Below are 288,358 nucleotides of genomic sequence, written 5' to 3'. Positions count from 1 at the left end.
GCTGCGGTAGATAATAATGATAATGATGGCATTTATTAAGTGCTTACTATGTGCAAAGCACTGTTCTAAGCACTGGGGAGGTTACAAGGTGATCAGGTTGTCCCACAGGGGGCTCACAGTCTTTATCCCCATTTTACAGATGAGGTAACTGAGGCACAGAGAAATTAAGTGACTTGCCCAAAGTCACACAGCTGACAGTTGGCAGAGCTGGCATCTGAACCCATGACCTCTGACTCCAAAGCCCGGGCTCTTTCCACTGAGCCACGTACAAACTAGTCAGGTTGGACACAGTCCACGTCTCACATGGGGCTTACAGTCTCAATCCCCATTTTACATAGGAGGTAACTGAGGCCCAGAGAAGGGAAGTGACTTGCCCAGGGTCACACAGGTATATGGTGAAACCCAGCTCCTTCTGACTCCCAGGCTTCTGCTTTTTCTATTAGGCCAAACTGCTTCTCGATAAGTTTGTCACTATTGTACATAAAGAGAAAATTGGGGGGGCCGAGCTGGGAAACTAGTTTGCTGAATGAGTACTTCATACCCTAAATACTTAAGCAGCAGAAGGTCAAATAATCCCCTCTCTCCAAATTACTGACTTTCTGTTACCTACTAGTACCTATAATCAAGGTATCCAAATGGAGTGACCTGCAAATATGTGGGTATCATTCTTCCTTCTCTAGAGCAATGTAATCATATGCCTCTCTTAAAGTATCTTATTAAAATTTTCAGGCCACTGGTGGGTGAGGGGATATTTCCTGGATTTATTCAAACCAGTGAGATTCTGTATATGTGAAAGAGGTTTGTATTCTTCACAGTAGTGGGTGCTGAATCATTATTCTTTTAAGATGCTTATGTGCTCTTAGTATCTCCCTGCTTGCCTAAGTTTTCAATGTGGTATATTGATTTTGTAAGTATCCTTAAATGAATTCTTGGCATGGATTTTAATGCCCTTGGCCTCAGAATAGCAAAATCCTTTGCCAACCATTGGCACAATTCCTTTATGGGGAAGAAACCACTTCTTGGCAGTAATGCTTATGGTATTGCAGTGCTAATGTGCTAAGCACTGTGCAAAGCTCTGGCGGTACCCACAAGATAATCAGATCAGACACAGTCTCTGCCCCTGTATATACGTATATATGTTTGTACATATTTGTTACTCTATTTATTTTACTTGTACATATCTATTCTATTTATTTTATTTTGTTAGTATGTTTGGTTTTGTTCTCTGTATCCCCCTTTTAGACTGTGAGCCCACTATTGGGTAGGGACTGTCTCTATATGTTGCCAACTTGTACTTCCCAAGCGCTTAGTACAGTGCTCTGCACACAGTAAGCACTCAATAAATATGAATGATGATGATGATGCCCCACCCTGGAATCGCAATACAAGTGGTCCCATTTGACAGATAAGGCAGTTGAGGCACAGAGAGGTTGTGACTTGCCCAAGGACACACAGAAGGCCAGTGGGAGAGCTGGGACTACCCAGATCTCTTGACTCTCAGGCCTGTGTGCTGGGAGTCAGCGCACTTCTCCCTTAGGCCACTCAGAAAATCATTGTCGTCCAACCATACACCCGCAGGTGCCTTAGCCAAACAGGTCCCTTCGGGTCGTTAACAAGGGCCCGACAATTCTGGAGTGACAGGCGTGAGGTGGGATGTCAGGTGTGGGAGGGCCATCTCTATTTCCTTTCTCTCCCTTATGTGTTTGGGCTCTCTGACTCCTGAACCTGGTCAGTTTTTACAGTAGTCAAGAGCCACTTGGGTGGTCGGGGGTGGCGGTGGGTGGGGGGACTCTCCAATTCCCAGATGCTCTCGTGGGGAAGGGACTGGTTCCTTAATGTATTTAGCAGTCTGCCATCATCATTGCTTGTCTGAGAGTTGGTGCCTCTGGGAAAGAGAGGGATTCCAAGGAACGAGGGAACACAAGGGCCAGAGATTTCAAGCAAATGTAATTTATTTATTCATTGATTTATGTTATTGTTTGTCTCCTCTCCTAGACTGTAAACTCGTGTGGACAGGGAATATGTCTGTTTATTGTTATAGTGTACTCTTCCAAGCCTTTGGTTCAGTGCTTTGCAAACAGCAAGCACTCAACAAATGCAATTGAATGAAATGAATGTATACCGCCATCAGCAATGGAGGATCAGCCCATCTCTCCTCCTCCACTCCCAGATATGGCATCCCAGCCCAGCAGCACATTGGGTAATCCTCTTCTCCTACGCTCTTCTGTGTCACCCTTGAACCCTTCATTCAACCCTCCCCCAGCCTCAGAGCACTTATGTCCATATCTCTAACTTATTTATATTAATGTCTGCCTCCCCCCTAGGCTGTAATAATAATAATAATAATAGCATTTATTAAGTGCTTACTATGTGCAGAGCACTGTTCTAAGCTCTGGGGAGGTTACAAGGTGATCAGATTGTCCCACGGGGGGCTCACAGTCTTAATCCCCATTTTACAGATGAGGTACCTGAGGCACAGAGAAGTTGTGACTTTCCCAAAGTCACACAGCTGACAATTGGCAGACCTGGGAATTGAACCCATGATCTCTGACTCCATGCTCTTTCCACTGAGCCACTGTGTCTAATTGTGTTGTACTGTACTCTCCCAAGCACTTAGTAAAGTGTTCTGCACATAGTAAGCACTCAGTAAATACCTTTGGGTAGATTGATTAATCATTTTTCTGTTTAAAGGGTAACTGAGGTTGGCTTACCCAGCTGCATCTAGCTAGACTTTTGTTTTTAAAATAATTCTCCCAGTTGAGTAAGTTCTCTTAGAATGAGGGTTATTTATGATGAATGCTGTGTTGAGGGGTTGCATCCCCTCTAGACTCTAAGTTCCTTGTGGGCAGGGACATGCCCATCAATTCTGTTGTATTTTACTCTCCCAAGCACTTAATACAGTGCTTCACACACAGGAAACGCTCAATAAAGACCACTGATGATACATGGTATTTGAGCACATGCATGCACAGCTATTTCTTCTAGCACCACATCACATTGTATCCTAACAGGTGTATGTTGTTGGAATAGATGGCTTATTTCTGCAGTCAGGCTCACTCCAAAATGTTCAGTGAAAACACAGATTTGGGGAATGATCTGTATTCGTCTTCTGTCAGGTGGAGTTTACTGATGTTAATGTCTGTCTCCTCTAGATTGTAACCTTATAGTCAAGGAACATGGCTCCTAATTCTCTTGTACTCTCCCAAGTGCTTAGAACATGCCTTTCAGGGTTGCATCTGGAGAGTTTCCCGTACTCTAACAGTCTCGACTATGGGAGGTAGAGTCAAGCAGAGGCATATCCATTCCATTCCTGGCTTGGGCAGTGGCTAGCGAGTGGAAGGAGATTGGCTACAAGTGAAAACTCATCTGTGGTGGGCAGTAGCAGCATGGGAGAGAGTTAAAGATGGAGACTCATGTTTACTGTGGAGGAGGAGGGAATGGTAAACCACTTCCATATTTTTACCAAGAAAACTCTATGGATCCACTACCAGAACGATTGCAGGTGGAGGTGGGGCGTTTGGGAGAGATGTGTCCGTGGTGTCGCTATGGGTCAGAGATGACTCGACAGCATAAGACCAAAAAAAAGTGTAGAACAGTGCTCTGCACATAGTGCACACTAAGCCCTCAATAAATACCATTGATTGATTGGAGTCGTCCTCGTTATCCAAGCTGCAGCACAGTAGGATTATGTGGCATGGCCGTGGTCTCGGAGGGAGTCAGTGATGCAGTCAGAAGTAATTTGTGGACTTCAGAGTCCGTTTGTTTTTATCTTGAATCGTGGAGTCTACATTTCCTTTCTGAACAGGAAATCTTGAATGGTACTTTTTTTTACAGACACCAGATGCAATAGAGAATTGAATTATCTGGTAACTTACACCAAAAAATCAGTTGTCCAGTAGTACTTGAGAACGCTCTGTTTGCAGTGGACCACAAGGTAAAGATGTTTTCCCTCCCCTCAAGGAGTTTACAGAAGAATCAGGTGAGAAAGGGTCATTTAATTATTTACAAATAAAGTAAGCAAGGGGGAGAATCAGATTATGAGTAGTAGCTGGCTGATAACATATAGATGTATGGTGTGTGTGTGTGTGTGTGTGTGTGTATAATCATGGTATTTGTTAAGCATATACTATGTCCAGGCATTGCACTAAGTGCTAGGATGGATACAAGCAAATCACATTAGACACAGTCCCTGTCCCATGTGGGGCTCACAGTCTCAATCCCCATTTTACAGATGAGGGAACTGAGGCACAGAGAAGTGAATAGATTTGCCCAAGTTTACACAGCATACAAGTGGCTAGGCCAGTGCTTTATCCACCATGCTATACTGCTTCTCTACACACACACACACACACACACACACACACACACACACACACACACACACACACACACACAGAGATACTATCACATACATGCATAAGTGTTGAGGATCTGGTTATATGCTAATCTGATGGGCTACTGGGAGTCGGTATTGACACCTGTCTACTTGTTTTGTTGTCTGTCTCCCCCTTCTAGACTGGAAGCCCGCTGTTGGGTAGGGACCATCTCTATATGTTGCCGATGTGTACTTCCCAAGCGTTTAGTACAGTGCTCTACACACAGTAAGCGCTTAATAAACACGATTGAATGAATGAATGAGTCGTGGGCTGGTTCATTCAGGTAGGGCTTAGTGTTGTGCTGAACTCAGTCAATCAATAGTACAGTAGAGTTGGTAGACATGACCTCCCATGTGAACTCATATCGTTTTACAGTCTGCTCTGTTTCCCAATATTTTCCCACCCATATTTCCCTCCAAAATTAAGCCCCCTAATCTCTGCCTTTATAATAAATGCTTTTGTCCTTTTGAATTCTCTTTCAAAGGTCATAGATGATTCTGATGATTCTGGGAGTTGAACAAATCACTGTCTTTGGGTGTGACATTTGCGCATCTGGATGCATTTTTATATAAATCAGTTATCTACCAATGACTTCTTTGGCTTTGGAGGAAAATCTAGGGTAGATGGTATTCCACTTCTTTAAAAAAAATGGTGATTTCTCTGAACCTTTGATATGGGATACTGATGCAAGGATCTGATAACTAATCATTATCTGTGGCCTTTTAGCTTTTGAATAATGGCCAAGGGCAGACTGTGGAATTAATAAAATGGAAATTTTATCAAATTAGCGTTCTCAAAGATTTCATTCTCTGCTGCTCTCAGAGTGGCCAGGAAGAAAAGGTTGCAGAAAGCACATGTGGAACGGTAGATTTGTGATTGACATCATTGCTAATCTTAAACGAAATCACTCATACTATATATGTATATACATGAAAGGTCATTTTGGATGAGGATTAGTTTGGGAGGAAGCCACAGCTCATGAATAATATTCTTCTATACAAGGAAATGTAAATCACAAAACTGTTATCAAGAGTGAACATCAGTGTTTGCAGCAGTGGTCTATTAACTGATGTTATGGAAATGAGAGTTTCCCTGTAAAAATAATCTGTAAAGGGATGAATTGGCCTGCCATTTGGAGGTTGTCTAGCTTTGTGATGAATTTTGATCAAACCAGAGGGAAAAAAATTGCTGCAGATAGTCGTATTTGTTTATGTGGATGCCCTTATTGCGTATGACTATTTTCCTTGTCAAAAAATCTGCTAGCAAATGTCTGCATCTGAATTCCTTTAAAGAGAAGATGAACCATTCATTGAACCTAAGGTGCTCTAGCATAAAATTCTGATAGTTCTCTTAGGAGTATAAATTATTGTCTGGAAGAGTTGGAGATTTGGGAAACTCCCCTAAGCCACTAATTAACTACATTTTGTATCTTCTTGGGACCTTAACTTTTGTTCTAATTAAGGGTATCCATCCCCATTGTTTTCAGAAGTCGATGACTATTGATAGGTGTTTAAGAACAGTTACGGAATGCTGGCTTTCGAAAACATAGGAGGCCTCATCCTGGGTCAGACACCAAAATGTGTTCGGATCAATTAATCAATAGTATTTTTTGAGTTCCTAATATGTGCAGAACACTATACTAAGCTCTTTGGAGAGCACAATATAATTAGTAGATATGGCCCTTACCCTCAGGGAGCTTAAATTCTAGAAGGGAAAAGAGGCACTAAAAGAATTTACAGAGGGTTGAAAGGAGGAGAAGAGGGTAAGAGAATATGAGTTTATGTTTAAATAGTAGGGTGAATAATCAGTGGTATTTATTGAGCACTATACAATAGAGTTAATAGACATTCTCCTCACCCATAAGGAGCTTACACTGTAGATGGGGAGGTGACATTAGAATAAATTATAGATAGGTATATAAAGCGTGATAAGGTGAATATCAAGTGCTTCAGTTATTTCTCTGTAAAATGGGGGTTAAGACTGCGAGCCCCATGTGGGACATGTATCCTTGTATCTTTGGGGTATGTCCTTGTATCTACCCCAGCGCTTAGAATAGTGCCTGGGGCATAGTAAGCGCTTAAGATATATCATAAGCAAACAAACAGTGAGTAGGCAAAGCGTGGAGGTTGGGTTACCATAGGAAATTAGCATGGGAAGGTAAGAACGGGAGAGCTGATTGAATGCCTTAAACTCCTAAACACTGTGGAATGTTGTGAACCTACACACGCTTTGGTGGTGCAGAAATGCTGAAGTGGCTGGTGGAAGACTATAAAGGGAATATAACCCTGGAGGAGTAATATTCTTCTCGTCCTCCACCCTAATGTCTAGAAGTGAACTGTCTACTACTCTGATGATAATACTAATAATGATGGTATTTGTTAAACTCTTACTATGTGCCAGGCACTGTAGTAAGCGCAGGGGTAGATACAGGCAAACTGAGTTGGACATAATCCTTGTCCCACGTGGGTCTTAATACCCATTTTACAGATGAGGGAACTGAGGCAGAGAAAAGTGAAGTGACTTACCCAAGGTCACACTGCAGACAAGTGACAGAGCTGGGTTTAGAACCCATGACCTTTATCCACTATGCCATGCTGCTTCTCTATGCTGCTACTCAATTCTTTCTCTCTAGTAACTTTTCCTGCATCTTTTCCATGCATTCCTTTAAACCTATCATATACCCATTGACCTCTGCGCAGGTGATTGCATGAAATATATTGTTCAATTTCTTTTCAGCTATTTGACACGGTAGGTCAGTGGGATCTGCCAAGAGCTAGTATGCTAAATTGTATTTTGAATGGTATACCATCAGAGTATTCGTGGCAGAACAAAAAAAGTAGCAAATCTGTCCGATCGCATGACTGCTGACTGTACTTCCTGAGTCCAAAGATTCAAGTTCTGATCCACCATCGTTAGTAGGCTGATACTTGGATTTCAGAGTTAAGCTGTTACATCATCAGTTTGAGTTGTTCATTGAACATTATAAGAGCTTTAAAACAGACCCGGTAATCAGGAGGAAAATAAGAAAGGAACAAAGAGCTGAATCAGATGTGGGAGATGACATTCAATCTGTAGAAAATGATGATGGTACTGATAAAAGGCAAAATGATATTAAAAATATTTAATGCTTTTCCAATAGTGAATAGGGTTTAGGCTGGGTCGTATTTACTAAAAGGATTAGGAGCATTACCATGTAAAATGCCGTTTTATCTTGAAGGCCATTAACATCATTAAGGAGGTGTTTCTACATATATTGAAAACAGTGCCGTAAGTGCTTAGTACAGTGCTCTGCACACAGTAAGCACTCAATAAATGCGATTGAATGAATGAATGAGAAAAGCTGGCAAAACATCTCATGTTTATTTTGCATAATGATGGTGCACGCAGGAAGTGAGTGCAGAGATTTTTGTCACGTGCACTAATAATTGCAGTATTTAAGTGCTTACTATGTGCTAAGCGCTGGGGTGGATTCAGACAAATGGTGTCGGGCACAGATCCTGTCCCACATGGGCTCAGTCTCAGTCCCCATTTTACAGGAGAAGTAACTGAGGCGCAGAGAAGTTAAGTGGCTTGCCCAAAGGCACATAGCAGCCAAGTGGCAGAGCAGGAATTAGAAACTAAGTCCTTCTGACTCTAAGGCCCATGCCCTATCCACAAGGCCGTGCTGCTTTCCTATTTGGTAAATAACAATTTTATGTTTTCCACCGCCTCGCCCTCTGTGATTTTGTAAGCTTCAACCTTGTTCCCTCTCAGCCGCCACCTTCTCAGATGAGAAAGTCCAAGACCTTTTATTTTGGCATCATTTGGATGCTCCTCAATCCCCCTTATTTCGGTGGTCCTTCTGTGTGCATTCGCTAATTCTGTTATTGTCCTTCCTAGGATGCAATAACCTGAATAGCATGATCTTACAGAGGTAGGCTCTTTGGGATTTTATATTGTGGCAGAATCATAACTCATGCTTTATTTTCAAAATGAAGTTTTGAAACTGGGAATGCTTTTAATTAATATGGAGAAACTGTATCACTCTTGCTACTTGCCAGGTGGTAACCAACAATATAGCTGGTTTTGTTCAACAGCTTATTACTTTATAACCAAACTTAAAAGTGGAGTGCTTTAAATATTGACTCTACTTGTTTCTCAGTCTCCCTATAATTATCTTTTTTTATTACATTTTTGTGCCACCTATAATTAAAACCTGGTAAGCATTTATGCTGTCAAAAAAAATGGGATAACTTTAATAGAATAGAAGCTCTGTCCAGCCCCCTCATTTTTTCGAAAAAAGAGTTATTCAGAAGTCTTCTACTTGTGATTCTTTGCTAATTAGGATAAAATTAATTGTAAAAAAATGTCATATCTTGTTCACATAATGTATTTTCATTTGTTCATTGCCAAGTATTTCAGGACATGTTAACACCACCTAATTCTCCCATAACAGAGGGGCATTTGTACAAAGCCTCACATTAAGGAAACCAGTGTTTCAGAACTCACCATGTCCAAAGTCACATGCCTGCATACAAACCATTTCTTCTAGCAAAGTGAAACATTATATCCAAACAGGGTTGTGTTGTCAGAAGAACTTTCCCTAGTTCCTTATCAAAGTTCTAGCCAAAGTATGCAATGAAACCATGTGTTATGGAAAAAAGGTAGTGAACTGTCTCCATTTTACTGCCCTTCTGGTGCTGTCTATATGCTGACAGTGCATTCATATTACTGATTATCTACATGCATTACTTTTACAAAGTACAGAGGAGAGAATAGGAGAATATTATTTGAAATCCAAGAGCTATCACTCTATTCTTAATCCTAGTTGATGGTTGTGTGTGGAATGAGTTTATCTTCCTGATAAGGATTATGCGAACCAACCCATGGTGACCCTTCATGGCAAGAGCTCAAGTGTGTTGGATCAACTTGGTCTTACCAATAGTGAATCTCAAAACACCCACATGGGAAAGTTAATATTGATAAAAACAGATTGATATCAGAAATTCAGATGTAATTTAAATGGATAACATCTTTCTGAAAGAGACCCCAGAAAGTGATGGCAGTGGTGAACATAGATAGGTCATTAGATTGGCTAGTTTAATTCAATATTTTAAAATTTCACCACAATTCAGGATTATATGTGAGCTCAGTGCAGGCAGAACTCAAGTGGATTAATGGCAGCTGTAATTAATTTGCACATGATCTGAAGATCCCAAATAAGAATGTAACAGATGATTAAGGCAGATCACTTTCTTATTATCTAGGCTAATTAAGAAGGCAGTGATAATAACAATCTTATCCCTAAGCTGGTTTTGACAGCACAGATGCAGGTCTTGGCTGCTGAGCCTGAGAGTCCTCAATTTTTCTTCTCCCCTATTTAAAGAGCTTCACAAACACACCATCAAGTCTGCAGGACAGGTGTAATTCCATTAAACTGCACTGTGCTAGTCAAAGTATTTTCCAGCCATGATTCTCACCATCCACTTTAACCGTATTTGATTGCATTTACGGAGAAGCACCGAGAGCTATACCCTCACAGAAACATAAAATGCACATCTGGTCCTCGAGTAGCTCAACAATTATACCCTCACCCTAAATTGCTCTAACAGTTTGTCTACGGGAATTACGGCACTGAGATCTGGCTGGAAGTAGGGTGTCTCTCCCAATTCAGCCAGGACCTAGGGGTGAGAATTTCCTTCCTCTCTCATCTTAACATCCTTGTCTAGGTTCCCCTTAGTTTAAATGCTTTGTGGAGGTGGGAACCTATCCCCAGTGCTGCTGATTTCAGAAATGACTTCTAACTGCAGGAATCAGAATCACCACCTGCAGATGCGGTTTCAGAGAATCTGCTTCATGTCTGGCTATCAGTGGTCCATAGGTAAATTTATAATGAACCCAACAAAAAATAATTGATGTCCTACACATCGCTCAAACTGGGCAGGCCACCCTAAAGTTTTTTTCCCCAAATCTCACCCTTCCCAGAAGGCAGCTGTTCTGACTTGTCTGAATTTTGCTGAGTACTGAACTTTGATTTGGATGTTAGTATTACGGCCCTTCGCGGTATTTAACTTGGGGGTTCAGTAGCAACCTTCCTACCCCATCCCACCTGGGGAGTCTTCTGGTACTGGGAGGTTAATCAGCAGGCCTGCAGATATTCGAGAAACTTGTGCCTTTCTAAAGTGCAACCTACCACAAAAACTGTAGTTAAAGAGAACAGTGGTTGGAGAAGCATTAAAAACAATAACAATTAATCCTTTTTTGAGGAATTCATTTTCTGGAGGTTTTTGACTGAATGGAGATTAGTGTGGCCTTTCTGTTGCATTTTAGATACCACACTAGGTTGTCCACCTGGATATTTCCATAGCGATCTGCTTAGAGTTATCTAGGAGGAAAATAGTGGTTCTAAAATCACTACCTCATTGCAGGAAGGGGGAGACTGCCCTGGAGTCAGCTGGCTGGGGACACAACAAACATCTGCGTTCTTGTCTCACAGAAAGCTGTGGATAATTTCACATAGAACAAAGAAAAGGGGAATTAGAGGATTTGCTGTGATTTAAGTTTTTAAAAATATTTTCCCTCTGCATAAATTATTGCATTCATATCACCATTAGAACGAACAATCTTTGATCAGATGGTGGAAAGTCCCAATTAAAGTCTGTGATTAAATGTCATCCTGGGAATGGCAAGAAATATGATGGTAAGATACAATACATCCCCTTGACTTCTTTTTCCTGACTGAAGCTCTGATCAATGTTTTTTCTTGAGTTGAGCCAGAATATCAATTTCCATGCCTGAGTGGAGATCCAAAGTATCTCTAGGCCATGAGAAATGAGTCCCAAATTTGAGTCTTTATCACTTAAGCACTTAGTTACAGCCCTTATGTTAATATTCTTAAAGTCTGTTGCCTCTTCCTACCCGTAAATTATTTTAGTGTCTGTCCCTGGCTATATTGTAAGCTTCTTGAACACAGGGGACATGTCCACTTACTCTGATTTTTCTCTCCCAAAGGCTTAATACAGTGCTTTGAGCAGAGTAAGTGCTCAAAAAGTCCTACTGATCGGTCAGTTGATTGAACCACAGCACCTGATATTGCCTAATTTTGTTTGAATTGTTGCAGCTTCAAGCCACCAGTTCTCACTGAGCCTTATTCATCTTTCAGTTGATAAATTTCAAGCACAAATACAATAATGTGTTTATTAAGATGACGAAGGGATTTTTAGGTACTGCCGCATTCATTGATTGTGGAAGAACTTGACTCACATTTTAACTTCTCTTTCAGAATAAAGATCTAGCTTTACCTTCCAGGTTCAGAAGCCTCCTTTGATTTTACCAATGATTAAGTCCAATGAAGGAGAAACACCTTCAAATTCATTGTCTGTCCTTATCACTTTCCAATTACTCATCTTCAAGCTCTACATGGAAACAATATCCCCACCCGTCCAAATGGATCCATGACAAATGGAGCCTTCAAAACCAGTGGTTTTGAACAGCACTTTCCTGTTAATAACAATCATGGTATTTGCTAAGCACTTTCCTTTATACCAAGCACTGTACTAAGTCCTGGGAGAACTACAGAACAATCTGGTCAGACAAAGTCCCTGTCCCACCCAGGGCTCACAGTCCAAATAGGTGGAATTGGATCCCCATTTTGCAGATGAGGCAATTGAGGCACATAGAAGTGACTTGCCCAAGGTTTCTTGATGACTGCAAAATCAGGGGGCTGAAGCCAGTGCCTCGTCACAGCCTCTTTCTAATTTTAAAGTGAATTGTCAGGTATTTTGCCCCTGAAAATGAGCAAGGAAATTATTTGGTTACAGCTTTAAATTTAGCACAAAAACATGCCAAGCCATCTTCCTTCTGCCTCTGCTTCATCTCCAAGATACCCTGTTCTCTGAAGCTAGGTGCCATTCCTCAGGGAAAGATATCCAAAACTCACAAATCCCCCAGTCAGTCCTATTTGACTTTCTCTGACTCTTTTATAAGTAATACTTTACATTTTTCATAGACTTGCAAAGGTGCTTAATGGTTTGGCAGGTCTCGCTAATTTGTAAATTATTTTTTAGAACCAAGTAAATCAGTCACTTTGAGTCTTGAAGCTGTATCCATCTACCAGCAGGAAAGCTCTGGTAATCATAACCCAAGAGACAACAGGTCAAAGCTACCCACAGTAATGGATTTTTCTTATTACAGCAACCCCATTGATCTATTCATCCATCCTCTCGCTATATATACCTATTTACCTAGCGCCCTTTTATAGAGTACCTCAATTTTCTTCGGGAATGCCAGAAGTTCTTTTCAAAATAGGATGCCAGCCAATCTAGCCAATTAGGGCTTTTGAAAAAGGATTTAATTTACTTTCTGGCTTCAAGTGGGTAAGTGAAGTAAGCTGTTGGAGATAATGTGCTTTCTTGCCTCCTTGTAATCCTGTTTATTAGCTATATTCTTCAGAGCCAGTTGGAGAAAGCAAGATTAGTGACATCCCCTGAGGTAGTTTTGGGGAAATGACTTGTTCAAAGTTTTCAGCAAGTCAGTGGCTAGACCACTGGGTCCCTTTTAAAAGCATTTGGGGAAATTGGACTTAATGGATCTCCAAGTCCAGTCAATAATTTTCTTTTAAGTTAAAAGTCAATGGAGTATTTTATAATCAAATACCTCTTGGGGCTGTTGAATTCAATTTGGGAGTTGGGCTTCTTGGGGGCGTTCTGGTTTTAAAATGGGCCAAACTGAATGGAAAATAAGAATGTGGTGAAATATTTTTGCATATTTATGACAAATCAATTTTTGAATTGTTAACATTTGGGAAACACTAATTCTGATCTAGAAGTAAAGGGGACCTATTCTTCCAAGAGTCATTTTCATACCAATGTGATCTCTAGTTTCACCTCAGTAAAGCCTTAACAAATATATTGTTTCTCTGAAATGTCTATCCAACTTGAGGTGCAGAGAAATCCTTTGGTGACCATTAGATTCCTTTAGCTAATAGTCACCTTTTGAGGAGAATTACAAGATTCCAATGTCTTTTAATATGGATATTTATGAATTTAATGGAAACCCACTTGGGAAATTGAATATTTCTCATTGGATTTCACCACAAGGCACTAGACCATCAGGAAGAGCCATTAAATCCCAGTGGCAACTGATTTTTATTAAAAGTTCCAACTTTGATGCCCTGATGTTCATTTTCTTTTGGTGGTGATGAATCCATGCAGGATGGTTTCACTTTAGATGTATGCTTTAGAGGAAAATCAATGGCTGGATTTTCAGCCTGATTTGCCCTATCCTCCTAACAGTGACTGGGTATAGGCTTCTGTCCAAGTACCCTGGTGTAACTGTTTTTGCGGCAGATGCCCGTTGGATGCTCCATTGTATACGGTAATTGATCAAATCTCCTGGTGAGTCTGATCTGCTTTTACAATTTCTTTTCCTGTAATTGATGAACAGAGGGCAGCCCTGGGTTTGAGTGAAGTGTCTGTCCCTCCCATCAGTTCTGTAAACCAGTAAGCAAGGCACAATAAGCCACAGTCCCATCTTTTCTTCTGCCTTGTAAAACAGACCACTAATGGATTGGGAATTAGTTTTGGAGTGAGTTCACTCAGGTTAGGTACAATCATATCTCTTTAAATTGGAAATCTAACTGATTTTCTCAAGGTGATGGCACCCAGTATGGAAAAGTCTCTCCTCTCCACTAGGTGACTAGGAAGGATCTCTGGAAGAATTAGTGCAGCTTCTCTTAGAAATGCTAGTAAATAGGTATGTCAGAATATAGAGTAGGTAAAAACTTCAAAGCAAACAAACAAACAAAAAACCCTGTAGAAATTGAGTGATTCTAGTTCCCTGCCACAGTGCTGTGACTCCATTGCCCATTGGGTTAAGATAGGATTTGATTAGCTTTTAAAGATTATGGATATTGAAAGTATAATTCCTTAAGGACAGCTAAGGAATAAGGAGTTGTGGACATGTGTGTATAAATGAAGATTTTGTGGACAATTAGCATTTGAAATGTTGAGGTTAATAGCCTGAGAGTGAGGCAGAAAATACCAATTCGTTCAAGACGTTGTTGGTTAAATTAATGGGTGAGAGGTCTATAATCAGTTATTAGAAGGGAGGAATAAGGGATGTTAGAAGGGAGGGTTAGAGGGGAAACAGACATTAATATAAATAAATATGACAGATCTGTACAGAAGTGCTGTGGGGCTGGGATGAGGTATGAATAAAGGGAGCAAGTCAGGGTGATGCAGAAGGGAGTGGGAAAAGAGGAGAGCAGGGCCTAGTCAGGGAAGGCCTCTTGGAGGAGATGTGCCTTCAGTAAGGCTTTGAAGTGGGGGAGAGCAATTGTGTCTCGGATTTGAGGAGGGAAGGCATTCCTGGCCAGAGGCATGATGTGGGCAAGAGGTTAGCAGTGAGGTAATAATAATAATAATTGGCATTTGTTGAGCACTTACTATGTGCAAAGCACTGTTCTAAGCGCTGGGAAGGATACAGGGTGATCAGGTTGTCCCATGTGGGGCTCACAGTCTTAATCCCCATTTTACAGATGAGGTAACCGAGGCCCAGAGAAGTTAAGTGACTTGCCCAAGATCACACAGCAGACATGTGGCGGAGTTGGTATTTGAACCCGTGACCTCTGACTCCAAAGCCCGTGCTCTTTCCACTGAGCCACGCTGCTTCTCTAGACCAGAGAGGTAGACCAGAGAGGTAGAGGTAGACCAGACCGAGGTATAGTGAGAAGGTTAGTGTTATAAGACTGAAGTGTGCTGGCTGAGTTGTAGTATGCACTCCAACTGAATGCTTTGGCTTCTTCAACAGTGATGTTTCTGATTCAGCCTCCCTGATGTACCCGCCATCCAACTGTGACAAAGGAAAGTTTTGTTCCTTAAAATCAGATTTTTTCTCATGACACTGTCATCAATGAAGAGGGAAACTTGAACCTACAAGACAAGCAGAGAGAAGCTGTATGGCATAGTAGAGAAGCAGCAAGGCATAATAGAGCATGGGCCCGGAGTCAGAAGGTCATGGGTTGTCATCCTGGCTCCGCCACATCTGCTGTGTGACTTTGGGCAAGTGACTTCACTTCTCTGGGCCTCATCTGTAAAGTGGGGTGTGAAACTGTGAGCCACACGTGGGACAGAGACTGTGTCCAATTTGCATGTATCCATGCTAGCGCTTATTACACTGCTTGGCACATAGGGCTTAACAAATACCATTCTTATTGTTATTACAAGGGAGGAGGATGTGTATTGTTCAGTTTGCTCCTTTCTTCGAAGTTTGTTTTCTTCCTTAGCGCAATAGCGACTTTCACAGCCATTATCCTCATACATTTCTTCCCCTGCCCCTATCCCAGTGGTTCTAAAGGATAAAGGCATTTAAAATTTTCTACTCTTGGAGAAAAGCAGAATTGGATTATTTCATTTCAGGTAGGAACTTCAGAAGGATCAATAAAACAAACTCACATATTCTATAATAGTTTCTATTCAGTGTTGCCTGGAGATGAAACAGTTCTGTACAGATGATTCTTGAAACAATGGTTACTAATATTTGAAGGGTTTTAAAAATGAATATTTAAGCAAACAACCCTTTAAAGGTAGAATGAAATAAAAGGCTTAACACCACTGTTGAATCTATTTGACTATAGCCAGTTCTTGTTGTTTTGAGTTGCAACCTCCATAGAACAATCTAATGCCTTGAAAGAAATGGAAATTTTCCATAACACAGTCTGACAATTTGTCATCCCATTTGATATGAATCCAGAAAGTGCACGATATGTTTCTCTCTTTTGCATTAGGCTAACAGGGCTTCAGTAAAATCAAGAAACTCTGTTGGGCATGTTTGCAGGATTTTGGAATCAATGTTTCCTAGCCATTAGTGTTGCAAGAATGGCCCCTAAAGTCGTTTCATCTTCTGCAAGCTGGACCAGATTTAATTCCTCTCAGTGTGCCTTTCAGAAACCAGAAGCAAGTGGCAACCTTACTCTCATCCACTTCAAGCACTTGCTAAGTGAAGAAATAAACATACAGGCTAATAATGGGGTTTTTAATCTTCCTAGCAGATTGGTATTCATGTTTGTTTACAGAGATCAATCAGTCATCAATTAGATCATATGTGGTAATTTCACGAGACTATAGTAAGCATTGTGTGCAGTCTGCATAAACGAGCAGGTGTGCATGCAGTATCATCAAACAGAAATGAAATTGCATCTAATGCTGATCTTCTCATTCAGTTCAGGCCTAACCTTCTAGCTCTTTAAGCCCTTGATATTCACCCCCACCCTCAGCTCCCTAACACTTACGTATATAGCCTTAATTAATTTTCTTGCCTGTGGGCAGGGAAAGTGTCTACCAACTCAGTTGTGTGGTTCTCCCCCAAGCACTTAGCACAGTGCTGTGCACACAGTACAGGCTCAGTATATACCTGCAACTTGGAAGCAAAATCATTTGGGTAGTAGCTACCTGCAGTATACAGCGATATGTATCCGAAACAAGATTGAAGTATAAAATTGAATTGTCCGGGATCCCTACTGGAACAAAAGAGCTCAATAGAAGATATAGGTTTATTCAGAAGTATCCCAATCTCCTGACTGCCACAAACTGAGCGTGTGGTTGGCTTGCCATCTTGAGGTTGGACCAGTTTGCATGAACTCAGGGAGAAGGAGTGTGGGCCTAATGGATAGAGCATGAGCCTGGAAGCCAGAAAGACCTGGGTTCTAATCCTGCCTCTGTCACTTGGCTGCCGGGTGACCTAGGGCACGTCACTTCACTTCTCTGTGCCTCAGTTACTTTACCTGTAAAATGGGATTAAGACTGTGAGCCCTAAGTGGGAAATGGACTGCACCCTACCTGATTAACCGGTATCTTCCCCCAGTGGTTAGTGCAGTGCCTGGCACGCCATAAGTGCTTAACAAATACCACTTTGTTTTTGGATTTAAGGACTAGATGTTTAGCAATTATACCATCGTCATACTGGATGGCCTACTTGCCACTCAGGATTTTGTCTCCTTCAACCCCACTTTGGTGACTAATTCATTCATTCAATCATATTTATTGCGCTTACTGTGTGTGCAGAGCACTGTACTAAGTGCTTGGAAAGTACAATTCAGCAATAAAGACAATCCCTGCCCACACCGGGTTTACAGTCTAGAATTACCATCACATCTAATGTGATGTAATTGAGAAGCAGCGTGGCTCAGTGGAAAGAGCATGGGCTTTGGAGTCAGAGGTCATGGGTTCAAATTCCGGATCCGCCAATTGTCAGCTGTGTGACTCTGGGCAAGTCACTTCACTTCTCTGTGCCTCAGTTCTCTCATCTGTAAAATGGGGATTAAGACTGTGAGCCCCTCGTGAGACTACATGATCAACTTGTAACCTCCCCAGCGCTTAGAACAGTGCTTGCGCATAGTAAGTGCTTAATAAATGCCATCGTTATTATTATTCTTATCTAATGATGGTACTTCTAATGATGGTAATCACTACGGTAATGACTAATCCATGAGTCTCAGGGTCTAGCACCATCCCAGGCTGAATTCAGGAGAAGCTGGATTTCTCAAGCCACAAGTAGCTCTACTCTTCACCCATCCATCTTCCTTTCCCCACTTGCCTCTGATTTGACGTTATAAAAGGCAGGATTGCCCAAACACCATGCTGTCAGGGTGAAGAGTTCAAGGTAGGCAGAGAGATAATAATAATAATAATGATGGCATTTATTAAGTGCTTACTCTGTGCAAAGCACTGTTCTAAGCACTGGGGAGGTTACAAGGTGATCAGGTTGTCCCACAGAGGGCTCACAGTCTTTATCCCCATTTTACAGATGAGGTAACTGAGGCCCAGAGAAGTGAAGTGACTTGCCCAAAGTCCCACAGCTGTCAAGTGGCGGAGCCGGGATTCGAACCCATGAACTCTGACTCCAAAGCTCGTGCTCTTTCCGCTGAGCCACGCTGCTTCCCCAGGCTCTCTGTCTTCTGGGAATCTGTCACTCGTGCAAGGAAGGGCAGGGGCCAGCCAGAAGGAGCCTTGCCAGTCATTCATTCAATCATATTTGTTGAGCACTTACTGTGTGCAGAGCACTGTAGTAAGCGCTTGGGAAGTACAAGTTGGCAACATATACAGTCCCTACCCAACAACGGGCTCACAGTCTAGAAGGGGGAGTACAATTCCCATCGAACTGTAGTCTCCTCCTTCATCCTTACAACCAGCTCTGCTCAAGGAGCACAGGGAATTGACCAGATCTGGGGGTTCCCAGAGGGTTTCCGGTGCTCCTCAGCAGGATCCGGAATGCTCTTGGGATCCAGGCCTGAACTGACCCACCAAGCTTCCACCCAACCTCCAGAACAACAACCACAGTCCACCCAATGGCTACAAAAGTCTGGCACTGGGCCTGGTCTAGGCCTTTTTTTAATGGTATTTGTTAAGCATTATGTGCCAGGCACTATTCTAAGCACTTGGGCCAATACAAGCTAATCAGGTTGAGCACAGTCCATGTCCCTTACGGGGCTCACAATCTTCATCCCCATTTTACAGATGAGGTAACTGAGGCACAGAGAAGTGACGCAACGCGCCCAAGGTCACAAAGCAGACAAGTGGCAGAACCTGGATTAGAAAATAGTGCTTTTGGCTCCCAGGTCTGTACTCTGTTCACTAAGCCATGCTGCTCCTCAGTAATGTGTGTCTAGGCTTTGCAAGACCACACCTGAGGGAAATTGAATCCTGGAATTTTCAGTCTAGACTCATTTAAATCTAAATAGATTAAAAGCTCCTTGAAGGCAAAGAATGAGTCCCAGTTTTATTGCACTCTCTCAAGTCCCATGTGCAGTGTTCAGCAAACTGGTGCTCAAAAAAATGTGGAGTTATCAATGAATGAGTGGATAAAATGGGATTCCCTTGGATCCAGATTGTCTCAGGAAGATAACAAGTTTAATCACCATTCATTCATGAATTCAGTTCCATTTCCAAAAGTTTTTACCAGGGCTTTCTTAGGTAAATATGGATACTTTCATTCTAATTAGTATGCCCATTGATGTGAAGTTTTAATTAATCAGTAATGAACATTATTTTCAGGGGCACAAGTTGTACATCAACTTCCATTATTTGATTGTTCCACTGTGGGGAATTTGGGTTGTGGTAATATAAAAAAGACTTTTTCCATAACCAGAGGCAAATGGCAATTGGGAAAAATGGTAAATCAAAAGCAAGAGGGCTAAAGCAGTTCGAAAGATATAGCCTAGTTTTTGAAATATCAGAAATACCCCAGAGTCTGTTTAAAACTGAAAATTCCCCCATGAGCCATATACAAAGGAAAAGCAAAATTCATGAGAAAAGATAATTAACAAGCATTTCAAAAGGGATATGACTGATCTGATTGACTGAGGCTCAAAGCACTATAGTGACCTAAGATATTAGTCCCAGAGAGGTAGAGGATATTGAAGAAATGTGGCCTACAGAAAAGAGCATGCTCTGGGAAGTAGAAGACTTGGGTTCTAATCTTCGCTCCACCACTTGTCTGCTGTGTGACCTTGGGCAAGTGACTTTACTTCTCTTTGCCTCAGTTACCTCATCTGTAAAATGGGGGTTAAGCCTGTGAGTCCCATGTGGGGCAGGGACTGTGTCCAACCTGAGCAGCATGGCTCAGTGGAAAGAGCACGGGCTTTGGAGTCAGAGATCATGGGTTCAATTCCCGGCTCTGCCAATTGTCAGCTGTGTGACTTTGGGCAAATCACTTAACTTCTCTAGGCCGCAGTTATCTGTAAAATGGGGATTAAGGCTGTGAGCCCCCTGTGGGACAACCTGATCACCTTGTAACCTCCCCAGTGCTTAGAACAGTGCTTTGCACATAGTAAGAGCTTAATAAATGCCATTATTATTATTTTTATAAAATTGTATCTACCCTGGTGCTTATTACATTGCCTGGTATATACTAAGTGTTTCACAAATACCGTAAAAAATGCACCAGGTGTTCACATACATAGTAAGCTAAGTCCTGCTTGCATCCATCATGAGAAGCAGCGTGGCTTAGTGGAAAGAGCCCAGGCTTGGGAGTCAGAGATCATGGGTTCTAATCCCGACTCTGCCACTTATCTGCTGTGTGACCTTAGGTGAGCCACTTAACTTCTCTGTGCCTCAGTGACCTCATCTGTAAAATGGGGATGAAGACTGTGAACCCCAGGAGGGACAGCCTGATCACCTTGTATCTACCCCAGTGCTTAGAACAGTGCTTGGCACATAGTAAGCGCTTAACATACCATAATTATTATTATTATTATCCGTTATCCCCAATTGTTTGGGACAGGTGAAAGGGGACAGATAACAATTCAATAGAGGATGAAAAAAGGAGACAATGAGGGAAAAAGGGATGGAGGAATTGGCCTTTCCAGTTTCCTACCCTGTGAGAGCGCTTCCAGCTGTGGAAAAACTATCAGCACATTTACATTTGGAGACACAATGTTTCAAATTGCTTTTTGCATCTTTGTTCCTTTTTTATGCAGTTTTCTTTTTAGAAACCTCGCAGTGGGAGAATCATGAAAGCAATATTGCAGGAGATGTACTGAAAGAGTGCTAAGCGGCAGAGAATGGAAAGTCTTCTATTTGTACCCAACATCCTTAGTGGTGCAATTATCAAACATCAATAACTTTGCTAATAGGAGGGCAACCTGCAATCATTAACTTTCCTTAAAGGATATTACTTCACAAGAAACCAATAGCTGATCCTTTAAAGTACACAGTACCATGCTGTTTAGTGACACAGAACCTTTTTTCATTACTTTGGAAAGAATAAAACAAGGCAAAAATATTTTCTGTGTCAGTTTGCTAGGCTAAAGGCAAATGAAGGCATATGTTTTATGCAAGTATGACCCCATAATGCCATATTTTAAAGAGTACACATTCTGAATTGCAGGCTTGGTTTTATTTTTATATGAATTATAGTGCCCAGTTTGGAGTTTTCCTCCAAAGAAGCTTTCATAATAATGACAGCACCTGTTAAGTGCTTTCTATCAGGCACTGTACTAAGCAATGGGGTGTATTCAAGCAAATTGCAGAGGACACAGTCCCTGTCTCATATGGGACTCACAATCTCAATCCCCCATTTGCAGATGAGGTAACTGAGGCACAAAGAAGTAAAATGACTTACCCAAGATCACACAGCAGACAAGTGACAGAGCTGGGATTTGAACCCATGACCTTCAGACTTCCAGGTCTGTGTTTACTTTTACACTGGTTGCTCTAAGATTTCAAGACCCACATTCTAGGACAACTGGGTTTTCTTTTCTGTGCACAATAGGGGAAGAGAGAGAGTTGCCAGGAAGGGGCAAAAATGCCTAGTTTCTCATTCCCTCTTCCCATAATGCCAAGGATAATTGGCAATCTTTTCCTTCCCCCAGACTCAGCATCGTTGTTTGGATGAATGAATACAATTGGTAGGTTTATTATGGTGGGTTGAAAAATATAAGAGTTCCAGGTTGTTTGGCTTCCTGCAAAAAAAAAAAAAAAAAAAATAAGAGGGAGAACTGGACAGGATGGGGACAACCTTAGCTTCTAAGAGTTTATTTTTTCTGCTTTTGGAACATATTTCATTATAAATGTTTGCCTTGATTTATGGCTTGTCAGGAGAATGATGCTAGGACAAATGAAAAAATCTACCTTGGTTATCTGGATTGAGCAAGATAATAAAATAGCCCTGTCATTGTCTATAAGGTGCAATGGAGGGTATGGACAGAATTTGGAGGGCTACCCTATGTTTGAAACAATATTCAGATCTAGAGACTTTCAGTGGGTTCATTTACGAATCACCCATGAGTGCCTACTGTGCATATAGTGCTAAATACCCAAAAGACATTCAGAGAAGAATAAGGCATCATCCTTGCTCTTGAGGACTTTACCATGAATTTCTGACACTTAGGCCCGTGCTCTAACCACTAGGTCAAGCTTCAAATTCAGCACAGTGCTCTGCACATAGTATGTGCTCAGTAAATTCCATTGAATGATTGATTCATTTCAAATAAGAGAGGTTGAAATCCTATTCCTCCAGTTTCTAGAAACAGCCAAGAATAAGGAAAAGACCATAAAAATACTGGTTAATCAAGATAATTCCTGAAACAAAAGAAAAAGGACTTCCTTTCCATGTCCAATACAGCCACCATTTTTAATGAGTATTCGTTAGTCAAAGAGGACCAAACAAACTTTTCAGGGCTTATAAAGGGTAAAAATGTTGAGAAATGAGAGATGAGATTTGAATTTCAAAGAATTGCTTCCAAGGTATTCACGATAATGTGCAGCTTGTTAAAGATCTTCAGCACCTTCCCTGGCCTCTCATACTTTCTGTGAATTGATTTAATGATTGCTGTATGGGGAGAGATTCTTTAATTGGGTTCCCAAGTACACTTTTCCTCTACTCGCCTCTCCAAGCAAAAACATGTCATGCCTTCACTCTTAAAGGCCTGAATCTTTGGGGAAATGTTAAGCTGTCCAGCTTCATCTAAGGAAGAAAGCTTTTAGTTTTCATTATATTTGCCTGAAATCTAATCTAAGAAGAAAGTGCTGGACGTCTCTGAAGTGCCTGATTGGGAGAGAGAGCTTCTGCCAGTATCCTCATTAATGATGTCTTACATTAGGAACAGAGAAAGTTTCTATTTCTACCCTCTTAATCATATGTTGCATATTTTTGCTCTCGTTAAAACACTTTTCTGCCAACTTGTTTGAATTCCAGTCTATTTTCATTCTGCAATATGTATTATGATGATATAGATTTTAAGGGGAGATGAAAATATAGTAATTATAAATAAGTGAATTTGTTCTCCTGAAAATGGTACAAAAATGAATCTAAATTCTCACTACATGTTCACTTCCAATAGGACCATTTAAATGAAAACCAGTCCGATGTCTCTTTCAATAACTGTTTAATGTGTGAGTTTATATGGCATATTTGCATTATATGAGAACATAATCATATTTTGTTCATTCCAATCAAAGAACATTTCTACAAATGAATGTACATTGGGTTATTACTTGGATTATTAACCAACTTGGAGCAGATAACAATGTGTCATTAAGCAACCACAGATTAGGAGAGAGAAAATCACCGTATCCAAAAAGTTATTAACAAAGAAACATTGTTCCGATAGGTTTATTTTCTGGTAGATTTTAACACGGGTATATTCCTTCCAGTGGCACGTGGTGTAGGTCAGTTTGGTGTCACCCGTCGTCCGGGGACAGGTTCGTTCAGTAATGAGAGAGGGAGAGAGGGCCGGGGACGGAAAGCCTAAGTTTTTAATATAAAATTTATTCCGCGAGTCGAATTGAATTATTTAGTTGTTTAGGCGCAATGGATTGAGCTTCCCTTTCGGGAGGGATGTAATCAATTAGCAATAATAGAGCTTCCCTAATGGGAGGAACACAATCATATGTTAATCGCGCTTGGGTGACGTAGCTCGCTCTCACCCATGTGCACTTCCCACTCGGGAAGAATCCATTTACTTTCCCACATCATCATCATCATCAATCGTATTTATTGAGCGCTTACTGTGTGCAGAGCCCTGTACTAAGCGCTTGGGAAGTACAAATTGGCAACATATAGAGACAGTCCCTACCCAACAGTGGGCTCACAGTCTAAAAGGGGGAGACAAAATCAAACATACTACAAAATAAAATAGAATAGCTATGTACAAGTAAAATAAATAAATAAATAGAGTAATAAATATGTACAAACATATATACAGGTGCTGTGGGGAAGGGAAGGAGGTAAGGCGGGGGGAATGTAGAGGGGGACGAGGGGGAGAGGAAGGAAGGGGCTCAGTCTGGGAAGGCCTCCTGGAGGAGGTGAGCTCTCAGTAGGGCCTTGAAGGGAGGAAGAGAGCTAGCTTGGCAGATGGGCAGAGGGAGGGAGGGCACATGGGAGGAATTCATTCCATTACCCACACCAGTGATGGGTGGCTAGCTCTCACCGTGTGCCCTTCCTACATGGGAGGAATCCACTCATGATTCCCATGAGCAGTGGGCACCTGGGTCCCACCCACGAGACACTCCCCCTTGCCTCACTGTGTTGGTTCTGGTTGCAGAGCGGACATCTGGCCTTCTGGGCAGAGAAAGACATGTGGGCTGCTACTGCTGCAGTGGCTGCTCCTCCTGCTGCTATGTGTCTTGGTGTTCTGACCCCAAAAAGTCAGAGGTGACAGGTATTTATCACCTGTGCCCCTAGGTCATTCCAGCTTCTGACCTCAGGCTATCCAATCACTGCCCTCCCTCCTCCTCCATACCTGATTTGATGGGCACGGGGGCAAGGGACACCTTCTGTATTCCCGTCTTGGGCTGTCATTCTAGCAGATTTGGTTGTGAGGACAGTACCCCACCCTCACTTCCGAGTTCTGCCTGCTGGTTCAGGTGGTCATGAGATAGCCTTTGACCTTGAGATGGCCAGTATCCCAAGGTCACCTTGGGACAGTAGGTTTGACTTCATCCTATCATTCTTTTTCCAACAGAACTAGAGGCACAATTCTAGGGATACCAGAAGGCTTTAAAGAATTAAATATGTATCTGTGTCTAAAATGGACAATTAGAGGGAGTAGCTGGGGATTTTATGGTGCCCTGCACACAGTAAGCACTCAATAAATGCGATTGATTGATCGATGGTTGTCAAGGAGGGCAAGCATCATGTGCCTCCTTCAATTATCCTGTTGCCTCTCTTGGACAGAATCCTGGGCTGGCTGGACTGTTGATTAAGCCCAGTAGTGGCTTTGTTTATGCTCTTATTTCACCATCCATTATTGTGGCTATATTTTGATTAAATGGATTTAGGCTGTGAGCCTCTTGAGCCCCATGTAGGACAGGGACCATGTCCAACCCAATTTGCTTGTATTCTCCCCAGTGCTTAGCACAGTGCCTTGCATGTAGTAAGCATTCAACAAATACCATGCTTATTGTTATTATTATTGATGCTTAGTGCAATGCTCTGCATGCAGTAAGCGCTCAATAAACACGATTGAATGAATGAATGATGATTATCGTTGCAAAACTACTGAATTCACAAATTCATCTATAATAGCTGTTCAGGAGGCTATAAATAATAATAATAATGATGGCATTTATTAGGTGCTTACTATGTGCAAAGCACTGTTCTAAGCACTGGAGAGGTTACAAGGTGATCAGGTTGTCCCATGTGGGGCTCACAGTCTTAATCCCCATTTTCCAGATGAGGAACTGAGGCACAGAGAAGTGAAGTGACTTGCCCAAAGTCACACAGCTGACAATTGGCAGAGCCGGGATTTGAACCCATGACCTCTGACTCCAAAGCCCATGCTCTTTCCACTGAGCCACGCTGCTTGGCCACAGGTGGGCTTGAACTTTACAGATATTTTGTTTTTGGTCTGGACTATCTGGCTAATTTTCTCATCTGAACGTGGCCTTTTAATGAGAAAGCTGATCTTATCACCTTTATAAATCTCACCGCACGCCATAGTCACCACATGGAGACAACAGGTCACTATCCTCCTTAAAAATCATTAATAATTCTCTGCCCAAGAGAGATGGTAGGATTATCATTTTTTCCCTAACCCAGAACAGGGACTGATCATTTTATATTAATAATAATAATGGCATTTGTTAAGCGCTTACTATGTGCAAAGCACTGTTCTAAGTGCTGGGGGAATGCAAGGTGATCAGGTTGTCCCACGTGGCAGTCACAGTCTTCATCCCCACTTTACAGATGAGGTAACTGAGGCTCCAAGAAGTTAAGTGACTTGCCCAAGGTCACACAGCAGACATTTTAGACAGTGAGCCGACTGTTGGGTAGGGACTCTCTCTATATGTTGCCAATTTGTACTTCCCAAGCGCTTAATACAGTGCTCTGCACATAGTAAGTGCTCAATAAATACGATTGATGATGATGATGATGATGTGGCAGAGCTGGGATTTGAACCCGCAACCTCTGACTCCAAAGCCCATGCTCTTTCCACTGAGCCATGCTGCTTCTCAGAGAGAGAGAGAGATAAGATCCCAATGAAACGAGAAACGTGAGCAGATACATCTGAAAGATTAGTGCTCAACATATACTTTTGTAATGGTATTTAATACTTCTCCCTCAGAATATATGTGTAAAAAAATACACCTGATCATATTGGAAAAGTGAAAAGCATATTTCAATAATCTTAATCACAACTGTAAAATGAGATTGGTATTTTTCATAAAATGATCTCCCTGGCTTATGTGAAATGATTTTTTGCTTCAGCTGTCCTGAAATAGGAGAAATGTAGCTTGGGAAGGGTCAGTCCCTTTGATCTCAAGGGTATGCCACTAGGACTGTTCTTTGCCTTTCAATTTTTCAGTCTTTATTTAAGTGATTTATACAATTACTGATTGGAGATTGCTTTCAAAACATTCTCTCTCTGCTTGTGAGAGGATTTATTGTGCCCTGGCATTTAAACAGAAGCAATCCAAACGAATTTATAGGAGTTTAATTATTACAAGTAGGTAGACTTTTCATCTGTCAGACCCCTTGCAGATTCCTCAGCTCTGGAACTGTTGGGCGATTGGAATTTGTAGTTTGACCCTAAGGCTTGAGTAATCTTAAAAGTTCTGGCTCCTCACATCTACCTTAAGTTCAATATGAATATGCAGTATCCACCATCAAAATGAAATGGTTAGGAGTTCCACAGGTGGCCCGGTTCTTTGATGGGGATATTTTGCCTTTCCTGGCCTGTTTTCAACTTTGTAGCCTAGTGGATAGTTCACAGAACTGGGTTCTATGATCACAGAACACAGATCATAGAACTAGGACCTGGGTTCTAATGCCGGCTCTGCCACTGGGCTGCTGTGTGACCTTAGGCAAGTTACTTAGCTTCTCTGTACCTCAGTTCCCTCATCTGTAAAATGGGGATTAAGACTGTTAGCCCCACGGGGGACAGGGACAGTGTCCAACCTGATTACCTTGTATCTACCACAGGGCTTAGTACAGTGCCTGGCACGTAGTACGCGATTAACAAATACCATTGTTATTATTGTGATTATTATTATTTAACTACCTCTCCAATGCATTCAGAAGAGAGTACCCCGAGACTATCATAGTCTGCTGCCCTGTAGTGTAGAAGGAGAGGGAAGGGCAGTGATACAGCTGGGGAAAATGACCACAATAGCACAATCCTCAAAGGCCAGTCACCCTCTCCCAAATCCCTTGCGTATTGAGTGCTCCCCAGTTCCTTTGACAGCACACCATCATGAGGTCAGCGTCTTTGCTTCCATTGAGCCTTCTAATCTCTATTTTGATCGTTGGTTTTAAGAGTTTTCAGTGAGAACACGAGTAAGGCCTTATTTTGATGAATCCTTTTTTCTGCTTAGTTCAGCTGATGGAGATGGTTGATAGAGATATTAGCTTCATTGTAATATGTAGCTAGAGAACTGTATTCAGATGAACAAAGGCAGGGCATGACACATCCACAAGGAAAGCTTTGAAGTGGAACCTAATCTAAATAACCTCATCAGATATATTTTCTTGACATTCAGCTGGTGGAAGACAGTCAGCATTGCCAATTTCTTTTGAAACTGAAAATATGCCCAGCTGATTGCTTGGAGTGGAAGGGTTGGAATATATGTATTTTTTTTTAATCTTTCACCATCCTTTATTTTTAAGCACTGTCTGAGGTATCATCCTGCAATGCAGATCAGATTACATGCTGTTTTGCCTCCCTTCTCCTGAAATGATTCCTGGCCGCTTTCACAGTCTCATTAAACTCCAGAGAATCTTTTCGGGAAGTGTGAGTGAGGAATATCTATTTGTGGTCGGGGGAGGCTCTGGATCTTCGAAATGCCTTAAATCTTTTCGGTTCTACATCATGTTGTCCCTCCTGACAGACAGTATCGCCTACCAGTGGTTTAGAGCTAATCCTTTGTATGGGGAACTAGTGCAGCTTCCTTGGAAATAAAAAAGGATGATGTTAATAAGCTTTACTTCCAGGCAGCATGGCTTCATTTAAAGTGGCTCCCGTGGGAATCTGAATTAGTTTGCTCTTGGCAGTTTGCAGATTTGAAAATCCACGTCCTTATGGAAAATGCGAAACCTTCTTTGCAGTGGGGAATATTTATTGTGATGAGCTGAAAAACCATCTAAATAAACCAACAGCTTTACGGCTACAAAATGTTTGAATTATTATCAATTAGAAAGAGATATTAGCAAAATGAATGCCCTTTTACTACATAGGATAACCCTCAATAATGAGTAATATTACCTATCTATTATGGTGGCGCTCTAAGAATGGAAATAGAAATGATTATAGTTGAATGGAAAATTTTTCATTTTCAGTAGAAAACACATTGAGGTTACTGTTTTCTTGACATACAGAGGATGGGTGATTAATTTTTCAATTTTAGTGTACTGAAAAGACTGGTATTACTGGCATCCCCACATATTGAATTTGTGTTGTGTCTATTAGGTTAGAATGTAAATTTTGTAGGCAACATGTCAGTAGTGTGTTAAACATATCTGCCAGTTACTGTGGATCTCAAATGTGATTCTATTTTAAATGAGAAAGATAGCCCCAAATGGCACCCCAGGACTTTCTCCCTTTTATTAACTAAGCTTCTTGTATCACAGCCACTAATGGAAAAAGAGCAAAGTCATATAAGACTGGATCTCCATTAGTAAACTTGTTGTCATAATTTAAAATCAGAATAATCATGGCTGGGAAGGGAGCTCTGTCTCCTCATCATGAGTGGGAGGGGAGCACTGTCTCCTCACACTCACTTATAGATTTAAAATTTATAGGGTTCTGATTCTGAGGAAGTCCTGTATGGCAGTAGAGCAAATCACTCTCCCAATCACCTATCCAAATTGGTCATCAGGGCCATTTCACCAAGGCAGATCTTTGTGCTCAGAGTGTACCCCATGCATATTTCCTGTTATCTCTCTCAGTCCCCCACTTCCCAAACAAGCCCTACTGTCTATTCCCCAATAACTCCTTGTCTTCAGCAACTAGTCAGGGAGGATGAGTGCTTGCATTAGGCAGGCCTTTTTTTTTGTTTTGAAAGGATTTCCTAAGGACAATTTTCATTTGGGTTACAGCCCTACTTGTCTTATGTTGTCAAGACAACTCCAACCCATAGTGATGCTATGGATACATCTTTTCCAGAATGCTCCACCTGTAATCATTCTGGTAGCGTATCCATAAAGTTTTCTTGGTAAAAATACGGAAATGGTTTACCTCCTTCCGCGCGGTAAACTTGAGCCTCCACCCTCAATTCGCTCCGGTGCCACTGCTGTCCAGCACAGATGGGTGTTGACTTGTAGCAGATTGCCTTCCACTCATGAGTCACCACCCAAGCTTGGAATGGAATGGGTGTGCCTTTGCTTGACTCTCCCTCCCGTAGTCGAGACTGGAAGAGTACTGGAAACTCTCCAGGTATGACCCTGAGGGGGGGCCCATGCCTACATGGATACTTTAATGTTGTATTCCAAGCTCATGTTGAACACCACAACTTGGAAAAAAGTTGTGGGATTGCCTTATATTGGTCACCATACCCCTTGGGTGGAATTCTTGCCTGATCCACCACTGCTTCTTGGAAGGTTGCTGTCAGAAATAGGCAATCCTCCTCACCCCACTGGCAGCCTGCTTGCATCTGGCATGACGTGACTCCCTCAGAAGCAGCAGTTTGGCCTAGTGGACAAAGTACAGGCTTGGGAGTCAGAAGGACCTGAGTTCTAATTTTGGCTCTGCCACTTGTCTGCTGTGTGACCTTGGCTGGTTGCTTCACTTCTCTGGGCCTCAATTGTCTCATCTGTGGGAATTAAGACAGTGAGCCCTATGTGGAACAGGGACTGTGTCCAATCTGATTACTTTGTATCTACCACAGTGCATAGTACAGTGCCTGGCACGTTAGCAAATACCATAATTATTACTAATTTCATTGTTCTTATTATTATCACCCCTCGCCCTCTCAGCATGAGAGAAAGGAGATGGAACAGGGACAGGGATGGAGGACGGAAAAGTCCAGATTGCCACCTGCCAGTCAGGTGGCCACATTGATGTCACGATTCCTGGAATGTCTACGAGGCATGACTTATAGGTTAATAAAGAGATTGATCCTTGCTCCACAGCATGGTCCCATCTCCTTCCTAAGGATATCTTGAGACATATAAGGGCAGAGATCATGTGAAATAACTCAATTAGACTCTTCCAAGTGCTGTGTACAATGCTTACACAGAGTAGGCACTCAGTAAATATGACCCATGAAAGGAAAAGTTATTACTACTTGGGTTGCCTGGACAGTCAAGATAGGGCAATAGAACAGCTGAAAGGTCCAATCTCCAAACTGACTTTTCCAGCACATCAATGTGTAGACAAGTCAAAATGTTAGCTACTGACCGCACTTAGGGGAAATATGTGGGAGAACGGAGTAAAGCCAAAATTTCATTCTCTTCCTAACCTGCTTCATCAGATACATTTGTTGTGAAAACATATTCTAATCCATTGTACACATTGCATTGTATTTGTCCAAGTGTTTAGTACAGTGCCTGCACATGGCAAACATTCGATAAATAGCACTGATTGATTGGGAAAGTGTACTTGGATGTCTAGTTTAAAGGCACAATTTAACCTCAAGAATTTGGATTACTTAGTCAACCTGTTTGATTTGGCTTGTCTGGCGAACTCTCTGTTCCACTGCTTTCACTGTAAGGATGCTCGTTAACTTCATCAGAATTCCGTTTCCTAGCAACCCAGCCTGGATAAACAGTGCTTTGGTATCACTTGGGGCCTCGAGAAAATCCACCAGTGCTAGCAGAACCAGCTTTTGTTTAAAATGTGTCTAAGGAGCTAACTTGTTGAAATTACTTTCATTTTGCAATAATGTTGACCATAGCATAAAAAACACATGTAGCACGATTACGTTGAACTGAAATGTAACTGAAATGGTTGTTGAATACCAGGTTTTTACAAGTGCTTAGGATATATTAGCTTTTCTTTCAGATTTTAGAAAAAAATGCCATCTCCTAGCTTCTCTGTCTCTCTTTTGGAAACATTACTACACATGAACACAGTAGATAGATTGCAGTGTATACTCCCAGCATTTGCTAGTCTATTTTAATATACCGACAGAATAAAAAGAAACATAGCAGTTTGGTAAACTAAAAATCTTAACAGGTCTCGGGTACATCACAGGTGAAAGGAAGCAAGGAATAGAAATAGCAAGATAAAAATCACTTACTGATCTGAGCCTATGAAATGGATTTGATTGTGTGAGCACATGCATGTGTGTGTCCACATGTTTTAAACCTAAACAAGCTAATCATCATAAGGTTGAGCCAGGAGGGAATGGCTCCTATGTGGCATGAGCATGTCAATGTTGCGAGGAGATGAGGCACACTCAACAAGGCTGGCAGCTTGCTGCCAGTTGGCAACTCTACTTGACCCAAGAGAGGAAGGGAAATCTTGACTTTAACAGTGAAAAACAAGCACCATTTTCTGCTCAGCATGGGGACACGACCTTTATCGCCCAGAGGATGACTGTTTGTCCCACCTGGGCTCTTTCCCTGACTCTAGTTACCTGCTCAGGAAGAGCCTTTGAGCTTGGTTCAGGTGGGCAGTTGTCCTGTCTCACCAAGCAGCACCTGGGAGTATGAAGAACATTGAAGGATACATTAAAAAGTCCACTGCAGCAGTCATGCTAGGCATCACTTAATATTTACCTTGTGTGTTTGATATGTTGTGTAGGATGTACAGCTAATTATTTCCCCCAAAGGGCATAAGTAGATGGTAATAAGAACCTAAACGATGCCACAGTGGGGCAAACCAATAGTCATTCCAGTAGTCTGGCTCAAGACTGTAAGCTTCGTTTAGGCTGGGAATGTATCTACCAATTCTATTGGATTGTACTCTCCCAAACACTTAGTTCAGTGTTCTGCACACAGTAAACGCTCAATAAATCAATTGCTTGATTGACCGGGGATGCGGGATTCTTGGAGAAATTGGGTGATGGTTGGTCACCTTGTAATTACTCCTAATACTTAGTACTTCCTAAACTCTCTGACTTTTTCTCCCATAATAAATCACAGACCCTCTGTGATTATATTTAAATACTAGCAGTTGCAGCAGCATTTATTGAACTCCCACCTGTTCTGGTTCACTGTACTAGGTGCTTGGGAAGTGTGTAATAAAGAAGTGATAAATTCCCTTCCCACAAGGAGCTTCCACTTTAATGGGGCAGATAAATATAAAAGTATGAACAAATAGAATGGTCAAAAGAAATGATCAAGTACAGCTACACAAAGGCTAGGGAGAGTATAAATAAGTTCATAAGTGTTAGATTAGGCTGGAGGAATGCTATGGCTTAGGGTGTTGGGAAATTTATTTGGGAAAGCTTGTAAAATTTTTTCTGAGTCCTTCAAGAGCATTGCAATCTAGTGGAATGTGCATGGAAATGGAAGTTAGGAGTCTGAGGCTCTAGTTCTAGCTCTAGAGAGGGAAGCAGGAGGAGTTGGGAGGAGTGGACCACAGACTAGAAATGAGCCTTTTTTCCAGCACCCAGGGTGGCCTAATGGAAAGAGCATGAGCCAGGAGGTCAAAGGACCTGGCTTCTAATCCCAGCTCTGTCAGTTACCTGCTTTATGACCTTGGTCAACTCACTTCACTTTTCTGTGTCTCAGTTTCCTCAACTGTAAAATGGGGATTTGAAACCTATTCTCCCTCCTACTTAGACTGAGAGCTTCATGTGGCACAAGAACTTTGTCAGGCCTTATTAATGTTTATCTACACCAGCATTTAGAAAAATGCTTGACACGTAACGCTGAACAAATGATGATGATAATGGCATTTGTTAAGCACTTACTTTGTGTGAAGCTCTGTTCTAAGCGCTGGGGGGGATACAAGGTGATCAGGTGATCAGGTTGTCCCATGTGGGGCTCACAGTCTTAATCCCCATTTTACAGATGAGGTAACTGAGGCCCAGAGAAGTTAAGTGACTTGCCCAAAGTCACACAGCTGACTAGTGGTGGAGCCAGAATTAGAACCCATGACCTCTGACTTCCAAGCCCCGGCTCTTTCCACTAAGCCATGCTGCTTTTTTGCAAATACCATATATCATATACAAATACCATAAGTAAATAAAATAATCCCCTATGAATGCACATCACTCTTCTCCCTGTTGGGGAAGCAGAATTAGACTCAAGATTTGATGAGACAAAATAATGAATTTAAGTTGAAACAGGTGAGAGGACCACTTTAACTACTTTGAGCAAGGCACCAGAATTGGTTGGGAGAGTAATTTTTTAGCAGCATTGAGCCATAGAGGAAGTCTCAAAATAATTGGATAATTGAAGTTTTTCTGGATTTTTCAGGCAAAAACTCTCTGTCAGTGAATGTTCAGAAGTTTGGTCTTTGATCATTTTTGCCTATAAATTAAATTTCTTCGAGTGTGGATTTCATTTGTTGTACTACACTGAGGAGATTTACAACTCCAAATGAATATTTAATAATATTATGAAGGCAGCTAAGCCTTCTGATTTCAGGAAATCCCCTCATTATCTCAAAGTTAACACTCTTGAAGAATGCTAATCAGTATTTTCTTGTAAGTCCCTCAAATATTCCTTAAAAACTGGTAAACACAATCTGTGATTTTTTTTTTGCTGATAATTTCTTTCAGAAATACTATTGCATGTAATCATTGTGCTCAACCTCAACTGTCAGGGGAAGCCACTGGCACCACGGATTAATGAAAAACCTTGAGCAGCCAGGGTGTCTCAGTTGAAATCAATGAAAACCAGTGAAGTAGTGAAAGTGGGAGATGAAAGCTCTCTCAGGGTGCAATGGCTATTTTTTGAGCATTTACTTTGAGCTAAGTGCTGCGGGGTATTCAAGATTCCCTTAAGTCATTAGTAGGCCACTCCATGAGGGTGAACTTTTATATTAGATTTAGGCAAACAAACCAAAATGTTAATACGCAATTGCTTACTACACCATTGACCATTGAATTGATTAAGAAAAAAACCCCAAAACTGTATTCCTTTGCCTGACTCCCAGATAACCGGACTTGAATATTTTCTAACATTCATTTCAAGAGCGATTAGAAATAAATAAGAAAGTGACCCGCTGTGGAGCAAGGAAAAGCCACAAGAAGATTTGATTTTTTTTTTTTTCATGTTGAGCCTGCATTTCCCAAGCAGCATAATCCTCACAATCAAGATGATTAGTTACCCAGCCAGGCTGCTGTAAATCAAATTAGTTCTACAGCTGAGCTATTGCAAATCATATTACTGTTTATTTATCGAGCTATTATTGATGATCCCAATCATCAGAATGCAGAATCAGCAGCTATGGAAAGAAGGCAAACACACACCACCAGAAAATAACTGGGACAAAATCTCACAGACGGAATGCATTGAACAGTCACAGACCTTTCTAAGACACAGCACTATTTCTTGTACAATCAGCTGACATTGATCAGGCCCTGATAATGTTCACTGACTTCTGTATTTCTTGTTTGTCTTTCCGTATTGCTTGGCTTGACCACACAAAGAGGAATTGAGTTGTTCTACAGTAAGCATGGCATACCCCAGAAATTCTACCAGTTTCCTTGTGACACCCATCAGTGGGGCATTAAAAGAGGGCTGCAGTAGCAACTGCCAATCAGTAACTTACTGCACGCTCACTCTGTGCAGAACACCTTAATAAACACTTGGGAAACCACAACAGAGACATTTGATCGAGGGTATTTATGGAATGCTTTGTGGAATCCAGATCACTGTGCTAAGTGCTTGGGAGAGTACAGTACAATAAGGTTAGTAGACATGACTTTTCCATCAAGGAACTTACAATCTAGAGGGGGAGAAGGATGCAAAAATGAATTGCAGGAAGGGAAAGCTACCAAGTATAAGGCTCTTTGAACATAAGTGCTTTGGAGAGAGTGGGTGAGTGTGTAAGTATTTGGGGGTGGAGTAAAGGCACAAGGGCACTGATGTTTCAAAAGTGGGGAAACTGTATTGGGGGAAAGTATGGTGGGGAGATGAAAGATTAGACAGAGAAAGCTTCTTGGAGGTGCCTTCCCTTATTAAACCCTCTTTTCCTCAATCATATTTATTCAGCATTTACTGCGTGCAGAGGGCTATACGAAGTGTTTGGGAGAGTACAGTATAACAGAATTGGTAGTCTGCTTCATCTGTGCCCTTGGATCTGTACCCCACAGGCATCTGATATTACCTTATCCTCAGCCCCACAGCATTATGTACATATCCTTAATTTATTTATTCATATTAATGTCTGTCTCCTCTCTAGACTGAAAGCTCGTTGTGGGCAGGGAACATATGTACCTACCTCACTGTATTTTACTCTCCCAATGCTTAGTACAGTACTCTGCACACATTAAGTGCTCAGTAAATATCATTGATTTGATTCATTTGATATCAAAAGGACTTTGAACATAGGGAGATTGTGGCCTACAGGGTGTGAAGTCCTCTAGGTGGTTAGATTGTTGTGGGCAGGGAATGTGTCTGTTTATCATTGTATTCTACTCTCTCAAGTGCTTAGTACAGTGCTTTGCACACAGTAAGTGCTCAGTAAATATGATTGACCGACTGGCTGAAAGAGATGGGAATTCCAGGTGGGGAAGACCATCTTTGTTGCCAGTATAAGAAACATGGCTGTCATTCTGAAGTCCTGTTTCCCTTTCCTACTAATAATCTCAGTTGCCTCAATCTGTTCCTGCAACTTCAAGAGCTTACATAATGTGGATTACTGCAGTAAACCCCAGTAAGGAGGGTAATGTCTTTCCCAGTTTTTCTTAAGAAGTTCTTTTTAATAACAACAGGATGAAGAAAAAAAAAGTATTCTGAAATATCACTTCAGTGTCTCACAGGTTTCATTGGCCAAAGTATTCATAGAACTTTTCTTTGCTCTACCCTAACAGAAGTATTCTTAAGTGCTATCCAAATTTGTTCAGAAGGAAAAAAAAAATATTTTTTTTCCTTAACTTTACAGTTGCCTAGACTAAAAACATTTGCAAGTCAATTGAAGTAAGATCCTTATCTTTGCTGCATTTCCTACATTTTAGTGAAAGGCTTATGGTAACAGATGCTCTTCTCTCCCTGAAATGTTCAAGAAGGAGCCACATAAGTGATATATTTAGAGTTAATGTGAGTAGATAGAAAGGTTTTTAACATGCATTGTGTTGTATTTAGCAAACAGAAAACTTTAGGATGGGAACAAGATGGGAGGAGCCTCTTAATGGATCTGAAGAGGGTCTAGGTGTGAGACTCCAGGCTCTCAGGGAAAACAAGTTTCCATTTAAAAGTCCTTGAAATGTTAGAGTCTGAAAGAGCAGGATTTGCCCCTGGTGAATTTTTGTACATGAAAGTTAAAAAAGTATAAAGAGCAGCCAAATTTGTGATGCAAAAATGCTACCTGATCCATTAGGGCTGCAGGAAAGAAAATATGCGATACTGTTACCTCTCACCCCACACTGTGGCTTTTTGTCTCCATAGTTCATAGTCATCAATCAATCAATTTTTTTTATTGAACACTTACTGTGTGCAGAGCACTGTACTAAGCACTTGATTCTAGACTAAATTCCCTGTGGACAGGGAACATGTCTACAAACTCTGTGTTGTATTTTCCCAAGTACTTAGTACAGTGCTCTGCACAAAGTAATCACTCAATAAAAATTATTGATTGATTGCTTAGGCTTAGGTTTAGGATTTCTGAATTAAATGTATTGAGTGTGTCTAACTGGTCTCAGAAATAAATGTGGTTGCACAACTCTGTATTGGCAGCAATATACTCATTGGAAAGGGTCAGTTGTCATCTCTGGAGAACGATGTTTGACTTAAGGAAAAATGATGGCAAAACTTTGGGAAGGAGGGAATTGTACTTCAGTTGGCCATTTAAAATTCGTTAATGATACCATGATCTGTTATTTTCAAAATCTTTATTTCTACTCTGCTTTTTTAAAAAATGCGCTTCAACTTGGATATGGTTTTAAGAATTGAAAAGTTATTCTGAGAACTTCCTCTCACCTCGAGGGGATGCCAACCAGGAGTACCCGAAGAGAAACTTGTAGCCTTGCACGCAAGCAGGGAAATTGTTTGGGTGGCTTTATAGAAGCCATGATTCTTTATCGTATATAGAGGAAGGCCTAGGAAAATAGTTATTCGTATTAATGCCCATCTGCCCCTATAGATTGGAAGGTTGTGGTGGGCTGAGAACATGGCTACCAACTGTGTTGTATTATACCCTGCCAAGTGCTTAGGACAATGCTCTGCACACAGTAAGTACTCAGTAAATACCACTGATTGATAGTAGAGAGTCTGAAAGATTTAGTTCCAGAGGAAAAAGAATCCCAGATAATGGTGGGAGAGAACAGAGATGAACTGTGAAGAGAGAAGGGACAAGGAAAGGAAAAGTGATGGGAAAATACAGAATCTTGTGATAGGCCATAATCAGTTAAGTGATTGATAAATAAAGCTGAGGAGAGAGGTCCAAAATCAAAGACTTGGAAAGCTCAAAATGAGCCTTTGAATACCTAAATAGAACAAACAACAGGGAAGGGAAGAGTCTAGAAAGTGTGCCTGATTAACTTTAAATGCATACATTGTTGAATAGACTGTTTCAACCACAGTCACACCTTGGATTGAAATATTACTGTCCACGGTACTGTCTTTGGAGGGAATTACAAAGATGTATGACTATAGTATTTTATTAATGGAAGATGAGAAAAGCCCTGTTGATACTTTATGAGAAAATCTAGCAGATCCACCAAAATTTCTTAAAATCCTGAAAAGGAGTCTAAATTCAGGATTGTAAGGAGCACGCGGCTCCAACTGTGTGTAAACTGAGTGTCAGCCATTAGCATCCTAGAAGAGATAATAGCTTTTTTCTGTGAGATTAAAGTGGAGTGCAGTTATTCAGCTATTTTACTATTTTTGAAAGGGAGACAAGTAAGATGAATCTCTTCATTAGAAAGGGGTAGAATGGAGTGTGTTAACTAATACATTCATAATTTAAATCCGAAGAATAAATTGTTCTGGAATGTATTTATTGGTTCCCAAGCACATCTTCACTGATGGATTGTGACTAAGCCTGGCTTAGTGGAAAAAGCACTGGCTTGGGAGTCAGAGGTCATGGGTTCTAATCCCGCCTCCGCCACTTGTCCGCTGTGTGACCTTGGGCAAGTCACTTCTCTGTGCCTCAGTTACCTCATCTGTAAAATGGGGATTAAAAGTGTGAGCCCCATGTGGGACAACCCGATTACTCTGTATCTACCCCAGCATTTAGAACAGTGCTTGGCACATAGCGCTTAACAAATACCATAATTATTATTAAAGGAGACATCCTAATAAATCAGAAGGGAAATAAGTTATTTCTATCAAGTTCAAAATAATAATTGTGATATTCAATCCTTATAAGAGAAACACAATATGAAGCACTGGTGTAGATTCAAGATAATCAGCTCGGGCACAGTCCCTGTCCCACATGGGGCTCACAGTCCAAGTAGGAAGGAAAACTGGTATTGAAGCCCTTTACTGATGAGGAAACTCAGGAACAGAGAAATCAAGTGACTTGTCAAAAGCCACACAGCAGGCAAGTGGCAGAGGCAAGATTAGAGCACTGGTATTCTGACTTCCAGGTGTGTGTTCTTCCCAGTAGGCCACACTGCCAAGGTAAATTGGCAGAATGGACCTTTCCTTTCTATCCAAACTGTTTCCACATTTAATCTAAGCACCTGCATAAGTCTCCTTGCTGACCTCCCTGCTTCTAGTCTTCCCCCATTCAATCGACTAATCAATTGTTTTTATTGAGTGTTTGCTGTGTTCAGAGCCCTGTCCCTCCCCACCCCACTTCCATCCAGATTTCAGTCTGCTGCCCAGATCATTTTCCTCCAAAATCATTTAGTCCATGTTTTCCCACTCAAGAACCTCCAGTGGTTGCCCATCATCTGCTGCATTTTGTCTGTCTGGCCACCGACTCCTCACCCACATCCTACCTCTCGACTGGAACTCCCTCCCCCTTTATATCTGACAGATGATCACTCTCCCCCGCTTCAAAGTCTTATGGAAAGCACATCTCCTCCAAGAAGCCTTCTCTGCCTAACCCTTATTTCCTATTCTCCCACTCTCTTCTGTGTTGCCCTTGCAGTTGGATTTACACCCTTTATTTCATCCCAAACTCCCCCCTATAGCATTTACGTATAGATCCATAATTTATTTATTTATGTTGTCTGCTTCCCCCTCTATGCTTTAAACTCCTTGTGCAGAGGGAACATATCTACCAACTATCATATTTTACTCACCCAAAAGCTTAGTATAGTGCTCTGCACCCAGTAAGCACACACAACAAGCATGCATGACAGGGGTACAAATTGCCTAAGGTGCATTTGACTGTATTAGAGATGTTCCTGGGCAGCCCTTTCTGACCCAGCCATATTTGCAGAGGCAGAAGTTCTCCTAGTCAGAGTTACCAGGAATATTCTGGAGACTTTGATTCCAAGAATAGGCTCCATAAAGCGTAACTGCTCATATCAACTCCACAGCAGTGATTTAGCAAGACTGAGGCAGAGGATAACAGGACCATATGGAGGAGGCAGCAAATAGAGTAAAAGCTGTCCCCTAGAATTCCTCTCTACTTTCTGAGGCTAGGACTGCAAATTCAACGAGCGACCAGGCAACTTGTGTTAGATGGTATTTTTGTTTCATGGGGAATTTCTTCCAACTCAATAGGATGCAAGTGTCATTGAAAATCCTTCAGATAGTCATTCAGAAGCAGCTACATGCTGTTGATGAAACCCTGGAAGCAGATATGCAGGGGACAAGAAAAGAATTATGATGCACTTTAAATGCCGAGAACGATGACAAGGTCCTAGAATGCATTCAAGGTAGCTGAGTCTGAGGGATGTCTAGAGAAGCAGCGTGGCTCAGTGGAAAGAGCCTGGGCTTTGGAGTCAGAGGTCATGGGTTCAAATTCTGGCTCTACCAATTGTCAGCTGTGTGACTTTGGGCAAGTCCCTTAACTTCTCTGGGCCTCAGTTCCCTCATCTGTAAAATGGGGATTAAGACTGTGAGCCCATCTATTCTATTTATTTTATTTTGTTAGTGTGTTTGGTTTTGTTCTCTGTCTCCCCCTTTTAGACTGTGAGCCCACTGTTGGGTAGGGACTGTCTCTATATGTTGCCAATTTGTACTTCCCAAGCGCTTAGTACAGTGCTCTGCACATAGTAAGTGCTCAATAAATATGATTGATGATGATGATGACACTCTGATCCCCTTGTAACCTCTCCAGCACTTAGAACAGTGCTTTGCACATAGTAACTGCTTAATAAATGCCATTATTATTAGTATTATTATCCCCTTCTAGACTGTGAGCCCACTGTTGGGTAGGGACCATCTCTATATTTTGCCAACTTGTACTTCCCAAGTGCTTAGTACAGTGCTCTGCACACAGTAAGTGCTCAATAAATACGATTGAATGAATGAATGTCTACTATTTTGCCTGTCATTACACTCTAAAATCAAGGTGCTGAAGGGCAGGGAATTGGCCAAAAGCTAAATGAAGGAAGTAATAATAATAATAATGATAATAATAATAATAATAATGGTATTTGTTCAACACTTAGTATGTACCAAGCACTGTCCTCTAGGCTGGAATGGATACAGTGCAATTAAAATGACTTGATAGTCAGTTGAAAAGTACACCTCCCTTTTCACCCAGAAAGCAGATTGTTTAGAAAAGATGGATTACAAGGTAAGCATCCCTCTGTAAAGTTGAAATGCCAGAAGAATAAATGGGACATTGCTCCTGTCTTTGATTCTGATGAATTTAGATAGATAATAATAATAATGATGGTATTTGTTAAGCGCTTACTATGTGCAAAGCATTGTTCTAAGTGCTGGGGGGATAAAAGGTAATCAGGTTGTCCCACGTGGGGCTCACAGTCTTAATCCCCATTTTACAGATGAGGGAACTGAGGCACAGAGAAGTTGTGACTTGCCCAAAGTCACACAGCTGACAACTGGCGGAGCCGGGATTTGAACCCATGACCTCAGACTCCAAAGCCCGTGCTCTTTCCACTGAGCCACGCTGCTTCTCTATAGATAGATATACTAAAGGGTCTTGAGCCTCTTACTCTGAATTTCAAATGAGAACAGGAAGGCCTACAGAGGCCAGGACAGGTCCAGGGGTGAGTTAGGAGAGTGGGAAATCATAAAGTGATGAATCAAGGACTTCTAAGAGGTTATTTTCTGAACGGATGAGTTGAGCTTCTTGAGAGCAGGACGTCATGTCTCCCAACTCTATTGTATTGTTCTCTGACCATGCACTTAGTACAGTGCTCTACACAGACTAAGTGCTCAAGAAAAAAACATCGATAGATAATCCCTTCTTCAGCAAACTACAAGTACTGGATTTCAAGAGAAAAGGGCATTTCTGTCCTGGAAACATGCTGTGGCCTTAAATGGCTGCCTCCAGTTTTACATTTAGTCCAAGGTGCCTGAAGAACATTCTTATTTTGTCCTCATGCTTGAGGTACATTTTGTCTGAAAGTCTCACGGTGAGGATATTAAACTATCGCTTCTGAAGATCCCAAGAGATTAGTTAAAATTTAGTGTCAGATTGTTTTCATCAAGCTCTTGTTGGCAGAAGAACATGAGTCACCTGCACCACACTTTGTTGCCCACCCAAATCAGGTAGTGGGAGTGAAGGCCCGCCTCCCTCCACTGTCTGAGCTGTTCTCAGTCATGCTCATCACAAGTCTTCAACAAGACTCACACTCTTGATCCCCATTTTGCAAATGAGATAACGGAGACGAAGAGAGGTGAAGCAACTTGTCCCAGGTCACACAGCAGACAAGTGGTAGAGCCAGGATTAGAACCCAAGCCTGCACTCTTTACACTGAGCCAAGCTACTTCTCAATTCAGCGTTCAAGAGTAGAAAGTCAGTTTGATTGTACTTTGGGTCGGTCCCTATGGTGTCTGACAAAGAGCATCCTGAAATTCTTGGTCTGGCTGTCAAATGGGGGAAATCATTGCAGTTTGGTCGGCAATGACCTCTTTCCTTTTACTCCAGATGCACTCCAGACAACCTCTGTTCCGAGGATTATGTCAGCCAGGACGTCAAGGGCAATTTTAATGCAAGAGACTAAACTTGGATTTTCAATGCTATTTCCAGTGCTTCTCTAATGGAAGTCTGTGTCCAGAGAATCCCCTAGTCATAAGAATTCATTCAATTGTATTTATTGAACGCGTACTACTATTAATAATAATTATGGTGTTTAAGTGCTTACTATGTGCCAGGGACTGTACTAAGCGCTGGGGTGGATATAAGCAAGTTGGGCTGGACACCGTCCCTGTCCCACATGGGGCTCACAGTCTCAATCCCCATTTTACAGATGAGGTAACTGAGGCACAGAGAAGTGAAGTGAGTTGCTCAAGGTCACACAGCAGACAAGTGGCGGAGCCAGAATTAGAACCCATGACGTTTTGACTCCCAGGCCGTGCTCTATCTACTCCGCACACTGCTTCTCTTGCTGTGTTCAAAGCAATGTACTAAGCGGCTGGGAGAGTACAATATAACAACATACAGGCATATTCCTGCCCACAACGAGATCACAGTTGAGAGGGGGAGACAGACATTAATGTAAATAAATTAGCGATATATACAGATATATACATATGTGCTGTGGGGATGGGAGGGAGGATGAATGAAGGAGCAAGTAAGAGTGGCACAGAAGAGGAGAAGAATATAAGCAACAACAGTATGGGGTCAAACCATTAGCCCATCCAGCTCACAAGTTCCCTTGCTGAAAATGGCAGAAAGATGCTCCAAGTAACTGCATCCAGGTCACCCTTCATGACGGCAAACCTAATGTCATAGGTGTATCCTGTAATCCTAATTTTTCCTCTATATCTGTAAATTTTCCTCTAGAAACCCATCATGAACCAATCCCCTCCTTAACTACTGCACCAGTCTCCTTGCTCACCTCCCTGCCCCCTGAATCTTCTCATTCCACTTTATACTTTGCTCTGCTGCCTGGATCAGTTTTCTAAAAAAAAAATTAGTTCAGTCCACAACTCCCCACTCCTCAAGAACCTCAAGTAGTTACTCATCCACCTCCACATCAAACTTCTAGACTGTGAACCCGTTGTCATGTAGGGACCGTCTCGATATGTTGCCGACTTGTACTTCCCAAGCACTTAGTACAGTGCTCTGCACACAGTAAGCACTCAATAAATACGATTGAATGAATGAATCAAACAGAAACTCCTTACTATTGGCTTAAAACCACTCAATCATTTTGCCTCCTCCTACCTTACTATCTTACTATCCAACCTACTCACTTTAACTCGATCTCACCTATCTCACCACTGATCCCTCACCCTTGCTCTAGCCTGAAACATTCTCCCTACCTTCCAGGACTTATTAAAATCACATCCCCTCCAAGAGTCCTTCCCGGATTAAGCCCACTTTTCTCCAACTCCCTTTCCCTTTCGTGTCACTTAAGGGTTTGTACGCTTTAGGTACTTGATCTGCACTCCACACCTAGCCCTGTAGCAATTATGTACATATCTCTAATTTATTTTGTACTTCCCAAGTGCTTAGTACAGTGGTCTGCATAAAGTGTTTAGTAAATATGACTGAATGAATGAATGAATTTGTATTAATACTTGTCTCCCCCTCTAGATCATGAGCTCTTTGAGGGCAAGGAATTGATCTACTAAATGTGTTGTAGTTTATTCTTCCAATCTCTTAATACAATGCTCTGCAACACATTAGATACTCAATATGTACCACTTCCCCTTCCAGACTGTGAGCCCGTTGTTGGGTAGGGACTGTCTCTATATGTTGCTGACTTGTACTTCCCAAGCGCTTAATACAGTGCTCTGCACACAGTAAGCGTATAATAAATATGATTGAATGAATGAATAATAGTATGAGCTCCTTGTGATAAGACCTAATTATCTTGTATCTACTCCAGGGCTTAAGTACTTAACAAATACTCGTTGTTATTGCTATTCATTAAACACATTGGTGGCACTGCACTAAGCCCTGGGAAAGAATACACCACTGGGGTAATTAGGCATGGCCCCTAGCTTTCAAGGGATTCCCAATCTAAGAAGGCACATAAGGAGAAATAAAATAATAAAGCAATAAAATAGCACAAAGTACAAAGGCAAATAAATAAAGTAAAAACAAAAATCAGTAGGGCCCTTTGGTTAGAGGGGCAGAGTTTAAGGCTCCTTACAGCTCAGAGCCCAAAAGTCACAAACGCGGCCACATGGATGACTACGGCAGGTGCTACAGGTTTTAAGTTTGTGGAGGCAGGCCATAGCTACCACTGGATTTTTTTTTTTATGATGGTGTTTGCTAAGAATTAACTATGTGCTACACACTCTACTTAGTTGTGTGGTAGATCCAAGATTATCAGGTCAGACTCAGTCCCTGACCCACATGAGACTCACCGTCTAAGTAGGAGGGAGAATAGGTATTGAATCCCCATTACAAATGAGGAAACTGATGCACAGTGAAGTGACTTGCCCAAGGGAACATAGGCAAATGGCAGAGTTCATTCATTCAATCATATTTATTGAGAGCTTACTGTGTGCGGAGCACTGTACTAAGCGCGTGGAAAGTACAAGTTGGCAACATATAGAGACAGTCCCTACCCAACAGCAGGCTCACAGTCTAGAAGGGGAGACAGACAACAAAATAAAACATATTAACAAAATAAAATAAATAGAATAGTAAATAAGCACAAGTAAAATAGAGTAATAAAGCTGTACAAACATATATACAGGTGCTGTGGGGAGGGGAAGGAGGTAGGGCAGGGGGGATGGGAGGGAGAGGAAGGAAGGGGCTCAGTCTGGGAAGGCCTCCTGGAGGAGGTGAGCTCTCAATAGGGCTTTAAAGGGAGGAAGAGAGCTGGCTTGGTGGATGTGCGGAGGGAGGGCATTCCAGGCCAGGGGGAGGATGTGGGCCAGGGGTCGACGGCGGGACAGGTGAGAACAAGGCACAGTGAGGAGGTTAGCGGCAGAGGAGCGGAGGGTGCGGGCTGGGATGTAGAAGGAAAGAAGGAAGGTGAGGTAGGAGGGGGTGAGGTGATGCCTTGAAGCCGAGAGTGAGGAGTTTTTATCTGCTGTGTAAGTTGATTGGTAGAGGTGGGATTAGAACCCAGGTCCTGTTACTCCCAAGCCCAATGCCTCTTCCGTTATGCTACAGCTGCTTTCCATATAATATTCTTAGAGGACACATGATTAAGCACAAAGCAGTTCTGAGCCCATCCTGAGCCTTTCTGAGTAATAGAGCTCTTTTACTCTTTCTCCCAATTTGCCTTAATGTTTGTCACTCCTCCTCTCCCCTGTTCTCTGGCACATGGAAAAATTCAGACCAATGATGACCGTCATTCTCCACCTCTATTCAGCTCAAGCACGATTTATTTAACCTCATCCTTGTTATTCGTCTGTAATTTGTGAATGTCATGTGAAAGAATGCTCTTTCTATGAGAAAAATGAATTATTGGAAGATAACTAGCTAGCAGTGGAAATCTACACCATTCAAGAGCACATTGAATGTTATCCTTTGTTAATCTTGTAATTTCAAATGCAGAAGTTATAATTATGCCAGAGATGTGAATTACTCTGAGTTGGGCTCCGTGATATTTATATGGCAAGGAAAAAAATAGCCAAAATTAGAATTAAATTATATCTGGCTAAAGAAAGCTGATGGAACGTCATTCTTCTTCCACACCTGCAGCTATAATTTACTTGCCAATTCAGAAAAACAATAAAGAGATCTCTGACCTCAAGATACTTAGTGGGTGTAAGAGTCTGATTAAAACCTACTCAGATTGTTTTAAGAAATGCCACATTAATGCCTGCTTTCTGCTCATATGAACGGTAGGATTTGGTAGGCATTCCTTTCAAGATTATGGAGAAATATAGTAATATCTCATAACAAAATCCTAGGGCTAGAAACCTGGACACTGACTTCCATCTTTGACTCTACAACCAACTTTCTAGTTTAATCAATGGCTAAGTGAGCATAGTATGCATCAGGACATTGATTATCCGACTGATAGCTAGCTCCATCAGGACTTGTTTGGACAATAGAAAAGCAAAATTGGACTTGCCCCTTTCCAAGAAAACCAAATGCAATTTTGTTATTACCTGAAATTTCAGTAATCTGAACAAACCTAAGTTTGGATAATGGGTTTTCTATCTTCATTCCCTCAGAAAAAAATGTTTTTGTGCAACACCCTTAAGGCCCTTCTGTACTGCAAGAACTCGGCAAAAAGCCGATCCATCTTTCCTCATTTGTAGTATGCTGGGCACTTTTGGAAGGGCCCCAACATGACAGTATCTCAGAGATTACATGGAGTTGCATGCAAACTCTGTGGACCAGTGAATTTTCTAAATGCGTGGAGATTCTCAGGCTCTGTTCCGAGAACATATTTTTGTCAAGTGAATATATGCTCAGAACAAACACCTAGGAAAAAGACTTCCTCTCTTTTCATATTTTTTCAACCTCTCTGGGATAATAATCTTGTTATCTTCCCTAGCCGTTATTCCACTCATTCAATTTGTCGTCTTTGTAAGAAAAAAATAAATCGTTGAGCTGATGCAAATCAAGCCCAACCTTGGCATCTCACACATTGATGGCTTCCTTTAATTATATTCTTTCATCTTCCCACCATCTGGACATTCCCCACAGAGAAAGCCTTCGGAAAAACTAATAAAAAACACATTTGTCTTTCCCTCCCCCCTCCCCAACAAAGCCATTCTGTGTGCGTTTTCACTTAATGATTAATTTTAGCTTCACCTCATTGAAGTCACCATTGAGATTTTTCGATTTTTTCCAGTAGGTATCAGGCTCAGAACCAAAAGTAAATTGAACTGAAGAGTTGTTTTTCTTTCTTTGTATTTTGTTCTTTCATCAACACAACACATCAGTAATACTGTCAAAAAGATTATGGGGATGAAATATGCAGGGCTCAAGACAAATTAGTCAAACCTTTAAGTACGACTTCTACAAGTATGAGAAGCAGTGTGGAAAAAACATGGGTTTGGGGGTCAGGGGACCTGGGTTCGAATCCCAGCTCTGCTAGTTGCCTGCTGTATGACCTTAAAGAAGACACTTAACGTCACTGGGCATCGGTTTCCCCAACTGTAAAATGGGGATATGATACCTGTTCTCCATCCTGGTTTGAGTGTGAACTCCATGCGGGATGGGACTATGTCCATACTGTAAACCTGTGTCTACCCCACACATAATAATTGTTTAACAAATGTCATAATTGTTAATTACTATTATTGTCATTATATAATGATAGTGATGGTATTTGTTAAGTGCTTACTATGGGCCGAGCAGGGTTCTATTGGTGATTAGTCAAGCCTTGAGATGTTTTTCTAAACACACTGCAAATTTATCCTTGATGATGCCTCCATCCCCCAATCCTGTTGCCCCACAAAGCGCCAGGATAGGTAGCCAGCTATCTCATTGCAAGTACACAATGTTTCCCCAGCAACACAAGTGAATGGTAAAAGGAGCCCCAGTGTGTGTTTATTTTATTTCTCCTGCCCATTTGTCACTAAGCCCACTATCACATTTCCGTTAGACTTTCTCTGAAATATGTCCAGACTTGTTTGTTTTCATAACTTGGCAAAAGCGAGGGCCAAGATCACCATTTTATGTAGCCTTAATCAAGATACCTCCATTTTGAAATAGGACAAGAAATAAGTAATGAATAAGAAGTGATTTGTTTTCTAATTTTAAAGCTTTTACCAATTTTTTTCTTGAAGTGTACTTCGTACATAAGAGATGATGTGAATACATAATAGCATAATGCAAATGTCTTGAACTTGCTTGGAGGTGAAGTACTAAAAAGAGAGAGTCAACAGAGGGGAGAATGAGGGAAGAGGAAAAAGAAGCAGAAAAAGTAGACATGAGAGAGGAGGAAAAAACATCTGTAAGCTTGTCGGACGCATCAGTTTGAGATGGTCCATTTAGAATTCAAGACAAGAGAAACTATGGGAGTTAATGGTCAAGGGCTAGGATAATCTTATTGCCGATACATTTTAATTTGCCACTGGAGAAGTTTGAATAATCCTAGATTGGCGTGAGCGGGAAGATCAAGTTGATTTGGGAGAGTTGCTGCTGTGATAAATGGATCCTTGAAGAAGCAGCAACATTAATATCAGTAATCAGTAATCACAATCAGTAAGATTGTGAGTCCCCCGTGGGACAACCCGATCACCTTGTATCCTCTCCGGTGCTTAGAACAGTGCTTTGCACATAGTAAGTGCTTAACAAATGCCATTATTATTATTATTATTATTCCAGGGATCTCGGAGAGACAATGAGCTATGAAGGTGTGCACAGTTCTTCGGCACCATGAGATCAAGGGAAGAGGGGGAGGCAGCCTGGCCTAGTGGAAAGAGTCCATTCATTTATTCTTTTAATCGTATTTATTGAGCGCTTACTGTGTGCAGAACACTGTACTAAGTGCTTGGGAAGTACAAATCGGCAACAGGACTGGGAATGATGGGAAAAGATTTCTTACCTTGACTCTGCCAATTTCCAGTTGTGTGATCTTGGGCAAGTCACTTTTATGCCTCAGATGATGAGTTCTGGAGACAAATTAGAGAAGTGGCATGGTGTAGTGGCTAGAGCATGGGGCTGGGAGTTAGACGGTCATGGGTTCTAATCCCAGCCCCACCACTTGTCTGCTGTGTGACCCTGGGCAAATCGCTTCACTTCTGTCTGCCTCAGTTGCCTTGTTTATAAAATGGGGATTGAGACTGTGAACCCTACGTGGGACAGGGACTGTGTCCAACCCAATTTGCTTGTATCCGCCCAGCACTTAGTAGAGTTTTTGGCACATAGTAAGTGCAAAACAAATGCCAAAATTATCATTATTATTAATGGTAAATTGAAATCCCGTTGGTTTTAGTACTTGATAATATTCTTTCAGAAGGTTAATCTGTTTATTTGAAATCTGAACAATTCTTGACCAATTATTGCACATTCAATTTTTGCATAGTTTTGTTGGGTAGGGACTGTCTCTATCTGTTCCCAAATTGTACTTTCCAAGTGCTTAGTGCAGTGCTCTACACACAGTAAGCTCTCAGTAAATATGATTGAATGAATGGTGAAGAGCAGCAAACATTTGAGGGAAAGCATGTCTTATTCATGAAAGGAGGTTTAAGGGTGCAGTGGACAGAAATTAGAGGTATAGCCCAGAAAATCTTAGCCAGAAAATTCCTGGAAAATTCCCAAATAAACCTCATCCTTTCCTCATCTGGATTTAGGTTGTTGGTCTATTTTTGTGACACGTGTGTTAAGTTCTGCTCAATTGACTCAGAAAATTAATGATGCAATATAAAACCTGGGAGGAATAGTACCAGACAGCTTTCCCAAGCTACAGAGCTCAATACTACTTAATAATTCCAAACTCAGAAAAGTTCAAAGATTATTTTTTTTCCTCTCAAATCTCCTAATGTGTCATTAAATCACCCTTAGGAGGACTAAATGATGCTTAGCTTGCTTCTCATAAGCCACTAGATGTTGCAGGTAGAAAGAAACACAGGGAAATGTGCATTCCTCTTTGGGTATCTTTTTCAGAGAGGCTAGCAGTGTCTTCAAAGCTCTGAACTGTGTGTTCTGTTTATTGACTCCACCATTGGATTGTAAACTCCTTGAGGACAGGGCTCACATCTCTACTTCTGTGTATTCCTAGGGCCTAGTTTACCGATCTCTATATACTAGGTATATACTCTATGTGTATTTAGTATAGCAGCTAAGTAGTCACATCATTCTTAAGGGCATTTTAAATGGAATCTCATTATTTGTGATTAAATAATTAGCACTGTCGATCGGAGCTATTCCATATGTCTTTTGTTCACTTGGGGAAATGAATATGTATCTCCTTTTAAGAAAATCGATTTTGACCCCCAAAACAGCAAGAACTCCTGTGGAATGAAAGTTGATCATTCACAAGTTAACTAAAAGAGCAACAGATGCTTAGACCTGAATCATTTCTTTCTGTTTTGTGCCCAGCACTTTGGAAATGAAGAAATCTATTTTATTTTGTTTTACAAATTTGGTCACTGATTCTTTAGTGTGGCAAATCCAATTTATAACTTTGGAAGAATTGATGTTTATTTAGGGGGAATGTGCAGTATTAACTAAGGGTACCAGATGGTTCTTAAATACTAATCAGAGTGAGTTGGTAATTATTTTTGTTAGTTTAACAAATTTGTCCATTTTCAAAGAAAAATATTATCAACAGTCCTTCCAAGTACAGACCTTCTTCAGCCTCTACAGCAGGGCAGCTAACCATAGACCATTAATGCGTGCAGCTGAGAGTCTTAAGAGGAGACACAGAATGATAGTTAAAGGATAAGCTCTAAGACTCCACCTCTTTTTCAGCAGCACTGCACCAGAACATGATGGGTAGGAACAGCAGGGAAGAGGAATCCAGGTGGAAGGGGAGAAAGGTGACATTCTTCCTCTAACACATCACTAGAGGTTGCCTATTTGAGAGAATTTATAATTTCAAAAAATTTCCTAAAAAGCTTTCCAACTCTTTGGGTACACCTTCTATCTTTGGCTCTCCCTTGTCTTTGATGCTACCATTTTTCAATATCCCAGTATCATTCTTGTCTTGTCTTATGCCGTAGACTCATGTCCAACCCATAGCAATGCCGTGGATATGTCTTTCCCAGAACTCCCCACCTCCAGCTGCAGTTGTTCTGGTAGTGTATCCGTAGATTTTTACCAGAAGTAAACTTCACATCCGTAATTAGTCTTTCATTGAAATTCTGCCGGACTGACCTGACTTTTTTCTCCCCTCTGCATAAAGCCTTGAAGCCAAGATTATCTCTCCATGTCTCTATTATAGTTTGCACTCTCCATATTAGTGCTTAGTGTTATCAAGAATAGTAAGAGTTTGATATTCCTCTTAGCACTTTTCAGAATAAATTAAACCCATTCCTGGTTCTCTGGATCATGTTGGATTGCTTTTTGGGTTTTTTGGTTGGGTTTTTTTTGGTAATACTTAAGCACTTACTATAGCCAGGCTAGACACAGTCCCTGTCCCACATGGGGCTCACAGTCTTCATCCACATTTTGCAGGTGAGGTAACTGAAGTGCAGAGAAGTTAGGTGACTTGCCCAAGGTCACAAAGCAGGCAAGTTGCAGAGCTTGGATCAGAACCCAGGTCCTTCTGACTCCTAGACTTGTGGTTTATCAACTAAGCAACACTGCTTCTTGTGTTTCTCTAGTATCCTCTAGACTGAAACCTTCTTGAGAGCAGGGAATATGTTTGCCAACTCTGTTATGTTTTACTCCCTTAAGTGTTTAGCACAGTGCTTTGCACACATCTCTCAATATATAATGATTTATTGATTGATCTTTCACGCCCAGTCAGGCAACTTGCACAAAATAAATTTTCTAAAGAATTCTACTTTCAGTAGGTATGTGTAATATATATATATATATATATATGGCTTGGGAGTCAGAGGATGTGGGTTTTAAGCCCAGCTCCACCACTTGCCTGCTGTGTGGCTTTGGGCAAGCTACTTAACTTCTCTGTGCCTCAGTTACCTCATCTGTAAAATGTGGATTAAGACTGTGAGCCCCAAGTGGGACAACCTGATTACCTTGTATTTACCCCAGTGCTTAGAACAGTGCTTGGCACATAGTAAGCACTTAACAAATACCATAATTATATATATATATATATATTATATATATATATATATATATCAGATCCTCAGATCATATAACCTAAAATAACCTCAGATCATATCCCTCTGACGTTATACTATATACATATATATAGTATATATATGTATATAGTATAGTATATAGTATAACCTCAGAGGGATATGATCTAGGACTTAAGGAATTTTGGCCAGATTGAAGACAAGAAAATTTCAGGTCCCAAAAGCAGTATATTAGGAGGGAAAGAATTCGAAGTGGGGAGGAATGAGGTTGGAGGGACCTGGTTAGTGACATGGTAAGGGAAGGGAAAAGAGAAGTCTAAGGAGATGGAGGAGAGGGTAACTTCTTAAGAATTAATGAACACATAAAGACCTTGGGGAAACCAAAAACTCTGTTTTGAACATGGACAATTTGTTACATTCTATGTTTTTTTGTGAGGTTAAACCAGGATAATTCTTTAGAATAGTATAAATACAATGCCAGAAAATGAGTTTAAATAGTAGGTGTCATTATCTTAAAATGCCCTGGGCTGCTACCCAAAATAAATCTGTAATTAGGTTGAAAACACTTTCTATTACTACTCTGAACATGTCAATATTTCTGATGACTAATTGCCCAAATGAAGGTGAAGCTAAGTCAATTCCTTGATTTGACTGTGAGTTTGCACGATGTACTAGCCTACAGCTTTCTTTCCTTCTTTAAAACAGTGCCACCTCCATGTTAATATTTGTGCTATTCACTGAGACAAAATGGGTGACCCTGAGGCTCTTTCTAGCTCAGGAAAATATGAACTGACTTCTGTGCCCTTGGTTTACACTGACAGGAAAGGAAATACTTTGCTTCTGAAATTTTTGTTATGGAAATATGATATTATGAGTTATGTTCCCGTGAAGTTAGTGACTACATGGGGGAAGATAAGCAGCATGAGAATCAGCAAGGCCTAGGGACCAGCATCAAAGAAAAAGGCAGGATTCTTCCCCTCAAGGAGTTTACAATCCAATCGGGTGGGGGGCGCAGGGGGAACACCCAATTATTTACATTTGAGGAAAAAGAGATAGCACTAGTTATAAAAAGAGAATAGAAGGATGGATTAATGAATGAATAATTGCTTAATTCTTTAAATTAATTTAAATTTTGCCTAATTTAAAGTGGTCAGGACTGCGAGTCAGAAGAACCTAGATGCTACTCCTAGCTCTGTCACTTGCTTCTGTGTGACCCTGGGTAGTCTGTGCCTTAGTTTCCTCATCTACAAAATGGGGATAAAATACTTGTTTTCCCTACCCTTTAAATTGTGAGTCCTGTATGGGACAGGAAATCTGTTCCATTTGAATGTCTGGCATTGAGGTTCTCTAGGTGCAGACTTATGAGCATTGAGTCAAAGGTCGGATTAGAAGGGAAAACCCTGGTAAAGAGCCTTGAAGCCAGTGGTGAAGAGCATTTGCTTGATGCAGTAGGAAATGAGTAGTTGGAGGTTTTTGAGGAGGGGAGAGATGTGAGCTCCTCTCAGGATCACACCTGGAAAGATTTCAATACTCTACCATTCTCAGCAATGGGAGGGAGAGTCAAGCAGAGAGTTTGGGCAGTGGCTAGTCAGTGGAAGGCAACCTGCCAAAAGTCAAAACTCATCTGTGCTGGGCAGCAGCGGCATGGGAGAGATTTGAGGGTGGAGACTCAGCGTAATGGCCCGGAAAAAGGCAATGGTAAACCACTTCCAGATTTTTTACCAAGAAAACACTACGGATACACTCCTAGAATGATTGCAGATGGAGATGGGGCAAAATAATAATAATAATAATAATAATAATGGCATTTATTAAGCGCTTACTATGTGCAAAGCACTAAGTGCTGGGGAGGTTACAGGGTGGTCAAGTTGTCCCATGGGGGGCTTACAGTCTTAATCTCCATTTTACAGATGAGGTGACTGAGCTCAGTGAAGTGACTTTCCGAAAGTCACACAGCTGACAATTGGAGGAGCCAGAATTTGAACCCATGACCTCTGACTCCAAAGCCCTGGCTCTTTCCACCGAGCCACGCATACAGGAAGAGATTTGCCCATGGAGTCTCTTTGGGTCGAAGGTTACTCAACAGCCTAAGATGAGATGTGAGCAGAACAGATCAGGAAAGTCAGGCTTTGGGAAACATGGTTCCCCTGCCTTTAGCTTACTTCAGTAAAGCATACAGTTTATGGCAGGTTTACCACTGAGTTCTCACCAGTAAGGGAAAGGTGGATTGAAGTAGAGGGGGCACTGATGTTTCTTCACTGAATCCTGGGACTGAAATTGAGACTTGTTTCCTAAAGAAAGGTGAATGTGGAACCTGCTTTCCTGTGTATGTGAATCGTACAGTGTCTGAAATCAAGAAAATTGCTATTTGAAATCATAGCGGAGTTGCTAAGGAAAACTGAATTGAAATGTAGCAGAGGGAGAAGGGTGCTTTCAACAACTCTATTTAGTTTGACATTCATTATTTTACATTCATGAACTAATTTGTCCAAATCATGATTAAAGGAGGATAAAAATCCACTCATCTGAGATCATCTTTCCATGGAAATCTTATAAAGTCCTGTTAGATTTTGAGTCACTGTATAGGAAAAAAAAAACAGTGCCCGACCTGATTATCTTGTTTTCAACCAAGAGTAAGCACTTAATACATGACATAATAATCATCATCTTGCCTTATCTAGCAAACTCTAGTCATTTCAGTGGTCACCCCTCTTTGTTCAATCACCTTGTCTTTCTTCACGTGTAGAGATGCTGTTTTATAAATTTTGATTTTTTGCTGGATGTGGTAGTGGGTAAGATAGACTAAATTATTATTTTTGTTGTTGAGGTGTCTACAGGTGACTATCTAGAGCCCCCAGTCTGTTTTGTTAGTAGTTTCAAATCAGTAAAACTGTTTCGGCCTTATCAAGTTTATCCCATATAGACAGGGCCATTGCTTCTGTAAAAACTGCTACTTATTTCTTTTACTCTTTCAGTGATCACCTAAGTGCCAAAATGGAAGGTAAGGCATTTTTTGTAATAAGAAGTATCCCTTAAATGCCGTAGTCCTTTATTTTTCTCTTTTCTGTGGAGCTAAGAGTTTCTTATTGAAACCCTAAATGGAAGTGTGTTCAATTTGTCTTTCCTAGTTCACTCGTTTCCATGATCATTTTGTTAAATCATATTTTTTCGGCCAATTAAATGCAATTAGTCATCAGAAGAAAAGACCAGTATTTAATAACTAGTAGAAATGAGTTTGAAAGAAGACCTATTTTTAGGAATGGGAGAGAAATGAAAGCTACGTTTGAGAGCTCACCTCCTCCAGGAGGCCTTCCCAGACTGAGCCCCCTCCTTCCTCTCCCCCTCCTCATCCCCCCCCCGCCCTATCTCCTTCACCTCCCCACAGCACCTGTATATATGTTTGTACAGATTTATTACTCTATTTTACTTGTACATGTTTACTATTCTATTTATTTTATTTTGTTAATGTTTTGTTTTGTTGTCTGTCTCCCCCTTCTAGACTGTGAGCCCATTGTTGGGTAGGGACCATCTCTATAGGTTGCCAACTTGTACTTCCCAAGGGCTTAGTACAGTGCTCTGCACACAGTAAGCGCTCAATAAATATGATTGAATGAATGAATGTTTGGGGGGGTGGGCCTGAGGCAGTAGAAGACCTAGAGAGGGGAAAGGGTTAAAGCATTGGGCCCTTCTTTGACGACACCCACAAATCTCTGCATGCACGTGTGTGCACACGCACACACACACACACACACACACACACACACACTTTCTCTGTTTCACTCTCCCCTCCTTGACACTAGTTTAGTTCCTGTAGAGGAAATGGGGAGGTGACTGTTGGACAGTGTGGGACTACCCGACAGGAATGGGCATGGGGTAGATGCCTCTTGTTTCCAGGGATTAGCTCGCCCTTCAAAAAACACATAGATTGAATATGATCTTCAAAATATCCCCATTCACTGCATGTATTCATGTTCATGTTTGCCCTTATACGTGACTGCGTATCTATGGTAACTAGAAACAGTCCCGTGGATCAGATATCCATTTTATTTCAAGAGTTGAATGATGCAGCAGAAAATGTGCAAATACAAGCTATGTATGTTTCCTTGGAAATCATTTTTTAGCAATTGTTCTTCAATTTTTGATGTAAGCTTAATGGGCCTGATCTTGTCAAATGCAAATTCCTTACTAGATAGAATCTGGGGGCTTTTCACAGACATTGGGATTTGAGTAAGGGCTTCTAGAAAGGTAGAGCAGCAATTACTACAAGTACTTATTTAAAGGGAGAGAGGATAAATACCATGAACTAGACTGAAAAGCTCCTTGGGGTCAGGGATCACTTCCACCCATTTCATTCATTCATTCATTCAATTGTATTTATTGAGTGCTTACTGTGTGCAGAGCACTGTACTAAGCACTTGGGAAGTACAAGTTTGCAACATATAGTGACGGTCCCTACCCAACAGCGGGCTCACAGTCTAGAAGGGGGAGACAGACAACAAAACAAAACATAAACCAAATAAAATAAATAGAATAAATACGTACAAGTAAAATGAATAAATAGAGTAATAAATATGTACAAACATATATACATTTATACAGGTGCTGTGGGGAGGGGAAGGAGGTAAGGTGGGGATGGGGAGGAGGAGGAAGGGGAGAGGAAGGAGGGGGCTCAGTGTGGGAAGGCCTCCTGGAGGAGGTGAGCTCTCAGTAGGGCTTTGAAGGGAGGAAGAGAGCTAGCTTGGAGGATGTGCGGAGGGAGGGCATTCCAGGCCAGGGGGAGGACGTGGGCCGGGGGTCGACAGTGGGACAGGTGAAAACGAGGCCCAGTGAGGAGATGAGCGGCAGAGGAGCGGAGGGTGTGGGCTGGGCTGGAGAAGGAGAGAAGGGAGGTGAGGTAGGAGGGGGCGAGGTGATGGAGAACCTTGAAGCCTAGGGTGAGGAGTTTTTGCCTGATGCATAGGTTGATTGGTAGCCACTGGAGATTTTTGAGGAATTCATGTCATTTCATTTTATTGTATTTTCCCAACTGCTTAATACAGTGATTTGCAGGCAGCAAGCACTCAATAAGTGCCATTGATTGGTTAATTTATAGCTGGGATATTTCTGCTATTTGGAGTTTCTCTGTATGTATGCAAGTGACTCTGGCTGTTAGGATTGTTTTGGTTGTGTGCTATTAAATGCTCAGTTCCCGATAGCTGGTACACAACCCTGAAACACAAGTTCTCTGACAAAGCAAAAGCCACAGGCCTGTCTGTCCAATTTATTGAGAAGCAGCCCATCTCTTTCTGGCCAAATGTTCTTGTTCAGTCCTGTTAATCTGAGACAGGATTACTGTCTTGGATCATTTTTATGGAAAAAGAAGCCAAGGTTAGTCTTTCTGGGTGGTTCAAATAATTGAGTAAAACAAGTGCCTGTTGAGCAAGTTACTATGGGAGGATTTTAGAAAAAGGAAAACTTTGTCAGGCAACTATAAGAATAATTACGGTATTTAAGTGCTTACTATGTGTCAAGCACTGTTCTAAGCAGTGGGGTAGATACAAGTCTATCAGGTTGGCCACAGTTCCTGCCCAACATGGGGCTCCTAGCCTATGTAGGAGGAAGAACAGGAATTGAATCCCCATTTTATAGATGAGGAAACTAAGGGCCAGAGAAATTAAGTGACTTGCCCAAGTCCACCAACAAACAAGTGATAGAACTGGGATTAGCACCCAGATTCTCTGACTCCCAATCCTGAGCTCTTTCCACTAGGCAATGCTGCTGCTTTCTCTACTTTTTTATGGTATTTGTTCAGCGCTTACTACATGCCAGACATTACACTAAGAGCTGGGGTAGGTACAAAATGTTCAGATTGGACAGACTCCATTTCCCATATGGGACCCACAGTTTTAATCCCCATTTTACAGATGAGGTAACTGAGGTCCAGAGAAGCTAAGTGACTTGTCCAAGTGGTGGAGCTGGGATTAGAAGCAGCGTGGCTTAGAGGAAAGAGCACGGGCTTTGGAGTCAGAGGTCATGGGTTTGAATCCTGGCTCTGCCAATTGTCAGCTGTGTGACTTTGGGCAAGTCACTTGACTTCTTTGTGCCTCAGTTCCCTCATCTGTACAATGGGGATGAAGACTGTGAGCCCCCTGTGGGACAACCTGATTGCCTTGTAACCTCCCCAGCACTTAGAACAGTGCTTTGCACATAGTAAGTGCTTAGTAAATGCCACTAATAATAAATAATAATAAATAATTAGAACTCTGATCCTTTTGATTCCCATGCCCACACTCTATCCACTAGGCCATGCTTCTTCACTATATTGAGAATTTCCTCAAGTAGCCACTTAGTAGATATCAGAGTTGGGGGAAAGCTTTCTTGACTGTCGTTGGTGTGCTCTGGAAGCACTCTGTGAAGTACAAGAGCACAGGCCCTTCCTATATTTTGGCCCGGTTCAATTCAGTGAGCACTAGCCAAATATAACTAGCTGGGATTAGAACTCAGGACCTCTGACACCCAGGCCCGTGCTATTTCCACCAGACTACGCTGCTTCTCAGAGTGACAGCCTGTTGCTAGTCTCTGTTTCTGTAAAACTTAACCGGAGTTTCCCAATTACCACTGTGGTCAGGCAAAATGTCTCCCAACTTCGTGATATTGCATTATCCCAAGCACTTAATACAGTGCTTTGTACATAGCAAGTGCTCAATACATTTGATTGATTATTCTTGTCCTAGGTGCCCTAGCGCTTAGATCATAGGAAACATTTAATAAATCCATTGTTGTTGTTATTGTCATTATTAAAGTAAAAGATATCTATTTGACTTTACATCCGGTAGTGGATTTTCCAACAGATGACAAGACAGGTCTGAAATAATTGGTGCGTTTGACTTAATCATGTGTTTGGGTGGCAATGCAGTTCATTCAGTGCAGTTATTTCTGAGTTTTTAAGTCAGAACACGAATGTCTAATTATGAAACCTTGCCCATGGTGGTGAAGCTATTTCCTTTCATTAGGTTTTTATAGACTCTCTCGGATGGTTTATAAGTATTCACGTACCTCAAATTAGTACATCTGAAAAGAAATATTCATGATGCTTGGCCGTTAGCCTTTCATTAGAGGTTTTCACAAATGATTTTTCAATACTATTTATATCTTGTTATCAATGAAATATAAAAAGAAATATATGAGAGAGTTCATTTTTTCCAACCAATCACTAGGTGGTTAATCATATGAATTTAATAATTCAGCAAAAAGTTATTTGTAATATGACTTTTTTTCCAACTGAACTGGTTTTCTACTGTTTCTATAGGGAAATAAAGGCAAATTATTTATTCTGGCATGACAAGGTCATTATACAACCCAGTTCTGAGGTGCAAGAAAATCTCCATTTTCAGAAGATGAATCGGTACAACCCAAGCAATTATTTGTGACGTGATTGATTAACTGTACTGCCAACCCCTATTTAGAAATGAGGTTGTTGTGGCAATTAGTCAGCAGTGTTCCATTGTTTGACAGAAAATGATCCATTTTAAATGCTGGTATATTTTTAATTTTTTTAAAAAATCCATTTATAATGAGGAAAAAAGGGCTAATTTGTTCTCTCTTTTTGTCCTCTCATGTTTATAGCTCCTCAGCTCTTAAAATCTACTGCCCACATGGCACCTGCTATTTCAATAACTATGGGTTTATAGTATTATTTAGTCATAGAATCTTTGCAAGCTACTTAATAGAAACAGTAATTTATCACTACAGATCAAGGACATGCATTGAAAATGAACAAATTAAAAGTATATTTAGCCTACCAGTTTTTGGTTATTTTTTTTTCTGATAACTCATGATCACACTGGTAATGAGTAAGTATCCTTCAGAGATTTGATTATTTCAAAAGCCCTTTAAAATGGTATAGCCCTGGACATACAGACTTGCCCTATGAAAAAACTTTGCAAAATTAGTATTGTTAATGCAAATGTCTCCCTCATCCCAACTCTGTTCTCATCAGGGTAGACTATGATTTGTGGATATGAGTAGGTAGGAGGAAATAGAGGGTGAAGTGACAGGCTGATTGCTATTTTGGCAGCAGACAAAAGAGTTTTTTTCAAGCAGTTGTATTGAAACGGTTTCATTTAACAATTTTTTGTGGACGGATTTTCTGTTCGTGAGCTTTGTGCTAACATATGAGAAAAAAGTGTCTTACGATAATGCAGTTCTAAAATGACATTTTAGCCCACAGTCTTTCCAACTTAATCCCTAAAATATAGACTACGGAAAACATTGTCACAGTTCAATTTCAGAATGCTTACAGGATAAAAATACCTAAAGAATTAAATTACCTAGATGATCTAGGGAAGTCTGGCAATATCCTATATCTGTCTGAGAAAGGAGGTTGAGAGTTGAATTGAGGAGTCACCAAGGTGCCAACGCAGTGCACAGTTACCGCCAAGAGGGGATAACTGTTTCAACAGGGGAAATACTAGGAATGCATAGGAAAAATGAACTCTGGTGGAAATGAAATGGAAAACTTGCTAAGAACCTTCCACTCTAAGATAGTGCAACAGCTCATGCCGTGTCTTCCTAGTGAGGTTATGGAGATTTGTCACCCTGGGGATTTATCCACTGCTTGGCTTGAATGGTTGAGGCAGGGTAAACCAGGACAGATGGAGCCAGCAGGCTGGACCAGGTGGTCTCTCCAGATTCCTCCCAAATTCCATGATTCTGTGATGCAAAGACCAAAGGGAGAACGGAAATCTATTCTTATCCCCTCTTTCCCTCATGCCCACCTGTTCCTGTTTCTGTCCAAAACACTACCTAAATGCATTCCCACAGGAAAAGAAAAATGATCAAAGTTATCCTAAATTAGTTATCCTAATTAATTTTGAGATTATATCATCTAGTCAAAGGTTCAGGCAGACCTTTGAAAAGATGGTGACAATAATTAACCCTAGCTGTTTACAGGCGAACCCTTGTCAAGGCAGAATAGCTGCTATGGAGGTGGTAGTGCAAGATTTCACCTGAGCATTAAACTATTTTTTACCCTTTAAATGTAACCAAGACTAAATAGGGAACAGGGATAGACAATGATTGATTGAATGATGGTGTTTTCACTTTTGCTGGGGATGGAAGGGACTATGTCTAATTCTCATCCAAGCATTTTTTCCAGGGTTTAACCCATTTTTTCATGCATATGAAAAGCTTGGGGTGACAGAAAAAAACACACCTTTGTCTGCCCTTGGGAGGTACGTGAATAAATAGAAGCAAATTAACATTGAAAAACCATTTAGAATCCCTGATCTTGGGATGGATTGGAAGAATCCTGGATTACAATTTTTGCCAAGATTGTGCTCAAAAAATATTGTAGAATGAATGATTGATTGAGTGAATGATGGAATCAATTTTCAGGCCATTCATGGTCTCTGGTTTTCTCACCCCTTGTATAGAGCATATAGTCAGTCATACTCTTCCAGATCAGATTATCAGAGGTCACTGTGTTTTCGGTCATAGAATCATGTTTCTTAAGAATTGAATGTAACATTGGTTTGTTATCCTTGTGCAACCTGATGATATCCCCCCCCCCCATTCTTTATATATTTAAGCCCAAATTAGCTACCCAGCACAAAAATAAAATTACCATCGGTCAGCAAGACCAGCCATCAGTTAAAGACAAGGAGAATAACTTCTCCAAGTGCAGAGGTGGAATCTGAGATTCATGGTGCTGTGCTACATTAACCACCATTCCATTGCTTTCTGGTAGGACTAAGATGAATTGAAATTAAATGGGAAAAGACCACAGGATGTTGAATGGAATAGTAGTTGGACATGAATAAATAGTTTCAAAGACACTAAAAAAGGAAACTGTGGTACAGATATGCTGTATCTATTACTTGGTATGTTGACGAAATAACAGATACCAGTACTGCCACATGTTAATGGAAAGTATAAATAGCACAGAGAACAACATGTGTGCATATGAAAACCTTGGGGTGACAGAAAAAAACACACCTTTGTCTGCCCATGGGAGGTATGTGAATAAATAGAAACAAAATAACGTTGAAAAACCATTTAGATTCCCTGATCTTGGGACGGATTGCAATAATCCTGGATTACAATTTTTGCCAAGATTGTATAAAATTATTTAGGGTGATGTTGATCGTTGTCCCTGGTCAGTTCTCCAGTAGAGTTCCCCTGCACTTACTTTATTTCATTCTGTTAAGCTTTCTGTATTCTCGGCAGGTAAAATGTCAAACTAGAGGGTTGCATCCATTTTCTTTTGGTGATAAAACAGAAATCACCGGAGAGAGGGATTTGGAGTAAAAATGAGAAAGGAGTTGCCTGCAGTCTTTCACCCTTCAAGAGGATAAAAAGAAAAGAACATCTCACCATTCATCCCCATCTGGTTTTTCAGGACTATCTCACCCTGAAGCACCATTGGCCTCAGGGCTTCTGTCCATTGGAGCCAGGACCAATATTCCACATTAATGGAATTTGAAGTGTATTTAATAGGAAACCAAATGCTGTATCTCCTTAAGGAATGACAGGCTACCTCCTCATTTGAAGGCTTGATAAGTCATTAATGATCTCAGTTTTTCCATTTAGACGGGTGTGTTAGCTAATTAGTTGTACTACAATGGCAATTCCTTTTCATCTACCAGCTCCCAAACTTTCTCTAACTTTCCCCCATTTGAGAAAGCCAGTCCTTATGGAACTGCACCTAAATGCTTTCCAGCCAGACTAGCAAACCATCTTTTTTAGTCACTCTTCCATCTCCTTGTTGCTCCTATCCCTATTCCCTCCCATCCTTCAATACGAATACTAATTTTGGTATGTGAGTGCTTATTATGTAATAATAATAACAATGATGATATATGTTAAGCGGTTACTATGTGTCAAGCACTAGTCTAAACTCTGGGGTAGATATGCGCTAATTAAGTTGGGCATAGTCCCTGTCCCACATGGGGCTCACAGTCTTACAGATGGGGTAACTGAGATGCAGGTAAGTTTAGTAATTTGCCCAAGGTCACACTGCAGACAATTTCTGGAGCAGGATTAGAACCCAGGTCCTTCTAACTCCCAGGCCCGTGCTCTATTCACTACACCATGCTGCTTCCCACACTGTTCTATGCAAAGCATTATACAGTGCACTGGAGTAGATACCAGCTCATCAGATCAGATACAGTCACTGACCCTCATGTGGCTCAAAGGCTAGGGTTGAAGGAGTTCAAACCAGATAGCCATCCTCTCCCAACCATGAATATCCTTTCATAATGAACCTGTTGCAACTTGGCATCGGGTGTGAATTCCCACCTTACCCAAAGACAAAGGGAAGATCAAAGGGAATAATAGGCAGTGAACAGTGGAAGCAGCTTTTTGTTCATTTGTTATGGATTATTAAGTATTTTTGATTAGGAACATGGTGTGTTTTGAAAGTTTTATTTTCGTTCATTCATTCAATCATATTTTTTGAGTGCTTACTGTGTGCAGAGTACTGTACAGAGTGCTTGGGAAGTACAAATCGGCAACATATAGAGACAGTCCCTACCCAAAAACGGGCTCACAGTCTAGAAGGGGGAGACAGACAACAAAACAAAACAAGTAAACGGTTGTCAATACCATCAGAATAAATAGAATTATAGCTATATGCACATCATTAATAAAATACAGTAAATATGGACAAATAAAATAGAGTAATAAGCATGTACAAATATATACAAGTGCTGTGGGGAGGGGAAGGGGGTAGGGCATGGGAGGGGTGATGGGGAGGGGAGGAGGAGAGGAAAAGTGGGGGTGCTCAGTGTGGGAAGGCCTCCTGGAAGAGGTGAGCTCTCAGTAGGGCTTTGAAGGGAGGTGGAGATCTAGTTTGGCGGATGTGTGGAAGGAGGGCATTCCAGGCCAGAGATAGGCCGCAGCAGCCGTCTGAAGCGAACCCCAGCCCTGAAAGGTACAATGTCCTCTTAAAGTCAGTCAGGCACGTTGTCTGTTCATTAAGCAGGGTTTTGTGGAATAAATATTTCAAATGCAATCAGATGACCACATTAGTATATGGATTGTTTATGTGGCACTTTCTTTGGGGCATGTTCACTAAACACAAATTGTCAAGTGGGAATTATCCCTCATTAGTGCCAGGGAAGGAAAAGAAAACTCCATATATTTAAAGCTCTCCAACCTTGCTGAAACACCCGCTTGTCAGGAGAACAGAATAATAATAATAATAATAATTGCATTTATTAAGCACTTACTATGTTCAAAGCACTGTTCTAAGCGCTGGGGAGGATACAAGGTGATCAGGTTGTCCCACAGGGGGCTGACAGTTTTAACCCACATTTTACAAATGGGGGAACTGAGGCCCAGAGAAGTGAAGTGACTTGCCCAAAGTCACACAGCTGACAATTGGCGGAGCCGGGAATAACAAACCAGTACAATCTGATGTCCAGCTAGTGTTGGGGGCTTCTCCTGTGTTCTTGGCTGTCCCGCCGTGGCCAGATCCCAGTCAGCAGTAGCCATATACCACCATGCACATGCACATTTGGCCAACACTTTCTCAAGGTCAGAAAGTGGCATGAGGATCACGTTCCTCTAGTTTGGTGATCTGGAACGTCTTGGCAGGTCCTTCACAGGAGGCACCATCAAATTAGGAGGTTTGGACAGAGCCTGGGAGACTAATTGCCCCCTTTCTTTGCTGTACTGGTGTGCAGAACACAGTCTGTGACTTCAGGAACAGTGTAGATGCTTCCTGAGGTTTGAATGGCCCCCAGAGGGTAACAGGGGCCTTTGCTTTGTGTACCAGCCCTCTGCCACTGGTCTACTGTGCAACCTTGGGCAAGTCACCATTGGAAGTTTCTGAGGACTGGGGAGACATGGAGCGAGTAGGTTTTTAGAGAAATGATCCAGGCAGCAGGGTGAAGTATGGACAGAAGAGGGGAAAGAAAGGAGGCAGGGAAGCCAGTGAGGAGTCTGACGCAGTAGTCAAGGCCATCACTTGAATCAATGCAATAGCTGTGTGGAGGGAGAGGAAGGGGAAGATTCTGGAAATGTTGTGATAATAGCATTTTGAAAGACTAAATAAACCTTTGGTTTGGATTTTGGTGGGGTAGAAACTGTATAAAACCAGTTAAATAATGGATCCCTGTCCTTCAAGATCTTAGCAATAGCAATTAGTTAGGACCATATTTTCCTCTTGGGACTTACATCAGATGGGTTCTTAGGGAACACCTATTGTCAGTTTAATAGGAGGCCTCTCCTTTAACAAAAGTAGACAGAGAAAAGACCTCGAGGTTGGGAGATTAAAAGCTCCTGGAAGGCTGGAGGTGGGGATCCTGTCCACCCACTCTATTGTATTGTTCTCTCCCAAGGGTTTATTACAATGCCCTTCACACAGTAAGTGCTCAGTAAACATCACCGATTGAGTCAGGAGGCCTGGATTGCTAGATGACCTTGGGCAAATCATGTAACTCTGAGGGTCCATTTTGTCATCTGTAGAATGAGAATAAAACAACCTGCTTCTCCCTACCGCACAGTGCTGTTATGAGGATATAATGATACAACTGATTGAAAGCACTTTGGGAAATGAAAAGTGCTCTCCAAAAAAAAAAAAAAAAAAAAAACCACAAAAAAAACAAGTATTCCCAGTTCTCCTAAAAGCCAAAAGCAGTACTTGTAAGCTCTGAAAAGCCTTGTTTTGTGGGAAAATGATGGTATAGAAACAATTGATTCAATGAGAATTCATGAATTAGAGGGTAGATGGCTCAGAGATTTTGAAAATATGTTTCCTATATTTCTAAGAGAGCTGTAAGCAATGAGGAACTCTGCTGGAGGCAGTAGCTCCAAACTGACTGTTTGGGGGATTTAGAGCACAGAAATCTCTCCCTTACCAGGTGCTGTTTTGTAGACAGAGCATGCTTGTTTATTTTCTCCAGGCCAGACAAAATTAGACTCATTTCCAGCTAATGGTGAAATTGTAAACAGAAGTCTTATACTGATGTCTCAAAACAGTAGTGCCAGGTGATTTGTTTGTACCTTAGAGACTTCAGGTGCCTAGCATCTTAAATGAACTTACCCAAGGTAGTGGGAATTAATGAGTCACAGGGCTTCTTTATCAACTGAGCAACTGGAGCTACTGCCCCATCCACCTCCTTCAGGATCCATGTTGCTCTTTAGATTGTGAGCTCTTCGAGAGCAGGGTCTATTTCTTCTACTCACAGTTTATGCTCCTAAATTCTTCTATCAGTGTTTGGCCTATCCCGGCTCTGCCATTTACTTGCTGGGTGACCTTGGGCAAGTCACTTCACTTCTCTGTGCCTCAGTTCCCTTGTCTAAAAAATGGGGATTCAATACTTGTTTTCCCTCCAGCTTAGTACAGTGCTTGGCAAATAATAAGCACTCAACAAATACCACAATTCTCATCATCATCATTTTTATTTATTACAGTGGGCACTTGATGATGGGGATTGGGAGGACAAGCAGTTCATCTCCCCATTCACCATCACAACCTTAACACTGGTGTAGAAATTGATGTGGAGAAAGAAATTGTTCAAGTGTGTGGAAGGAGGGCAGAAGGAAGAGCTCTGGGAAAAGTCGAAGAAAGCAGAATTTGACCTGGTGGATCCCCCATCTGTCCACAGCTACAGCCCCACCACAACTAGTATTTGACTCAGCTGAGATGAACCACAAGGATAGACCTCAGGCAGTGTGGCCTACTAGGAAGAGCCCAGGCCTGAGAGTAAGAATAACTGGGTTCTAATTCTGGTTCAGCCATTTTTTTATGATATTTGTTAAGTGCTTACCATGTACCACTTACTGTTCTAATTGCTGTGGTAGTTACAAGCTTATCAGGTTAGACAAAGTCCCTATCCTGCATGGGGTTCACAGATGAGGAAACTAGGGCACAGAGAAGTAAGTGACTTACCCAAGGTCACACAGCAGACTTGTGATGGAAGTGGGATCATTACCCAGGTCTGATGACTTGCAGGCTTGTGCTTTTTCCATGAGGCCATGCCATGATGCTGTGTGACCTCGGGCAAGTCACAAAACCTCTTTGTGTCTCAGTTTCTCAGCTGTAAAATGGGGACTCAAAACCCCTTGTCCCTAAGCACCTAGCAAATACCACAGTCATTATTATCACAATTTTTATTGTTATTATCATTATCATTACCATTATTTATTATTACTAGAGAAGCAGTGTGGCTTACTGGAAAGAGTACGGGTTTGGGAGTCAGAGGTCATGGGTTCTAATTCCGGCTCTGCCACTGATCAGCTGTGTGACTTTGAGCAAGTCATGTAACTTCTCTGTGCCTGTTACCTCATCTGTAAAATGGGGATTAAGATTGTGAGCACCACATGGGACAATCTGATTACCTTGTATCTACCCTAGCACTTAGAACAGTGCTTGGCACATCATAAGCACGTAACAAATACCATCATTATTATTATTATTAGGACTCACCCTAGTTCACTCTGTGCCCTGCATCTCCCCTGCACAGCCAAATAATTGTTAAGCCATTTTGAGCAAGTGGGACTTCGATTAAACGAGACCTTGGGAAACAGTACTATCTGTAGTAGGCTGACACTTTTATTTTGATTAGTAAATGGAAAACAGCCCTATATATTCAAATGAGGGTCCATTTACCAGTGCGATTCTGAGAGAGATCTCACCTGGGTGTTCAGCAGTCTAATAATAAAAGAAGTTCAATCTCAGTCTTGCCACTGACCCCTTGTCCACATCTTCCCTGTGGCCTGGAAGTCCCTCCCTTTCATGTCTGCTGAACTACCATACTCACTTTCTTCAGAACCATACTAAAATTACATCTCCTCCTAGAGACATTCCTTGACTAACCTTCCATTTCCCCACCCTATTCGCGCTCTTCTCTGCCTTACCTATTCTCTTGTGTGTGTATCCCCTAAGCACTTAGCTCCTTACCCTATTCCAAGTCCTGATATGTATCCTGATATGCTGCCATTCTTTAATTTATTTTAATGTCTGGCTCCCCTTCTAGACTGTAAATTCCCTGTGGACTGGGTTCTAGTCTACCAACTTTAGCATATTGTACTCTCCTAAGCACTCCTTACAGTTTTCTGCACATAATAAATGCTCAATAAATACTATTAATCGATTGATCATGGTTGATTTGATTTGGTATCCTGTTGTAGATGTAATGGCTCCAATTTTTACCAGACTTAACCTATCTCTAACCAGATCTGCAGCCATAGTAACCCTAATCCTAAATCTGCCCCTCTCTTTAGAATGCAATAGCTAGTCTTTTCAGGTCAGTTTCTGAGTCCTTCAGTATGGTCAGCACACAGATATCCAGTGCTTCATCGGCATCTGCCTTTATTTCTCTTCATTTAAAAGGCAGGGAATCGGAAGATGTTGGAAAGACCTAAGCAGACTGAATTATGTGTGGTTTTCCAAATCACAGGTATGATGATGATCACTGCTCTTTCAGGTTTAACAGCTTCACCTACTTCCAACTCTGCTGCACTAATGATAGCCAGAGGGGCAGACAGTATGAGAGATTCTTAATGTGGCTTAAGATAATGCATTTCCGTGGTGCCTTGTAAAATCTCTGCTATTTCGGTCTTAGCCCTTTACTGAGCAGAGACTGCCAATTTGGCTCTTCACAGGGTGAGGACAGAACAACCAAACACATTTTTATTTGGATTTTGGATGGGGTTTTTTTTGCATATCATGCCCATCATCTGTGCATTCTGTCCTTTGCAGGATTAAAGACTGAACCCTTGCCTGAATTTTAAATTATCTTGCAGACATACTTGTTTGAACTGTTCTGCTCTTGATTTGTTTTGATTTGCCAATCACATTGAGATGTCCACATGAGATGCATTATTATACGAATAATGGTGACTCGATTTGTCATATGCCAAGCTACACTTCCATCCTGGACTTGTATAGAAAAACATGTTGTTGGTTTTTTTTATTCCCTCCGAAACTAATTATAGCCTTTTTAAAAGAGCCCTCATTTCCAATTTTAATGTAATATTTCTTACAGCCACATCAGATAAAATATTACCAGACTAACATTTTGAGACAAGAATTCATGTCATGCACTGCAGAAAGAGAATATTCTAGGTCGACTGTTTTTTCACCCACAGTATTAACTGCTGTTGCCTTTGCTGAGCTGAAAAAAAATGCTTTTCCTTTCCTATTGCCTGGACTCTCTCAGCTAAATCATTCCTTTTACTCATATTGTTGCTGTTTGATCTACTGTGAATCCTTTAAATGTCTTTTTCCATGAATCATTTAAGCTAAGAACAGAGAATCAAATACAAATATTAGTGATAAGGTTGTGTCAACATTTCTTCTGTAAGTAACTTGTTTCCTAAGGAGATGATACTGGCAGTGTTGGGCTGGGGAAATGATTCGGTATGGATAGCTTTATATGGATGTGAAAGCCTCTCATTGTTCTGTAGAGACCTAAGAATAAGCAAGTATTTTTTGTTGTAGGAAGAACTGGAAATCAAGTACTGAATGGTCAGAAAAAGAGCTTAAATCGGCATTCAACAGTTTGTGGTAACTTGCTGCTTTTTTGGATGAACCAGAAGTTGATCATGCCATGTGGAGATAATTTGTTTCCCCACTTACAGCCTTTTGGATATTAGCCCTGTTGGTATTAGCCATCAAGGACAGGGGAAAAAGATGAAATCTCAATTGTTCTTTTTTTTCCATTCAGAATGGTGTGGTGCAATGTTAACAGACACACGTACACTTACATATCCACAGTATAATCTTTGCAGCCTTTCTGAAATGAAAGGGCATGCTCACTGAGGACCTGTCCTTCTATGGCTGTAATGTGTTTAGAAATGAGTGTCTTTCCATTGGTCTTTTCAATCGTAACATATCCATAGGTAAATTTCTTCTAGTGTAAAGAAATGCAAAATGTCTTGACCTTTTGGATTAGCTTTGAACTCAAAATTAGCATGAAAGTTTGCGGTATAGGAAAAATATGTTCTTTTTATTTTTCGAAAAATAACTGTATATTCGGATATCTATAGATAGCATATAGGAAAGTTTTCAGAGGGAAAGAGTAGAAGGATTGGAAAATAGTCCAGTCCTCTGTATCCAGTAAGCGCTCAAGAAATTCCATGAATTGATTGCCTGATTCATTAAAAATAATATCTCTGAAAGCAGTAAAATAAAATAAAGAGTATATTGCCCCATCCACTAAACAATATAACTGAGAAGGGTTGGAAGCAAGCTCATGCAGGATTATCACATGGAAGATGGCGAGCACAGGAATTGTCTACCAGATTTGTCATATTGTAGTTTCCCAGGCCCTTAGTGCTTTGACTATCTTCCATTGGATTGGTTTGTTTTCACCACAGGGAAATTTTGCTATTTCTCTTCCCCCGCCTATGACTCACTTCCCTGGCATACTCCAAAAGGGACTCAAGGACAGCTAGACAGGCTGTTTACTGCACTGTGCATTGTTTGTTGCGTCCTAGCTGTAGCTGAGCAGCAAAAGTCATTTTTCTTGAGCAAACACCAATCATTCCTTATGTTTCTAACAGAGCTTGAAGTTAGACTAGACTGAGATTTAGTTTATGCCATAACTGTGCCTGCTCCTAGGCTCCGCCGCTTATCTGCTCTGTGACCTTGGGCAAGTCACTTCGCTTCTCTGTGCCTCAGTTACCTTATCTGTAAAACAGGAATTGAGACTTTGAGCCCTGCATGGGACAGGTACTCTGTCCAACCCCATTTGCTTATTTCCACCCATGCTCTTTAGTACAGTGCCTGACACATAGTAAGTGCACTGTACAGTAAATACAAATACCACAATTATCAATATTATTATTAGTAGTAGTATGTGCATTGTTCAAACCAACCTTTCATGTTACTGACTTTTTTTCAGTTCCACAGTCTCACGACAACTTTCCTTGATTTCCTGATGCCTGTCTCCCTCTCCAGACTGTAAGCTCCTTGTGGGCAAGGAATGTAACTGTTTATTGTTATAGTGTACTCTTCCAAATACTTAGTACAGTGTTCTGCACTCAGGAAGTGCTCAATAAATATGATTAAATGAATGAATGAGCTCTGAGCAGTGCCCTCTTTGACCCTGGAGACAGCTGCAGTTCTGAAGGAGAGAGGAGTTGAAGGAGAAGGAGATCGGCTCATTTAACTGACCACTTCTTCCCCCCCAAAAAGGACAGGGAGGCCTCAGGAGTCCAGTAGGCCATACAGGGCTCATTTTTCTGTTGCATTTTAGGGCTTCATTAATCATTTTCCCTCGGCTGTTTTAGAGCTGGAAGTGGCATCTTTCCACAGGAACATTCAGGCTCCCATGTTCACATACTGAATTTTACACTTCAGGCCCTAAATACTGACTCAGTTGCTGACGTCCTGGTTGCCGGGGTAGGCTCCGTGCAGGGATTGGGAAGGGGGTTGTTCATTCTGGCTCTGAAATCGTTAGCTCGGTCTGCAGGGTATGTTTTCCACTAGTGTTCAGCTGGTGCCTAAAGTTAGATTTGCTCTTTTCTGAAGAGGCCAAAAAAATAATTCTAGTGGAAAATTACACTTCAAAAATGTGCCAGCCCTAAGCAGGAAAGCCCGTTCTCCCAGTCTCCGAGCAGAGAAATAAGTGTTAAGTGCAAGACCAGAAGTAACTTGGGATGCAGACGTGATTTGGGGAGAGCAGCAGCCTCCTGAGAAGAGAGGAAAAGGGTCTGACCAACTATAAATAAGTCCAGGGCCAGATAGGGAAGGGAGGGAGGGTAGCTTTAGCTACGCTCCTTGTGGACAGAGAATGTGTTTGTTCATTGTTACATTTTACTCACCCAAGCACTTAGTACAGTGCTCAATAAATACAATTGAACAAATGAATGACTTTCTACATCTATCTACATATAAAAATTATATCTGTGTGTGTGTAAACTGTGTGTGGAAAATGCGGGAAGACTCTCTGGCAAGCAGTCCTTCCTCACATTACACCTAAAAAATAAATGAAACAAGTAGTTTTTTCTTTGCAACTGAACCCTCTACTTTTCCTCCCTTTCCCACCCTCCCAACTCTTATAAAGAATAGAAACAGGCAGTAGAAACCAGAGACCCTTCAGACTTCCAAGCTGGTTGGTCCAACAGGCTTTCTTTCCATTTTACTCTGTAGATGAGGTGCAAGAAAGCATATTATGCTCATGGATTTTTCTCAGACCAGCAGGTCCCTCCAAATGGGCTTCAGCCAAGCCAGGGATCTGTCCAGCAATCAGAATAAAATCAGAACAAGATAAGAATCCTCCACTGAGTGCAAAAGGGTTTCTACTGCTACTTTGGCTCTATCTTTGCAGGCTCCTACCCAGATTTAGACCTGATCAAAGAGCTGCATGTTAAGTCTATGCCAAGCATTTGGAACATCATTTCAGTTGATAAAAATACGAGGTGCTGCCAAAAGAAAGGAAACATCCTCAGCTCTCAGAGGACTGTGAGGGGAAAAAAGCAGGTATAGGAAAAGAGTTTGAGGAAACTAGAATACAGAATGTTAGCTCCTTATAGGTAGGATCGTGACTGCCAACTCTATTGTATTCTACTCTGACAAGTACTTAGTACACTGCTCTGCACACAATAAGCACTCACTCGATATTATTGATCGAGTGATTCATAGAGAACGGAAAATCCCAGATAGTAAGGGAAAACTATGAGTGTGACAGGAATTGGTACACCATGATGATGATGATGGTTATTTAAGTGCTTATTAGGTAACAAGCACTTTCTAAATTGAGGTTGAGATCAGAACCATGCTCACTGAAGTAGTAGAAGCTGTATTTGTTGAGTCTTCAACTTTTGGAAAGGTATGGCTGAAATCGTATCAGTCTCTACTCCAGTGGGGCAGAGGGCATTACTCCGAACTGGGTGATTTGTTAGGATTATCTCAACCTCAGTTGTTCAGTGATTGATAAGGATTTGCTACAAAGTATGGTGCACTGGAATTGGTGCCCGATTCACTCATAAGCTTTTCACTTCTGATGATGCTGACTCCATCTGGATTTTTCTAGGCTCTAGGGCAAATGGTTTGTCAGCAAGCTAATGGTTTGTCAGCAATAGACAAAAAAAGCTGGCCTAGTCAAAGTTTGGAAAATAAATTTTACCAGAGTTAACTGAATTAATGATGGCTAGGAGAAGTGCTTCATCGAAAGATTTTTCTCACCTGATGTGATTTTTGAAGATTCCCACCAGAACATTTATGGCTTAAACCAGAAGGAGCCACCAAGGAACCTTCCAAGTCATGATTCTACTGTTGTCAAGTGACATATCATAGGTTCTGTAGAAGAATGAGTGAATGAAGACCACAAATATACCTATGAAAAATGCTCTGTAAAGGGATATACATAATTGGGGAAAAATAAAAATTAGTGTTCATTATGCAAATGAGTATAAGGGCAATCCATTTCCCAGCTTGCCCTTGGCAGCAAACACCCTTTAACAAGTTCTGTCAGCAAACAGAATCCCCAGATACAGCTGTCCTTTTGGAATTCCTGTCAGGATAACCAAATGCCTTTACGGGAAAGTTGGTTGACATTTCTAAAATGATTCATGTATTCGGAAGACATTTTGTTAGGCTAGGCTTCTCTAACCAAACTGGGCTACGTATTGGACCTCTTTAGTTGTAAATGGCCTAATAGATTGCAAAAAAAATGTCCTGTTTTTAAAAACAACAGAGCCCCCTCAATTTTCTTGATGGCACAAGTGTTGGGGACCTCTATTTCCAAGAGGGAGTTATTCATACTTGTGTTCTTCATTCACTCATATTTATGGAGCATCTATAATAATGATGGTATTGAAGTGCTTACTATGTACCATGCACTGTTCTAATGTAGCCAGAGCACTGTACTGGACACTTGGGAACAAATAGCGAGAGAAATAGATATTGTCCTTTTCCCTGAGCTGCCAATATGATTCTGACAAGAACCATGTTTAATTGCCACCTGCATATTTTCTCCCAGGCACTTAATACAGTGGTCTGCACACAGTAAGCACTTAATAAATACTTTTACTACTGTTCTCCAGGCCCAGGATAAGTTAGGCTGAGCTCAATAGATTCATTCATTCATTGAGTCATTCATTCATTCATTCAATCATATTTATTGAGTGCTTACTGTGTGCAGAGCACTGTACTAAGCGCTTGGGAAGTACAAGTTGGCAACATATAGAGATGGTCCCTACCCAACAGTCATATTTATTGAGTGCTTTCTGTGTGCAGACCACTTTATTAAGCGCTTATGGGGTGCCTTCTGCTGTGAGGTTGCTTCCCTAATGCCTTTTTGTTTATGGTATTTGTGAAGCACTGACTGTGTGCCAGGCATGGTACTAAGCACTGGGAGGGATGGGGGGCAGGCAGATACAAGCTAGTCAGGTTGGACACCGTCCATGTCTCACATGGGGCTTACAGTCTTAATCCCTATTTTACAGATAAGGTAACTGAGGCCCAGAAAAGTGAAGTCACTTGTCCAAGGTCACAAAGCAGACAAGTGATGGAGCTGGGATTAGAACACAGGTCCTCCTGACGACTCCTAGTCTCAAACTCAATTCACTAGACCAAGTTGCTTCTGATGTGCTGCGGAGTCTTCTTTATTTCCAACTTTGGGGGCTCTGTGTCCCTTGCCCATTCTGCCCCATTCTCTTCTTCGTCCCATTCCCATTACTCCTCACAGGCCAGAGTGGGGAAGAGAAGAGCTGAGAAAGTACAGCAATTTCAACTGCTCCTCTTCAGTCACACAGCACCTGTAGCCCGTTGTTTCTCGACTGTTAGCCTGTTGTTGGGTAGGGATTGTCTCTATTTGTTGCCTTATAGTACTTTCCAAGCACTTAGTACAGTACTCTGCACACAGTAAGAGCTCAATAAGTACTAGACTTCTAGACTGTGAGCCCGTTGTTGGGTAGGGACCGTCTCTATATGTTGCCGATTTGTACTTCCCAAGCACTTAGTACAGTGCTCTGCACAGAGTAAGTGCTCAATAAATACGATTGAATGAATGAATGAATCCCAAGAGTCTTTCCAGACAAGATTTAAAGCTTTGAAGATCCACATCACGAATGCCCTGAAGGGACTGGTTGTTTACTTTGTTGCTAATGAGCCAAAGACTGATTTATTGAAATCCTGCCTGTTTCTCCCCAAGTCCCAATTTAGAGATTTGTGACACCCCCAGTTAGAGTTGTCCTTCATATTTGGAAACCCAGTAACACACCTGCTCGTGGTAAGACTGTATTCAAGAGTGTGAATGGCCAAGCAAAAGAAACTGTTGCTAACTTGTTCACTGTGTGTGTGAAAATATAGCCTGGGACAATAATGGCCCCTTGTCATTCAGAGTGGGTCAACTTTGCTTGCCTCAGTTTGTCTGGTTGGACACTACTGAAGCTATCCAAAGACAGTGCTCATTGCTTCCTTGGCAGGTGGTCAGAGCAGGGTGGCCCATGTTTATTAGGACTGCAATTTAGGGTTGGGGTGGGAAGGGGAAATGATGATAATTGTGGTATTTGTTATGTGCTTACTATGTGCCAAGCACTGTTCTAAGCACTAGGGTATACAAGGTAATCAGGTTGGACACAGTCCTTGCCCAACATGAGGCTCATAGTCTTAATCCCCATTTTACTGATGAGGTAACTGAGGCCCAGAGAAGTGAAGTGACTTCTTCAAGGTCACACAGCAGGCATGTGGTGGAGCCAAGATTGGAACCCAGGTCTTCTGACTCCAAAGCCGAAGCTCTTTTCACTAGGACACGCGGCTTAATCTCTTAGTCTCAGGCATAGATTGAGGCCTTCCTTTTGTGTTCCTTCACTTGTATTTATTGAGCGCTTACTGTGTGCAGAGCACTGTACTAAGCACTAGAAAAGTACAGTTCAGCAATAAAGACAATCCCTGATGACACTGGGCTCACAGTCTAGAAGTGGGGAGACAGACATCAAAAGAAGTAAATGGGCATCAGTATAAATAAATAGAATTATAGATATATACACATCAAAGCAAGTAAACAGACATCAATATAAATAAGTTGAATTATAGATATATACATATCGTGCTTTGGTCCAGGGTAAGTACTTGATTAATGCCATAATTATTTGAAAGAAGAGATTTCTAGCCAGAATAATTAAGTAATGGCAAATCATTCTCCTCGTTCGGGCTTTGTGACTGACGTGTGCCATCACGGCCACCAAGTGTCAACGGGCCATGTGAAATGAAGAAGGAAATTACAGCCTCCAGACAGCTCAGAAGCTCATGCAAATGCCCTCGCTTGAGAACTCTAAAATAGACCGTTTCCCCCAAATCATTTTGAAGGCCCAGAGCTGAGCCAATGGGGAAGACCCCGAGGTCTCATGGGCTGAGTGATAGGCAGCTCTGGTCCTGAGGGCATGTCCACAGATAGACCGGCAGGTTTGTAGCAGGTAGGTCGCACTGAACCACGGGGCATCCAAATGGTTGTGGCTGGGTTAGCCATCTGTTTGCTCTCTTGTTGGGAGCCATGTGAACAAAGCAGAGAGAGCAAAAAAACCCGCTTTGAGCCTGCTCCCAGTGAGCTTGTTTACATTTGGCAGATAGGAATGAATGCCCAGGAAAGACGAAAAACCGGGGAAAGTGGCTATTTCTGACCTGTTTTTTTAATTTTTATTTTCCAGACCCAACCACTCCTTTTTCTCCATCCCTTCACCCCTCTTGCCTTTCTGCCTCATCTGTGATGGAGGACAGAAACTGTCCTTCGAAATAGGGCAGTCTACATTCTCTAGACTGTGAGCTCATTGTAGGCAGGGATTGTCACTCTGTATTGTACTTTCCCAAGCGCTTAGTACAGCACTCTGCACAAAGTAAGTGCCTAATAAATATGATTGAATGAAGGAGTGAATTTCGCTCCCCTGCCTCTTTCAACCGCGTCCCCAGTTCAAGGCTCATTCAGCATTCTAATGCCATTCTAGCATTTATGAGATGAAGTGTAGCTTAGACAGAGCCAGAGGTTGATATCTGTACTTCTGACAATTTGGGCTCAGAATACTGGCAAGTCCAAAGAGATTGGTGATCGAATTAGGATTTCTCCTTTCAGTGGAGTGGTGGGTTATGTCGGCTCCATCTGACATAAACATAGTCATTAAAATGTAACACTGGAAACCAATGCCTCCCCCTGCTTACTCCCATTGCTGCATTACATTTTTCATTTTAACATAACTACAAGAGCTGAACCCTTTGAACAAGGCATTTCCTGAGGATTAATAACCCGAAGAGCAGCCAATGGCCATCAACTCTTCCTAGTTAGTTATTAATCCCCCCAAAATGCCCTGTGTCTTAATCATTAATGCCTAATTACCAAATGATCATTTAATCTTACTGAGGCCTGAAACCCAAGCCTCTGATGATTAATACCATTTTTTGTCAGGAAGCCAGAGAAAACAAAGGAGGCACACAACGTTGCGATATTATTTTGACTAATAGAAACATAAAAATAACTTGTAAAAGGTTTATTTTGCATCAGTCAAGAAATTATTTTTAAGAAGTCCGTGTTGAATAGAAAAATGAAAGAAGCTGAAATAGATAAGATCTTCGTACTTAAGATCTCGGCATTAAGAATCCCTTGAGAGGCAGCATTCCATAGTGGACTAGTGAGCACTGGCCTGGGAATCAGAAGGACCTGGGTTCTAATCCCTGCTCCTCCTCTTGTCTGTTGTGGGATTTTGGGCAAGTCACTTAATTTCTCTGTTACCTCATCTGTGAAATGGGGAGTAAAACTGTGAGACCAATGTGGGACATGGATGGTGTCCAACCTGATTAGCTTGTATCTATCCCAGCACTTAATACAGTGCCTGGCACACAGCACTTAACAAATACCATTAAAAATGCATTAGTGTAATGGAAAATGGAAATTAAACTTAAAAATGTCATATTACAATCACATCTTTAAATTAAGCCTAGAGATCAATAGTTCACTCTACAGTCACTGCAGGTGTTCTGCTTTTGGAAGTTCTCCTCACATATCCGGTCCAACAGAGCTGTGATGCTATGAGTGATGCTTCATTGCTCCTGAGATGAATGGATTGTAAGATTTGTTTGTTAGTGACCTTTTCCTGACATCTGCTATTGAACCTGATCGTTCAGTCAATCAGACTGAGAACTTATTGTGTGCAGAGCACTCTCCTAAATACTTGGGGTAGTACAAGAAGCTCAGTAAAGAAGTTTGGACTCTACTAGTTCAACTACCAGTTTAACTTCCATTTGGTGTGAAAGTTGATGAGCCATTGTCAAGCTTTGCCAATCTCCCCACAAATCACACTGGTTCCTAAAATTTTGATTTATATTTCTTTGGATAGTGTACTGTCTAGGTAGAATACAGTGACTACATCAGCTTCTGTTCGTCCAGTGAAAATCTCTGAGTGAAGGGCTTCACACTGTAGGCTGATACAGAACCTCCATTTTCTTTGTGCATGTTATCAGTTGCATAATGCTGTTCTGACTTTGCAAAATGATTCTGTCATCTGCACATCTTGTGAATATGTCTCAAGAGCACTATAGACCGAGTAATCGGCAAAATAACAAACCCTAAGAAACTGCTATTTGAGATTCCGAACATGCTGATCACTCAACATCGGGGAAATTGTTATTCAATTCCCCAAATAAAAATGAAAGCTTGGATCTTCAAGGTAAAGGAACCATGTAGAATGTGTCTATTTCCTGTACAACACTCAATGTTTATTCTCTTTACAAGTTATAGGACATTTCCTCATTCTACTGCAAGAACCCCTTGCTGTCTTTCCACCCAAGATCCTCAGTGAAAATATTCAAGAACTGGGCATTTGGGGTTCTAGGAGTGACCTTTCAAGCCTCTGAACATACTGCTAAAGTCTAGATGGGAACACAAAACCAACATGCATTCCACTGTAAAGTCTTGAGTTTGTGGTGGTCTTAAACTAATTTTCTTACCTCCCGATTTGTGCTCTCATCCCCTCAAGCTTAATAAGCTGTTTTGCTGAGAAGAATCTCCCCTACAAAGAGTCTGGCTCCATATAGCAGGCTGGACAAATTCCTTCTGGTGCCTTTTGCTCCTTCAAAAAATGAGAAACTTGAAGCAATCAGAGTTATTCAAGGAATATGGTTATATGCAGGGTGAAGGTAAAATCTTAGTGACTTACCTGGGTTTCACTGTGCTCCAATGCTTTGCTTGTTGCTTGCATGATAGTAGAGAGAACTCTAGGGAAGGAAAGATGTTGAGGCAGTGAATAGGGAGTTGGCGCATTATGGACAGGGAGCGTGTCTGCCATTTCTATTGTATTCTACTCTCCCAACTGCACACAAGGGCTCCATAAATATAATTGATCGATTCTGCTAAATCTAAGCATTTGTGCCCCAAAATCTTTCTCTCCTTCCCCTATCACTTCTCCAGTAGCCTTAAATACAGATTTTTAAACTCAGTTGTTTCTCCCTATCTGTATTTTACTTGAGTGTCAGTCGTGCCTGCTAGATTGTAAATTCTCTGAAGGCAGGGATGGTGTCTACCAACTCTTGAATTGTACTCTTCCAATTGCTTAGTACAGTGCTGTGCACACTGTAAGCCCTCAACAAGTACCATTGTTTGATTGCAGGACCGAGAAGCATCTACTAGGTAATCAATAAAGAAGACAGAATGAAATCTCCTTGAGGGCAGGGATCACATGTAATAATAATGATGATGATATTAAGCGCTTATGATGTACAAAGCACTGTTCTAATAATAATAATAATAATGATGGCATTTATTAAGTGCTTACTATGTGCAAACACTGTTCTAAGCGCTGGGGAATTTACAAGGTGATCAGGTTGTCCCACGTGGGGCTCACAGTCTTAATCCCCATTTTACTGAGAAGGTAACCGAGGCCCAGAGAAATGAAGTGACTTGCCCAAAGTCACACAGCTGACCAGTGGCAGAGCCGGGATTTGAACCGATGACCTCTGACTTTAAAGCCCGGGCTCTTTCCGCTGAGCCATGCTGCTTCCCTACTTCCCAAGCACTTAGTACAGTGCTCTGCACACAGTAAGCGCTCGATAAAGACGACGGAATGAATGAACGAATGAATGAAGCACTGTTCTATGTGCTGGGGGGTTACAAGGTGATCAGGTTGCCCCCCGCGGAGCTCACAGTCTTCATCCCTGTTTTACAGAGGAGGTAACTGAGGCCCAGAGAATCAATCAATCAATCAATCGTATTTATTGAGCACCAACTGTGTGCAGTAAGCACACAGTGCACTAAGCACTTGGGAAGTACAAGTTGGCAACATAGTGAAGTGAAGTGACTTGCCCAAAGTCACACAGCTGACAATTGGTGGAGTGGGATTTGAACCCATGACCTCTGACTCCAAAGCCCATGCTCTTTCCACTGAGCCATGCTGCTTCTCCTAGCACATGGTACCAAGTACCATAATTATTATTATCACTTGCCCTACTCTCCCAAGAGCTTAGTACAGTGCTTTGTACAAATACCACTGTTTGAGACACACTGGCCCCGTCAGCCATTTCACAACCACTGTGACCCCATGACCATCCTTAAAGCCACTTAAAGACATCGTGACCCTTCTTAAAGCCAATGGAATCAAGTATTTTCAGAGGGTTGGACAGATGGAGATGAACTTTCCACATATGTGAAATGCAAATGACAGACTCCTGCTGTAGACGTTTCATGAATCCTGAATGGAAAGGGTTGTGAGCTCACACTGATCTCCATGCTCTGCTCCGCATAGATGTCGACACAACCTTTGGGAGGCCCGCCAGCAGGGCAGATTAATTACGTAGCCAACATTTGGCATTCAATACTTAATTGTGCCTGATACGAACTCTATAACTAAACAGGGAGTTTAGAGAGGTTTAAGGCGAAGGTAATCACATGGAATTTATACTTTTGATTAACTCCTCCCCCCTAAAACCTCTCCCAAGGTATTTGAAACAAGTTAAGTTTGTCTCTAAAAATACTACCTATCCTTTAGATAACCAAAAGAGGACAATGTATGTCTCTTAAAATGAGGTGTCACAGTCATAGTAACAATCATCTTCCCATTGTTCTGATCCTAGTTGCCTAATGCCGTTATTTATAATGATGGCATTTATTAAGCACTTACTACGTGCAAAGCACTGTTCTAAGCGCTGGGGAGGTTACAAGGTGATCAGGTTGTCCCACGGGGGGCTCACAGTCTTAATCCCCATTTTACAGATGAGGTAACTGAGGCACAGAGAAGTTAAGTGACTTGCCCAAAGTCACACAGCTGACAGTTGGCGGAGCCGGGATTTGAACCCCTGACCTCTGACTCCAAAGCCCGGGCTCTTGTTATTTATAATATCCAGAGGGGAAAAATAGCACTCATCAGCATTATTGATACTTGTCAGGGAATTCTTGAGCCTTGGATATAGTGACAGAAATGCCAACGACTCTTTCTCTAGTGTCAAGGGTAAGGTAAAAAGGGATGGCTGAAAACTAATTCCTAAGTGGAGATCCTCAGTTTTGTTTTTGGGTTCTTTTTTTCCCATGGTATTTAAGCACTGACTAGGTATTTAAGCACTGACTGTGTGCCAGGCACTGGGTCCATTTTACAGATGAGGTGACTGAGGCACAGAAAAGTTAAGTGACTTGCCCAAGGACACGAAGCAGACAAATGGTGGAGTCAGGATTAGAACCCAGGTCCTTCTAACTCGCAGGTCCATGCTCTATCCGCTAGACCAGGCTGATTATCAGTTCTGCCATAGTGCTAATTTTAACTTTTTCTTCTGGCTAGTATGTTGTTTAGGAATTGGGGAATGTTTTTCGGACAACACTACTTCCCCGTATTATTTTCTCTCTCTCATTATCCATATACTTGTCCCTCACTTATAGATGATAAGCTAGATAAGCTAAAATTAAGTGATGTAAAGTAATAGATGCATGGAAATTGGAACTACGTATATTTGACAGTAGAATTGTCATCAAATCTGGAAATCTGTGGTTATAGTGGCTTCTAACTGTGGCCTGAATTATTTTTACCTAGATCCATCAACGTTTAGAGGACTTTCTGATATTCTAAATGAAGAGCCCCCAAATTGTGATTTAACACAGACTAAATTTTTAATCTCATTTCCTAAAAAGAAGCAGGAGCTGCATTGATAAAGGCTTAGAGAAGCAGCATGGCTCAGTAGAAAAGAGCCCGGACTTTGGTGTCAGAGGTCATGGGTTCAAATCCAGACTCTGCCAATTGTCAGCTGTGTGACTTTGGGCAAGTCATTTAACTTCTCTGTGCCTCAGTTCTCTCATCTGTAAAATGGGGATGAAGATTGTGAGTCCCCCATGGGACAACCTGATCACCTTGTAACCTCCCAAGCGCTTAGACCAGTGCTTTGCACACAGTAAGGGCTTAATAAATGCCATTATTATTATTATTATTCTTGTTTTGAGGTGTTTAGTCAATTAATCAATGATATTTATTGAGTACTTGCTGTGTGTAGATCACTGTACACTGTGTGTAGATCACTTGGGAGAGTACAATACATAAATCAAGTGCAAAACATTGAGACTCAGTATATTAGCACTTCTAATTGTATATCATTTTTTCATTAAATGGCAATGCAAAGCTATTGCCACTCTCATAGTCTCTTAAATCTACCTGGAGAAGGTAAAAATAAATTCTCCAAAGGAAGTGTTATTAGAAAAGTATTGATTTTGTGTTTTTCCTCCCAACTCACATCTGAAGGAGTATGGGCTAATGGATACAGCTTGGGCTTGGGAGTCAGAGGACCTGGGTTCTAATCCTGGCTCTGCCACGTACCTCCTGTGTGACCTTGGGCAAGTTATGTAACTTCTCTGGGACTCAGTTACCTCATCTGTAAAATGGGGATTAAAACTGTGAGCCCTGTGTAGGATACGGACGGTATCCAACCCAATTACTTAGTACAATGCTCTGCAGACAGTAAGCGCTCAATAAATACGATTGAATGAATGGTAACCAGCACTGGTTTGAGTAGTTTTCCTCGTAGTGTTGACACTCTTCCTGAGTGAAAGAATGGATTGGCATGCTTTATTCCTTCAATTTTTATTTTTAAAATTCAGGGTAATCATGGATTTTAAAGGTGAAAGTTTTCCATATATGGGCAGGGTAAAGAGGAGGCCTGGAATATTGGGGCTCCCTAAACCCCACCCCAGTGTCAGACATGAAAACTAGATAGACCCCTTTCCCCCTGAAGCCCCAAACAATACTTTATTTTTTAATGGAAATTCAGTTATTTCCCATTTTATTTGCTCTAACACCTACTGTACATGTATGGAAAAAATAAATGGCTAAATTGTTGTTTATTCCCCATTACCGATGTATGCGTCTTCATTCATTTGTGTGTTACCCCAAAACTCTCAGGACATGAATAGCTATAAAATTACCTCCTGTGAATATTAAGTACATATGTATTCATTTAAAGTGAATTTTCAATCAGCCCTGAATGGCAGGAAATGATGACTTTTGCTTCAGTCTGTTCTGGAATTAAAATTTATTGAAGAAGCTTAGATTGCTAATTATTTTTTAATCCTAGTAGAATACGGAGTAGAGAGACTCCCAGTTCAAAAGAGAAGAAAAATAAGGTAGTCAACTGTACTGCATCTTCAGACGAGATGAGGGTGTATTTGCTCAGTTGATTAATTTTCCTCTATGTAAAATAATCCATGAAAAATTCCTCCCCCTCCTCACCAGCTATTATTTATGTCCTCTTAACAACTCTACCCTACCTACCTAAAACGCTCTGTACTTTTGTTGATCATTTTACTGATCTTGGAAAAATACCAGTCCTACTCATTTTTAAACTGTAGTTTCATAATGTCATAGTCTTCAGTGTTTACCTGGAGTCGGTAGGTACTGCTATGCTTATTGTTGAACAGATGCTGAATTCACAGCAGAAGGTGGCGGAGAAGAAGTGGCAAGCCAGAATACGATGAAAAGTAGCAAGGAGGATGTGGAGCCAAGCTAATGGAGAGAGTTTAGGGAGCGAGGTGATCATGGGAAGAAAGTTGAGCAAACAGGTCCAGAATAGATCAAAGGCTTCAGAGAGACAAGGACAGAAGAGTATGAGAGAAACCTAAATTAGAGGGGAAAGTCTAGGAAGAGCAAATTAGAGGAGAGGAGGCAGTGAGAGGTGTGAGAACAGGAGCAAAGGAGACCAAATGGAGGAGGACAAACAGCCACTCAATTTCAGTCTCCTTGAGGGCAGGCATCATGGGACCTTATTCTATTGTACTCCCCCAAGTGTTGAGCTCTGCACACTTTAGGTGCTCAGTATAGCCATCTGCTGAATGATCGTACTGGGTGTTAAAGCCTTTTGTGGTAATAATAATTATGATGGTGTTTATTAAGCTCTTACTATGTGCAAAGAACAGTTCTAAGTGCTGGGGGGATACAAGGTGATCAGGTTGTCCTACGTGGGGCTCACAGTCTTAGCCCCCATTTTACAGATGTGGTAACTGTGGCACAGAGAAGCCGCGTGGCTCAGTGGAAAGAGCCCGGGCTTTGGAGTCAGAGGTCATGAGTTCAAACCCTGGCTCCGCCAATTGTCAGCTGTGTGACTTTGGGCAAGTCACTTAACTTCTCTGGGCCTCAGTTACCTCATCTGTAAAATGGGGATTAAGACCGTGAGCCCCCAGTGGGACAACCTGATCACCTTGTAACCTCCCCAGCGCTTAGAACAGTGCTTTGCACATAGTAAGTGCTTAATAAATGCCATCATCATTATTATTATTTTATTATTATTATTATTAAGTGACCTTCCCAAAGTCACAGAGCCGATAAGTGGCAGAGCCGGGATTAGAGCCCATGACCTCTGACTCCCAAGCCCGGACTCTTTCCACTGAGCTACTGCTTCTCTGCTTCTTATGGTAAGTACTGAAGTAGGCACTAGGCAAACAAATCAGGTATGTTCCCTGTTCCACCAGGGCTCACAATCTAGGGAAATATTCAGCTAAATGAATGATGGAATTTCCAATAATTTCAAATGTGGTTTCAGTTTATTCCTGCAGGGCTGTCTCTCCTGTATTCAAGGCCAAGTGTCAACCAGAGCATCTTCAGAGAGGTCAATATGATTTGATTGTCACCATGGAGATTTAGGTCATTTGCATGCTTTTTGGGTACAGTTAAGTCAGGGGTTGCTTGGGCACAATCATTTCCTCCAAAGATCTGTCAGAAAAGGGAGACATAGAAGTCTGGAATTTGAATGAGCCTGACTTGTGTCTCCAGTGAAGTAGAGAGTAGGTGAAACCAGACTTAGCTGGCATCCCATGTACCCAAAGCTGATATCGGGCAACTCTCTGTTAGGTCTGCTACAGTCAAACCAATCATTTCTTTTATAGGTTTGATTAGATAGGAAGGGATTGTCCAATCACAAACTTTGATGTAATCACATAACAGGAAATGGAAATGATTGGTAAAATCTGTAGCTAAAGGTAACATGGACTATTAGGATCACAGATCTGTCTTTTATCAAATGTCTAAAAGATTAATGCCCAGTTGGTTCCCATTTAATGTCAAGTCGAAGTAGGCTCATAACTTGGTGTTTCTAGAAAAGTCCCAGAAGGATTATGAAAGGGAAAGTGTACTAAAAATTTTAAGCCTTCACATTTATTTTAGTACCCTGGTTCTTTTTCATCCTTTGAACTTATAATCATCTTTTTAATTTGAAACCTAGTGCTTAGTTCTGTTAAGAATTCATGGATGGAGTATTTGATGCCAGAAATGCAATTGGATTGCTTTACACCTGTGCTGTTGAGTAACGCAATGCAGTAGTCACCACTCCACCATGAGCAACTAGTGGTGTAGTTGCGCGGACACAGTCTGATCCATTTGTTTTGTAAAGACCCAGTGATGCTTCCTGACTGCTCACCTCATTGCTATGAAATATTAGCAAACTTCTGATGGGAAACTGCATACCCAGTAATCATCATCATCATAATTACGGTACTTGTTAAGCACTTACTATGTGTCAGCACTGTTCTAAAAGCTTGGGTAGATACAAGCAAATCAGGTTGGACATAGTCCTTGTCCCACAGGGCTCCCATTCTTGATCCCCATTTTACAGATGAGGTAACTGAGGCCAAGAGAAGTGAAGTGATTTGCCCAAGGTCACACAAAAGACATGTGGCATTGCCAGGATTAGTCAGTCAGTCAACTGCATTTATTGAGCACTTACTGTTTGCAGAGCACGGTACTAAGTGCTTGGAAGATACAATAGAGTGATAGAGACACATTCCCTGCCCACAGCGAGCTTAGAACCCAGGTCCTTCTGACGCCCAGGCCTGGGCTCTGTCCATAAAGCCATTCATTCATTCACTTAATCATATTTATTGAACACTCACTGTGTGCAAAGCACTGTACTAAACCTTTGGGAGAGGATAATATAGCAACAAATAGACACATTCCTGCCCAGAAGAAGCTCACAGTCTAGAGCCACACTGCTTCTCAGGACTACCCACTCTGTCCATCTGATCACTCCTTCTGTCCTCCAGACCAACCCCTCTGGCCACCAGACTGCCTCTCTGTAGTAGGAATAGTATTTATTAAGCGCTATCTGGGAGCAGAGCCTTGTTGTAAGCCCTAGCAGAGAATACATGGTGGGGATTTAGGCACATTCCCTGTCCCTCAGGGGAGTCACAACCTAACAAGTCCACCGAACCACCCTCTCTGTCCACTGGACCAGTTCCTCCCTCCATTCATTAGTCAACCCCCTCTGTCTGTCAGATCATCGCTTGTGTCCATTGAACTGCCTCTCTGTCCACCAGATACCAGGTATGACCACAGTCACTGGCTGATCCATGAGGAAAGCGGGGGCCACTCCTTTCAGACTGAAGAATATTAGGTGGGATAATAATAATAATAATAATGGCATTTATTACGTGCTCACTATGTGTAAAGCACTGTTCTAAGCTCTGGGGAGGTTACAAGGTGATCAGGTTGTTCCACAGGGGGCTCACAGTCTTAATCCCCATTTTACAGATGAGGTAACTGAGGCACAGAGAAGTTAAGTGGCTTGTCCAAAGTCACACAGCTAAGTGGTGGAGCTATTTGAACCCATGACCTCTGGCTCCAAAGCCCGTGCTCTTTCCACTGAGCCACGCTGCCTCTCTTGCATTTCCCATGGACCTTGGCCACGAAAGGAACCCATGCATCCACCAGATACCAGCCGTTCTTGTCTGGGAGTGGGTGTCCCCTGGGATTCAATCAGTCAGGCCCCACTTTGAACACAGAGCTGCCGGCCAGACTGGAGGAGGTCCCAAGGCCCATGGGGCCCAGACTATGGTGGGTACTAGACTGTAAGCTCACTGTGGGCAGGGAGTGTGTCTACCAACTTTCCCAAGTTCCTAGTACACAGTCAGTGCTCAATAAATATGATTGGTGGTACAAAACTGCGAGTGGCTCAGCATGCCTTTGCCCATACAACATGCAAACCTCCAAAATTAGCAGAAGCAAGTGTGTGTGTGTGTGTGTGTGTGTGTGTGTGTGTGTGTGTGCATGCGCAACTCTAGGTTCCTACTCATCGTGGTGACTGGGGCCACGTTGATTATGGGGTCCTGCACTGTGTAAAGGTCTTCTGGGAGCAGTGGGGAGGAGGCAGGGCTTGTCGGTCTTTGGGGTGTGGAGCCAGGAGAACTGAAGCCACAGCATCCCAGCTGCGGTTCTCAGACTGAAATAAAAAATGACATACATACATACATACTTGGCTTCATTTTGCTAGAAATCTTTCAAGGCAAAAACCTGGAAGAGTTTATTCAAAGGCGCTATGATTTTTATTGTGTATGGAAATGCTCCATTTAAAAAAAAACTATATTTAAAGTTGCATAGCAGGAAAGAGCAGTGTGTGGGGGGAAAAATTGTATTTTGGTGCAGCAGGGAAACAACAATCTTTAGTACTCTCACCTCTCCAACTGGTAAACAAATCACTGGAGAGAACACAAAGAAGATAATAAATAGCAAGCTAATCCGGTACCCCAGACAATTATTTCTACGTGTTTGATTGAAGGAAGTTGTGTGAAAGTTGTTCGAGAGGTTAGATATTTTCATGGGTGATGAGCCCATAACAGATTGCTGGAGGGAAGAGTTAAGAATATTAGGTGGTGTATTTCTACCCAGTCTTGGACATCAAATAGGACACCCATGACACTGTTCTTTGGTGACACCATCAGAGATGAAATTCTATGCTGGCTGGGGTAAGGGTCTGACCTTGCATGGCATTGCTTAAGGTTTTCTGTATTGATCTCTGCCTCTTTGAAGCATGGAAGTGTCTTTGATCTACTTTGATTCACAACTTTAATGACCTAGTAGTGTATACCTGAGCCCACTGAATCAGTCCAACTACAGATGACTTAAATCTTTTAAGTCAATAAAAAAATTTCATTTCCACTAAAAGAAATTCCATAATAATTAAAATGCAACATACTTCATGGATTTGAGGGTCCGGATCAGAGGGCTTGTTACAAGGAACAAAATCCGTGGAGTGCTACTGCTGATCACCCTGATTCAAGGAATCTTATGAAAACCTAATCGGTTAGTTTTGCATTCACCAGTTACGAGTCACCTTTGCACATGTAGTTGGAATGCTGAAATTTCAAATTTTGATTATTCAGCGATTTCATCACGATGTATTTGTATTTTTTCTGGCTATGTACTTCCTCTTGTTTCCACAAACTGTCCATCTCAACTGTTAGATTGTAAGTTTCCTGAGGGCAGGGGACATATGTCTTGCTTCTATTCAACTCTCCCAACCACCTAGTACGGTGCTTTGCACTCAGTAAGTACTGCCGATCGATTACCAAAGGATGGATAGACAGTAAGTCAGAGAAACAGGCTTCTATACTTACAGTCCTTCAGGAGATGGAAGAAAGGCCAGAAAAGCAAGCTAGAACACAATCCCTGCAGGAGTTTGGCAAATTGCTTAAAGCTGTGGAAGCCAATCTTGTAAATTCAGCTAGTGGTAGCTGGACTCTTGGAGAATATCCAAATACAGAATATGATTCTAAAGCAGTGTTTGTGGGGTAGAAAAGTTGTGTTTGCTTTAAGTTGTATCTAAGGATATTCATATAAAGGTGAATTAGAGAGGATTGTGACTTCCATCTTCATTGTGCAGGAATGTTCCGTTGCCACAAAACATGGGATGATGCCAATTCTGGATGTAAAGTTTGTTCAAGTAGAGAATGGGGTGGAGGATAGAACATGAACACAAGGTCATGGGTTCTAATCACAGCTCTGCCACTTGTCTGCTGTGTGACTTTGGGCCAGTCACTCCACTTCTCTGTGCCTCAGTTACCTCATCGGTAACACTGGGATTAAGACTGTGAGCCCTAAGTGGGACAGGGAATATCCCGATTTGCTTTTATCCACCCCAGCACTTAGTACAGTGCCTGAAACATGGTAAGTGCTTAACAAATACCATAATTATTAAATGAAAATTGTGAAAGAAAGAAAAAGGCTGGGTAAAATATTTGATGCTGTATACAAACTGAGGAACGATTCTTGACGCAGTCCAATATTTAACTTTTAAACATCCTCCACAAAACAGAAAGGTGTCCTAAAGTTCTAGATGTAACTAGCTAAAATTTTAAAGCATATTGGGGTCTCAACTTCATCAAAGTTAAACTACTCATTCCCTGCTGTGTCACAGCCTGGAGAACTTTGGATATGTGTCTGTAGCATAAAAGTGAATGACAGTCCTCAACTCATCCCTAGGTAGTGGAGAAAATACAATGGAGAACTGCTGTTTAGAAACTCGGAAACAAAGGGAGGTTTAGATATGATTGTGATACTGTATTTTATTTTAACCATTCACATTTCAAAATTATCTAAGGTGCTAGAGGCTTTCCCAAACCTGCTATGTCTTAGAGAGGAAAAAAGAACCCCAAAATATTTTGTACTTAGCAGGGGATGTTGGTTTGTTGTTTCATTGTACTCTCCCAAGTGCTTACTGCAGTGCTTTACACACAGTAAATTCTTATTAATTTGATTGAATTAATCTGACATAATATATTATTTATATTAATATCTGTCTCTCCCACTAGACTCTAAGCTTATTGTGGAAAGGAAATATGTCTACTAATTCTGTTGCACTGCACTCTCCCAAGTGTGCCCCCTCCTACCTCACCTCCCTTCTCTTCTTCTACAGCCCAGCCCACACCCTCCGCTCCTTTGCTGCTAACCTTCTCACTGTACCTTGTTCTCACCTGTCCCACCGTCGACCCCCAGCCCACATCCTTCCCCTGTCCTGGAATGCCCTCCCTCCACACATCTGCCAAGCTAGCTCTCTTCCTCACTTCAAAGCCCTACTGAGAGCTCACCTCCTCCAGGAGGCCTTCCCAGACTGAGCCCCCTTTTTCCTCTCCTCCTCCCCATCCCCCCACCCTACCTCCTTCCCCTCCCAACAGCACTTGTATATATATCTGTACAGATTTATTACTCTATTTTACTTGTACATATTTACTATTCTATTCATTTTGTTAATGATGTGCATATAGCTTTAATTCTATTTGTTCTGACGATGTTGACACCTGTCCACATGTTTTGTTCTGTTGTCTGTCTCCCCCTTCTAGACTGTGAGCCCATTGTTGGGTAGGGACCGTCTCTGTATGTTGCCGACTTGTACTTCCCAAGCACGTAGTACAGTGCTCTGCACACAGTAAGCGCTCAATAAGTACGATTGAATGAATGAATGAAGTGCTTAATACAGTGCTCTGCCTGCAGTAAATTCTCAGTAAATACCACAGATTGATGGATCCCATATGGATTGATCCATTTATGTTCATCTTCCTTTCCCAATTCTTTCTGAAAAAAAGTCAGGAGATAGGGAGGAAGGATTTCTTCAGACGGGACTGGAAAGGGGACATATCTTGAGTGAAAAGACAAAATAATTTGTAAGAATAATGTGATTCTGTCCTTGTCTGAGTGGAAGGTTCCCGATCTGCCAAGGTCTGATTTAATGGAAACAAAAGGAAATTAGTTTTTCATGTGATTTGATAAAACCAGGGGATCAAAACTAAGCAGCATCAAAACAAAGGTTGATGACTCGATCCAAATGTAATTTAACGTGAAAGGGAAAGAGCCATCAGTGGAATGAAACTGACGTCAGCTGGAGAAAAACAAATGAAGTTTAAAATCATGAACCCTAGCATCCTTCATGGGAAAGGTATAATTGATGTATGATAAGTGAAAGGAAAAGAGGAAAGGAGTGAAATGTTCCAAATGAGCCTGCCTTTAGGGTTTTTAGCCTTTAGCAGCATCCAAAAAGGAGATGTGTCCAGATACAGTGTTCTTAAATTGTATATTATAAATTATTTCTCTACATTAAGGTCTGTCGCCTCCATCTAGACCAAAGTCTTGTTAGCAGGGAAAGTGTTTGTCAGTTCTGTTGGGTTGTACTCTCCCAAGTGCTTAGTACTATGATCTGCATTTAATAAGCACTCAGTAAATAACATTGATTTAGTGGATTTTGTTTGTGAGTGGAAACAACCATTAGTGACTTCACAGAGGAAGCTGACATTTGGGAGGCAAAACAGGTGAGAGAAAGATTTGTGGAATTCCTGACATTAAGACCATTCAGGGGATAGACCAATTGATAGCTCAAGGCCCTGTCTGGCTCTGTGATGATGATAATAATAAGTCCTAATCAATCGAAGATATTTATTGATCACTTGCTATATGCAGAGCTTGGGAGAGTACCATACCTTAGAGTTGGTAGGGATTGAGCTTTTAGTCCAGTCCCGACTACGACATTTACCTGCCGGGCGACCTTGGGTAAGTCACTTACCTTTTCTGTGCCTCAGTTATCACATCTGTGAAATGGGAATAAATTACCCATTCTCCCTCTCCCCTAGGCTGTGAGCCCCATGAGGAGCCAGGGATGTGACGAACTTGATGATCTTGCATCTACCCCGGGGATAAGTGCAGTTCTGGATGCCCAGTAAGTACTCAGCAAGCACCATTATTATTATGAATTTTGAGCTAGTAAAGTTGGTGAGGCACAATCAAATTATTGTTCCAGATATTGCTCTATCAATTATTTAATGCTGTGTCACTGTGGACTTTCTAAAAGCATGTAAAAGTGAGTCCATATCAGTTTTTGGGAACCTGTAAAGGAAAAGTGGTTTATAGCTTCTTCCCAGAGCTTTGCAGAAAAGGTGATCTCTGGGAGACGTTTATTATATTTATAAAACAAATCAAGCAGGTTGGTTACATGTACAAAGGAAATAGCAGCTCTCCTAATGACCCTTGTCTTTCCCTGCTTGTCCAAGGGTTGGGAAGCTCTATCAGTGTTCTTAATGTCTGGAATAACAAAGTCACAAGAAATTAATTTTCCATGCTGATACTTTAATGAAAATTAAGTATAGAATTGGATTAGTCACATCGAATGGATGAATTAGAATATACCCTTTCACTAAGCATTCGTTGAAGTTATACATCATTTATTTAGTGCAGACAAAATGTTATTAGCATGGCTTAGTGGATAGACCATGGGCCTGGGAATAAAAAAAAAAAAAAAACCTGGGTTCTAATCCCTGATCTGCCATATGTCTTCTGTGAGACTTTGGGCAAATCATTTCATTTCTCTGTGCCTCGGTATTCTCATCTGTAAAATGGGGATTAAGAATGTGAGTCCTTTGTGGGAAAGGGACTGTGTCCAACCCCAACTTGCTTAACTTGTGCTTACCCCAGAACTTTGAGCAGTGCTTGGCACATAGTAAGCTCTTAACAAATACCATAATCATTATTATTATTATGTTATTTTTAATCCTACCTCCATTTCTTCAGGCACATGGAAATAGCTTTACTTATCCAATTCAAGGTTGTACTTTAGAAAGCCTAGTTTTCAAGATTTGCATCCCCTCAGGGTAGTTTTAGAAAAAAAGTCTCTTTTTTTTGTTCGGTTTTTATTTAATAGCATTTGTAATGTGTTTACTATGTGCCAGACACTATGGGTAGACACAAGCTAATCCCATTGGATATAGTCCCTGTCCCTTTGGCAAGTCACTTACCTTCTCTGTGCCTCAGTTACCTCATCTGCAAAATGGGGAATGACTGAGAGCTCAATGTGGGACAGAGACTGTGTCCAACCTTAATGACCTATGTCTGCCCCAGTGCTTAGTACAGTATGGGGCACATAGTAAACACTTAAATACCTTAAAAATAGAGAGGGCTAAAAAAGATGGCATAAAGAATGCTTACACAATGGGAAAAATGTGTATCCCCAGAATGGTAGGGCTTTTGGTCCCATCCTGGCCTATTCAGCCATCTATGAAAAATTTATTGTCCCTAGCATCATCTTTGTCCATGAAGTACAGCAATGTAAAGTTATCCTGAAGGCCAAAACATAAAAAGGAACTGGATAGGGAGTGCTGGGATGTTAAAATGATATCACCTTGCACAGGATGTTCATAAACAACAGTTTGGTAAGAATTATGGACATCCTATGTTGTCCTTGTGTGGATGGGGGTGGAGGTTGGCCATGGGTGTCACTTCTAACTTAAAATCACAAAGAACCCTAAGAATCATCCCTCTCATGTCAGAAAAGTTCAAAGATTTGTCAGTGTCAATGGAATTACTTGAATTAATGCATTATGTCCACTCCCCCCAGAAACCAAGCAAGCTGATATCGATGGAGATTATTAACATTAGCCCAAATGATAATGAACATTATGAAGTGCCATTTAGTTGTTGATAAACTGCATCCACAGAATACACCAAAATTTGGTAGCGCTCTGTAGCTCAACCAAAATAAAGAGAATTAAGAAGACCCTTAATGCACTTCACGTAATTAAGATATTCATCCTTGAGGGCATATTCTAATTAAATGAGACAGTGATGGTAAATATAGATAATTATGATGTGTGGCAGAGGAGGAAAAAATTTCCTTGGATTATACAGATTTATTTTAATTAGTCCAAGTAAAAGGAGGCTGTGAATAGAATCCATCCAGTTCTGTCATGAAGTAAGCTTTCACTACATATTTTGGCTATACAGCTGATAGGGCATTAGGGAATGTTCTTCTTACAGCATGAGTCTGTTGTGGTACAGCATGATGGTAGATCTGGATTAACAGTTTGTACATATGTGCATGATGTTGGCCATGGTGACTAGATCTCTGCAGTATATTACAAAAATGCATGCCCATCTTTTAGGAGAACAGTGCATGCCCTTTATACAAGATCATGAGAAACACCACTTCTGGGTGTAACGAATGGTCTATCTGGCTGAGAATCCTGTTTCCAATAGTGACAAGAGACATTTGGAGTCTCTGCATTGTCGTTGCCCTTCCCAATGTCTTGAAGAGAATAGGTTGGTCCCCAGTGGCTTTTTGGGGGGAGAGGGTGGAGCATCCATATATCTGATTTACCTTGCTGGTAAAAGTGCAGGAGAGGAGCAGGTGGGTTTTACTCAGCAGCAATGAGAGGAAGAGGTCTTTGGGAACTATGGAGGGAGAGGAGAGGCCCTGAATGGCTGGAAATGGATGGCAGTGATGGGGCTTGGGAGGATTGGAACAGCCCTAAAACAATACTCTCATGCACTCCGAGTTGGGAGGACAGTCCTAACTACCATGAGCCCAAGGTGACAGGGCTAAAGGGGCAGGTTTCATTTATCTTTGTAGTAGAGGGAATGATTTCTGATCTCACCTTCCTCTGGCCCCAACCATGTACACACCAGGAATCTGGAGACTCGGGTCTGCAACAGCTGTTAGCTGAGGACTGTCATTTTCCAGAGGAGGAATGGTGAGGTGAGGAAGGCCCTAACTGCCCAGAGTGTTTTCCTTGTGCACTTTTCTTTCAAACAAACTTCTTCTGAACATTTAATTCACACCGGGCAAGGAGGAGAACAAGATGTGGGGGAAAAGGAGCGCCCAGGGCTGAAGAAAGGGGTTCAGCTGCCTCTAACCTCCTTAAACCTGCAGCTCCATGTTTTGGCCTACTTCCTCCAATCCCTCTCCCACTCCTCAGCCCCCCAACACTACATAGCACTTCCATCAAACTCATCTTTTTAATCTACCATGCACACATAGTTATTTCTGTGGCTTTTCATCCATCCATCGATTCAATCGTATTTATTGGGCACTTACTGTGTGCAGAGCACTGTACTATATGCTTGGAAAGTACAACTAGGCAATAAAGAGAGACAATGCCTGCCCACACCGGGCTTACAATCTAGAAGGGAGGGGAGACAGACATCAAAACAAGAGACATCAATATAAATAAATAGAATCATATAGATATACAAATCAAAACAAGTAAACAGGCATCAATATAAATGAATAGAATTATAGATATGTACATATATACACAAGTGCTGTGGGGTGGGGAGAGGTGGGTAGAGGAAAGGGAGTGAGTTGAGGTGATGTGGAGGGGAGGGGGAGCTGAAGAAAAGGGGAACTTAGTCTGGGAAGGCCTATTGGAGGAGGTGAGCCTTCAGTAAGGCTTTGAAGGGGGAAATGTTTATGCTCTCCGCTACCTCCCTTATTAGATGATATGCTCCTTGGAAGCAGGGAGCATACACAGGCATTGATGGTCAGCAAACACTTGTTGATGATGGTGGTATTACATATGTAATATAGTTAGAACCTGTGGAGATTCACTGGAGAATACCTATCCCCTGCCTCCAAGATTGTCTCTTTATCAAAATAACATGACACTATGGATCATTTTCACTATAACTGCAGATGAAAATAAGCATGATTTGGGGGCAAAAGTCATGACTTCTCCCTCTTTCTAACTCTCCCAAGTGCATAGCTCATGGGAAATGTTCAGTACCACTGACTGATTGATACCATGGTTGAAACGTCCTAAACAGGTCAGATGTCTTTCAAAATGTGGTCATCTAAGGTCAATAAGATCACCTACCAATTGTAGTTACAGAGACCCGCCAATCTCTAATTCTTTCAGATTTTCAGTCCTATTCAGGTCTCCTATAATTTGGAAAGGTCTTGGTAAAGCAATGTAATGTAACTATGCAAAGCAAGTTTGGAGATGGAATCCACTGGCATGCTACAATAAGAAATATGTATCCAGCCTTTAAAAGCCAGAGAAAACCTTGACCTATGAGAGAGAGCTTCCCTGTTTATTATCAAAAGATTAGTAACACAATTGAGACTTAAAGCCCAAGCTGTAGATACTGTCTTGGTATTATCCTTGACTCCTCTCTCTTTCAACCCACAAATTCAGTCAGTCACTAAATTTTATTGGTTCTTTCCTCACAACACCAGAATATTCCCATTCTTCTCCATCCAAATGGGCACCCTGCAAGTCTAAACATTTGTCATATCCTGCCTCAGCTACTGAATCAGGCTTTTAGTTGACCTTCCTGCCTTCAGCCTCTCCCCACTCCAGTACATACTTCACTTTGCTGTCTGATTCATTTTTCTAAAACATTCTTCTCTGCAGATCTCCCCACTTCTCAAAAGACTCAAGGGTTGCCCAGTCCATTGTGTATCAAGCAGAACCTCCTTACCATTAGCTTTAAGGCACTCCTTCTGCTCTTTTTCTCCTCTCCCACCACACCTTAGCACACACACTTGACTCCTCAAAAATCCAACCTCCTCACTTTGATTCAATCTCATCTCACTGCTGACTTCTTACTCAGGCCCTGGCTTCGGCCTGGAACTCCCTCTTGCTTCAGATCGAGCAGACCACTGCTCTTCCCATCTCCAAACTCTTTTGAAATTAAATTCCCTCCAAGAGGCTTTTTTTGATCTCGTTTCCCATCCTATTTCCCCTGGCACTGACACTTCAGTACTTCCAAAACACTGAAGAACTTGGGTTCTCAACTCCTTCCCCCACATAGGGGGGTTACTTCCCCAAACCTGTAACCTATCTTACTGTTTGTCTCCCACACTCAATTGAAAACCCCTTGAGGGCAGGAATACAATCTACTAACTCTGTTGTACTCTCCCAAGTGCTTAGTACAGTAAACATTTGATTAATTCATTCATAATTTATAGGCAGCTGGCAAAATTTCTCACATAGTCTTCATGTTTGTATATACTCCCTAATTGGAGCATTCTTGAATAAGCATGCACATGAATGTGTGGAGCAAATGAGATGAGACCTACAATATAACGAATTTATTAATACTGCATTGAGACCCCTCTAGCACAGTGGTCCCTATGTGTAGCAAGAAGCACTCCAATGCTGAGTGTAAATGGCCATCTTCCTTCAGTTATGGCTCTGGGAGAGAAATAACTAGCCACCCTTTCTGTCTATTATTTTTGTACTGCTCTGCCAGCCCATGAAGCATGATGGCTGTGCTACCATTAGATTTTTATCTGAGCCTGGTTGGCAGTGGGAAATAATTGGCATCCTCGCATTAGGTGAGCTACTTAAATCCAAGGAAGAATCAGCAAATTGGAGGCAACAGCTGTTCTAGCGATTACCCGAAAGGAGATATAATAAATATGGCCCGTTGGCCACAAATTGAGTTGTAGCCAGGGAACTGCATGCTTCCAGGTTTACTCATATTCCACTGCCACCCCATCAATAGCATTATTACCAGTGATGCCTCTCCTCCTCTTTAAATGGGGTATTAAAGATTTTCTGTAACTAGACTCAGATTCCCAATGTCAATAACCCAATTACAAGCCTAGAATCATTATTACTTTCATTTAAACAATAGAAGCCAGGGCAGGAAAAAGATCCTGTTGTTTTTCTAACATTTTCTTCTAATAGAAAGTCCCCCAGTATTTCCTCATTCACCTAGAAAAATGGACCGAATCTCCTGCTTTCAAGATATCTCTACTTGGACATCCTGCTGACACCTCAAACTAAACATGCCCAAAACAGAACTCCTCATCTTCCCTCCCAAACCCTGTCTGCCATTTGCAAAGGCAAATGATGAGCCGACTTCTTCCCCTGGGAAGAAAGGGGGCTTTCCACTGGGTTTTGACTCATAGAGTCCTATTTATTGGTCACCTTCTGTGTGCAGAATGAACTAAGCGCTTGCTTGGAAGGAAGAGCACCATGGAATTAGTAGATATGAATGTACTGCCATCCAGGAGCTTACAAGATTAGTATTCCTTCTAACCTCATAATAGATTTACCTATCACCCAGATCCAACCCAACAAGACAAAGAAAGTGTGAGGTTTGGCAGTGGGCAACTCCTGTTATTTCCTTGCTCAGAGAGCAACATCTTCAACTTCTTATGGGGATAAGAAATTGGAATTCATCTTCCAGCAAGCTTGAATGCCTTCAGAATTTTTCCCTACTGTCATAGGCAGTTGGGAGAGAGTGTACACAAGGGACAGATCCCTCGCAGCAGCTAAAACTATAGATCAAAGAAGAGTGCTCATGAAAGTTTAGTATAGTGCTCTTCACACATTAAGTGCCCAGTGAATATGATTGATTGAGATATCTGTGAGAAGCAGGGATGCCTACTGGATACAGCACAGGCTTGGGATTCAGAAGGAACTGGGTTCTAATGCTGGCTCTGACACTGACCTGCTGTGTGACCTTGGACAAGTCATTTCTCTTTGCCTCAGTTTCATCATCTGTAAAATGGGGATTGAGACTGTGATGTCTATTCAGGACATGGACTGCGCCCAACCTGATTAGCTTTTATCTACCCCAGTGCTTAGTACAGTGCCTGGCACATGGTAAGCACTTAACGAAGACCATAAAAAAAGGTGGAATTCTGGTCTCTCAGCAAAGGCAGACTGATACAGGCTTGCAAACATCCATGAGAATAGAAGGGTGGTGACCAGGAAGTTTACATTATTGTGCAGAAATCTCATCTTTTGAGCATTATTTGGAACCATAGGGATCTCAGGAGGACAGGTGCAAACCAAGAACCCAGGATTCGGAAAAGATATTGATGTTCCTGGGTCTCCTTCGCAGTTATTCTCCTTTTAAGTAAAAATGATAGATTTCCATTTGAGTCATTAGTCTGCAAATAGAAAGCGGGGACTGTTCCTAATTGGGCTTGCTCTACCTAATTATTTTGAAACACAAAGCTGGTTCGGCTGAAAGTGAAGGGTTTGATTCATCAGGAAAAAGCTTTCATCGGCAGGAAAGTTATTCCTACCGCCTCCATCTCTGAATAATGTGAACACATCTCAGTGTGGCATGTTGAGAATTTGTAATATTGGGTTTCAGGTGCTATGTAGGCAGCTGCTGTCTCCCAAATTATAGTCTGAACATTACAGAAAACATTTGACTTTCCCTGGAATTAATTTCAAAGAAGGCTCAGTTCATTCCCAAGAGCAGCCTTGGAATTATAAGCATCACCTTTGGGATTTCCAGGGTGGGGTTATTCCTCTTTTCCCTCGTTTACCTTGTGACAGCTCCATTCTTCCTGAGCTCTAAGAACAGATTGTGGTCAAATGCACGGTAGACTCTTAACCCCCAAAGAGACTGTAGGTGGAAACCTTACAGTTGATATGAGGAATGATATGAGGAAATTCTTTGCCCTCTAGATAACAGGGGAGGCATTTCTGTGGGCAAAGTCTGAAAGCTCTCAGGGAGGGTTTGAATAATTCCCAAGGAGAGAAGTGAATCCCAGAGATCTGGAGACAGAACTAACCACACAAACCTGTGGTAGTCATTTTTGGCCTTACTCCTACTGAAGCCTGGCAAGATTGAAGCAGCAGGGCCTAGTGGATAGAGCATGAGCCCAAGAGTCAGAAGGACCTGGGTTCTAATCCCAGATCCACCACTTGTCTGCCGTGTCACCTTGTGCAGGCCACTTAACTTCCAAGTGCCTCAAGTTACCTTATCTGTAAAATGGGAATTAAGACTGTGAGCCCCTTGTGGGACATAGACTGTGTCCCACCTGATTAGTTTTTATCAGTCCTAGCACTTAGTACAGTGCCTGGCACATAGTAAGCAATAATAATATTAATGATGGTATTTAAGTACTTATTATGTGCCAAGCACTGTTCTAAGCAGTGGGGTAGGTGGTAATCAGCTTGTCCCACGTGGGGCTCGCAGTCTTAATCCCCATTTTACAGATAAGGGAACTAAGGGACAGAGAAGTTAAGTGGCTTGCCCAAGGTCACACAGCAGACAAGCGGCAGGTTGGGGATTAGAACCCACGACCTCTGACTCCCAAGCCCGTGCTCTTTCCACTAGGCCACGTGAGTACCATGAACAACAACAAAAAAGTGGTTCTGTTATTTCTGCTTTCTACAGGCAGCAATGGGAGGGGTTAGTATCCAAGGGTTTTTATGTAGCCTGCTTTCTCCATACCAAAAAAACAAATCCAGATTTTTGCAGTCTGATGAATACACATTTGCCATCTTTGAAAAGCTCTGTCACATGAGACTCACAGCTGAATATGAACCTGCCTGTTTGGTCCATTTTCTCCTACTCTCTCTATATTTCTCCCTTTCTTCCCTATTCCTTCTCTTCTTCTTCCCCTCCTCTCACTCATTCCCCCTTCTTCCCTTTTTTCTACCTCACCTCTCTCTCTCTCACTCTCTGTGGGTATCTTCCTTCTCATTCTTCCATCTCTCTTTATTTCTTTCTTTTCTATCTCTCATTCTATGACATACTACCTTCTACCTTGAACAAAACAGTTGGAAAACCCCATTATCCTGGGCAGGCTTTTCATTTTTCATCACACTAGTTCAGATAAATTGGCACAAATATAAGTAGTCACAGCCGGACACGACATGTTGCCATACTCATTAGCAGGCCATGACTCCACATTATCACTTGGTTAAAAATGCAATCTGATTATTTCCCTACTGGCTAGAGGTGTTATATTGCACAGTGTCCACTTCACAGAATAGGATTTTAAAAACAAGACTTTACTTGAGCGCTCAGTGCGCTGCGCTGATGTTGAGGCAAAATCAGCAGTTCATCATGGGGTGATGTGGGATGAGACCAAATGTGTAATTTACATTCCTATTTTAAGATTGGAGGCAAAGATGTGAGGTGCTGTGTGGCTCTCTTGGGCCGCACAGGCAGTTTGTGCCCAGGCCTTGATTTGACGTGACATTCTTGCAGAGCCCAGCCTCTTGAAAACAAATTGCATTCCCTTCCAGAAGAGAAAGAAAAGGAAAAGACGAGACAGAGAGAGGGGGAAATAGAGAGAAAGAGAGAGAGAATACGGGCCAAACTGGCAGATTCACATTCAGCTGCAAGTCTCATGTAACACAGATAGAATTTCAAAGATGGCAAATTATAATGATGGTATTTGTTAAGCGCTTACTATGTGCCAAGCACTGTTCTAAGTGTAGGTAATGGGTATTTGTTAAGCACTTACTATGTGCCGGGAACTGTACTAAGCACGAGGGTGGATACAACCAAATCGGGTCAAATGCAGTCCTTTGTCCCACTTGGGGCTGGCAGTCTCAATCCCCATTTTACAGATGAGGTAACTGAGGCACAGAGAAGTGAAATGACATGTGGCAGAGTTGGGATTAGAACCCATGACCTTCTGACTCCAAGGCCCGTGCCCTATCCACTATGCCATGTTGCTTCTAGACTGTGAGCCCACTGTTGAGTAGGGACCATCTCTATATGTTGCCAACTTGTACTTCCCAAGTACTTAGTACAGTGCTTTGCACACAGTAAGCGCTCAATAAATATGATTGAATGAATGAATAAATGAATGGACCACCAATGGCTTAGTTTACAATTTCAATTCTGTATTTCATTTAGAGATTTTTTTGTGGATATAAAATTTCCTTCCTTTTTTACCCATATCCATAACCCTTTTCAATTTGTTCAATCAATCAATTATATTTATTGAGTGCTTAGTGTGTGCAGGGCACTGTACTCAGCCTTTGGGAAAGTACAACATAACAATATAACAGACATATCCCCTGCCCACAATAAGCGTACCATCTAAAGCGGGAGGCAGACTTTAATATAAATAAATACATTCTTAAAATTCCAAAGGATTCACTTAAGAGATTTTGAAGCCGAGCGTGTGTGTCGGTCCATAAAGATATTTGGTGCAGTTTAGGCACCACATTACATTGGATAAACCTAAAATATCTCCCTACAAATAAATCATTCAATCATATTTATTGAGTGCTTACTGTGTGCCGAGTACTGTATTAAGCGCTTGAGAGAGTACAGTCTAACAGAATTGGTAGACATATTCCCTGCCCACATTATGTTGCCAATTTATACTTCCCAAATTCTTAGTACAGTGCTCTGCACACAGTAAGCGCTCAATAAATACGATTGATTGATTGAGCTTACTACAGTCTAGAGGAGGAGACATTACTATAAATAAATCGTGCATATCTACACAGGTGTCCTAGGGCTGAGGAAGAGTGCAAATCAAGTGCAAGGGTGACACAGAAGGGAATGGGAGAAGACAAGCAGGCTGAAAAATCATTTATAGTTCCTGCACTTTCTATTTTCAGAGTACCGTGCAGCAGCAGTCGGCAACCTTTAACTAAACTTAGCAACTTGCCGGCTGTCTGACGGCTTCAGTCACCAGGAGGGGAAGCTGGAGTGCAGGATGCATGTGGATATGATGAGAGAGCTTCAGGCAGAAAGTCAATCTCAATCTGGTTTAACACAGTCTCAATCCCCATTTAACAGATGAGGTAACTGAGGCACAGAAAAGTGAAGTGATTTACCCAAGATCATATTATCACTCTTATTATTGCTCCCAATTCATCTGTCATCCTTAAACCTAAACCTGCTATTGTAGAGTGGAATAATCTGTGAGGCAGGGCCCAGGGCTGCTCCAGGAGAAAGAGGGACAATTCAAGTCCTCATTGTTATTGTCTCCTGAGCCCCACAGAGAATATGGATCCTCTGAGTTGCCATGGATTCACTGAATGATAAGAAATTTTCCCTTTCACATGATGATTTGCAAAGGAAAAGCCCAGGAAGTCTAAAAATTGGTCTCGTGGCGAAAGTCTCCGGACCTCCTTGTGACCAAATAATAACGTCCAAGAGAGAAAAACCCCTCTTCCTCTTCAATCGTTAGCTTGCCAGAATTTAAACCTGCCCAGAATTAACATCTATGTAAGCTTCATCTTTTCAGGATCGCTCTAGTGTGGGGCCTCAGCAATGAGTGGGAAGAGCGTTGCATTCTCTGAAAAGACAGCTGCGAATCGGGCTTTGGGTAATATCAACGGGGAGCAGGTTTTCTAATAAAACTCTCGCTGGGCAGCCACCATATTAATCTTTCATCACGGGGGTTCTGAATCAGTGCTCCTGGCTACCACTGGTGACAGTTTGGTTTATCTCTTCAGCCTTCTGGTATTTCACAGGGTGGTCAACCTTTCACTAGCATGATTTTGAAGGATATTCAAGAATTCCTGTAACTTCTGAGTAGTTAGTTCTCACCCATTGCCCCACTTCAAACCCACTGGGATGGGTTGAGGGCAGCTGGATGAATTTGTTGCTAAATACGTGTTTCCGTATCAGTGGGATTTTGTAGGGGAGGAGACAGAGAAGCTCCCAAGTGACCTGGAAGCATTTTAGTCATGGATCTGAGGATCAAAAGAGCATGTGGCATTTCCCACTGTTCCTGGCCATCCATCCCACAGGTTGTGCCCAAATGAACTAGGGGGCTAAGGGGAAACAGTCTAGACCACCTGGCTCCCTAGCTGGGATATACCAGTTATCCTGGAGCAGCATTGACTTCAGTGCCTGGGGAAGTTGGAGGCTTGGCAGAAATGAAGGGACTTCATCTTCTCAAGCCCCTCCCCTTCACCCCTAGGGCTTAGTACAGTGCTCTGCACACAGTAAGCACTCAGTAAATATGATTGAATGAACACTGTACAGCAGCGTGGCTCAGTGGAAAGAGCACGGGCTTGGGAGTCAGAGGTCATAGGTTCGAATTCTGACTCCGCCAATTGTCAGCTGTGTGACTTTGGGCAAGTCACTTCACTGGGCCTCAGTTACCTCATCTGTAAAATGGGGATTAAGACTGTGAGCCCCACGTGGGGCAACCTGCTCACCTTGTATCCTCCCTAGCACTTAGAACAGCACATAGTAAGAGCTTAACAAATGACATTATTATTATTATTATTATTATTATTATTGTGTTGAATCGGACGGTTCAGTTTTCAGCTCACCCATGCCTTTTTGAGGCTTTTTTAATGGTATTTGTTAAATGCTTACTATATACCAGTCACTCTACTAAGCTCTGGAGTAGATACAAGCTAATCAGATTTGTAACAGTCCATGACCTACATGGGACTCACAGTCTTAATCCCTATGTTACAGATGAGGTAACTGAGGCAAAGAGAAGTTAAGTAACTTACCTAAAGTCACACAGCAGACAATTGGCAGTGCTGAGATTAGAACCCAAGTTCTCCAACTACCAGGCCTGTGCTCTATGCAGCTTCTGATAAGGCACCGGATGACATTGTCTTTTATTCACAAATCCAGCCTCCCTCCACTTTGGCTCCTGCCACCAATCCTGTCCTTGGGGTGTATATATCTGTAATTTATTTATACTAATGTCTGTCCTCCCCTATCTACTGTAAGCTCATTGTGGCAGGGAATGTGACAGTTTATTGTTTTATTGTACTCTCTCAAGTGCTTAGGACATTGCTCTGCACACAGTAAGTGTGCAATGAATATGTATAAATGAATGAATAAGAGGTCCTAGAAGGGGATCCTCCTGGTAACAAGCTCAGTAAAGCTTGTAGGAATTGGAAACCAGAATAAACCCAAGTAGCAAATCAGTCAATCAATGGCATTTTTGGAATGCTTACTACATGCAGAGCACTGTACTAAGCACTTGGGAGAGTACAGTAAAACAGGAGTAGCAGACAAATTCCCTGCCTATAAAGAACTTACAGTCTAGAGGGGAAGACAGATGTTAACAGAAATAAATAATTTATAATTCGTAATTTAAAGATAGGTACTAAGGGCTGTGGGGCTGGGTGTGGGGTGAATATCAAATATTCAAAGGTCCCAGATCCAAGTGCATAGAGGACACAGAACAGACAGCGAGCAGGGGAAAAGAGGCCCTACTGAGAGCTCACCTCCTCCAGGAGACCTTCCCAGACTGAGCCCTCTCCTTCCTCTCCCCCTCCTCATCCCCCCCGCCTTACCTCCTTCCCCTCCCCACAGCACCTGTATATATGTTTATAAGTATTTAATACTCTATTTTATTTGTACATGTTTTTCTATTTATTTTATTTTCTTAATATGTTTTGTTTTGTTCTCTGTCTCCCCCTTCTAGACTGTGAGCCCACTGTTCCCTTCCCCACATCACCTGTATATATGTATATATGTTTGTACATATTTATTACTCTATTTATTTATTTTACTTGTACCTATCTGTTCTATTTATTTTATTTTGTTAGTATGTTTGGTTTTGTTCTCTGTCTCCCCCTTCTAGACTGTGAGCCCACTGTTGGGTAGGGAGTGTCTCTATATGTTGCCAGCTTGTACTTCCCAAGCGCTTAGTACAGTGCTCTGCACACAGTAAGCGCTCAATAAATAGAATTGATTGATTGATTGTTGGGTAGGGACCGTCTCTATATGTTGCCAACTTGGACTTCCCAAGCGCTTAGTACAGCGCTCTGCACATAGTAAGCGCTCAATAAATACGATTGAATGAATGAAAGAGGGTTTAATTGGGGAAGCAAACCACCTTCTTCCAAGAAGAAAGTGGAGAGGCAGGGAGGCAAGCCAAGCCAGGCTGTACGAACACAAAAGCCAATGAGGGGAAGGAACTCAGCCAACTGTTGGGGGCTTCCAGTAGGAAACGAGCCAGGTTGGATCCAGGAAATACCAATTTCCTTTCTGAAGCACATGCATGATCTGACTGGATAGACATGAAAAGGAGACAAAGATCTCTCTTGAGATAAGAATTTCACTTTCCTTGCCCTCTCCTGCACTCATCCAACTTCTCTCTGGCCAAAGGATGATGAGTTGTGCCCTAGAGAAGTGCATCTGGGAGATTAACCTGTCTTTGCCTGGTTCCCAAAGATGTCTGGAAAATGTCCCAAATCTGTTCCACTACTGCACTGCTTTCCAACTTCCCTCCAGTAATTAAGTGCTTGGGGTTTGCTGGCCACATGTTTATCCCTACATTTAAGCTCTTGGACAGAACTGCTTTGAAGGTACTGCTGTCTGTTTCTCAGCGGTATATTTTGCTACCTTAAACTGCCCTGTCTGCTCTGTTTGTCCTGGTAAATTTAGCTAGGTTTGTGTGGTGATTTTTATCTGGACAGAAGTGCCAGAGTGTTTTTATTGCCATCCTGTACTCACTGTCTCCATGATATGGAAAGAGGAGGAAATGATGCTTAAGAAGATGAAAAGGGCCATTGGTGAATGTGGGAGTCAAGGAAAATTGTAGGGAGTCTGAACTGCTTCTACATCACCCCCCACCTTCCATCTGCGAGATCAAATAAGCAAGGTGATGGAACTGATTCATTCATTCATTCAATCGTATTTATTGAGCACTTACTGTGTGCAGAGCACTGTACTAAGCGCTTGGAAAGTACAATTCAGCAATAAAGAGAAGCAATCCCTGTCCACACAGGGCTTACAGTCTAGAAGGGGGAAGACAAACATCAAAACAAGTAAACAGACATCAATATAAATAAATAAAACTATACATATATACATAAATACATAAGTGCTGTGGGGTGGGGAAGGGGGGAAGAGCAAAGGGAAGCGCCATGGCTCAGTGGAAAGAGCACGGGCTTTGGAGTCAGAGGTCATGTGTTCAAATCCCGACTCCGCTAATTGTCAGCTGTATGACTGGACAAGTCACTTAGCTTCTGATGAGGTGGACTTGCATATTTTAGGACTCAGTTGCATTGTGACTGTTTGGGAACTAAGCAGGGAGGTAGTGTCAGGGGAAGTTGCCCTTCCAGATGCTGAATCCTTAGGAGCTAATCTGCTCTCGCACTCCTGTCGAACCTGGTTCCAATCTGCCTGAGGGTGAAGACCCTATGATCTGAGAGCTTCACAGAACACAGAGCAATATGTGCTGCTCACTCTGACATCTTTTCAAATGATAGGTCCCAGCTGTCCTGAGCCTGAGCCTAATTATGTCCCCAACAATTATGTCCCCAAACAATGATCAGTAATGCTTCTAAAATCCCTCAAGAGATTGTGGTAAACCTTTTCAGGGCAGGTTTAACATTTGTTACAATCACCTAATTGTCGACCTAACAATCGGCAATATTTTGGCTCTATTAAGGCTTAATTGCTTTCTTTTTCTTATTCAAAGAGTTGACTGTTTTTTCACCATGGAAACAGCCTTGAGTGCTTCATTTTTTTCCTTGACAGTGGCCTTGAAGAGTTTGATGACATTTTAGTTCTTATAAAGGTAAAAATGCAAGTCACAAAGAACCGTAGAGCTCAAAGCATGTATATCTTTACCATACATTAAAATCCTTTGAGATAAACTCAATCTCCAGCTAATTAGTGGTTGTGCCAGTAAGGAAGAATTTCTATAAAAGATGGCTGACACAGATGTGGGTTTTTTGGAACCATTTTGATCGTAATTGTACCAGCCCTATCTTCTGAGGAGATGAATTGCATTTTTTTATCAGTCACCACCAGAACTATCTCAGAAACAACATTGTATTTCCTAGAGAGAGATTTAGTGAAAGTATTTTACCTCTTGAAAAATTTTCATGTGGAAAGTGGATTCTGTGGTACAGACCTAGCCTTTCTTGGTATGTATAAATCATTCGGCTCAGTGTTTCCGGGGGAAGGACAGACATTAGAAAGGCCATCCGGAATGTGTGGGCAGTTCTGGTTGCCGGATGGCAGAAAGGAGAAGAAAGGGTACAGAAGTACCCTCTGAGGGACGTAGCTGCTTCTGTGTGGGGTTAGTCCAAAATGGATTAAGACTCTTCAGTGTGGAATGATGCATGTGGACTGGCAACTGTAGAATTGCTCCCCAAAGGCCAGAATCAAGAGAAGCAAAAGGAAACACTTCTTCAAACAGTGGGCTTTAAACCTAAGGACTCTGTAACCACAGGAACTTTTCCAAGCTGAAAATATCGGCATGTCCATGAGGGATTTGTCAAAATATAGATGAGTGATCCATTTTGGATTATGGACAGGGAAAGTTAGGGATGTATAGGGAAAGTTGGAGGGAGAGTTAAGGATGCTAGGTGCTAGTGCTAAGCACTAAAGGAACCATCATGCCGAGCCATCAGAAGGGCTGTCCTAGTATCTTGTTGACCTGAACCAGGAATGGCATCGTAACCCAGGAGATAGTTACCTTGGTAACCATTGCAATTTTCCCCCCTCATCTTAACCAGCTATTTTTCAATATTCCTGCTGGGTCTGTCCATCTCACACAATGTCCTACTGAGAGCTTGCCTCCTCCAGGAGGCCTTCCCAGACTGAGCCCCCTCCTTCCTCTTCCCCTCCTCCCCCTCCCCATCCCCCCACCTTACCTCCTTCCCCTCCCAACAACACCTGTATACATGTATATATGCTTGTATATATTTATTACTCTATTTTATTTGTACATATTTATTCTATTTATTTTATTTTGTTAATATGTTTTGTTTTGTTGTCTGTCTCCCCCTTCTAGACTGTGAGCCCGCTGTTGGGTAGGGACCATCTCTATATGTTGCCAACTTGTACTTCCCAAGCGCTTAGTACAGTGCTCGGCACAAAGTAAGCGCTCAAATACGATTGAATGAATGAATGTCCAAAGAGAAGCAGCGTGCCCTAATGGATAGAGCACAGCCTGGGAGTCAGAAGGACCTGGGTTCTAATCCCAGTTTTGTCACATGTTTGTTGTGTGACCTTTGGCAAGTCCCTTCACTTTTCTGTGCCTCAGTTGCCTCATCTGTAAAATGATTAAGGCTGTGCATCCCAGGAGGGGCATGGACTGTGTTCAACCTGATTAGCTTGCATCTATCCCTGAGCTTAGTACAGTGCCTGGCACATAGTAAGCACTTAACAAATGCCTTAAAAAAAGAATGCTCATGGTAGTTCTGTAGTTACCATTGATAATATAGCCCTGACAGGCATTCCCATGCATGTTGAGCCAGAACTGGAACCCTGGACTCCTGATTCCCAGAACCACGCTCTTTCAACTGGACTAATAGCACATCTTGTCACCCATCGGCCTAAATGTTATTGTCTTTCTTTCTGTGGTCCTGGCATATGTTGTCCCACGAGTTCTGAAAGGAGCCCCATTCCAGATCTCCACAGTGAGATTCATTTATTCATTCACTTGTATTTATAGAGCACTTACATGTGCACAGCACTATATGAAGTGCTTGGGAGAATACAATACAACAATAAACAGAAATATTCCCTGCCCACAGTGAGCTTGCAGTCTAGAGCAGGGAAGACAGACATCAATACAAATAAATGAATTACTGATATGTACATATGTGCCGTGGGGCTGGGAGGGAGAAGAGCAAAGAGCAAGTCAGGGTGACGCAGAAGGAAGTGGGAGATGAGAAAAGATGGGGCTTAGTCTGGGAAGGCCTCTTGGAGGAGTTGTGCCTTCACCTAGATAAAAGGAGATAAAAACCTTGTTGGACAGAGACGGTGTCTGATCTGATTATTTTATATCTACCCCATCTCTCAGCCCCATGCTTGGTTTATCATTGTGCTATTATCATTGCACTCTACAATCCGTGAACTTTTTTTTTCTTTTTATGGTATTTGTTAAGCACTTACTATGTGCCAGGAACTGTTCTAAGCACTGGGATACAAGCTAATCAGTTTGGACACAGTCACTGTCCCACAAAGGACTCACAGTCTTAGTCATCATTTGACAGATGAGGGAACTGAGGCCCAGAGAATTGAAGTGACCTCCCCCTAATCACACACCAGTCAAGTGGCAGAGCCAGATTAGAACCCAGGTCCTTCTAAATCCCAGGCCTGTGCTCTATCCACTAGGCAGCACTGCTTGTGGCTAGGGCGTGTACTGTAATTTAAAGAATGAGTACAACCACACATTATAAATATGTTTTTACTTGTGTGCTTTTTCCCTATTAAAATGGCTGCCTCCCCTTAGAAAATAATTTGCCTCTTTAGAGAGGAGCCAATTGAGCTTCCTGGGAAATCCATCACTGCCCATTATTGTGAGAATGGGAAAACTCAGTTTTATCCCTTGCCTTAGCTCAGTTTGGATAAGAGGGGCATGTAGTAGAAGGAGGGTTCAAGGGTTCAAGCTATCATCAGGTGAGGCTGGAGTATTTCATATTAATTTTGAATTCTGGAAAATTTTCTCTATTTGGGGGAAAAAAATCCTGTTGGCTTCATAGTCATTTTTGTATTCAGAAAATGTCTCCTGGGGGGAATGAATCAGCTGTCTAGTTTCAGGTGCTGTAAAATGAGGATGAAGACTGTGAGCCCCATGTGGGACAAAGACTGTGTCCAACCCAATTCCCATGTATCTACCCCAACACTTAGTACAGCGCCAGAAACGTAGCAAGCGCTTAACAAATACCACAATTATTATTATTATTGTTAGTCTCTGGGCCTGAGTCTACATCCTATAGTAACCAACATTTCAGTGTAGGCTTCCAAATTCACTGTCCGGAACTCTCAAAATAGCTACCTGAGTGCAGAGAGGGTATTTTAACTTCCAGTATTGTATCCTTCACTTTAGAAATGTTGTTAATTTTGACAACTTGACCATCTATCTCTACTTCTCAACCAGGTAGAGAGTGAACTTGTTATTAGCTATTTTTTACCTAGATACGGGGAGCTGATTTTGAGCATCCTTCATCCTTGGACTCTGTGGTTTACTAATGGCATGGGATTTTTTTAAAGAAAGTCACATGTCACGTGATGCTGTACATCTCTACTCCTCTACAATGGACTTAAAAATGGAGTAATAATTGTGGTATTTAAGAGCTAAGTGTCAAGCAATTTTATAAGTGCTGAGTTAGATACAGAATACTCAGATTGGACACAGCCCCTGTTTTAGATTGTGAGCCCGTTGTTGGGTAGGGACCGTCCCTATACGTTGCCAACTTGTACTTCCCAAGCGCTTAGTACAGTGCTCTGCACACAGTAAGCACTCAATAAATACGATTGAGTGAATGAATGAATGAACAAAGGGCTCTCAGTCTGTCATGGTGCTTCTCTATAAATGAAAATCATGTATTGGTTTCCAAATTCTATTTTTATTTAAACTTAAAAGTCCATTTCCTTCAGATTCTGAAGCCCACAGCAGCTCAATAAGACTTGCTCGCAGTTGACAGTCTTTTTCCCTGTCTGTGCCTTCTAATCAACTTTTGTCCCAAACAATTTCCATACATCTGGCTCTAATCTTATATCACTCTGCGGGGATAATCATATGAGATGGATATATCTGTGACTGGTCTTTAGATTTATTAAATTTCCTGTCATCTCTATTACAGTCGTGTATCTTTGCTTGCTGTAGGCATTAAGGAAATATTGTTGACTGGCTAGTAGACAAAGATGGGGTGATGCTTAAATCATTTTCCTTACCTCTCAAATCGATAAGACTCAACTCTGAACTACTGGAATGAAAATGCCATGTAAACAAAAGGGATTGTTGTTGAAAGGGAAATCTTTTCATGTGCCAAAGTTCTGTTTAAGATAATGAAGTAATACTTTTAAAAAAATGGTATTTGTTGAGTGCTTGCTATGTGCCAGGCACTGTTCTAAGCACTGAGGTAGATACAAGTTACTCAGGTTGGACATAGTCCCTGTCCCACATGGGGCTCATGGTTACAGATGAGGTAACTGAGGCCCAGAGAAGTGAAGTGATTTGCCCAAGGTTCCACAGCAGACAAGCACTTAGTACAGTGCTGTGCACACAGTAAGTACTCAATACATATGATTGAATTAATGAGTGAATGGTGGAGCTGGGATTAGAACCCGGTCCTTCTAACTTCCAGGCAGGGCTCTATCCACTAGGCCATGCTGCTCTACTGTATTGAATAGTGAAATAGATGTTGGAAGTTGTTTAGTGCAATGATTGGATCAGTGTCTCTGAGAACATAAGATAGTGGGGAAGGGGAATAAAATTGTGATTTTTTTCTTCATACCCCTCCCTCTGAGATTCTTATTTGCCTCCTCAATTACCCACCAAACTATTCTGAAATTCCAATTGTGGGATTCTCATAATGGGATGATGACGGGATGCAGAAAGAACTCAGCTTGACAGCATCTTTTGTTTTGTCAGTCAAAACCCATTTGCCTAGCACTTATTTAGAGAGCGTAAATAAGTGCTTCCATCAGACCAGTTGTCTGAATCACCTTACTCCTTATGTCAGGATCTTAACTTGGTTTGGAAAGGCACTAAGACCCTCCACAATATTAGTCCTTTGACCATGGTATTAGTACAATACAGCGGGACATCCAAGCAACTGCTGAAACTGGGAAATCAAGAGCAGCGGGGGCAAAGGAAATGTTTTCAAGGTCATCATAAAAACCAGCCCTCAGACAGTGCTGAAAATCCCTGCTGAAACCCTGGAGCTAATTGCTCAGGGTAAACCAGCATGGGACACTGTTATCAAGGAAGGAATGGCCTTTTAGAGCCAAAGGTATATGAGGAGTGAGAGACAAGGAGGCAAAAGAGAAAAGGCAGTGCCAGACACTGCAAGCAGTGAGCCTGACAACACAAAGAGACAGCATTTTTCTGTGCCCAATGTGGCCAGGAGTCTGGGTCCTCCATTGGCCTTTTCAGCCACGCAAGTACTATCAATCACTCCATCAGTGATTGAGCATTTACTTGGGGCAGAGCAGCATCCTAAGCAGTTGGGAGAGTACAATGAGTTGGTAGACACATCCCTCCCCACAGCAACCTCACAGTCTAGAGGGGGAGACAGACATTAATATAAAGAAATTGCCAATAACGTACAGAGGTGCTATGGGGCTGAGGGTGGGTGAATATCACGTACCTACAGGGTACAGATCCAAGGGGGTGGGCAATATAGAAGGGAAAGGGAGTTGAGGAAAGAGGTGAAGCTAATAGGTGAATTCACCATCAGTGGTGTCTGCAATGAATATGAAGAGCGACTATACATAGATCAACTATATAGAGTATACTACTGCATTGCCTCAAAAGAAGGAGAATTTAAGGAGCCCCCAGTGAGGTTTCTTTGTCTATAAAAGTGAAATATGGTGCTACTGCTATTTTTGTCTTAGATTTGGTGGGAAAACAGAATGAAGAAAGCCTAGGGGAGCAAATCTCAAACAATTTTATGATTTTATTTTTTAAGCTACCCTACAGAAGAGCATACATTATGCTCCCCGTGACTGAAATCACCATTGTCTAGAAATAGAATATACTCTATACGCCTAGTCAATCCCCAGACATGAATAACCTGTACCGTAGCATTAAAGGTTAAGACCCCTAATGGTCTTTGAAGAAGTATGGCATGTCATTCTCTGAGCAATTAGCTGATAAATTTACAGCAGTACACTAATTTATTCTGTAGGGAAAGTATGGCTGAGAAGGGTCTGTGCTTTTTCCTCTGAAGGCAAAAAATGACTCTGGATGCTTTGTTCAAGCTGGTAGGGCTGAGACAGGAATCAGTTGAAAAAGAGGAAATTCATTCATTCAGTTGTATTTATTGAGCACTTTGTGCATAGTACTAAGTGCTTAACTCCTATATTACAGATGAGAAACTGAGGCACAGAGCAATTAAGTGGCTGAATAATGATGGTATTTGTTAAGCACTCACTATGTGCCAAACACAGTATTAAGAACTGGGGTAGATTCAAGTTCGTCAGGATGGACATAGTTCCTGTCCCTCATGGGGCTCACAGTCTAAGTGTGAGGGAGAACAGGTATTGAAATCCATATTTTACAGAGACTTGCCCAAGGTCACACAGCAGGCAAGTGGCAAAACTGGCTTTATGGCCCAGGTCCTTCTAACTCCCAGGTCTGGGCTCTCTCTGCTAGGCCATACTGCTTCCCAAGGCTATAGAGCAGGCAGGCGCACAGCTGGGATTAGAACCCAGGCCTCCTGGCACCCAGTCTCTGTGCTCTTTCTATTAGACCTTGCCATTCCGCAGTGCTCTGTTCCCAATAGGACTCAAATGCTATTGATTGATTCAAAAGGAGGTCTCACTGTGAGCGTGTGATCTTTGCTTTGTAACTCGCTCAGGGCAGGGTGACATAGAAGACCCGATCAGCGGATCAGTGGAGGAAAAATTACCATTGTTCAACCTAAAGCAGCAAAAGTAGAACTAAAAGCTGAATCTGGTGAAATGGTGTGGAGAAAAGATTTCATTTATTACAAAGGTCCCACACACTCCTCACCCTTTCACAACTGAAAGCTGATTTCCCAACTCCACTCTGCACACCCATTATAACATTCCCCTGGTCCAATAAGCCAAAGCAAAATCCATCTGACATCCTATGCGGTCCCTGCTTTCAGGCCAAAGATGCAATTTATCATCATCCCATTATGTTGTACAGTCCAGGGTTCTTATCGCTTGGCGGGGACTGCCTAAGCCACTTCACATATTTATCTCTGGGGCTGTACTCATCTCTATCTCATGTTCAGATTAGAAGAACTCAGATTGTCTCTCTGATGTTCATCACTCTGCCCTGCAGTTCAGCAAAATGAAATAAGATTCCTAAGCTTATTGTTAAAGGGGTGAGCTGGTTCTGAAGAAACCCCCTCTTTTCCTGATCACCTGATCCAGCTGCAATACTCACATCCCATTATTAAGGCTTAAATGTTTCCAAGAATGTGCTTCCTCAACCCATTGAGATTTCTAATAAAGAATAAAAGCTCTAGGTAAATGGTGTATCATAATAGGTCTGTTCGCCAGAACTGTTTTCACAGGCAAATGCCTTAATAGAAGGCTTAATATTTAAACGTTAGGAGCTAGTGGGAGAGAAGAAAGTGCCTCCGTTGAGTTTCTACTCTACATTTTAGGAATGTGGGTGAATATATCATCTGGGATCCCCCACTAATTTATGTCACATTCACAATCCAAACATTGTCACTTTTGTCTAGAAATTTAATTTGTTGAAAAAAAATTAAACCTTTCTGATATTTCTATCAAGAAAAGTATTATTGATGATCAAGATGGAATGATGCAAATCTTTAAATCATGATGAATAGTGATACCAGGCCCACAAGTACTAGGAGTTATATGGAGATCTTTACATGTCCCGATGAAACTCCAGGCATGGATGGGGCATTTCCACACCAGTTCACTTGGGGTTGCTCTCCAATTGATGGGCAAAATTAGAACAGGGGAGCGTACCAGCTGCCTGTTGATTCTATTTAACACCTTAGTACATACGAGGTCGACTGGATCCACTCTATTAACTTGCTTATATGTCTTGTGAATTTGGGTGGAAATAGGGAAAAAGTCCAATAAGTAATCCCGCTGTTGGGTAGGGACTGTCTCTATATGCTGCCAACTTGTACTTCCCAAGTGCTTAGTACAGTGCTCTGCACACAGTAAGCTCTCAATAAATGTGATTGAATGAATGAATGAATAATAGCAGGGATATCTACTGAGCACCCACTGTGTTCAGTGTCCTTTACTAAGAGCTTGGGGAAAGTAGAATGGAAGAAAGAGAATCATTCTCTCTCCACCATGAGCTTACACTAAATTGGAGGAGTGTAAAGATAATCACTAATAGGATAATCAGAGTAAATAATTGTACAATTGATTTGCATACATATATGCACATGCTAGGGGAGGACATGGGTATGTAGGTGTTATTGACGGTTTTTGGTTTGGTGTGACTCGGAGAATAGTTTTAGTGATTGTGAGGATAACAGATTACTAAAACTCACTTTTTATCCCTCCAGGCCAATTAATTGTTTTCCTCTGAGCTACACAAAGGCCCTGGCTAAGGTGTTCTACTGTGTTCAGCTGGCTTGAACAATGGTAGTTTGGGTTCCAGATACCTTCATATCTGGTATTTCTATTTTCAGTGCCAAACTTCCGCTGCTGCAGCTAGTTCTAGTTTCATGGCCCAGAAGCTGAAGTCATATCTATGGGGACAGGGGAAGCAGGGGCTTAGTCAGTGAGTCAATAGTATTTTTTGAGAGCTTACTGTGTGCAGAGCACTGTACTAAGTACTTGGGAGAGTGTAGTATAATGATAAACAGACACATTCCCCACCCACAACAAGCTTACAGTAAGCTCAGCGAGGCTTGCTCTCTAAAAGAAAGGACTTCCGGAAAGAAAAGTTAGTGAATCTTTCGAACAGGTAAGTGAGGGAGGCTTGGCATCCCCAACCTTAGAGATCTTTCAGGCTAGGACAGAGCCACCAGCTTTCCTGGATAGGTTAGCCATTCAGCCTGTCTGAAGGCTATCCTAAAAAAAACCCATCCTAAAAAAACCCTTTCTTGACCCCACCTCCCCTTCTAGTTATTGCCCTATCTCCCTCCTACCATTCCTTTCTAAACTCCTTGAACGAGTTGTCTACACCTGCTGCCTCGAATTCCTCAATGCCAACTCTCTCCTCGACCCCCTCCAATCTGGCTTCCGTTCCCTACATTCCACCGAAACTGCCCTCTCAAAGGTCACAAATGACCTCCTGCTTGCCAAATCCAACGGCTCCTACTCTATCCTAATCCTCTTTGACCTCTCAGCTGCCTTCAACACTGTGAACCACCCCCTTCTCCTCAACATGCTAACCAACCTTGGCTTCACAGACTCTGTCCTCTCCTAGTTCTCCTCTTATCTCTCTGGCCATTCATTCTCAGTCTCCTTTGCGGGCTCCTCCTCCCCGTCCCATCCCCTTACTGTAGGGGTTATACAAGGATCAGTTCTTGGTCCCCTTCTGTTCTCTATTTACACTCATTCCCTTGTTGAACTCATTCGCTCCCACGGCTTCAACTATCATCTCTATGCTGATGACATCCAAATCTACAGCTCTGCTCCTGCCCTCTCTCCCTCCTTTCAGGCTTGTGTCTCCTCCTGCCTTCAGGATCATCATCATCAATCGTATTTATTGAGCGCTTACTGTGTGCAGAGCACTGTACTAAGCGCTTGGGAAGTACAAGTTGGCAACATATAGAGAGAGTCCCTACCCAACAGTGGGCTCACAGTCTAAAAGGGGGAGACAGAGAACAAAACCAAACATACTAACAAAATAAAATAAATAGAATAGTTATGTACAAGTAAAATAAATAAATAGAGTAAGAAATATGTACAAACATATATACATATATACAGGTGCTGTGGGGAAGGGAAGGAGGTAAGATGGGGGGATGGAGAGGGGCACGAGGGGGAGAGGAAGGAAGGGGCTCAGTCTGGGAAGGCCTCCTGGAGGAGGTGAGCTCTCAGTAGGGCCTTGAAGGGAGGAAGAGAGCTAGCTTGCCGGATGGGCAGAGGGAGGGTATTCCAGGCCCGGGGGATGACGTGGGCCGGGGGTCGAAGGCGGGACAGGCGAGAATGAGGTACGGTGAGGAGATTAGCGGCAGAGGAGCGGAGGGTGTGGGGTGTGCTGTAGAAGGAGAGAAGGGAGGTGAGGTAGGAGGGGGCGAGGTGATGGAGAGCCTTGAAGCCCAGGGTGAGGAGTTTCTGCCTGAGTTTCAGGACATTTCCATCTGGATATCTGCCCATCATCTAAAACTCAATATGTCCAAGACTGAACTCTTTATCTTCCCTCCCAAACCCTGCCCTCTCCCTGACTTTCCCATCACTGTAGACGGCTCTACCATCCTTCCCATCTCACAAGCCCGCAACCTTGGTGTCATCCTCGACTCTGCTCTCTTGTTCACCCCTTACATCCAATCCGTTACCAAAACCTGCTGGTCTCACCTCCGCAACATTGCTGAGATGTGCCCTTTCCTCTCCATCCAAACCGCTACCCTGCTGGTTCAATCTCTCATCCTATCAGGACTGGCTTACTGCATCAGCCTCCTCTCTCATCTCCCATCCTCCTGTCTCTCCCCACTTCAGTCTATACTTCATGCTGCTGCCCAGATCGTGTTTGTGCAGAAACGCTCTGGGCATGTTACTTCCCTCCTCAAAAATCTCCAGTGGCTACCAATCAACCTACGCATCAGGCAAAAACTCCTCACTCTCGGCTTCACGGCTCTCCATCACCTCGCCCCCTCCTACCTCACCTCCCTTCTCTCCTACAGCCCAGCCCACACACTCCGCTCCTCTGCAGCTAAGCTCCTCACTGTACCTCGCTCTCGCCTGTCCCACCGTCGACCCCTGGCCCACATCCTCCCCCTGGCCTGGAATGCCCTCCCTCTGCACATCCGCCAAGCTAGCTCTCTTCCTCCCTTCAAAGCCCTACTGAGAGCTCACCTCCTCCAGGAGGCCTTCCCAGACTGAGCCTCCTCCTTCCTCTCCCCCCCAGCTCCCCGCCCTACCTCTTTCCCCTCCCCACAGCACCTGTATATATGTTTATACAGATTTATTACTCTCTTTATTTTACTTGTACATATTCACTATTCTATTTATTTTATTTTGTTAATGATGTGCATCTAGCTTTACTTCTATTTATTCTGATGACTTGACACCTGTTCACATGTTTTGTTTTGTTGTCTGTCTACCCTTCTAGACTGTGAGCCCGTTGTTGGGTAGGGCCCATCTCTATATGTTGCCAACTTGTACTTCCCAAGCGCTTAGTACAGTGCTCTGCACAGTAAGCACTCAATAAATACAATTGAATGAATGAATGAATGAAGGCAGGGGACTGGACCAGGTGACCTTTGTGGTTCTGCATGACTCTGATATTCATTCTGTTAAACTGAAAGCTCCCTGAGAGCTGGGATTGTGTATTGTACTTTTCCAAGCACTTAGTTCAGTGCTCTGTAAATAACATTGATCAGAAAGAAAAAATAGAATGCCTTTTTTCTGGATAAGCAGGAGCTCAGTAACTTTGTGTTATTAATCATTATTGCTACTATTAGCAATAGTAGCAATCACCACTAGTGTTGGTAGTTAAGTTTCTTCAAAATGTCTTGCGAATATGAACAAATTAGTGTATCACTTTTTTACCCTTTGAAGAAATTCACATCAGACTGCTATCAATAGGATTTATACTTTCAGACTCTAAAGAGAGATTTTGCTCACCAGACAAATTTTCTCAGCTCTAATTATAGCATGGCTTTTGCAGCTCTATAATTAAGAGTGAGATGCAATTTTGTACTCCTACCATCAGCTGTACACAGTCACTCTGCATTTAGCCTTGTATTTATGTTCTTAGGGACACTTTCTTCCCAAACTTTGTTGAAATCCAGTTGAAGTCACCTTTTATTCAGGGCCAAATGCAATGGATGTGGCAATTCTTAATAAAGATCTAAAAGAGAATATATCAACTGCTTCTGCAAACTTTTTCATGTTGAGTAATCATTTCAGTCCTTGAGCAACAATAGCTAGGCTGTTTGCCCACCATACTTTTCTTTCATTCTACAGGGAGACATTTTCTCTTAATTTCACTACTATTTCTCCTCCCTACCCCCTTCACTTTCTTAACCTTTCACAACCACAGGGTGATGATTAGCTCCTTCCAAACTCAATTCCATTGGATTGCAAGCTCCTCTAGGTCAGGAACTCCATACTCTTTTTCTTATACTCCCACTACTACTGCTAATTAATATTATTATTATCATTATTATTTTGGGCTCACTATGTGTCCAGCATTTTGCTAAACACTAATGAGGAAACAAGATGATTGGATCAAACAGTCTCTGTCCCTCAAAGGATTCAGTCTCAAAGGGAGGGAGAACAGGTATTCTGTCCCTATTTCAGGGATGAAGAACTACTAGCACAGAAAAATTAAGTGACTTGATTAAGGTCACAGAGCCAGAAAGTGGGGAAGAGAGCAATAGAACTCCCGTCTATTGGCTGGGAGTCCCTTGCTTCTTCTGCTAGGCCACACTGCCTCCACTCTACTTTCATCGTACTTTCCCAATCAATCATATTTATTGAGCGCTTACTGTGTGCAGAGCACTGTACTAAGCGCTTGGGAAGTACAAGTTGGTAACATATAGAGACAGTCCCTACCCAACAGTGGGCTCACAGTCTAGAAGGGGGAGACAGAGAACAAAACCAAACATACTAACAAAATAAAATAAATAGAATAGATATGTACAAGTAAAATAAATAAATAAATAGAGTAATAAATATGTACAAACATATATACATATATACAGGTGCTGTGGGGAAGGGAAGGAGGTAAGACTGTTTTCCCAAGTGCCTAAAACAGTGCCTTCCACAAGGTAGATACCTAAGAGGGTGTTGCCTTTAACCTTGGAATACTATCCACCCTGTTTCGGAGGAAAATCTCGTACCCTTCCAGAACAGAGAAGCAGTGTGGCTTAGTGGGTAGACCACAGGCCTGGGAGTCAGAGAACATGGGTTCTAATCCTGGCTCTGCCACATGTCTGCTGTGTGACCTTGGGCACTTCACTTCTCTGAGCCTGAGTTACCTCATCTGTAAAATGGGATTAAGAGTGGGAGTCCCATGTGGGACAGGGACTGTGTCCAACCTGATTAACTTGTATCTACCCCAACACTTAGAAAAGTACTTGATACATAGTAAGCATTTAACAAGTACTATTATTATTATTATTATCATCATAATAGGCAGCTGGGCCATCCAAAAACACAGTCCTCAGAAGCCACGGAGGTGAGGGCAGGCAGGTGGTGGTACAGATGGTGAAGCACAGCGGTTGCTTTTTTGGGCACCTGGGCAATGCCCGGGAAAGCTGCCAAGACTGAGGCTGGATGCTGCGGGTCTCCTGTCCATCTGTCGAGAATCTGGTCTACGAGGTAGCCTGCAGGAGTCCAGGGCCAGAGTTGAAAGTCATCACAGCCAACTCCTCTCTGCTGAGGGAAGAACAGCGGCTCTGGCCAGTGGCACCACATGGATTCCAGACCCTGGAGCCATCCAAAGTAAAATCAGCTGGATTGTTGAGTTTTCTGCAGCACTCTGTGGTTCGCACAAAATAGGCAGACCGAAGTTGGGGTTCTAAGTGAGGTGGGGGCCAGATTCCTACCAGGGGCAAGAACTGACTGGATCATCTCCATAGGTCTCTGGATCCTCCTTTGAATAGGACTTAGTATTCATTCACTCAATTAGCATTTGATGGTAATAACACTGACAATAATTGCGGCATTCGTTAAGGGCTTACTGTACGTCAAGCAGCATACTAAGCTCTGGGATACATACAAGATATTCAGTCCTAAATGGGGTTCAAAGCCTAAATAGGAGGGAGAACAGGTAGTAAATCTCCATTTTACAGATGAGGGAACTGAGGCTGAGAGAAGTTCAGTGATTTGTCCAAGGTCCCACAGCAGACTAGTGGTGGACCAAGGATTAGAACCCAGGTCTTCTGACTCCCAGGTTCATGCTGTATCTTTTAAGTACTTTTTTTGCTAAACACTGGGGACAAAAAATGTCCAGAGGAATGTTAGAAATGCCCCACTGGTCCTTAAGAAGCTCAGTTAATCAAAGGTATTTATTGAGCGCATAGTGTCTTCAGAGCACTGTACTAAGTGCTTGGGAGAGTACGATACTAGGGTTGATAGACATGTTCCGTCCCCATAAGGAGCTTACTGTCTAGAAGCTCACAATCTTAGAATCAATTTTGGGGGGCTGGAGGTAGACATACAAGGTGAGTTGAGATAGAAAATGCAAAAACAGCATAAAAGAAAAGATAATCAGTCAATTACATTTATTGAGCACTTACCTTACCAGAGCACTATACTAAGCACTTGGGAGAGTACAGAATTGGTAGAAATGCTCCCTGTCCTCAAGGAGCTTACAAGGTATGATTCAGTGCCTGCAGTGGTATTGTGTGATAGCAGGAAGATGGTCTTTTTTACTAGGCCACATTTCTTCTCCTTCCCTGACAGACCCACCAGAAAACACATAGCTTCCCTTCCCCAAACTTCATTCATTCTTCCTCTCCCCACATCCTCCTCGCCTGACTTCCCCAGTGACCAGCCTCCCAGACCACCTCACCAGATCCTAGTCCCTCCTCAATCCCCACATTTCCTGACCGCCAATCTTACCCCACCCATTTGCCAGGCTCTGTTCTGACCTCTCCAAACCCTGACTCCCCAGGTCCCCCAACAAACATCAGTGGGGGGTAGAGGGAACCGTTGGGAGTTTGGAACTGCAAGAGAGGCAGCATGGTGTAGTGGAAAGAACACAGGACCAGAAGTCAGGACAATAGATCCTAGTCTCAACTCTGCAACTGGCCTACAGTGAGACCTTGGACAAGTCATTTCATCTCTTTGGCCCTCAGTTTCCACATCTGTAAAATGGGGGTTAAATTACCTATTCCCCTTCTCTCTTGGACTGTGAGCCCCGAGTGGGACAGGAGCTGAGTCTGCTCCGATTGTCTTGCATCTATCCCAGGGCTTAGCATAGTTCTTCGCATATAGCAAGGGCTTAAAATATTCCATCATTGCTATTATGGGTGGAAGGATGGACAGAGTGAGGCAGATTGGGGAGTCCACTGGGGTCAGGAATCATGGGAATGCAGGGATGACAGACTTCAATCCTTCAGCTCTGAGAGGGGGAGGAAAGAGGCTTCTCCATTAAACTTAAAATTGGCCATGAAAATAAGCCTAAAAGAAACCAAGCAGCATTTTGAGGGACATCACAATAAAGCATGTGTCTTTTCCAGTAAAAAACAAAATTCCAGCTTGAAAGTTTTGCAAACTATTCCTCCTTCCTTTCTTTCTATGTAGTGTACACCCTGGAAAGTGAGCTGGTCATTTTTTACCCAAGATGCTTTGTCGGGTAAAGTACCTGCTAAATCATGTCCAAACACAGGAAGTGCAATCAGATTTGGTTCACTGAGCAGCACGATTCATTTAATGCTGGGGATTTAAGTTCTAAAGAGTCCCTGTACTCAGAAGGCGGGAGATTAATACTGGCTTTTTCATTCTAACAATTCACTTAGTGTTACAGTGGTCCTGGCCTAGATAAATAATAATGCAGGGATTTTCCTTAACACTGATCTTCCTCAAGTTGCATTTGGAATCTCATCAGTGTCTGGGTCAGTCACCCAAGTCCAAACAAAATCTCTGCCTTAGGGACAATTTGGAGCTGTCCAAAGTGTGTTTTGTCCATAACCCAAGAAGGCCAAGGTATTTCTCATCACTGGCCATAGGAGTCTATGGCCTATGAAGCATCATGGCTTAGTGGAGAGAGCATGGGCCTTGGTGTCAAAAGGACCTGGGTTCTAATTCCAGCTCTGCCACTTCTCTGTGCCTGAGTTACCTCATCTGGAAAATGGGGATTAAGACTGTGAGCCCATGTGGGACAGGGACTGGCCCAACCCGATTTGCTTGTATCCACCCCAGTGTTTTGTATAATTTCTGCCACATAGCTCTTCACAAATTTTTTTTATTGTTATTATTATGTGGCCCTTTTAGCCCTTGCAGGGACCTGGTTTTGCCATAGAGGACAAACAGCAGCAGAGTAGTCACTGGGACACTGATTGGGTGCTCATAATGTATCAAAAACTGTATTAAGCTATTGGGACCTGGCCCATGGCCCATGGAAGCCTCACAGCCGTGAGCTGGGGAGGCCAGGACATCCTTGCTCCTGGGTGAAAATGGTTGGCACAGCTCCTAGCAGGGCTCTTCTTGGTTCAAACGAGAAGCGGCATGGCCTAGTTGAAAGAACACAGGACTGAGAGTCAGAAGACCAGGGTTCTAATCCTGGCTCTACCAATTGCTTGTTGTGTGACCTTTTGCATGTCTCAAGTTCTCTGGGACTCAGTCCTCCTGTTCTCTCTTCTGCTTAGACTGTGCACCCAATGCGGTACAGGGACTGTGTTCATCTTGACATTCAGTACAGTGCCTGGCATATAGTAAGTGCTTAAAAAATACCATTTAAAAAAAATGATGGAGTTTGAAGTAGGTCAACTGAAAAAGTTGAGACCATAGTACAGTGGTTGGTACATGGTAAATGCTTAACAAACACAATTCTTAGCATTGTCATTGCAGGCAGCACTTCAAAGTCACCCAGAAACCCTGCTCACAGGAGCACATCTGGCTGCTTGTCAGATGTAGCCTTCTTCCAGCCTCCAACCCCATCCCACGTCTCCAACTCAGAAAACGAAGCCAGCAGGTGGGGAGAGGAAGGAGGAGGAGGAGAAGACTGGGGATGTTAGCACTCCTGGAGAGCAGGAGATAATCACTAGGGCAAGAGGGCCAATCAGATTACAGGGCCCAATTAACCATGGCTCAGTGAAGAGCTGCTTCAGGCCTCAGATCTCCAGGGCCCCCTGCCAATAGGTAGTTGCTCTGTTGCTCCATTATTGCATCAGGCCAGTTGTCTTCTGGACGATTCTTCTCTTCCTCCATGTCACTTCTGCCTGGCACCGAACCAAAGCAACTTCCACGTCCCACCTTCTTTTTAGTCCTGCCCTGCTCTGGACCACTATCACCCTGAATTTGACCCTGGGAAGGCACACATGAGGACGTGAACACACATGGCCTGAAACGATTATTCTCACCCTCCAACACCTTATCAAAATCGTTATCTCCTCTAAGAGGCCTTCCCTGACTAAGTACCCATTTCCCCTACTCCCTCTCCCTTCTGAGTTACCCTTGAATTTAGATTTGTATTCTGTATTCACCCCACCCTCAGCCTCGCAGCTCTTATGTACATAGCCGTAATTTATAGACTTGTAGGCTCTTTGTGGACAGGGGACTTGTCTACCAACTCTGTTATATTGTACCCTCCCAAGTGCTTAGTACAATGCTCTAGTGTTCAATAAGTACAATTGCTTGATGGACTGGAATAATCTTTCAAAGGAAAAAAGTCTTTGGGTAGCCTCAGTGTAATGCTTTTCAGTCCTTTTTGTTTTCCAAATTACCTCAGAAACTACTGGTAACAAGCTCCCTTATCATCTGACTAATGAGGCAACTCTCATTAGGATCATTAAGTAACATTACTTTATGGGGAAATTATATTCCCAGTCCGCCTGGCAGTTTTCCCAGGACCATGCAGGTTTAGTTTGGGGGTTACAGTTAATCTTTATTCCCCTCCTCAAATCTCACCCAAGTAAATTTTGTCACTAAAGCTTGGAGAGAGGCAGCTTGAGATGGTGACCTGGTGAGGGTACCCTCAAGCAGCTGATGATGGTGAATGCCGGGATATGTGGAGTGGGACATATTGCCATTCCAGAGACTCTGAAGCTAGAGGGTAACGTATCATGCCACTCACCACCCCCACTCATGCCCAAGTATTTCTGGGGCTCTCCTCTTGTCTTACCTCAACTCCAACTGTCAGTTTGGCAGATGGTCGGGAATTATCTATGCTTGTGAAAATTCTTCGTCCGTCTCTTTTTCCTCTGTCTCTACTTCTAAGCGCTAACGAACTCCCAAAAGCAAGGAGTCAACTCAGATGTGCAGAGATCATTTCTTGGGATCTTCTGAAGAAAGTCTGGGCCTGGCATCACTGCAGAAGCAAAGAGAATAGCTTTGGGAGTACTGGGAGTCTTCTTTCTGCAGCAGAAAAGCATTCTCAGTCTTCTGGGCCTCCCAGGTTCAAACTGATGGGAAGCCATCTGGCCGGGAATTGTCACACTAAATTATCCAGTTCACACCACCCATTTAGGGATACTTTGGGGTCCTTTATAAAATTGACTCTCCTCCAGTGTAGTTATGGTTTGTGCTCATTTTAGTGCATGGCTGCTACTCTCTATGAAAGACTGAGTTTAGAAATGGATATCCAGGGAATGGTTCTGGTGGTGAATATAAAACAAAGATCCCATACTCTTTGAGAGGTTTTAAAGAGGTAGCCATGGAACAAACCCCGGTGTCAAATCTGAAGCGAATCTTAAGGATGGATAAATCAATCATTCATATTTGTTGAGCACTTACTGCGTGCAGAGCAATGTACTAAGTGCTGGGGAGAGTACAATGTAATAGTATAGGTAGGCACATTCCTTGCCCCCAAGGAGCTTGCAGTCTAGAGGGGGAAGCCAAAGATTAAAGTAAATTATGGATATATATAAGTGCCGTGGGGATGAGGGCGGGGCTTGAGTATAAATCACGTGCTTTAGATTTACACATCCTGAGTGGTGTGAATCAAAGAGAAGAAGCTTCAGGAATGTTGTTTACAGACATATTTACCAGTGCAAATCTCTTTATGGAAGGACAATAATGTACCGAGCAGGTGAACACCAGAAGCATGAAATACAAGTCAAAAAACACCACGTTGCCTTCAGCATACGGTCACTATCAATCATTCAGTGGTATTTATTGAGTGCTTTCCTTGGGCAGAGCATTATACTAAACACTTGGGAAAGTGCAATTACAACAGAATCGGTAGACTTTCCCTACCTACAAGCTTACAGTCCAGAGATGAGCTTAAAGTTTATCTCCTGTCAGTAGTTGCTAGAGGTAGTAAGCCCTATCTACTGACCTAAAAATCTCTGCCATTTCTGTAAACTGATTTCCTCTGGAATACCTCCTACTGGTCTCACAGAGAGCTGGTTGCACGCCTGCAGCTTGTGGTGATTTACCTCCCCTCCTAGAAGACAGTGAGGTCTAATGGGAAAGAGTGAGAGCTGAGAATCAGGTGATTTGGGCCCAACCTGCTGTGTGACTTAGGGCAGGTCGTTTAACCACTCTGTGCCCTCATTTCCTCATCTTTAATGGGGCTGAATAAACCTGTTTCTCTGTATTTTTGCTCATATTTCCTGATTGTTCCCTGTTGCAGTTGCTGTCAGGGAGCTGCCTTTAGGTCACATAAGGTGGCAGTGAAGTGGAAAAACGGGGATTTGGAAAGGGAAAGGGCAGAAGGCTCGGAGAGTCAGATCAATGCCCAGGTTCATTCATTCCATCGTATTTATTGAGCGCTTACTGTGTGCAGAGCACTGTACTTGTAGGAATTCTCTCTGGATGGCCCTGAGACACTCAGGAAGGCTTCATCCAACCAAGCCGACGTTACAGTTCCCAGAAGTTGGTGACTTCCTGTTGCCAGTATGGACGGCCGGCTCAAAATCAAGGACAGTGGCCTCCCAGGGCGGCTGTCCTCCCGGGCAGCTCCACGTACAGTCCAAAGAGCAACACTCGAATTTTGAAGGCTAGAGGACACCAACTCTGTCAGGCTCCATTAAATTCCAATTCCACATAATAGCTGGTTCAAAAGCTGCTGGGGCGCTCTGTGTGATGTACATCACATTCCTGTGAGGGGGCATGTGCTCTGAAAGCTATAACTCCGTCCAGTGCTGTAGGAAACTTTACATCTGAGTAGGCGTGTAGGATCAGGTCTGCAGTTCCTGTTGCTAAGGAAACCACTTTCTTTGTCTGCTTGTTTCAGAATGGTTTCTGTATTCATAATCTGGTTTTGAAGGATGATATTGTGGCATCATAAAAATAGGGCAAGTGCCTTATTGCAGAAGTGCTTCGGAGCTGAGGTTACACTGTACAAACACTAATAAATATTCAGGTGAAAATTATGTTTCATGTAATTCTGGAAGGCAACCTGTTTCAGACCTTTGTAAGCCAGCCACCAAGATGTTTGCAGGAATCTCTTTTCTATCGAGCGTTACTTTTTCTAACCAAAAGAAAAGTTAGGATTTCACTCAAAGGAAGTGATAATACGTTTCTCTTGAGCATGTTTGTCGTAGGGGATTTTAAATGAGACATTAGTAGAGTTCTGGCTGATATTTGCATGTAAGATGCATTTAAATAAGATTCAGGCATTTATTCCTATTGCTGAAGTACCTGTAATGAGTTTAGAATTTTAACAGCAGAAGTAAAAGGATAAAAACCTTCCCCAAGATATCAAAATGACATATGATTTTTACACACTGAAATAGTATTCAAACTGGTCTTCAAAGAAATTTAACTATGTATGGTCTGAGGTTTCAAATCAAATGAGAAGCAGTATGACCTAGTGAAAAGGGCACAGGCCTGGGAGTAAGAGGACCTGGGTTCTAATTCTGACTGCCACCTTCCTACTGTGTGGCCTCGGGCAAGTCACTTAACTTCTCTTTGTCTCAGGTTCTTCATCTGTAAAATGGAGATTCAATACCTTTTCTTCCTCCTGCTTAAGTTGTGAGCCCTTTGTGGGAGGGGGACTGTCAGAATGTGATCATCTTATATCTTCCCCAAAGCTTACTACAGTGCTTGACAATGATTGCATTTGGGAGAAAACACTGAATAATGGAGTTTGAAACAGGTCAATTGAAAAAAGTAAGAGTCCATGTTAAGTTTTCAGAACGCTGATATGTTTCCGAGGCCTAGTGATTTATCAGGAACAGAGCAACCCCTATCAAATAAATATATTTTTCCTGGGATCTAAACAGCTGGTGGAACATAATCTTAGACTGTTATAAGATTTAAGAACAGATCAAGACACCCGTTTCTAGAATGTAAGCACGTTGTGAACAGCGAATGTGTCATATTGTTGTGTTGTACTCTCCCAAGCGCTTAGTAGAGTGCCCTGCTCATAGTAAGTGCTCAATAGAGAAGCAGCATGGCTCAGTGGAAAGAGCCTGGGCTTTGGAGTCAGAGGTCATGGGTTCAAATTCCAGCTCCGCCAATTGTCAGCTGCGTGACTTTGGGCAAGTCACTTAACTTCTCTTTGCCTCAGTTACCTCATCTGTAAAATGGGGATTAAGACTGTGAGCCCCCCATGGGACAACCTGATCACCTTGTAATGTCCCCAGCACTTAGAACAGTGTTTTGCACATAGTAAGCGCTTAATAAATGCCATCATTAATAAACGTGACTGATTTATTGATTGGTGTCCTCTAGATAATGCAATAACCCATCTAATATGGTGGTTCTGTAATACTCTGTGAGTCAGGAACTCTCCCTTCAAATCAACATTTTGGACAAGCTGAGAGTCTTTGATTTCCAAAGAGGTGTTTGGAAGATGGTGATACTTGGAGCTGATATTCTTTTAGGAGAGTTCAAGTACAGACCGCTTAGGCTAGCCATTCACAGGCTGATTCTGGCATAATTAGGTCTTGGCTAGGGGTGTCCGCCTTGTGTGACTCCCATAGTTAAGCTTACAGTATCATCCTGAATAACAGGTAAATTCTCGTCCTCCAGGAGCTTTTGTGAAGTGGATGAGGATGATGATGGTATGTGTTAAGCACTTACTATTTGCCTAGGACTGTTCTAAGCACTGGGGTAGAGACACGTTAATCAGATTGGACACAGTCCCTGTCCCACATCAGGCTCACCGTCTTAATCCCCATTTTACAGATGAGGGACCAGAGGCACAGAGAAGTGATGTGACTTGCCCAAGGTCACACAGCAGACATGAGGCAGAGCTGGAATTAGGATCCAGGCCCTTCTGGCTCCTGGGCCAGTGCTCTATCCACTAAACCACGCTGCGTTGTGGCCTCCATCCTCTCTGTTCCTTTGTGGGTGGCCAGGCAGAGTGTATGTCAGCTGACATGAAACCCTGTTCCTGATGGAGGTCTTGAACTCATTAGTGGTGAAAATTGCTCCCTCGTCAGAGGTGAAAGAATCCATTTAAACCCTGGGTCACAAGCAACGAAATCCCTGGGGTCCGTGGACTGCTTTTCTTTTGAAGTATTGCCACAGATGTTTGTACAGAGCTCAAGATCATCTTGAACCTTTCCAAACCAGAGTGTGTGTCATGAATACAAGCTTTCCATAGGCATCTTCCTTACTGGAGCTATGTGGATCACTGCTGAGGGTCTCTAATTCATTTTCAGGGAAATGTTGAGATTTTAGCCATTATGCAGTGTAATAATAATAATAATGATGGTATTTGTTAAGCGCTTACTATGTGCAAAGAACTGTTCTAAGCGTTGGGGAGGTAACAAGGTGATCAGGTTGTCCCACGGGGGCTAACAGTTTTAATCCCCATTTTACAGGTGAGGTAACTGAGGCACAGAGAAGTTAAGTGACTTACCCAAAGTCACACAGCTGACAGTTGGCAGAGCCAGCATTTGAACCCATGACCTCTGACTCCAAAGCCTGAGCTCTTGTTATTTATAATATCCAGAGGGGAAAAATAGCACTCATCAGAATTAGTGATACCTGTCAGGGAATTCTTGACCCTTGGATATAATGACAGAAATGCCAACGACTCTTTCTCTAGTGTCAAGGGTAAGGTAAAAAGAGGTGGCTGAAGACTAATTCCTAAGTGGAGATCCTCAGTTTTGTTTTTGGGTTCTTTTTTTCCCCTGGTAGTTAAGCACTGACTGTGTGCCAGGCACTATACTAAGTACTGGGGTCCATTTTACAGATGAGGTGACTGAGGCACAGAAAAGTTAAGTGACTTGCCCAAGGACACGAAGCAGACAAATGGTGGAGTCAGGATTAGAACCCAGGTCCTTCTAACTCCCAAGTCCATGCTGTATCCGCTAGACCAGGCTGATTATCAGTTCCGCCATAGTGCTAATTTTAACTTTAGCTCTTTCCTCCGAGCCACGCTTCTTCTCTGTAGTGTAGTTTATGATTTCTCCTCAATGCTCTTTGAGGGAGAGGGAGCATTCAATCTCCTTGCCCACTCATTCATTCATTCATTTAATTGTATTTATTGAGCACTTACTGTGTGCAGATCACTGTACTAAGTGTTTGGGAAGTACAAGTCGGTAACATACAGAGATGGTCCCTACCCAACAACGGGCTCACACGCTAGAATGGGGAGACAGGCAACAAAACAAAACATGTAGACGGGTGTCCAAATCATCAGAACAAATAGAATTAAAGCTATGAGCACATCATTAAGAAAATAAATAGTAAATATGTACAAGAAATAGAGTAATAAATCTGTACAAATATACAGATTTATATTTAATACATATAAATATAAAGATATGTATAAATATACAGTATACAAATATACAATACACTCCTACCTCCCCTCGCTATTCTACTACAACCCAGCCTACACATGGCACTCCTCTAAAGCTCGATCTCATCTAAGTCACTGCCAACCTCTTGCCCACATCCCATCTCTGGCCAGAAACACCCTCCCTCCTCATATCTGAAAGACAATTACTCGCCCCACCTTCAAAGTCTTATTGAGGGCACATCTCCTCCAAGAAGACTTCCCTGATTATGCCTTCCTTTCCTCTTGTCCCACTCCCTTCTGCTTCACCCTGACTTGCTCCCTTTAGTCATCCCCACTCCCAACCCCACAACACTTACATACATAGCTGTAATTGATTTATATTAATGCCTTTCTCCTCCTCTGGGCTGTAAGATCATCGTGGGCGGGGAACGTGTCCGTTTATTGTCGTATTGTACTCTCCCAAACACTTATTACCATTCTCTGCACACAGTAAGCATTTAATAAATACAATTGACTGACGGAGAGGAAGAGGGAGAGATTAAGATTTAGTAGCTGTAATTGTATTTATTAAGCGCTTCATGGGTGCCAAACACTATATTGAGCAGTGGGAGAGAATACATGGGTGGAAATTACACATGAGCATTCTAAGGGCTCACGATCTCAGAATTTAAGGCCGGGGGCAGGAGGAACCAAGGACAGATGCATAAGGAGAAATGAATCCAAAAAAGCACTAAAAAATAACAGAAAGGACAAGAGCAAATTCACAACAAAAAGCAAAGAGGAATAGAGTACTGTGTCAAGGAGGACGGGAATTTCAAGCTTCTCATGGCTGAGAGTCCAGTTCGCACCTGCAGAATGTTCAATGTTTTGGGGTTATTTTTAATGGTATTTGTTAAGTGCTTACTCTGTTCCAAGCACTATACTAAGCACTGGGTTAGATACAAGGTTGGACACAGTTTATGTCCCACATGGGGCTCAGCGCTTTAATCCTCAATTTACAGATGAGGTAACTGAGACACAAAGAAGCTAAATGACTTGTCCAAGGTCATATAGCAACCAAGTGACAGAGCCGGGATTAGAACTCAGGTCCTCTGACTTCTAGGCCTGTGCTCTTTCTATTAGGCCATGCTACTTCCCGGCATTTTGTCTCTCTCTGCCATCTTGATCTCTGAGGCTGTCCTGTGAAACTGGGCTCAACAAGGAGACCTAAAACCTTAATTTTGATATATGTGAGTATGCAAGTTTGTATAATAATAATGGCATTTATTAAGCGCTTACTATGTGCAAAGCACTGTTCTAAGCACTGAGGAGGTTACAAGGTGATCAGGTTGTCCCACGGGGGGACTCACAGTCCTAATCCCCATTTTACAGATGAGGTAACTGAGGCACAGAGAAGTGAAGTGACTGGCCCAAAGTCACAATTGGCGGAGCCGGAATTTGAACCCATGACCTCTGACTCCAAAGTCTGGGCTCTTTCCACTGAGCCACGCTGCTTCTTAATGTATGTGTACACATGTACATATACCTGGGCGAACACACAAAAATACACACACCTTCACTAATGTACTCTTAGCCCGAACAGGATACAAGCTCTCGATCCAAAAGGACAGAAATATTTGTGCTGTTGCCAGGAAGCATACTCTTACTCAAAATGGCATCCTGCAGATACAGCATCCCAGTTTCTTTTCCATTTCCCTATGACTGTTGCCACAGTTCTTCATTGTCAGCAGAAGTATGGAGGATTAATCTTCCCTGATTCAGTCCATGTCTTGCTAATGCATTTGACCCATTGATCATTCTTCTGATCCTGGCAAAGAACACTTTCTCTGACTGTCCTCAGCCACACCTCTTTAGTGAGGAGAGGGCATCTGGACTGTCTGGATGTTGGTGAATGTCACTTTTTCGTCTCACTCAAGGGCTTCAATTCTCAGATGAAGCAATCTTGCATCAGGCTGGTGAGAAGATCACGAGATTGCACCGCCCGAGGTTGCCAGACTGTTTGTCAAACTTGCTGGAAACAGTCAATCAATAGTCGCTATTAAGTGGATACAGCACAGGGCTGGGAGTCAGGAGGACCTAATCCTGGAACTGCCACTTGTCTGCTGGGTGACACTGGGCAAGTGACTTCACTTTTCTGTGCCTCGGTTACCTCATCTGTAAAATGAGGATTAAGACTGTGAGCCCCATGTGGGACATGGACTGCGTCCAATTTCATTACTTTGTATCTACGCCAGTGCTTAGTATAGTGCCTGACAAAGTAAGCACAAGACGAGCCATAATCGCTACTTGGGGTAACTGCCCTTAAAAAATTGTTCACTCAGTGCAAAGCACTGTACTAAGTGCTTCAGAGACTATGGTAGAGATGGTAGACATGATCCCTGTCCTCAAGGAGTGTACAATTTAGTGGGGGAGAGAGAGATGAAAATAAATTACAAGCAAGGGAAGGACTTAAGAGTAAAGATACATACCCAAGTGTTATAGGGCTGGGGTTGACGTCGGGGGACACATAACTGCTGAAGAGGGAAGTCGAGGGCAAATACTTTGGGAAATGAGAGATTAAGATGAGAGAAAAAGATAAATTTTGCACTACCCAAACATTAATGAACGAATTTATTTTAGATACATATAAAACTGAAACAAGAATCTGCAAATTTAGGGGTTTTTTTAACCATCTTTAAAGTTACAGAAATGTACGGTCAAATTAGTTTCTCCATTGTCTGTTTTTCCACTTCCAAGATGAATCATTTCAAACTCCCCCCGACCACCACACACACACACACACACACACACACACACACACACACACACACACACACACACACACACATCTCCCACGTTGAATTTTTAGGAGAGGATCATTATTCCATCTATTCTCCCAAAGCGAAAAGATTCCTAACCAGTTTATGATTCCCATTTCCTGGTAAGCCCAAAAAATCAGAGCCCGAGAAGCATTGGAAAGAGAGACTTCGTCCCCACCTCATTATCATTCTAGAAGCCAGGATCTCTGCAATGTCAATATCATAGATTTTGCTGAAGGTCATTAGTGAAGTTTCCCATCACACAGTCAATAGGATATAAGCTTTCGGGTCAGAGATGAGAGTTTAACTGGAAAGTCTAAGCCCAATTTGTCCAGGATACATTGCTGGCAGATCTAGAAGGCCCCTGAGATACTTTCAAGTGAGGGGTAAGTGGGTAATCGCTCAACCGAAGCTGGTTTTGTGGCATCCTATCTTCTTGCATGGGAAGATGTCGCCTTCGGGGTGTGTTTGGCAATGAGGAAGGGAGGAGCTGAGGATCTTGTATATTCTCCCAACCACATGACTGGCACTCACTTCTTCCATTGCACCATCACATTCAATAACACGAGTCTGTTTGGAAGCACCATGTCACAGAGTTGGAAGCTTTTGCACACACGTATAGCATCACAAAGAGTTCTGTTGAGTTTTCCTGAACTTGGGGTTTAGTCAAACCTCAAAACCCAGGTTATAGGCAAACTGGATGGGCCTTCTTGGAATGCGTCCTTGGAATAGGCCCATTATCCAGCAATTATTCAGGCTGCTAGCGGTTATGAGATAAATCTCGGATGGGGTTGGCAAGCACCGTGATTTGCTGCCCCGAAAATGTGGATTCACCCCTGTCAGTATGGAGTTCCTTGGCACTGAGTTACCCGTGCTTATTTCAAGGAAAATCATTTCCATTTATGTTTCCCTGTATAACTACAGATCCCCTGTCAGTATGTTCATTACCTGACACAAAAATCGATGAAATCCCTAGCTTTTCAAAAGACTGGTCACCACATTTATCCACCAAGACTGATGACTGATGGTAGAAGTTAAAAGTCACTGTGGTGTGGAAGCCTTAGTTTATTACAGATATTTAATTGTGATTTACAAGTTGACTACAGGCACTTCGCACTTATTTAGCCAGTTCCCTTTACCAGTTTTCTTGCTTATGTACTTGTGTTTCCATGGTGCTTCCGTGCCAAGTGTTTCCATGGTTTCCATGGTCCAGGCAGGCACACAGATGCTAGGTCATGGGCCTAGCCCTGAAATCCCAGTTCAAGGCAAAAAGGAATACTGTGTTAGGCAAACCTAAAATGTTAATAAGCAGGAAATATCATCCTCGGATCTTAGAACTCTTTTGGCTTCCAGTGCTCATACTGTCGTCTTGGCTTAATGATCTGTTTCTTATTTAATCCATCCGCTTGGCTGCTTTGCCTATCTGTACTTAGATCTGTATGCCTTAAAGCACTCTGATACCAACCTCCAACCCTAGAGCACTTTTGTACATAAACTTGCACTCTGCCATTTCATTCATTCATTCATTCAATCGTATTTATTGAGCGCTTACTGTGTGCAGAGCACTGTACTAAGCACTTGGGAAGTACAAATTGGCAACATATAAAGACGGTCCCTACCCAACCACGGGCTCACAGTCTAGAAGGGGGAAACAGACAACAGAACAAAACAAGAGGACAGGTGCCAATACCATTAGAATAAATGGAGTTATAGCTATATATACACCATTAATAAAATAAATAGAGTAATAAATATGTACAAATATATACAAGTGCTGTGGGGAGGTGAAGGGGGTAGGACAGAGTATTTTACTTCCTGTCTCTCCTTCTAGACTGGAAGCTCTTTGTGGGAAAGTATCAATCAATCAATTGAAGCAGCATGGCTGACTGGAAAGAGCATGGGCTTGGGAGTCAGAGGTTGTGGGTTCTAATCTCGGCTCTGCTACTTACCTGCTGGGTAACCTTGGGCAAGCAGCTTAACTTTTCTGTGCCTCAGTTACCTCATCTGTAAAATAGGGATTAAGAGCCCCAAGTGGGACAACCTGATTACCTTGTGTCTACCCCAGTGCTTAAAACAGTGCTTGCCACATAGTAAGCACTTAACAAATACCATTATTATTATTATTATTATTGATTGTATATATTGAGCACCTACTATAATATTAAATGGCACTTGTTAAGTGCTTTCTGTGTGCCAAGCGCTGGTCTAAATGCTGAGGTAGATGATACAAGGTAGTCAGGTTGGACACGGTCCCTGTCCTACATAGGGCTCAAACTCTTAATCCCTGTTTTACATGTGAGGTAACTGAAGCCCAGAGAAGTGAAGTGACTTGTCTGTACTAAGCGCTTGAGAGAGTACAATATACCAATGTAACAGACACATTCCCTGTCTACAATGAGCACATATCCATCAGTTCTATTGTATTGTATTTTCCCAAGCACTTAGTACAGTGCTCTGCACACAGTAAGCAATCTATAAGTACCAAGGACAGATTGATTGATTAATTGTTGCACTATCTTTGCCAGATGAGCCAAACATTGACCTAGACTGTAAGCTCATTATGCCCCCCTTTTTATCTCCTCCTCCCCATCACCCCCTTCCCCTCCCCACATTACTTGTGTATACTTGTACATATTTATTACTCTATTCATTTTATTAATGATGTGTATATAGCTACAATTCTATTTATTCTGATGGTATTGACACCTGTCTTTTGCTTTGTTGTCTGTCTCCCCCTTCTAGACTGTGAGCCCGTTGTTGGGTAGGGACCGTCTCAATAGGTTTCGGATTTGTACTTCCCAAGTGCTTAGTACAGTGCTCTGCACAGAGTAAGCACTCAATAAATGTGATTGAATGAATGAATGAATGAATGGTTTATGTGCAGTTTTATCCGCCACTTCGGAAGGGCTAGGTGGCTCTTCCAAACGGTGATTCCGTGATCCTCTCCCCTCACTGAAGACAGCTTCCTAGGCCTTAATCTGGGATATAGAGAAATAGGGTGGCTTAGTGGATAGGGCATGGGCCCAGGAGTCAGAAGGACTGGATTCTAATCCCGGCTCTGCCACCTGTCTGTTGTGTGACCTTGGGTAAATGACTTAACTACTTTGTGCCTCGTTACCTCATCCGTAAAATGGGGATGAAGATAGTGAGCCCCATGTGGGACATGGGCTGTGTCCAACCTGATTACCTTGTATCTACCCCGACGCTTAGAACAGTTCCTGGCACATAGTATGTGCTTAACAATACCGTAAAAGAATAGGAAAAATCCTTCAGGTCGCAAAGAAATGGATGGTTAAGTGGTTCCATAGTTTTCAAGAACAGTTAATATAAGGATTTAAACTGCTACCTGACTCCCGCTATCATCCAGCACTATTGCTGCTTCCATCTTCTCCCCTCGTCACTCTATACTACATTCTGCTACCCAGATTTGTTTCCTAAAATTCATTCAGCAATGTCTGTCACTCCTCTAAAACCTCCACTGCTACTCATTCCTCTCCACATTTACTGAAAGTACTAAAGATGACTGTTGGGGTGTAGGAAATGTATCAGGAAAGACTTCCTGGTGGAGGTGGGGTTTTAGGAAGACTTTGTGGATGATGAAGGCGGAGGTCTTGGCAGTGGTGGTGTAAGTACTTGTACATATTTACTATTCTATTTATTTTGTTAATGATGTACATTTAGTTTTAATTCCATTCATTCTGATGACTTGACACTTGTCTACATGTTTTGTTTTGTTGTCTGTCTCCCCCTTCTAGACTGTGAGCCTGTTGTTGGGTAGGGAACATCTCTGTATGTAGCCAACTTGCACTTCCCAAGCGCTTAGTACAGTGCTCTGCACACAGTAAGCGCTCCGTAAATACAATTGACTGAATGAATGAATGAATGAATGGTCTGCCCTTGTTGAAGGGGAAAGGGCAGGGGGCATTATGAGCACAGGCTTGCCGGCAGGTCTGAGGAAAATCACCCTCTCTCCAAGTCTACCTGAAACCACCGGCAAAATAGAATTGTGACTCCATTTTGGTTTAGTATTTTAGCATCATCTTTGAAATCTGGAGAGAGCAGCCAAGAGAGAAATCTATTTAAATCAGAGAAGGAAAAAAAAAAAAGTGCCATCTGCAGTATAGGGAATCAATAACTTCAGAAGCGGCTGACTCAGAGAATGGAAACTTGTTGACACTGAATACGATGTAAATTGATGTTGTTCTACCACATATGCATATAAGTGCCCAAAGGTGAGCAGTTCCAGTTGCTTACATGATGCAGCCTCAAAGTTCCTGAGCTCATTGTGGGCAGGAAACTGGGTCTACCAACTCTTTTATACGTTCTCTCTCAAGCACTTAGTACAGTGCTGTGCACGCAGTAAGTGCTCAGTAAATGCAATAGATTGAGGCAAAACACGAAACTTTCTTTCAAATACAATACAGTGCCTGCACTTTTGGCAATCCAGCATGTGATTACAAGGGCTACTGGATGCAATATGGTGTAAATGGTGAATTTCTTGTTTTCAAGAACGCTGCCTCTTGCAACTCTCTGGACTGCATAGGAGCATACTTTAAAGAATGAGAGCTTTGAGCTTGTTGTTGCCATTGTTTTAAGTCTTCAACTTCATAGAACACTTTCTAATGTACAGTTTACCAAAAGCTGGACATCTGATCCGCGTGCATAACCTGGATTTTTTTAAATGAGCCTATGTTGTCAATATGGGCTGGGACCAATAGAACAGAGTCCTTTTCTGCCATGTTGGTGATCCAGTCATCCCTCTTTGAGCCTGGTGTTAAACGAATTATCCCCTGAAAAAGCAGGAGACTGTTACAATAGGGTACTTTTTTATGGTACTTGTCAAACACTGTTCTAAGTACTGGGGTAGGTACAAGTTAATTAGGTCAGACACAATCCCTGTCTTGCTCAGGGCTCGCAGTTTAAGTAGGAGGGAGAATGTGTATTTAATCCCAATTTTAGAGTTGAGGAAACTGAAGCTCAGGGAAGTTAAGTGACTTGCCCAAGGTCCCCAGCAAGCAGTTGGCAGAAGGATTAGAACCCAGGTCTTCTGACTGCCCAGCCCAGGGCCTTTCTGCTAGGCTGCACTCTGTCTTTACTTGCTCCTAGATTTGTGTTTCCAAAGAATACATTACTCAGTGCCCGGATAGGCATGTTTTTCTCAATTTAAATTCACGATTGTGAAGTGGTGAAAAGCCCGATATCTATTTTCTCTCGGGAAAGGAATAAGGCTGTAGAATAGAAAGGGCTCGTCAGCTCTTTGTTCTAAGGATCCGTTATCATTAGGTGTGACGTTCTGGGCTGAACAGTTCATTTCTGTTTTCAATGAACCCAGCTTTTCTTCCTGCACGGGGTGAGATTAGGACACGGGAGTTCCCAAAAGATCACATCTGCAGCCTTGATTGTGGGGGGTGGGGGTCAGTGCCCAGAGCGTGGTCTGGCAGATATGTCGGGCCCAAGGGCTGCAGGGAAAGACCCAGAGCATCTCAATGAGTTAGTGTGTGGAACAAGGGACAACCATTTGGATGCATTAAGTAGATGTCACCATGCGCAGGAAGAGAGATGGAGAGACAGAGTGGAGAGTTAGGCTGAGCCTGAATTTACATTTTAAAATCCTACAGAAAGAAGGCTTGCACATAGTAAGCACTTAACAAATACCATCAACACTATTATTATTAAATAACTGTTGAAAGGCATCCCCGATTTCTTCAATAAGAATCCATTAGAGCATAAGCTCCACAAGGGCAGGAATTTAGTTGTTTCTGGCCCTAAATTCTGCATTTGATATTTGCCCCACTCTCAGCATCACAGCACTTATGTGCATATCTTTAATTATTCAGTATAAATTAGTCATTTATATTAATGTCTGTCTCTCCCTAGACTGTAAGCTCATTGTGGGCAGGGAACATGTCTGCCAACGCTGTTATATTGTACTCTCTGGAGTGCTTAGTACAGTGCTCTGTACACAGTAACCGCTCAATTCATAAGCACTCAATTCATGCCATTGATGATGATGAACCCTGGGAGTATTCAGTGATTTGGGAGACCGCCATTTGTCTGCTGTGTGACTTGGGGCAAGTCACTTAACTTCTCTGTACCTCAGTTCCCTCACATGTAAAATGGGGATTAAGACTGTGAGCCCACTTGGGACAACCTGATTATGTTGTATGCCCCCCAGTGCTTAGAACAGTGCTTGGCACATAGTAAGTGCTTAATAAATACCATAATAATAATAATTATTATTATTATTGTCTGTTGAGTGTAGGTGAGATTAAGGAGATAGAATCCCCAGGGTGATTTTTAAAATATAAAAGGAAAAGTTCTGGGCGGGTGGGAGCAAGGCTGCTATCTTTCAGGCTGTCGTCCTCCTCCAAAATCATAATACAGGTAGTCTTGGACTACTTGAAGTTCGTGTTAGCTCTTGCTCCAACCCCTTAGCCACACTGCCACAGTGCTGCCACTGTCCCCACACAATTCTTTACTTCTGTTTATTCTGATGACTTGACACCTGTCCACATTTTGTTTTGCTGTCTGCCTCCCCCTTCTAGACTGTGAGCCCGTTGTTGGGTAGGGACCGTCTCTATATGTTGCCAACTTGTACTTCCCAAGTGCTTAGTACAGTGCTTTGCACACAGTTTAGTGCTCAGTAAATACGATTGAATGAATGAGTGAATTCTGTCCTCTGGAAACTGAGATCCCTTAACATCTGTTTCCAACACACTGACTTTGAAAGAAGGTCCAGGCCATGAGCTTGACACCCGCCTCTTCCCCACCAGAGCTACTACAGTGACTAGTTATAAAATGATCTGGGCATTCAAAAAAAATCACTCGTAGGTTATCTTTCAGCAGCAAGGACACGGGTGGACTTTCGTTCATCATGGGCACGTGGGAACATCAATTTACTTACGGGAACCGATTTTCCCCGGCAGCAAGAGATTTATGAAGCATCCACTGGGCTATGAACAATCAGTAGCCAGTCAAATACTTAACCGTGTGGAAACGATGTTGATCCTAGGATTAGATATGGGAATCATTGAACTTCTGCCCTCAAATGTGCAATATTATGTCCCATCCCTTGTAAATTGAAAACTCTGTAAACTCAGTTGTACACAAGACCTTTGCCCTTTTGCTACTGATCACAAGATCAATAAATCAATGGTATTTATTGAGCGCTTACTATGTGCAGAGGCCTTACTATATAAGAGGCCTTCTCTGACTAAGCCCTCCTTTCCTCTTCTCCCATTCCCTTCTGCACCATCTTGACTTGCCCCCTTTATTCATCCCCCCTTCGCAGCCCCACAGCACTTGTGTACCTATCAGTAATTTTATTTATTTCTATTAATGTCTGTCTCCCCTTCTAGACTGGAAGCTCATAGTGGGCAGGGGATGTGACTGTTATGTTGTTATATTGAAGCCCTCACATATTCAGAAAGGAAACTGCCACAGACTTTCCAGTGACACAGAACCACACACAGCAGTTAAAGCCCTTAGTACTATCACCTCCAGACACAGTGGACAGTGATTCCCTGGCAAAGGTCAGCCTATCACCAATGATTTCAATTAGCTTAGGTGTGAACAGCATCCTTCTTTGGGCATATTAACAGGCAGTAGCATGGTTTAGAAAAAACACCTCCTATTTAGAACTTGATAATGAAACACCTTGGAAAATCAGAAGTGATTTAGAAACTAAGAAAAGCCTCAGTGGTCTTTGTTAAGGTGCAGGGCAAACTGTTGAGGTAGTAGGAAGATCTCTGAACAACTGTCCATAGACCAGGAATTCAAGGTGGAGAGACAGCTTCCTAGTTGGTTCTCATTTTCGATCGATGGATCAATGGTATTTATTGAGCTCTTCTTGTGCACCGAGCTCTGTACTAAGTGGCTGGGAGATTTGGGCAAGTCACTTCACTTCTCTGTGCCTTAGTTCCCTCACCTGTAAAATGGGGATTAAGACTGTGAGCCCCACGTAGGCAACCTGACCACCTTGTATCCTCCCCAGCGCTTAGAACAGTGGTTTGCACATAGTAAGCACTTAACAAATGCCATCATTATTATTATTACAATATAACAGAGTTGGCAGACACATTCCCTGCCCACAATGAGCTTATTTTGCTCAGTGTTTCAGAGTAGGGAACCATCTCTATAGGTGGTCAAAAGCGAAATGTAGTTCTGAGACTCCCAAATTATGCCTTCATTCAGTCCTATTTATTGATCACCTTTGTGGGGACGAGCACCGTGCTAGGTGTTTGGGAGAGTACAATAGAAATGAAAGAAACTATCTGTCCTTAATGAACTTACAACTTGCAGTTGAGGAGTAGCAGTAGTTGCAATTGTATTTTGTTTAATGGTATTTGTTAAGCACTTACTAGGTGCCAGGCACCGTTCTAAGCGCTGGGGTAGGTACATGGTAATCGGGTTGCATACAGTCTATGTCCCACATAGAGGTCATAGTCTTCAACCCATTTTACAGATGAGGCAACTGAGGTACAGAGAATTTAAGTGACTTGCCCAAGGCCACTCAGGAGACGAGTGGCAGAGCTGGGACTAGAATCCAGGTCTTTCTGACTCCCAATTCTGTGTTCTAGCCACTAAGCTATGCTGCCTCTATTAAGCAAATCCTGGGTGTAGTGCACTGTCCTAAATAGTAATGATTGAGGTATTTGCTGAATAGCCAGGAGTTCCCAATCGCTGTGCTAAACACTGGGGTAGATATAATTCAAGCCCTGCCCCCCATGGGCCTCCTCCTCAAAAAGAGAGTGAGAAAACAGGTATCTATTCTCTATTTCATGGATGAGGAAACTGAGTCACCCAGAGGTTAAGTGACTTGTCCAAGGAAACACAGCAGGAGACTGAAGGTGCCGTGATTAGAACCCAGGTCCTCTGACTTCTGGGCCATTAAACCATGCTGCTCCTCAAGTACAGAGTAACAAAATCATGCATGCCCTGCCTGCAGTAATTTCCACCGGGCCCTGGGAAAGCCATTATGGAAACCCTGTGGGAAGAGCTGTGATTTATCTGATGTAGGGAGGGAGTTCCCAGCCTGGAGAATGGGGTGAGCAAGAGGCTGCATGTGGGAGAAGCAGCATGGCTCAGTGGAAAGAGCCTGGGCTTTGGAGTCAGAGGTCATGGGTTCAAATCCCGGCTCCGCCAATTGTCAGCTGTGTGACTTTGGGCAAGTCACTTCACTTCTCTGTGCCTCCGTTCCCTCATCTGTAAAATGGGGATTAAGACTGTGAGCCCCACGTGGGACAACCTGATCACCTTGTATCCCCCCAGCGCTTAGAACAGTGCTTGGCACATAGTAAGTGCTTAGCAAATACCATTAAAAAAAAGTGAGGTACAGCTGGAAGCTTGGTGTGGGAAGAATGAAGGGAGTGAGTCAGGGAATAGAGGGTGAAGGGAGCCAATAGATAAGGTGGGGACAGAAGGTGGCGAGCCTTCAAGCCGTTTGTGAGGAGCTCGGCTTTTTCATTCTCTCCATCTCCATCTTTCTCTCTTTTTCTTTCTCTCTGCAAATTGTATTGCTCCAGTAATTGAAGGAGGCACCTATAAATGAGTTTCCACATTATCTTAACTGCATGGCAACTCCCCACTCACATTGACATTATTTATTCCCTCCAGTTCTGCCTAGGGCAAATGTTATCCTGCCACAGTCAGACCTGACTTGACAAGGGTGATATCCATAGCCCAAGAAGCAGATCAGTTCTTCGAAAACTCATTTAAAATTTGACCCTTTATTTACAAAAGCACCAAAACTAAGTCACTCAGTAATCCAGGGCCAAGAAGGACGCTCCAACTTGCCCAATTCCTTTTCAAATCCAGTTAATATGTTTTGTTTTGTTGTCCATCTCCCCCTTCTAGACTGTGAGCCCACTGTTGGGTAGGGGCCGTCTCGAGATGTTGCCAACTTGCAAAGCCTGACTCCAACAGTGCTCTTTCCACTGAGCCACGCTGAAGTGACTTGCCCAAGGTCACACAGTGCTTAGTACAGTGTTCTGCACACAGCACTCAATAAATATGATTGGATGAATGGATGGTAGTCTTCTCATCATAATAAAAATAATAATAATACTAGTAGTGATAATGATGGTGTTTGTTAAGCGCTTACTAGATGCCAAGCACTGTTCTAAGCGCTGGGGTAGATAATAAGAATGATGGTATTAGTAATCGTAGTCTTTGTTACGTCTAGACTGTGAGCCCACTTTCTAGACTATGGGCCCACTGTTGGGTAGGGACCGTCTCTATGTGTTGCCAACTTGTGCTTCCCAAGCGCTTAGTACAGTGCTCTGCACACAGTAAGCACTCAATAAATACGATTGATTGATTGACTGGATAAATGATGCCTCTAAAACCACTAATACATTATTTTAAGGGACAAATTAATTAATCTTTACCAAAGTAGACATTGATTTCTTAGGCCTCCAATTCAGCTGCATATTGCTTTTATCTTTGCAAGTCGCTTTTATTTTTTAACTACGGGGGTACTGTTTCTTAGCTTTAGGAAAATTATCTCCATTTTGTTACTTAAGTGATGGGATACAGTACTCTACTGAGAAAGCAGCAATTTTTAAGAAGCACCTTACTGACATTTAAAAAGGCATTATTCAGAGTTGATGGATGTTAATGGCTTAAAAGGATTCCATTAATACCGAAGGGTGTATTCCTGATTAATAGCAGAACTGAATAAAATCATACTGCTTGAGTCATCATCAGCAGCATTTATTGAAGGTTGTATGTGTGAATAATTAAATATTGATTACAGTGGAGGGGAAGGGAGAAGAGAAGGGGAACCAGAAATGAGCCTTGAGGGATCCCACCAGCATCAATCAGTGGTATTGAGCGCTTACTACGTGCAGAGCACTGTACTAAGCGCTTGGGAGGGTACAGTGCAACAGCTATGTTCCCTACCTGCAACGAGCATCAAGAGAATTTGCTGAGGGCCTGCTTAGTGGAGAGATACCTGTGACAGGATACAGGTCTGAGTCTGACTGGAGAAAAGAAAAATACCTGAGAATTTATCCACATTTGATATAGTCTGCTCTCCTATTATTTTGAGAGCTAAAGAGTAAAGGTTTTCTATTGAGCTCCGTGTGTAAATATTGATTAGCGTGAGCTTAGAGTCCATTTTCTTTCTGTTTTGTTGGGTTGGATGCAGTCCTCAGTGTCATCTCTTTAATTGGGTCATAGTAAATGGAGACATCTCCTCAGTCTCAGTTTATACCCCGTGATAAATAATGGCTCTGGACAGTTGCTGAATGAAGATGGTAATTACACCAAAGGAAATTCCAGGAAATATACAAGACCTCAGGCTCTGTATGTGCATATGGTCAACCTTCTGATTTTGCTGAGCAGGAGGAGGCCATGGTCACATTGCACACAAAAGAAACAGCATAGCCTAGTGGATAGAGCATGGGCCTGAAAGTCAGAAGGACCTGGGTTCTAATCCTGTCTGCTGTGTGACCTTGGGCAAGTCACTTCACTTCTCTGTGCCTCAGTTACCTAATCTGTAAAATGGAGACTAAGACAGTGAGCCCCATATTCATTCATGCAATCTTATTTATTGAGCGCTTACTATGTGCAGAGCACTGAACTAAGTGCTTGGGAAGTACAAGTTGGCAACATATGGAGACGGTCCCTACCCAACAACGGGCTCACAGTCAAGACAGGGGAGACAGACAACGAAACATGTAGACAGGTGTCAAAATCGTCAGAACAAATAGAATTATATGGGACAGAGACTGTGACCAATTTGATTAACTTGTATCTACCCTAGCACTTAGAACAGGATTTGGCACATAGTAAGCGCTTAACAAGTATTATTATTATTATTATTATTATTATTATTATTATTATTATTATTACTATTACAAAGTGGGGGCACTGTGTCATCATACCAAGGAATTCCAAAATTGTAAATCCACCAGTTTGGTTGTAAACTCCTTACGGGCAGCGATTGGGTATTCTTCTATTGCACTCTCTCAAGTGGCCTCTTCACAGTATATATTTAATAAACACCACTGATAATGGGGGCCTAGGAGTCAGAAAGAGATGTGTTCTAATCCTATCTTCACCACCGCTCTGCTGTGTGACCTTGGGCAAGTCACTTTATTTCTTTGGGCCTCAGTTAATGTGGATTAAGACTATGAGCACCATGTGGGACAGGGACTGTGCCCAACCTGATTAGCTCATATCTATCCCAGCACTTCATGCCTGGCACAGAGTAAGCTCTTAATTGCCAAGTGGTTCGGTTGGGCATAATCTTTCAATGTTAGTTTTGATTGCTGTGAGTCAGGGAGACTGTGTTTTTGTTTAGGGGGCTCTTAGGGGATGGGAGTAGGAAGCAAATGAAAGGCATAGATGTACCCAAGTGCCAGAGTGTTGGACTTGTAATAATAATAATAATGATGGCATTTATTAAGCGCTTACTACGTGCAAAGCACTGTTCTAAGCGCTGGGAAGGTTACAAGATGATCAGGTTGACCCACGGGGGGCTCACAGTCTTAATCCCCATTTTACAGATGAGGTAACTGAGGCACAGAGAAGTGAAGTTACTTGCCCAAAGTCACACAGCTAATAACTGGCGGAGCTGGGATTTGAACCCCTGACCTCTGATTCCCAGACGGAGCCCCCTCCTTCCTCTTCTCCTCCTCCCCTCCCCATTCCTCCCGCCTTACCTCCTTCCCCTCCCCACAGCACCTGTATATATGTATATGTTTGTGTGTATTTATTACTCTATTTATTTTCTTTGTACATATTTATTCAATTTATTTTATTTTGTTAATATGTTTTGTTTTGTTCTCTGTCTCCCCCTTCTAGACTGTGAGCCCAATGTTGGGTAGGGACGGTCTCTATATGTTGCCAACCTGTACTTCCCAAGTGCTTAGTACAGTGCTCTGCAAACAGTAAGCGCTCAATAAATACGATTGAATGAATGAATGACTCCAAAGCCCGTACTCTTTCCACTGAGCCACACAGACAAACACAGGAAATCATGGAGGTTAGGTATATAGACAGAAACAGATTCATACACACAGGCCTAGGCTGACATCCAGATCCCCCGCCTCTAGACTGTAAATTGTTGTGGGCAGGGAATGTGTCTGTTTATTGTTACATTATACTCTCCCGAGCACTTAGTACAGTGCTCTGCACACAGTAAGTGCACAATAAATACAATTGAATAAATAAATGAACCCAGAGACAGCTATTGGGTGGTGGCAAGTAGCCCCATTCCCCTCTGAGCTCCTCCTCCTGATTGGAGGAAATGGATTAATCGACCAATCAATCATATTTATTGAGAGCTTACTGATTGTAGACTCCCTACACTGTAAGCTCCTTTTGGGCAGGGAATGTGTCTGTTTATTGACATATTTTACTCTCCCAAGTGCTTAATACAGTGCTCTGTGCATAGTAAGCGCTCAATAGATACAAATGATTGACTACCTTCCTTGTGTAGCAAGCAGCGTGGCTCAGTGGAAAGAGCACAGGCTTTGGAGTCAGAGGTCATGGGTTCAAATCCCGGCTCCGCCAATTGTCAGCTATGTGACTTTGGGCAAGTCCCTTAACTTCTCCGTACCTCAGTTACCTCATCTGTAAAATGGGGATTAAGACTTTGAGCCCCCCGTGGGACAACCTGATCACCTTGTAACCTCCCCAGTGCTTAGAACAGTAAGTTAGAACTTAGAATAGTAAGTGCTTAATAAATGTTATTATTATTATTATTATTATTGTATGGACTCAACCACGTGGTCTGTATTTTGACTTAATCCTTACACTACCAAGTTCCTGTCCCTCACAGAACCATTTTTGTTGCTGCCGTGCAAGAACGGGCTTCTCTTTTCAGTTCTCAGAGGAAAGTAGGCAGAGAACGACAGGGACTCTGCCTCAAATCAATCGATCAATGGCATTTATTGAACACTTACTGTGTGCAGAGAACTGTACTAAGCGCTTCAGAAAGTACAAAGGTTTTATTAAGATAAAAGACTGTGTCTGACATCATAAGCAGAATTTTCTGGAAGTGTCAGCAAATTATCTACAATTTATAGTGTGATTTTTTTTGTCTGAATCAGCTGTTCCAGAAAATTGCACTAGAAATTAATAAGACATTACTAACTTGATACAAAACCTGTGAACAACTTACCTTAAGGTAATTCACTACAATAGCAGGAACTTTTAGAACGAGGTTTTGGGGAGCATACCCATGAAGGTGAGAGCTGATAGAGGTAGGAGTATTTAAAATGGAATTACTGGTTTGTCAGAGTAAGCTCGTTGAGGGAAGGGATCTTTTTTTTTGTTATAGTGTACTCTCCCATGCGCTTACTAAATAGAATACAATTGAATGACTAAAAGGCAGAGGTATCCCTGAGGAACTTGGTAAGCAGGGACAATGGAGGGGTTTGGACAGACAGGTCCAGTCTTATGGCTGAGGGAAAATCAGGAAAATGATATATAGCTTTTCATGAATCGGTCAATCAATCGGTAGTTATTTTTGGTCACTCAATACAGAGCATGATACTAAGCCCTCGAGAAAAGACAATAGAGCAATTAGACATCCCTGCCCTCAAGAGGCTTAAATAATAATAATAATTATTATTATTATCATTATCATTATTATTATTATTTAAGCCTTTATTATTATTATTATTGTGGTATTTGTTATGTGCTTTGGTGGATAAATGGGGGAGGGAGTTCTGGTCAGGAGAGGGGGCTTAAAATGAGTAGAAAGCCCCAAATAAGCCAGAGGTCTGGCAGAAGAGAAACTGATTTACTAAAGAGCGTCTGCTGTGTGACATTGGGCAAGTCACTTAATTTCTCTGATCCTCAGTTACCTCATCTGTAAAATGGGGATTAAGGCAGTGAGCCCCACTTGGGACAACCTGATCACCTTGTATACCCCCCCAGCGCTTAGAACTGTGCTTTGCACATAGTAAGTGCTTAACAAATGCCATATTTAAGCGCTTAGTACAGTGCTGTGCACACAGTAAGCACTCAATAAATACGATTGAATGAATGAGAGTGTTAATTAGGAGCTAAAGATAGGCAATAAGCTTAGCTCTGCCCACTTTCATTAAACATTACATTGCCTATCAGCAACTTCATCTCCCGGCTATTTGAGGACGGAAACCAGGGTCTCCCTATCCGTTGCAAACCCCAGTGTGATTTCTCGGTCCAAATAAGTTTACAGGATATTCTACAAGCTTTATTCATTCATTCTATCATATTTATTGAGTGCTTACTGTGTGCAGGGCACTGTACTAAGTGCTTGGGAAGTGCAAGTTGGCAACGTATAGAGACGGTCCCTACCCAACAATGGGCTAAGGGAAGCCATATGACCTAGTAGAAAGAGCATGGGCCTGGGAATCAGAGGACCTGGGTTCTAATTTCAATTCTGCCACTTGTCTGTGTGACCTTGGTCAAGTAACTTCTCTGGGGTTCAGTTCGCTCATCTGCAAAATGGTGAGTCAGTGCCCATTCCTCCTCCTAATTAGACTGAGCCCCATGTGGGATCTGATTATCTTGCATCTAACCCAGCACTTAGTAGAGTCTCGGCACTTAGTGCTTAAAACCCCCCACAAGTTATTATTATTATAATTCTAACTCTTCAGCTTCCAGCTAGTGTCTAGTCCAAATGATGTGTACTCTCACACTGCAATTTGTATCTAGGGTTTGCAAACTACCCTTTGTCAAGGGATGAATGCACATCTTCAGACTGTAGATTGCGTACAAACAACTTCCTGCAGCCTTGTAATTAAGGTGTTTACCAAGCAGAAACCTCTATAGTAGAAGGTTTAGTTTATCTGATTTTCAGAGGATTAGCTGTGGGCCGGGTGAAAGAGCTGGTTTGCTCAATAAGAGGGAGGTTTGCATCCAATGTCATGCTCCCAGAGTTATTTGGTTCTGCCTGACTTGCCCCAGCAGAAAATGAATTTGAAGGAGTGTGGTTTAGTGGAAGGAGCACGGGGTTTGGAGTCAGAAGACCTGGATTCTAATACTGGCTCTGCCAACTGCCTGCTGTGTGACCTTGGACAAGTCACTTAACTTTTCTAGGCCTTGGTTTCATCATCTGTCAAATGGCTATTAAATTGTTCTATTCTATTCTGTTTTATTAAATTGTATTTAGTGAACGCTTAGTGTGTGCAAACCACTGTTCTAAGTGCTTGGGAGAATACAATATAATAACAAATGGACATATTCCTGCCCACCACGAGCTCACAGTCTAGAAGGGGAGACAGACATTAGTATAAATAAATAAATTACAGATATATACAGATACATACCTATGTGCTGTGGGGATGGGAGGGAGGATTAATGAAGGAGCAGGTAAGAGTGGAGCAGAAGGAAGTGGAAGAGGAGAGGAGGGCTTAGTCAGGGAAGGCTTCTTGGAAGAAATGTGTCCACAGTAAAGCTTTGAAGTGGGAAAGAGCAGGGATTAGAACCCAGAGGATTCCCAGGCCCATGCTCTTTCCACTAAGCCATCCTGCTTCTTTAAATATTTCTCTCCAAAATGTCTCTCTCTTTTCTCCATACTCTCACTCCCCCTCAGTGTGTCTCCCCGCCTCGATTGTTCCTCATCCCTCTCTTCAGTGTCAACCTTCTCTTCATTGTCTCTCTTCCATCTTCCAATGTATCTCTCCCCTTTCTCCAATGTCTCTCTCCACATCTCCAATATCTTTTTCATCATCTCTCTCCCCCCTCTTTCAAGTCTCTCTCTCCCTTCTCCCAAGTTTCTCTCCACTTCCTCCCTTTCCTCTATTATCCCTCACTCTTCTCTCCAATGTCCCCCCCAATGCCTCTCCTCTTCTCAGTGTCTCTCATGCCTTTCTCTTCCACCACCCTCTCTTGCTCATCAGATGTCTCTCAGATTTTCATTTAGTTTTAGGAAGGGGATCAATTATTTTCTTTAGTAAAAATACACTATTTGAGCTTCCCAGTAGCCTTTAGTTTATTTTAGGGAAGTCAGTCTTTCTGCCTTCCCAGCTTCCTTGCAGAGTCCTAATGATCAGTGGATCCTGCAGGGTGAAACCTGTCTGATTTAAGAGTGAGAGAATCCTCTATGCCGAGTTGTTATTTCTAGGCCAGCAGGCAGAGCTCCAATTAACCTCCCTGACCTTAGGGAAAACAGTGGTTGTTTAGGTCAATGAATATAGCCTTGCTGAATACAGCAATCTCAAATGCAAGGTCTTCCCATGATTACAGGGAAGAAAGAAATGCTGTAGAAAAATAGAAGGCAGCGTACTTGCCTGAATCAATACAAAATCACAATGAACAGAACATGCGCTAGCATAGAATGGGGTAAATTTGGGGCCATCTCATGAGAAACGGTTAAGTGCTTTCCTTCCTTACCTTCCAGCAGTAACTCATTTCGAAGCACTCCACCTAAATCTTCCTTTGTCAACAGTGAACCATCTGCTCTTGTATCTCAGAGCTTATTCCTGAAAATTACCAGCACCAGAATAGTGGAATGTTGCAGATTGCATTATAATCAATCGTATTTGTTGAGCGCTTACTGTGTGCAGAGCACTGTACTAAGGGCTTGGGAAGTACAAGTTGGCAACATATAGAGACGGTCCCTACCCAACAGTGGGCTCACAGTCTAGAAGGGGGAGACAGAGAACAAAACAAAACATATTAACAAAATAAAATAAATAGAATAGATATGTACGAGTAAAATAAATAAATAGAGTAATAAATACATACAAACATATATACATATATACAGGTGCTGTGGGGAAGGGAAGGAGGTAAGGTGGGGGAGATGGAGAGGGGGAGGAGGGGGAGAGGAAGGAGGGGGCTCAGTCTGGGAAGGCCTCCTGGAAGAGGTGAGCTCTCAGTAGGGCCTTGAAGGGAGGAAGAGAGCTACCTTGGTGGATGGGCAGAGGGAGGGCATTCCAGGCCAGGGGGATGACGTGGGCTGGGGGTCGATGGCAGGACAGGCGAGAATGAGGCACAGTGAGGAGATTAGTGTTAACATTGTAAGAAATGTTGGGTGAACAAACTGCTCTGGCTGGTGAGCTGACTGGGGAGAAAGGAGCATATCCCAGCCCACTTTTCATTCTCTCCTGGAATCAGGATGCATCAGCTTTTATTCCAGGGTGGCCTGGCCCCAGAGTAGACAACATAGAGCACAGTCAGATTAAATACAGCCCCTGTCCTATATGTAGCCCACTGACTAAGGGGAAGACAGAATAGGTATTTAGTCCTTATTTTACAGATGAGGAAACTGAGACACAAAGACAGTAAGCTGCATCAGTGTCAAACCCTCATGAGAAACAGCATGGCCTAGTGGAAAGAGCACCAGTCTGGGAGTCAGAGGACCTAGGGCCTACTCCTGGCTCTGCCTCTTGCCTGTTTTGTGATCTTGGGCAAGTCACGTAACTTCTCTGTGCCGCAGTTTCTTCATCTTTAAAATAGGGTTTCAATACCTATTCTCCCTCTTAGCCTGTGAATCCCAGGAGGGACAGGAACTATATCTAATCTGATTATTTTGTGTCTCCCTTAGCCTTCAGTAAGGTACGCACATAGCAAGTCCTTAGCAAATACCACCATTGTCATTATTCTTATCTTGTTTGTCCACAGCCCTTAATTATAAGGCAGCTGTCAACTTGACAATGTCAGCTGACTGAAAGGTTGTTGATTTGGTAAACTCTTGATGTGGCAGAAACAAATTTTTGGAAGGGAGAAACAGCCCTGAGTGGACAATTTGACATATCCTCTCTCAACTGAACACACAAGGGTCACACAATCTCCTGGAACCCTTCTTCAGTTGACACATTGAGAAATCAGAGATTCTAGTCCCACTGTCTATTTTCAGTTTTGTTTTTGTCATCACTATCCAAGTATTATTAAATTTCAGAACTTCTATTGCAGGTATTAGAGTATACATGGGAAATTATACCCAAATGTTATGCAATTACTTACAGTGTATTGTTCACTGGAGCTATTTATTGTACATAATTTGGGGATTTAATTGTTTCATTTTGCAAATCTGGTTTCCTCACTACTGTGCAGTTGTATGGCAATTTATTTTTTTTTCTCCTTTTAGAAGGTCTGAAAGTGGATTATCAGGAGTGAGAGAGTTTGAACTCATTTTAAAATCAATTAATTGAGCAGTGATATTTTTTGAGTGCTTCCCATGTGCAGAGCACTGTTCTTGGGAGAGTACAATAGAGTCATTAATATTAATGTTCATCTCCCCTTTTTGACTGTATTCAACCTGATGATCAGGTATCCACTCTACTGTTTGTACAGTGCCTGCTAACTAGTAAGCACTTAATAAATATCACAAATATTCCGCATCAGCCGGACTTGTTCCCTTTGTTCTTCCCCCACATCCCAGCCCCACAGCACTTATATACATATCTGTCATTTTATTTATTTGTACTGAAGCCTTTCTCCCCACCTCAAGACTTGAGCTCATTGTGGGAAGGGAATGTCACTATTGTTATATAGCGGGTCCTCAAGGACTGTGAGCCCACTGTTGGGTAGGGACCGCCTCTATATGTTGCCAACTTGTACTTCCCAAGCGCTTAGTACAGTGCTCTGCACACAGTAAGTGCTCAATAAATACGATTGAATGAATTGTACTTTCCCAAGCACTTAGTACAGTGCTCTGCCTGTCTACTTGTTTTGTTTTGCTGTCTGTCTCCCCCTTCTAGATTGTGAGCCCATTGTTCATTCATTCATTCAATTGTATTTATTGAGTGCTTACTGTGTGCAGAGCACTGTACTAAGTGCTTATAATAATGTCATTAAGTGCTTACTATGTGCAATGCACTCTTCTAAGTGCTGGGGGAGGTTACAAGGTGATCAGGTTGTCCCACGGGGGCTCACAGTCTTAATCCCCATTTTACAGATGAGGGAATTGAGGCACAGAGAAGTTACGTGACTTGCCCAAAGTCACACAGCTGACAATTGGCGGAGCTGGAATTCAAACCCATGACCTCTGACTCCAAATCCTGTGCTCTTTCCTCTGAGGCACGCTGTAGGGATTGTCTCTATCTGTTGCTGAATTGTACTTTCCAAGTGCTTAGTACAGTGCTCTGCATGCAGTAAGCGCTCAATAAATACGATTGAATGAATGAATAATGATAGAATGAATGATTAGTAACCAGCTTTCCCACAACTCAAAGTTCATGTTCCAGAACCCGACACAGGTGTTGGAAATTTTAGACAAATCATGATGTCCTGAGAGTCAAAGCCTGTGAATGCAATGGAGGTAGTGTACAAAAACTGTATGCTCTACGTGAAACTCAGAGCCGCTGAGCTGATTCATGACTTGCATTAAGCTTACTGGGGTTTTGTTCCAGTTATGTGATAATCAGCTAATGCCTAAGGCTCACAAATAGTGAGCATTTGGTGCCTGGATCATCAATTGTATTTATTGAGCGCTTACTGTGTGCAGAGCACTGTACTGGATAATTATTATATACTTATAATACTGCTGAGAAGTAGAATGCTGAGAAGCAGCATGGCTCAGTGGAAAGAGCATGGGATTTGGAGTCAGAGGTCATGGGTTCAAATCCCGGCTCTGCCAATTGTCAGCTGTGTGACATGGGGCAAGTCACTTAACTTCTTTGTGCCTCAGTTACCTCATCTGTAAAATGAGGATTAAGACTGTGAGCCCCCCCCGCCGTGGGACAACCTGATCTCCTTGTAACCTCCCCAGTGCTTAGAACAGTGCTTTGCACATAGTAAGCACTTAATAAATGCCATTATTATTATTATTATTATTATTATTATTATTATTAATCTGTGTTTAGTCTGCCCTCTTCAGCTTGAGCTAGGCTGAGGTGTCGGGCAGCCAGAGGGAAGTGGACATCGCGGTGGTTAGAGCTGCTGTTGGAACTCAGGAAAGGCAGTATGTTTTCTAGTGAACACGCCTGGGAGTCAGAAAGATTTGGGTTCTAATCCCGGCTCTGCCACTTGTCTGCTGTGTGACCTTGGGCAAGTCATTTCACTTCTTGGTGCCCCAGTTCCCTCATCTGTAAAATATGGATTAAGTCTGTGAGCCTCATGTGGGACAGGGACTGTGTCCAATCTGATTTGCTTGTACTCACCCCAGCACTTAAGACAGTTCCTGGCACACAGTAAGTGCTTAACAAATACTATTATCATTATTACTATTATTATTTTCTGTTGGGTAGTTTTCAGTGATGTGTGATAGAATCAGCATGCGTTTGACCTGGAATATTTTTTGGTAAATATGTTTTGCAGTGTTGTCTCTACTTCATGGCCAGAGTACAGGGCTTCAGACATTTGGATTTGTAATCAATCGATGGCATTTACTGAGCACCTGTTTCTTGTAGATCACTGTACTGAGAGCTTGGGAGAGTGCAGTGCAACAGAGTTGCTAAACATATTCCCTGCCCATAATGAGCTTACAGTTTAGAAGGTGACACTGACATTGATGTCAACAAATAATTATCTCATATAAATTATGTTAGCCACTGAACACATATTCTTCCTGTAGGATGAGCATTATTTATCTGTTGACTTTTTTATTACGCATCCAGTTAGACTGTCAGCCCCATGTGGGACAGGAATGGTGTCCAGATTGACTGGCTTGTATGTGCCTCAGCACTTAGCACTGTGATTGACACATACTAAGTACTTAACAAATACCATAATTATTGTTATAAACAGGCAGAGAGGCTTTTAGGCTGTGAATCAGAGATATCCATTTTCCTCATCAAATGATAGCTATTAATGTAAGATCTGCCACTCAAGTTTGCCTACCGTGTTTAATTGTGTTTTTAACAGAACAATACAGTGGGGAATATACAATTCATCTTTTAGCAACCCAGAACTGTGGCTTAAAACCTTCGCCTGGTCGACCGTAACACCAGAGTGCGGCTCTGCAGATGTGGAAGTTTTCCACGTGAGTTTTCAACTTTCAAAGAAGGGATCTATATGAAATTGGATGTGTAAAATACAATATATGGAGTGAACCCCGTGGCCTGAAATGGGGGTATTTTAGACGATGCACCAAACATTCTCTTTTATTATTGCTGTGCTTTATTTTTTGAGACCGAGATGGTCCCAGCTAGAGTTGGAAAGGCTGTTCTCGTTTGGGCAAAGCCAAGCATTGTAACCAGGTCCCTGAGGGTTCACATCAATGAATCATATTTATTGAGCTTTTATTCTGTGCAGAGAACACGTAACAGAGCAATATAATAGAGTAGGTAGATACATTTCCAGCCCACAACGAGCTAACACCTTCACTATCTCCCCTTCTCCCCCGTCGGGACACCACTCTCATATATGTTTGTACAAATTTATTACTCTATTTATTTATTTATTTTACTTGTACATATCTATTCTATTTATTTTGTTAGTATGTTTGGTTTTGTCTCCCCCTTTTAGACTGTGAGCCCACTGTTGGGTAGGGACTGTCTCTATATGTTGCCAATTTGTACTTCCCAAGCGCTTAGTACAGTGCTCTGCACACAGTAAGCGCTCAATAAATACGATTGATGATCCCATCTCATTCTTAGAGAAGCAGTGTAGCTTAGTGGAAGGAGCCCGGGCTTGGGAGTCAGAGGTCATGGGTTTGAATCCCAGCTCTGCCAATTGTCAGCTGTGTGACTTTGGGCAAGTCACTTCACTTCTCTGTGCTTCAGTTACCTCATCTGTAAAATGCGGATTAAGACTGTGAGCCCCACATGGGACAACCTGATCACCTTATATCCTCCCCAGTGCTTAGTACAGTGCTTTGCACATAGTAAATGCTTAACAAATGTCATCATCATCATTATTATTATCCCCCTGCCCCTTCCCTACACACAGGCCGAAATCTCTTTCCATCTCTTGGAATCGGAGAAACCGACTGACTGGGAGGCTGAACCGGAACCGAACCGGACTCAGAAGTGGCAGGAGCAGAAGCAGAGAAGATCCCGGTGGTCAGACGACCTGGGAGAAAGGACAAGCACTCCAGATGCTTAAACGCAACAAAGGTTTGAAAGTTTAATAGAGCCTCGAGAAAACTGTGCTTGCAGTATTGGGGTACAAGGGTTGGGTTTTCTTTCCTCCAAATAGACTTGTACACTTCTTTAATTACAGGGTGCATGCCAGAAAATGGAATTAGTTAGGTTCTAATTTGAATATGTACAATTTACAGTATAATTCAAGCATTAATTCAGCAGTACAGAACACAGACCTGCTGTGTGTTGTCAGTTCAAGCCCCCTTTAGAACATAAGCACGAGGATAAGTGAGGTGGGGAAAGTTGTTATGTATTAACCAATAAAGGGGCAGAATTTCCCAGGTCCAAGACAGCACCACACTTAAACACCCCACTCCTGGCTGGATGAGTTAATGGGCCGGTCCAAGTCCCTCACTCCGGAGGGATGTTCGGGGTGAGGCTCAATGGACATAGGTCATCAGCAAGGTCTTTGCCCACAAGCTACAATTTCAACCATTTGACCTCCACGATGGGGCCTCCTCTGGTGGATCGCATTAATTTTGAGCAAAGAAAAGCGTTTTCATGGCATCTGCTACGTCTTGTGTCACAGGGCTGGGCAAAGGTATACCCAACAGGGGGTCGTGAGAGCTTTTAACCCAAACACACCACTCGTTCAAGTGATTCAGAAAGGACCATCTTCTGGAAAACCTTCAGGGGTTCTGCAATATCAAAACCCCATAAAGGCCACTCTTCCAATGGGTAAGCACGTCATCCAGGCCAATGAACATTTTTGCATTGCAACAGGCTCCCTTTCCAGGAGATGGTTGAATTCAGATTATCGTGGGGGCTGATTGCTCCAGAGACCAATCTCCCCAGTGGAAATGGTTAGCAGAGAGGGTGGTACTTCTGATGGTTATAGGGCCCCAGGCCCCTAGACTCTGGGGAGCACAGACCGATGGAAGAGGCATTCTGGGAATACATTCATCATGATTTCTCCAGGTTGCATAACAAGGAAAGGCAGTGGATTTGGTTAAGCAAGCGCTTGACCGGAAAATGACAAATCCTGGTCAGGAGACAGGAAGAGAGGCTAAAATGGGGAGCTTTTCAGGGTGAGCCAGTGTTTCTGTTTGGCTTCCCAGTCTCTCTCAGACCCTTCTTTCCCTTGACTCTTCTCCCCCAGGATGAAGCACCCGGCCAGCCTCTGCTACTGGGAAAATCCATGCTGTTTGCTGGTGAAACATTCGGCTTTGGACCCCAAAGGGATCATCTTGGCTGCAGTTTTCACCGTGCTTGTAGGTAAGTCTGAAGTGGGAGTAGGGGGGGAAGGAGTGGGGGGTCCGGCTCTCGTGTGTAGCTGCAGGGACCACGTTAGAGTGGGGGCCAATATGGCTCATAGTTCTGCGTGCCGAGAACGAATGTGTGGATCAAGCAGACCCGCCTGCTTTTCTTGGAGAAATCTCAGCCTGGATCACACAACAGGTAAAGCAATGCAGATATAAAAATAAGAGAATTTTAGTGATGGACTGTGGCTTGAACCATTTGCAGTAGAAAATGTGCTAAAGTGTTCCTTGCTCAGACATAGAAAAGCTTTCCCTGTGGATGCATTACTTTCAGTAAATGTCTAAAGTATGAAGGTGAACGGTGGCTCCAGCCGAGATTACCCTGGATTACCCAAACGGAGATATGACGGGGGGCGGCGGGGTGACCAGAATTGTAGGGCCTGCATCTTTTCTCAGAAACAAAACCAGAGATTCTCCAAAAGGCAACCTTAAATTCTCTTTGGCATGCCAAAGCAGAGTTTCTTTGCCATTCTACCCATCAAGAGTTGCCATTTTCTGCTAAGAACCCACAATGCTCAGGCCTTGGTGTCAGGAAATATATTCATTAATATATTGGAAAGAGCTCATTGGAAAGAGCATGGGCTTTGGAGTCAGAGGTCATGGGTTCGAATTCCGGCTCGGCCACATGTCTGCTGCGTGACCTTGGGCAAGTCACTTAACTTCTCTGAGCCTCAGTTCCCTCATCTGTAAAATGGGGATTAAGACTGTGAGCCCCACGTGGGACAACTTGCTCACCTTGTATCCCCCCCCAGCGCTTAGAACAGTGCTCTGCACATAGTAAGCGCTTAACAAATGCCATCATTATTATTATTATTATTATTAGACCAGCAGTCCCTGACTCCACTAGCCCTAGTGACCCTTAGTTCTTCCAAAAGTCTGGGTTTTCCAGGGATTCAGGCTAGAGTGTTTTTTCCCTTCACCGTCACCCTACCTATCCCTGTGACTCGGAGCTCTCAAAGGAAGCAGCAACAGCTGAGGAAAAGATAGCTGAGCTGAAGAGAAAATTGAATATTTCTGACCCCACCATTCCATGGCATCTCTCCACCAAAGAGGATCGAGCGAATGATGGTGGAGCCCAAATTAGGCACATTCTATTGATCATTTAATTGGTTAGCAAATGTTGACATTCAAATCAGCTGTGGCTGCATAAAATCCCTGCAATGACACATTAAGCTTTGTAAAAGGTCCAGAGCAAGCCGGGCCCTCTGCAGAAGTGATGGAGGGAGAGAATGTTTTTCCTTGATATCTAGTGGCCAAAGCTATGGAACATTTCTTTAGAGAGCTTACAGCATTAATTCAGGAAATAATAATTAGCATTTGGATGAACAGTCTTTTTTAAAAACCAGCCCTACTCATACTCTAATGTCACGGCTATATATCGGTAGCCTGTACATAGAACATTTCCTCTTTTGGGAAACTAACTTGGCCAAGCCCTAGCACAGCCTCCCAGTAGTCAAATGGCCCCAAAGTGGCTCTGCCACTTAACTTCCCTGTGCCTCCGTTTCCTCATCTGTGTAATGGAGATTCCCTCCCCCTTAGACTTTGAGCCCCATGTGGGACAAGGATTACATCCAACCTGATTAATTTTTATCTCCCCCAGCATTTTTAGTGCTTGGCACACAATAAGCTCTTAAAAAATGCCATTGCTATCATTATTAAAAAGTAATGTGAAGAAAACATAACAGATTTTAAAATGGAAAAGAATTTAGGGTTCAAACGATTTGGTGTTAATCACTTTCTAATGCCAGTAGCTTTTGTGCTTGACCAAAGTAAACATGCACCAGAACCAACTACTTTTAACAAAACATCACAATCTAGACTAGGAAAAAAAAAAATATATATATATATATATGTTTGTGTGTGTGTATATATATATATATTTTTTTTTTTTTTAACTGAAATTGGTATTTGGCCTGAAAGCTATTCACTCTTTCTTATATTTTGCTTACCTTAGAAATAGAGGGAAGAGGACTCCCCACCTTTGAATATCTTTCAGAATATACAATATAAATAGGAGAATCATGCCGTAAAACTATATGCAAAATTCGCACACTATTATTGCATGCTCAATGGGATACTACATGCCAGGTAATAATCGTTCTCTCTGCCCCACCGCCGACCCTACGGGCAGCCGCTGTGCCCGGAGAGGGCAATGCTGCCGGTGAGCAGGTAGAATTCAGGATAAGTCAGTTCCCCCTTTCCCAATGGACTCGTCCCTTGGAGCGAGAACTACCTGCTCACCCACACACCGGACCGCTGCGAAAACCAGGACGGGAAGTCAGGCCTGCGGGGGCGGCGGAGACTCTCGTTATGTGAAGCGGTCGGAGTTCATTTTCCGTAACTTGGCCGGGAGGTTGCCCTCCATTCTCGCCGCCCCACCTGACATCTTTTGGAGCTTGGGCGGTAGGTCCGCCACCGACTGACTTATGGGGTCGGACAGCATCTTGGTCGTCTTAGACCCCAGTTTTTCCTCCGAGTTGCCGGGGACCGAGCTTATTCGCTGCAGCTTCATGGGCAAGTCCCCCAGGCTGTAGGCCTTTTCCGACGTGGTGGAGCTCATCCTCAGGAGTTTTTTGGGGAAGTCTTCTCTCCCCGTCATTTTCTGCAGTTTGGAAGGGAGCTTAGCGCCCACGTCATCGAGCCCGTCGAGACACTCAACTGAGTGATTCCTGTCCTTGCTGTTGCTTATGGCGGGGGCTATTAGCGGGGACGACAGCAGAAACATCTCCTCCTGCTCCTTCACGCTGTAAGGAGGGGTGGGGACTTCGAAGGTGGCATGGAACTGGGAGTAGTCCACCTTAAAGAATCCCTCCTCTAGGGAAATGACCGGGAAAAACCTGTGGCCCCAGAGGACTTCATCTTCAGTGTATGAGGTCCGGGCTTGACATGTCATCCCTGCAGCCAAAGAGAAAAAGAAGCCTGGTTCAGTGCTCTTGCCTTGCATTAGCCCTTTCTCATCCAACTGTTCCCTCTGAGCCGTTTTGTTTCTAGGCCTGTTTGATTACCTCCTGACCAGCTTGTTTAAGTGAACAATAGTAACTCTGGTGACTGATGGCCCTAGGAGTGGTAGAATACCAAGAAATTGGAAAGTGAAGGGCCTTTAAGCCTGGACTCCATTTTGTCTGGCCAAGCCACCATTTACTCGCAGCAGGCACGTCACATATCCTCTGCTGTCCTTTGTTTCTTCCTATCTAGGTGTCTGTCTTATAAGGAAGTTTGGCATGTTAAGATTTTTCTAGATAAGGAAGCTGCCAGGTCAGGACTCCTAACCTGCAGGTATGGAACACAAATTCATGAAGCATTCAGTATGTTCTGCTTATTTGTATTGATGTCTGTCTCCCCACTCTAGACTGCAAGCTCATTGTGGGCAGGGATTATCAGTCTTTATTCTGTATTGTACTTTCCAAAGCACTTAGTACAGTGCTCTGCATATAGTAAACGCTTAATAAATACTATTGAACAAACAATTATCCGTAGTGTTTGCCCACCAGAGCCTTCTAATGGAGAGAAAGAAGCAGGGCCAACTAATTTACTGCTGTTTGTATTAAGGTATGATTTGTGCTCTTTGATCATGTGTGAAGCCAGATTGCTCTACCAACTGTATATTAAGAAACTGTATTGCTTGGAGTTGAGCTGGCCTTGACAAGTAGAGGGAATTCTGCCACTCTACTAGTGCTAGAAGAAGAGCGAGTAGTGATAACTTGTCTCTGACATACCCTTCTGAATACAATGCAGAGTCCGTGAAGTTTTCTTCCAAAGAGCTAACTGAATCCATGTTTCACCTGAGCTCCCCACACCTGCCCACCCATCAGATCTCATAGCTTTACATCATCCACCAGCAGTGTTGTTCTAAAATATGTCAATGAGATTTACTGAGTGCTTATTGTGTGTAGAGTGCTTGAGTGAATACAATACAAACAGTTCAATTTTCAAAGCATTTTTCAGCATATTTTTCTCTCTCTTCCTTTAGAAACCAGAGGTTGGACCTTTGATATTTGAGGATCATCTTTGGGGAGAAAAAATGTAATATGACCACTCCTTTTAAGGTTGGAAATATTCTGGGAGACCTTGTCTGTATCCAGCCATGGGCATCTGCCATTCATTTATTCATTCCATCATATTTATTGAGCGCTTACTTTGTGCAGAGCACTGTACTAAGCGCTTGGGAAGTACAAGTTGGGGCTTTTAGACTGTGAGCCCCTTTTAGACTGTGAGCCCACTGTTGGGTAGGGACTGTCTCTATATGTTGCCACCTTGTACTTCCCAAGCGCTTAGTACAGTGCTCTGCACACAGTAAGTGCTCAATAAATATGATTGATTGACATATAGAGATGGTCCCTACCCAACAACAGGTGCTTAATCCAGAGTGAGCATGATTCCAAGGTAAACCTGTCTCTTCCTGCAAATCAAAAAGAAATCCAGCAAATAGCAAATTCCTAAGTTCAATAACGCCCAGAAAAAAAAAGAAACAATGGGAATTGCTGTTTAAATCTTTTTTTCCCTGAGAGGTGCTGATGATTGCTGCTTTTAGCTCCAGGGTAGGACTACCCCAGAGGTGATTTGGGTGTTTGCCCAGAAGCCTGGACTGGAGGTAAGACTTTTCTTCTGATTTTGAGGAATGTCATGGCAATAGGCTTCAAAGATATGAGTTCCAAGCCCCACTCCTGCTATTTGTTAAGAGCTTACTATGTTTTAGGTACTGTCCTAAGTGGAGTAGATCCAAGATAATTAGATTAGACACAGTCCCTGTCCCACATGGGTCTCACAAAGCATGGCTCACTGGGTACAGCATGGGCCTGGGAATCAGAAGGTTCTAATCTCCACTCTGCCACGTGTCTGCTTTGTAACCAGGGAGAGTCACTTAACTTCTCTGGGCCTCAGTTCCTTCATCTGTAAAATGGGGATGAAGAGTGTGAGGCCCATGTGGGACAGAGACTATGTCCAACCTGATAAACTTATATCTAGCCAATGCCTAGAACAGTGCTTGGCACATAGTAAGCACTTAACAAATACCAATAATAACAATAAATATTATTATTAAGTAGTAGGGAGGATGGGTATTGAATCTCCACTTTCAGATGAGGAAACTGAGGCATTGAGAAGTTAAGGGACTCTGTCAGCAGGCAGGTGTCACCTCCCTTGGAAAAACATTCCCTGATTCCCACAGCTGAAAGGCTTCATCCACCATTGGCCAGGAATCCTAGGAATCTGTCTGATCCCCTAAAGGGAGGCTAGTCCATCTGTTAATGCAGTTTTCCTCCACTCTGCCAACTTCAGCAGTTACAGAACACACACCCTTGAGTGGGTGTTTCACTTGGGCTCCCGAATAATGAACAGCTCACACTGCCAAGTCTCACCAGACTATTTTTAATTGCCATTTTCTCTTGGTCGCCTTCAAACCTCAGGCTGTTAAATCTCAATCATATTAGGAAATAGTTATTTGCTGTCATTCTTAGAGTGCCTCTGGTATTCCTATAATTCAAAAATGTTTGATAGTTTGAACATGGAACATAAAACTCTCGCCAGAATCAATTTTGTGGCCAACAAATACACAGTCCGAGGCCTGAACAGTTCAAAGTAGAGCAAGTTTGAATGCCAGGCTGGCTATAACTTTTGCCTCACTGATGGAAGGTATTGTTGCTTCTCAGAGTCAGTTAAAAACATGGATCACTCTCTATTCCCCTGGTTAGAGGATACCTGCTGGCTTCCCAGAGACTAGTTGGAATTGTTGCCCAGATTTGAGATATAATTATGATACAAGACAACACTAACCTGGTTAATTTAATCCCACATCTTGAAAGTGTGGCCAAAATCATAAGCAATTGGATAGACTTTTTGTTTAGAAAGGGTACAGATGGTTGTAATCCCAGAAAAGTAGATAGAGATGCTTACGGAAGATGGCATTATCAACTTAAATTCCCTAGGGGAGAAAGCTCCATCTTCACATTTGGGCTAAAGAAACTGACACGTCCTAGAAATCTGTAAAATCGTATGGAAAGACCAGTTGGATTTCTTAACTCTTCTCATTGGGACTGAGGCTTTCTGCTTAAAAAGGTTTGTTATGCTTGGTTCCACAGTCAGAAACCAATCAAGAAAGCATGATGTGACCAGTTAAATGATCTCCACTGATATTCTTTGTACTGTAACATAATAGGTAAGGCATTTTATCTCCTCTCCTACTAACCTGATAGCCAGGCCTGCTAACTAGAAGCAATACTGACACCTCCCCTTTCCCTCTGGATGTCCACCCTTTAACCACAGAGTTAGCCCATTGAAAATAATAATGATATTGTTATGCACTTAGTATGTATCAAGTACTGTTCTAAGCACTGGGGTAGTTACAAATTAACCAGGTTGGACACATGGGGCTCACAGTCCAAGTAGGAGAGAGATCAGGTATTGCATCTACAGTTATAGTTGAAGAAACTGAGGCAGAGTGAAGTTAAGTGACTTGTCCAAAGTCACACAGTAAGCAAGCAGCAGAGCTGGGTTTAGAACTCAGGTCCTCTGACTCCCGGCCTGTGCTTTCTCTACCAGACCACCCTTTAAAAAGCTGACCTCCATTTTAGGAGAGGAAGACACCTAGAGGTTGAGCTCCCCAGTGTGGCTCAGTGGAAAGAGCACACGCTTTGGAGTCAGAGGTCATGGGTTCAAATTCTGGCTCTGCCAAGTGTCAGCTGTGTGATTTCGGGCAAGTCACTTAACTTCCCTGTGCCTCAGTTACCTCATCTGTAAAATGGGGATTAAAACAGTGAGCCCCCCATGGGTCAACCTGATCACCTTGAAACCTCCCCAGTGCTTTGAACAGTGCTTTGCACATAGTAAGAGCTTAACAAATGCCATCATTATTATTATTGCTATTAGCCAGACCTGACAGTTTGTCTCTGAATGATGAAGCATTCACATTGTGAAGAAACAAACCATGTACTCTTCTCTTTTTTCATCCACCTTCAATTTTAATTAACTTTTGTAGCTATAAATACCCCCTTGCAAAGATTGAAATAGTTCTCACTGGAAAATATGGACATATGTGAAATGGGGTGGTTGGTACAAAGTTCTCGGGGTGGTACTTAGGGGGATAAACCTAGGGGAGGGGAGAAATTAATCAGGAAGGGCCTTTTAGAGGGGCGAGAATTCAGAAGGGGGAGCATCTGTGTAAAGTAATTCCAGAGTTTAGTACAATGTCCAGCAAATAGTAAGCCCTTAACATAAACCATTATTATTCCTCGCAGGAAGAAAGGCAAGAGACGTGAGATACGCCCAGAAAGTAAGCATCCATTTCCAGAGGTCCACCGTCTCCTCCTCAGAAAAGCATTCAGGCAGAGAGGTTTTAGGAAAGATTAAAAGAAATTTGGGAGAGCATATTTAAACCTGGCTTAAATTGAGAAGCAGCGTGGCCTAGTGGATAGACCGTGGGCCTCGGAATCAGAAGGACCTGAGTTCTAGTCTCAGCTCTGCCACTTGTCTGTTGTGTGACCTTGGGTAAGCCACTTAACTTCTTTGTGCCTCAATTACCTCATCTGTAAAATGGGGATTAAGACCCTGAGCGCCATGTGGGATAAAGACTGATTAGCTTAGTACTTAGTACAGTGCCTGGCACTTAGTCTTTCTAGACTGTGAGCCCGTTGTTGGGTAGGGACCGTCTCTATATGTTGCTGATGTGTACTTCCCAAGCGCTTAGTACAATGCTCTGCATACAGTGAGCGCTCAATAAATACGATTGAATGAACTTAAAAATCCTGAAAACAAATTGAATTGGAGAGTTCTGTTCCTCTAATGTTAGAAGACAGTTTTGTCTCTTTAAAGAGTCCCTTCATTTAAAGAACTGTCACAAACATTCCTGAAAATCGGGGCTAATTGTGAAATCCTAGCTGACGGATTGGTGTTCAGCAAGCTGATTTATACAGCATGTACTACCTTAATTCATTCATTCATTCATTCAGTCATATTTATTGAGCACTTATTGTGTGCAGAGCACTGTACTAAGCGCTTGGGAAGTACAAGTTGGCAACATATAGAGATGGTCCCTACCCAACAGTGGGCTCACAGTCTAGAAGGGGGAGACAGACAACAAAACAAAACATATTAACAAAATAAAATAGATAGAATAATCCCTTCTGCGTCACTCTTGCACCTGGATTTGTATGCTTTATTCACCCCACCCTCAGTCCCACAGTACTTATACACATATTTGTAATTTATTTAAAAAATCTGTCTCCCCCTGTAGACTTACCTCCTTGTGGGCAGTAAACATTTCTACCATCTCTGTTATATTGTATTCTTCCAAAGGCTTAATACTGTGCTCTGCACACCATAGGTACTCAATAAATACACTGATTAATTCTCTAGAGTTACCCATGATTGGTTCAAGTAGGTATGACATAAATGCCGACCTATTATTTTCAGCCCATATGGGACAGAAACTTTCATCACTCTAACTAATGCTTCTTTTCTGCTGGTTATAAAGCATTACAAATGAAATCCTGTCAAATATCTGCTTTGGAGTATACAATAAATCCATATTTTGCCGTCAAAACCGTGTCCCCAAAGCTACTCATAATATAACAGCAGAATCGAATCCCCATGGTTTTCCTTTGGAGGGTTTCCTAGGCAACGGGCACATGGCCACCAGAAGGAACTTAAAAGGAAATGGAATCTTCAAGGGTGACTCCTTTCTCTTTTCTTGCCGTTCATGAATTATTACTAGAAGTACCTCCCCACTCCTAAGGAGTAAGCTGGCTGGATCAACAGTGCTTTGCACATAGTAAGCGCTTAATGAATGTCATTATTATTATTATCAAGCACAACAACTGCTCATGTCTCTCTGGATAGTTCAAGAGTAGCACCTTTGGATTTTCTTTGATTAGGAAAGAATGAGTGAGTATTAAGGGAATTCAATCCACACTGGTCTGGTAATCAAGGGTGCCCTGGAAAATTTGGTTGCCAAACTGTTAGGGAGTTTAGAATGTACAGTTCTTGAAATCCTATTGAAATATTTCTGTGGCCCCAGTTATGGCCCGGTGCTGAAAAGCTTGGATAATTGAGTAAAAACAATCCCTTGCTTGTTAGAATAAATATATCTAAAGCTTTTGTCAATAGGATTTTAGAAAAAAACTTCCACTTGGGAAAACCGTAGGGAAATTGAGCATATTAAAAGCACAGTACCCACTTAATGAAAACTTTCTCTGCTTGAGCATTCTTAGAAAAAGAAACTCATTGCTATTCCAATGACGTGTGTTTGGAATCTAGAAATTGTGGGTGTAATTAGTCACTGATTCCTTGCCTAGAAGGTACGCAGGTTAATGTGCCAGCAATTTTATGAACTCCAGCCCCTAGTCAACCAACTCAACCTGGGCAGAAAACTGGAAAGACCAAAGCAGGACCCTTCCATGGTGTTACCCTAGAGGTTGATAGCTCTGGATGGCTGTCACCTCTTCTTCCAATATTTTCAAATGTGATTATGAATCCGTTGCATGAAAAGAGAGTATCTTTAGCAGATCTGGATCCAATCCATTAGAATAGCCTGTTAATTATATGGAGCATTTTTCCCACTTTGTTTTTGTTTTTTTTTAACAGCTGGTCATTAGTTAGATATAATCCCCCTTCCCCCCAGAAAAAAAAAAAAAAACAACCAAAAACAACCCATCCAGCCTCAACCCGTCAGTATCCCTTGGTTGGATCCAGTTTCAGCTAGAGATCTTGTTAGGTGCTGACTGTTTGTAATCAATATAAGGATAATGAATATGGCAGCTTTAGAAATTAGATAACACTCTGCTGCCTAATACCGTCAATCTTAAATTTAGTCAACATATTAAAAATGCAGGCACAGATGGAAAACCAGAAGCCCCTGCTTTTGAAAAATTCACCCCTCGATTTACTGAAAATGAATATGACAATATTTCCTTTACTAGGTCAAAAAAAGATATGCATACTCCAGTATCACCTTAGCCTGCCATCGAAGCCTGCTTTTAGTTTGGGAACCTCTCATATGCTCTTGTCTCACCTCCATTATCATAAAAGGATTGGAATATAGATTTTTGCTGAGAGCACCATCGTCATTCCAACTCTGGGCACAAGAATTCATTCCATCAACAACATACAACACATCCAAAAAGACAACACAGACCATTCACAATTTAACCAGATGTCAAACTAGAGCAAATGCAGAAGCCAACACATCATTCTCTAGAGGCTGTCAAAGAAACAGATGCTACTTCTGGAAACAGCTGGGCCCTTAAATTCCGCATTGGGATGCATTTTATCAGGTCAAAATCTGTTATCTTTTTCTGAAATTAATTCACGGATTCGTGGCCAAAACAAAGACCTAGAGGAAGGCAAGTACGACACTCTATAGCCAACATTGTCATAAGTTCACAACTTTGTCCTCACTTACATTCCACATGCAGTGTGGCTCTAAATGCTCCCAATTTTTCCGCTTTAGGATGACACAGATTCACCTCACCCTTCCTATCCTGGTTCAATATCTCATCGTGTCCTCTAGACAGTAAGTTTACTATGGGCAGGGAACATGTCTACCAATTCTGTTGTATTTTCCTAAGAGTTTAGCAGCCTGGCCGAGTGGATAGATCATTGGCCTTGGAGTCAGAAGGACCCGGGTTCTAATCCCTGCTCTGCCACTTTTCTGCTGCATGACCTTGGGTAAATCACTTCACTTCTCTGTGTCTTGGTTCCCTCATCTGTAAAATGGGGATTAAGGTGGGACAGGGACTGTATCCAACCAGATTAGCTTGTATCTACCCCAGTACTTAGAACAAGGCCTGGCACATAGTAAGCACTCAATAAATACCATTACTGAAGATGATTATGTCCTAAATTGGGCTACCCCAATGGCCTTATAATAATAATAATAATGGCATTTATTAAGTGCTTACTATCTGTGAAGCACTGTTCTAAGCACTGGGGGGATACAAAGTGATCAGGTTGTCCCACGGGGGGCTTACAGTCTTAATCCCCATTTTCCAGGTGAGGGAACTGAGGCACAGAGAAGTTAAGTGACTTGCCCAAAGTTACACAGCTGACAATTGGCTGAGTCAGGATTTGAACCCATGACCTCTTACTCCAAAGCCCGTCTATTTCCACTGAGCCATGCTGCTTCTCTTTTACTTTTTCTCTCTGCTTCTCTCAGTCTCCCTTACATTCAACTACACATTTTAGCTTTTCAAAAGTTAGTACCCTGCTGCAAACCTCCACGGACTAACCTTTGCATCTCATAGAAAACAAAAAAACTTCCTCCCGTCAGCTTTAAGGTTGCCCTTTATGGTTTGTCTCAACTATGCCAAACCATATCCTCTTCAAAGTCCTCCTAAAAAGTCATCACTTTCAGCTGGTAATAACAATAGCAATAATAATAATAAAAAAAATTGTAATAATAATAGTAGGATCTTTACTAAGTAATTCCTATGTGCCAAGTGCTAGGGTAAATATACCATCATCAGATCGGACACATGAGGTTTACAGTCTAAGGGGCTGGAAGAGCAGGTATTTAGTTCCCATTTTAGAGATGAAATAGCAGACACAGAGAAGGTAATTGACTTGCCTGAGGTCACACAGCAAGCCAGTGGTGGAGTCAGGATTAGAATCCAGGTCCAGCCAGTCGTGTCCTTGTTCCACTTAGCCATGCTGCTTCCTGTGGCTTTCCAGGATTGATTCTCTATCTTCCCAACTCTATCTTTCCATCGGCCACATCGGCATTTAGGGTTGTAGCTGTTAGCATGTAATTTATTTTTCCACTTGTGTTTATTTCTATTTTCTCCTTCACTCTGGTATCTTTGTCCATTTATACTGGCTGTCCTGCTAAACTAGAGAAGCAGCAATCACTTAACTTCTCTTTGCCTCAGTTACCTCATCTTTAAAAGAGGATTAAGACTGTGAGCCCTATGTGGAATAAGGACTGTGTCCAACCTGATTACCCAGTGTTTAATACAGTGCTTGGCACATAGTAAACATTTAATAAATACCACTTAAACAAAAAAAGCCCCAATAATCCAAAAAATCCCACCCACTATATCATGATTTTGAGCATGGAATAGTACCTTTGACTTCTTTTTTGTATTCTCAAGTGTCTCCTACAATGCTCGGCCTACTGTAGACACTCAAATTAGACTGCTGATAGTATGAAAGAGGAAAGTTGTTTAAATGTTGCTCTGTTTCAAAGGTCACGCTAATCATATCTCCCTTTTCCTCATTCTCTCCTCTGACTTGCCTCCACCATTAAGGGCCATTCTCTTCTTTCCATTTTCAAAACAAATCCCAACATGAGAAGCAGAGTGAGCTAGTGGAAAGAGTCAGGGAACCTGGGTTTTAATCCCTACTCTGCCATTTGTCTGCTGGGTGACCTAGGGTGAGTCAATTTATCTTTCCTTCAGTTTCCTTATCTGTAAAATGGGACTGAAATGCCTGTTCTCCCTCCTACTTAGATGTAGAACCCCAGGTGAGTTAGGGACTGTCTTTGATCTGATCATTTTGAATCTACTCCAGCCACTTAGTACAGTGTTTGCCATATAGCAAGCACTTAAATAGCACAATAGCATCATTATTGTTATATGCCTGATTATATAACAAAAATAATGATGCTAGTTGTGTTAGTACTACTTACTTAACTAGCCTGACCGGTTTCACGGTGAAAGATTCCTTCTCACTTTCTTCTACTTGGCCTTGAAAGTTGCTGCTGCCTGCTGTGAGTCTTCCTTTGCTAAGCCTCTTTATTTCTAAGTCTATTTCTAAGTAGCACGACTTGGTGAAAACAACAGGGGCCTGGGATTCAGGGGATCTGGGTTCTAAACCCAGCTCTGCCACTTACCTGCTTGCACTTAGAACAGTGCTTTGCACATTATAAGCGCTTAATAAATGCAATCATTATTATTATCTTGAACAAGTCACAAGTTCTCTGTGCTTCAGTTTCCTCATCTATATTATTTCTCCCTGTTTTCTGCCTCACCCTTAGACTGTGATCTCCAAGACAAGGACTAAATCTGATATGCTTAGATTGTATCTATCTGATTAGCTTGTATCTACCCCAGTGCTTAGAACAATGCTTGACACATAGTAATCAGTTAAGAAATACCATCATCATCACCTCAGCACTTAGTACAGTGCTTGGTGCGTAGTAAGCATATTGTTATTATTATTATTATTATTATCATTATTTCCCTAGCACACCCTACATTGCAAACCTCATCCCCAGTAAAGTGATTCTCTAGGCCCTTCCTGAAAGCTACTGAGTTATAGATACCCAAACCACCCCTTTGGTACAGAAATAAAACAAGTCAATCAACTTTGGAGGAAAATTCTTTTCCCTCAGACTTGCATGAGGACAGATATTTTTTCATGGGAAGAAAATGTAGTAATGAAGTCCCAACTAATAAAAACAGCACATCTTTCAATGCACACTGGAATTTAATTAGATCCAAGGACATTATCCACAGCCACAGGGAAGAGAACCTTTTAAAATCTGCCCTCAACCAATAGCACAAACGTCAATTTTTTTCCCAAGTGTTACCAAATTACATTACATTAATTAAACATTTGGGTTACATCTGTGTGGGTGCCAAGGCCTTGCTAAAATTTCAGTTCTGCACTGTCATTATTAACAACTTGTTTCTACAGGAGGTAAGAAGTGAGGGACACTTGAGGAGAGTCTAAGTTACTGCTTGGCTGTTCCTTGTTTTTTCAACTAATAGCCTGTGAAGCACATGAGTCAAGAAGGCTGTTCCTGTTCTCCCAGGAACTGCTGAAGTCATGGATCAGGGGAGATAAGGAAAAGAGGCCAGAGGAGATAAAGTGGAGCAGATTCTTTCCGATCTGTTTGTAGTTTGTTTTTCAGTATTTGTTAAATGCTTACCATGTGTCAAACACTGTGTTGGAAAAAGTACAAGTTAATTGTCTGACATTGTCCCTGTCCTACATGGGGCTCGCAGTCTAAACAGGAGGGCGAATGGATATTGAATCACCATTTTACAGTTGAGGAAATGGAGAAGTTAAGTGACTTGTCCAAGGGTACACAGCAAGCAGTTGGCCGGGATTAGAACCCAGGTCCTCTGATTCCCAGGCTCGTGCTCTTTCTGCAAGGCTCTGCTGCTTCTGTTCTGTTATTTCCATGGTCCCAACCCCTTGAGTCTCAACCAAAGCCCAATGGTTCATGCCCTCAGAACTCTGGGGGCTGGGACACTATACCCCTTTGCTCTCTAACTCCCCGTGGTTCACCCCTTGGGAATGGGGAATGACCCATGCACCCAGGAGGAAAGGAGAGCACCCAACAGTACTGTGTCTCTGGCTAGCCAAGGGCTGTCAGGGTCTTCAAAAACTAATTCCAGAAAGAACGCCGAACTTTTTATAAATGATATTGAAGGGAGTTTTTTTTTTATGGGGGATTTTTTTTTTTGTGGTGTTTGTAAGTGCTTACTATGCACCAGGCACTGTTCTAAGCACTGGGGCAGATACACAATAATCAGGTTGGCGGGTGGCCAAAACAATTAAAGGAATTAAGAGAAAACACAGGCTTCTCCCCTGCCAGGTCTCGCCTCTATCTCTAATAACCCCTGTGGAAGTCAGGAATGTAGATATTCTCTCCAAGATCTTCACAAGTGACAGGGAGGGGGCCTTTAGACACCCCCTACCCCCCACACCAACTTAAAACTCACAAGCCTTGACTGATAGCTCTTTTCCTCCCTTCAAAGCCCTACTGAGAGCTCAAGTCCTCCAAGAGGCCTTCCCAGACTGAGCCCCCTTTTTCCTCTCCTCCTCCCTCCCATCCCCCCCCCGCCTCCTTCCCCTCCCTGCAGCACCTGTATATATGTTTGTACAGATTTATTACTCTATTTTACTTGTATATATTTACTATTCTATTTACTTTGTTAATGATGTGCATTTAGCTTTCCTTGTATTTGTTCTGATGACTTGACACCTGTCCACAATCACAATTGCTTTCTCTGTGATCTTGTGACATGACTTCAGGCGTTCAAGCAGATTTGGTTTGGGGACATTTCTATAGCTGGTGCTTAGTGAACCACACACAGTTATTGCTCTTACTGGCATTTGGAATGTTCCATCATGAAGTATTTGTAACGGAATTCATTCTCCTGCATAGAGCCGATTTCTGCTTTTAGGGCTTTACCAGAGCAAAATAACCAGGCCCTATCATTCATTCATTCAATCATATTTATTAAGCGCTTACTGTGTGAAGAGCACTGTACTAAGCACTAGGGAAGTACAAGTTGGTGACATATAGAGATGTTCCCTACCCAACAACGGGCTCACAGTCTAGAAGGGGGAGAGAGACAACAAAACAAAACATGTGGACAAGTGTCAAATCATCAGAATAAATAGAATTAAAGCTAAATGCACATCATTAACAAAATAATTAGAATAGTAAATATGTACAAGTAAAATAGAGTAATAAAATTGTACAAACATATATACAGGTGCTGTGGGGACCCTCCCTTGCTCCAGAGCTGTTGCCCCCCCATGCCAGGCTTCACAAGCACAAACACCGCTTCCAAGACATGGAGTTCAGGGGCAAGAGCCAAGGCAGAGGGAGGCTGGGCCTAGAAAATAATAACACCAGATGGAAAGGCGAATACTACCTCTAAAGACCAGGCAAACAGCCAACTGACCAGCTGGAAGTGTGGAGAGGAATGCTGACAGTGGACCTGGGGGCCGGAAATGTGTCATATAGAAGACTGAGGGAGGCTCAGGGGAATAAAAGAGGTGTGGAGGGCCCAGGGGCAGTGGGAGATGGTGCATTTTGGGAATATCTTTCATCCTAAATGCTGCCTGGGTTCCAGGAAATGAGATTGGTGCAGGCAGGTTCCATCTCAGTGGGTTTTGCAGCCACGGCACACCACACAACATGTTATTACTCCTTTCTCAGAGTCTCCCCAAGGGGTCATTCATTCAATCGTATTTACTGAGCACTTATCTATGTGCAGAACACTGTACTGAGCTCTTGGGATGGTGCAGTATGACAATAAGCAGGCACATTCTCTATCCACAACAAGCACTTCCACTTAATTGACAAAGAGCATTTTGGGGCCTTTAGATCCCATCATTGTCCTTTTCACCCTGCTGTTGTCCAGCGAGGTTGCCAGGCAGTTTTCAGAGTCCAGGTAGCCTGGCAAGTTGGGGTGAGAGGAGATCAGTGCAGGTTTGCTAACACCCTGAACAGCAGTGATCAATTTGGCTAACTCTTGACAATCAGGACACATCTCACAGATGCTCTTACCATCCTGTAAGCATGACTCTACTAAAGGCAATAGGTAACTGGAAAACCCAAAATCTAGGTTGGCAACCCAGAGCTAATGCCTGTCACAGAAGTCTCTTACTTAGGCAGCATCCTGACCAACAGTGCAATGGTAGATGAAGAAAGCAGCATGGTCTACTGGGAAAAAAAAAGTTTTGGCCTGGGAGACAAGGGACCTGGATTCTAATCCTGCTCCGGCACTTGCCCGCTGTGTGACCTTGGGCAAGCCACTTACCATCTCTGTATCACAACTTCCTAATCTGTAAAATGGGGAATCAAAACCTCTTCTCCCTCCTACTTAGAATGTGAGCCCCATGTGGGACAGGGACTGTGTCTGGCCTGATCAACTTATATCTACTCCAGTGCTTAGAACCATACTTGACAGATAGTAGATGCTTGACAAATACCAAATAGAAGCAAAGCATAAAAATAGAAAATCAAATCAAGAAACCCAGCACATCTTTTAGGAGTCTGTCAGTGTGGCAGAAGCATGTGACGTTAGGCACTAAACCAAACTAAAGGTCTACTGAGCAGAAGGATTGTTTAGCCTTCTCTATGGCTGTGAGACCCGAGTTTCCCACGGGTGTCACTTCTGACTCCTTGAGCAGTTCCTTAAGGAATCCTTTCCAGGAAACACTTAACATCAAATGGCAAGACAGGATTACAAACAACAAAGCCCCTACAATTGAGTCATTCAATCTCCTAGCCTTGACTAGCCTCACTCCAACATAGCTGGCCTGGTTGTACATCAATCTATTCAGTCAAATCCACACATTGGTAAAAATCTCACTTCAGCGGCTTCATACTTGGACAGAAGTACAGGACAAAGAAATAATTATAATTGTGCCTTTTGAAAAATGTTTACTTTGTGCCAAGCACTGTAATAAGCTCTGTGGTAGATACATAGTAATGAGGTAAGACTTAATCCCTGTCCCATATGGGCCTCAAATAGGGAGAGCGAATAACTGTTTACCCCCATTTTCAGGTGGGGTAACAAGCAAAGATAAGCGGATTGCCCTAAGTCATACAGCAGGCACGTGGCAGGGGTGGGATTAATAAAAATAAATAATAATAATGATAATTGTGGTATTTGTTAAGTGCGTACTGCCAAGCACCGTACTAAGCACTGGGGTAGATTATCAAGACCCACATAGGGCTCACAGTCTAAATAGGAGGGAGGATAGGTATTGAATCCGCCTTTTGCAGAGAGAACTGAGGCACAGAGAAGCAAAGTGACTTGCTCGCAAGTCACAGAGCAATCACGTGGCAGAGGCAGGATTAGATCCCAGGTCCCCTGACTCTCAGGCTCATGCTCCTTCCACTAGGCCATGCTGCTTAGAACTCAGGTCCCTAAACTACCAAGCCCATGTTTTTTCCATTCGTCCATGTTGATTTTCAGTGTCTCTGCTCTCCATATACCATATTAGACAGTGCTAAACTAGAGCCTGAAAAAAAAAAAAAAAGGTTTTCTCCTCAATTTAACATTCCACCATTTTAGTCTTTCAGTGAGCAGGTGCAGTAAAGAATCATGTTTCCTAACTGTTCTGATTTCCTTGGAGTGCCAAAGACTCAAGCTCACCTCTGAGATTTGTGCAAACTGGAGCTAACCCTGGATGTTTTTCAAGGCCTCAGTACACACTTGTGGTTAAAATCTCCATTAGCATAAGTGAATTCCCTGTGAGATTAAAACAAAACAAAACAAAACCTCTTATAGGGCAGGGGTCACCCGGAATAACTCAAAGATAAAGGCGTTCACCTCACAGCCTGAAATAGAGCACCGCCCTAATTTAGCTACTATTTAACTAATATTATGGGTCTGAGAAATGTCAAAATAATATATTAGAAATATGCCAATCAGAATCACTCATTAAATAGGAAAAAAACCCTGAAATTTTTCACCAACTGATTGAGTCAAAGGTAGTTCTACCTTAGAAACATCACTATCCTCAGAAACTAGTGATTTAAAATGATTCCCTCATCTAGTAGAGGTAAAAAAAAAATACAAAATACCAATTATGGCAGGCCTTTTTTTTTACTATTTCTTAAAACACTTACTATGTGCCACACACTGTTCTAACTACTAGAATAGATACAAGTTAATCAGGTTGGACACTGTCCTTGTTCCACATGGGGCCCACAGCCTAAATAGGATTTATGATTAGATACAAATTATTGAACAAATAAATGCTTAATTAATATTTGGGGGCTATAAAATTAACATATCTCTCCCACATTTACAGTAGTATTCCTGAAAGGTTTGCAGGTATTAGTTGCAATTGTAATTATTAAGCACCTACTGTGTGCAGAGCACTGTACTAAGCACTGGAAAGTATAAGTATGGCCCCGTCCCTTGAGGGGCTCACAATATGAGGTTAGCATTTTTCTGCCATCCTGCCATTCCTAAAGTAATATAAATTATTTCATGTAAGAGTAAGAATGACTGCAGGAAGCATATGCAATATTTCCTTAATAGATTAGAAGTTAACTGTGGTATTTGTTAAATGCTTACTATGTGCCAGACGCTGTAGTAAGTGCTGGGAGAGCTACTGATAATCCAGTTGGACACAGTCCCTGCTCCACATAGGGCTCACAGTCTTAATCCCCATTTTACAGATGAGGAAACTGAGGCACAGAGAAGGTCCCAAGAATAGATTGAATGTCCACCAAACGTAAAATATCACACATGGCCTACTGGAAAGAGCAGGGGATTGAAAGTCATGAGAATCGGGTTCCAGGTCCAGCTTTCAATCAGTAGTATTTACTGAGCACTCACTGTGTGTAGAACATTGTCCTAAGCACTTGGAAGAGTATAATACAACAGAGCTGGTAGATAAGTTCCCTGCCCACAATGAACTTACGGTCTAGAGGGGAAGACAGGCATTGATATAAATAATTTATAGATATGTACATTAGTGTAGTGAGGTTGTTTACTGGGTGTGTTACCTTGGATAAGTCATGCAACCTCTCTGGGCCTTAGTTTCCTTATATGTAAAGTGGGGCTAAGACACTGCTCTCCCTTGGCTTGGTACAGTCATGGTACATCTTTTCATGCTTAATCAATGTGAAAATAAATTTGTAAAGCCTAGCAATTCTATTTTTTGACAACACAGAAGTCAGTTTATTAAATGCACTACATTTCCTTTAACTATCCTGCCACTTTCTCCATCACACAGCTAGTTTCTGACATCCCCTTTTGGCAGCCATTCAAACACTTGTTTTGTGTATCTGCAGGCTTGGGAGAGATTGAATAAATATTTGCAACTCAGCAGTTGTTCTGGCTGCATTCTTTCTTGGAAAAGGTCAGGGATTGCAGTTCTGTTGTTCACAGAAACTAAATGACACACACAGTTTCTATCATCTTATCACACCCTGGGTTTCCTTGAAATTCATGACATCTATGAAAAGGGTAAAACTGAACAAACTTCTAAGTAAAAAATACCTACTTTCTCCCCTTCATGGCTACTCCCCTTTGTGGCTAATGTTAAACCTTAAGTTCCCCCCATCATCGAAACTCAGATGAAAATCACTTTATGTGGAATCACAGGATCCCAGCTCATTGTGGACAGGGAATGTATCCATTTATTGTTACAGGGTACTCTTCCAAGAACTTAGTACAGTGCTCTGCACACAGTAAACATTCAATAATATGATTGATTGATCTGAAGAGCTTGGATCCAGTAGTCACCAATGACTTTTCCCAAAATTACCTGTCCAGACAACCAGTGCAGTTAGACTTGGGAAAGTCCCAAAGCAAAATGCAGCCTGGATCTTCTCCTGAGACTTTCCAAATGAGGAAACCACTGTCCAAACACATTATGGTAAATGCAAGAAACAGTAAGACCACAAACAAACCTACCTGACCCATGACCTGGGGAGAAAATAGGGCTCACAGCTTTAATCCTCATTTTACCAATGAGGTAACAGAGGTACAGAGCAGTTAAGTGACTTGCCAGAGGTCACACAGTAGACAAGTGACAGAGCTGGAATTAGAACTCAGGTCCTCTGACTCTCAGGCCTGTCCTCTTTCCACTGGGCCATGCTGCTTCCCAATCCATTCATTGATTGATTCAGGTCAAAGCTATAATTTTCTCTGAGAAAATATTCTCACACCGTAGGTCAGACAAGGGTGAATTTTGCCGAATCCATGCAGAGCGTGGAAAGGCCTCTTCAAAGAGGTCAATCAATATCCATCGCACAACATTTAAATGAATGGAAGTGGTGTTTTCACCCTGCATTTCTCTTCCTTGAGACCCAGTTTTACAATCATGACAATTCTGAGCTGGTCTGTTCTAAAACCAAAAGTTCTATCTCACTCGTTGTAATAATTAGTATCCAGATCTTTCATAATTTGATAGATCTTTAGAGATTAAACTACTTCTTACAAATAAAGCATTAGGACATAATGTTTAAAATGTAATTGTTGATAGGGATTTGTCTAAAGCATTCCCTTCTCATCCAAAAGTCTGGTCTGAAAAACATATTTTCTAAATAGTCCTTTTGAGTATAAATAGGGACCTTCTCCCCTTCTCCATACTCTGTTCATGAGAAGGTGTCTCCAGCTCATTGTGGGCAGGCAATGTGTTTATTGTTGAATTGTACTCTCCCAACTGCTTAGCATGGTTTGCTGTACACAGTAAGTGCTCAATAAGTAGGATTGAATGAATGAATGAATGAATATACACTGGTTTGGTTCCTACTCCAGGGGGGATTTGCCGACCTGGTTTGAGAGTGGCTTAGGATCTCAAAGAAAAAGAATCTTCCTATTATCTAAACTACACCCTCTCCTCTCCACCCACCCAGATGAGTTTGAGTGATTTTAAAAGTGATATCCCCTGAGGACCACCAGAGAGTGGCTTAGAGTGGTTTTGCAGACTGCCATAATAGATTTAGTACGTGCAATCCCTGCCTTCAAGTATCTCACGATATAGTGGGAAAGGCTTGATAGGGGAAGCAACAGCATTAAGGATTAATGTCTGTCTCCCCATCTAGACTGTAAACTTGTTATGGGCAGGAAACGTGTCTGCTTATTCTTTTGTATTGTACTCTCTCAAGAGCTTAGTACAGTGCTCTGCCAATAGTAAGCATTCAGTAAATACCATTGATTGATTCACTGCCCGCCTTGTGGGTGGAGAGTGGTTACTTCCTTGTATCAATGCAAAAGAGGTGGAATTTTCTTATGAAACTGAATGAACTCGATAAATGGAAGATGAGACAATGGCTTTTCAGAGGATGGTGTGGATATTTTTTTATATTGCCCTGCTATGAAACTATTGTTTAGGGTACTTGGTTTGGATGAATCTATAAATGGAATCCTCTCCTATTCTAACCTCATTCTTGGATTTTTCACCTTGGTTTCCTCTGGGATGCTTTTCCTTTTTCATTTCTGCATACTACTGGGAGTGGCAGGTATCATTCCACATTGTACCTGACATCCCACCAGACCCTGATAAAGCTCAGATCAAGATCTGGTTCTAAATGGACTTCCTATTTTTTGTTTGCTTTTTTTAATCATCTTTGTTAAGTGCTTACTATGCGTCAAACCCTTTTCTAAGCACTGGGGTAGACAGAAGTGAATTATGATGGACCCAGTCCCTGTCCCGCATGGGGCTGAAGGTCTAATAGGAGGGAGAACAGGATAAGTGAGGCAAGGAGAAGTTAAGTGATTGCCCAAAGGCACACAGCAAGCATTTAGCAGAGCAGGGATTAGAACTCAGGTCCTCTAACTCACAGGTTTGTACTCTTTCCACTAGCCTATGCTACTTCTCCTGGTTCTTTCCTTCTCTGTGTTACCAGGGTCTGAAAAAATTAATGTGGAAGAAAAGATTAGGAAAACTAAATATGTACAGCTCTGGGAAAGGAGCAGATTGAGGTGACACAATTACAGCCTATGAGTAACGAGGGTGTCCAGCATGAGAGAGCTGTAAAGGGCCGGTTGGGAAAGTGTAAATGGCCACTGATGGTGGGAGGAAAATGGAAATTTATAAATTTGGTTGGGAAATACAAAGTGATTTCTTTTTCCCCCTCTTGAAATACAATGAACACAATCTCAACTGCTGCTGGGGAAACCTCGTAGAGAAAATCATTGTTGTTTTAAGGGTCAGGCTGGATAATTCACAACAACAGTAACTGCATGAGAGTTATAAAGGATGGAGCTATAAGTGAAGGCACTTATGAGGGCTCCTTTGCTGCTTCATGTAATAGATATTTTTTACAAAAATAACAAAATAAGACGATGCCCATTTGTAGCTGAAGGTGGCAGAGTCTAAGCCAAAAATATATACTTTTTCTACGTAGTGATTGGAAAGCACATAGAATTGGTTTGGGCCAGTAATAGAGTGGAAGCTCCTTGTGGGCAGAGAAAGTGTCTTGTGCTTCTCTTGCACGTTCCCAAGTGCTAGTGTGGTGCACTGCACTCTGAGGTCTACAAGAAAAGTCCTAGAAGCGGTGTGGCCTAGTGGATAAAGCAGGGGACTGGTTGTCAGAAGGACCTGGGTTCTAATCCCAGTGCTACCACCTGTCTGTTGTGTGACCTTGGGCAAGTCATTTCACTTCTCTCTCTTCCCTCATCTGTAAAATGGGGATTAAGACGGTGAGCCCCATCTGGGACATGGGCTGTGTCCAACCCAATCTGCTTGAATCTACCCCAATGCTTATTACATTGCCTCGCATGTAGTAAATACTTAAAAGAGACCATTTAAAAAAAAAAGAAAAGTAAGGGTATTGCACAGATACATTGAAGCAGCATGGTTTAGTGGTAAGAGCCCGGGTTTGGGAATCAGAAGCCATGGGTTCTAATCCTGGCTCCCTCACATGTCAGCTGTGTGACTTTGGGCAAGTCACTTAACGTCTCTGTGCCTCAGTTCCCTAATCTGTAAAATGGGGATTAAGACTGTGAGCCCCACGTGGGACAACCTGATTATCTTGTATCTACCCCAGCACTTAGAACAGAGCTTGACACATAGTAAGCACTTAAATACCAACATTATTATTATTATTATTATTATTATTATTATTATTATTATTATCATTATCATTAGATACTGCCTTGTGGGTGCTTTTCTGGCCACACAAAGGCACTTGCCTCTTCCGAGCAACCTTGCTGGGATTTGGGGAGATTAAAGCCCAGGTTTACGGGAACCTTCATCTTTGCTATAATCAATAGCAATGGAATGGAGAAGCACCGATCCCTTGTTTCTTTCCCTGAATGTATTATAGCATAATGCTGAAGAAGATTCTCTGAGGAGACCTCCGGAGAGCCAGAGAATTCACTTCATTTGCCAATCTTGCACTATAAATATGGAAATATTCTCTTTCCTCTTTGAAGACCCTGAACAACTAGAAGTAGCCATTCAACCGCAACAGCAGAGCAAAAGGCTGGGTCTGCACAGGTCAAGAGTTTGGGGAGTCAACACAAATATCCACCTAATATAGCAATGTGGCCTAGTGGTAAGTAGAGGCCTGGGAGGCAGAGGACCTGCATTCGAATCCCGGCTCCTCCACTCGTCTGCTCTGTGAACTTGTGTCACTTCACCTCTCTGTGCCTCAGTTACCTCATCTGTAAAATGGGGATTGAGACTGAGCGCCCCACATGAGACGGGACCTGTGTCCAACTCGATTTGCTTGTATCCACACCAGCACTATGCCTGGCACATGGTAAGAGCTTCACAAATACCATCATTATTATTATCATCATTATTACTAGACACTCTCAGGATCTCTCCCCCTGCTCTCTCTCCCTCCCTTCAGGCTCGTCTCCTCCTGCCTTCAGGACATCTCCATCTGGATGTCTGCCCGCCATCTAAAACTCAGTATGTCAAATACTGAACTCCTTATCTTCCCTCCCAAACCCTGCCCTCTCCCTGACTTTCCCCTCACTGTAGATGACACTGCCATCCTTCCTGTCTCACAAGCCCACAACCTTGGTGTCATCCTCGACTCCGCTGTCTCGTTCACCCCTCACATCCAATCCGTCACCAAAACCTGCCGGTCTTACCTCCATAACATCACCAAGATCTGCCCTTTCCTCTCCATCCAAACCACTACCTTGCTGGTTCAGTCTCTCATTTTATACCACCTGGATTACTGCATCAGCCTCCTCTCTGATCTCCCATCTTCCTGTCTCTCCCCACTTCAGGCTATACTTCACGCCGCTGCCTGAATCATCTCTGTGTGGAAACGCTCTGGGCAAGTTATTCCCCTTCTCAAAACTCTCCAGGGGCTGACTGTCAACCTTTGCATCAAGCAAAAACTCCTCACTCTCGGCTTCAAGGCTGTCCATCACCTCGCCCCCTTCTACCTCACCTCCCTTCTCTCCTACAGCCCAGCCCACACACTCCGCTCCTCTGCAGCTAAGCTCCTCACTGTACCTCGCTCTCGCCTGTCCCACCGTCGACCCCCGGCCCACATCCTCCCCCTGGCCTGGAATGCCCTCCATCTGCACATCCGCCAAGCTAGCTCTCTTCCTCCCTTCAAAGCCCTACTAAGAACTCACCTCATCCAAGAGGCCTTCCCAGACTGAGCCCCCTTTTTTCTCTCCTCCTCCCCATCCCTCCGCCCTACCTCCTTCCCCTCCCCACAGCACCTGTATATATGTTTGCACAGATTTATTACTCTATTTATTTTACTTGTACATATTTACTATTCTATTTATTTTGTTAATGATGTGCATTTAGCTTTAATTCTATTTGTTCTGACAACTTGACACCTGTCCACATGTTTTGTTTTGTTGTCTGTCTCCCCCTTCTAGACTGTGAGCCCGTTGTTGGGTAGGGACCATCTCTATACATTGCCAACTTATACTTCCCAAGTGCTTAGTACAGTGGTCTGCACACAATAAGCACTCAATAAATACGATTGAATGCATTAATGAATGAAGGATGGCTGCTTCTTCAGCTCTTCACACTTTAGGAGGAGAACACTTGGTGACATCTGATTACACCACCTGCTTGGATCCTACGGATTGTTCTTTTGCAAAATCCCCCCCGCATCTTTTGTCTTTTCCTCTTCTCTCAGTGAGGTCCTGACAGCTCCCTTTTGTGTAAACACTAAATGAAGAAGGACGACCTGCCAGAATAGAGCCAGAGGCTGGTCCTGGCCCGAAATGTCAGCACTAAAAGTACAAAGGATCAGGGTGAGTGTACAGAGTCAATAATGGAAGCGAGGGCTTACTCAATCCTGCCGGCAAGCTGGAATAGATGTTTCAATCTTCAGAATAACACCCTCCACACGCCGAAGAAGAGTCTTTCTTTCATCCTAACAGTGTGGCTCAGTGGAAAGAGCCCGGGCTTTGGAGTCAGAGGTCATGGGTTCAAATCCCAGCTCTGCCAATTGTCAGCTGTACGACTTTGGGCAAGTCACTTAACTTTTCTGTGCCTCAGTTACCTCATCTGTAAAATGGGGATTAAGACTGTGAACCCCCCATGGGGCAGCCTGATCACCTTGCAACCTCCCCAGTGCTTAGAACAGTGCTCAGCACATAGTAAGTGCTTAATAAATGCCATCATTATTATTATTATGCTAACCTTTGTCATCACTTACAATGGCATTTAGAACACACCTACTGTGGCCAGCAAAGCGGTGAAACAGAGAATATACCAATAATTAACAACACTATGGTATTTGTTAAGCACTTGCTAGGTAACAAACGCTGTACTAAGTGCTAGGGTACATACAAGAATTTCAGATTAGACCCAGTCCCTGTCCTACTTGGAGCTCACAATCTAAAGGGAATGGAGAATACTGAATCCTCATTTTACAGATGAGGAAACTGAGGCCAGAGATATGAATTGACTTGCCCATGGATAAAGCATGGGTTTGGAAGTCAGAAAGAGCTGGGTTCTAATCTCAGCTCCACCACTTGTCTGCTGAGTGACCTTGGGCAAGTCACAAATTCTCGGGGCCACAGTTACCTATCTTTAAAATGGGGATTAAGACTGCGAGCTCCACGAGGGACAAAGACTGTGTCCGACCCGATTTTTTTTATCCATTCCAGCACTTAGTGCCCTGTGCACCGTAAATGCTTAAATACCATAATCATAATTATTATTATTCAGTTCCCCCTTGCAGGAATCTGACAGTCCTACACACACAATACCCACTCTTTCCAAAGGGCTCTCCTACCTTGCTTTCTGGTTTTTACATCACTATAGTGGACAGTTTGGAGGTGGTGAAGGGATACTCAGAGCCTAGAGAGATGACATCCAGCCCCCAAAACCCTGCCCCGTCATGTCCCTCCTGTCAGCTGGGTGCCTCTTTCATACAGAAATGATCCCGCTCTGCCTTTCCATCCTGGAGAATGTTTACGCGCCAGCAGTTTCATGCAGCCACCCTGTGCTGTCGGTGCTATTAGAAGAGATGGGTTTTCTTTCTCTTCAGAAGAGTCAACCATCCTGAGCCCGGCAGGAGGAAACGCTAATGAAGAGAGAGAGAGAGGTTGGTCTGGACTACTAGAGGAGTACAATTAGAGGATCATAATGAGTGAAACCTACACATTTCAGCATTTTAACAAACTCTAATCCCCAAGTAGATTGGTTAACTTGATCACCCCCTCTTCCACCCACACACACTTCTGTCAACATATGTATCAGTCTCAAGAGTAAGAATTAAGCACCTTCTGTCTGAAAAACTCAGTAATCCACTCTTCTTCCTCATCTCTCTCTTGCTTTCCAGCTCTTGCCCACCTGCTTCTTAAATCCACCCCTTCTACCTGTTCCTCTGACTCGATCCCCACTAACCTCCTAAAATCACATGTTCTCTCCTCCTCCCCCATCTCGCTGCCATCTTTAACCTCTCAAGAATGATAGTAGTAATAATTGAGTTATTCCTTAAGTGCTTATTATGTGCCGTGCACGGTACGAAGCGCTGGGGTAGATATAAAATCATCGGGTCCAACATGGGTTTCACAGTCTAAGTAGGAGAAAGAACAGGTATTGAATCTCCATTTCACAGATAGGGGAAGTGAGGCTCAGAGAAGTGAAGTGACTAGCCCGAGGTCACACAGCAGGTAAGCGGTAGAGCTGGGATTAGAACCCTTAGTACAGTGCTAAGTGCTTAGTACAGTGCTCTGCACATAGTAAGCGCTCAATAAATACAATTGATGATGATTAGAACCCAGGTCCTCTGACTCCAGGGCCCTCTCTCTTTCCACTGGGCCATGTTGCTTCTCACTCTCCAACTGGCCTCCCCCTCTGCCTTCAACGCATGCATGGGTCCCCCTTTTATTAAAAAAAAACCCACTCAACTCCATACTCCCCTCCAGCTATTGTCCCATCTACCTCTTCCCTATCCAAACTCCTAAGACCACTCCCTCAGGAAGCTCATCTGCTCAGGTGACTTCAGGTACCACATCTGTGTGGATGACTCTGAAATCTATCTCTCTAGCGCTGATCGCTCCTCTCAACTGAAATTCTTCATCTCTGCTTAAATCTTTTTATTTTTTTTTAATGGTATTTGTTAATGGCTTACTATGTGCCAGGCACTGTTTTAAGCACTGGGGTAGATACAAGATAATCAGGTTGAACAAAGTCCCTGTGCCACATAGGGTTTACAGTCTTAATCCTCACTTTACAGATGAGAGTCCTGAGGCTCAGAGAAGTTAAGTGACTTGTTCAAGGTCACACAGAAGACAAGTGGCAGAGTCAGGATTGGAACCCATGACCTTCTGACTCCCAGGACCGTGATCTATCCACTAGGCCATTCTGCTTCTCCCAGGCCATGTTGTTCCACCAATGACATGCTCCTCTCATTCCCTTCCCTCCCTTCATCTTCCTAGGAAATGCAACAAGTCAATGCCAAACACTTCAGTAGACATAATATAATCAGATTGGATTTAGTTTCTGTCCCACATGGGGTTTACAGTCTTAGATGGAGGAAGGACTTGTTTTTAATCCGTGCTTGACAAATGAAGAAAGCGGAGCATGGGAGAAGTTAAATGACTTACCCAAGGTCACACAGCAGGCCTGTGCTCTATCCACTAAACCATTCTGAAAATAGCATGGTCTGGTACCCCATCTAATGTGTCTCTTTGAGGACAGCAAGACTTTTCCTCAAAGTTTCAGAAAGGACCACTAGGGCACAAAGGATGTGTTTAAGGTGGAAGGATGCTATTAAGCAAAGGAAAACATAGATTGACAATTAGGAGACATTTCCCAACAACGAGATCTATTAGACCATAGGCAATTCCCCATTGGGAAGTTGTAGAAGCTTTTATTACCAGAGTCATTTCAAACTACTCTCGACAAAACAATCAAAATGATTCTGAAGGGAGATAGTCCCTCCCCAAATGGGCAGATGGATTAGATAATCGCTCCGACTGTTTTCCCATCTTTCCATCTTTGTGATTTGAAAATTAGAGGAGATTTCCTGGTGGCTTGATGGCTCAGTGGAGGGATTTTAATTTCGTTTTTTATGTCCTGTCTAATAGGTGAACAGCAGTGAGTTTGTAAACTTGGCCTAGCCTGCTCTCTGGGGCTCAGATATCTGGCAGCAAATTCTTTGCAGTTCTAGCGTGAACCTCGATGAAACCAATAATTACCCCGAATTCCCCCTGTACAATTTCCACAAGACATCTAAGGCTCACAGAGCCAGCGCTAATGCAGAATTATTGAAATTTAAATCAGGCTCAGTGTTTATTCGGCTCTGAGAGGGGATAAAGTGAGCTGAGACCCCCTCCACCTACTGTGATTTAGGTCGCAGATGGCCTATCTGTTGTTATTAGGGTGAAAAAGGAATGAGGAATGTTTTAGCACACTGGAATCGAAAGGCAGGTTTGGGGGAAAAAGAAACTATGCTAGCTACATTTTAAATGCCCAGGAAGGCAACTAACTTTGGTCTGTTTTCCTCATGTTCTTCAGTTTGGGTTCTGAGGCCTGCACCTGATGGGGAAGCAGTATGGCCTAGTGGATAAAACCTGGGCTGGGAACCAGAAGACCTGGGTTCTAATCCCAGCTTCACCAATTGTCTACTGTGTGATCTTGGGCAAGTCACTTAACTTCTCTGTGCCTCAGTTTCATCATCTGCAAAATGTGGATTTGATACCTGTTTGACTGTGAGTCCCACATGGAACAGGGACTGAACCTGGCCTGATTAAATTACATTTACCCCTGTGCCTGTGACAGTGCTTGACACATAGTATGCATCTAAGTACCATAAAAAAAGAAAGATCTTCTTACAATTTAGCGGGGACAGACTTAGTGGGCATACCTGCAGTCTCACAAACACACACACAAACTCACACACATGCATATAGCCTAGTGGAAAGAGTACAAGCCTGGGAATCAGAAGACCTGGATTCAAATCACCATCCCAACATATGCTGGCTGTATGACCTTGGACAAGCCACTTAACATATTTGTGCCCTCCCTTCCGTGGGGTCTGTTCCCCTTAACATTATGGTACTTGTTAAACACTTACTATGTGCCAAACACTGTTCTAAGCACTGGGGGTTAGACAGAGTTCCAGTCCCACATGGAGCTTTCCCCTCCTCCAATCTTGCAGCACCTAGCATATACCAGTAATTTATTATTATATCTGTTTATCCCTTTGGCCAATAAGCTCCTTCTTAGCAGGGTTCAGTTATATACACTCTTTTGTATTGTACTCTCCCAAATGCTTAGTACAGTGCTCTGTACTCAGTAAGTACTCAAAAAAATTACATTAATTTTCTCACCTGTAAAATGTGTATTCAGTACCTGGTCTCCATACCCCCAAGACTAAGCCCCATGAGGGACAGGGACTTGTATTTACTCCAGTGATTAGCACCATGCTTGGCACATAGTAAGCTCTAAACTGATACTACCATTATTAGTAGCATTTTGGGGGAGAGCAAGTCAAAGAAAGAGAATATATGTTTCAATCACCTTATGAAAGGGAAACTAGTGCTGGCATTCGGGGAGACAGTCTCTAGAGAGCCTTCCTCTCCATGAAACTCAGCCTGTTCAAGATTCACTAACAGTTTCTCTTAAATGCCTCATTAATGTACCAGAGTTCAGAGGGGAGGTTTCAGAATCAGAATCCCTGCAAAAAGAGGCATCTTGTACCGTAAAAGTAGAGAAAAGATACCTAGCTAAGCCACCAAAAAGTTATGGTGGCAATTCATTTCCAGTCTGAGAAATATAATTGCTCCAACTGATTTCACTGGAGGCTGTTTAGCTCCCTGACCTAGGTGCAATTCGAATTCAATCCCACCTTATACTGGATATCAGTATGAATTTTTAATATTTTAATGTTCAATTTGTGTGTGAAGATGGTACTTCTCTGAGTGAATTCCCTACAGAGTGGGGGTTTTTTGTTGTCTGAATTCCACCTATTCCAAATGAACTTTCAAACACCTTAACTTTCCTTCCTGAAGATCAGATCATGGATAGTGTGGGAAAGAGCCTTTATTATTTTGCATATGCATCCCAGCACTTTTGTCACTGAGCCCCGATGTAAAATATCACTTCAGAGGATGTGGCCCCCAAAAGATTTGTAATAGATCCAATCGAGGGGGACAGCGGGATGGGGCACAAGTTTAGGCTGCTTCCTTTCCTGGGATCCTTTCACCCAGCAGAGAGGCTGGTGGGAAAATTTCCTTTCCCTCCCCATCATTAACAATTGCTTTGGGGGCAGGAAATCCTGTGTCAACCCCAAAAATTCATTCAGAAAGGCAAACCAATGAACAGATACCAGTGACAACCACTTGCCAAAAGGGTAAATTAGAAATTCAGAGAAGAAAACAACAATTCAAACACAAAAATCTCCTTTGTCTCTAGGCAACAAGAGCTTCAGAAGCTTGACTTTACCCCAAATACCCCAGTCAATAGGCAGCTGTGTTTCTTCAAATTTAGTTCTTAAATGGATTTCAGGGAAATATTCTTTAAGAGGAAGTGTTCTCACAGTGATAGATGCTCTCTGCAGCAGTGATGAAAACTGGCTTCAATTAAAATTGGCCTCATCATTCGGTCATTTGTATTTATTGAACACTTATTGCGTGCAGAGCCCTGGCTGTGGGCCAGCAGCAACTCTCCATGGAAGAGAAAGTTGAAAAAACTATTCTTGAGGGACACATTCGGCATGAAGAGACCACACAAAAATTGTTAACCAGCCCTTCCAAAAGCAAATTAAAGGAGAGGTTATCACTGGGTAAAAAAACCCAAAATATTACTTGGGAAAGAGAGGGTTCCTAGAACCTCAATTGAGCAGTTTATGGTCCCAGGCAATCAATGGTATTTATTGAACAGTTACTATGTGTAAAGCACTGTACTAAGTGCTTGGTAGAGTGCAATACAACTGAGTTGGCAGACAGGTTCCCTGCCCACAGAGAGCTGACACATCGAGTAACTTCACCTGAGAACTGCTGAAGACCTAACTGCAACACTGCAATACTGTCCTAAAAACTTCATATCATTCCAATTTGCTTTGTATGACTTTTTCAGGTTCATGTCTACCAGAAGCTTAAACTGTGCTGTTTTTTCCCCAAACCAATCTTGTTTTGTTTGTATAGTTTCTCCACATGGGCACACATTGAGGAATGAGTTACAGGCATTGTACACTAAAGAAAAACATCATTCAAAGCTGATGGCAGAATCAATTTCCTACCCAAGCCTGCCCTTTGAAAGCAAGAGAACGTCAAGTGTTTTTTTACTGGATTCAAAACCCAAACTGAATAAGCTGTTGTACTCTCCCAAGCACTTCGTACTGTTTTGCCCTCAGTAGACCATCAATAAATACCATGAATGATGATGATGAACTTGCCAGGGAATCTAAATGATCTGCGGAATGGAGAAACTGTCAGGTGAAGATAGGCTGAAAGTACTAGGTCATCAAGGTGGAAAGCTGAAGGCTGAGAGATGATATGACCAAAGTCTCAAAATCAAGAAGGGTGTGGACAGGGCAGACAGAGAATTGTTGTCCCAAGACACATTGACAGAGGGACACCTGTTAAAACTTGAGGGTGAATGTTTCAAGGCAAGAAGAAAACACTTCTTCACACAGAGGTTGGAAAGCAGAAAACCTGCATTATCGCTAAAAACAATGTAACCCACTGAAAAGGGCATCAGAAGGCCTGGGTTCTAATCCTGGCTCTACCACTTGCCTGCTGTGTCACCTTGGGCAGGTCACTTAACTTCTCCGTGCCTCAGTTTCTTCATCTGTAAATTGGGGATTCAATACCAGTTCTTCCTCGTAGACTATAAGCTTCTTATGGGACAGGGACTGTGTCTGACCTGATTATCTTTTAGCTACTCCATCACTCAGTACAGGGTTTGGAACATGATTTAAGCACTTAAATACCACAATTATTATTACGAGAGCTCAGCATGTAGAGAAAAAGAGCCCTGTCTCCAGAGCATATCTTCCCAACTGCCAGTTCAGCATATCTGTACTCACAGCCACCCACTGTGCTATGTATATGGATTTATTTACTCTAATATTTAAGCACTGATTCATTCATCTATCACTCCATTCTTTTTCCTTTCTAGCAGTAAATCAGTTTAGATCTCAGTCAATCATATTTATTGAGCTCCTAACACTGTACAAAGCACTTGAGAGAGTACAAAATAATGGTATAATATCTGTCCTCATCCCCTTCAAGATCATAAGCTCCTTGAAGGCAGGCACTTTTTTTCTTGTCTGAATTGAAACTGATTGTAAATTAATATTAAGCTAACACCCGCCTACCCCTGGGCTCAGTGGAAAGAGCACGGGCTTGGGAGTCAGAGGTCATGGGGTCTAATCCCGACTCCGCCACTTGTCTGCTGTGTGACTTTCGGCAAGCCACTTAACTTCTCTGTGCCTCAGTTACCTCATCTGTAAAATGGGGATTAAGACTGTGAGCCCTACATGGGACAACCTAATCACCTTATATCCCCCGCAGAGCTTAGAACAGTGTTTCACACATAGGAAGGACTTAACAAATGCCATCATCATTATTTCTCCTTCTACACCTCCCCTACTGTGGCCCTGCCTCCTCTGTCTCAAGACTGGCTGGAAAATCACCGGGGACCCCGTTTTATTTTTTTAATGGCATTTATTGAGCATTTACTATGTGCCAGACACTGTTCTAAGCACTGGAAGAATCAAGCTAACCAGATTGGACACAGATGTCCCAAATGGAGCTCACAGTCTTAATCCCCATTTTCTAGATGAGGTAACTGAGGCACAGAGAAGCTAGGTGACTTGCCCAAAGTCACATAGCAGACAAGTGGCAGAGCCGGGATTAGAACCCAGGTCCTTCTGACTCCCGGGCCCATGCCTTATCTATTGGGCTACACTGTTTCTCAATTCGCCAGAAGGGCAAAATACCATAAGCCCTTGGGTTCCTTCTCCCCAGAAAATAGTGTCAGGACCAAGGAAACTTGATATTCTGGCTTCCTTGTGGAGGCAGAAGAAAGTTTGGGAGTTAGGGGGTGGTAGGAGAGCTGGAAGAGAGAGAACCATCTGTGAGCTATACTCAAGTGGCCAAACAGAGAGACAAATGATGAGATGCTGGACAAAGTCAATCTGCCAGTCTGAAGCAATGCTTGTGGCTTTGACCTTTATCTGGGTAGGGTAGAGAAGGAACAGCGGGATACCCAAACAGCTGTAACAGTGGAACATGAAGGAGTCAGCAACGTAAAGGACCAGCCAGATGTAAAACAACTGTCAAGAACAGAACCTTCAAGAAGATCCCGATACCAAGTAGCAGAATCACATTAGCTATTTAAATATAGCATCATCTACAAACTATGAAGAACACGTGTGTGTGCGCTTGCGTATATGTGTGAGTGAGAGACGGAGAGACAGATAGATCCCATGTGATGTTTGGGATGTGAAAACCATAGTTTAATAATATTCCTTTTGATTTTTCATGAGACAAGAGGAAACAGAAGAAATCAGTTTCACAGCGAGATGCTTAAACCAATGTACTCCACTGCTTGGCTGCTTTTGTGACCGAGCTACAGGTGGTTTTACAGTAGAAAATATCAATGATTTTATCCATTTGTTTTTACCTGCACAAGGTCCCTTAGCAATTCTCAGAAGACAAGAGCTTGAAAGTAATGGTTGTAGCACAAGATACCTTAAGGGGCTTAAAATGTTCGATGACGTAAATGGAATAAGTAATCTCCATTGACTAGGTGAACAAAAAGAAATGGCTCATCACAAGGTATGGCTTGTGCTTAGTGATTTTTTGCTTGCTCTGAAAAAAAAAGTCAAAACAAATCTCAAACTAAGATGGTATAATTTTTTTCTTCCAGACCTAAATTTAGGTTTGGTTGTTTTTAAAGGAAGTTGAAGAGCTCATGCATATGCAGCCACTGGGCACTCTGAAGAAACCCACGATGGCTTGGTAGGGGTAGATTCCTCAGCCACAAAAGTTTCTCAGAGAGTCACATTCCAGTTTGTGTGATTCAGTTTGCATCTCCCCACAGCTGGGGTTCAGCTGAACCTAACTCCCATCAAGGTGCCCTTAAAAGAAGCAAAATAGCAAAAGGTCTATCATCCCCCACCCACTGTAAAAGGATCGCTAAGAAATAAAGCCAGCAGAACTAGGCTAAGAAAATGTGCTCACTCTTGAGCAGTGCTCAGGATGCCAGGAGGAATTTGTCAGGTCTGATGCCACAGGTGAGGCAGAAGGACAGGTCTCCCCTCACAGCAGTGGGGTTGACTTTTGTAGAATGTAAAGCTCACTGTGGGCCGGGAACACGTCTAACACCTCTGTCATTCTCTCCCAAGGGCTTAATTCAGTGCTCTGCTCACAGTAAGAGCTCAATAAATACGATTGATTGAATACAACAGTCCATTTAGAAATTGACCACTTTAGGGTCCAAAGATGAGCTGGAATTATCAGTTGTATTTATTGAGCACCTACTATTGTGCAGAGCATTGTACTAAGTGCTTGGGAGACTACAATACATTGAAGGCCAAACCGTGGGGGCTTTGAGATTGGACAACTTTGTAAAATGAAAGTATCTTTGGCAACCGACCTGTCGTTAGAGTCACTGCACCATGAGATGCCTCTGCCTGGGGCTTAGCCATCCACCTCTCCATCTCCACTCAATTTAAGACATCTTGGTTTTGTCCCCTGCACCTGCTAATCAGGCGTGTGGTGATAAGCACGTCAGCCCAGTGATATTTCTGCAGGCGTCAGTAAGGGGGTGCAGAATAAAGCTTGGCACCATGTCTGTGAGGCCTGAAAACAGAAAATGGGCAGGCAGCCTGGCCTTGTGGAAAGCCCAAGGAGCTGGAGGCAGAAGACCTGGGTTCAATTCCCAGGTCTGCCACTGGTCTATTGTGTGACCTTGGAAAAGACACAGTCTCTGTGCCTCAGTTTTCTCATTTGAAAAATGGGAATAGATTGCGAGGCCCGTGTGGGACCGGGACTGCATCCAATCACATAACTTTGTATCTATCGGAGCACTTAGAACATAATAAGCATTTAAGTGCCATGATTATCATAATTATTAGCTCAGGGGAAACCCAGGGGATGAAGGCGGCATGGGGGCTGAATTTATATTTTGTTTCAAATTCCATCCAGGTAAAAAAAAGGTGAGACTCCTAGGTAGGTGTGAACAAACCCTTGAGATTTGCAGAGGTGACAAGGGTGTAGCGTGAAGGAAGTATGGCTGATAAACTCTGAACTGAAGCTTTTTTCCTGCCCCTGAGAAACAAACACATCCGGTATTGGGGAGAATGGCAGCAGTTTATAAAGGCAGGTAACACCACTGTCTGCTCTGCCTGGATTGGTTCCTCATCTCCTTTGACCAACACCCAACTTCACCTCAACTTCCCACCTCCTCAGCCTGCATCCTGCCAGTCACCGCTTGGAAACCTGCTGGAGGATTTTCATGGATCCCAATCTGAGGAATAATCCCCAGGACAAATTTAGGTGATGAATACGTTGCCAATAGAGGTAGCGTGTACGTATTAGATGGGGCTGGGTGAGGTGCCTAAAAACTTTATTTTAAATGCATTAAATGGGATGTTTTCTGAGTGGTGACTCAGTCGATCTGTGCCATAGCTTACTGTTTCTGTGACAGCTTTGGGCAAACATTTTAGAGGAAAGAATCGAACATTTAAAAATCTAAAATCAGTTACCTTTGAGATGAGTGACTACAAGAGACATTAAAGTGTGATTTGAAATCGTTCTATTTCAGAAAGATGCTGCTTTAGCTAAGGAGTTGCACCATCTACAGAACTGGGAGTCAGGAGACCCAGGTTCTAATCCCAGCCATGCCAATTGCCTGGTGTGTGACCTTGGGCAAATCGCTTAACTTCTCTGTGTCTCAGTTTTCCAGTCTACCAAATGGTGATCCAACATCTGTTCTCCCTCCAACTTAGGCTATGAGTGCCACGCGGGAGAGACCATCTGGCCTGAATATCTTGTACCTACCCCAGTAGGTACACAGTAAATGCTTAAATAGCAAAGTTATTACTGTTTTTATTGTACGCAAGTGAAAGCTGTACTTTGTTGTGCTGTTGGGTTTGCCTTGTGGGGAGAAGGGGCAACAGCAGGATATCTAAGCAGGTACTCTATAAGCTGAAACTAGGAAATTGAAGCCAAAAGGACAGAAGAACCAGTTTAAGAATACCAAGAATACCAGCAAGAATACCAAAAGACCATGCCGCATCTCAGCTGAAGATGAGAAGCCGCAGGCATACCAGCCTGGCACACCACAATCCAGTAAAGAGCAGCTCCTTTTGAGCCAAAACTTCCTTCCTAAGGGTCCTGACAAAAGGAGGCAGGTGGCAAATCAGCCTCAAATGAGGCCAAGTCGACAGCCCAAGGACTAGTATATATGTGTGTGTGGTGGAGGGGGCGGCGAGGATGTGTGAGTGCATGTATGTATGTGTATGTGTGTGTGCATACTCACGATACATTTGGGAATGGGGGCCTCACACTGACCTTTTCAGCCATACATACACACCCACTTAGGTGAATTTCAGCATTACTGACACCGTTATTGACCTCGAAGTTCCACTCTAGAGTCTTACCATTCACAGTGCCTATCACTGTTCCCCTCGTGGTTTCCTGATCTGAACTTGATCTGGGGCCAAATCAACTGACAGGTGTTTTACAGAACCCTCGTGTCAATTAACGAGAACTTAATTGGGCAGAACCTTATGACAGTTGAACTGGAAACCTAATAACCCTCTGGGACACAATTAGGACTAACTCAGTGTGTTAATGTTTTGTGGCCCTGAATGACAGCAATAATAAATTGTTCAGGGTTGTCAACTTCAGACAACCAGGCTCATGCCCTGGAATGAAATAACTGCCCTAAAGATGATTCCAGAGGCTTTATATTTTGTTGGTCACTTAATGCATATTTATTCATATTAATGTCCATCCCCCCCATCTTAATAACAATAATAATAATAATTCTGGTATTATTAAATGCTTACTAGGTACCAGGCACTTTGCCAAGCGCTGGGATGGATACAAGCAAATTGGGTTGGACACAGTCCCTGTCCCATGTAGGGCTCACAGTCTCAACTCCCATTTTACAGATGAGGTAACTGAGGCCCAGAGAAGTGCAACTTGTCCAACATCACACAGCAGACAAGTGGCAGAGCTGGAATTAGAACCCATGACTTTCTGACTCCCAAGCCTATGCTCTATTCACTATGCCATGCTGCTTCTCTTTTTGACTGTAAAGCTCATTGTGAGCAGGGAATGTCTACCAACTCTGTTGTATAGCACTCTCCCAAGCACTTAGTACAGTGCTCTACACACAGTAAATGCTCAATAAATACCATTGCTTGATTGATTACAATGTTTTTGTTCACCCAGTCAAATCAGCATGTGCCTATAGGCCTAGGGAAACCAGACTGAGCCTAAATGGAGTTTAATAAAATGCCACTGCTTTTTGTTTCAATTTTGTTTGGTTTTCTTTGGTTGTTGTAGGGGTTTCCTTATAGATTTGCACATACACTCTGAACTTGTCTCTTTTTTGGAAAAAAAAATGATCCTGTTTCTATTTACTCTTTTTGGCCACCTATCAATTTGTTTAGAATGTCACTCCTCCCAGTGCCCTGAAAGGAACCTTAAAAGTGATAAGTATGTATTTGTTTAGCATTTACTATGTACCAAGCACTGTACTAAGAGCTGGAGTACATACATGATAATCAAATAATAATAATGATGACATTTATTAAGCGCTTACTATATGCAAAGCACTGTTCCAAGTGCTGGGGAGGTTATAAAGCGATCAAGGTGTCCCACAGGGGGCTCACAGTCTTACTCCCCATTTTAAAGATGAGGTAACTGAGGCACAGAGAAGTGAAGCGACTTGCCCAAAGTCACACAGCTGACAATTGGCAAAGCCAGGGTTTGAACCCATGACCTCCGACTCCAAAGCCTGGGCTCTTTCCACTGAGCGATGCTGCTTCTCTAATCTAAATCAGACAGTCCCTGTCCCACGAGAGGCTCACAGTCTAAATAAAGGGGAGAGCAGGCATTGAATCCCCATTTCACAGATGAGAAAATCGAGGCCCAGAGAGATTAAGTGATTTTGTCCAAGGTCACACAGAAGGCAAGTGGCAGTGATGATGATGATGATGATGGTATTTGTTAAGCGCTTACTATGTGCAAAGCACTGTTCTAAGCACTGGGGAGATACAAGGTGATCAGGTTGTCCCACGTGGGGCTCACAGCCTTAATCCCCATTTTACAGATGAGGGAACTGAGGCACAGAGAAGTTAAGTGACTTGCCCGAAGTCACACAAAGCGCAAGAATGTGATACAACCGACAACGGCGAGGCCTGTGGAGGTCTCATCTGTGGGCACAACAATTTGACCAAACGACTGTAAGCCTCCAGGATGAAAAGCAGTGATATAATAATAATAATAATAATAATAATAATAATAATAAATACTTATTAAGTGCTTACTATGTGCAAAGCACTGTTGGAGTTACAAGATGATCAGGTTGTCCCACATGGGACATGGCATGGTAGGATTAGGACCCAGGTTTTCTGACTCCCAAGCCCCATGTTGCTACTTCCTGCCCCACCAGCAACTGAAAGTTCCCCAGACAGATGGCTGTATGTTCTTTCCAGGGCCAGAGAGACATAGCTGTATTAATTTGTAATCGCAAGGAAAATACACCCAGCTCTCCTCTACAACAAGAATCGTGTTCTTGGAGAATCCCATGTTAAAAGCTGTGTTCATGCCAAATGCATGTGCGCAGCCATTGCTTCTGACACCCCTTTACCACGCTATCCAAATGGGCTAGCCTTTACTACTTCCTCCATCGCATTCTAGCCAAAACCCACCATGAACACACACTTTCTACAAGAACTGAATCTTCTCTCTTCTCTGTCCCTAAGTCACTAAGAAACTACACCTTCCCCCCAGTGATGAAGATATTTAGACAATTAAGTAACAATCTAACAGGCAACAGAGAAATAGCATGGTCTAGTGGGTAGAGCCAGGGCCAGGAACTCAGAAGGACCTGGGTTCTAATCCCAGCTCTGCCACTTGTTTTCTGTGTGACCTTGAGCAAATCACTTAACTTCTCTGTGCCTCAGTTACCTCATCTGTAAAATAGGGATTAAGACTGTGAACCTCATGTGGGACTGGACAATGTCCATTCTGGTTAGCTTGTATCTACCCCCATGCTTAGTACAGTGCCTGGCACATAGTAAGCACGTAAGTAACATAGCAAAATAAAGCCGTCCTATTCTCTTTTCTGACACAGCTATTTCTATGGAGAAGAATCCAGTAATTCATTGTATTAAATCATTTTCATCCTGATTTCTGACTGTGCCACCAGAGAAATGCTTCCTGGGGCAGTGAGAAGGCAGACCATATTGGAAAATGGAATATTGGAAAATTCACTTTCCCAAAGCTTTTTTTTTTGGATCTAGAGGCAGTCTGATTTGTTCCACTAAATGCTAAAATGCTCACTATGTTAAAATGGACACCTGCCAAGAATTACTCCTGAAATGTTCTTTCTCTAGAGAAAGAACTACATTGTAAATGAAAGCAATAAGCACACGTAGGTCAATTAATGATAAGTTCAAAGAACAGAGAGCAGGTAACTCTTCCAATATAAACTCCTTCCTTTCATATGGGGTATATAAACTGACGTCCAAGCTCCTCAGCAGATACATTACCGCGCCCATCCTTCTGCCGTGGTTTCCATTCTTGGAAAAAAAAAAATTACATCTGAAGAACAAATTCTGAATCTCCTCTGTCAGTCACAAAAGCATTGCTACAAATAACACTAATCCATCCACAGCTTTCCTCCAACTCATAAATGAAAGATGGACATACTAATAATTGTGGAATTTGTTAAGCACTTACTATATGTCAAGTACTGTTCAAAACGCTGGGGAAGATACAAGATAACCTTAGACACTGTCCCCGTGCCACACAGGAATCATAATCGAAGCAGGAGGACAGGTGTTAAATTTCCATTTTACAGATGACGTGATTGAGGCCCAGAGAAATGACTTACCCAAGCGAGCGGCAGAGTTGGGAATAGAATCCAGGTCCTCTCACTTCCAGGCCTGTGCTCTTTCCTCTAAGCACTGCTTCTGATTTAATGGATGAACCAACTTTTCAAGAAAGTTAGTTTGCCTGAGTAAATACATTTTTGAGTCCTTCTCCAGTTGTGGGTATGAAAAAAGGTAGTGTCTTTCTGAATCACTTTGGGATCAGGGAATAATTTCTGAGCAATTTTTAATTTCCTGGAATCAGTTCTTCAGAACCAGAGAGTCTGCTTCTCAGCAGTCTAGCATGAGTTGGCTCCAAATGGGAGTCTCTCTTGTTCCAAAATTTTAAAGCTGAATAAGTTTGTTTCGGTCTGTAAAACATCATAATTTAGTACAAAAGGGAAAATTTGTGGTTTTAAATTGTGACTTTGATCCCTATTTAAAAAAAAACTGTTGCTATTTCTTGTCATTATGTATCACCCTAAAAAGGGATGTAGCTGATAGCAGAGCTTTGAAAAGTACAGAAGCAGCTAGCTTCTAATTAGGACAGGCGCTTGTCTAATTCAGTTCTAATTCTGTGACTCATCCTAAGCTCTTGGTTTGTTTGAGGATACAGTTCTATGCCCAAAATAGGTTTTTCCCTTGGACACAACTTTCTTTTCCCCATCCCACCCTTGGATGAAGCTTGTTTTCCCCTCAAGAAACCTCTCTCACGCTCTCTCACGCATCTGAGACTCTTGAAGAGTCAGCCAGCTTTTTAAAAATTCTATTTGCCTGACTTTTTTGGGCACGATTTTCTTAATCAGGAGAGATTTTCTACATTTTTCCTTTTATGAGAGATCTGCAAGCAGCCCAAGTGAATGTCAAACCAGTAGGGACAATACGCCTCCCTTGAGACTTACTAAACATGCCCACTTCCTGGCATTCAGGAGTCTGCTCACCTACCAATTAGAATTCATAATAAGCATTACTGCCTGGGTGGCTTGGAACATTCCCATGGTGAATCAGTAAGAGCTTATCCACTATTGTTCATGCCTTATTCCCTAACAGCCTCCTCCGTCCCCTCCTTTCCTCATTAGTTCCAGCAGAGGAATCGTGTCATACAGCATTGGCCTTTGGGACTTCATTTGAGCTGATGGATTTACTATTATGAGGAGCTGGAGCCAATGTCTGAATTTTGTCCACGGCTGAGGGTACTTTGGAAACGCGATTCATGTAAATGACATACTACCCAAAGAACAAGTGGAACCATTCCTGAAGGACTGGTTCTACCGCTTCAGTATAGGTAACTCACAGTTGAACTGTCCCCAGAATGAATTAACTGGACCTAGGGAAGTCTCAGAGAAATGGGAATGGGTGAGATTAATGATGACGTTTCCTTGATAAAAAGTAGCCAGTTGTACACCTGCGGCAGAAATGATTAAGCTATGAACAGTCAAGGAGCCGTATATTTAGAGGGCGAACATGGGATTCAAAGAGACTGTCGAGTTCCTGGCAAAGAACATTATATCAAAGCACACATATAAGCATATGGAATTTGGCCAACCAAAAATTCTATGTTGTTCAAAAAGGATTTGAGTAGATTCATGGATGAATGGTGCATAATACATTACTGGAGAGAGTGTTTGGGTGTAGATGAGAAAGCAGCGTGAGAAGCAGTGTGGTTTAGTGGCAAGAGCACAGATTTGGGAGTAAGAGGTCGTGGGCTCTAATTCTGACTCCGCCACTTGTCAGCTGTGTGACGTCGGGCAAATCACTTCGCTTCTCTGTGCCTCAGATACCTCATCTGGAAAATGGGGATGAAGACTGTGAGCACCACGTGGGACAATCTGAATACCTTGGATCTACCCCAGGGCTCAGAATAGTGCTTGGCACCTAGTAAGCACTTAATAAATGCCATCATCATTATTATTATCGTTAAAGTTGAGGGGGTTAAATGATATTGCATTAAATGTTGGAATGGATACCCAAGAGGACAGCAAATCACATATCGTTCTTTGGACAAGTGGCTTAACCTCTCTGCTCCTCAGTTTCCTCACCTGTAAATTAAATATACTACCCAGAGATGGAGTGAGTGAGAATAAAATAATTGATGCGCAAGCACTTTGGAAGAATAAAGGCCCTTTCTAAATTCAAAAGCTTATCATCAACATAAAAATACTTGTCATATTTTTTAACCTTTTTACTCGCTCATGAGTTGCATGGAAGTTATAACAACAAAAGGCTCAACTTAATTTTGAGTCCTGGACAAAGAGAGAAGTGGGTTTCAGAGGACATGAGAAGGAAGGCCAGTCATCTGATTCAAGTCCAGTGGCTGCCTCACTGTGAGGATTCATGGTATCAAGCCCTTTTTCTCCGAGGCTCCTCCTGGGAGCACATCTCGGCTCAATTGATTTTCCTTCATCGAGTATAATCCTGCCATTTCACCTTGGCTTAAGTTTTTCAAACTTCAAGCCTTCTACACTGGCACTCTTTCAGCTCCCCCTAACTCAGACACTCAAAAGGACATGGGCCTTCGAGCTAAAAGAGATCAATCTTGGGGAAAGTAAAGATCCGGGACAAATTGAAATTGTGACCCAAAGCCTTAGCCCTGCATTTTTCCAGTTACTGATACTCACTATCCTGGAGTGCATCCATCACTATGACAGTGACACATTTGGGAAGGAATAACAGAAGTTCTGATGGCCTGGAAGTTTTTTCTCAATGCTTTCAAGTGTTTAAGTACTGGTCATTTAGGAACTTAGGGATATATCACTTCCTTTACTCTTTCACATTTTCTTCCTTGATCTCTCTTCTAAGTATTAGATTGCCACCCCTTTGAGCACAGGAATTATGTTTCCACTCTGTTCTGCCATAATGCTTGCTCTCAAGACCCGTTTTGGTTTGAATGCAATTAAGGAAGTGGGGAGCGTTCTTCAGGCAACAGGGGTCTATTTGGGCTCGGCGTGCCGATGGACCAGGGTCTACAGTGAGGATTTACGGTACTGCGACATTCTCATGTTATAGGAGAGCTGGGTGTAGTTAAGAATTTTCAAGTAATCTCTTATTAATCCAATAAATCAGAATATAAAAAAATTCATGATAACGGTACATTTTCTGGCACAGTGTCATCTAAAAGCTTAATGACTAACAAGTCAGACCGGTGAGGAAACTATAGTGAGTAAAATCTAACACTTTTCCAATAAATTCATCCACTGCACAGTATTAAATTTATAAGCTAAGGCATCAACCATGATGATTAAAGGCATCTTCAAGGGGCTACCAGGAAGAGGGCACAGGGTTTGTATGCCAGGTAGAGGTAACTGGCAGCTTGGCTTAGTGGATAGGGCATGGGTCTGGGAGACAGAAAGACCTGGGTTCTAATCCCCACTCTACCACATGTCGACTGTGTGACATTGGGCAAGTCACTGAACTTCTCTGGACCTCAGTTATCTCATCTGTAAAATGGGGGTTAAGAGCATGAACCCTATGTGAGACATTGGGACTGCATCTAACCTGACTACTTTCTATCTGCCCCAGAGTTTAGAACAGTATTTGGAATGTAGTAAGTGCTTAGCAAGTACCATCGTTGTTATTGTTGTTATTATTATTATTGAATTCCCTGCAGAATATGATGGGGAAAAGTTGGGCGGGGGAGGAAGAAGCAAATGCCACTTTTAAGGGTCACTTGAGGAGAGATATCAATAGCCAATGTGCGGGACACACTATAAGCACATGAAAGTGTGATCTCTGACCATGCGTCAAACTTTCAACCGGCAATTTCTCAGCAGGGTGCATCTGACTAAAATTTTAAACTAAGCCGTGCAGAGAGGGATGTCTCTTTCCTCTGAGCTTAAAAGAAGCAACTAGCTGGAACTGATGAAAAAAAAAAAAATCTTGTTTCTAAGAATATAATGCCATGGGATCTTTCCCCCTCAAAGGAAACATAAACCATCTGAGAGAAATAATTAAATATGCCTGCTACTCCATTAGAGAAATACAAGTCTAATTGAACCATAAGGAGATATGTGGCATAGCTTGCCTAACAACAACCATTTAATGAAAAACAATTGCAGTTCTGACTCAATAGTCCAGGAAATGCAATTACAAAACATCCCAAGCTCAACCGGAAAGATGAATTTGAGATTGCAGATCCCAAATCAACAGAGGCTCTGACTGTACCAAATATGAGTATCACGGGAATTACAAAACACCACCACTATCGATTCATACTGTACTAACTGAAGGTAACTGCGGTTCTTAGAAAAGGATTAAAGCATTTGCCTGAGTGAGAAAACAGCATTTCTTGGGTACCAAGAAGGATAGAGAAAGGATGTGTTCTCACTTGCTCGTGCCATCTTTAGGGTCGACCAGTCTATCACAATCAGAGCCCAAAGAGATTCAGATGCATTCGGACTCATGGGCAGGATTACCTTTCAAGATAGTGGGCTCCTGTGAGAGTCCTAGACCAGACTAGACTGTCTAGACAGAAATGACTAGAGTCCTAAGTTGTGCTCTCTGGATGAAATGTTGTCTAGATGAGGTTACCCAACTTAGCAGCATGTTCTATCCAAAGGTTAGTTACATTTAACTTGGTACAGTGCTGCAATTTATTCCCCACTTCCTCCTGTTCTGTTCTCAACAGAGGAGAAAAGTTGATGCTCCCTATAATAATAATTGTGGTGGTTGCTAAGCATGATAGTAATTGATCATCATCAATCATATTTATTGAGCGCTTACTGTGTGCAGAGCACTGTACTAAGCGCTGGGGAAGTACAAGTTGGCAACACATAGAGACAGTCCCTACCCAACAGTGGGCTACAAGATAAGCAGGTCAGGCACAGTCCCTGTCCCACATGGGACTCCCAGTCTAAGAAGGAGGCAGAACAAATATTTAATCCCCATTGTACAGATCAGGAAACTGAAGCTCAGAGAAGTTAAGTGATTTGCCCAAAGTGGCAAAGCAGGCAAGTGGCCCAACCCTTCAACCATGTGGAAAAAGTTCTAAGTAAGAAAGACATCGTTTGGACCAAATTATCCTAATTCCTTTTACCTATCTTCGTAAATGCTGTTTCCCAATCATGGATCTGGGACTGATATGGTAATTGGGCCCCTATCCAGTGCTCTGAATCACTGTCAACTTGGGTTGACCCATCAGACCCATCATTTCAAATCGGGCCTGGCTACAGCACGTCGGAGGGAAGATTCTCAGGTCTTGCAAGCCCTTGACTCAGTGTTCTATGAACAGTAAGAGCTCGATTAAATACCGCTGATTGATGGGGCAACTGTGCATATTACACAGAATCAGACTGGGGTTTGAAAATGCCACCACATTCATATCATTAACAAATGACTAACTAGGCCTGCCATGTTCTTTTTTCACTCTGCTTATGTCTAGACAGTCTTGGCCCACTTAAACCGGTTCAATTTGATTTCATACTAGCCTTAGCCCTTTTGCACTTGATCCTGTTTTTCATTCTCTGTTCTTACTTTCCTATGGCCACTGGGATGCTATTTGGTGATTCATTCATATTATGAACCTCATTATCACCTATAGCCTTATTAAGGGTAGCTTCCAGGTCATCATTCTCCTCCTTGCAGCCCCCTTCTCCAATATCAACAGGTGCCGCAACCACCGAGTATTGATTTCCTAAACAATCCAATAAAATGGGATTCCTGGAGTTCCACAGAAGGGTGTAGGACTCCATAATGAGTCATAGAGCAAAAATGCTTCTATGTAAAATACCATCCTGCCATGGAGTCCTTTAAAAAGAAAGAATTGAAGAAATGGGCTCTGACAAGTCTGAATTTTATATGTGCAAATTCCCAGCCATGAGGCTATGCACCACCTATTTCTGATCCTGTCTTGTAGCTTAACGTCCTGTGGGGCCCAAAGTATTGTCTATCTCATCACCAACCTCTTTCCCATGTCCCGTCTCTGGCCTGGAAAGCCCTCCCTCTTCATATCTGACAATTACTCTGTCTCCCCCTCTAGATTGTAAGCTCGTTGTGGGCAGGGCATGTGTCTACCAACTCTGTTATATTGTACTCTCGCAAGCGCTTGTACAGTGCTTTACACAGTAGAGGACACACACAGTACACATGCGGCTCAATAAATAAGATTGATACTATAGAGTGATAATATTGTTTACATGTGAACTTGTCAGTGAGGTTGGATTAAGGGTGGGGAGGGGAAGGGGAAATGAATCCTCAATGCTTCTGACATGGAGACAAGAACCTCAGGGGAAGGGCAGCTTTTTAAAAATGTCTTTCCACTTCTCTTTTCCTAGATCACATGGTTCAATTACTGTTGCTGCTGGCTGTTGACATGTACCTAGCACCAACAGTGGACTTATCTCCTCCCCCAATTACAGACTTGCTATTATTCCATTCTTGCCTTTCTCCAGAAAGAAGTCCTCAATTCTCCAAAGCTTCAGATACATTCCACAAAGAGTGTACAACTTTGGAGACAAGGGACAAAGGATTTTTGCTCTCAGTATTACATGTAGATTCTGTATCCAAGGATTATTTCAACTAAAAGCGGACTCAAAGCCAATATTTATCAAAATGATACCGGGTCACTGAAGATTACCTAGCTTTAATATTAGGGCACATACTCTAAATAGAACACACGGTCCCTTCTAGAATTTAAATTAGTTGCAGGAAAGGAACACATCTACTAACTCTCAAGTGCTTAGTACAGTGCTCTGTACAGTATGCACTCAATAAATACAACTGACTGCTGAAAATTCATGTACAAGGCAAACTATGAGGTACCAGAATTGCAAGGAGGAATAATAAAATCCCAGTGGAGTTAAAACCAGAATCCATACTTCTCATTATCCCTTGAGGACTTTTGTGTACAACCAGGGGAAGGTGGTAGTCAGGTTCTTGTGTTTTCAGCTTGATTTCCTTCAGCAATTTAGTGGATGGCAGCATAACCCCTCATGAAGGAATATTTGTTCAACATTATATGAGGGATGGCAGGTTTAAGATTTTCTTCTCTCCTATATAAATATTTTAGCTCAGAGGGTTATCTCTTGGACCCAGTAGGCCTGAGCTTCAAGAATCACTGTAATTTAACTTGTGCTCATTAGACTACTCCATCTTCTCTTTGTCTCCCAGGAGTCCCCAGCTTGTTTTCACCATTTGATGATTTACTTCCTTGTCTCTCTCAAATATTTCCTTTGTTCTTTTTGTTTACATGTTCAGTTAGATCCATCTGAGCTCAAAATCCAACATTTGTTTGATAGTCCTGCTGTCCTACATTGTCCTCATAGGGCCTGCCCACTGAAGTGCCATTCGAGAAGCATTGTTTTGAAGCCGATGAAGTGACAACACCCAAGGACCCAATCTGGTCTCCATCAGTGCAACAAGAGAACTATTGCACTGGGTTTTTGAAGAAAGTTTTAGCGATCTACATGGTATCTTCCAGCTAGGAAGGGAGAGACAAAGGGAAGAAAAAAGTGGAAAAAGGAACGGAGAAGTTGTAAAGGGAGGTTGAACTGTGGAACGGTACTGAGGTTACCTAAACCAGGCCAGCATCAGGAATGAAGGCAGAGTTGGTGGATGGAGATGCCCAGAGTCTACTTCTTCAGTTAGGTGGGGCTAGTGCTATAATTACTAACAAGCCCATCAGCATGGCAAAATCCCTACTACATTGGCTACCATTATAATAATTGTGATATTTGTTAAGTGCTTACCATGTGCCAGGCATTCTACTAAGCACTGGGGTAGAGACAAGCAAAATCAGGTTGGACACAATCCTTGACCCATGTCAGGCTCACAGTCTCAATCCCCATTTTACAGATGAGGGAATTGAGGCCCAGAAAAGTAAAGTGACTTGCCCAAGTTCACACAGCAGACAAGTGGCAGAGCCAAGAATGCCTCCCACAGGCACATTTGAGAAAAACAGTGTTCCCTTTAGACAAGGCCATGGAGTCTATCCTGTTACCCACACTGTAGTAGTTGGCTTAATTCTAGCCTTCCTGGAAACAGTCTCAGACTTATAGCCTAAGACCTCTTCGGCCCTCCTCACCTAAAGTACTTGCACATAAGAAATATCACATAACTAAAGGGAACAGCAAAAATGGGACCCAAGGCCCCCAAATTAAAAAAGACTGTCATGGTGCATATTTCCTCCCTTTGGAGAAGGTCTAGTTAATTCTGTGACCCTGATGTTTGTCTTCTCTCCCACCTCATACAAAGCAAGAAAGAAACCCACAACGTAGGGCTGCAAATGAATCTGTGCTTTTCATTTTAGGGACTTAACATCAACACCTCTCTGATTGCTGAAAGTCAAGAATCATGTGGCAGGTTTTTACTACCCAAAATCTTCTGTATCCTATTCATTTCTATATCATTAATAGCCCTGTGTGCTATTAAAAGCAACAAAAAGCAACAATTAGATTGAAATGTATCAACTCCAATCTTCCTCTAACTTGTTTTTTTCCAAGCATCACTCAGAAATGATCATGAATTCAGTATTTTCCCTCTTCTGTCATTCTTCTTTCTACACATCATTATAGACACCTTTCCAATACAAAATTTAGAAGCTCCCTTCGCTTTCTCTCCCCTAACAATGATGTGGGATATTCGGGACATCTTGAGAATTTCACACCCTGCTTCTGAAGCTCGCTGTAATTATACAGACCTTAGTTATAACAGTAGAGGTACACTCTCTGGAGGAGAGGAAGAGGGTGATTATCCATGTCTTTGCTGAATTCAGGGTGCAGAGCTGTATTGTCTTGGGTTCAGAAGAACTATGCTAAAAGGTTTTCATGATCAGAAACACCCAGAGGAATTCAAGCCTCCTCCTCTGGAAAATAGCATTTATAATGAATCAAGCATTCAAGAATCGATGGCTTTGCTAGCCATCTTTCTTTATTGTCTGTTCCTGGAAAGATGGTCTGTCTTCCCACTGAACCAAGGACCCCAGAGTGACAATGATTTGGTGACATTTGATGACACTCCAGGTCCCAGGTTTCCAGAAATAGAACAAACTAGAATGGTTCAATCATATTTCTTGAGCATTTCTTGTGTGCAGTGCACTATACTGTTTTGGAGAGTACAATACGACAGAGCTGATGGACGTATTTCCTGCCAACAAAGAGCTTACAGCCTAGAAGCTCCATATACATATAATAATAATAATTGCGATATTTGTTAAGCCCTTACTATGCGCTAAATATTGTACTAAGCACTGAGGTCGATACAAGAGAATCAGGTCCCAGATAGCTCACAGTCCAAGTAGGAGGGAAAACAGGGTTTGAATCCCCATTTTGCAGTTGAGGGAACTGAGGGACAGAGAACTTAACTGAATTTCCCAAGGTCACACAGCAGGAACTTGGTGGAGCCGGGATTAGAACCCAGGTCCTCTGACTCCCAGACCGATGCTCTTTCCACGAGGCCTGGCTGCTTCCCTACATATGAATAGGGGCATAGGATTTAATGTCCTGTTCACTACACCTTTGGGTGGACATGTTTAGAATTAGCTGCCTCTATTTTTCGGCCTCTTCTCATTTCCTTTCCCCATCATTTCAAGGGAGAGTTATAGAATGCCAGGCACCATGAGCTGAAAGGGATTTGCATGGATCCTGCCTCCTCGTCCGTTTTGGAGGGGTATCAGCCGCTCAGTAGTATAATAATGACGGCACTTATTATGTGGTAATATGTGGTCTGATCTCAGTGTGGGGAATAGGGAGCAAATAGTCTTCAATAACTGCTTTGCAATATCATCTTCCAACGAGGCTGGCAGCTCACCTCGCAGAATTGGAGTCAAGAACAAATTTTTCCAGTCTACTGATGAGGGTGTCATGCAAGACAGATCCAAAAACCCTACTGAAGTCAAGATATATTACATCCATCACTTCTCTCAAACTTCCATGCTGTCACTCTGACATAGTCACATCTGATTTAGTGGTGAAGGGATTGAGCTTGCTTTGCTGCAGGTAAACAAGTCACAACTCCTCACTGTCTCACTTTTTCCAGTGGTAAATTGTACCCTATCTACCACCCACATTTGATGCTGAAAGGTTAGCCAGTTAACTTTTATATGTAGGATTTAATCTCCCACGTTAAAAATGGCTATATAAATGTGAATTTATGTTATCTTGCCTTGGCATTTATCTTTCTGTACATAATAATAATTGTGGTATTTGTTAGGCACTTACTATATGCCAAGCACTGTTCTAAACGCTGGGGCAGAAACAAAGTAGTCAGGTTAAATGCAGTCCCTGTCTCACGTAGGGCTCCCACTCTTAATCCTTATTTTACAGATGAGGTAACTGAGGCCCAGAGAAGTGAAGTGACTTGCCCAAGGTCACACAGTAGACATGTGGCAGGGCCGGGATTAGAACTCATGACCTTCTGACTCCCAGGCCTGTGCTCTATCCACTAAGCCACACTCCCTCTAACAGCATAGAGGATATACTACCATTCACTACCTCTGTTTACGAGGGTTCGCTTTTTATATACTTATTCCATGAATGTTGCTTCTGGGTTTCTCATTTGTCTGAGCCTAAGTCTAAGAAAAAAAAACTTGTTCTTGTCGCCAAGTGCTGAAGGCACTGTGGCGAAGAGCATATTAAACTATATAAATGTCATTAATTCTACTGTTTGATTTTTAGGAGGATTCTCAGGTTGCTAGGTTCAAGATTAATGAAGCATTTAATCTCAATTAAGTTATTTAATATAGTTTTAATTTCAAAGAGTTTTCCAAATGAATTAATCATAATTAATCACATATAGTGGTTTTTGGTGGAATAATTTGGTCACCATTTTGCCTGGAGACAGGCCTTCATGTTATTTCTCTGCATTCTGTCTTGGCAAAGAACATATTTCGATGTAGATTCCCAAGGAAGAGTGCTCATCCTTAAAAAAAGCCTTCCCATTGGCCAAGACTCCCTGAGGAATAATGATGGTATTTGCTAGGTGCTTACTATGTGTCAAGCACAGTTTTCAGTGCTGGAGTAGATACAAGCTAATCAGGTTGGACACAGTCCATAACCCACAAGAGGCTCACAGTTTGAATCCCCATTTTACAGATGAGGTAACTGAGGCACAGAGAAATCAAGTGATTTGCCCAAGGTCACATAGCAGACAAGTAACAGAGCTGGAATCAGGACCCAGGTCCTTCTGACTCCCAGGAGTGACAAATCTCTCTGAATGATTGAGCAGAATATTCCCTTTGAGCTACAATTCAATCATACTATTAGCTCTTTGAGGGCAGCTACTGAGTCTTCCAAATGAACTCTCCTAGGTGCTTGGAACAGTCCTCTGCAAACAGTAAGCACTCAAGTACTATTGATTGCTGTTGACAACAATTTTTCTTTCTTCATCCATTTGACTTTGTTCTTATAGAGTTTGCCAATATCCATAGGGACCACTTGCCTTCATGTATAAATATCACAATTAAATATTTTTTCTTGGTTTTAAATTGAAAAAAAAACTTGCCCTTCATGAAGGATAAAGTAGGAGGTTATCTTTTCTTTTTTTCATCCCACCAATAATGCGATTCTCACAACTGGGGACACATGCCGCTTTAATGGGAACTCCCTTTGAAGGCTTCTCTACAAATATCAAGAGTAAATCACAGTCTTGAGTCCATAATAAACTCAAAAAGTATAGTTGAACAAGTAAATACCGGTGACAGTCGTGCAATTAAGTTTGACATCTGCGAAGGCGTTTCATGTTAAGGGGAAGTTCTTTGGCATTTAACTACAAGGAGAGCTTAAAGAATAAGAAAGTTTGTTAATGCTGAAGGGAAATGGAGGGCAATTAAAATCTATAAAATGAACTAAAAGGTTACTAACATCTTCACAGGATCACTGATGGAATTGATGTATTTTATTCCCAACATAAAATGAAATGAGAGAATCATTTTTCATTTGACTGGTAAAATATACAAATTTAATATTAATGAACCCTTTTCCATTATGTGGAAATACAGCAAACTGCTAATAAAATGGAGCCCACACTTTGGCAATGAGGAAGTATCTCTATACAGTAATCCTGAAGAGCTTTATCTCAACAAATGCTCATGCCCAATGTGGAAGCGTACAGGCGGGAAATGAGCTGAACAAGTAGGAATAGTCCAGACACCAGAGCCTAAAAACAGATTAGACTCAGCACTTAGTGGCTAGAGCCTGGGCTTGGGAGTCAGAAGGTCATGGATTCTAATCCTGGATCCATCACCTGTCTGCTATATGACCTTGGGCAAGTCACTTCACTTCTCTGGGCCTCAGTCACCTCATTTGTACAATGGGGATTAAGACTGAGAGTCCCATGTGGGACGTGGACTGTATCCAACCTAATTATCTTGTATCTAATGCATCACTTAATACAGTTCATAGCATACAGTAAGCACTTAAATATCATTTTTGATAAAGTGCTGTAGGTGGGGAGATTACCCAAATTTTTAGATGACACAGGAGTGCTGAAGTGGCAGATGAAGAGATGAGAAATTAATCAGAGAAGGCCACCTAGAAGAAATGAAATTTCAGAAGGACTTTGAATATGGGGGTAACAGTGGTCTGATGGATGTGAAGGGGGAGGGAGTACCAGCTGTGGGTGGGAGGAGGAGATGTAAGAGGTCAGAAGTGGAAGAGCCAAGAATGGTACACCATGAAGAGGTTAGCTTGAAAGGAATGAAGTTAGGAGTATCAAAACATACAGAAAATCAAGAATCATGAATGAAAATACAGACGGCAAAGTGAAGAGAACACGAAAAGGCTAGTTATTTCCTCTCATTGATTTTCATCACAGGGAGACAAAGAGAACTCTATAAACTGAGATAGAGGTAGCAAAAGCTGAAAGGGGAAGAAAGCAGGCAGAACAAAAATAAATTGAAATAACCAAAACTAGACCTCATCCCCAGAGGATACTGAAAATTCAGTTGCAGAGCTGAAAATGAAAATGTGCAGCATTCTGAAAATATTTTTATGGGGCTGAAAAGTGGCCTATAAACCATTCGCCTTTTGTAAGTAAAATGTTTAAAACCTTCTGTCATCTGTTTCCTTGTATGCCATATCCTGCAACATGACCTAATGGCAGGAGCAGGGACCTGAGAGTCAGAGGACCTGGGTTCGAATCTCAGCTCTGCCACTGCCTCTGAATGACTGGGCAAGTGACAGCTTCTCAGTACCTCAGGTTCCTCGTCTCTGAAACCGGGATTAAATACCTGTTTTCCCTACTTGGAATGTGAGCCTGGGGGACAGGGACTGTGTCTTATCTGATGAACTTATCTACCTTAGAGCTTAGTGCAGTGCTTAGCACATAGCAAATGCTTACCCAGTACCGCTATTATCATTGTTTTTATTATTGTTATGTCTAGCAGAATGCTCTATGTAGGGTAAGCACTTCATCTTCATCACCCAAAGCAATTACTGTTGTGCTTCCTCCTAAAAGTTTTAGAAATATTTAAGAGGGCATTCAATAGAGAATAGCTGGTGAGTGAACAGTCAATCATTTATTGCAACTTTCTAAAGGAGACAGTGTCTCAGTAGGCAATTGAGACAAACTGTTATTCCTGAAATGAGAGGGAAAGTGATGGCAGAGATTTGAAGTGGTTAAGACAGAAAATGAAAAGGAAATAGTTGGTAGTTCATAGCTGGATAACTTCATTTAAAGATATAGCCTTCTAGATATTTTTCATTGAGTTAAGATAAGGCTGATGAAAACAATCAAAACTCTTAAATTTAAAGGCTGCACTTTAGATGTACTAGATGGTCCATATAAAAGGGCCTGTTTGAATTTTTCTACAGCAGCCTATAGTCATGGATTTCTTGTCACAATTGTACTCACAAAAAGTTTCGCCTAAGAGCATATCTGTAGTTGAAAAAGCCAATGTAGGGTCCATAGTCCTAATCACACTCGCCACAGAAAATTTTCCCTTGGTTTGCATTTAGTATTTTTTTCCCAAGTACAAGTCACCAGTGGTGGAACCAGTTCCTGGCCAAATCACAGAACATTCACACATAAGACCAACTAATCTTCTGGTTGTCACTGGCAGTGACAATGAAAACCTCCCTGTTGTAGTCACCTACTTAGGTGGGTTTCCCCAACACTCTGTCCATAACAACAGTTGTCCCTAGATGCAAACATTTTCCCAGAAGGAACATTCTGTATATTGATCATTCATATGGCACGGAACAATTGTTTCTAGGTCCGTGAGCTGTATAACTGATCTCCTGAATAGGCAATAACATTTTAAGGGCTGTTGAAAATTAGAATATTTAGGGGTTTAAAAATGAAATAACATAAAAATCCTGTTTTAATGACTACCTGTTATAACCAAAGATAACCACTTGACCGCTGTCTTAATGAAGGTCTGGCCATTGGACACTCTTGTTAAATTCAGGCTCCACCTGTTTTCTATTCTTTGGGTTATCTGCACACTCTGTTTCTCAAAGAAAGGTCCCTGAAACTCTCCTGAAAAGAGATTTTCTACTACGAGTTGGAAAGAAGATCTTGGGTTCACATTATCAATAGTCCCTACTCTTCCCTACTAGAGAAGCATCATGGCTCAGTGGCAAGAGCACAGGCTTGGGAGTCAGAGGTCATGGGTTCTAATCCCAGCTCCCCCACATGTCTGCTGTATGACCTTGGGCAAGTCACTTAACTTCTCTGAGTCTGTTACCTCATCTTTAGAATGGAGATTACGACTGTGAGCCCCACGTGGGACAACTTGATCACCATGTACCCCTCCCAGCGCTTAGAACAGTGCTTTGCACATAGTAAGCGCTTAACAAATGCCATCATTATAATTATTATTACTCAAGTTTGCTATTGAATTACGTAGGTAATGAAATAAAGCTAATTATGCCTTATTCCTATAAATATTCATAAGCATATCTATGTGCATAGATTTTCAGGAACTGAAAACAGGAACTGTTAAATGGGAATAAAGACTATGAGCCCTTGTGGAGCATGGACTGTGCCCAACCTGATTAGCTTGTATTCATTCAGTCATATTTATTAAGTGCTTACTGTGTGCAAAGTACTCTACTAACTGCTTGGGAAAGTACAATACAACAATAAACAGTGACATTCCCTGCCCACAACAAGCTCACAGTCTACAGGGACTAGATAGATAGTCAAGGGGCCACAGCCTTTACATCAAATTTCTACTGCAATTTTTCTTTCCCTGCATACTTCTTTAGCATTTAAAATACACAGTGGAGGTATCTCCAGCACCGAACACTTCACTTGTATGTAAACCAGAAACTATTTCTATGATCAGGTCAGTGAAATAAAAACATCATCTTTAGAAAAGATGCATTAAGTAGTTTTTATCCATACGAGACTTTAGGGTTAAATGGTTTTCAAAAAAACCAAAAAAAATTGGAAAGACCATCTCCTTGCTAAAATAATGAGACCCCAGAAGTGACCCCAGTTCTCCCAGGCCCTGAAGAACTGGCTGGCAGTATATAGTGGCGTACTGGGCACTGTGGAAGGAGCGATCAGCAGGAACCCTTTAGTATAACATTTAGACCAGCCTAGTGTGAGGCAACTGGGAGTTGGGTTGCTCAACTTGAATAGAGACTTTGGGGAGATCAGGAAGTGGAGATAGTTTTGAAAACAGCAACAGGCACTGCAAGTGGCATGTACTCCATCGTAGCAACGGGTCCCTCTTTACCCGCACAGTGGGGTGAAAACACATAGGTCTTTTTTCCCACACACCTCAATCTACCAACCAAATGATATTTATTGACTGCCTCTTGAGAGCAAAGCACTGAACTAAGTGCTTGGGAAAGTACAAGGAAAGGGATATGTGCATTCCCTGTTGTCAAGGAGTTTACAAGCTAAGGAACAGCTAGATTGGATCTCATTAATGAAATCATTTTCAAATGATATGGCCAGAAACACAATATATGTAAACACACCCACATATTTGCATGCTAATGTGCCTTAGAGAGCAGCAAACTTCTCTCTAGAAGCCAAAAAGTATTACGTACTGCCCATCCCAAAACACAAATAAAAAAGCACCTAGATTTTGCCTTTGGAGAGTTTCAAACAGGCAAGGTTGTGCTTGTTGAGTGAGAGAAAATAGAATGAGCCTAGAGGAAGAAAAATGGTCAGTTCCCTATTTTCTTGGCAAGTACTCTATTTTCCTCCTTTTGATCATGGAAACAAAAACAACAAACTTCATGGGCCTACTGTGAGAATCAAAGAATGATTTCAAAGATCAGAGAAGGTTTCACAGAAATGACAGGAGGTCCTGAAGTTATAAAGTATCTTATCACAAAAACCCGAGAAGATTATGGATTGGCCCAGGATGTAGCTTATTGGAAAGGGCATAATACTGGGAGACAGGAGGCTGGACTTCAAGTCCCAGATCCTACACTGGGCTGCTGTGTCACCTTGGGCAAGTCACAGTCTCTCTAAGCCTGTTTCCTCAGCCGCAAAATGGGAATACGATATCGGGAGCGCTGTCTTGAACAGGGAATGTGCCCTACCTGATCGCCCTTGGTAAAGGATCACCCTATCCTTTAACACTTATAGTAAATGCTTAACTTTTGTAAAACCAATCAACCTATCATGCCTGCTTTCCTCTCTCACAAACTGGGATGAAGGGTTCATTTAATAGAGACAATGGCTTCCCCCAACCACTCACCCCAAGCACCTAGGAGAGAACAGATAAAAGGGCAGAGGGAATTTCCTACCTTTTTTTTTTCCCCCTCCATGGTGTTTCTTAAGTTCTTACTTTATGCCAGGCACTCTATTAAGTGATAGGGTAGATACGAGCTAATCAGTTTGGACCCAGTCCATGTCCCACATAGGGCTCACAGTCTTAACCTCCTTTTTACAGATGAGGAAACTAAGGCACAGAGAAATTAAGTGATTCCCTAAGATCACACAGTAGGCAAGTGGCAGAGTCAAGATTAGAAGACAGGTCCTTCCAATTCCCAGGCCTGTGCACTATAACAGTAATAATAATAATAATAATAATAATAATAATAATAATAATAATAGTCTTTATTAAGTGTTTATTATATACAGGAGGCCTGTATATTATATTATATACAGGAGGCCTTCCCAGACTGAGCCCCTTCCTTCCTCTCCCCCTCATCCCCCTCTCCATCCCCCCCATCTTACCTCCTTCCCTTCCCCACAGCACCTGTATATATGTATATATGTTTGTACATATTTATTACTCTATTTTATTTTGTTAGTATGTTTGGTTTTGTTCTCTGTCTCCCCCTTTTAGACTGTGAGCCCACTGTTGGGTAGGGACTGTCTCTATATGTTGCCAATTTGTACTTCCCAAGCGCTTAGTACAGTGCTCTGCACATAGTAAGCGCTCAATAAATACGATTGATGATGATGATGATGATACACTGTTCTAAACTCTGGGGTAGTTACAAGGTAATCAGGTTGTCCCACAGGGGACTCGTAGTCTTAACCCCCACTTTACAGGTGAGGGAACTGAGGGACAGAGAAGTAAAAAGACTTGCCCAAGGTCACACAGCAGACAGGTGGAGGAGATGGGATTAGAACCCACATCCTCTGACTCCCAAGCCCATGCTCTTTCCACTATGCCATGCTGGCTCTCAAATGAAATGGTGATCGGGTCAACTGATAGCACCTAATCATCAACATCATCATCAATCGTATTTATTGAGCGCTTACTGTGTGCAGACCACTGTACTAAGCACTTGGGAAGTACAAGTCGGCAACATATAGAGACAGTCCCTACCCAACAGTGGGCTCACAGTCTAAAACGGGGAGACAGAGAACAAAACCAAACATACTAACAAAATAAAATAAATAGAATAGATATGTACAAGTAAAATAAATAAATAGAGTAATAAATATGTACAAACATATATACATATATACAGGTGCTGTGGGGAAGGGAAGGAGTTAAGATGGGGGGGATGGAGAGGGGGACGAGGGGGAGAGGAAGGAAGGGGCTCAGTCTGGGAAGGCTCCAGAGCCTGGAGTGGTGGTCTTCAGCTTCATGAAGTTTTTTGAGTTGAAAAAGAGGCCAGGAGGGGAAAAGGTGGCAAAGAATGCAGGGAAAACTGGGAGGAAAACTCCCTCGCCCTCCCTGAACAATTATCCCTGCCACAAGAGGGTACTGCCTCGGCTCTTTCTTATCGCAATGCAGTGAGACGTCTCCAGACTGAGGCTTTGGGAGGAAGCTCTTCTCCCACCCACATCTCACATACAAATCTAGGAGAGTCAAGTTAACTCTTCAGTACAAACCACCTTATTCATGATCAAAATTGCCTCTAGTTCAATCCATCAATGATATGGATTGAGCGCCTACTGTGTGCAGAGCACTGTACTAAATACTTCGGAGAGTACAATTGAGTTGGCAGTCACAATCCCTACCCTCAAGGAGTTTACAGTCTAGGTTATCTAATCAAGTTAATATCTTTTCCAAATTGCACTGGCTCCCTTCTTTCAAGATTGAAACATTTTTTTTTCAGGCTAATTACTTTAGGAAACACTCCTGAATGGTCACTGAAGAATCTTTCTAAGAAAGTCTCAGAAAAAATGTAGAGTTGAGTTTTCAGAATCTTGTTCCACACAAGTTCACTGTAGTTCCTTATCAGTGTCAAAACTAATTTTACCTAGCCTCCAGTCAGGCAAGAGCAATGACGATTATTCAGAGAAAAGGCCTGTCAGCTAACACTACAAGCTCTTTGTTTTCTTTCCAGGATGAATACTAATTCAGTTAGAATTTTAGGGCAGGGTATTTGGCTCTCCTTTAGAGCAGAAGCTCTCTAACACTGAGTTTCAACAGTTAATGTTGTTTCAATTTTAGGGTGGGAATCACAACCATAAAATAAATGATGAAGTCAGACCCTGAAATCATTCTCTATTGCAAAGTGAAAGTTGTTGTGCTCTGGAATACTAGTGAAAACAAATAAAAATTCTCATTCCCTTTGATTTTCAAAACTGATTTTTCACTGTAATGCATTGTAATGGAATTTTTCAACCTGTTCTTCTGTTATGCTCTTTTCTTTCTAGTATCGGCAAACATTTATTAGACAGTAAAGCCAAAACTTCTCTGAAGCTCTCCTGAAGAGAGTGTCTGTGCACATCCCCAGCTAGACAATGCAGCCACTTGTACCATTTATTGTTTCTCTATCTCAATCTAATATTCCAAGGAAGTCAGGAGGCAAACGTAATAAATGAACCTTCCACCCCCAGTGCTACGGATCCTTCAAATCCACATCAACTTAGTACAAATTTTCCATAATCAAATCAACCTTTTCTGTTGTCCCACAATCAGGAGCCTTAATATTCTAAATGGCTTTAAATGACTCTATTTTTTCTCCATTTCCTATCCTGACAGGCATCCCCTATTTCCAAACAGAAGTACAGATTTGTGCTGCTTCGTGAAGGCTAAAATTGAAGAATGCCTCATAAAGACAATCGTTTCAGAGAGTACATTATTTCCTGAAAGATTTAAATAGAAAATCACATGCTTTCTTGTCACTTAATATAAATTTGGAAGTCATAGGTTTTCCCTCCAATTCTTCCATAATCATAAACCACTGCAAATAATGCTCCAGTTTAGGGCTCTTTACTTTTTCTAACAAAAGAAGCAGCAGTATGACCTAGTGGATAGAGCATGGGCCTGAGAGTCCCAAGGTCTTGGGTTCTGATCCCAGCTCTGCCACTTGTCTGCTGAGTGATCTTCAGGCAAGTCATTTTACTTCTCTGGGCCTCAGTTACCTTATCTGTAAAATGAGGATTGAGAATGTGAGCCCCACGTGGGACAGGGACTGTGTCCAACCCAATTTAATTGTATCCATCCCAGAGCTTGGTACAGTGCCTGGTACATACTAAGCATTTAACAAATGCCATTATTATTATTATCAAGAGACCTGGGTTCCAATCCTCCCACCGGTTTTGCCAATTGTGTAACCTTGGGCAAGTCAACTGACTTTTCTGTGCCTGTTTCCTCATCTTTAAAATCTTCTCCCTCCCCCAGAGTGTGAGCCCTGTGTGGAACAGGGACTGCGTCTGATTGATCATATTCTATATACTACAGGACTTAATACACTGCTCAGTACAAGTACTTAAATTGTCATTAGCATTATAGATTGTAAATTCCTCAAAGGCATATCTTGTCCTTTAATTCTATTAGAGACTCCCAAATAAGAGGCCCAGTACATAACAGGGGCTCAATAAAAGCTTCATTGATGTTGATAATGATGAAATCGCTTAGTACAGTGCTCTGCACGTAGTAAGCGCTCAATAAATACGATTGATTGATTGATTGATTGAAATGGAATTTTGGCAGCCCATTGAAGGTAGGAAATTCTCTACCCTGGTATACTGTACTCCCCCATGTGCTTAATACAGTCATTTGCACATAGAAAACTCTAAGTAAATATGATTATCTGTTATATTGTACTCTCCCAAGTGCTCAATAGAGAAATCTGCACACAGTAAGCACTCAGTAAATACAGCTGATTATCTGACTATGCATCACCCCTTAGAACCTCTCAGTTGGTGACCTGGAAGAAGAGAGATCTTTAGAAAATATTGGAAAATCTTTTCTTCTCTGAGCCTCTTTTTCTACCTTGCTTGTCATGCGGGACTGAGAACTCTGTCAACTGGTCTGAAGGATGATCTGTGTTATTTTCTTTGTCTAGTTTTTCAGAAATCAATAAACCAGCAGCCCATTTTTTTGTGATGAATGAGGCCTTTTAAATATTAGCATTCTGTTTAAAATTCCTAAGAGAACGTATTATTTCTGGGCAATTTGAATTCACTGTAGTTCTTGCTATTCATACTGTGCTGAAAAGTATGTTCTGATCTGAAAATGGGTCGACTGTATTAAACAAAATGTCCCAGCTGTGAGAAAACCTCATACAGGATTTTGTTTTCATATAGAATACTGGTATCCTCCTCTTCAATCTTACCTTGTTCTCAAACTCATCATCTTTGAAATGACTTTTTTAAGCTTCCACAAGGTGGATGCTGTTTAAACTAAGCAAAAGACATGGGCTCTTGTCTTCTGAGGTTCAAATTCTAAATCAGATTTATAATCTGAAACAACAATGAGAAGGTGCATTAAGGTCTGAGTAGCCCTAGTTGCAGAATAGTTTATATATCAAAAATATCCTTCACGGTGCAAAAACAGAGCCCTCCCCATCTACACAGTCCCCATGGCCTAGTGGATAGAACCCAAGCCTAGGAGTCACAAGGCCTGGGTTCTAATCCTGACTCCACTACTTGTCTGCTGTGTGATCTTGGGCAAGTCACAACTTCTCTGTGCCTCAGTTACCTCACTTGTAAAATGGGGATTAAGGCAGGGAGTCCCATGTGGGACACCGATTGTGTCCAATGTGATGAGCTTGTATATACCTTAGCACTTAGTACAATGCCTGGCACCTAGTAGTGCTTAACAAATACCATTTAAAAAACCAACAACACCTCCTCTACAAAGCCTTCTCCAGTCCCCACCTCAACTTTTATCAACCCAACAACCACCCTTAGCATTTATGTTTCTATACTCAGCTAAATTGCACATTCAATTATGCTACTTTATTCTGGTACTTCATCCAGACAAAATCACATTACTGCCTATTTTATCCTTGTCCTTCCTATTCCCACAATCTGTAAATCATTCTTTGTCTCCCCATGAGAGTTTAAGTACCTTGAAGACCAGCAGCATATATTTTGCTTCTGTTGTACCCACTTAAGTGCTAAGTACAGAGCCTTGCATTTAGGAAGTACTCAATAGATAGCCCTGATGGATTGATAAACTCAACAACAAAATTCAACTTGAGACCCTTTTCATAGAAGCCTAGCTTTCAGTTATACTGAAAATAGAAGGTTTGACTCCAATGTTCCAGCAGTACCTTCACTTTTCTCTTTCTGTATAAATGATTTAGAAGAATAAAAAACAACTTAAGGCTAGATGCTCTGCACTTGAGTCTGTCTGAGGCAGTGCAAACAACGAATGGGAATTCTGCCTATAGCCAGTCACGGAAAGCTTTATTTATCTCTTGTTTCAAGCACCGGGCTGGAGCTGGGAGACCCCAGCTGGATTCATGCTTTGTCTACTGCTGGCTCAGTGTGAGACCGTGGGCATGTTATAACTTATTTATTCTTTGGTTTCCCAGACTGTAAAATGTCCCCTGAGCAACATGTTCAAGAAAAGAGTGGCTCTTTCTGAGTCGAAGCTATAGGAGGATAGTGAGAATAAACCCCAAAAGAGGATGAGGGGTTTCGAACAACAACCCTGTCTGCCTTTCACTGAGGTCGTTACGCTAGCCTTCTCAGCTTCCCAAGGATTCTTGGATAAAACTCAATTGGGAACATCACAATGTGAAGGAATGCAATACAACTAAAACACCCAGTGGATGATACATGGCAAGAGATCGAGCATCATCCTCAAATGTTGGGGAGTAACGGGGACAGATCAAGGGTGTGCCTCCTCTGAGAGGAAGAAATTGTGATTTCCCTCCTTGATGACAGGATTCTAGAACTTTCCCATAACTCCCAGGCTTTTAAATATTGAATAAATCATTATATTTATTCGGTGTTTATTGTGTGCAGAGCACTGTACAAGCATGTAGTGTACAATAGAGTTGGACTGGGTCCAGCTTGATTAACTTGTATTCTTTCATTCATTGTATTGAGCACTTACTGAGTGCAGAGCACTGCATTAAGCACTTGGGAGAGTACAATATAGCAATAAACAGACACATTCCCAGTCTGTTGTATCTACCCCAGCTTTTAGTACAGTGCCTGGCACATAGTAAGCACTTAATAAATACCACAAAAACTAGAGTAGACATGATCCCTTATTTTTAAAAAATAGAAAATAATATCAATTGTGTGTACTATAATATTAATTGGGATGTATACTGTGTGTCAAGCATTCAACTGAACATTAGGATTGATGCAGGATAATTAGGTCAGACATAGACCCAATCCCACCTGGGCTCACAGTATAAGGGAAAGGAGAATAGGTATTTAAACCCCATTTCACAGATAAGGAAGCTGAGGCACAAAGGAAATTAAATGACATGCCCAAGGACAACCAGCAGGCAAATAGCAGAGCAGTGATTAGAACTCAGGTCTTTTGTCTCCCAAGCCTATGTCCCCTCTCCTGCCTGAAAGAACACAAATTAGAATAAGCAGCTGAATAAATACATTGTGTAGTTTTCCCCCTCAAATAAGAATATTTTATCTTTTAATTCAAGGCTTCTGAGCATTTGTACTAGCAGTATGGGTAGCCCCACCTACAACTCACTTTTATTAAATAAAGGACAAATTTTGCAATTGTCTACCCCTGCCACTTTGTTAATGTTTTCTTGTTAGGCTGGCCAGCTCAAACTTCTGGGTGATTTCAGTGAGGTCATTTTGCCTCTCTGAGCCTGTTCCCCTCTTCCTTATCTGCTCTGCACTTCCCTTCCTGAAAATGGGGGAAAATAATATTGCCTGGGATTCCCTTCTCCCGGAAATCTTGCTATATGATAAATGGTGTGAAGAGCTGTCGGAAAAATGAAATGTGAACTCAAGATAGTCTTGGTTGCTCTGTCCTGCAGTTATTATTCTTCTCCGTCCTGACCTAAGCCTATTTAAGGTAAGAACAGTTGGTTTCCATGGGAATGAGAAAGAGAAGGCTTCCCCCAGCTCCGCCAGAGTCCTGCTTCCCGCTAATTGCTCAAGGTTACCAATGACTCCCATGGCTAATAAGCTCAAACACTCAGTACAGTGCTCTACACACAGTAAGTGCTCAAATTCTATTGATTGTTTGCCAGTGTCCAAAACGGCAGTTCAACAATCAATCAATTAGTGGTGGTCATTTAGCTCTATGTGCAGAACACTGTTATAAGTGCTAAGGAGAGTCCAAGAGAATCAATGTTGTATAAGGGAATTATATGTTCCCTGCCTATAATGAGATTACAGTCCTCTAGAAGCATTAAGTTAAAGGTTTGCTTTACTCCAAATGTGCAGATTCCATAAACTTAAAGTGGAGGGGCATGTCATTAGTTGTTGGATTGCCAGTGATTTGCTCTTGGAAAGAATTGGGCTTGGTGTGCTTTCTTTCTGAGTGTGTCAAATTCTTTATGTGTGAGCCAATCTGAGGACTTCCTAGGAAGTCTAGAAAATGCTTTAAGGCTCAGTGTACCATTAGTTGAGTGGTGTATGAAATTCATTAAGTATAATTCAGGGCCTATTCTCTCTAAACCACTCAGCAAGTAATTCAGATCACTCTTCCCTGAAAAGAGATGAAAGAGTACTCCAAAGCAGATTTACAAATAGGAGCCAATTTTTTTTTGTGGTGTTTCCTTGTAGAGAATAAACACTTGTAGTTTACAGTGAAGGCTGGTATTGTAAGCCAGGGAGCTGGTGTTTTTTAAGGAAATGATTCATCCCTAAATGATATTCTGCAGCTCACCAAGTCTTCTGAACAATGCACAGTCATTTTAAAACTGAAGTCATCAGATATTTCATTTTAAATCACAAAGGTCCAAAAATTCCTATACATTTGTGGTTTGGCTTTTTGAATGAATAGATGTATTCAGTGCCTTCAGAATAATGTGGTGACCACATGACTGGTCATTTAAAAGATGCCTAGCGCAATAAGAAAGCAGTGTGGCCTAGAGTAGAGAGAGGGCCTGAGAGTCAGAGGACCTGGGGTTTAATTCCAACTCTACCACTTGTCTGCTGTGTGACCTTTGGCAAGTCACTTAACTTCTCTGTACCTCAGTTACTGCATCTGTAAAATGGAGTACCTGTTCTTGGAGCCCCATGTGTCTTTTTTCTTCCCCAGCTCTTAGCACAGTGCTTGGCACATAGCAAGTGCTTAACAAATACCACAAGTAGTATAATTACTATTATTACATCTGGGATTTATGCAGTACTAAGTGGAACAGGTTTTTTCAGTACCCAAAATGACACATTTAGGAAATCCCACCTCTACTTTTCTTCTCCTTGGATAAGAACCATTATCTTAGGTGTAAATTTATACCAAAAAGGAAAGAATTTAGAATTTCACTTTCACTCTTGCAGAGGAATATTACAGAATCTGGTAAAATCAATAACTGACATCCCTAATTCATTCACATTAATGTCCATCTCCCCATCTAAACTATAAACTCCTTGTGGGCATGGAATGCATCTTCCAACTCTGTTGTAACTCGCCAAAGCTCTTAATATAGTGCTCTGCTCAAAGTAAGCTCTTAATAATATCTATTGATTGATTGACTGCCCTGGGTGGGAATAGGGGGAAATCAGTGCTTGTATTACCATTACTTGAGTTTAATTCTCTATGGAGGGAAAAGGCTCCATGCCAATCAGCACCACACATCCCATCACTATGTAACAAAGTATCAGCCAGAAAGGCAAATAAATTTCCTTATCAAATCATATATCTGCCATCAACATTCCTCTAGGAGTGGCAAGGGGGACCAGAACATCATTGTCTGGGTCTAATGCTGAAGCAAGATTTCACAGGAAACTCAAATCTCCTACCTTTTCTTTAGCTCCTGTACCTTTTAAGTGCAGGGAAAAAGACTGAGGAATGGAAGAGGAGAACATTTTGAAAAGCAAAGTACAGAAATGAATTGTCAACGGGATGAAGAATTGAAGAGCATCAGTTTCAGACCCTGCTCTTGGCCCAGACTACAAGCTTAGATCTGTCAGACTAAAGGCATGAAAATTCCCATTTTCCTTTTCATAAATGGGAACGTTAGAAGCAATTCACTTATGTTTTTTCTGTATTTATATGCCTAGCTAATAGAGATTTTGTTATGCACTGCTGCTGAGCCTCAGTGAAATTTGGCAATCCATATCTACAAAATAGCTCGGATCACAAGTTTATCAATTTAGCATGTTCTATGATTTAGCGGTTGAAATTAGTATTTACAAAGGCACTAATTACATAAAACAGTGCCTATGTGTTACTAAGCATGTGAATAAATCAGATTTGCAATTCAGAACTATTTAAGTCTAATGCAGTCCATTCCCAACTGGCATATTTTTATATGGCTTTGGGGAAGAATTTAGAAGCCCAAAACTGACTGGGAAAATTCAGAAACTTTGATTACTTTCAATTGGTCCCAAATGATCAACTCCCATTTCATGAGTGATGGCTTCAGGGAAAGCGTTTTCAGCAAGCCAGCTTTCCCACTCCCGGACCCCATCCTCCACCCCCAGTTGGAAGTCAGAAGGTCATGGCATCTGATCCTGATACACTGCTTGTCTGATATCATCAGGCAAAAACTCCTCACCCTCAGCTTCAAGGCTGTCCATCACCTCACCCCCTCCTATCCCACCTCCCTTCTCTCCTTCTACAGCCCAGCCAGCACCCTCCGCTCCTCTGCCGCTAATCTCCTCGCCATGCCTCGTTCTCACCTGTCCCACAGTCGACCCCCATCCCGCCATCATTCCCCTGGCCTGGAATGCCCTCCCTCCGCACATCCGCCAAGCTAGCTCTCTTCCTCCCTTCAAGGCCCTACTGAGAGCTCACCTCCTCCAGGAGGCCTTCCCACACTGAGCCCCCTCCTTCCTCTCCCTCTCTTCCCCCTCCCCATCCCCCCCACATTACCTCCTTCCCCTCCCCACAGCACCTGTATATATGTATATATGTTTGTATGTATTTATTACTCTATTTTATTTGTACATATTTATTCTATTTATTTTATTTTGTTAATATGTTTTGTTTTGTTGCCTGTCTCCCCCTTCTAGACTGTGAGCCTGCTGTTTCGTAGGGGCTGTCTCTATATGTTGCCAACTTGTACTTCCCAAGCACTTAGTACAGTGCTCTGCACACAGTAAGCGCTCAATAAATACGGTTGAATGAATGATATGTATCCTTGAGCAAGTCACTTCACTTCTCTGTGCCTCACTTACCTCATCTGTAAAATGAGGATGGAGACTTTGAGCCCCATGCATGACAGAGACTGTGTCCAACCTGATTTGCTTGTATCCACTCCAGCACTTAAAATGGTATCTTGCAAATAGTAAGTGCTTAACAAATACCATAATAATAATTAGGCTGTAAGCTTCTTGAGGGCAGGGATACTGTATTCTCTTTGTATTCTCCCAGGTGCTTATTAGAGTTCCCTGCAGAAGGTAGACCCATGATAAATGCTACTGATGGTGATGATGATTTCCTGAATTATTCAAGTGTGACCCATAAGAGTTACATCATTTTCCAGTAACAGCAGTGCATTGGAATACTGGGGGAGAGTTTTTCTGAATGTTTTATGTTAGCATCTGTTTGATCCTCATGGTTAACAAAGTAATTCAGAGGGCTTATGGGAAATTTGCATTACCAAATTTGAATTTAGAAATCTCAGGAAGAATAACTTACTAAAGATTAGCCTTTCTTTGCCATTGTTCTGTACTCATAAAAATTCAAAAAGAACAACTGATTCTGGTCTGTAACTCTAGTGGCTGAAATTCCTTGGCCATTTCACCATATGCATCTATTAAAAAAAAATGACCTGCTTATTAACATGGTTAAAAGAAAATACTCCTCTCTTATTAGCAGGGTTAACCATAAACCCCATCTCCTTAAGTGCTAAAAATTCTAATTCCAGTCTTGGAAGGGGGATGGGTTAAATGATTATCCTAAATAAGATGGGTGTGTGAGGGGAGGGAAGGGGTGAGGGGGCGAGTCCTTGCTTGATTTTTTTTTTTTAAGGCATTATGTAAGTACGTACGATGTGCCAGGCACTGTATTAAGCACTGGGGTAGATACAGGCTACTCAGGTTGGACACAATCCGTGTCCCACATTGGGCTCAATGCATTAATCCCCATTTTACAGGTGAGGGAACTGAGGCACAGAGAAGTGAAGTGGCTTTCTCAAGGCAACACAGCAGACAAGAGGTGGAGCCAGAATTAGTACCCACGGTTTGCCTAGTGGTTAGAGCATGGGCCTGAGAGTCAGGACCAGGGTACTAATCCCGGCTCTTGTGTGACCTTGTCTCCTGTGTGACCTTGGGCAAGTCACCTCACTTCTCTGTGCCACAGTTACCTCATCTGTGAAAAGGGAATTAAGACTGTGAACCCCATGTGGGTCAGGGACTGTGTCCAACCAGATTAGCTTGTATCTAACCCAGCAGTTAGAACAGCGCTTGACACATAGTAAGTGCTTAACAAATATTATTATTATTATCATTATTATTACCCAGGTCATTCTAACTCCCAAGTCCATGCTTTATCCGCCTGGCCATGCTGCTTCTCGATGATATTTGGTGATCCTCTAGCTGTAAGCTCCTTGTGGGCGGCGGGGGGTGGGGGTGGGGGGATGTCTGTTTATTGTTGTACTGTACTCACCCAAGCGCTGAATACAGTGCTCTGCAGGCAGTAAGCGCTCAATAAATACGACGGAATGAATGAATCATTATTGATGCTTGAGGTTTTAGAGCGAGAGGAGGGACAGTGCCAGGACAGTAGAAATGACTTTTGTTTAAGTCATGAAAAAGACAAGTTTTCCTGTGTTAGTCCACTTCCCAGTTGTACCTTTCATTAGAAAGGGAGTCATTTCATTTGAAATGTAAGTAGCTGCCGAATACCTAGGGAGGGTTTAAATCCACCAACTGAGGAAATGGGGTTGTCCCTTCTTAAGTAGCAGAACTCCAGGGGCCAAACATTAAGCTTCCTACCTAGTGTTGGACCGATCCCACAATTCCAACTTCTTTCATTGGGCCACATCCACTGGGAAAGCCACTGAGATCTTGTGTTTCCATTTCACCCAGAGGGTTGATCTCTGCCTCCCTCCAATCTTTTTAGGTCAGCTTTCCAAAATCAGAATTCGTTGCACTCACGGACATTTAATACGGTTAAAGCAGAAAGCTTTGATTAGAAGTAAAAACAACACGATAAAGAGCTGAATTTAAGGACGCTTTTTAATCTAGCAATCTGGTTGCTGTTTCTACATTTCATTGGTTTTAGTACCTGGGAGGCAGCTATCCTATTTGGATATATGAATACTAAATCAAACACATAGAACTCATTAGAAATATTACTGCTTAACTCCTCTCTGGTCTCTCTCCTTCCTTGTCTCATGTTTGGAAGAAGGCCTTTTTCCTCATTTCCATGAACCTGAGTGAAAGATCGATTTGATGTTTTCTGCAACCACAGGGAATATATAAAAGATTCAGCCTTTATCCAAGTAAAATTTACAATATAATGAAGCCAGATGACCAGTAAATATAGAACTGATTTGGATCTTCCTCAGAGATGGTCCTAGCAGTTTAAACTATACCAAAAAACAGCATGGCCTAGTGGAAAGTGCACAGGTCTGGGATCCAAAGGACCTGGGTTACAATCTCAGCTCTACCACATGTCTGCTGTGTGACTTTGAGCAAGTTACTTTGCTTTACTGTGCCTCAGTTGCCTCATCCGTAAAATGGGGATTAAATCCTACTCCCTCCTACTTAAGACTGTGAGTCCCATGTGGGACAGAGACTTGGTCACAACTGATTGGCTTGCATCTACCCCAGACCTTAGAACAGTGCTTGACATAGAGTAAGTGCTTAACAAGTAACAAAAATAAAAATTAAAATCCTAATAATCAGATGAGGCTATTGGAAATAGCAAGAAATCTGCTAAATCTTTATACATTGAAATTTAGTACAAAGTCATTAAGAACAAAACACTGTGTCACCAACCTATTAAAGCACTCCTTTATTCCAGGAAAAAAAAAAATTGATGATTCTTCTAACCCTGGAACATAGGCAGATAGTAATCTATGCCAAATTTCTGGGAAAGATTGCCTATGATGAGTTTTACCATTCTCTGTCCTATACCTTCTTTCTTCCAATATTATTAACTGAAGCCATTTTTGTATTCAGTTTGTAATTATAATCTCTTTCTTCAGCTGCTCTAGGAGATTAATTCAATATTATAAACAAACATAAAATACATGGTTATTTCCCTGCTGAATTGTCTCCCAATGTCCAGAAAGAGTAGATAATCTGGAGGACGCTTTGCTGCATGAACAACAAGGACATTTCAGGAAAACAAGATTCCCAAAGGTGTTCTTTACTACCTGAAAACACTGGGGCTGGAGCTGAGAAATTTAGTATGCACCCCCATGGATCGCTAAGGTGTTTACAAATTAATTAATTCATTCAATCGTATTTATTGAGCACTTACTGTGTGCAGAGTACTGTACTAAGTGCTTGGGAATACAAGGCAGCAACATATAGAGACACTCCCTACCCAACAACGGGCTCACAGTCTAGAAGGAGGAGACAGACATCCTCTTGCCACGCTCGCGCCCTTGTCAGTCGCCCCTGCCTAATTACACAGTCATTGTGATTTGGGGTGGAAATTTACTGGCATCCTGAAATGGCTCTCATTTCATGAAGGCCGAAGCCTGCTTTTTCATAGCACACATCAGTGCTCATGTTATAAAATTATTTTAAAATATCTCGAATGTGAAATAAGCCAAATCCAACAGCATAGGAGTCCTTACACTATACCCAATCATCATCAATGGTACTATATTTGGTCTCATGTTATCCAAGTATCTTAAAATCTCAAGTATAAAACAAGCCCAATTCAGGAGCAATCAAATCCATCATATTTACTGAGAACTTACTGTATGTAGAGCACTATATTAAGTGCTTGGCAAATACTTTATTGCAGAGTTGTTAGGCAAGTTCCCTGCCCACAGTGAGCTCACAATCTAGATGAGCAGAGTCATCACACTGTGCATGTCAATGTCATCATCAATGGTATTTTCATTCAATCCTTCATTCATTCAGAGCACTGTATTAAGCGCTTTGGGAGAGTACAATATCACAATAAACAGACACATTCTCTGCCCACAACAAAATTACAGTCTGGAAGGGGAAACAGACAATTAATATAAATAAATGAATTACAGATGTGTATATAAGTGCTGTGGGGCTGGGGAGGGGGATGAATAAAGGGAGCAAGTCAGGGTGACACAGAAGGGACTGGGAGAAGTGGAAAGGGTGGCTTAGTCAGGGAAAGCCTCTTGGAGGAGATGTGCCTTCAATAAGGCTTTGAAGCAGCGGCAGAATAATTGTCTGTCAGATTTGAAGAGGAAGGGCGTTCCAGGCCAGAGGCAGGATGTGGATGAGGGATCGGTGGCAAGATGGATATCCTTCTGTAGGTCAGTTTATCTGGATGATGAGTGCTAAAACCTGCCAGCTCCTGAGGACATTCATTCATTCAATCATATTTATTGAGCACTTACTGTGTGCAGAGCACTGTACTAAGCACTTGGGAAGTACAAGTTGGCAACATATAGAGACAGTCCCTACTCTACAGCGGGCTCACAGTCTAGAAGGGGGAGACAGACAACAAAATAAATCATATTAGCAAAATAAAATAGAATAGTAAATATGCCCAAGTAAAATAGAGTAAAAATCTGTACAAACATATATGCAGGTGCTGTGGGGAGGGGAAGGAGGTAGAGTGGGGGGATGGGGAAGGGGAGAGGAAGGAGGGGGCTCAGTCTGGGAAGGCCTCCTGGAGGAGGTGAGCTCTCAGTAGGGCTTTGAAGGGAGGAAGACAGCTAGCTTGGCGGATTTGCGGAGGGAGGGCATTCCAGGCCAGAGGGAGGACATGGGCTGGGAGTCGACGGGGGGAAAGCAAGAACGAAGCAAAGTGAGGAGGTTAGCAGCAGAGGAGCGGACGGTGCGGGCTGGGCTGTAGAAGGAAAGAAGGGAGGTGAGGTAGGAGGGGGCGAGGTGATGGACAGCCTTGAAGCCGAGAGTGAGGAGTTTTTGCCTGATGTGTAGGTTGATTGGTAGCCACTGGAGATTTCTGAGGAGGGGAGTAACACACCCAGAACATTTCTGCACAAAGATGATCCAGGCAGCAGCGTGAAGTATAGATTGAAGTGGGGAGAGACAGGAGGATGGGAGATCAGAGAGGAGGCTGATGCAGTAATCCAGTCAGGATAGGATGAGAGATTGAACCAGCAGGGTAGTGGTTTGGATGGAGAGGAAAGGCAGATCGTGGTGATGTAAGACCAGCAGGACAGAGTCTGTGGCTATTGAGCTTACTCCGGCCTAAAGTCAGTAGGGTCCCTTGCCCAGAAGGACCCATAAAAAAGACTTTTGTTGATGACTATATGAACACACTGTGACTGTTTCCTCCATCTGTTTCCCGAGGAGATGGATCCATACCCCACCAATTCTACCAGGAGCTTATAAAGATAAATGATGCAAAACAAATCCTTCTAGAAGGGCCAGCTCCTCCAAGGATGCAAAGCCAGAATTTTGGAACCTAAATGAACATTCTGAATAACAGGGTTCAATTTAGTAGCATATTGAAGCAGCCCTTCCAAAACTGTCTACTTAGTCCCACTGCAGAGGAAAAAAAACCCCCCAAAACACCTCAAAACCATTACCTCCCTATTGCAGAGTAATAAAGTTTCCTTGTACTTGTCAGGTTTGGGAATTACACTGAAATAATGGGCAAACCTCTTTAGCTCCATTAGTACTACAAATTTCAGGCTCTAAAATTTCCGTATAAAGGCAAGCTAATAATGATTATGCTTCCCAGTTATGTCTTATATGTTTTACTCTAAAAGACCTATCTTCTATTGTATAAGATCAGCAATCTCAAATTAAACGTGGCTTATTGCTCTTAAAGAAAAAAATGATTTTCAAATCAGATTTCTCAATGAAGATGATGTCTGTTTCTATCCATTTCATTTGATAATTGGTTCTGGATTGAATTGATGTTATTCATCATATGAGAAGATACAAGGAATTGGAGGTAAACTAAGGACATTTTGTGGTTAGATTTTATTGTATGTTCCAGGTGAAAGGTAATGGAAACTTAACACGGTAAAACCTCTAAAGTCCTTTATAAGAAAGTGAATTATGAATCACTTTGATTAATTTGCGATGCTGCTAATCTTTCAGGTTCAGACCAAATGAGAGGAAATTGCTTGTCACTTGGTAGCTTCTTTATAGGATGAATGTGTCATATTCGGATGGGTGTGTTGTTGCTTGGGGAAGAGGAGTGGGGAAAGGGAGACAAGGAAAGTGATGAAAGATAATAATAATAATAATAGCATTTGTTAAGCACTTACTATGTGCAAAGCACTGTTCTAAGAGCTGGGGGTGGGGGGGATACAAGGTGATCAGGTTGTCCCATGTGGGGCTCACAGTCTTAATCCCCATTTTACAGATGAGGGAACTGAGGCTCAGAGAAGTTAAGTGACTTGCCCAAGGCCACAGAACAGACATGTGGCGGAGCTGGGATTAGAACCCATGATCTCTGGCTCCCAAGCCCATGCTCTTTCCACTGAGCCACGCTGCTTAGAAAAATTGGATGTGCTTATAAAAACTGTTGTTTTGGCAAAGAAAAATCTCATAGGCAGAAGTAAAGAGAAAAGGAAGCAGTGAATAAAGAATTAATTAAAAATTAAATGGAATGATTACTATTATTTTAGAAGAATCTGGATAGACACACTTCTTGTTTCTTTTAATCCTAGTAAAAAAAAATATATGTATAGATTCCACACTACCTCTGCTGTTAGTCCAGAAATCACCATCTTCCCCACATATTTGGGAATTTCTTTAACACTTTGCTTAATTAAAACTAATTGGAACTTCGGTTGTTGGCTCCCATCAACTGTTAATTATAGTGTTTCCAACTGATTCAGACAACACATCAAAAGTGTCTGTTACCTCACCATTAATATTTCAACCAATGATAACATGTTTCCCCATTAACAGGTCTATCTACAAATATGCTGTAATGAGCAGTTTAATCATTTCAGTTCTATGGGAAAAAATACAGTTCAAGCTTCTACATGGTATTGGACGACAGTCTCTAGTGCTCAGTAGTTCCGTTACTCATCTTGGACATCATTTTAAAAACTCCAATCAGGTTCTCCCAAAACAGAGGGTTCCAAAACCTTCCCAGTTTTTCCTCATTCAGATGCTTCTCTAACTCCCAAGTTCATTTGATTGTTCCTCTTTGTACCCTTTTCAGCTCCATTATAATCACTGTGGTATTTGGCATGCACTCACTATTTGCCATGCACTGTATTAAGTGCTGGGGTGGGTACAAGATCATCAGATCAGATACAGTCCCTGTCCCACATGGGAGTCACAGTCTAGGTTGGAGGGAGACCAAATCTCAAATCCCCATTTTATAGATAAGAAAACCGAGGCCCAGAGAAGTGAAGTGACTTTCCTACTGTCACACAGCAGGCAGGTGATGGAGCCGGAATTAGAACCCAGGTTCTCTCACTCCCAAACCCACGTTAATTCTACTATGTTACTAGGTGATTGCTTCAGCATCCTCGCCGGTCTCCTTGTCTCCAGACTCTCCCATCTCCAATTGGTACACTACCCTGATGCAAGGTTTATCTTCTGAAGTGTTGCTTAGCACACCTCTCTACCCTCCTCAAAACTCTCCACGGGATCCCCATCATAAGCAAAAATTCTTTAAAATTGTCCTCAAGGTTCTCCATTGATGCATACCACCTTACAGCCTTGATATCTTCACCCACTGCTCTCTACCCTGTTCTCTTTATTCCCCCCAAGACCGACCTCCTAACTACCTCCCTCTGAACCCTCCTGCCTCCATCCCCTCACTCACATTGGGAAGCAGCATAGGCTAGTGGAAAGACCACCCAGGCCTGGGAATCAGAGGACCTGGGTTCTAATTTTGGCTCTTTCACTTACCTGCAGTGGGACCTTGGGCTAGCTATTCAACTTCTCTGTGCCTCAGTTCCCCCTATGCAAAATGGAAATTCAATACCTGTTACCCCTCCTACCTCACTGTGAGCCCATCCTCTAGACTCCGTTCTGGACAGGGACTGTTTCTCTTTATTGCTATATTGTATTTTCCAAATGCTTAGTACAGTGCTCTGCACACAGTAAGTGGTCAATAAATATGATTGAATGAATTTAACAGAATTGGTAGACACCTTTCCTAGCCACAACGAGTACATGCATGCTTAGGGATGATTTTCTGAACAAGAGAGCCACATTAGCCCTTTCCTACCAACTTTTGTTTCAAACCAGCAAGTTCTGCCGCATTGAGTTTCCAGCTGAAATATTTTATTGAAGCTGACCGTGACGGCTGTGTCTCTATGCAGTGCTTCCCTCTGAATGGATAGCTGTCACTGAGCTTTTAGTAAATGATGAATAAAGGGGCATTCCAGAGTGAGGAGTTTAAGATAGGGGGATTCTTTACCCCCCCAAACCCTTGCATATTCATACACTGCTTTATCAGAAACATACACCTGACATACCACGTAGACCAGCAGTAGAGCTGGGGAAAGAGAGTAGAAAAAACTTACTTCATGCAATATGGCTTTAATCTGTTGGGTGATTTATGGATTTGCACAGATGCACTAAAATAATATTTCCCATTTCTGTCAGAGCTGGGAAGGAAAAATGATAGTGCAATAAATAAATTATGCCTTTTAATGACAACAGTGACATTCTCAGTAGACAGTATGTTACTATTTAATAGTGCAGATGCAACCAATTTAATAACCTTCGAAATGCCTCAAATAGTATGCATGAGAAATGCATGAGTAATTAAAGGTGAGATTCAAATTCAACCAAGGGCAGGTTTGTTGTTTTTTTATGGTATGGAAGTGTTTACTATGTGCCAGGCACTGTATAAAGCTCTGGGGAAAAAAAAAGGTGGTGTCTGTTAAAAAGTATGTGCCAGGCACTGTACTAAGCACTGCAGTAAATACAAGCTAATCAAGTTGGACCCAGTCCTTGTCCCATGTGGCACTCGCCATCTTAATGCCCATTATGCAGGTGAGGTAACAGGCACAGAGAAGTTAAGTGACTTGCCCAAGATCACACAGCAGACGAGTGGTGGAGTCAGATTAGATTCCCAGTCCTCTGACTCCCAGATCTGGGATCTACCCAGAAGGGAATGCTGCCTCTTGTTTCAGACGTTCTCTGGTGAAGTCTGGAGAAAACCAGCTTCTCTCCTGACAAAGGCACATAAACCCGTACTACTACTACTGCATCTCCTCTTTGCTCCACCCCTTCTCGGGGGCGATGGGACTTTTCCCATCTCTAAAAAAATAAAGGTGGCTTTCATGGTCCTTATTAGGTGGTCCGTTTAATACCCAAGGAAGGAAGCATATAGGAGAATTCAAGAGACCTCCTTATCACCCCACACTGATCTTGAAGTAGCGAACCAAAAAGCGACTAGGGAGACAGTGATTCTCCTCTCTGTTTGCTCTACATAGCTGAAATAGAAAATGCAAGAAGTCCAGGAATGAAAGGAAGAAGACTAACTGAATGATATGACCTTTCAGCATGTAAATCACCCCAATACCATAGTTACTTGAAAGGGATTCATTAGAGAGAGACTTGTGGGGGAGACAGACAAGTAGAGTATATCATTTTGCCCCCTGAAGGTTGTTCTGGCTGTGATTTTTTTTTAATAGTGTCACCTGAAAAACATCTAAGCAATTTAACTGACCCTTGGCCCTTGAGCAGTATTGCTGGAGAATTTAGAAGTTGGGTTCCGATCCTGTCTCTGCGACTTATCTGCTGTGTGACTTTGGGCAAGTCACTTCCCTTCTCTGTGCCTCAGTTACCTTATCTGTGAAATGGGGATTAAGACAGTGAGCCCCATGCATGACAGGGACTGAGTTCAACCTGACACTGGACACCTTTAGCTGACATACGCCCTTCACAGCAAAAGTTGCTATTGATACCACTTCACTAGCTGGGGATCTGGGGATTTTATCCCTGGAAACAGGAGGACCTAACTCTTCTTGATACCGGCAAGATGTGGGATTTTTTAAAATACTATTTGTTAAGCGCTTACTCTGGGCCAGGCACTGTATTAAGCCCTGGGTGGATGCAAGCAATTCAGTCCCTGTCCCACAGCCTCAATCCCCATTTTACAGATGAGGTAACAGAGGCATAGAAAAGTGAAGTGACTTACCCACGGTCTCACAGCAGACAAGTGGCAGAGCCAGGATTAGAACCCATGACCTTCTGATTCCCAGGCCTGTGCTCTATCCAGTATGCCATGCTGCTTCTCTACTCCATCCTGCTGCATGTGACTAGAGCCCACTCCACCGCATTTCTCTGGCTCTTGGAAAACAACTCAATCAGAAGAGGTTTTTGAGAAAAATTTAAAGACCAAAGAACAACAGCACAGTTGACAGTGTTCCCCCAAATCAGGCCAACATCCATGTACCAAAAGTAGCATGGCGTAAATGGGAAGCAACATGCCCTCAATGAGGATTAAATACCTGTTCTCCCTTCTACTTAGACGGAGAGCCCCATGTGGAACCCGATTATCTTATATCTACCCCAGCGCTCAGTACAGTCTTCAGCACATAGTAAGAATTTAAACACTACAATTATTAACCTTGTTATTATTATTGCCCTAAAGGAACAGTGATGATAGTATCAAACTCCCTTTGGCATTGTCAGCCAAAGAGAGGCTAAGCCTAGCTCAAATATGCGGATGTTTATGTGGAATCTGAAACTGAAGAGGAAACTGTTAAGGTAAAACAACATGCTTCATTTATCAAGTAAAAATTGTGGCAGTCACTACTCAACATCTATTTGAACTACAAGAGTGAAATCAAATGAATCAGCCCATATTCACAGACACATGAATGAACATTTCAGCAAGCTTTGAGGAGATGCTAGGATACTATCTTGCATGCATTCAAGTGGATAAAATAGTTACGCACCAGAGAACTGAATTTCACTACGTCAGGACACCCATTAGTCACGAGCATGATCTCTTTCACAAGCTTCTTAAAGTTAACCTCTCCCTCTCTAAGGTGAATACCTCCCCCTAGCCCTCCACAACCCAAACACCAAGGAATCTGTGGATTTCCTGTTCTCCTCACCTCCCTCGGATCTCACCATTTCCCTCGTGCTTCCCTTCTAGTCTAGATCTATTTTTGTAACTTTTTTTAAATGGTGCTTTCCCTATCCTTTCTGGGTGACCTTGAGGGGTTCTCAAAATCAATCTTGTTTTTCAAGAAGCAACATTCTTCCTTGGTACCATTCATAATTTATCTTTAGTACATAGTTTATGTCATGTCACAGGACAGGGTGATTCATCAAGTTGAAGAGAACTACTCCAACAGATTTCTCTTTGAATAAAAGCTGCAATAACCACTGTCTCTAAAAAGAAATGGACTAGACTGACAGATTAATATAGCCACATGTACCTATTGAGAAAGAGGGAGACAGAATAAAACTCAATGTGGCATGATTAAGGAGTGATCTTTAAGCCCTATTAACATGCACAACATCAATGAGCTGAGTTCTCCCCACCTCCCCCAGCTCCTAGTTTCTTCTCTCTCTCCCTCCCTCAACTCTTCCCTAAACCTTCCAGCCAGATTTGGGCCCAGAATTCAATAGTTCTGGGATTATTTTATAGGAAAAAGTCCTGCAGCTGCATTGTGCTCTCCCAAGTGTTAAGTACAGTGCTCCACACAGAGTAGGAGTTTAATAAATACCAGTGATGTATTGATGGTACCTGGGCTCTCCCCCTTCTCACCCCCATCAATTTCCTGCCTCTACCCCATCTCAGGACCAATTAGCTGAGGCAACTGAGAAAGATGGTCTGCTCCAATATTCTCCTCCTCTCCCCACCCAGACTCACAGTGAATGGGCATCCAACAGACAATTCAACAGATCACTACAGACCATCAGGCTCAGGGTGTTTGTGATGTGAACTCTCTGGCCACTTTCAGGCACATTTTTGAAGGCGGTCTGAGACTGATTTGCTTTGTTGGGCTTTCCCTTGGGTGTCCTTGGGAAAGGAAAGCAAGGCTCACAGAGCTCTTGGAACTACAGCTCAGTGATAAAAGGACATTATCTGGATTCACAGAATATCTTTGATACACTATCTGCCACATACCAATTTGGGCTGAGAGCGCACTTCATAAAATGGGGAGTTAAAAATAAACCACACTAATTCAACTTTTTGTTCAAACAGACAGATGAATCCTTAGGAACTCAGTTTATGACTGCTGGTTTAGGGGTAGTGTGGATATGCTAGCCTGCTTTTAGAAGAGCGTTTTGGGGAAAAGGATGGCAGGGGTGGTGTTAACTGGGACATTTCCTCTACATTCCCTCCTTATTTTAATCATCAAATTACTTCATGACAAAGGAAAGAAAGGAGAAAACTGTGCTTCTCCTCTAGGATAGCCACCTACCCCTCTCCACACCCTCCTCCCCTTCCTCTCACACTGCCACCCTCCATTAGCTGGGGTTGGAGGCCTCTGGGTATCTGATGCATTAGAGAAGCAGCGTAGCTCAATGGAAAGAGCATGGGCTTTGGAGTCAGAGGTTGTGGGTTCACATCCTGGCTCTGCCAATTGTCAGCTGTGTCACTTTGGGCAAGGCACTCAACTTCTCTGGGCCTTAGTTCCCTCTTCTGTAAAATGGGGATTAAGACTGTGAGCCCCCTGTGGGACAGCCTGCTCACCTTGTAACCTCCCCAGCACTTAGAACAGTGCTTTGCACATAGTAAGTGCTTAATAAATGCCATCATCATCATCATCATCATCTGATGGTCTGATAGATGGCTCTTTCACTCTTTCAGATTTCAGCCTGCCCCTTGGCCATTTTAACAGGAGGTGAAGGGAGGGGCAAAGAGAGAGGCAAAAGGAGGGGGAGAGGAAAAGGAGAGAAATGAAAGGGGCTGGGGAAAGTGGAGAGAGGGAAGGGGAGATAGGAAATAATGGAGGAGAATAGGGGAAGGTGAAAGAGGGATGGACAAAAAGATGGGAGAGAGAACTAAGAAGATACACAGAAGGCTGCCACAGAACGAAACCCCCAACCTTCCCTCTACAAGAAGGCTAAAGATGATGTACCCAGGGAGAAGATGCAGCAGCTCTAGCTTCCTCTCCTCAACATGTTCTTCTGAAAACCCCAGCTCTCTGTCAAACCCCAGGAGCATGGATTCTAAGCAAGCCAACAGAGCTCTGGGGCTGAGAACACTTTCAGATGAACAACAGGCTAGGGACTCTCTAGGTTTCATGGGCTAGCGGTTCAGAAATCTCAGAGTGAGGTTTTGAGCCTGGAAATACTAGCCTTCATCTGGCTATCTAGGTGGACGAGATCCCTTGGATTTAGCCTCAGACACATCTAGAAGACGGAAAATGGTGGGTGAGACCCGTAACTGACTATGCTAAGCCCGTGGGAGAGTACAATGTAACAGAATTGGTAGACACATTGACCTTTCCCTCTCTCCTCCAACCTTGTCTCTTTCTCAGTGTGTGTGCTTGTGTTTCCCTCCCTCCCTCCTACCAGCCTAAGATGCATCCGACATTTCTTTGAATCTTCACTAGCAAAGAAAGAAGAATCCCACCTCTGGGATGCAGAGAGTTTCAAAGGAAGCTCGCCAGAGGCACTTAGTTATGCAGAATGTGAAAATTCTTGCAAACACTGCACTCTCTGCTTGAAGGCGGGGGAAACAGATCAGGAGGACTGAGCCCAAGAAACCTTGGGCTTCTCTATATCTGTCACCATTAATGAGCCTGAAATGCTGTGCTTGCTGCAGTACTGAGCATGTCACTTCATACCGTCAGTCAAAATAACAGAGATTGAGACAAAACTACAAAAATCTGATCCTCCCACCACTTAATCAATATTTCAGTCTTTTAAGAAGATGAAAGCCAAGTGTGTAAAGACACGCACACACAAAAGTAATCTACATTTGCGGAGGAAATTGCTTTTTAAGCTTTATTTTCACATTCTTCTGAGATGAAAAACTGTTGGAATCAGCTTTTCTAATGCTCTGCATTATTCCAGAAAGATGCACTGCACGCATTACACTGCTCTGCTGTTCACAAATACAAAAATCAGCAGCTTTGTCACTTGCTGTCCTACAAGGGCCCAAACTATAGAACAAAATGACCTCACCCTGTTTCCTATCACTTTCAAATTTGTCAAGATTACCATTACTCTGGGTTCACTGTAGCTTCTAATGGGCTATGGTTTATATGGTTTCTTTCAGAAACAAACCCTATTACCCCAAACAGGTCTGTGACTTCAAATATGAAATTTAAAAATCAAGCCTCAGTCAAGCATTTAGAATCTCAAACCAAATTTACGGGGTAACAAAACCTCTAGATCACTAGAGTGGTGGGAGGGAGCTACCCCTAAAAATGTGCTTTGGCTGGCTAATTTTCTTTTCTTGGTGTAATCAATCAGTAGTATTTAGAGCGCCTCTTCTGTATCTGAGCACTGCTGTCAGAGTTTGGTAGAGAACATCAAAATTAGCAGAACCAGATCCCAGCCCTACTCTGGGAACCTATGCTGGAAGCAAGAGATTCTTCCTCCCCCTTAGACTGTGAGAACCATGTGGGACAGGGACTATGTCCAAAATGATCATCTTCTATCTGCCTCAGTGCATGGTACAATGCTTGGCACTTAGCAAGTACTTAATCTATTCCATGATGATAATTTAAAGAGAAGGAAGCAATAAGAGTATAAAGATATGTACCTACAGTGCTCAGCACTTGGCACATAGTAAGCGCTTAAAGACCATCATTATCATTTCAAGGATGCATGAGTACCCAGCCCTCAAGACTGCCAGCTCCTTGTTGGCAGGACACATGCCTACCATTCAATCGTACTTATTGAGTGCTTACTGTGTGCAAAGCACTGTACCAAGCACTTGTGCAGTACCAACTCTGCTATACTTTACTCCTCCAAGCTCTGCACACAGGAAGTGTTCAATAAATACCATTGATTTAGTGATTGATAAGGCAGAAGAGCTCAAGCAGCAGTTGGGAAAGGTGAATAGGGTGGGGAGATGAGATTAATCAGGAAAGACTGCCTGGAGTCAGTGGGATTTCAGAAGGGCTTTGAAGAAGGGGGAAAAAGTTCTGCCTGAGGTGAAGGGGGAGGGATTTCCAAGCATAAGGGAGGGAGAGGCAGGCACAGTGAGGCCCAATGGATATGTTGGTTTCATTAACAGGTTAGTCCCTGCTCTGTCACTTGTCTGCTGTGTGACCTTGGTCAAGTCACTTCACTGGGCCTCAGTTTCCTTATCTGTAAAATGAGGATTGAGACTGTGAGCCCTACTTGGGACAGGGACTGTGTCCAACCCGATTTGCTTGTATTCACCCCAGCGCTTAGTACAGTGCCTGGCACACAGTAAGCACTTAACAGAACAAAGTGGGCGGGATGGTTTGTAAGAGGGAACGTGTCAAAGTTGATGGTGAATAGTTTCTGTTTAATATGGAGTGGAATGGGCAACTATTGGCAACCATTATTCTCCTGTATACCTCAACAACACTTAAGCATTACAGCAACCCACAGCACTTTTGTACACATCAATTTACATACGATATTTAAGTACTTATTCCTCTACTCATCTCTCCTTTCTATTTCTCACTTACTGATAAATTATTTTGTGGCTGGACTGGAGAAAGACACACAATGAGAGATGAAACAAAATGCTTAGATGACAAAGATGTAAAACAAAGAGCAGTAGAGGAGCAGAATTTCAGGCTCCTCATGGTTGACTGTCCAACAGTAGTCAGAACCGGAGCTACAGTTATTATTACAGAAACCTCAGCCTTCCCGGGAACAGTTCAAGTAATTAAGTTAAATCCAATCAATCCATCAATGGGGTACTGAATCTTTTTCAAACAGGATACAGCCCATGCACCCCCAGAAGATAATACTTTCATCAGCATGGCCTAAGGGAGAGAGACGGACTTGGGAGCTAAAGGGCCTGGATTCCAATCCCAGCTCTGCCAACTTGTCTTCTGTGTGACCTTAGGCAACTTCTCTGTGCCTCAGTTTCCTCATCTGTAAAATGGGGATTATGACTATAAGCTCCATGTGGGACATGGACTCTGTCCAACCTAATTAACAAATCTCTCCCAGTGCTTCCTTGGCACATAGTAAGTGCTTAAAAAATACCCCCAAAAAGTGAAAAAAAAAATGGAAGTGGAGGCTGCAATTTGGGGCCAACCTGACTTTAGTCCAGCCAATTTGATGCCATCTGTCACCCCTGAAAAATCTCTAACACCTAAAGGTTTGAATATCCTGTAGACTATAAGCTACTTACTGGCAGAAACTGCATCTGTCAACTTTGTTGTATTATATTTTCCCAAGTGCTTAGTACAGTGCTCTGCACATAGTACACACTGGTTAGTCCAGGAGAGCAACCAAGCTTCAAGCATCAGTTGCTTTTTTGGAAACAGAAGACTGGGTAAGATGAACTAATTGGTCAGACTCAGAACAGCTTGGTCCATGCTCTGATTTTCCAGCCTGGGAACCAAGTATACTCAGTGGCTTATAATTCCAATTGCATCACTCCTGTAGCTTTGGTATCCAGTTGCCATCAAGAGGTAACCTATTTTAAACATGAAGGGATCAGAAAGAAGATATTTGCTGAGTTCAAAGCCAATGCAGTAGGAACTCAAACTAACTTGGTAAACCCAGGTCTCTAGCTAATACAGCTTTATGGGCACAATGGATAATTACAGTCCCTGACCTAATCCAAATCTTTCATATTGGTCTCGGTCTGGGGCCTCCAGAGAATCATGGGTGTACTATTTCCAAACATCTGTAAAGCTAAGAGTCACAGCCTGACTATTAATCTCCATTAAATATGTATTAAGTCCCCATATTGTTTTATTGATTTCACTTGCTTGCTATCAATTTCCATGACCAACCTTGTTAGTTTGGAGATTTCCCTCCACCAAACACTTGGCTGTCATATAAAACTGGTCTGAAAAGAAACAGATTTTTAACCCAACTCCAGGAACTAACTGGCATTAATGCATTTAACAATCACGCTGGGTTATTATTTGGTCCCTGGTATAGGATTACATGCTAAACCTCCCAAAGCATTGGAAAATGTCAGTCCGTCCAGCTGTTCACTCAATAGAAATTGTGTTAGAGAACAAGAGACATTTAGTACATTCATGTTAAACTTGGTTCAAGATGTTCTTACAGAGATTGGTGACAACAAAAACAATAATAATAATAGCATTTATAAAGGCTCACAATCTGAGGGATAGGACGAGCATGCAGAGAGATCAAGGGACTTTCTCAAGGTCACAAAGGGAAGGTGACCAACCTGGAATTAAAGCCCTAGTCTCCCAAATCCCTCTCCAATGCTCTTTCCACTAGGCAATGCTACCACCCCATGTTGTAAAGGGTCAAGAGACGAGATTCAACCAGTCCTTCTACCCCAAATTACCTACCTAGCCAAAAGACCAAGAGAGGGGAAAGCAAAGGGGATATTCAAACATCCCTCAATAATAATAATAATAATGGTATTTGTTAAGCGCTTACTATGTGCCAAGCACTGTTCCTTTTAGACTGTGAGCCCACTGTTGGGTAGGGACTGTCTCTATGTGTTGCCAATTTGTACTTCCCAAGCGCTTAGTACAGTGCTCTGCACATAGTAAGCGCTCAATAAATACGATTGATTGATTGATTGATTGATTGTTCCTAAGGACTAGATGCTGAGAACTGTTTAGAGCAGGCTGAGGACCTTAGACCCCAGCCCCATCTTTCCTACAAGCTTGCCCAGAAGTCCTGGGTAAAATCTCTGGTCCAGTTCAGAAATGACAGTACAAACTCAAACAAAATCCATTCTTTCTGTCACGACAGTGACTCAATTATGCTACATCAAACTCTTTGATTTCTTAACCAGTTTTTGTACCTTATCTCAGAATGAGGTAAAACATGTTCCTTCAAACTCTTCTGAAAATATTCCCAATTTTCATTTCTATTTAATCTTAAAGGGGGAGTTGGAGCCAGAATTCTGGGCAGCATGAGCCATTGGTCTGATATAGGATGATTGTCCACATAGTCTTACTCTCTTATGAGAATTCCTCTTGATCATTCTTGATTCAGTGTGTAATGTGACTACAATATATTCCCAGATCCTTGTGCACATTCTATCCTAAGTATGGCCTATCTTAACATTGATGTGCACTTTTCAGAGAGAAGACAAGATTTCTTTTTCATCAGTTGTTGATATTGGAAACAAATCTTCAAAAGGATCTGCAGGAATGAGATGTAGCCCTAATCACACTGATAAAGAACATAATTGTTAGATCAACTGAAGGTTGTGATTTTTGTTCTGACACGTACAAGCTAGACTTCCCTAAAGAACCATTATGTGAAATTCACTCCTTACTTAATAGCCTGTGAACTGCAACTGTAAATTGGTTTATACAAACCTTTAGAAAAACACATTATCATCTTTCTCCTTTCAAATGACAGACCACCTACCACTCAGTCCCTATATTCTTTACCTCCCCAATTTCCCTTTCTTTCCTCTCAGACATCAAAGAACCTTAATTCAAACTTTTAACACCATGCCACGATTGCAGATGGAGATGGGGCATTCTGGGAGAGACGTATGTGTCCATAGAGTCTCTATGGGTCCCTCATAAGAAATGACAAGACCATACACCAGGCAGACACTTTATTGCTGCCTTATAAATGATAATAAAATTAGTGGGGTTTGTTAAGCACTTACTGTGTGCCAAGAACTTGTATTAAGCACTGGAGTAAATAAAAGATAATCAGGTCAGACACAGTTTCTGACCCACATTGGACTCACAGGCTGAGGGAGAACCATTACTGAATCCCCATTTTACAGATGAGGAAACAGGCATAGAGAAGTTAAGTGATTTGCCCAAAGTCACATAGCAGGCAGTGGGCTGAGGGGAGGGGAGCAGTGTGCTTTTTCTGGCCGTGTCGGGGGCAGCCTTGGGTAGGATTGTAGCAGTAGTTGGTGGCCATAATATGGCATGTTCTGAAGGGGCTCTCCTTTAACCAGGGCACTAGACTTCAGTCCTATGAGCCCCTATGTTACCCAGCCTTACATGTTGTTGCTACACATGCAATAGCAGACGAGGCCTAGTGGATAGAACACAGGCCTGAGAGTCAAAAGGACCTGTGTTGCCAACTTGTACATCCCAAGCGCTTAGTACAGTGCTCTGCACACAGTAAGTGCTCAATAAATACAATTATTTATTACTGATAATCACCCCACCTGCAGCCTTTCAGCCCATTTTTAAAATCTCATGTCTCACAATGACTCACATTATGGCAGTGCCTTCAGCTGTGCTTGAGCATCAGGAAATATTCACAGGAAGCACCATGGCCTAGTAATACCTATGACTTCCAAGCCTGTGCTCTTTCAATTGAGCCATGCTGTATGGGGAGGCAGAGGACCCAGATGCTAATCCCGATTCTGCCACTTGCCTGCTGTGTGACCTTAGGCAAGTCGCTTAAGTTCTCTGTGCCTCAATTCCCTCATCAGTAAAATGAGTATTCAATACCTGTTCTCCCTTCTACTTAAAACTCAAGTCCCTTTTGAGACAGGGACTGTGTACAACCTGGCTATTTGAACCTGTCCCCAAAATTTAGTGCAGTGCTTGGAATATAGTAAGCCCTTAATACCATTATTCTTATTAGTAGTAGTAGTAGTACTTAGAAATGTATACTGGATTAGAGGTCCAAGTCCTACAGCACAGCAAAGACTTATTGTAATCTTGGTATATAATAATTTGGATTTGACTCTGGTTATGTTTCTGGTAGTGTATGAGGATTTTCCACCTCTGGATATATTTAAGTCTGCAATCTATCATAGATGGCCTGACTATCATCCTGCCCAGAAGCAGAGAAATGGGCTAGATGACCTTCAGAGACCTTTATTGCCCTCTGAAGCTGTGAAAAATTAACTTTGAATCCATGTGGAAATCAAATCTGCAATGATCTGCCAATTGCCAGCCCTCAATCATAAACGGCACAATGGCACTCGGCAAGAGGAGCGAGCAAAATGCCAAGCGAGACGTGTGTAATGTGCCCAGAGGCAAATTTATGAGTTTAGAACTTTAAGTTGGGTCACTATATAAAGGTTTCTTCATTGAGTTCAGAATGTAACCACTGTTGTCTAATGCTAACACACACACACACACACACACACACACACACACACAAAGGAAACAGCAAAATAGATATCACAGTGCTCACAATCCTCAGACAGTATTCAGGAGCAAAATGCAGCCCACCCACACAAAAACCTTTGTGTTTGTATTGGTATTTGTTAAATGCCTATGTGTCAAACACTGTTCTAAGCACTGGGATAGTTTTCAATTAATTAGGTTGGGCACAGTCCTTTTGGGGATCACAGTCTAAGTAGGAGGGAGAACAAAAGAACTGAGGCACAAAGAAATTAAGTGATTGCCCAAGGTCACACAACAAGCAATTGGCAGAGCAGGATTAGAACCCAGGTCCTTTGGCTCCCAGGCCCATGTTCTTTCCACTAGGCCATGCTTCCTATGCTCAAAGTGCTCGCTCTCAGCACCCAGTGGTTCTTCCCCTCCTACCACCCAGCTGATAGAGTGGCAAGGTTGCCAATGAGGCAGATGCTGATATCAGAAAGGCTTAAATCAGGGATCAACTCCAAGGCCTTGCAATTTCTATCAAAACCTGCTCCTTTGCATGTGGAGGCTCATGAAAATGGGTTTCCTTTTGACTAAATAATCTTATTTTCCACTCAAAACATTAGTGAATTCAAAGTACTGTGAATGAAAACAAAAAAGCCCAAAAAGTTTTATGTGGCTTTCAATACTTTGGAAGTAGAAGAGAAATTTCTAATGAGAAGCAGCATGGCCTAATGACAAGAGCACAGGTTTGGGAGTCACAGGATGTAGGTTCTAATCTCAGCTTCGCCACTTGTCTGCTCTGTGACCTTGGGCAAGTCACTTAACTTCTCTGTGCCTCAATTACCTCATCTGCAGAATGGGGATTATAACTGAGCGCCCCAGTGGGACAACCTGATTACCCTGTATCTACCCCAGTGCTTAGTACAGTGCTTGGCATAGAGTAAGCTTTTAACAAATACTATATTATTAATTATTATTATTTCATCACAGGAACTTCCAAGAAATGGGACAGTAGGTCAATCAATCAGTGCAAAGCATAGTATATATATATATATATATATATATACACATATATATATATATATAAAATGACAGTTATTACGCACTATATGCAAAGCACTGTTCTAAGCACTGGGGAGGTTACAAAGAGATCAGGTTGTCCCATGGGGGGCTCACAGTCTTCCTCCCCATTTTCCAGATGAGGTAACTGAGGGCCAGAGAAGTTAAGTGACTTGCCCAAAGTCATACAGCTGACAATTGGTGGAGCCAGGATTTGAACCCATGACCTCTGACTCCAAAGCCTGGGCTCTTTCCATTGAGTGATGCTGCTTCTCTGAACGTAGTACTATGTTCTTGGGAGAGTTCAATAGAATTGATTGACCCCTGTCCTCAAAGCACTTTTTTTTTTTTTTTTTGCTCTCTGGTAGAGTCTGTTGACTGTTTTTTGAGCACCTACTACCAAAAACACCTCTGTGGAACTCTTTGGAATCTAACCAATTAGGAAAACAATACAAACCTCAGCTTCCTTTAAAATCACGTTAAGAGGCAGTCAAGAAGGGTAGTATAACTATAAACTGCACAGCCAGTGTTCTTTATTTGGGGAAATCGAAAGCTCTAAAGCCAACTGAAATTGTACGAATGAAACAGATTATATCTGAACACCTTACCTGAGGGGTTTTATGGGCACAAAAAGTAAATATCACTATTGTAAAATGAACTGAGAGCTCCCAATGCCCTGTGCACTATACAACTAAATCAATTGCTTTCTAAGCCGATCTAGACCATAGGGGAAGCTCACCCCAAGAATGTTCTTTTCTTACTAAGAATCAGGCCTTTCTCTGGATGATTGACCATGACAGTCTGGGGATTTGGGGGCTGTGTCCTCTAACAAACAGGTTACTTCTGTTTGTAGTCCCCAGTAAAGGTTTCTTCCAGGTTTCTGATACAGCCAAAGCCAAGGGAAAGGGAATGGGAACAATTTCTCAAGGTTGCTTTCCAAAGTACAAGGTAAGAAACCGCCTCAGAGTGACCAAAATATGAACATGACTCTGGGGGCTTGGTCCAAACAGCGGAAACATGGAACTTCCTTATGGAATATGAGAAAGTTTTTCCCACCAAGGGACTTGGAGGAGGTGTGCCTAACTCAAATCCCCCAATTAAATTGATATTAAACCTATTAAGCATGACTAAATCCCCACATCCCTAAAAAATCAATGGTGAATAATTATAGACTATACATGATAGATTCCAGGGTCCCAAAATCAGTAGAGAAGGCTTTGATATATCAACACATTATAACAGGGAGGCTTGAACTAGTGAAGTTAGGAGAAGAGGGAATTCTGGCTGTTTTTTAGAGTGCTATTTAGGGGTCAAGAGTGGTCCTTCCATATCCTCCATCATCTCTTCAGCATGGCTCAATGGATAGAGCATGGGTCTGGAGTCAAAACGACCAGGGTTCTAATCCCAGCTCCACCAATGTCTGCTGTGTGACCTTGGGCAAGTCATTCGACTTCTCTGTGCCTCAGTTACCTCATCTGTAAAATGGGGATTAGGTCTGTGAGCCCCATGTGGGACAGGTACTATGTCCAACCTAATTAACTAGTACCTACCTCGGCACTTAGAACAGTGCTTGCATTTAATAAGCACTTAAATACCATAATAATAATATTATTATTAATAATCCCTTTATAGTCACAAAGCAGTGCCTCACAGCCCAATCCTCTGCAGAGCCAGTTGATATCAAGTTGAATAGTGCACATTTCCCGGGAAGAAATCAAATGTCATTTCTTCCCTTGTGATTTGTTTTTCTAGAATTTCCATAAGCTCCTTAAATTCAACCCCATTTTGGTCATAGTAGGTGCAGGGCATTGGGCTAGATGAGGCAAATCTTATCAGGTCCAAACCAATCCCAGATTTAGGTCCATTTTGGATAAAGAATCAAATGAGTTCCTGCCTTATTATTATTTCTAGTTCATAACCAGAGAGACCAGGACCAAGGGGATGGAATCAGTGAGGAAGTTTTTAATCCTCCTTTTCATTCCCTCCTTCAAGCTGATTCTGCTCCAAGAGTGAAAGTGGAAGGAAGAGTAAAGCCCTTGAGAGCAGAAATCATGGCTGCCAAATCTACTGCATTGTACTCCCCAAAGCGCTTAGCACATTGTAAGCACTCAGTAAATACCAGTAATTGCTTGATAGTTGGTTAAAGTGTTGCTGTGGCAGGATATCCAGGAATTCCAACTTTAGCCCGGGTTCTAGGAACAGGGCAGGGAACTCTTCACTCAAGGAATATTCAAACCCACACAGAGACTTCAAGCTCCTTGTAGGCGTTCATTCATTCAATCGTATTTATTGAGCGCTTACTGTGTGCAGAGTACTGTACTAAGCGCTTGGGAATTACAAGTTGGCAACATATAGAGATGGTCCCTACCCAACAGTGGGCTCACATTCTAGAAGGGGGAGTCTAGGCAGGGATCGCATCTGCCAACTTTCTAGTATTGTACTCCCTTAGTGCTTATTTCATGGTGAGTGCTCAGTAAATACCCTCGACTGACTGATTAATATTTGGGTCACTCACCAAGAGCCCAAGATGGGCTACCTAACAGGTATAAAACCATCATCAGGCAATGCCTTTCTTACACAGGCCAATCACATAAACTTGACTCCCAATCCGCATAGTCCATCCTGACTCTAGCCTTCAGAAGAAAGGGCATGGGGAAATTAGAAGGGCATGTGAATTTTCCCTTGTAATGCAAATGCAAACATTTAGTCCTTCTGCTTCCAGCTGTCCCCAGTCAATAACCGATAAAGCTAGTTTTAAAAAAGCAAAGAAGACTCAACCTATTCCAATAGTTTGAGCTCACCTTCTCCATCTTGCTTCTCACTTCTGTTTACTGTTCCTCCATCCTTTCCTTGCATTTTCTCCCCCTTCTCTCTTTTCCCCCTCCACAACACTTTCTTTCTATCCCTCTCCCATCAATGTGCTGGTCAGAAACAAGGTTAAAAGTCCACTTGTATGCCCCTGCCCTGATCATTTGTTTCCTCACATGACAGCAAAAAAGCAGCAACTTCAGCTAGTCCCCTTTGTTGCAACAATTCCCCCAAGTGAAGCAGATTTGTCATAGCATGTTCTAAATTTGCTTTCATGAAGCAGTGCATCTGGGTATTCGCCACTAAGCTCATCATTATTATTAATGCATTCATTAGTTCCTCCAACAACAAAACACAAAATAGATGTTAAATTACTTCAGAATGTTCTCCAGTTTTTAATTTTTCCAATTGTACTGGCTCACAGCACCACATTTTACATGGAGAGGAAACAGATCTCTAGTGGGCCACAGTAAAGATTTGGCACTGCAGGTAACTAGTAACTAATTTGAAGCTATTTTTTACTGCATGATTACAGCCAAACTCCAAGATATGAGGAAAAAAAAATCTCCCTTCACTACTAGGCAAAACCCATTATAGGGAAAGTTCATTTTGTAGTTGCTTTGAAGCTTGGGGTTTCAAATTTGGCAATGGCAGGGAAGAAACTGGAGTTTCTAAGGGGAAGCAAATGCTTTAATGAAAATCAAAGCCAAATAACAATAACGGCATTAGTTAAGTGCTTACTATGTGCTGATCATGAAAGAGATACAAGGTTATCTGACACATAAAACTTAGAAAGCATCTTAATCCCAATTTACAGATGAGAAAACTGAGGCAGAGAGCAGTTTCAATGAATTGTCCAAGGTCACACAGGAAGACAGATTTAGAACTGGGACTAGAACTAGGGTCTCCTGATTCCTAGTCCCATGGTCTTTCCACTAGGCCATCCCACCTCCCGTTATATTTAGATGATTCTGTAAAACCCATTTCAGACCTAGATGAGGCATTATGACCCATTAAGTATGGCTGTCGACAGGTGATTTCACCTGAAAGGAAGGATGCCTTGAGTAATAGTAATAATAATAATAATGATGGCATTTATTAAGCACTTACTATGTGCAAAGCACCGTTCTAAGCACTGAGGAGGTTACAAGGTGATCAGGTTGTCCCACGGGGGGCTCACAGTCAATCCCCATTTTACAGATGATGTAATGGAGGCACAGAGAAGTTAAGTGACTTGCCCAAAGTCACACAGCTGACAATTGGCGGAGCCAGGATTTAAACCCATGACCTCTGACTCCAAAGCCCATGCTCTTTCCACTGAGCCACGCTGCTTCTCTAACATGATTGTGGATGGGGTTTTCCACTGAAAATGGTACCCCACCCTTGGTCCTGTAAGTTCTGATGGTCTTGGGGTGTGCTTAGAGGCCAAAGCGTGTAGTCCATGGTTGCCCAGAGATCAGATGTGTGTAAGTTTGAGCTGGGGGTTGGGTTGAAAGAAATCCAACCAAATCCTTATGTTTGTCAGGCACACAGATATTAGGTCATCAGGGCAGGAGATGATGATCATACAAAACAGTTGACAGTTATTTTGGTAATAGTCTTCTGCCTTCTTCCTTTTGTAATATTTCTTAATAATAATAATGGTATTTGTTAAGCACATACTATGTGCAAAGCACTGTTTTAAGTGCTGGGGGGTTACAAGGTGATCAGGTTGTCCCACATGGGGCGCTCAGTCTTAATCCCCATTTGACAGATGAGGTAACTGAGGCACAGAGAAGTTAAGTGGCTTGCCCAAGGTTACACAGCTGACAAGGGCAGAGCAGGGATTTGAACCCATGACCTCTGACTCCCAAACCCGTGCTCTTTCCACTGAGTCACGCTGCTTAAGCACTTACTACGTGCTAAGCAGTGTATTAGACACTGGGGTAGATTCAATACCTGTCCCATGTGGGGCTCATGGGCGAGGTAGGAGGGAAAATGGGAATTGGATACCCATTTCAGATGAGGAAAATGATGCACAGAGAATTTAAGGGACTTGCCTAAGGTCACACAGCACACAAGTGGCAGAGTCAGGTTTAGAACCCAGGTCCTCTGACTCCCAAGCCCGTGTTCTTTCCACCTGGCCATGCTGTTCCTTCCCCTTGCCCTACCCATAAAGTCAGCTTGTTTAGAATTATGGCCTCGAATGTGTTGAGCCAAATTTGAAACTTAAAGGCGCCTTTCATATCGCATGCTTCTACTTCATTGCAACAATGCATTTTTCCTCAAAAATGTGAAGCTTCATTATAGGAAGAGGAGGATCGGAGAGCCCCCTATCAGTTTGTTCACCCTCGAGCAAACCTACGAAGTGGGAAGGATGTGTTCAGAACCAAAAGCTCAAAAAATCCAAGGTTTTGAGTGGTTCCTTTCCTTGTTCATACTAAGCAACTTCTGAGGAGTGTCAGTTCTTAAATTGGAGATATTAGGATCCTGAGAAAAGAGGTGTAAAACTGTGTGGAGTTTATTACCCTTACTTACTAAAAAGGGGAAATGATCCTGTTGCTCCAGATTTTCCAGTAAAATGGGTTAACCAATGAGTTAGAAAAATTCAGAGGTATTATTAAGGCTTGCTTCTTGACCTCTTCCCAGCTGAAGCTATTACATCTATTTAGCCTGGTTATTTCAGCGCCTGAGCCCAGATTTGACAAATCCCTCTGCTGGGGTCAGGGCAGGGAGGGCTTAATCTAGAACCACAATCTTTAGCCTCTTCAATGGGTTCAGAAGGTACACAGAATATAATAACGAGGCAGATGGCCTTAATTAAAAGTGTTAAGGATGTAGAGGGGCAAACAGGCTGGAAAGACAACAAAGATTGAATAAGCAAATCCTTGAGGCTATGAGTTTCACCTCCTGGGTTGGGGGAAGGAGGGAAGCAGACCCTTGCCCTGATGACTACTACCTCTGTTTTATATAGTCATTTCCCCCTGTCCCTGATTGCCTAATATGTCAGGTAAATTTAACGATAATCAGTGCTTATGGATTGCCTTTTGTGCACAAAGCACTATAATAAGCACTTGAGAGAGAATAACAGTGTTTCTAGATATGATCAATCAATTGAAATGATTGAGTACTTACTATGTGCACTACACTGAACTAAGCACTTGGGAGAGTACAATACAACAGAATTAGCAAGCATTCCCCTGCCCATAACAGATTTACAGTCTAGAGGGGGAGAGAGACAATAATAAGTAATTTATGATAGACAATTTAGAGATGTGTACATAGGTCTGCAGTGCTGATCACTGCACTTACGGAGACTGCAATCTAATGGTCTAACAAAAACTGGTGCCACTGATCATTTTGGAAGAATATGGCTTGGTCGAGTGGAAAGAGCCCTGGCTTGGGAGACAAGAGACCTGACTTCTAATCTCATCTAGGCCACTTGTTTGCCATGTGATTTTGCCACTTCCAGACACTTAACTTCTCTGAGCCTCAGTTCCTTCCCTGTAGAATGGAGATTCAATAAGTGTTCTCCCTCCCCCTCATATTGTGAGCCCACTGTGGGACAGGAGGGACTGTCTGATTCAATTATCTTACATTTATTCATTCATTCAATCGTATTTATTAATAACAATAATAATAATGGCAGTTATTAAGCATTTACTATGTGCAAAGCACTGTTCTAAGTGCTGGATTGAGCACTTACTGTGTGCAGAGCACTGTACTAAGTGCTTGGGAAGTACAAATCGGCAACAGATAGAGATGGTCCCTACCCAACAATGGGCTCACAGTCTAGAAGGGGGAATAATAATAATGATAGTATTTGTTAAGCACTTACTATATGCCAAACATTGTTCTAAGTGCTGGGGTAGATACAAGGTGATCAGGTTGTCCTACGTGGGGCTCAAGTCTTAATCCCCATTTGACAGGTGAGGTAACTGAGGCACAGAGAAGGGAAGTGACTTGCCCAAGATAACACAGCAGACAAGTGGCAGAGCCGGAATTAGAACCCACATCCTCTGACTCCCAAGCCCCCGTGCTCTTGCCACTAAGCCACGCTTATCATAGTCTGATACCTTAGTATAACAGAGAAGCAGCATGGACTAGTGGAAAGAGAATGGGCTTGGGAGTCAAAGGACCTGAGTTCTAATCCCAGATCTGTCACTTCTTTGCTGTGTGACCTGGGCAAGTCACTTCACTTCTCTGTGCCTCAGTCACCTCATCTGTAAAATGGGAACAAAGAATGTGAGCCCTATGTGGGACAGGGACTGTATCTGACCCTAATATCTTGTATCTACCCCAGTGCTTAGAACAGCATCTGGCATAAAGTAAGCACTTAAATACCACTATTATTATTATTATTATTATTATTATTACTGTCACTTAGTAACTGCTTAAATACCCCAAGTATTATTTGGGGCTTTGGCCAGTCCAGTTGGCCATCATAGATATTGGCCAACTCTTATCAGTCCTGGCAACACATCGAGAATTAGATGAATTGCAAATAAGTAATGTGCCTTCCACCTCCACAATTAATCACCATTTCAGCACAGGTAGTCACATCAGGAACTAAATCCTTTCTAAAAATCAGGACCAAGGCTAGCATAATTCACCCCACCCACAATGAGCACTCAATTACCACTATTTCTAGAAAATCATCTTGAAAATTCTGCTTTTTCCCCTAGTTACAAAAAGGATTTCCATCCCTTCCATCATTTAGAGACCCACGGAATCTTGGCTGCCTAACCAGGCCCCCTGGTTTAAACCCATGTCACTCTCTCAATTAAACTGATTGAGTCACGATAATCTGAATTAATGCAGAGCTGGTGAGAGCAGCTCAAACAAAGCTACTAAATGATGTGTACAAAAATTGTCTTTAGCAGGATGGAAAAAAGTCCTGGGTAATTAGTCCAGGAAAAAACTCCTGGTTCGGTGAGCCTGCTAATAAAAAAGAACTGAAGAAACACTCAGAAACCTGAACATGGGGCACTGGAAACCCTCTGGCCAAATCCACTTTAGGGTGAACAGCAAATGTGTTAAGAGTCCTAGATCATGACCTGGTCACAGACAGAGATGGGGCTTGGGAGGACTGCAGATTTGCTGATTGATTACATATACAAATTGGTATGCTCAAAAAATATGCTTCTAAGTCTCAAGTCAGAACAGTGGGGCTCCATAAAAGCAGCCTATGTTTTTTTTATCTCCAGCTCATCTGCCTCCCTGCTGACCCCCTACCTGTATCCTCCCCTGGGCCTGAAATTCTCTCCTCCTTCCTATTCTACAGTCCACCACTCTCCCCACCTTCAAAGCCCTACTAAAATCACACCTCCTTCAAGAGATCTTCCCCAACTAGGCCCTCATTTCTCCCCTGTGTCTATGCACTTCGGTCTATATTCCTGAAGAACTGAATACTTCATTCATTCATTTTTATAGAGCACTTATTGTATGCAGAGCACTGTGCTAAGAACTTGAGATAGTACAATATAATAATAAGCAGACACATTCCCTATCCACGAGCTCACGATTGTCCCTCCCCAAATCTCCCAGCTCTTATGTACATGTACTTATACTCACCCATTTCCCCATCAATAATTTATTGTGCTATCTGCCTCCCCTTCTAGGCTGTGAGCTCCTTGTGAGCAGACTCTATTTCTATCAACTCTACTGTTCTCTCCCCAAAGCTCCTAGTATAGTGCTTGGCATGCAGTAAGCACTTATTGACTACCACTGACTGACAAAGTAAACCTGGTACTGACTGATGTTTGCAAACAGAAAGCCAGTACTAGTATTGGTATGAGTAAAGTGTCTTTGAAATTGTATGATTCCAAGCAAACCAAAATGGAAGAAAAACATCACACCAGGATATGGTTTACAAGAACATAGCATGCTAAATTAGTCTGCAATCTAATTGGATCTAATTGCCATATCATGGAAGAGATGAGGGAGAGTGCCACAGAGCTGACTTAACGAGCCTGGATATGCTTGCATCACCAAACTATCAATTCAAATAGACTGCGATCAGATGATGTAAGCAAAATGAAACAAAAGACCTACCAGGAGATGGAAGAAGTCAGAGAGATTCTAGGAACTGAGAAGGGGTCATCTTAACACTTGATTTGATCATTTCATCATATTTAGAAAGTATGTAGCCAGCACCCAAGAGGAACAGCATGGCCTATTGGCATAGAGCAAGAGCCTGAGAGTCAGAAAGTCATTTCTAATCCCAGCTCTGCCACTTATCTGCTGTGTGACCTTGGGCAAGTCACTTCACTTCTCTGGGCCTCAGTTACCTCATCTGTAAAATGGGGATTGAGACTGCAAACCCGATGTGGGATAGGGATTGTGTCCAACCCGATTTACTTGTATTCCTCCCAGTGCTTAGTACAGTGCTTGGCACATAGTAAGCACTTAAATACCAGAGTTATAATGATTATTATATGGGACAATGTGCCATGTTACACAAAGCAAATTAGATCCTTTCCCTGCCACCCAGTATATGCAATCAACAACATTATCAGTCATATTTATTGAGCACTTACAGTGTTCTGGGAGAGTATACTAGAACAGAGCTGATAGAGATTCTTTTCACTCTGTGAAAAATCAGACTGACACAGGCTTGCTTGCCACTTGCTTACCAAGTGGTGAACACTATATTAAACACTTGGGAGAGTACAGTATAAAAATACAACAGACACATTACCTGACCACAGCGAGGTAACAGTCCAAAGGATGAGCCCGGCTCCACCACTTGTCTGCTATGTGACCATGGGCAAGTCACTTCACTCCTCTGTGCCTCACTTACCTATCTGTAAAATACGGATTGAGACTGTGAGCCCTATGTGGGACAGGGACTGTGTCCAACCTGATTTGCTTGTATCCACTACAATGCTTAGTACAGTGCCTGGCACACGGTAAGCACTTAAATGCCATAATTATGATTATTATTATTATTAGAGGATGAGCTTCCAGTCTTGAGGACTACCTTTAACTGCCCCAGACCCTGCAGTGGTACTTCATTCAATTCTTCCCTGCAACTTTGCCATCCTGAACTTTCAGGACGGAGGCTTATCTGTCATTCCCAACTGGAGCCTATCGTCATCCTCATCATCAGACACCTTTGGAGGTCCGTTGTCGGGTAGGGATTATCTCTTTCTGTTGCTGAACTGTACTTTCCAAGCACTTAGTACAGTGCTCTGCACACAGTAAGCACTCAATAAATATGACCGAATGAGGCAGCATCAGAACCAGGTCCTCAAACGGAATGGAGACTCAGTAAAGAACGAGGAGAGGGAGAGGGAGATTGTGTGTGTGTGTCTGTGGTGGGGAGAAGGGGAGAAAACCGAAGCAGCAGACTGCACAGATTGACTCAACCATGACTAAGAAGGAATGTGATCGTCAAAAAAGATTTGAGGAATATGAGCAAAGTGGCAGGGAACTTTCATTTCACTCGACTCAACACAGAGGTTAAATTCAAAGGAATCTTTAGAATATCAAAATCATAAAAAATAAGGCCCATTGCATTTGACTTCAGAAAAATCTGACAAAGGGGGAAGTAAAATGTGCCAGCCTATGAGTCATTAGACACTCTCCAGATCAGCAGGGACTAGCATGATAGTCTGATTGGCAATATGACCTAATCATTACTTTCCCATTTCCATCATTTTTGATGACCTTCAAATACAAATTGAACCACTCATAAAAAGTTCCGCATCACGGGGCCTTTGTTATGGCCACTTGATTGGGTTAGGCCAAAATCACTCTGGCCATAAATGGGTATGGTGCAGGAAAAGTATTAAGTGCACTTTGAATTGTATAACCTTCCAAGCCTGTCTTCTGGTCTATCGCATTCTGAAATGGACAAGAAAGCCTAAGCAATGTTGTATGAATCACTACCCCTATAATCAATTCCTTCTCTCAGGACATAATCAATCAGTGGCATTTATGGAGTGCTTTCTATGTGCAAAGCACTGTACATACTGTTGCTAGACAAGATCTTTCCCCTCCAGAAGCTTACAGCCTAGTGGGAGAACACTAAAATAAATTACAAGAGGGAGAAATTATAATAACATAATACTTGTTAAGCCCATGCTATGTGCTAAGCAACTTAATCGGGATAGACATAGTCCCTGTCCCAGATGGGACTCACAGGGAGGGAGAGAATAGGATTTAATCCCCATTTTACAGATGAGGTAACTGAGGCACAGAGAAATTAAGTGACTAGCCAAAAGTCACACAGCAGACACTCGGCGATTAGAACTACTTCTAAGGACTCATTTCCGCTGGAGACTGGTGAACTGTTTTCTGGTATCAGCCAAGGCTCCACTCTTCAAAGTCCTTCTCAAACACAGTCTGACTTTCTTGATACTCAATACCTAAATGGCACCACCTGGTCCTTAAACCAGATGTAAACCTGCATGGCCTAGTGGCAAGATCATGGGTTTGGGATTCAGAGGATGTGGGTTCTAACCCTGGCTCCGCCACTTGTCTGCGGTGTCAGCTTGGGTGAGTCACTTAACTTCACTGTGCCTCAGTTGCCTCATCTGTAACATGGGGATTAAGATTGTGAGCCTCCTGTGGGACAAGGAAATGTGCCCAACCTGATTGCTTTCCTCATCTTCTACTCCCTTCTGTGTCACCCTGACTCATTCTGCTCTTCCCCCCTTCTCTGCCCACAACACTTATGTATATCTCTGTCATTTTATTTATTTATATTGATGTCTGTCTCCCTTGTCTAGACTGTGAGATTGATGTGGGCAGGGATAGTCTCTCTATTTCTGTACTGTACTTTCCCAGGCACTTAGTACAGCGCTCTGCACACAGCACTCAATAAATATGATTGAATGAATGACTAAATACCTCATATCTACCCCCATGATTTGAACAGTGCACGGCACATTTTAAGCACTTAGCAAATACCATAATAATAATAATCATTATTATTATTAATAAACAGGATAGTGCCATCACATTCTCACCTCATTTGCCATGGTCATTTTCTATTGCCCCCCATCCCTGCTTTATAAACAAACAATAATAGAGAAGACAGCAGACTTGACATCCTTGAGCATTTATCAGCTACGCACTTCCCCAAAGAGTGAAGATGCCGACCTGAACGGAATGCCTAATTAATACTGTTTTATTTTGAGAATTCTCAGAATTAACAATATTAAAGCAGTTTTTCCCAGCTACCATTTCAAATTGTTGGCTCCCACAATGTACTAAAATACATTCAGCTAATTAAAAGATGGAAAAAAATATTTTCTGATTTCAGGCACATGATTTTGACTGCATTAATTGAATCTTTTTATTTTAATAACCCACATGAAGACTAGTTATTTCTTCTTATAATTCTTATATTTGCCATTTTTCTAGTTACTACACTTATAAAATTTCAATTTGTTCCTCCCACTGCCACCTTCTTTTTCTCTTCTGATGAACTTCTAACCCTGTCTCAGAACACAAATCCAGATTACCCAGACATGAGAAAATGGAAGGTTTCTAAAACTACATTTTTCATTTTCTCAAACCAAGAGTTCAGTGATACCAATTAACCGGTATACATTACACACAAAAAAAGCCTAATAAAAATTTCTGCCACACTTGAACTCACAAGGGCAATTTTACTCAGTACTTTAAAATGCCACTCTGAGGTAATTGTTGGCTGCGCAATAAAGTGCCTCCTGTTTTTGTTTGGGTTGAATGAGTGATCTCTTTCTGTGTTTCTAGGGTCTGTCATGTTTTCTCTTTTTCCTCTCAAAATGGTTCTTTTCTTTCACAAAAAAGCAGCAAAGATATTTGTGCAAAGATCCATTCTTTCTAGCTTTTCAAAGCTCTCTTGTGATCATAGGTAAATAATGTAGAAATTTGGCCCAAACAATTGACTAATTTCTTTTCAGATGCAGTAAAAAGAGTACTACTAAGACCAGAGAGAACTGGATGAACAGAAGAAAAATGGAAGCATTTTTCTCTGCAGATTCCCTCCTGAGATTGATGAGCGATAAATATGTTATCTTTATTTTATTAGCCAACAACTGCCTGAAGTGCAATGCACTCCTCCCTCTGAGAACACAGATATTTCTGCTCTTGCTTTTAGAATATAAACTCCTGGAGGAGAGGAACAATAACTGTTATTATGCTATTTGGTAAGCACTTCCTATGTGCCAGACACTGTACTAAGCACTGGTGTAGGTACCAGCTAATCAGGTTGTACACAGTCCTGTCCCACATGGGGTTTATAGTCTCAATCCCCATTTTACAGATGAGGGAATTGAGGCACCGAGAAGTTAAGTGACTTGCCCACAGTCACACAGCAAAGCGGAGGGGTTGGATTAGAACTCAGGTCCTTCTGACTCCTGGGGCTTGCTTTACATAGCAGCTTGCACAGGATCCATTTTGGTTAAATTGTATTTATGAGTGTGCAGACAGGAGAAGGCATCCTTAGTCTCTCACTGATCATCATCATCAATCGTATTTATTGAGCCCTTACTATGTGCAGAGCACTGTACTAAGCGCTTGGGAAGTACAAATTGATCTATCCTACCACACTCTCACCTCGGGATAAAACCTTCTGTAAGAAATCTTGTCTTGTAACCAACGACAGTTATATAATTAATGGGGCTTGACAGTCACTCTGGTGGCCAATATTATTTAATATGGAGAAATGAATGTAAAGCATGAGCTTCCTCTGAGACCTCCCTGTGTCTAGTCCATACTTCACAGTGCAGAGTCAAGTATGGACTGGAGGATATTGCCATCTATCTCCATTTTCCTTACACTACCACAAAATGGTCCTGTATCCGAAGAGTCAATGGGTAGGAAACTGGGTAGGTTGAAAGCTCACAATTGCTGAACTTGTGTGCGTTACCTCCTCTGAGAACAAAACAGAAATAATGATAATTGTGATATTTGTTAAGCACTTACTACGTGCCAGGCACTGTACTTAGTGCCGGGGTGGGTACAAACAAATCAGGTTGTACAGAGTCTCTGTTCCATATGGGGCTCAGAGTCTCAAACCCCATTTTACAGAAGAGATAACTGAGGCACAGAGAAGGCAAGTGACTTGTCCAAGGTCACACAGCAGACAAATGACAGAGGTGGAATTAGAACCCATGACCTTCTGATTCCCAGACCTATGCTCTATCCACTACGCCAGGCTGCTGCTCTACGAAAACACAGGTTGAAAAATCCTATCCTGACAATGAGAGTTACTGAGGAACCCTTTTTGTCTGAAGACCTTTAAGAGAAGGGTAGTCACTGTCCATTCGACGGACTACTAGATCATTTTACTAAATCAGGGAAGCAGCATGGCTCAGTGGAAAGAGCCCGGGCTTTGGAGTCAGAAGTCATGGGTTCAAATCCCAGCTCCACCAATTGTCAGCTGTGTGACTTTGGGCAAGTCACTTCACTTCTCTGGGCCTCAGTTACCTCATCTGTAAAATGGGGATTAAGACTGTGAGCCCCCCGTGGGACAACCTGATCACCTTGTAACTTCCCCATCACTTAGAATAGTGCTTTGCACATAGTAAGTGCTTAATAAATGCCATTATTATTATTAGTATTATTTTCCTGAAACTTTGTGCCAGGCATATCTGCTTTCCCACTCCTCTTCACATCAAGGAAACACTCCTGACCATCTGCTTTGATTGACTGATTCCACGAGCATTATGGTGCTGAAGCTGGAACACAACAATAGCATACAATAAATGGCACCAAAACTGTAGATTAAAAGAAAGCTACACAACACCACTATACGTAATGCAACAAGTTGGGGACTAAAACTTAGGGCTTAGAGACATCAAAATTCTCTTCATCATAATTTGAATTTTCTCTGCATACCAGCCTAGAAGCCTTTGCAAATGGTACTCAAAGAAGTGCACCTGCAAGATGAAATATTGGAAGAAAATACAGCAGGGTCCATTCTCAAGCATGTGTGTTAACACAGGAAGCTCCTTGAGGGCAAAGAACACATTTACCAACTCTCTTGTCATGTAACTCTCAAGGGCTTAGTACAGTGCCCTGCACACAGTAAACCATCAACAAATACCCTTAATTGATTAAACGTATTTGCACACTTAGTACTACAGTGGCCTGAAAGTTCAAAAAATAACTGGAGTTTTTTTTTTATTCTTTCCTTTTCTTAATACCACTTATAATGACTTTTTCTTATCTTTTTTAAATAATGATATGAGAGCATTTTCATGCTGGAATGCAATGTAATGCCAGGGTCATCTCAGATGTATTATTTTATCATTTTCAATAGATTTACATTTCACAAGTTATCTTGATATTGTCTCCTATCCAAAGGTGGACTAGAATGCAAATCCAAAGGGATGATTTTGAGAACACCCTCTCTGTCCCATGACCCAAAGAGAAAAATGCTACGTGAGCATCCTTGCATGAACATAATAAAGATAACACAGTCTCCTTGGGTGTCTCTTGGGGCAGACAAGAGGGACAGAGTGACAAGCCACAATTATCACTCTCCCTCTGGCATGTCAAAGCAGTGAAGATTTTTGAAACACCAGATACTTCAAACATGCTTCATCATGCTTCTCGGGGGAAAAGGGCAAACATGGTGAATTTGTGTGACTGCCTGTGAGTAGGAATCTCCCTCTGAGATGATTCTGATCAGTTCCTTTAAAACGCCAGGTGTACAACACATCATCATGAAAGACAGTGTCCTAGCTAACCACTAATGCTTGTGCAGAAAGTGTCATTATCAGGAGGCTTCTCCGTCAGTTCAAGACACTAAACTCTCTGTTTGACCTTTATATTGTAGCTTCACACAGAAACCATCACATCCTGTTCCTGGTTATGGTGATAAATGACTGTGGTTTAATTCACCCTCACTGATTTCCTACCCAATGTTTATGAAATTGCGTTGCCTCGATTGAAAATAGCACACTGTAATACCAGAGGGTTTTTTTTCTCCAAGATCCTGTAAACATTCAAAGGCAGTCTTCTTTAATGTTCAACCCTGCATACTGAGCTAGACAGAAAGAGATATGATCCTGATTTATGACTGTGTAAAATGGTGCTCTGAAGCTTAAAAGACTTTTCTGAAGTAACTCATTGTGTGGACCAAGAAAAATGGAAATCTTCTGAGCTTGGGATTGAGCTATTTCTCAAAGGGAAATCCACTTGTAAGAAAGGCAAATGGGTTCCATCTTTATTATCAGCTGCACCATCAGCATGGTACAGTGTGATATGCTGTGAGTCATATTTTCAAAATGTCCTTGACACTTGACTGGATGCAACATGTATGTTCTGGATTATCAGACAACCATTCTTTTCTGTTCATTCATTCAATTGTATTTACTGAGCACTTACTGTGTGCAGAGCACTGTACTAGCACTTTTCTGTTATGATGATCTAACTGATTCCCAGGGAACCTCACAGACTGTGAGCCTGTTGTGCGCAGGGATTGTCTCTATTGTTGCTGAACTGTACTTTCCAAGTGCTTAGTACAGTGCTCTGCACACAGTAACTGCTCAATAAATATGATTGAATGAATGCAACTCCTAAAGGCCTATATTCTAGGAGTCCTAGGCACTTGCTGTGTCTCATGAAAAGGTCTTTTTAAATGGTTTGGACAATGCTGTCTTTGATGATTGAAACAGCATTGTTTTCTTGGAGAGGTTTTAATACAGATTAGCTACCTTTCACGTAAAGTGTACCCTAACGATACGGCATGGACTCATAAGCATGGCTTGGTCAAAGAGAAAGGCTGTCTATTTTGGAAAAATAGGTCAATCTATCATATTTCTGGAGAGTCTTCTTCTATGGGATAGTACCGTATGCCACTTGGGGCTTGCTGGGGTTTGGAGGGAGAAGAAGGGTAAGAACAGGGAATTGGGAGTAAAGGATCTTGCTCAGGGTGAGAGTATTTATCTAGGTTTCCTGGAGAACCCTGCAATACTTAGGTCCCCTTTGTAGCTGACTCAAATGCTCCCCAAGTCTCTTACCACCCACGGATTCTCTCCATTTTGAATGAATTTTCCATCCACAAGGCCCTTTACCTCCTAATCCTTCACCTCCTAGCTTCCCCCTTACTCACCGACTCCTTTTTATTTTGGATAATTTTTTCCCTCTATCATGAGGGACTTGCAACATTCCCCTTGGCCTCTCTTCCCAAGAGCCTGTCCAGAAAACATTAATGGTAATAATAACAATAACAGTGGTATTTGTTAAGTGCTTACTACGTACCATACACTGTATTACACACTGAGATGGATACATGATAATCAGATTGGATACAGTCCCTGTCTCACATAGGGCTCACAGTTTAGGTAGGAGGGAGAACAGATGAAGAAACTGAGGCACAGAGAAGTGAAGTGCCTTCTCTAGGCAAGTGGAGCTGGGTTTAGAACTCATGTCCTCTGACACCCAGGCCTGCGCTTTGTCCATTAGGCTCCAGTGCTTGATAGAGAATGGGCTTGGGAGTCAGAGGATATGGGTTCTAATCCCACCTCCGCCACTTGTCTGCTGCGTGACCTTGGGCAAGTCACTTAACTTCTCTGCGACTCAGTTACCTCATCTGTAAAATGGGGATTAAATGTGTGAGCCCCATGTGGGACAACCTGATTACCCTGTATCTACCCCAACGCTTAGAACAGTGCTTGGCATATAGTGAGCACTTAAATACCATCATTATTATTATTTAAAGCAACAGGAAGCCCTTTTACCCACGCTCAGCCCCATCTAGGGCTCCTCTTCCCAATCAATCATATTTATTGAGTGCTTACTGTGTGCAGAGCACTGTACTAAACACTTAGGAGAGTACAATATAACAGACTTGGTAGACGCATTCACTGTCCACAACAAGCTTAGATTCTAGAGGGGGAGACAGACATCAATACCAACTCTGTTATATGGTTCTCTCCCAAATACTTGATACAGTACCCTGCATTTAGGAAGCACTCAATAAATATCAATGATTAAGAAGTATTTTCTGAAAACTGATTTGGGCCAAAAGTGCTGTGGAGGGAAATAAGGGCAGGAGAAATTCCACGATGATTCTAAAATGGCTGACAAGCAACAGATTTGACAAGCTCTCTCTCCAAGACAAACAGGGAAGACTTGTGCACAACTAGGGAACTCTGGATGTCTGATAAATATCGCCCTGGAAAGTGAATGGGGATTACTTTGAGATGTTTCAACAGAAAGATCAGAACATCTATCTGTTTCAGCTGCTAAACTGTTCAACCGGACAGAGTTTCTGAGCCACCGGGCAATTATTCTGAAAGGTGGTGGCAACCCGGGGAGTAACAAGGAGATCAGAGAGGAACAAATGTGAGGGTCACCGACCCAGGGCACTACCTTCAATGGGCACCAAGGCTCGGGAGGCCGAGTTGGTCTACTAATGGCCTGGGTCCTGCAGTGCGCCAGGGTGAGAAAAATTTGAATGACAGGAGAAGTGCTCTCGTCTGAAGAACTTTAACTCTAAATTTGTATTCCTCTCCTTCTGTCAGACCACAGGTGTGGGGTAAAAAAAAAAAAGACCCATTCATATCACTAGTGTGGCCCAGCGGAAAGTACAGCATTCATCAATGAAAGATGATGAGTTCACAGGAAAGGTGTCACTCTTTTTACTCAAGTACCGGTTCAGTAAGTGGCCCTGTCAGTCTAAAGCCAGCTGTAAATACGATTTTAATCCCACAAATGGAAGGCTAGCAATTTTGATCCTTCAAAGCTGATCTGCTCTTAAAATGACATTAGGCCAACAAGACAACCTAGGATTTAAGTACACAAGAGACCAGAGGCAAAGAATGACTTTCTACTGTATAATGGGAATGTCTGGCCGTAGAGTAACGCATCAAACCAGAGAGCTCAAATCTCTTCCTCTTATGATGAGGCAAGATCCTCGGAAACTGATCATATTGAAAGTGACAAGGTGAAAAAAGCAATTCTTAAAAACTAATCAGATCAAAATTGAGGACATCAGATTAAATTTTAGATTACTACAGCAATGGAACGAATGGAAAATACCTGCATGCATTTGTTTTGTTTTCCCGGCTAAATGAGCTCTGGAAATCTATGACATAATGCTCAAAGTCTGAATAGTGCAATGTTTTATATGCTTGGAAAAATTCAAATTGGAGTTTGTGTTTATTCTTCCTGATCCTAAATTGTATAAATCAAAACTAATATAATTTACCTTTTGGTGGTGGGGAATTAGAGCAAGAGGAGAGATTGGATTAGTAGAAGCATGAAAGGTGGTAGCTACTTCTCATTAAAGTCAGTTCCTTCTCACCATTTTCTGCCCCTCTAGGCAACCTTCTCCCAAGGGTATCCAGTGGTACTTATCAGACAGCTGGGTATGGGACAGAGGAGCATGTTGGAAATCTGCTATTCTAAAACAGAAATTGGCATCAAGGTGTTTTTTTTTTTAAATATGGTACTTGTTAAGTGCTTACTATGTATCAAGCACTGTTCTAAGCACTGGGTTAGGTACAAGTCAATCTATAAGTTCATCGTGAGCAGGAAATGTGTTTATTGCTGTATAGTCTTTCAAGTGGTTAGTGCAGTGTACTGCATACAGTAAGTGCTCAATAAATATGTTTGACGGACTGACTAGAAGTTACATGAATTGGCAAATGCACCCATTCAATTGCCAGTAAATAAACTTGAGTGTAGGACCTTATTTATATTTTCACAGCTCAGAGAGTCACAGGTGCATGCTTAGAAGCTACGAACTCCTTTGTGGGTAGTTTCCATCTTGTTGTGTTTTTTTTTTCTTACATTCATTCTTTGATGTAATGTGACTTCTAAATAGAAGACTTGGAGATATTCAATAATGAAGAGTATGCTTGCCTGCAGTACGCTCCAGAACAAGCTCCCCCTGTGTGCTTTCTTCTTCAAACTATGGTTATCAATAACATTTAGCACTTTCAGGTTATTAAGATAATTAATCAGCTCAGCCACCAAGGTGGTGAGGTCAGCATTATCATCACTGCTTCACAAATGATGAAATGGAGAGCTTAAGTGTCTTGCCTAGGGCTCAACAGTAAATCAACTGATGCTCAAAATTCAGGCATCTCTGAACTGGAAGCAATATTCAGATTAACAATCTGCAATATTCTGCCTGAAATGACATCCCCCAAGTAGTCAAAGTTCACATGAGGAAAAAATAAAGTAAAAAAAAAAAAAAAACACACCACAGAGACCACGACTTGAAATTACCTAAATTCAACTAATGAGCACATGCTAATGTTTCTGTTCGTGCAGTCGAATTTTCCAGTGTAGCATCCATTACTGAAGGGGAAACTGGAATTAGAACTATTTTTTTCTCTCTCTACTAAACACGTCACCAGAATACACTGCAACAAGTAGTCCCTACAACCTTGTGAACACAAACCTCTGCTCTTTCGTCTGCCTAGTATTGGCTGCTTTGAACTCGATGAACTTCAGTGTCCTGTGGAGTGACAGAATCCAGACAGAAGCAAAAGCTCCACCCTTACAAGGGACCGCACAAAGTACCAAGACAATTGTGGCTGGTGTGATGACACTGCTGTATGAACCATGAAGATGGCCGGATTTGCTTGGGGCCCGCCTTCCCCTCTGATCCCAGGGATACCTTACCCGAGAGAAATCTTACCTTCTGGGCAGCATCTGGATCCCAGTGAACCTTAGTCATCATCATCATCATCATAATAATAATTGTGGTATTTGTTAAGCACTTACTTTGTACCAGGCACTGTACCAAGTACTGGAGTGGATACAAGTTAATCAGGTTGGATATAAGTCCCGTCCCACATGGAGCTCATCGTCTCAATTCCCATTTTACAGATGAGGTAACTGAGGCACGGAGAAGTTAAGTGACTTGCCCAAAGTCACACAGCAGACAAGTGGCAGAGCCAGGATTAGAACCCATGATCTACTCTCTCCCGGGCCCGTGCTTAATCCACTATACCATGATCATGTTTGCCATTGCTCTAACTATCCTCTTCTTCCAACTGAACAACTCAAATACTAGCCTGGCTGGGGAAAGTCCGACACTTACATGACACTTCTGAAAACACAGGTTACTATAGAGCCTATCATGGGCCACACCCATCAGACCACCTTTGGGACAAACCATGATATCATAGATAAAAGGCCTCCAATAATGCCCTATTTCAGAGAGCCGACTATTGTTTCCATGGGTCAAAGTCAAGGAAATGCAAGTTTTAAATTAGGTTCTATCCTCTGGGACTGGGACCAAGTTAGGGTGAAGGATGTGAAGCTTTCCTGGACAAAGCATCAAAGGGCATTTAGCTTTGAACTCAGGAAAGTATCCCACACTTGAAAATGGCTCCTCCGTTAACATCTTCAGAGCACCACTGTGAAAAACAAAAGTGGCAGTTCCTAAAAAGAAAAACTTGATTCACAGTTCAAAACCTTCTGAGAACAAATTCAAAGTGGATACTGGGAGAGAAATCATTATTGTATTTTTTTTTTCTACTTCCACCACTCTCCTTTGTTTACATTCAGTTTTTCAATATCCCTGTTACAGGCCTTTGTTTATCCAATACCATCCATTCATTATCTCATTGTTACCATCTCATCTGTCTACTGCCCTGTTGGCTTCTCACATTTTCTGTCTCTCTTCAGTTTATTTCATGAAGTGTTGCTTTCCTGTTAATGCTTTTCCCTATCCCATCTTACTTTTCATGTTACTCGATTTCCTTCCGTTTGTGGCTAGCAAGATGTGGACAGATTTCAATTTCATGTGATCTCAAATCACCTCCAAATAAATCCTAGCTTCATCCGGTATTATCGATCCACAATATGTCACCCACTTTCTCCCCCAGTTCATAGTTGTAATGCATGTCTTACCTCAGGAACACAACAAATGTACTGCTTTCTCATGCACTAAAACAGGTCACAAACACTGTTTTACATTCCCAAATACAGAGCCTTCTACTTGTGCATATTGGCATACACACAGACTTACCTGCTTTCACAGAAATTTCAACTGTACTATATCAGCCCTGCAGATGGACTTAGGGAAGGGGAAAGGAGACTAGACCTCCTGTACACTTGGGGTCTTCTAGCTTTAGGGTTACTTTCCCTAACCACAACTTCTCACTTTTCCTACAGTAAAATTAATAGAAAAATCAGGCCTGTGGCTGTTTAATCCACCTAGAAGGGAGGCAAAATAAAATCACACAGTGAAATGCAAAAACAAGATTAAACCATTAGTGCTGGGAATTGTTTGAAAGTGTAGTTAAGCTGGCCAAGCCTTAATGTTCGATATCTAAGATATGCTGAAAATGTTATCAAAAAATTAATCATCGTGAGAGTTATTTCTTACACCAGACATACACATAATTTCATCTCAGTGCAGAATCTTCACTCTAAAAGCCCGATTCAGTTTTTTTGTTGTTATTTTCTACATCATGTGAAATACTATTGGATCTTTTTTGAATAAATTTCCTTTAAAGATTACCCATTAAGGCCATACTCTTTGTTGTGCATGATATTTCAGGATGTTGCTTAGAACTAGCAATCTTAAGTCTGGTCCAGACTCTCCAGAAAGCAAAATCACCTTTCTGGAGATGTAAAGAAAAATACTAAGGACAGGCATAACCACACATCATTCAGAGTTCACAACATTCCCCGAAGCGAAGATCAGTTTTGACAAATAGCTAATGTTCTCTCATTAACATATCTATCATGGATGAATGGCCATATACCACTTTTATAAGATTTAAGCTTAACTTCCCAAATAATCACACCATCATTTTAATTAATATTCTGCTGGCCACTGGTTTTTTTTTTTTTTCTTTTAGCCCAAATGTGGTCCAAAAGCATCATTTGAAAAAACACAATGAAAAGCGGGTGCGTATGCACTTAAATAAAAATACGACAGAGCATAAATAGCGTTTTACTCACCGGTGGTTTCCACAATGCCCTCTAGGATGACGACAATCTCAAACTGTTCAGTTTGCATGCTGCGTTGGGAAAGGTCATAGAAGGGGCTTTTGGCATCGATCACATGGCAGATCGTGAGTGGGGAAACAAGAAAAAGTTGGTCGGCCCCTGTACTAAAACCTACATCCAGTTCAAGTTGATCGAGGGGGAGGAACTCACCCTCAGGTGTCTGCCGAGACTAGACAAGCATGCAAAAAGAGAGAAGAAATCACCGCTCGTACCGCAATTTGCAAGACGGCCTGACAACAATTCAACTCATTGCCAACACTCTGCACTATCAGCTGCAACAAAATCAAAGCAACTCACTGAGCAGCTATGTTACAGTAAACTGACAGAAACCCAATGTTTCTCATCCCAAACATGCATGCATTAGTAATAATCTATAACTTGCTATAATTACAGCTCCCAATCTCAGGGGTTTGGGGAAGAGTTCTGTCTCCAAAATGGCTGTTGGCATGATATGCAAAAATGGGTGTATATCTGTTAATGCTTAACATAAATCTCTGTGTGGTATTTATTAGAATGGCAGAATATTTACTTATAATGAGTAAAGCCAAATTATGCAATTTGGTATTTTAAAACTTTAAACTCCTTCTGTAATCACAAATTTGTATTTCATTTATGTCACACATATCATCAAAGGAAGAGCTAGATGAACAGGTTAACAACAGCTCTATAGTTGAACAATACACACTGATGAATTTTTCATAAGCACTTGGAGGCTAGGAGTGATACAAAATGATTACCACTAGTACGTGAGAAATAAATAAAAATTTTCCCTTTTCCATGTTTTGATATTACTGCAGTGATCTATTCTGTATGCATAGAAAGATGATCGAGGTGTTAGATTTAAGAGTTGCAGACATTTCAGTTGCCTGCTGTACTCTTTCTGAAGTCTTAATTTAGCTTCATAAATGTCTAATTGGAAACCCAGTCATTACTGTCCCGATTCAAGTGAATTTTTTTGTATTTTTGTTGGTTGAAATTATGTGCTTTACAAAATATTATACAGAAAATGAGTTGGTGATGTTTGGTCTCAGAATGAAAGGAATTATAAAATGAAGAGGTTTTTGGTAAAGGGACAGTCTTTAGGGGTAATGGCTTATAGAAAAGTTTAGAAAGATACATTTTCCCCTCAGAAGTACACCATAATCAATCAAGTTGCCTCTTGGAAAAGTGAGCACCAAATGGTCCACAGCAAAGAATAGATTTCGCTCAAGTATGTCCCCCCAAAAGCCTATTTTTCTGCTTAGACTCCATCACAAGATCTCATAAGTAAAGGAGCTGATTAAAATTGTGCATTCACATCAAACGGCCACGCCAGAGCAAGCGGGGGAGATTAGGTTGGGTCACTGAAGAACGCTCTGGGTATCTCCATGTATCTGGGCAGTTCTGACCCTGAGCAAAAAGAGGCCTTAGTGGACACATCAGACCATCACAGAACCCGGCAGAGTCCCGAGTGAGAATCCAATGCTTCCGCCTCTAAAAGGCACCTTATCGTTCCTAAAGATAACATGGCTGCCCCGTGGAGCAAGGGAGGAGGGAGAAAAAGGCTTCTCTCTCTCTCTAGCAGAAGCACTCTTCTTCTCTGACCCCTGCCCATCAGGAATAAACTGAAAGAAATAAACTCAGTATGTGCTAGTGCATACGCTGTCACCTCACCCTACTTCCCAAGGGACTGGACTCTGGCAGAAACCAGAGAAGCAGAAGAAGGGGTTAGCATGTCTCCAGGTTGTGGAGATTCTTCTACCCTTAAGCACTTTTCAAAACAATTTTCCCACCCACCTAGTATCTAGTACAGTGCTCCATGGTAAAGGTTTTCTGATGTCTCATGTGGGACATTCCACAGTTTTTTGAATCTGCATGTTTTCAAACAAAATAATTTGTCACATATACTGTTAGAGTAAATTAGGCAGGATCAGGGTATCCTTAAATCACTTCAAATTTCCTACTAGATGTTTTATTTCCCATTAGTATTGGATGTTGACTTGGCTTAAAGATAACACCAACTTTAAATTTAAAACATTCTGTTATAATATGCTGGCACAATTTCTCAGGGCTATGTGAGTAAAAATGTGATGGATTATTTTCTTAAATTAGAAAAGAATATCCACAGGCATGCTTACCATGTGTTTATTATATTTTTCGTTACGTTTAAAAACAAAGATCCAGGAAAAGAATTTAGAAAACTGAAATTTTAAATGCAAGACCCCTAGGTTCATTAGTTTCAAAGTGGATTTTTTTCACATCTCTAAAAAATTGGGGAGATTCACAGGGGTACAGAGCTGAAAATGAGAAGGAAGGAACAGGCCTCATTCATATTTGTTCATGATAGTGGTGGGTTTGGTTGAGATTTCCCTTTAGAGATTTAATGATATAACAAATCTACCAGGTTTGTTGTATTGTACTCTCCCAGGCACAAAGTACAGTGCTCTGTACACAGTATGTGCTCAATAACCACCGCTGATTATTCTGTTAAGGACTTTTACTGGTTGTAGCAGCAGTGATGGTGGAGAGTACAATACAGTAAATAGACACATTTCCTGCCCACAATGAGCTTACAGTCTACAGGACAAGTTTTCACTTCCTCCCTTCCTCCTCCACTTCCCCCTCTTTCAAATTGTAAATGCCTTCTCTAGACTACAAACTCATTGTGGGAAGGGAAAGTATCTACCAACTCCGTTATATTGTACACCCCCAGTGCTCTACACACAGTAAGTGCTCAACAACTATGATCAAAGAAGAGGAGGAGGAAGCAGAAGAGGAAGTGGAAAAAATGTGGAGCAATGGGACTGCCGTTAGTTAACATTGGAGGACTCAAGGAAATTTTCCCAGAAGAAATGGAAGTTTTGCTACCTACACTTCAGAAAACTATATTTACTAGACTAGCCTAGTGGATTCTATCAGTGTCAGAATAGATGAAGAGAAAAAAGAGAGAGGGTGGAGTATGCAGCATGGCTTAGTGGATAGAGGCTGAAGATTTAGGTTCTAATCCCAACTCTGATCTCCTGTTCTCCTGTCTCTCCCCATTTCAATCTATACTTCACTCTGCTGCCCAGATTATCTTTGTTTACAGAAACACTCTGGGCATGTCAGTCCTCTCCTCAAAAATCTCTAGTGGCTGCCTATCAACCTTCGGGTCAAGCAAAAACTCCTCACTCTCAGCTTCAAAGCTCTCCATCACCTCGCCCCCTCCTACTTCACCTCCCTTCTCTCCTTCTACAGCCCAGCCCTCACACTCCACTCCTCTGCCGCCAACCTCCCTTGGCCCATGTCCTGCCTCTGGCCTGGAATGCCCTCCCTCCACACAGCCGCCAAACTAGCTCTCTTCCTCCCTTCAAAGCCCTACTGAGAGCTCCCCTCTTCCAGGAGGCTTTCCCATACTGAGCACTCCCTTTTTTCCTCTCCTCCTCATCGCCCCCCTCCCTCCCTCCACCCTATCCTCTTCCCCTCCCCACAGCACTTGCATATATTTGTACATACTTATTACTCTATTTCATTAATGATGTGCATTAAGCTATAATTCTATTTATTCTGGTGGTATTGGCACCTGTTTACTTGCTTTGCTTTGTTTCCTGTCTCCCCCTTCTAGACTGTAAGCCTGTTGTTGTGTAGAGACCGTCTCTATATGTGGCCGATTTGTACTTCCCTAGTGCTTAGTACAGTGCTCTGCACACATTAAGCGCTCAATAAATACAATTAGATGAATGAACTCTGCCACTTGCCTGCTGTGTGACCTTGGGCAAGTCACTTCACTTCTCTGTGCCTCAGTTACCTCACATGTAAAATAGGGATTAAGACTAGGAGCCCCTTGTGGGACATGAACTGTGTCCCAATGTGGAATATGGGCTGTACCTGACCTAATAAACGATCTACTCCAGTGCTTAAAAGAGTCCTTGACATACAGTAAGTGCTTAATGAACACCAAAAACCCCCCAAAAAACCCCAATAAACCCCACGAAAACATCCCTGGATCCCCATGAGTGTGAAGCCAGTCACTAGGAGGCTCTCCGGTTAGCTGAAGGAGTAAAAACTCAATTGGATTCACATGATTACTCAATGACTCGCTGATGTCGCATGTGATTGCACCCCACAAAATATTACATTCCATAAGATCTTTTGTCTCATTCACATCATGGGGGTGGGGGAGGGACAGATGATTTGATAATTTTAATCAATTTCCCTTTCAACTTTCCACACTAATTTCCAAGTCTTATCAATCTATCTTCATAAGCAAATTGATCTAACAGCTTTTCTGAAACTTCTCCGGCTACATTATATCCTTCCCTGTTACAGCCATCAGTAGTGCCTACAGTAGTCAGGGTACAATTCGCCAGGGCAGGGAACATGCCTACCTACTTTATTTTACTTTCCCAAGAGCTTAGTACAGTGCTCTGCACATAGTAAGCACTCAATAAGTGTGACTGATTGATTACCAGGGCTTTATACCATGGCAAAATTGTGCCTTGTATTTTCTTTTTCCTCAGATGCCCAACTTTTCATTGGCCATTTTGGCTGCCACTGGACCAATGCCTTAGAGGAATCCTCAACAATGACTCTGATATCTCTTCCTTGAAAAGTGAATGATCATTCTGAGCCCATCATTATCTAGCTGTCATTTGGTTTATTTTTCCCTAGATGCAGTACTTTGCATTTGATCACACTAAAGCTCATTGCCAGTTTTGAGCCCACTCAAATAGCTTTATGAGATTTTCTTGCATTTTATCACCTAGTTTACTGTCATTTCCAAACTGGGAGGTTTCACAGCAGTCTCTCTTAGACACCATTTATGAAGCTGTTAAAACCAGTCCTACCCCTGATTCCTGGGCCCCCTCAATGATATGCCCTACTCCATCCTAAGCATGCTTGTGCTTCCTATCCCTTGTTGCCTCTTTTTTTCTTTTGGTCAGTTTTCTCCCTGTGATAGAATATTTCCTCCCATCCTAAGATTCCTCAGCTTTTTAAAGTCTTTGGTTTGGAACTTTCTCCAAGCCTTTTGAAATTATAAATATGCCCATTGTTGATCCCGTTAAAAAAAAAAAAAAAAACTCTAGCAGTCCAGGGCAACATGTTGTAGCATCTCTAATGGGTATTTACTGTTCCTGAATTTATTTATAGATTCAATTAATTTTTGAGGTACAGAAGTAAAATAAAATGGCCCATAATTTCCAGGATCACTTTTGGGGCTTTTCTTGTAGATGGGAGATATGCTGACAAACTGCCTTACAGGACAGTTGCTCTTTATAGCAGCAGGTGATATGTTCTTGCCAAAGAGTTCCACTGCTTCAGCACTGAGATCCTTCAAAATTCTTGCTGTCACCCAGTTATGGTGACTTGCTTACATCTACTTTATCCTTTTGGTCTAAAACCTCCCAAGGGTAGCAGGGAGAGGGGGACACCATAACTTCATCCATTTCAGCTGACCTATTGACTATAAAAAGAGAGTGCTTTTAAGGCTGAACTAAAAACTTTAAGGTACTTTTGATTTCATAATAGTAAAGTGACCTCTAGCCAGCTTTCCAACTTTGATAAATCTAATAATTGGGACAAATGTTATAGACTACTTAGAGGCATCACCTAAGCACTTGGATCCATACCTCTTAAGCACATTCAACCCACTCCCAACTCCACAGCATTTATATATCCTTATACTCTCCCTTTCCCCACATCAGTTACTTATTTTAATGTCTGTATCCCCCTCTAAACTATGAGTTCCACATGGGCAGGAAATGTGTCTGTCAATTTTACTGTATTGTTGCCTCCCAAGTGCCTCAAATTGCTGGGTTTAAGGATGTGGTTTACATACAGAATTGAAAAAGACAGTGTCATAATGGATCACGAGGAGAATTAGTCAGACTGCAAGTCTGTTATTTAAAAATGAACATGATGCTGGGATATATGAATATTACTATACCAAGAATAATGAACTAATCCTTCCATCATATTTTGAGTTGGTCATGCCATTGTTTGAAAGCACTGTACTATTATTCAAGGTAGAATCAATCAATTGTATTTATTGGGTGCTTACTATGTGCAGAGCACTGTACTAAGCACTTGGGAAGTACAAGTTGGCAACATATAGAGGCAGTCCCTACCCAACAGTGGGCTCACAGTCTAAAAGGGGGAGAGGTAGAAATCCATCATAAGGAAGAATGAGGTGAGGGGGGGAAAATATAAGATATTACTTTTAAATTAGTAAATAAAAAAGGAAAAGGCTATAGGATTTGAGATTTCTGGGAAAGAGAAGGCTAAGAGTTATCTTAAAGGCATCAAATGAAACTAATGACCCATGTCTTTCAGCGTGGTAGCATGACAAATCATCAGATGTATAGTAACTAAAATCCCATTATCTAAATACTTCTGAACACAGCAGAAGTGGAAAAGCAAAGGTTCTACAATTTAACTCATACATACAGATTGCTTGCTGACAGGTCACTGAGGGTTTGAAGTCACCTGATCATTCTAGGTGCAAATATTTTTATATCTGTCTCCTCTGTTACCAGCATAATCCCTTTGTGATCAGGGAACAAATCACTTTCTTACACTGTGTTTTCAGAAGTGTTTAGTACAGTGCATTTTTTATGGCATTTATTAAGCGCTTACTATGTGCAAATCACTGTTCTAAGCACTGGGGAGATTACAAGGTAATCAGGCTGTCCCACAGGGGGCTCACAGTCTTCATCTCCATTTTACAGATGAGGTAACTGAGGCACAGACAAGTGAAGTGACTTGCCCAAAGTCACACAACTGACAAGTGGTGGAGTCAGGATTTGAACCCATGACCTCTGACTTCAGAGCCCGGGCTCTTTCCACTGGGCCATACTGCTTCTCGATGCATTGCATCCAGTAGGTGCTCAATAAATTAACCATTCATAAGTAGTATTTACTGAGTGTTACTTCCAAACACTTTGGAAAATACAATAGAGTTAGTAGACATGATGTCTGCTCCCAAAGAGTTTACTGTCTAGCAGGAGAGAGAAAGACACTGCAATGAATTCAGGTAGAGGAAGCAACAGAGTATAAAGCTGCAGTTGAGGGGTGTATAGATAAGTGTTGAGGTGTTTTGTTAGAGGTTGAGGTGAAATGGGAAACATAGACTTGGGAGATGAGAAATGAATTATAGCCACTACACTAAAAGTCTCATTTATCTTTGAAATTTTAGGTGAAGACTTGCCTAGAAGAAGGGAAATGTACTCAGTGATGACCGATAAATTCATCTCCCACGGCGGGAGAAGACAACCTGGTCTTTGTCAGGGTTTACAGAGGAGATAAGGAGCAGAACAAGATGTGAGGAAACCTCAGATCAATACCATCTCTCTCACCCAGTCCTGGTTCTCCTGTCTCAGAGCCAAGCCAAACCAAGGCCAGCAGATGGTGTTGTCAGGGAATGTATCTATCAACTCTGTTCTATTGTGCTCGGCCAAGCGCTTAGTACAGGGCTCTGAACACATTAAGGACTCAAGAAATATGACTGATTGATCGATCCAGTCTTCTGTTTCTGTCGGCAGGTTGGGATAATTCCAGAATCATCATTCTATAAATTGTACTAACGCCTCTCCCTCCTCCTAGGTCTCCTAAAATTCCTGGCCTGGAGGCTCAGTCAAGAACCCATTCCACTTTATAATCCTATGATTCTCTTTCCGATCTAAAATGAATTTCCACCTCTCATCTCAGCTCTCTTTTTCCAGACTGTAATCACTGGGTACCGTTTTCAGATAAAAATTCTAATGGGTAGAGATACTGACTGGATCAGCTTTCCCTCTTGTTCATTCATTCAATCGTATTTATTGAGTGCTTACTGTGTGCAGAGCACTGTACTAAGGGCTTATCCCACTGTCCTTTGTCAGAGCAGCAAATAAAATGTTAAAGTTACTAATATTGGTCTGAAAGTATAATGTATGCATATGTAGATAAGTATGTGTTTAAAGGAGAAAGAATGTGGAAAGGAAAGAATATGGAAAAGTGGGGGGAGGGACAGAGGGAGAGGGGGAGAGGGGGAGAGGGGGAGAGAGGGAGAGAGGGAGAGAGGGAGAGAGGGAGAGAGGGAGAGAGGGAGGGAGAGAGAGGGAGGGAGAAGGAGGGAGGGAGAGAAGGAGGGAGGGAGAGAAGGAGGGAGGGAGAGAAGGAGGGAGAGAAGGAGGGAGAGAAGGAGGGAGAGAAGGAGGGAGAGAAGGAGGGAGAGAAGGAGGGAGAGAAGGAGGGAGAGAAGGAGGGAGAGAAGGAGGGAGAGAAGGAGGGAGAGAAGGAGGGAGAGAAGGAGGGAGAGAAGGAGGGAGGGAGGGAGGGAGGGAGAATCCTGCAGCATGGGAATATAGCTGGAATAGATTGCTGTTATTAGACTAACACCTAGAATTTATGATTAGTCGTATCATGACAGAAAATTATGAATGCTCCAAGACCCCAACTGAAAAATTCATTATTGAAGAAAAAAACCCACAAAATTCATTTTCAGTCCTGGGAACAGATAGTAACCAAGGAAGTTGTGGAAACATCTTTGGAAGAGGTGAACAGAATAGCTACAAAAGAATAGGGGGGGGAGGTGGAGGGAGGGGAAAGAAACAGAGGACTGGATCTGTAAATTAACTTTCCTTATCCTCAAGAATGGAAAGAGTGTCAGGATAAAGGAAAACATAGTAGATTTCTCTCTCTTTACCAATGAGCTCCAACCTGCATTGCTTAGAGAGGGACCCCAACTTTCTAGATCTAGAAGTGAATTTTGGAGTATTTTCCCCTCAACACTATGCCCATCCCTCACAAAGGATTCCTGAGAAGAAATTAACCAGGCAGGAGAAATCTTTCAAAGTTTAAATTTAGAAACAAACCATGGAACAAATTGCAGTTAAAGAAACCATGGTGGATTTATATGATTCTTTTCTGCTAGAGAGTAAAGGTCTGATACAAGTACTATACTTCTGACAACCCTGGAAAGGAGGTAGATATGGTAACAGGTTTGAAAAAAAGAGAGGGGTGTGGAGAGAGATCTTAGGGGACTTTAGGCAACGGGAAGTAATTTGGGGGTAAATCTAAGAGATGAATATAATTAATTTTTTATTCCAGTTCTGAAGATCTAGCTTCCATTATCGCAAAGGTTTTCTCCTGAAATTACACAAGGAATCTCTCTACTCCCTGGGGCAAAAACGAACAAAAAAAAAAAAAAAAGAAATTTCAAGCAGGGGATTGGCTTACATAACCAAGATGTGCTAGTTCCTTCTGGAACCTTAATTCCCGATTCGGAATTGGTGGATTCAAAAGCCCGCCCAAGTCGAAGTGGAAGTTGTCATTTTATTTTTAAGCCCTGATATTTTTGAACAGTTTTTTCTTTAAAACTTTGCTCTTACAGTTAACCTGACTTGATCCCCCTTTGAGAAAATTAGTCCCCACTTAGACACCTGTTAAAGCAAAAATCCCTGACAGGTTTGCACTGGAAAAAAAAAAGTGCTTTATGTAGCTAATGTTTCCTTTCCAAAACCTGAGGCTCTGAAACCTGCCCCTTTTTAATATACTATAACCTGACAACTGACCCTGGTTGATGAAACACATTGTAATTAGCAGGATTCTGGTAAGCACTGACTGGAGACAGACATGAATATATGACTGAGCCAACTGGTGACAAAGTTGTCATCCTTTCCTACTTGGGCTCAACTAGAAATTTAACCCATATATAAACTGGCATTTCCTCGTTGTTCTTTTTTTTATGATATCTGTTAAACCCTTACCATGTGCCAAACAGTGTAGAAAGCACTGGGGTAGATACAAGCTAAACAGTCCATGACTCACATGGGGCTCACAGTATTAATCCCCATTTTACAGATGAGGTAACTGAGTCATAAAGTGAAGTGACTTGCCCAAACAAGTGAAGCAAGCAAGTGGAGGAGCCAGGATTAGACTGTAAGCTTGTTGTGGGCAGGGAATGTGTTTATTGTTGTATAGTACTCTCCCAAACACTTACTACAGTGTTCCACACACAGTAAGTGCTCAATAAATACGAAGGAAATCAGGTCCTTCTGATTCCCAGGCTCTTGGTCTATTCATTAGGGCACAATGTTTCTTCTCTCTCCCACCCTGTCTCTCCACAACAGAAGGTGGGATATATGAGAGTCCAACAGCAAACTATAACCACCAATTCCTTGTATTTTAAAAGTCTCTTCCACCAGGGAGCTCAATAGCCTTCATATTTTAATTCAGAGATTGCTACCCCTTCCTAACAGTGCTTTAAGTGAATGGGAAAACACGTTCTCCTGACAGACTATGCTAGGCTGCTCCACTAGCCTTAGATTGTGAGGGAGAGGGAAGCAAGAGCTTCTGGGATTTATCCTATAAGCTTTGCCAACTTCAGATCTCTCTGTCTCTCTCTCTCTCTCTCTCTCTCTCTCTCTCTCTCTCTCACACACACACACACACACACACACACATATATATATATGAATATGTCCAGGATGAATTAGAATCCTACATGATACAGGTCATCCCGAGGATCCTGTGTCCTCCTGGTGAAGAATAAAGACTCTCATGGGTGAGGATTGTGTCTACCAACTCTATAGTATTGTACTCCCCACAGTGCTTAGTGCAGTGCTTTGAACACAGTAAGCATTCAATAAGTTCAATTGATTTTAGACTGTGAGACCACTGGTATCACTGGGTAGGGACTGTCTCTATATGTTGCCAACTTGTACTTCCCAAGTGCTCAGTACAGTGCTCTGCACACAGTAAGCGCTCAATAAATATGATTGATTGATTGATTGAAGGAACACCATTATGGGAATCCCTCCAAACACAAGCCTGGCCTGTCTGAGATTTGTCTGCAAATTCAGAGCGAAACAAGGCTGGTCTACAGGCTCTGGTTTGCTATCAAAAGTACAAATACGGGAATATCCGAGTCAACCTCTGGTCAGTCTAATCCCGGCTCTGTCACATTTCTGCTGTGTGACCTTGGGTGAATCATTTCACTTCGCTGTCTCCCCCAAACCCCTTACCTCCCCGCAATGACTAGGATGCTCTTTGACTACTCCACTCTCTCTGATCCCTTAATTTACAAAATGAATAGAAGATTAAATCTGACAGCAGTTTCCCAGAAAATTAAAATTTGAAGGCCCTGCATCCCATCCTAATAGGGCAGTTTCGGGACTAAAGAGTGTCCATAAAGTACTGTTGGGGAAAGTAAAAGAAAAAGTAAAAGAAGGGTTGAGCAATTATCTGATTAATCTTGGTAGGAAAACAGCTGAATTAGAGAATTCAGATTACCACTGTAAACTGACTGAAATGATTTTTTTAAAGTATCATAAATTCACTTTGTATAGATAAATTCATAGTATTGAAGGGAACAATGAAAATTAAAATCTATGAATGATCCCAAAGCAGCAGTTTAGCCATTCACTTTACTCTAAATCAACATTAAGTATTATGTCAACGTTGTTGACATGCAGCAAAACTAACTGGTTTCCTTTCACTTCTCCCCGACCCTCCTTCTGGTATAGATGTTAATGAACTGTGAAATGCCCAAAAAGGATGAAGAAGAGGAGGAGGAGAAGGGAGGGACCTAGGTCATTCACAAAGTGGATAATCAGCTGTTGGATAATGAAGAGCTGGCTAGGTTTACTGTATTATCCCGAAGATCATCACCCCAGTACTCTCATGATACTGGCTACTCGAATGTTGCAAATTCTTTAACACTGAAATCTTGCTGGAATATTAATGCAGAGGAAAACTATCATTAGCCAATGTGCAATACCGTTTTAGGAGAGTTTTCTTCTGCATTAATATTCCAGTGAAATATCAATGTTAGAGAATTTGGCATTTCAACACTAGTCATTGGACTTCTTGCACTTTGGAGAGGAGCCTTGGGGAAATGTGTCTTTTACTAAATAAAGTGCCCTGACATTCTATTAATCCACTTTATCCGATGGAAATAAACAGTAAAAAGATGAATTAACCATATTGCAAGTCTGACCATGCAATTTCATTACTGTAGGAGGGATGGGAGGGTCACTCAAACATAGTTAACATCCTCTTGTGTTTTATACTCTTTTGCTTAATCAAGGAGTTCATTTTATTGAGAAAAGCATGTTTTACTTGTTTGTGTAAACTGAGAAAACAGCCACAACTAGTCTACATTGTAGCTGTGCTAGAATTCTATTATGTTGCACTCTGATTAAGGAAAGATTTCCTGTTGGTGAGGCTGGTTAAACATTGCAAAGTTGATGAACCCTGCTCTGAGAACTTTTATAAAAGAGGAGATGCTTTATGGCCTGGGTCGGTGTAAGCATGGCCCCCATCTGAGGTAAGAGGGCAAACAGGAGGAAATAAAATGAAATTCTAGGGCTGCTTTTAAGATCCAATTAAAGATACTTGGGCATTCTTTGACAGAGGCTACTTGGACATAAAGTGTCTTCAGAATCCTTTTGGGTGAAAGAATACCATTTTTTGGTTTCTATGAGTATTCTTGCACTACTATTTTAAATCTGTAGTATGGAGCGGCCCTTTTAATTAAAAGTCCTAGCATCACTAGTGATATTTCACCGAATTCTAAGGGAATTTTGGCCCAAATCGAATCCTAGGCACATTTGCTTGGCTAAGAGTAATCTGCTTGCTTTTGGTAATTTGTTGGCTTTTTGTTAAGGAGCTGTTGACAAAGTTTGTTGGGCCCCTAAAAGTGAAACATTCATACTCCACTCTGAGTTTACACCTTCTCTAACCACCCAAATGTCCCTTTCCTTTCTCCCTTTCCAACAAAGTCAAAAAGCACTGACATACGCATACCAAAAACATATGATGCGCTGAACACACGTCTAGGTTTGTGCAGGATTTTAAACCTCATCTCTAGCAGCAAAGTTGAAAATTAATTTTACATTATGGAGATGAAATTAGTTCCATGCAAGGCTGTACCACAGAACTTTCTGTACAAATGTCCAGGGGGGGCAATTTCAAAGATAGTTCTGAGTTTACACTTGAGAAAGCAATGTACAGAACTGTTTTCTTGAAGCCTGAAAAGGAGATTTCATCTCTCCCTGGCATGCCCTTAAAAATGATTGCCAGATTTGAGGCTATTGTGCATATTAAATTCTGAAACTGGCATCAGTGTGTGAGATATATCTGCAAAAGAATATTAAATATTTCCATTGCGGTCACCTTTTCAAACTTCATCCTAATTAAAAATGGCCCCGCTCTAAAATCTCTTGGAAATAATTAATTCACATAATTCAGAGGGAAAAAATGGCAGTTAAACACATTTTTGTCCCATTTTTCCCAGGGGTACTGGAATCAGGCCAGTTACATCCCCTGGTTCATTGTAGAGCCCACTTTAAGTGATAGACACTGTTCTAATGACCCCCCATGCAAAATGTCATTTTTGTCATTTAAACTGCTAAGGGTTGGAGGCATTCTTCCAAGTAAGGTCCACAGTTTGACAAAGATTAGGGATGGTAAATAGAGGCACTTCAGCCTTCCCAAAATAGATTTCACTTTTTGACTGAGGTTACAGAAAAACGTTATAGTCTAAAAGAGATTTGGGACTAGGGACAGTCATTTTCCTTTCCCTCCTAGGACAGCAGCCATCATCCTGGCTTTAATTAATGTGGTCAACCCAGGGGTCAGTGGGGTCTGGAAGACCCAACTTGTTCAAAGGCTAGTACAGCACCCAACTTGTTCAAAGGCTAGTACAGCCTTTAGTCCTCAGAAGACCAGGAAAACGGTTAAGAGAGAAAGCCCTCTTTTCCCTGGCTCACTCTCCCTTCTGTGTCATCTAGGCTTTTGGATCCGTGACCTTTGGACATTTGATATTCACCTCACCCTCAATCCCACAGCCCTTTGGTACGTGTCTTGAAATTAAATACTATAGATCGTTTATTTATATTAATGTCTATCTCCCCCTCTAGACTGTAAGCTCATTAAGGGTAGGGTATGTGTCTGCTAGTTCTGCTGTATTTGTACTCTCCTAAGCGTTTAGTACAGTGCTCTGCACACAGTAAGTGCTCAACAAATATCATTGATTGAAAGAGGAATTAGGTTGGGGATAACCTACAAGGCAGCACCTGCTTCTTGCAACTAGAAGCTGCTGGATGGGGCAACTCTTAGTCGAGACATACAGGGTCTCTGACAACAAGGCAGCGATGTGCTGCTTGGGCAGCAGGGGCTTTGGAGTCAGAGGTCATGGGTTCAAATCCCAGCTCCACTAATTATCAGCTGTGTGACTCTGGGGAAGTCACTTAACTTCTCTGTGCCTTAGTTACCTCATCTGGAAAATGGGGATTAAGACCGTGAGCCTCCCGTAGGACAACCTGATCACCTTGTAACCTCTCCAGTGCTTAAAACAGTGTTTTGCACATAGTAAGCACTTAATAAATGCCATCATCATTATTATTATTGGGTTAACAAGGAGGAAATGGGGCACACCCTCGCAGACCTCAGGAAGGGGGATGGTGGGCAGAGAGGCTTAGTGGAAAGAGCATGGGGCTGAGAGTCAGAGGACCTGGGTTCTAATCCCAGGTCTGCTAACTGCTTCCCGTGCAACCCTGGGCAAGTCACTTAGGTTGTCTGCACCTCAGTTTCCTCAACTATAAAATGGGGATTAAATACCTGTTCTCCCACCTACTTAGACTGTGAGCCTCATGTAGGACAGGGACTATGTCCAGCCTAATTAATCTGTACTTACCCCAGCACTTAGAACAGTGTTTGACACATAGTAAGCACTTAAATACCATTAAAAAGGCGTGGGGGGGGGGGGGACGCCAGTGTTACACAAAGTGATACAAAGATTCCTGTTCTCCTGGATGACCACAGGCATTCAGGGCAGAGGGGGTTTTCCTGGGACAAGGGACGGGATGAGGAAAGGATGAGGCAAGGCTACAGTCCTCTAGGCTGTAAAGCTTATGGTGGGCAGGTAAGGTGCCCACAAGCTCTGTTACACTGTACTCTCCCAAACGCTCGGTGCGATGTTCTGCACAGAGTAAGAACTCAATAAAGGTCACCGATTGATTGTTTGCATGATAGATGGAACCTGGAGGGGCCGTGAAGCACAGAGCAGCGTAACCTTACGGACGAAGCCCAGGCCTGGAAGTTAGAAGGACCTGGGTTCTAATTCCAGTTCCGCCACTCAACCTTGGACAAGTGACTTAACTCCCCTGAGCCTCCGTTCCCTCCTCTGTAAAATGGGGTTGAAGCCTGTGAGCCCCACCCGGACACAGGGGCCGTGTCCAACCTGATTAGCCCAAATCCCCTCCAGCATTCAGTACAGCAGCATGGCTCAGTGGAAAGAGCCCGGGCTTGGGAGTCAGAGGTCACGGGTTCTGATCCCAGCTCCGCCACTTGTCAGCTGTGTGACTTTGGGCAAGTCAATTCACTTCTCCGGGCCTCAGTTACCTCACCTGTAAAATGGGGATTAAGACTGTGAGCCCCACGTGGGACAACCTGATTCCCTTGTATCTCCCCTAGCACTTAGAACAGGGCTTGGCACATAGTAAGCGCTTAACAAATACTATCATTATCATTATTATTATTACTTGGCCTGGCACCTACGAAGCACTCAACCAAGGGGCCGGAGGGGTCTCTGGGGACTCGGCACTCACTTTGAGCAGCTTGCAGCGGATCTGAGCGGAGACCATGTGGCTGTTCCTGAGGTTGCCCACCCGGAACATGAGCGTCAGCCGGCCGTCGCGCATGGAGATGACCGCGTGCTCGCTGAACATGAGCGTCTCCGCCCGTTTCTTGGGCTGGGACATCTTGATGAACATGCAGCCGATGAGGAAGGCGTCCACGATGGAGCCCAGGATGGACTGGAAGAGGAAGAGGATGATGCCCTCGGGGCACTTGTCGGTGATGTAGCGGTAGCCGTAGCCGATGGTGGCCTCCGTCTCGATGAAGAAGAGGAAGGCCGAGGGGAAGTTGTAGACGTTGGCCACGCAGGGCGTGTAGTTGCCCGCGTGGGCCTGGCTCAGGTCCCCGCGCGTGTAGGCGATGGCCCACCACATGGAGGCCATGAACAGCCAGGCCACGGTGTAGGTGAGGATGAAGATGGACAGGTTCCAGCGCCACTTGAGGTCCACCAGGGTGGTGAAGAGGTCGGACAGGTAGCGGCTGGTCTCGCTGCCCAGGTTGCCATGCTGCACGTTGCAGCGCCCGTTCTTGTCCACGAAGCGCTGCCTTTTCCTGCGCGGCGGGCACGGCGGGACACCGGCCGGCCGCAACCCCGACCCGCTGGACGAGGTGGTCACCACCTGGTAGTCGTCGCCAAATTTCCTGCGGAGGGCGGACATGCTCCGGAGGGGCCGGCCAGCCTGGGGCCCACCGCTGGACACCCGAAAGCCCGGGAAGATGGAGACGGACCTCCTTCCTCCTCCTCCTCCCGCACAGGACCCCCGGGTCTCCTCCTCCCCGGGAGCCGGAGGGGCTGGCAGGCCGTGGGGCCCAGGGTCACGGCCGCCCCCTCCCCAAAGGTGCGCGCCTGCAAGTTTGGAGCCGATCCATCAGTACCGGACCTTGCCCTCCCTCCCGGTCCTCCGGCCGAGACGCAAAGGGGGGATGGGGAGTGGGGGGGGGGGGGGGACAGGGGAGAGAGAGACCGATCTCTCGACACCCCTGCTTCCCCCCCCCCGCCCCCCAGCTCCTACCCCACCCTAAGTGCGGACCCAGGAGTCCCCCCACTTCCCAGCTCCTACCTTAGGGGCAGGAAAGGGCTCAGAGGCGTGTGTGGAGGACCCAGGAGTCCCCCACTTCCCAGCTCCTACCTTAGGGGAAGGATGGGGCTCAGAGGCATGGGCGGGGGACCCAGGAGTCCCCCACTTCCCAGCTCCTACCTTAGGGGCAGGATGGACGGAGGACCCAGGAGTCCCCCACTTCCCAGCTCCTACCTTAGGGGCAGGATGAGGCGCAGAGACATGGGCGGGGGACCCAGGAGTCCCCCACTTCCCAGCTCCTACCTTAGGGGCAGGATGGACGGAGGACCCAGGAGTCCCCCACTTCCCAGCTCCTACCTTAGGGGCAGGATGGGGCTCAGAGGCATGGGCGGAGGACCCAGGAGTCCCCCACTTCCCAGCTCCTACCTTAGGGGTAGGATGGGGCGCAGAGACACGGGCGGAGGACCCAGGAGTCCCCCACTTCCCAGCTCCTACCTTAGGGGCAGAAAAGGGCGCAGAGGCATGCGCTGCGGACCCAGGCGTCTCCCACTTCCCAGCTCCTACCTTAGGGGAAGGATAGGGCGCAGAAGCAGGTGCAGTCGACCCAGGAGTCCCCCACTTCCCAGTACCCTAGGGGCAGGAAAGGGCACAGAGGCATACGCGGCGGATCCAGGAGTCCCCCAATTCCCAGCTCCTACCTTAGGGGCAGGATAGGGCTCAGAGGCATGTGCGAGGGACCCAGCCGTCCCCCACTGCCCACCTTAGGGGCAGGAAAGGGCGCAGAGACATGTGCGAGGGACCCAGGCGTCCCCCACTTTCCAGCTCCCACCCTCGGGGCAGGAAAGGGCGCAGAGACACGGGCGGCGGACCCAGGAGTCCCCCACTTCCCAGCTCCTACCTTAGGGGCAGAAAAGGGCTCAGAGGTGTGTGTGGAGGACCCAGGCGTCCCCCACTTCCCAGCTCCTACCTTAGGGGCAGGAAAGGGCTCAGAGGCGTGTGTGGAGGACCCAGGCGTCCCCCACTTCCCAGCTCCCACCCTAGGGTCAGAAAAGGTCGCGGAGGCACTTGCGGAGGACCCAGGCGTCCCCCGCAGCCCCTAGGGCAAGGACCGGACCGTGGCCCCCGAAGAGGACCAGGCGGCGATACCCTGGAGTTCTTCTCCTCTCCTCGCCCGGGTGGCTTTCCCTCCTCCTCCCGGTGGGAAAGATGGGAGGGAGGAGCCCGGGACGCCACAATCCACTCCCCTTCTCACCCCGCAAAAAAAAAAAAAAGAAGAAAAGCAAGCTTCAAAGGCTGGGCCTCGCTCTCTCCGCCCCCATGCGTGCGCAAGAGGGAAGCAGGGGGGCAGAGTGTGAGTGGGGAGGGGGTTCGGGGGTATATGTGCAATAATAATGATGGCATTTATTAAGCGCTTACTATGTGCAAAACGGAATCAGCTGCCGATCTCTCACAGCCCCGCCTCCCGCTCCGGCGGCCAGCCCGCAGTGTTTACCACAACGCCCGGGAAGCCGAGCTCGCCAGCCCGCGTCATAAATAACAACCATGGTATTTGTTAAGCGCCTACTATGTGCCAAGCACCGTTCCAAGCGCTGGGAGGGAGCCAAGGTGATCAGGTTGGCCCACGTGGGGCTCACTAAATCCCCATTTTCCAGATGAGGTCACTGAGGCGCAGAGAACAATAATAATAATAATAATGGCCGCATTTGTTAGGCACTTACTATGTGCCAAGCACCGTTCTAAGCGCTGGAGGAGGATACAAGGTAATCAGGTTTTCCCACGTGGGGCTCACAGCCTAAATCCCCATTTTCCAGATGAGGTCACTGAGACACAGAGAAGTGAAGTGACTCGCCCAAGGTCACAGTCAGCAGCCTCCCCCAGGACCAAAAACAGGAGCTGGGGAGGTGGGCTGCACGGAGGAGGGGATGCTCTGCACATTGCCAGCTGGTGCCTCTCCAACTTCATTCATTCATTCAATAGTATTTATCGAGCAATTACTGTGTGCAGAGCACTGTACTAAGCGCTTGGGAAGTACAAGTCGGCAACATATAGAGACGGTCCCTGCCCAACAACGGGCTCACAGGCTAGAAGGGGGAGACAGACAACAAAATAAAACGTGTAGACAGGTGTCAAAATATGGAACGCTTCACAAATTCAGATGTAGACTGGCTGTGGGCACCATCACCAAGCGCTTAGTACAGTGCTCTGCACACAGTGAGCGCTCAATAAATGCGACTGAATGAAAGTGGGTTAAAAGGAACCAGGGCCCGGGGCCAGTCCTTTCAGGCCACGGAGTTTTAGCGGTAAGGGTCGGGGGGCCGAGCTACAGAGGCACTTGGCAGGTGGTCTCGGGGCAACAGGGAAAGCCCAAAAGCTTGCGACTAAAAAGGACTCTGGTTCCACGATAATAATAATGTTGGTATTTGTTAAGCGCTTATTATGTGCCAAGCACTTGTCTAAGCGCTGGGGTTGATACAACGTAAATCAGGGTGTCCCCCGTGGGGCTCACAGTCTCCACCCCCATTTTCTAGATGAGGGAACTGAGGCATAGAGAAGTGAAGTGGCTTGCCCATGGTCACACTGCTGACAAATAGCAGAGCCGGGATTAGAACCCACTATCTCAGACTCCCAAGCCTGTGCTCTTTCCACTAAGCCGCGTTGCCTCCCAAGCAATCTAAAGCTAACAGAGAATCACAAGCTGCAGTTTTCCCTTCTGAAGGCTTTGCAGTGACTGACAAGGCAACAGAGAGATATTCTCTAGCAAATTTTATGAAACTTGAGGACGGGAGGGAGCCAGGCTGGGGTCGCTTATCCATCCTAAGCTTCGCTATTAATATAATAATAGTAATAACAACAATAATGATGACGATATGTTAAGCACTTACTATGTGCCAGGCACTGTACTAAGCATTGGGGTGGATGCAAGCAAATCGGGGTGGACACTGTCCCTGTCCCATGTGGGGCTCACAGTCTCAATTCCCCTTTGACGGATGAGG

At 42.5% G+C, this 288,358-nt stretch overlaps 1 protein-coding gene across 5 annotated transcripts; it reads right to left on the bottom strand.

The window, feature by feature from the left end:
- Window positions 1-159,376: 159,376 nt before the first annotated feature.
- Window positions 159,377-285,268, bottom strand: KCNJ3 (potassium inwardly rectifying channel subfamily J member 3). 5 transcript variants are annotated; one of them, XM_038751313.1, is made up of 4 exons: window positions 284,319-285,268; window positions 268,720-268,936; window positions 233,407-233,490; window positions 160,397-160,425 (listed from the first exon to the last, which is right to left on the bottom strand). In XM_038751313.1, exons 1-3 carry the CDS (start codon window positions 285,003-285,005, stop codon window positions 233,423-233,425), a joined length of 972 nt encoding a protein of 323 aa, XP_038607241.1. In that variant the 5' UTR covers window positions 285,006-285,268; the 3' UTR covers window positions 160,397-160,425; window positions 233,407-233,422. The 5 variants fall into 5 exon arrangements, with proteins under 5 accessions (XP_038607238.1, XP_038607239.1, XP_038607243.1 ...); XM_038751310.1 differs by lacking the exon at window positions 233,407-233,490 and having other exon boundaries at window positions 159,377-160,425; XM_038751311.1 differs by lacking the exon at window positions 233,407-233,490 and having other exon boundaries at window positions 159,377-160,425; window positions 268,918-268,936.
- Window positions 285,269-288,358: the final 3,090 nt, after the last annotated feature.

Source organism: Tachyglossus aculeatus, chromosome 9 (genome assembly GCF_015852505.1).
Source record: "Tachyglossus aculeatus isolate mTacAcu1 chromosome 9, mTacAcu1.pri, whole genome shotgun sequence".
Taxonomy (NCBI): domain Eukaryota; kingdom Metazoa; phylum Chordata; class Mammalia; order Monotremata; family Tachyglossidae; genus Tachyglossus; species Tachyglossus aculeatus.
Note: the sequence above shows the minus strand (reverse complement) of the source record. Positions and strands in the feature narration are given on the sequence as shown.

What these genes read in the sequence shown, in the direction of transcription:
- KCNJ3 (XM_038751310.1), bottom strand. Translation starts at nt 285,005, where the DNA reads ATGTCCGCCCTCCGCAGGAAATTTGGCGACGACTACCAGGTGGTGACC. An exon ending in TCCGCTGCAAGCTGCTCAAA is followed by an intron (nt 268,937 to 284,318) that starts GTGAGTGCCGAG and finishes ATGCTTGTCTAG; the next exon opens with TCTCGGCAGACACCTGAGGG. An exon ending in GGGCATTGTGGAAACCACCG is followed by an intron (nt 160,426 to 268,719) that starts GTGAGTAAAACG and finishes CTTTGGCTGCAG; the next exon opens with GGATGACATGTCAAGCCCGG.